General features: G+C 44.4%; 1 protein-coding gene across 1 annotated transcript; it reads right to left on the bottom strand.

Moving 5' to 3' along the window:
- Positions 1-98,592: 98,592 nt before the first annotated feature.
- LOC120987263 (histidine N-acetyltransferase-like) lies at positions 98,593-243,132 on the bottom strand. Its single transcript, XM_040415848.1, has 4 exons — positions 243,042-243,132; positions 149,891-150,106; positions 104,749-104,973; positions 98,593-99,373 (listed from the first exon to the last, which is right to left on the bottom strand). The coding sequence occupies exons 2-4, from the start codon at positions 150,101-150,103 to the stop codon at positions 98,762-98,764; spliced, it is 1,050 nt and encodes a 349-aa protein (XP_040271782.1). The 5' UTR covers positions 150,104-150,106; positions 243,042-243,132; the 3' UTR covers positions 98,593-98,761.
- Positions 243,133-288,358: the final 45,226 nt, after the last annotated feature.

Here is a 288,358-nt window from a genome sequence, read left to right as displayed (position 1 = left end):
ATGTGGGAAATAGTGTTATGGTCTGATGAAACCAAGGTTGAACTTTTTGGCCATAACTCCAAAAGATATATTTGGCGCAAAAACAACACTACACATCACCCAAAGAACACCATCCCCACAGTGAAGCATGGTGGTGTCAGCATCATGCCAAGGGGCTGTTTTTCTTCAGCTGGAACTGGGGCCTTAGTTAAGCTAGAGGGAATTATGAACAGTTCCAAATACCAGTCAATATTGGCACAAAACCTTCAGGCTTCTGCTAGAAAGCTTTCAGCATGACAACGACCCAAAGCATACATCCAAATCAACAAAGAAATGGCTTCACCAGAAGAAGATTAAAGTCTTGGAATGGCCCAGCCAGAGCCAGACCTGAATCCGATTGAAAATCTGTGGGGTGATCTGAAGAGGGCTGTGCACAGGAGATGCCCTCGAAATCTGACAGATTTGGAGTGTTTTTGCAAAGAAGAGTGGTCAAATCTTGCCAAGTCAAAATGTGCCATGCTGATAGACTTATACACAAAAAGACTGAGTGCTGTAATAAAATCAAAAGGTGCTTCAACAAAGTATTAGTTTAAGGGTGTGCACACTTATGCAACCATATTATTTTATTTTTATATTTTTTTTTCCCTCTACCTAAAAGAATTCAGTTTGTTTTTCAATTGATTTGTATATTTTATAGGTCACATTAAAGGTGGGAAAAGTTCTGAAATGATTTTTTTCTGTCTCATTCTTTTTTTACATCACAGAAACCTGACATTTTAACAGGTGTGTGTGTGTAGACTTTTTATATTCACTGTATACAGTTGCAAGAAAAAGTATGTAAACCCTTTGGAATAATATGGATTTCTGCACAAATTGGTCATAAAATGTGATCTGATCTGCATCTAAGTCACAACAATAGACAATCACAGTCTGCTTAAACTAATAACACATAAAGAATTAAATGTTACCATGTTTTATTGAACACACCATGTAAACATTCACAGTGCAGGTGAAAAAAGTATGTGAATCCCTAGACTAATGACATCTCCAAGAGCTAATTGGAGTGAGGTGTCAGCCAACTGGAGTCCAATCAATGAGATGAGATTGGAAGTGTTGGTTACAGCTGCCCTGCCCTATAAAAAAAAAACACACACCAGTTCTGGGTTTGCTTTTCACAAGAAGCATTGCCTGATGTAAATGATGCCTCGCACAAAAGAGCTCTCAGAAGACCTATGATAAAGAATTGTTGACTTGCATAAAGCTGTTCTATAAATGGTCTATAAATGGAGAATGTTCAGCACTGCTGCTACTCTCCCTAGGAGTGGCCGTCTTGTAAAGATGACTGCAAGAGCACAGCACAGACTGCTCAATGAGGTGAAGAAGAATCCTAGAGTGTCAGCTGAAGACTTACAAAAGTCTCTGGCATATGCTAACATCCCTGTTAGCGAATCTACGATACGTAAAACACTAAACAAGAATGGATTTCATGGGAGGATACCATAGAGGAAGCCACTGCTGTCCAAAAAAAACATTGCTGCACGTTTACAGTTTGCACAAGAGCACCTGGATGTTCCACAGCAATACTGGCAAAATATTCTGTGGACAGATGAAACCAAAGTTGAGTTCTTTGGAAGAAACACACAACACTATGTGTGGAGAAAAAGAGGCGCAGCACACAAACATCAAAACCTCCTCCCAACTGTGAAGTATGGTGGTGGGGACATCATGGTTTGGGGCTGCTTTGCTGCGTCAGGGCCTGGACGGATTGCTATCATCGAAGGAAAAATGAATTCCCAAGTTTATCAAGACATTTTGCAGGAGAACTTAAGGCCATCTGTCCACCAGCTGAAGCTCAACAGAAGATTGGTGTTGCAAAAGGACAACGACCCAAAGCATAAAAGTAAATCAACAACAGAATGGCTTAAACAGAAGAAAATACGCCTTCTGGAGTGGCCCAGTCAGAGTCCTGACCTCAACCCCATTGAGATGCTGTGGCATGACCTCAAGAAAGCGATTCACACCAGACATCCCAAGAATATTGCTGAACTGAAACAGTTCTGTAAAGAGGAATGGTCAAGAATTACTCCTGACCGTTGTGCACATCTGATCTGCAACTACAGGAAACATTTGGTTGAAGTTATTGCTGCCAAAGGAGGTTCAACCAGTTATTAAATCCAAGGGTTCACATATTTTTTCCACCTGCACCGTGAATGTTTATATGGTGTGTTCAATAAAAACATGGTAACATTTAATTCTTTGTGTGTTATTAGTTTAAGCAGACTGTGATTGTCTATTGTTGTGACTTAGATGAAGATCAGATCACATTTTATGACCAATTTGTGCAGAAATCCATATCATTCCAAAGGGTTCACATACATTTTCTTGCAACTGTATATAGATTTTGACGCACAATTTTGTTGTGTTCAAGGGCTGCAGTTTCTTGCAGCTTCAGGGTACTGTTATGTGGGTGACTTGTGAGCTCTCATATGCAGATTTGTTTCTAGGGCTGTGTAAGAGGGAGGAGGTCCAGAACACTGTTGGACATGATTCCAAGGTCCAATGCTATGAGCAACATTTTGTTTGTTTTGCAGGGCTCAACTTTGGATTTAGAGCAACTTTTAAAGACTCTAAATTCTAATGAGCTAAATAAAGAACATACTCAGAAATACAGCCAATCACAAATAGAATTCCTTCAAATCTTGATTATGATGGAGGATAATGGTTCTGTTGCTGTGGATGCATATACAGTAGGAAGCTAAATTTGATAAATAACCTTTTACATGTCAAGTCTTCTCATTATGTTCAGGTCAAAAAAGCCGTTCCACTGGGCCAGTACCTACAGTTACGTCATATCTGCTCCATGAATGGCAAGTTTTGGACACAGGGTCATGATATTTATGACAGATTCCAATACCGTGGTTACAGCCAATCTGATATAAATAAGGGGCACCTCAGAGCAATAAAAGCTATCGGGGATTCCCTGCCGGTGAGTAAAGTTGATGGGAGTGTGATCTAAATCCTAGGTTTATAATTACTTGTTAATTCTCAATGGGGTAAAATGAGTGAGGTTTTATAGAGATGACTTTGTTGGCAGAAAAGGATCTAAACAGATGTTGACCCAAGTGCCCTTCTATCACATGGAGAAGATCTAAAAACTTAAAGAGCATATTGACAAAAGGCTTTATGTTCCATGGGTGGAATGTTGGTCTGAAGCGAGGCTCTTTTGCTCGAGGAAACTGTTCTGCCTGTAAATATGCAATTAGATCTTTTGAGTTTTGTAATTCAGCTGAAGAACATGCCTACAAAATAATCCTTCATATCACATGCACTAGAAAAGTGGTCACTTTAATTCATGATGTGCCCATGTGATTTGATCTATATAAGGATGACAATGAGAGAATGGAAGGTGTGAGTTCTTGAACATGGCTGTGGCTCTTTTTGAAGAAGATGTGAGATGTGTGTGGCACAGTGGATGTTGCGTTGAGATTCAAACATGCTGCAGTAAGGAACAAACTACATGGGATGGAGTAGCTGACGTACTTTGACATTTTATTGCTGTAATATAGATTTTGGGTGTGTTATTGGTTGGTATTTGTTTATCACATTATTATATTCTTTATTAATTTCTAATACTGTCATGTTTAGTGTTGAGCGCGAATATTCGAATATCGAATTTTTTAGCGAATATCGGCACTTCGCTAATTCGCAAATATTTTGAATATAGTGCTATAAATTCGATATTTTGAATATTATTCTTTTATTTTTATTTTTTTATTGTTATATTTTTTTCTTTCCCACTTCCCAAAAGTAGTTCTTGACTGTCCTTAGGATTCCTGGCTGCTCCAGTCAGTGCCCGTTGCCGCTTCTGACGACTTCCGTGCTCATGGAGCGTCCCCATCACCATGGGAACATCTCCATACTAGAATGTACTGTCGGATTTGAGAATTACGTTAAAATCGCAATTCGATTAATTCAAGTTATAATAATCGAATTTCGATTTCAACTTAGCACTGCTATATTCCATATTAGGCTAGAATTAACGAATATGGAATATAGCAGTGCTGAGTTGAAATCGCAATTCGATTATTATAACTTGAATTAATCGCATTGCTATTTCAACTTGGACCTGGTTTACTATGGTTGGCTTGGTAGAATTAGCGAATATGACGAATGTATTCGTCATATTCCACAAAACGAAGATAACGAAGTATCGCGATAGCGAAGTATCGCGATAGCTAGAACAATGACGAATATTCGATTTTGACGAATATGAAACGAATATTCTATTGAATATTCGCGAATTTCGTCGAAATCGAATATGGCACCTGCCGCTCATCACTAGTCATGTATGCACTTATGTATTACACTGATCGTTTTGTATTGTTTTGATATGAATTTTTTTCCCTTTGCCCTATGACGCATCCCTGGAGAGGCCACCTCCTTCTTCCTTGGACAGGAAACAGAAACCAGAATTGCTTAAAGAAGGAAAAACCCTCACAGCCCCAATTCTGTTTCCTCTCTCAGGAAGACAGGAAGAATCTGGAATCACTATGATGGAGAACTGCAGGAGGGCCAATGTAAGATGTGTATTTAAAGAGGTTGTGCAAAAATGAGAAGGGGTGGGGGTGACTTACCTGCTTCCCAGTGGCGGCTTCCCGGGCCTTCTTCTGAAGGCCTGCGATGCTCTGCTGGGCTACCTCTATGTCAACATCTGGTTTGACATCACTGCAGCCAATCACTGGACATGGTGGAGACCGGATTCCCTTGCATCTTGTGACCATTTGGGAAACGGGTAGGTCATCTTTCCTTTTCAGGTCCAGCCAAATAGGAGGGATTGGCAACCCCCTATTCTTTCACAACCCCTTTAAGGGTTACCCAGGGGCAGCTTAAGACTTCTTTAGAAGCCGCTGCCCAAATCTGATGCTCGCTCTCCCCCCTCCTGTATCTTCAGGCCTCCTCTTTGGTCCATGTGTGTGGGGTGGGAAGCTGCCTGCCTTGCCCTGCCACTCATGGGTGTCTGTGAGCAGCTGTGGGTCATGCTTGTATGCCTTTCCACCTGGTGGTCTATATGCAGTTCTTTGGTGAACCTTCTCCGGTTCCGAGCCCATCTTTTTATCTTAGGACAGGATGTCTAATAATGACCACTTCCTGTTCTAGGGCAGAGAGGAGGAAGTGGTCATTGTTGTAGGCCAGAAGTGGGAGGAGCCTGGGCATTCTCTCTGGGAGAAAGTCCAGATAGTTTAAAGGATAACTGTCATATTTTCATCAAAAAATTTATTTTAGCATATGTTACTGCTGCAGCAGCATTATGCATAAAGCAATATTTAGTTTCTTTACCACTGTTTTCCTTGAGTTTTCCCCTTAGTTACGGCTGTTTTGAATCCTACTTTATGAGGATCTTCTCAAGATGGCTCCTCTGAGGCCAAAACTGATTACCCTCAGGTCACATACAAACTTGCTGTAGCCAGCAGCTTCCTGCCAGCCAATCAGATTGGATTACTGAGAGACACGCCTCCTCACTCTGAAGCCTAATGCAGGCATGCAGTGTGAAGGACGGCCCTTCTGTCTTCCTAGCCGGAGACAGATAAGCCATAGAAACAAGGGAGCAGTGGAAAGGGACAGGAGACAGTAATGAAAGCTGTTATTATAAGGTAATTACAGATCTTTTAGCAATCATTGACAGACTAACTCAGGTATACATGCCTAGCTCTAATAAACTAGCAAATAAATAAAAAAATTACAGTTATCCTTTAAGTCCAGAGGAGGTAGCTGAGGACACGAAGAACTTGAAATCTGTGCCTATGCTGCTTCTGGATTTTGTGCTGCCATGATGAACCTGTTCAGTGCCCTGAGACCACTGAAACCACTACTTAGACTTTTATACCCAGGTTGGGTAAGAGGGGTATTCACTCCGGTCCTACTTTTTTATGGGTAGATAGAGCCATAAGATTTTTTATTTTATTTAGGTTGTTAAAGAATTGTCAGAAAAGTCCTCCTGAGCTATAGAGAAATATTGTGCTGCTTGCAAGAGAAAATTGTCTTCTTCCTGTAGTAAACCTATATATACTGTAAGACTTGCAATAACAAATAAGTGGAGGATGATGCCCCATCCCTGATGAGCAGCATTAAGGAATCGGTCAGAAAGGAGGTTAAATAATCTGTCAGTGGCTTGTTTAAAAAGTACTTCTATGGGTCTATCAAGTCGCCCCTCTAGTTACAGTGATGTATTGTCTGGTCCATTTATTCAGTGGAAAATGCAATGGTGAAGGCACAGAGATCTACTATGACTTGGACAATGATAAATTATTACAGTTTGTGCAGAATAGGATGTTTGAAGGGCATGGACAGCAAGTTCATGTGGGCCCTTGTGCGATAGTCTCAGTGGGCCCCCTTGTGGCATTTTGCATAACGCACCTGGCAATGAAACTGCATGTATTATAGATGTTGCCAAATTCAATATACAGAACCTCATGCTACAGAGTGGATATATGTGAATCAGTCTTACTTTTTTCTACCTACCCAGTGTTTGTCCCTGTGGTCTATTCATAGTTTTTACCATTTTTGCATACATGCATTTTCATTCAATTGTTGAGGTGTACGTGGCCAAAAATATATAAAATTTTGCATTGCGCATTATTTGGCCGCATGGCTTTTACTTGTGATGCCATATGATACGGGGATACCAAAATTACACCAAATGGGGCCCATTTTAGTTAATGTGTCCCATCTGGCACTATACAGGTTCTTTAGGCCAGGGTGTCAGCAATTCTGGTGTTTTCGTTGTTCTGCTCCCATGTTAGAGCAGAACAACGGAAAACTAAACGCAGATGTGAACCTTAGATTAAATAAGGCTCATTAGAAACATTCCTCCAACACAGATTTGGACCAAGACTTAAATCATTGAGTGACTTTAAAAATATATGGGGGGCCTTCTCCCTCCCCACCCTTTCCTAAAATCACATTATCTTACTTGTTATATACTGCAGACTGGGAGAGCGTTTGCTGAGCTGGAGGCACTGTGCCCCACTTCAAGCTTCTGATGCCGATGTGTAGCCTCCTCTGACTAGCTGCGCACACTCCGGGCTGGCGCCTAACCTGTTCAAAATCACATGAAGTACTGAGGTTATCTTAAAACTTAACTTTTAATAGTTAACCTAATATAATAGGCCCATAAACCATAATCAAGTTAAAAACATGCATGCATCAGTGACCATGCAACACCAGATGGTGAAAGTATAGGCAAATGTAGGATGTTCACAAATGCTATGAGGGTGAGTTAGAAGAATAGGGATATAAATCAAGAGGGAGACAGATGCTGGGTCTCTTCCCCTATATGGAGATATATGTTCTAACTCACATTCAAACCCTCTCTGTGTGTCCCTTGTAAATTGCGGCGATGACTGCCCAGCTTCGTCAGGGAAAAAAACACAATGGGGGTACACACACATAAATACCAAAAACACTCGTCCCGACGCGTTTCAATGGCCAAGTAACAAGCCAAATCATCAGGGGACCGACAGATCCATAGGTAACCACAATAGCCAAGCGGTTCAGGTCGCTTAACAGTTCACTAGAAAAACCGAACAGAAAATGGCAGTATTAAATTGCTTTCGGCAGATACTTGGCCCTCTATGTATAGATGTCCATGGCCCAGCTATGATCCTCTCCTGCGTATGGCAGTGACGATGGTAAATGCCCGTACTGGCGTTATTTAAAGCCCGTGCGGGTTCATTATAGGTCCGCCCACCAATGTCACATGATCCGTCACACGGGCTGTGACGTAGTTAGTGAACATCCTACATTTGCCTATACTAAGAAAGGGGTAGTAACGTATTAAAACCTAACTTTTATTAGGATAATTAGAAGTCCCAAAAATGGGAAGAGAACCCCTACCAGACAAACAAAACACACAACTACAGGGGACCTGAGGTGGCAGGTCGCCCGATGGTCAGATACACGTTCACGTCTCCGAGTAAAGCGGGAGGTGGACTGTATGACCTATAGACATAAACAAAAAGTGGTCTGCCGTGGTCTATAAACATGCCATAAGGCAAGATAAGGGTTGGTCTTACCGGTGGTGGACGAGAGGACCGACAAGTCCAGCACCCAGGAGGAGGTGTTCTCACATGTGGATACGTCCTCCAGTTGGCGGTCACTTTGTACAAGAGGGCCACAGGGAAAAGTCTGTCCCTGGTAATGCCCTACTTGGCCTATCAAGCCCTAAAGTGCCTGCTAACACGGGGTCCTATCCCCGCAAGGGGTGGCCCCGTCCGGAACCTAGCCCTAAGCCCATCTGGTGTTGCATGGTCACTGATGCATGCATGTTTTTAACTTGATTATTGTTTATGGGCCTATTCTATTAGGTTAACTATTAAAAGTTAAGTTTTAAGGTAACCTCAATACTTCATGTGATTTTCATAGTTTTCGATTGGGTGCCTATAATACGACACATTTTTGACTGCTATTCATCCCGGTTGTGTTAATACTTACACCTAATCTGTTGGGATCACATAGCCGCCAGCTACTATTGGCCGAGAGCCGAGGCGTGACCTGTAATGAAGCCACGGCAGGTGCCAGCATGGCGATCGTTGCAGTGTGCACAGCCAGTACAGTCTGTAACATACAGACTGTATGTGCAGCTCACTGTGCAGACTGCATTCATAGTTTAAAGTGCCCCGAGCCACCGATAGTTTGCCTGGGCAGCTGCTGAACAGTTTCTGTTGCGTGGGGGCTGGGTTGAGCAGCTGCAGCACAGCTATTCAATTTTTTGAATTTTGGAGTGGGGAGACAGTGGCACCTGGGGTGGATCCTTTCTCTGGCACCCTTGTACCAATACTCCCACACAGTATAATGACCCCTTGTGCCCCCCATACAGTGTAATGATTAGAGATGAGCGATTTCTTGAAAATTTGACTCGGCTTCTAAGCCGAATTTTACCCAAAAATTTGCTTCGAGACTATTTTACTTTGTGACAAGCGCATTTTTTATTTTTTTTGTAAGTAGCGGGTGCAATGACGGGGAGCTGCGATAGCGCCGCCCCTGTCGATGTACCTTTCAGATGCTGTTTTCAGTCATGATCGCGTGAAAAATTAAGAATAAGAAAATAATGAAATCAAACTTACTGCCTCCATTTGCTCGCGAATGGCCAGCTGCCGCCATCTTGCTTGAAGGTCTCGACCGAAATCCCATGAGGTGCGAGATTACGTCATCACGCCGGATGGCGTGGTGACGTATGACGTCAACACGCCGGCTGGCGTGATGATGTAATCTCACGCTGCACAGGATTTCAGCCGAGATCTTCAAGCAAGATTCAGGCTGGCGGCCCATCGTGAGCAAATGGAGGAGATACGTTTGAAGTTTTTTATTAGTGTGGAGCGTGAATATTCGAAAAGCAAATTTTTATTGCGAAGAGAATTCCCGAATATTTAGAATATAGTGCTATATATTCGTAATGACGAATATTCTTATTTTTTATTTTTTTTACAGTACACATCAGGTGTAGAGTTGAGCGGACACCTGGATGTTCAGGTTTGGTAGGTTCTGCCTTCTCAGGTGCTGGCGGTGCCCCAGCTGCGTTGGCGACCTCTTCCTCCTCCTCTGCCTTCGCCTTGTGCTTCCACTGTGCCCCCGCTGTCAGGTGGGAATGCTATCATCAGCGTGCGCTTGTGGTCGCGCATCTTCCGATCAGTAACAGATGTTTTCACTAAATTTAGTTCATTGTCAGCAATGCAGAGCAGGGGTTCATTCACGGCAAAAGGGGGTTCATGCCACCCAGCAATAGAACAGAGGATTTTGAGAGATTTAGGCCCCTGTCACCCAGGCACAGCAGGGGTTTGTATACGCCAAAAATGGTAAAATGTCACCCGACAATTGAAAATAAGATTTTTTTTCAATTTAGGGCACTAAAATTGGCACTTTTTTTAAATTAAAATGGCTCTAAAATAGTCCTTGAAAAGGCTAGAGGGATGTAAAAGGCAGTAAAATGTGCTTAAGAGCATGGCAACTGCTCTGCAAACAAATGTGGATAAGGAAATAACTTAAAATGAAATTAAATAACAAAAAATTACAAATTATTAACCTGCAACTCAGAGAAGGAGGTGGATATGGAGTCGGAGGTTGAGGAGGCGGTGAATGTGGTGTTGTAGGTGGAGGAAACAATGGAGGAGGAAGTAGCCAACAATGTTTTTTTATTTTTTATTGGGGTAGGTAGCCCCCAAAATATTGGAACAAATAAAAAAAAAGAAAACAAAGAATCATTGCACTTGACTTGAGTACAAGAATGTATGTTTGATGGTGGTATAAATGTCTATTCTGCACAAGGTACAGACAAGTCTTGTGGGATCCAGGCCTGGGTCATTTTAATAAACGTGAGCTTGTCCACATTGTCTGTGGACAGGCGGCTGCGTCTGTCTGTACGACGCCTCCTGCCGTGCTAAATACACGTTCAGAGAGTACACTGGCTGCAGGGCAGGCCAGCACCTCCAAGGCATACAGGGCAAGCTCTGGCCATGTGAACAATTTGGAGACCCAGAAGTTGAATGGGGCAGAACCATCAGTCAGTACGTGTAGTCGTGTGCACAGGTACTGTTCCACCATGTTGTTCAAATGCTGCCTCCTGCTAACACGCTCCATATCAGCAGTTGGGGCCATCTGTTGCGGCGAGGTGGCAAAGCTTTTCCACATGTCGGCCATGCTAACCCTGCCTTCTGAGGTGCTGGTGCTGACACAGCTGCATTGGCGACCTCTTTCTCCTCCCCTGCCTTCGCCTTGTGCTTCCACTTGTCCCCCGGCGTCAGTCGGGAATGCTCTCAGGAGCGCGACTACCAGCGTGCGCCTGTAGTCGCGCATCTTCCGATCACGCTCCAGTGAGGGAAATAAGGGTTATTAAGGCACATTGTCTTTGTAACGGGGATCCAGCAGGGTGGCCACCCAGTAGTCAGCACACGTTAAAATGTGGGAAACTCTGCAGTCGTTGCGCAGTCACTGCAGCGTGCAGTCGCTCATGTGTGCCAGGCTGCCCAGAGGTAAGGACAAGCTGTCCTCTGTGGGAGGCGTATCGTCTGCGTCCTCCGTATACCCCCAGCCACGCACCAGTTATGGGCCCGAGCTGCGTTGGATGCCACCCCGCTGTGAACATGCTTCATCCCCATCCTCCTCCTCATCCTCCACTAGTGGGCCCTGGCTGGCCAAATTTGTACCTGGCACGTCGCATATGAGGCGGTTAGTGGGAAGGCCGAAGTTGCGCTGTAGAGCAGACAGCTGAGCGGCGGCAGGATGAGAACGCCGGAAGCGCGCACAGACGGCCCGCACTTTACGCAGCAGCTCTGACATGTCTGGGTAGTTGTGAATGAATTTCTGCACCACCAAATTCAGCACATGCGCCAGGCAAGGGCTGTGCGTCAAACCGGCTAGTCCCAGAGCTGCAACGAGATTTCGCCCATTATTGCACACCACCAGGCCGGGCTTGAGGCTCACTGGCAGCAACCACTCGTCGGTCTGTTGTTCTATACCCCGCCACAACTCCTGCGTGGTGTGGGGCCTGTCCCCCAAACACATTAGTTTCAGAACGGCCTGCTGACGTTTACCCCTGGCTGTGCTGAAGTTGGTCGCGAAGGTCTGTCGCTGACCGGATGAGGAAGCCCAGTAGAAAGTGGAGGCAACAGGAGGCAAAGAATGATGCACTGCGATCCTTGGCGGAGGAAGGACGTGCGCCAAACAGCTCTCCGCCTGGGGCCATGCCGCCACTACATATACCCAGTGTGCAGTTAGGGAGGTATAGGCCGTGCTTACTGGTCCACATATCTGTGGTTAGGTGGACCTTGCCACAGATGGCTTTGCACAGTGCACACTTGATTTTATCCGATACTTAGTTGTGCAGGGAGGGCACGGCTCTCCTGGAGAAGTCGTGGCGGCTGGGAATGACGTACTGTGGGACAGCAAGCGACATGAGCTGTTTGAAGCTGTGTGTGTCCACCAGCCTGAATGACAGCATTTCACAGGCCAGTAGTTTAGAAATGCTGGCATTCAGGGCCAGGGATCGAGGGTGGCTAGGTAGGAATTTACGCTTTCTCTCAAAGGTTTGTGAGATGGAGAGCTAAATGCTTCCGTGTGACATGGTGGAGATGCTTGGTAACGGAGGTGGTGTTGTTGGTGGCACATCCTCTGTTTGCTGGGCGGCAGGTGCCAACGTTTCTCCAGAGGCAGAGGAAGAGGCCGAGGCAGCAGCAGAAGAGGGAGCAGGAGGGGCCTGAGACCTTTCTTGGTTTTGAAGGTGCTTACTCCACTGCAGTCCGTGTCTTGCATGTAGATGCCTGGTCATGCAGGTTGTGCTAAGGTTCATAACGTTAATGCTTCGCTTCAGGCTCTGATGGCACAGCGTGCAAACCACTTGGGTCTTGTCGTCAGCACATTTTGTGAAGAAGTGCCATACCAGTGAACACCTTGATGCTGCCTTTGGTGTGCTCGGTCCCTGGTGACTGTAGCAGGCAAACTGTTTCGGCGACGGCTGCTCTGCTTTTGCACCCTGCTCCCGCTTTTGCTACGCTGTTGGCTCGGTCTCACCACTGCCTCCTCCTCCGAACTCTGAAAGCCAGTGGCACAACTTCCTTCATTCCATATGGGGTCTAGGACCTCATCGTCCCCTGCATAGTCTTCCACCCAGTCTTCCTCCCTGACCTCCTTTTCGGTCTACACACTGCAGAAAGACGACGCAGTTGGCACCTGTGTTTCGTCATCATCAGAGACGTGCTGAGGTGGTATTCCCATGTCCTCACCAGGAAACATGTGGTTGTGCGTCAGTGCATTCTATGTATTCCACCCCTGGGGAAGGGCTAGGTGAATGCCCTTGGGAAACCCTGGCAGCAGAGTCTTCAAACAGCATAAGAGACTGCTGCATGACTTGAGGCTCAGACAGGTTTCCCGATATGCACGGGAGTGATGTGACAGATTGATGGGCATGGGTTTCGGGTGCCACCTGTGCGCTTTCTGCAGAAGACTGGGTGTGAGATAATGTGAACATGCTGGATCCACTGTCGGCCACCCAATTGACTAGCGCATGTACTTGCTCAGGCCTTACCATCCTTAGAACGGCATTAGGCCCGACTAAATATCGCTGTAGATTCTGGCAGCTACTGGGACCTGAGGTAGTAGGTTCAGTAGGACGTGTAGCTGTGGCAGAACGGCCACATCCTCTCCCTGCACCAGAGGCTCCACCACCACCGCGACCATGACTGCGTCCCTTATTAGATGTTTGCCTCATAGTTAGCATTTACAAAGCAAAGTAAAAATTGGTTAAGTATGTTAAAAATAATTAACCGCCAATATAAACCCTGATGTAAGGTATTGCACTCAAATTTTTTTTTTTTAAAACTCTATATGACAGCGGTATTTTTGGCCTAAATGTGACAGTCACCGATGCACGTGTAATCAAAGATGACCAGTATATGAACAAAAGGAGTTTTTTAACCTTAGTAACCTAATGGCCGTATTTGTGGCCTAAATGTGACTGTAATCAATGCACGTTTAATCAAAAATGACCAGTATATGAACAAAGTTTTTTTTTAAGCACAGTCAGCAAAAAAGCTGTATTTCTGGACTAGCAGACATGCAGATAGATAGTGCTGGTGCACTATCGTTGCATAAAATGGCTGCCGATTAGGTATTGATAGTGACAAACTGAAGTAAAAAAAAAAAATTGTTTTCAGCAGAAGTTGGCTCAGGGCAGGCTTAAAAAAATTGTGCACTGCACCCACAAAACACATTGGATTTAGATCGCTGAGTTAAAAGGCAGTTCTTCTTAATATTTCTCCCTGATCTCTCCCTGATAGCAGCTGCAGCCTCTCCCTACACTAATCAGAGCAGAGTGACGGGTGGCGCTCCGGGACTCCAGCTTAAAGTGGACCTTTCACTAGAATAAACATTTTAAACTAAGCATACAGACATGGAGAGCGGCGCCCGGGGATCTCCCTGCACTTACTGTTATCCCTGGGCGCCGCTCCGTTCTCCCGGTATAGGCTCCGGTATCTTCATATGTTCGGCTCCACCCAGGGGAACCTGCCGGCGTCTCCTTCTCCCAGGCTGTAGCCCTGGCCAATCGCAGCGCTCAGCTCATAGCCTGAGAGGTGTTTTTTTTCTCTCAGGCTATGAGCGGAGCGCTGCGATTGGCCAGCGCTACAGCCTGGGAGAAAGAGACGCCGGCAGGCTCAACTGGGTGGAGCTGAACATATGAAGATACCGGAGCCTATACCGGGCGAACGGAGCGGCGCCCAGGGATAACAGTAAGTGCAGGGAGATCCCTGGGCGCCGCTCTCCATGTCTGTATACTTAGTTTAGATTTTTTATTCTAGTGAAAGGTCCTCTTTAAATAGAGGCTGGGTCAATTGCTGCAGTTGGCCAATCACAGCCATGCCAATAGTAGGAATGGCTGTGATGGCCTTTTGGGGCAAGTAGTATGACGCTTGTTGATTGGCTGCTGTGCAGCCTTTCAAAAAGCGCCAAGAAAGCGCCGAACACCAAACCCGAACTTTTACGTAAAGGTTCGGGTCCGGGTCACGAAAAAGCTAAAGTTCGGTACGAACCCGAACTGCTCAACTCTAATAGTGACCCCAATACAATATAACAGAAAGCTACTGTATTGTAGCAGAAATATTTTCTCTTCTACAAAAGGAGGTCCTTGCCACAGTCCTGACAAAGAAGGTTTTGGGGGATTCTACTCTATTTCACTTTGTCTCTTGTAAAAAAGCTGAATAGTACATTTCTCACTATAAAAATTTTAGATTGTTTAATCAGTCTGATGTATGAGGAATTTCAAATAGTCCATTCCTTTGGTAGTGAACAATCTGCATAAAATGTGTTTCATGGTGACTATGGACCTGCGTGACGTGTATTATCATATTTCAATATATGTGTCTTACTGTAGCTGGTTGGAGCGCAGGGTTCCTCAACTTCAATAGGTACAGCGCCTTGGAATTTAAAATAAAACATAACTTTTATTTACATAAATAACAAAAACTCCATGGTGTCCTCGGGGGGGATGCATTTCGCGCAGATTGCACTTCATCAAGCCCTAGTGAGGACATTCTCCAGGAGAAATTTCAACAACAAACTGACCAATGGAGTGAAAAGTAAACTCGATGTATCATCACCGCTCTCCTGCAGCTGTCCGCATGACTAGATGATTAGACACAATCTCAGATGGGGAAAACTTCTCATGTTAGTGTGCAAGTATTTAAAAACCAATACTGGTCATATTAGGTGTAGATCCACTGGCATAAGCAATACAAAATAGTAGTAATAACCAGATTAGGAAAAGTATCACAAAAAATAAATAAAAAGTTACATGTGATACCACCGTTTGGGACCACCCACAGATCTGCATGTGAACACGTAGTAAGATAAGGACCATAACATATGTATACAATGCGGCTGTTTGGGATCACATGCAAATCTGTGTGTGTGAACACGTGCCAAGATGAGTCACAGCATGAGTAGATCGTGGCTGATTTAAGGGCGTATATGTGAAAATGTAAACATGGAATATGTAATAATTAAACTGTACTTACAATGGTATGTAATCAAAATGAATATAAGTCCAATTATGTATTTATAAAAATACATTGTATGGAGTGCGACTATTTGAGATTACATACTGATCTGTGTGTGAACATGTACTGAGATGGAAGCCATAGCATATGCATGCAATACATCTATTTGGAGTCAAATGTGGATACAGTGTGAGCGCGTTCTTAGATGAGAGCCATACCATTTGGATGGATCATAACTGATTTAGGGGCATGAATGTAAAAAAGCCCAGTAAAGCTCTCCTAAGTTGAACACATGCCGTGAAGACACACAATAATTGTGTATCAGGCAATATATCTCATGGCTCTAGGTGTATATTTTGCCCGACACACAATCATTGTGCGTCTTTGTAGCGTGTTTTCAACTTAGGAGAAGCTTCATTGGGCTTTTTCACATATACGCCCTTAAATCAGCCACGACCTAGTCATCTGCTGTTGCTCTCATCTTGGCACGTGTTCACCCACAGATTTGCATGTAATCCCAAACAGCCGCATTGTATGCATATGTTATGGTCTTCATCTTAGTACGTGTTCACACACACCTCTGTAGGTGGTCCCAAACGGTGGTACTACATGTAACTTTAAACAGTGGTTAATTTTTATTTTATTTTTTAAATAAAGAAGTTTTCCCCATCTGAGATTTTTGTCTAATCATCTAGTCATGCGGCGATGATATATTGAGTTTTCACTTTCCACTCCATTGATCAGTTTGTTTTTGAAATTTCTCCTGGAGAATGTCCTCAGTAGGGCTTGATAAAGTGCGATCTACATGAAACGCGTCCCCTCGGACATCATGGATTTTTTATTTTTAATGTAAATAAAAGTTACATTTTATTTTAAATTCCAAGGCGCTGGACCTATTAAAAATGTGTTACTGAAGTCTCACATGACCCCAGATCCAGGGCATTAATCCGTGCTGCCTTTTTCTTAATATTACGGGACAGTCTGGATTATGCAAATTGAGGGTGAGCTGTGCAAAAAATAATAATAATTTTTTATTTTTTATTTCTTCACCTTCAGTTTTGGTCCCTTCCCTTTGGTCTTTCCCAGCCCCTGTGGGTCTTCACCAAGGTAGTGGCAGAAAAGATGGCCCATATCAAGCAGAAGGATATAGTGATTGTTCCAAACCTGGATAATTTTCTTTTGAGCTCAGGACAGAGGCTTTTACAGCAGACTGCCTGGGAGAAGGATGTTTAAAAAAGATTGGGATGGGAAATTTAGAAAACTCCATCTTATCCCCAGTAGTAACATAGTTTATAAGGCTGAAAAAAGACATCTGTCCAACCAGTTCGGCCTGTTATCCTACAAGTTGATCCAGAGGAAGGCAGCAAAAAAAAGAGGTAGAAGCCAATTTTCCGCACTTAAGGGAAAAAAAATTCCTTCCCGACTCTAATCAGGCAATCAGAATATCTCCCTGGATCAATGACCTCTCTCTAGTAGCTATAGCCTGTAATATTATTACACTCCAGAAATACATCCAGGCCCCTCTTGAACTCTTTTAGTGAACTCACCCTCACCACCTCCTCAGGCAGAGAGTTCCATAGTCGCACTGCTCTTACCGTAAAGAATCCTCTTCTATGTTTGTGTACAAACCTTCTTTCCTCCAGACGCAGAGGATGTCCCCTCATCACAGTCCTGGGGATAAATAGATGATGGGATAGATCTCTGTACTGACCCCTGATATATTTATACATAGGAATTAGATCTCCCCTCAGTCGTCTTTTTTTTCCCCTAAAGTAAATAACACTAATTTTGATCTTTCAGGGTACTGTAGTAATGGGGGATTCCATGTATTACTTTAGTTGCCCTCCTCTGTACCCTCTCCAGCTCTGCTATGTCTGCCTTGTTCACAGGAGCCCAGAACTGTACACAGTACTCCATGTGTGGTCTGACCAGTGATTTGTAAAGTGGTAGGACTATGTTCTTATCACGGGCATCTATGCCCCTTTTGGTGCAACCCATTAGCTTATTGGCCTTTTTCAGCAGCTGCCTGACACTGGTTTCTACAGCTTAGTTTGTTGTTCACTAAAATTCCTAGGTCCTTTTCCATATCAGTGTTACCCAGTGTTTTACCATTTGGTATGTACGGGTGACTTGCTGTAACATGTCTCCAAATGTAAAATATTTATGTATAAAAAATATATCAACCTGATTTGGTAATCCTCTCTGAATCTGGTGTATGCTTATTTGGAGTAAAGAACACCTGGAGGACTCCTCAGCAGGTTCAACAAGAGTGATATAAAAAATGAATAATGCGATTTATTTTCAGTTTTCATAAGAGTTGATTACTTACAGAAATAGTTTAGGAAAAGTCTTAATCTATTTTCCATGAGTGAATGTTGATAGTCCTTGAAGTATCATTGTTGAAGGTCAAGAAACCTCTTCTCAAGGCTCCATGTGTCTTCTCTTTATCTTCTCCAACAACCCCCAGCAGACTTGAGTGAGTGTAAGAAGACCACCCCTTGTCTGTCCCTGTCAATCATTTATACCATAGATACAGGCGTGTCTTTACTAATGTATGGGCTTATACATTGTCATATATGGTAGACTTCAAATATAGGTCTTGACGTTCCCATATAGACCTCCCATTGCCAAGTGTATTACTATAAATGGTGTCACTGTGTAAGGTAATACATACTTTATATTAAATATCAATTAATATTATATCACATATTATTTAACATTTACCCCTCTTGAGGGTGAGATCTTTTCGAACCCACAACATCAAATTTTACAATTATCTTGGACTTTTCATTCTTCTTTTCTTCTTTATAAATTAATTGTCCTTCAATTATTTATTTGACAACAAAATAATATTTGCTGAACATATGGTAAACTGTGAATACCAATGAAATAAATTTAAGAACTAATCTACTATCTTAATGCATCTTTTTCTCTTCATCTTCTTCTGGTCTCATCATGATCTTGATACTGTAATTTCACTTATTCATCTTAAATTTGAATCACATAAAGTCTATAATAAAATTGATAGAACTGTGTGTAGATTATGTGCAGTCCTTAAATTGAATTGTATCATATTTTCCAATGATGTTCATGTACAAGATTTATCAACTTGTTACTATTTGTGGTGACACAGCTTTCCTGGACACAGATTTTAACTGACAAACATATCAGGAATTCATTGGTTTTCTTCAGAAGCGTCTTTGAACAGCTTTGACTTTTTTTTGTCATTCCCCTTTTCTTTCTTGCCAGTTATAACTTGGTAGACCTTTATAAGGAATTTTAAGTAACTGTCCATTCAGCCTCATATGAAGAATTTCACGCTCTCAGCATGATTGTTGACAATCAAATAAAATGAATGTAGTCCTTTAACAAAGCATTTAGCTTTAGTATCACAAGTAGAAGATTCCCGAACGTCACAGAGGTGTTTATGGCAATCCAATGGAATAGCTTTTTTAGAAAAAAAAAAAAACACCCTAGGCCCATAGGCACTAAATAGCTCACTTCTGGAAACCCTAACTATTCTAACTCTAAATCACTTACTGAAGCTCTTCAGCACTCCATCTCCTTGTCTTGGGTCACTCTGCAGGGCCCCCTATCTTCACACCTTTTTCAGAATATGAAAGAGATTTGTTTACCTCCAAGTCTCTTCCTGGGTGCACATTAGTCTTTATGTTTATAGACTTTATGAATATCACAGTCCCTAGAAAACATTACATTTCCTGTTGACTTTAGTCTTGATTGAAGATATCTTTTAACTTTCCTATTACAATACTAAACTAAAGTTGGTGATTTATAGGTAGCCTATATTATTACAGTGTACCATTCCTTTCCTTTTATTACCATATTATATTTCAACATAATATAGATGTTTATATATTATTGAAAATATTATCCTAATACAAAATCCTTTATGTAAGTGTAGCCTTTTTATCTTTATTCCTTCAGTCATATATCTTTGTGTATGTTTGTGGTATTTTCATAAATAAAAATTATATTGATTAATTTAATTGACCACACAAAATATTTCTTTCTACAGTAAAACAAAATCTTTACCTTTTTTAATAAAGTAATATTCTGCATGAAATATGATATATTACTCTATTAAATATCATTGTATTCTTCCTTAAAATACAACTGTAAATATAAACCTTTGTTTAGAAAAGCAACAAATATGTATTAACATAATCCCTATAGCTGGATATGCTTTCCAATATAGTTGACCCTTAGGAATTGAAACTCATTAATGGTCATTCAAATATATCACTGATCCAGGATTAACTCCTTTTATATTTGGAACCTCTCTAGAATACAATATCCCAAATAACAATTACAGTAACTCCATAATCACCATGTAGTTCATGTATGTCATACTCGCACATCCTGATTAGATGATTTCAAATTAACAAAATTTGACTGTTATCCTTAGACTTTAACTCTTGGGAGACATGAATCTGCCTTGACCGTCTGTGACCATCACTCCTGTATAAACAAAACATGAGTGCTTTACCATAAAGTAGGAATCTTGAAAACCTTACAAATGTTCAGTTTGAGGATATATATATGTGTGTGTGTGTGTGTGTATATATATATATATATATATATATATATATATATATATTCACATTAAGACCAATATATTACCATAATGTATAAAATATAATATCCTCCTGTATATGTGGACATAGTTCTGTATATGAAGATATAGTTGTGTGTGTAATATCAATAATAAATCATCACTATATAAATAAAACCCCTTTTCAAAACCAAAATAAAACAAACAATCCTATAGAAAGTAAATTCCATTAAACATTTGTAAATTAAACTGAAAAATATACCTATGAATCTTTGATTCTATATACTGGATCATCAAATATTTAACTTAATATAACTTATAATGTTATAGAACATTTAACCTATAACTAGGGATGAGCGTACCCGAACTGTATAGTTCGGGTTCGTTACCGAATTTTGGGGTGTCCGTGACACGGACCCGAAGGCGAACATTTTCGTAAAAGTCCGGGTTCGGTGTTCGGCGCTTTCTTGGCGCTTTTTGAAAGGCTGCAAAGCAGCCAATCAACAAGCATCATACTACTTGCCCCAAGAGGCCATCACAGCCTTGCCTACTATTGGCATGGCTGTGATTGGCCAGTGCAGCATGTGACCCAGCCTCTATATAAGCTTGGGTCACGTAGCGCTGCACGTCACTCTGCTGATTCAAGCATAGGGAGAGGTTGCTGCTGCGACGTTAGGGCGAGATTAGGCAGATTATCTCCTGCAAAAGACTTAATTCAGTGATCGATCTCCAGCTGTGGATCATTGAAGTGCTGATATTGAATTGCTCACTTTTTTTAGGCTGCCCAGAGGGTTTTTATATCACTTTTTTCTGGGGTGATCGGCGGCCACTTTGTGGCTTGTGGTGCGCCAGCACAAGCTACCACCAAGTGCATTTAACCATCAATAGTGTGGTTATTTTTTGCTATATCCTACATCAGGTGCAGGCTGAGCCTGTGTCTCCCAAGTGCATTTAACCATCAACAGTGTGGATATTTTTTGGCCATATACTACATCAGGTGCAGGCTGAGCCTGTGTCACCCAAGTGCATTTAACCATCAACAGTGTGCTTATTTTTTGGCCATATACTACATCAGGTGCAGGCTGAGCCTGTGTCACCCAAGTGCATTTAACCATCAATAGTGTGGTTATTTTTTGGCCATATACTACATCAGGGGCAAGTTGAGCCTGTCACCCAGCGCCTAAAAAATAGGCCTGACATTTCTATTCCTCCAAATCAGTACAGTTTTAGCTGGTCAAGTTATATTTAGTGACCGTAAAAGCACAGTTTTTGTTCTGGGTTGAAAAACTATTCCCAAATTTGCCATTCTCAAAATTAGTAGTTTCTGCTATATCAGTGTCACTACCAGAGCTTTGAGACGTTCTCACAGCTCTGTTTCTCCACCCCTGTGATGATGTCACTACTAGAGCTTGGAGGAGTTCTCACTGCTCTGTTTCTCCGCCCCTGTGATGAAGTCTTTACTTTCTGTTTCCTTCCTCCCAGCTGTTCCTCCTGCGGTTGATTTCCCTGCCTTTAAATCACCCCTCCTCCTATTGTAGGGCGTGGATTATATTTCTCATTTCAGTTGTAGATCTTGCTTGAGTATCTTCACTTATAGCTATCAGTTCACTGGACCTGTGTTCTGCTGCAGCAAGCACTCCGGATATTGCCAGCTGTCCTTGGATCTGTCATCTCTGCGGCTGCAGCTCCTTCAGCTAAGTGTGCAGACATTGTTATGTACCTGGTTATTTTCTGACTGGATCTGAGGTGGCCACGGTTCCCTCCATATACTGAGCAGGGCACCGGTGGCCGTGCCCCTTCCACTATTGAATGAGTTACAGTGGTCATCAGTCTTAGGTACGCGGGCATGCCTCGTTCCGCCATTTGGATCCGGGCATGTGCTTTAGCAGCATAGGGAGAGCTTTGAGGGTCTGACAGGGGTCACCCTTTATCCTCCCTAGTTTGGGTCCGGTCAGTTGCTTTTTTTACTGTGTATTCTCTTGTTGCTCACATAAAGCCGTGACAATCAGGCCTACTTTAAATATATCCCAAAAAGGATATCTTAGATTGAAGGTGTTGATAGTGTCATTCTGAAAAACTTAACACACACGCTACCGTGCAGATACAAGTCTAATTCTATGATTAAAGGTATATCTGTCACACAGCGCGTAAAAAATAGGCCTCACATTTATATTCAACCAAATCTGTCATTACTTGTGTGCCTGTATTAGTGTAATACGGTACCTAAATAGATAGCCAGACAGTGTTAGGTGTCTGTAAAAAAAAAAAGGCCTGAATTTTAATTCAATACATTGGCCCGAATAATATTTTTCTTTTTGTGGTGAACGGTAACAATGAGGAAAACAACTAGTAAGGGACGCGGACGTGGACATGGTCGTGGTGGTGTTAGTGGACCCTCTGGTGCTGGAAGAGGAAGTGGCCGTTATGCCACAGCCACACATTCTAGTGTACCAACTACCTCAGGTCCCAGTAGCCGCCAGAATTTGCAGGGATATTTGGTGGGGCCCAATGCCGTTCTAAGGATGGTAAGGCCTGAGCAGGTACAGGCATTAGTCAATTGGGTGGCCGACAGTACATCCAGCACGTTCACATTATCTCCCACCCAGTCTTCTGCAGAAAGCGCACAGATGGCGCATGAAAACCAAGCCCATCAGTCTGTCACATCACCCCCATGCATATCAGGGAAACTGTCTGAGCCTCAAGTTATGCAGCAGTCTCTTATGCTGTTTGAAGACTCTGCTGCCAGGGTTTCCCAAGGGCATCCACCTAGCCCTTCCCCAGGGGTGGAAGAGATAGAATGCACTAACGCACAACCACTTATGTTTCCTGATGATGAGGACATGGGAATACCACCTCAGCACGTCTCTGATGATGACGAAACACAGGTGCCAACTGCTGCGTCTTTCTGCAGTGTGCAGACTGAACAGGAGGTCAGGGATCAAGACTGGGTGGAAGACGATGCAGGGGATGATGAGGTCCTAGACCCCACATGGAATGAAGGTCGTGCCACTGACTTTCACAGTTCGGAGGAAGAGGCAGTGGTGAGACCGAGCCAACAGCGTAGCAAAAGAGGGAGCAGTGGGCAAAATCAGAACACCCGCCGCCAAGAGACTCCGCCTGCTACTGACCGCCGCCATCTGGGACCGAGCACCCCAAAGGCAGCTTCAAGGAGTTCCCTGGCATGGCACTTCTTCAAACAATGTGCTGACGACAAGACCAGAGTGGTTTGCACGCTGTGCCATCAGAGCCTGAAGCGAGGCATTAACGTTCTGAACCTTAGCACAACCTGCATGACCAGGCACCTGCATGCAAAGCATGAACTGCAGTGGAGTAAACACCTTAAAAACAAGGAAGTTACTCAGGCTCCCCCTGCTACCTCTTCTGCTGCTGCCGCCTCGGCCTCTTCTGCTGCTGCAGCCTTGGCCTCTTCCTCCGCCTCTGGACGAACGTTGGCACCTGCCGCCCAGCAAACATGGGATGTACCACCAACACCACCACCTGCGTCACCAAGCATCTCAACCATGTCACACGGCAGCGTTCAGCTCTCCATCTCACAAACATTTGAGAGAAAGCGTAAATTCCCACCTAGCCACCCTCGATCCCTGGCCCTGAATGCCAGCATTTCTAAACTACTGGCCTATGAAATGCTGTCATTTAGGCTGGTGGACACAGACCGCTTCAAACAGCTCATGTCGCTTGCTGTCCCACAGTATGTTGTTCCCAGCCGCCACTACTTCTCCAAGAGAGCCGTGCCTTCCCTGCACAACCAAGTCTCCGATAAAATCAAGTGTGCACTGCGCAACGCCATCTGTGGCAAGGTCCACCTAACCACAGATACGTGGACCAGTAAGCACGGCCAGGGACGCTATATCTCCCCAACTGCACACTGGGTAAATGTAGTGGCGGCTGGGCCCCAGGCGGAGAGCTGTTTGGCGCACGTTCTTCCGCCGCCAAGGATCGCAGGGCAACATTGTTTGCCTCCTGTCTCCTCCTTCTCCTACTCAGCTTCCTACTCCTCTTCTTCCACCTGCTCATCCAGTCAGCCACACACCTTCACCACCAACTTCAGCACAGCCCGGGGTAAACGTCAGCAGGCCGTTCTGAAACTCATATGTTTGGGGGACAGGCCCCACACCGCACAGGAGTTGTGGCGGGGTATAGAACAACAGACCGACGAGTGGTTGCTGCCGGTGAGCCTCAAGCCCGGCCTGGTGTTGTGCGATAATGGGCGAAATCTCGTTGCAGCTCTGGGACTAGCCGGTTTGACGCACATCCCTTGCCTGGCGCATGTGCTGAATTTGGTGGTGCAGAAGTTCATTCGCAACTACCCCGACATGTCAGAGCTGCTGCATAAAGTGCGGGCCGTCTGTTCGCGCTTCCGGCGTTCACACCCTGCTGCTGCACGCCTGTCTGCGCTACAGCGTAACTTCGGCCTTCCCGCTCACCGCCTCATATGCGACGTGCCCACCAGGTGGAACTCCACCTTGCACATGCTGGACAGACTGTGCGAGCAGCAGCAGGCCATAGTGGAGTTTCAGCTGCAGCACGCACGGGTCAGTCGCACTGCGGAACAGCACCACTTCACCACCAATCACTGGGCCTCCATGCGAGACCTGTGTGCGCTGTTTCGAGTACTCCACCAACATGGCCAGTGGCGATGACGCCGTTATCAGCGTTACAATACCACTTCTATGTCTCCTTGAGAAAAAACTTAGGGCGATGATGGAAGAGGAGGTGGCCCAGGAGGAAGAGGAGGAAGAGGGGTCATTTTTAGCACTTTCAGGCAAGTCTCTTCGAAGTGACTCAGAGGGAGGTTTTTTGCAACACCAGAGGCCAGGTACAAATGTGGCCAGACAGGGCCGACTACTGGAGGACGAGGATGAGGAGGATGAGGAGGAGGTGGAGGAGGATGAGGATGAAGCATGTTCACAGCGGGGTGGCACCCAAAGCAGCTCGGGCCCATCACTGGTGCGTGGCTGGGGGGAAACACAGGACGATGACGATACGCCTCCCACAGAGGACAGCTTGTCCTTACCTCTGGGCAGCCTGGCACACATGAGCGACTACATGCTGCAGTGCCTGCGCAACGACAGCAGAGTTGCCCACATTTTAACGTGTGCGGACTACTGGGTTGCCACCCTGCTGGATCCCCGGTACAAAGACAATGTGCCCACCTTACTTCCTACACTGGAGCGTGATAGGAAGATGCGCGAGTACAAGCGCACGTTGGTAGACGCGCTACAGAGAGCATTCCCAAATGTCACAGGGGAACCAGTGGAAGCCCAAGGCGAAGGCAGAGGAGGAGCAAGAGGTCGCCAACGCAGCTGTGTCACGGCCAGCTCCTCTGATGGCAGGGTTACCATGGCAGAGATGTGGAAACGTTTTGTCACCACGCCACAGCTAACTGCACCACCACCTGATACGGAACGTGTTGGCAGGAGGCAACATTTCACTAACATGGTGGAACAGTACCTGTGCACACCCCTCCACGTACTGACTGATGGTTCGGCCCCATTCAACTTCTGGGCCTCCAAATTGTCCATGTGGCCAGAGCTAGCCTTTTATGCCTCGGAGGTGCTGGCCTGCCCGACGGCCAGCGTTTTGTCTGATCGTGTATTCAGCACGGCAGGGGGCGTCATTACAGAAAAACGCAGCCGCCTGTCTACAGCCAATGTGGACAAGCTGACGTTCATAAAAATGAACCAGGCATGGATCCCACAGGACATGTCCATCCCTTGTGCAGATTAGACATTAACTACCTCCCCTTAACAATATATTATTCTACTCCAGGGCACTTCCTCATTCAATCCTATTTTTATTTACATTTTACCATTATATTGCGGGGCAACTTAAAGTTGAATGAACCTCTCCTCTGTCTGCGTGCCGGGGCCTAAATGTGTGACAGTGGCCTGTTCCAGTGGTGGGTAACGTGAAGCCTGATTCTCTGCTATGACATGAAGACTGATTCTGTGCTCACATGAAGCCAGATTCTCTATTACGCGACCTCTCTCCTCTGCCTGGGTGCCTGGGCCTAAATATGTGACAGTGGCCTGTTCCAGTGGTGGGTGACGTGAAGCCTGATTCTCTGCTATGACATGAAGACTGATTCTGTGCTGACATGAAGCCAGATTCTCTGTTACGGGACCTCTTTCCTCTGTCTCGGTGCCGGGGCCTAAATATGTGACAGTGGCCTGTTCCAGTGGTGGGTGACGTGAAGCCTGATTCTCTGCTATGACATGAAGACTGATTCTCTGCTGACATGAAGCCTGAATCTCTGTTATGGGACCTCTCTCCTCTGCCTGGGTGCCTGGGCCTAAATATGTGACAGTGGCCTGTTCCAGTGGTGGGTGACGTGAAGCCTGATTCTCTGCTATGACATGAAGACTGATTCTGTGATGACATGAAGCCAGATTCTCTGTTACGGGACCTCTCTCCTCTGTCTGGGTGCCTGGGCCTAAATATGTGACAGTGGCCTGTTCCAGTGGTGGGTGACGTGAAGCCTGATTCTCTGCTGACACGAAGCCAGATTCTCTGTTACGGGACCTCTCTCCTCTGCCTGGGTGCCTGGGCCTAAATATCTGACAATGGACTGTTCCAGTGTTGGCTGACGTAAAGCCTGATTCTCTGCTATGACATGCAGACTGATTCTCTGCTGACATGAAGCCAGATTCTCTGTTACGGGACCTCTCTCCTCTGCCTGGGTGCCGGGGCCTAAATATATGACAATGGACTGTTACAGTGGTGGGTGACGTGAAGCCAGATTCTCTGCTATGGCATGAAGCCAGATTCTCTGCTATGGAACCTCTCTCCAATTGATATTGGTTTATTTTTATATATTTTATTTTTATTTTAATTCATTTCCCTATCCACATTTGTTTGCAGGGGATTTACCTACATGTTGCTGCCTTTTGCAGCCCTCTAGCTCTTTCCTGGGCTGTTTTACAGCCTTTTTAGTGCCGAAAAGTTCGGGTCCCCATTGACTTCAATGGGGTTCGGGACTAAGTTCGGTTCGGGTTCGGATCCCGAAACCGAACATTTCCGGGAAGTTTGGCCGAACTTCTCGAACCCGAACATCCAGGTGTTCGCTCAACTCTAGTTATTAATCGTCACTTCCTCCCCGAGTCAGGAGTGGGTAATTGCCGCGTGCCCCCTCCTTTACTTGGATGCTTCGTCTTCAATAATTTGTCTCGCATTTTAGCTTGATCACATTGCAGCCATTGACCTCCCTTGGATGTGGTCTCCCTTTCTCACGCTCCCTCTCCAGTGTGGAACCCTGATTCGCCGCTAACCGTGATCAACATGGTAGGCGCAGAAAAGAACATCGGAAGTCGATAGAGCAGATATCCAATTGGATCACGGGCATCATGGGGATGTGCGACATGGTGGAGCAGTATGTCTGCACACGCCTACACGTACTGACTGATGGGTCTGCCCCCTTCAACTTCTGGGTCTCCAAATTGGGCACATGGCCTGAGCTTGCCCTTTACGCCTTGGAGATGCTGGCCTGCCCTGCTGCCAGTGTATTGTTTGTTTAGCACGGCTGGAGGGGGTTATCACAGGTTATATTTCACAATGTTTTGGGGTGTACCCTAATTTAAACAAAAAAAATAAAAAATAAATTAAAACAAAAAAACTGTGTTGGCTACCTCCTCCTCTACCGCCGCTTCCATCTACACCGCCACATCCACCGCCATCTCAACCTCATACTCCATATGGACCTCGTCCTCCTAGATCAAGATTATTATTTTTTATTTTGCGTATCTTATGTTATTTTGTCATATCCCTATCCACATTTGTTTGCAGAGCAATTGTCATCCTCTTAATCACTTTTTGATGCCATTTGCAGCCCTCTAGCCCTTTCAATGACTTTTTTTACAGCCATTTTAGTGCTCCAAAGTTCGGGTCCCTATTGACTTCAATGGGGTTCGGGGTCAAGTTCGAGTCTCAAAATCGAACTTTTTGTGAAGTTCGGCCGAACCCGAACATCCAGGTGTCCGCTCAACTCTAGTCTTCATCTCTAGCCAGCAAAACAACCCCCAACAGAGTGAGTGTAAGAAGACCCCCCCTTGTCTGTCCCTGTCAGTCATTTAAAACCAAAGATATAGGCGTGTCTTTACTAATGTATGGGCTTATACATTGTCATATATGGTAGACTTCAAATATAGGTCTTGACATTCCCATACAGACCGCCCATTGCCAATTGTATTACTATAAAAGGTGTCACTGTGTAAGGTAATACATACTTTATATTAAATATCAATTAATATTATATCACATATTATTTAACACTAGAGTTGAGCGCACACCTGGATGTACGAGCTCGGCCGAACTTCAGAAAAAAGTTTGAGTTCGGGACCCAAAATTGACCTGAACTTGACCCCGAACCCGATCCCCATTGAAGTCAATTGGGACCCAAACTTTTGAGCACTAAAATGGCTGTAAAAATGTCATGGAAAAGGCTAGAGGGCTGCAAATGGCATCAAAATGTGGCATGGCAAGGGCTCTGCAAACAAATGTGGATAGGGAAATGACTTTAAATAACAATAATAAAATAGGTAAAATTAAAAAATAATAATCTTGATCTAGGAGGATGAGGTCCATATGGAGTAAGAGGTTGAGGAGGCGGTGGATGTGGCGGTGGTGGAGGAAGAGGTAGCCTACACTGCTTTTTGGTTTTAAATTTTATTTTAAAAATTTAGGGTACACCCCAAAACATTGGGAAATATAACCTGTGATAACCCCCTCCAGTCAGGCTAAGCACACGTTCAGACAATACACTGGCTGCAGGGCAGGCCAGCATCTCCAAGGGGTAAAGGGCAAGCTCAGGCCATGTGCCCAATTTGGAGACCCAGAAGTTGCAGGGGCTGACCCCTGTCAATCAGTTCGTGTAGGCGTGTGCACACTTACTGCCCCACCATGAAGCATGTCCCCGTGATGTTCACGATCCAATTTGATATCTGCTCTATCAACTTTCGATGTTCTTTTATGCGCCTACCATAGTGATCACGGGTGGTGGGGAATCGGAGTTCCAGGCCAGAGAGGGAGCGTGAGAAAGAGAGACCACATCCAAGGGAGGATTCATTTTTTCAAATTTAAAATTATAGAGTTGAAATATGGGAGAAATTATTAAAGCATAAAAGTGTGACAACTTTTCAAAGTTTAAGCATTGAATGAAAGGATGTGGCGCGCATTAATTACCGAATAATTTATAAAATTTTATTCCCTGTCACCTATGCAGAGCAGGCGTTTATTCACGTCTAAAATTGTATTATCTCAACCCAAGAATGTAACCGAAAATTAATTGAAATTTATTAAGCTGTCAACTAGGTAGAGGAGGGGTATATTACGCCCAAAAATTGGTGAATTTCACCAAAAAATTTAACTCACAATTATTATATATTTTTTTAAACCTGTGTACTAGGTATAGCAGTGGTACATCACACCCAAAAATTGGTGAATTTCACCGGAAAATGTAACTGACTTTATTTATTTTTTAACCTGTCTACTAGGTATATGAGTGGTGCATCACAACCAAAAATTTGTGAATTTCACCAGAATATATAACTGACAATTTATTTTTATTTTTTAACCGGCCTACTAGTTATAGCAATGGTACTATACACACCAAAATTGGTTAATTTCACCCGAAAATGTAAATGACAATTTTTTTTATTTTTTTTACCGATCTACTAGGTATAGCAGTAATACTATACAGGTGAAACTCGAAAAATTATAATATCGTGCAAAGTTTATTTATTTCAGTAATGCAACTTAACCACCTCAGCTCCCCTAGCTTAAACACCCTTAATGACCAGACCACTTTTTAGACTTCTGCACTACACTACTTTCACTGTTTATTGCTCGGTCATGCAACTTACCACCTTTTCTTCTCACTAATAGAGCTTTCATTTGATGGTATTTCATTGCTGCTGACATTTTAACTTTTTTTGTTATTAATCGAAATTTGACAAAATTTTTGCAAAAAAATTAAATTTTTCACTTTCAGTTGTAATTTTTTAAAAAAAAAACCATCTATATATAAATTTTTCTCTAAATTTACTGTTCTACATGTCTTTGATAAAAAAAATAATGTTTGGGTAAAAAAAAAATGGTTTGGGTAAAAGTTAAAGGACCTTAATATGTATAGCTTGGAAGAAAGAAGAGACAGAGGGGATATGATAGAAACTTTTAAATACATAAAGGGAATCAACTCGGTAAAGGAAGAGAGCATATTTAAAAGAAGAAAAACTACCACAAGAGGACACAGTTTTAAATTAGAGGGGCAAAGGTTTAAAAGTAATATAAGGAAGTATTCCTTTACTGAGAGAGTAGTGGATGCATGGAATAGCCTTCCTGCAGAAGTGGTAGCTGCAAATACAGTGAAGGGGTTTAAGCATGCATGGGATAGGCATAAGGCCATCCTTCATATAAGATAAGGGCCGGGGGCTATCCATAGTATTCAGTATATTGGGCAGATTAGATGGGCCAAATGGTTCTTATCTGCCGACACATTCTATGTTTCTATGTTTCTATGTTATAGCGTTTACAAACTATGGTACAAAAATGTGAATTTCCGCTTTTTGAAGCAGCTCTGATTTTCTGAGCACCTGTCATGTTTCCTGAGGTTCTACAATGCCCAGACAGTAGAAAAACCCCACAAAAAAAACCATTTCGGAAAGTAGACACCCTAAGGTATTCGCTGATGGGCATAGTGCGTTCATAGAACTTTTTCTTTTTTGTCACAAGTAAGCGGAAAATGATGATTTTATTTTTTTTTCCTTACAATGTCTAATTTTCCATTAACTTGTGACAAAAAATAAAAACTTCCATGAACTCACTATGCCCATCACAAAATACCTTGGGGTGTCTTCTTTCCAAAATGGGATCATTTGTGGGGTAGTTATACTGCCCTGGCATTTTAGGGGCCCTAATGTGTGGGAAGTAGTTTGAAATCAAAATGTGTAAAAAATGCCCTGTGAAACCCTAAAGGTGCTCTTTGGAATGTGGGCCCATTTGCCCACCTAGGCTGCAAAAAAGTGTCACACATCTGGTATCGCCATACTCAGAAGAAGTAGGGCAATGTGTTTTGGGGTGTCTTTTTACATATACCCATGCTGGGTGAGAGAAATATCTCGGCAAAAGACAACTTTTCCCATTTTTTTTATACAAAGTTGGCATTTGACCAAGATATTTATCTCACCCAGCATGGGTATATGTAAAATGACACCCCAAAACACATTCCCCAACTTCTCCTGAGTACGGCGATACCACAAGTGTGACACTTTTTGCAGCCTAGATGCGCAAAGGGGCCCAAATTCCTTTTAGGAGGGCATTTTTAGACATTTGGATCCGAGACTTCTTCTCACGCTTTAGGGCCCCTAAAATGCCAGGGCAGTATAAATACCCCAAATGTGACCCCATTTTGCAAAGAAGACACCCCAAGGTATTCAATGAGGGGCATGGCGAGTTCATAGAATTTTTTTTTTTTTGGCACAAGTTAGAGGAAATTGATTTTTTATTTATTTTTCTCACAAAGTCTCCCTTTCCGCTAACTTGGGACAAAATTTCAATCTTTCATGGACTCAATATGCCCCTCAGCGAATACCTTGGGGTGTCTTCTTTCCAAAATTGGGTCATTTGTGGGGTGTTTGTACTGCCCTGGCATTTGAGGGTCTCCGCAATCATTACATGTATGGCCAGCATTAGGAGTTTCTGCTATTCTCCTTATATTGAGCATACGGGTAATGAGATTATTTTTTTTTCCGTTCAGCCTCTGGGCTGAAAGAAAAAATGAACAGCACAGGTTTCTTCATTTGCATCGATCAATGTGGATGAAAAAATCTCTGCCCAAAAAAAAAAAAGGATGGGAAAGATGTCTGCCAGGACATAGGAGCTCCGGCCAACATCCATACCCACTTAGCTCGTATGCCCTGGCAAACCAGTTTTCTCCATTCACATCAATCGATGTGGATGAATAAATCATTGCCGGGATTTTTTTTTTTATATATATATATACAAAGTGTTTGCCAAAGTATATGAACACTGCCACCTCCTCAGCTCATATTCCTCGGCAAACGTATCTTTTACTGCAGAGGAGAAATCTCGTCTTGCAGCGCGGCATACACCGACTTTTGTGTAATCTGACAGCAGCGCAATGCTTCTGTCAGAATGCACATCAGTGCTGCAGCTAGTCGATCGGTTGGTCCACCTGGAAGGTAAAAAAAAGAAAAAAAAAAAGAAAAAAACAGGCCGCAACGCAATAAATTTATTAACTTTATAATATTTGAACTGAACATATAAACTTTATTTAACTTTTTGAACAGAACGTTAACTTTTTGGCTTACCGGTGATTTTTTATTTTTTTTTGTTTTTTTTACCTTTATAGGACAAACCTCTCCTTCCCCATGGGACAATGTGCAAAGCACAAATCGCCCAAAGATGTGGCGAAGTACATTATGCACTTTGTCCCAGGTGAAAGGAGAGGTTTGCAGCAGCTGTGAGTGAAGGGGCCCTAATAGCCCTGTGTGCCTGTCCTGTGAGATGCAATCCCTATGCTAAGTGTACCTGTGTGTGGTACTTCCGGAAACACTCCCCTAAGCATAGGGCAGGGTGGTCAGGGCAGTCAGGACAGAAATAGCAGGTGTCACGCCTTATTTCACTCCTGCTACAGACACAACATCTTTTTCGGGGTGACGGTTGGGTTGAGATACCAGCAACGACATTGGGGAAATGTCGCTCGTGTAGACGGCTCACTACACTGGTGGTTGGAGCCACGGAACTTCCTGGATACAGGAGGTTCTCGATGATCGCTTCCTGAAATTTGAGGAAGGATCCTGTTCTCCCAGCCTTACTGTAGAGAACAAAACTATTGTACATCGCCAATTGAATCAAATATACAGACACCTTCTTATACCAGCGTCTGGTGCGTCGGGAAACTAAATAAGGAGCCAACATCTGGTCATTGAAGTCCACCCCTCCCATGAGCGAATTATAGTCGTGGACTGAGAGAGGCTTTTCAATGACACTGGTTGCCCGTTTTATTTGTATTGTCGTGTCTGCGTGAATGGAGGAGAGCATGTAAACGTCACGCTTGTCTCTCCATTTCACCGTGAGCAGTTCTTCGTTACACAAGGCAGCCCTCTCCCCCCTTGCAAGACGGGTGGTAACGAGCCGTTGGGGAAGCCCCGGCGACTAGGTCGCACGGTGCCACAGCAGCCAATCTGTTCTAGGAACAAATGCCTGAAGAGGGGCACACGTGTAAAAATTGTCCACATAAAGATGGTACCCTTTGCCAAATAAGGGTGACACCAAGTCCCAGACTGTCTTCCCACTGCTCCCCAGGTAGTCAGGGCAACCGACCGGCTCCAGGGTCTGATCTTTACCCTCATAGATCCGAAATTTGTGGGTATAGCCTGTGGCCCTTTCACAGAGCTTATACAATTTGACCCCATACCGGGCGCGCTTGCTTGGGATGTATTGTTTGAAGCCAAGGCGCCCGGTAAAATGTATTAGGGACTCGTCTACGCAGATGTTTTGCTCAGGGGTATACAAATCTGCAAATTTGTTGTTGAAGTGGTCTATGAGGGGCCGCATTTTTTGGAGCCGGTCAAAAGCTGGGTGGCCTCTGGGACAAGAGCTGCTGTTGTCGCTACAGTGCAGAAAACGCAGGATGGCCTCAAATCGTGCCCTGGACATGGCAGCAGAGAACATGGGCATGTGATGAATTGGGTTCGTGGACCAATATGACTGCAATTCATGCTTTTTGGTTAGACCCATGTTGAGGAGAAGGCCCAGAAAAAATTTTCATTCGGAAACTTGGACAGGTTTCCACCTGAAAGGCTGGGCATAATAGTTTCCCGGGTTGGCGGCTATAAATTGAGTGGCATACCGAATTGTTCCTGCCACGACTATGTCCAAGAGCTCCGCAGTCAAGAACAGCTCAAAAAATCCCAGTGCCGAACCGATCTGAGCTGTCTGAACCCGAACTCCAGACTGGGCGGTGAAAGGGGGAACTAATGGTGCGGCTGAAGTTGGTGACTGCCAATCAGGGTTTGCCAGCTCCTCAGGGACTCTACGGGCTCTACGAGCCTGTCTGTGCGGTGGCTGCGACGGGGTAACTATTGCACGTGCCACCGTACCAGCTTCAACTGCCCTTCTGGTGCTCGCCACTTCACCATGTTGTACGGCAGTGCTGGTACTAGGTCCAGGGTGGGCTGGGCTGCTGGTGTATGCCTCACCACGTAATCCGACACTGCCAGCCCCACTCTGCTGCCCTTGAAGCGGATCCTGCGCAACCTGTGGTGTAGCAACATGGGGCCGGGTACGCCTGGTGCTATCAGGGACCTCAACCTCCTCGTCCGAACTTTGGGTCAGAGAGCCACTGCTTTCTACAGGTTAATATTCTGACCCGCTGGATTCGTCAGATGAGGGTTCCCATTCCTCATCCGACTGGGTCAGAATCCTGTAGGCCTCTTCAGAAGAATACCCCCTGTTTGACATTTGGACTACTAAATTTAGGGGGTATTCCCTGAGACTACCCAAGAAAAAAAGCAAGCCCGTCTTACAAAGGGGAGGCTAGCGAAGTACCGGAGGTCGCTGCGGTTGATAAAAAATATCAAAACTGATTTTTTTATCGCCGCAGAGCTTGGAAAGTGATTGTGCAGTGATCAAAAAATATATATTTTTTGTCACTGCGTCGGGGCGGGCGTTGGTGAACGCACGTGTGGGCGACCGATCAGGCCTGATCTGGCAAACACTGCGTTTTGGGTGGAGGGCAAACTAAGGTGACACTAATACTATTATAGATCTGACTGTGATCAGTTCTGATCACTTACAGATACTATAAAAGTACAAATGCTGATTAGCGATAAGATAATCAGCGAATCAGTGACTGCGGTGCGGTGGGCTGGGCGCTAAACGATTGCTAACTACCTAACCAAGGGGCCTAAACTATCCTAAAACTATCAGTCAATACCAGTGGGGGAAAAAAGTGACAGTTTACACTGATCACTTTTTTCCCTTTCACTAGGTGATTGACAGGGGCGATCAAGGGGTTAATTGAGGTGATGGGGGGTGATCTGGGGGCTAAGTGTGGTGTTGGTGGGTACTCACTGTGATGTCTGCTCCTCTGCTGGAATCAACCGACCAAAAGGACCAGCAGAGGAGCAGAGAAGCCATTTAACACCTTATATTTATAAATATAAGGTGTTATATGGCTTGTGATTCGTTTTTTTGAAAATTAGCAGCCTGCCAGCGACTATCATTGGCTGGCAGGCTGGTGATGTAATACCCCTCTAACTTTTGCCGGCCCGCGATTCGCATGCGCGGTTCGGCTTTGAGCGTAATCTCGCGTCTCGCAAGATGACGCGCCGATGCGTGACTCTGCCTGAGACTGCCGCCTCCACAACGTGATCCTGCGTTTGGCGGTCCGGAGGCGGTTAAAAGGTGAAACTAACATATGAGAGACTCATTACATGCAAAGCGAGATATTTCAAGCCTTTATTTGTTATAATTTGGATGATTATGGCGTATAGCTTATGAAACCCCAAAGTCACAATTTTGAGGTCCACTTTTGCTCAGGGGGTATGGATTAATTAGCTGACTAGAGTGTTACACTTTGAGCCTATAATATTGAACCTTTAAACAAAATTCTAATTTTAAGCTGCATTAATGCAATTCAGTTTAATTTGCATTACTGAAATAAATGGACTTTTGCACGATATTAAAATTTTTCGAGTTTCAATTGTATACACCAAAAATGGTGAATTTCACCCGAAAATGTAAATGACAATTTCTTTCTATTTTTTAAACCTGTCTACTTGGTATAGCAGTGGTACTATACACCCAAAAATTGCTGAATTTCACCAGAAAATGTAACTAACAAAGTAGTGAAATGATCTAAAATTAAATATGTACAAATAAAAAAAAAATTTGATTTATGAGGTGGAGTTCCATATGGAGTAGGAATTTGAGGAGGCTGTGGAGGTGGCGGTGGAGGAGGACGAGGTAGCCAACACAGGTTTTTGGTTTTAATATATATATTTTTTTAAATTGGGGTACACTCTAAAAGAGTGAGCAATTGCGCTGCAGTATAATAATGGCTGCTTGGTGCCGGTATACATGTCTATTCTGCACAAGGTACGGACAAGTCCTGAGGGATTTTAAAGGACGTGAGCTTGTCCACATTGGCTGTGGACAGGCAGCTGCGCTTGTCTGTGATGACGCCCTTTGACGTGCTAAACACACGTTCAGATAATACACTGGCTGCAGGGCAGTCCAGCATCTCCAAGACGTAAAGGGCAGGCTCAGGCCATGTGCCCAATTTGAAGACCTAGAAGATGAAGGGGGCAGACCCGTCATTCAGTACCTGTAGGCGTGTGCACACATACTGCTCCACCATGTTGTTGAAATGCTGCCTCCTGCTAAGACGTTCCATATCAGCTGGTGGTGCTGGTTGTTGTGGCGTGCTGACAAAGCTTTTCCATATTTCGGCCATGCTAACCCTGCCTTATGAGGTGCTGGCGGTGCCCCAGCTGCTTTGGTGACCTCTTCCTCGTCCTCTGCCTTCCCCTTGTGCTTCCACTGTGCCCCCACTGTCAGGTGGGAATGCCACCAGCAGCGTGTCTACCAGCGTGCGCTTGTACTCGCGCATCTTGCGATCATGCTGCAGTGAGGGAATTGAGGACGGTACATTGTCCTTGTAATGGGGATCCAGCAGCGTGGCCACCCAGTAATCAGCACAAGTTAGAATATGGGCAACTCGCCGGTTGTTGAGGAGACACTGCAGCATGTAATCACTTGTGTGCCAGGCTGCCCAGAGGCAACGAAAAGCTGTCCTCTTTGGGAGGTGTATCATCTGTGTCCTCTGTATTCCCCCAGCCACGCACCAGTGGTGGACATCTGCTGGTCTGGGTGCCACCCTGCTGCGAACATGGTTCCTCCTCCTCCATCTCCTCCTGCTCATCCTCAACCTCGTCATCCTCCAGAAATGTGCCCTGGCTAGACAATTGTGTACCTTGGGTTTGTGGGTGCAGGAACCCACCCTCGGCGCCACTTGGGAATGACTGGCCGGTAACCCTACAAAATAATCCCTCTTCCTCCTCCTCCTCCTCCTGTGCCACATCCTCTTCCATCAACGCCAGGATAATTTTTCAAGGAGGCATAGAAGTGGGATAGTAATGCTGAGAACGGCGTTATCGGCACTGGCCATGTTGGTGGAGTACTCGAAACAGCACAACAAGGAACACAGGTCTCGCATGGAGGCCCAGTCATTGGTGGTGAAGTGGTGCTGTTCCGCCGAGCGACTCACCCGTGCGTGCTGCAACTGAAACTCCACTATCGCCTGCTGCTGCTTGCACAGTCTGGCCAGCATGTGCAAGTTGGAATTCCACCTTGTGGGCACGTTGCTTATGAGGCGGTGAGCGGAAAGACGGAAGTTACGCTGCAGCGCTGACAGGCGAGCAGCAGCAGGGTGAGAACGCCGAAAGCGTGCACAGACGGCCCACACTTTATGCAGCAGCTCTGACATATCGGTGTAATTTTTAAGGAATCTCTGCACAACCAAATTCAGCACATGCGCCAGGCAAGGGATGTGCGTCAAACCAGCTAGTCCCAGAGCTGCTACGAGATTTTGCTCATTATCGCACACCACAAGGCCTGGCTTGAGGCTGACTGGCACCAACCAATCATCGGTCTGTTGTTCAAGGCCCGTCCACAGCTCCTGCGCGGTGTGGGGTTTGTCCCCCAAACAGATACGTTTTAAAACTGCCTGCTGTCTTTTACCCCTGGCTGTGCTGAAGTTGGTGGTGAAGGTGTTACGCTGACTGGATGAGGAGCTGGTAGAGGATGAGGAAGCAGAGTAGGAGGAGGAAGCAACAGGAGGCAAACTGAAGCGCCCTGCAATCCTCGGTGGTGGAAGGACATGCGCCAAACTGCTATCCGCCTCAGGCCCAGCCGCCACTGCATTTAACCAGTGTGCTGTTATGGAGATATAACTGCACTGACCGTGCTTACTGGTCCACGTATCCGTAGTCAGGTGCACCTTGCCACAGATGGCGTTGCGCATTGCACACCTGATTTTGTCTCCTACTTGGTTGTGCAGGGAACGGATGGCTCGCCTAGAAAAGTAGTGGCGGCTGGGCACGACGTACTGTGGGACAGCCACCGCCATAAGGCTTTTAAAACTCTTCGTCTCCACCAGACGGAATGACAGCATTTCAAAGGACAGTAATTTAGAAATGCTGGCATTCAGGGCTAGGGATCGCGGGTGGGCAGGGGGGTACGTCCTCTTCCTCTCCAGCGTTTGGGAGATGGAGAGCTGAACACTACCGTGGGACATTGTGGAGATGCTTGGTGACCCAGGTGTTGGTGTTGCTGGCAGATCCTCTGTTTGCAGGGTGGCAGGTGGCACTGTTACTTCAGAGGTGGATGAAGAGGCCGAGACTGCAGCAGAAGAGGAAGCAGGAGGAGCCAGAGACCTTTCTTGGTTTTTGAGGTGTCTACTCCACTGTAGCTTGTGCTTTGCACTTAAATGCCTGGTCATGCAGGTTCTGCTTAGGTTGAGAACGTTTATTCCTCACTTCAGGCTCTGATTGCACAGCGTGCAAACCACTCGTGTCTTGTCGTCAGCACATTGTCTGAAGAACTGCAATGCCAGGGAACTCCTTGGAGCTCTCTTTGGTGTGCTCGGTCCCTTGCTGCGGTGGGCAGTAAGAGGCGTACTGTCTATAGGACGGCCGCTCCTAATTTTGCACCCTGCTCCCTATTCTGCTGTGCTGGTGGCTCTGTGCGACCACCACCTCTTCCTCCGAACTACATAGGTAACTCGCATGACCTTGATTCCATGTGGGGTCGAGGACCTCATCGTCCTCCACATCATTTTCCACCCAGTCTTCACCCCTGCCTTCCTTGTCGGTCTGCACACTTTCAAAAGTCCCAGCAGTTGGCACCTGTGTTTCGTCATCATGGTCATCGTGGTTGGGCATCGGTGCACTCAATCTCTTCCACTTCTGGGGCAGGGCTAGGTGGATGGCCCTGGGAAACCCTGCTAACAGAGTCATCAAAAAGCAGAAGAGACTGCTGCATGACTTGGGGCTCAGACTGCTTGGCTGATTTGCAAGGGGGTGAGGTGAAAGACTGATGGACATCGGCTGCAGGTGCCAACTGTGTTCTTTCATCAGGAGACTGGGTGGGAGACAATGTGAAGGAACTGGTTCCACTGTCAGCAACCCAATCTACTATCTATGTTCTTGTTCAGGCCTCACCATTCGTAGAGCAGCATTAGGCCCGACCAAATACCGCTGCAGGTTCTGTCGCCTACTCGCACCTGAGGAAGGGGTTTAACTTGTGCGTGTAGCTGGCACAGATCGACCACGTCCTCTTCCTGCAACAGTAGCTCCACCAGCAGCACCATGACCTGGGCCACGTCCCTTATTTGTCCCTCTCCTCATATTTCTCGAATTTTGGATCTTGCCCTAAATGGAAGTTTTATAGTAGAATAGAACGACAGTATGTAAAGGGTGTATCTCACACAGCCTGAACCAGACTAGGCCTGAATTAAAGATTTCTTTGCCCAAAATGGCTGCATTTCAAATGCCTGAATCAAACCCCTGTATGTAAAGGGTGTATCTCACACCACCTGAACCACTGTAGGCCTGAATTAAATATTGGTGCACAAAATGGTGGTAATTCAAATCTCTGAATCTAACCCAAATGTATTAAGGGTGTATCTCACAATGACATCTGCATCAAAGGCTGCCAAATAATTTTTTTTTGCCCAAACGAGTGTTTGGGCAAACAACTGAATTTGACAAAAGTATATAAGCCTGTAATTTCACATGTGCTGATGCTGCAAGGCCTGAAAATACAGTTTTTTGGCAAAAAAGTGTGTTTTTAAAACCCCAGTAAATGATGGCTGTATTTCTAGCTTAAATTGCACACTGACTAATCCAGATGTTCTATATTGCCCAAAAAATTGAGATTTTCAATGTCCCAAAAGCTCAGATGTAGTGCTGGTGCACTGAGCTTGCATAAAATGGCCGCCGCCCATGCCCACCTAACTGACTTATTAAAGTTGTTTTTTTTTTGGTCACTGGGCTCAGGGCAGGATTAAAAAGATTGTGCCCTGCACCCATAAAACACAATGTATGTAGATCGCTGAGTTAGATTCAGATTTTGAGCAAAGAGTCTCTCCTATTCTCTCCCTGAAATCACCAGCAGCATCCTCTCCCTACACTAAACACAGCAGAGTGACGTGCAGCGCTACGTGACTCCAGCTTATATAGAGGCTGGGTCACATGCTGCTCTGGCCAATTGTAATGTCCGACTAGGTAGGCGTGGGCACTGCACAAGGGTCAATTGGGTGACGTGTTACTCCTGCTCACAAGGGACAGTAATAATACATTTAACTATGCATTTAATGTATTTTTCTATGTGTTTTTACATGCAATGTTTCCCCTGTGTTATGTGTAAGCAGGCCTATTAGGGTGTAGTTAGGGATCCTAGACACTAGAGGGAGATAGGGAGCCCCTAGTATAAATGTTCAGGCCCAGACAGGGAGGAGTTAGTTCATAGTCAGGAGTCTGTGGAGACAGAAGTGAGAAGGCACCAGCCAGAGATATGCTGAGGGCCTCCTCCTGACATGCAGCTTGATAGCCCTGGCTGCTAACTATGACCAGGAGGCTAGTGAAGAACTCTAGCCTGCCTGTAGATCAAGTGAGCCTCAGTTAGCTCAGAAGATTACCCCAGTAGAAGAGATGTACCTCCTGGGAGCAACCTACAGCATCCCTCACAGTAAGGACAATACAGCAAGTTCAGATAAGTAACCTGATGGGCAGAAGTACTATAAAGTAAAGAGCAAGGGTCAATACTGGAGGAAGGATTTTTCTACCAAGGATTTAAGCCAGCACTTAGGCATCCAGGCCTTGGGATCCAGCCAGCTAGAATAGCTGAAGGGGATAGAGCAGCATTTTACTGCAAAGTATTTACCGTTTGCCCTCCAAGTATCTTGCATGATTAATACCTGCCATTATTGAAAGAAGACCTGCTTGTGAAGTATTGTTCAAGGGACTGCCTTATCATTATCAACTGTAAACTGTCTGTATAAAGTTGGACTGTTTTTCCAAAAGTAAAGCAACGTTTGGTTCACCAACTGTGTACTCATTTAATCCTCCTACAAATCGGTGTGCCACCGTTACAGGCACTGGCGTCACGAATCTTAAAGGGACCTTACCTAAGGCGCTCAAAACACCTACAACATCCAGGGCACCTCACACACCATCAGGCCTGGTCCCTATCTACAGAGTGTGCCCCAGAGGAACTAGTGTCTGCTTCTCCTTTCACTGCTGCATGCCTGCCCAGGGTTCTCCTCAGAAAAGTGAGTAACCCTCGATTGCCCATACCGTGACCTCACTGTCGCTATACCCTGCAGGTCTGGTGTGCTGCATAAATTGGCATCACGAACAGTATACGATCATTCCTGCGCCATTGCGGATATAAAAACTGTGTGCTATTATATGCCTTAAAGTGACCAAGCCCTAATTGCTTTATTAAAAATTGCTGGGCCAAAGTGAACTGTAATAATTTGCGGTGTGAAGATTAGATTGTCTGGACTGTTTGCTGCTTATTTAAGACACCGCTTGCTGTCAGTGAATAGACAGCGATTTTGCTCAAAGATGGCCGCTTAGCTTGCTTGGATTTACTGTTGCGTCACCTTCATACTTTGGCGGGAAAAGTTGGCCCCTTCTGCTGAAAAGTGCGGGAAAGGCTACATGTCCGCGCCACCGCCCTGTCTGGACATTTGCATGTCTGCAGAAATGGACTCCGCCTTCCCCATACTGGAGTACCTGGGGGGCGGCCTCCCAGAGCAATGGGAGGATCTGTCTTTAATTATTGGTGCCGCCCTGTCGCTCTCCAGAGAAGGATCGAGCATGTTGAAGAGTGAGGACTGCTCTGTTAAGATTTTGGCACCTGTTGGATTACAAATGGATCCTAATACTATGGAGCAAGAGGATGCTCCACCGGCCTACTCTCTGGGACCGGAGAGACCCACCTGCCCGCCACCGAGGACGCAACCAGTAAACTACTATGGCTCCTGGAGAGACTTTTTCCAGCCCTCGTTTAAACGGTCGTCGCTGATGGCAGAGATCCGGGAGGCCGCAATCAAGAAGACCACTAAAACTAAAATTTATTATGAGGAACTGGCAAAGACCATTCATGAGCGCCACACTGACACCGAACCCCGCCTGGAAAGGAGAATGGGGTCAGTTGTGGCATTTGACAAGGACCGTGGCTACGGTTTTATCCAAGATTATACTACCGGCAGAGACTTGTATGTTAATCGGAGGTCCGTCAAGCGGAGCTACCTCCCGGAACACATGCATAACCTTCGTGAGGGAGAAGAAGTGGAGTTCACCCCTGCCGAGGGCCTGCGAGGCCCATATGCCACTGCTGTGACCCGTCCCAGAAAAGAACAGGAGGACTGGGAAGCTGATGAGGACTATACTGGCTGCGTGAACCAGCGCGCTCTCCAGAACCGGCCCATCATGCATTTCAAGAGTGGGGCTCTTTCATTGGCCCGAACGTATTCTGGCAACCAACGGTAGTGGAGAAATGGGTGAGCCCATATCCGTCCCCTGAGCTGCTTCGCCGGGAGAAAACCATAAAAGAATTAGAGAACCTGGAGCGATTCCATGTGACCCTGGACAACATCCGAAAGGGTAAAAGAGCGGACACCTCACCTGAACCTGCAGCAGCTGCGCAGGATGCGCTCTCTACTTCACAAGTGCCGGCGGCGACTTCGGAGGACAGCGATCCCAAATCCGAGAGTCTGGATGACCAGATAATCCGTCTGGAGGAAAAGCTGCGTGAACTACACCGAATTGCCACCGCCAGAATCCGGACGCCACCTAGAAAGGAAGAAGTTCGACTCCAATACTCGGACATCGCTGGGTCAGAGGTAAGGGTACCTGTCCCTACCAGCCGGCCACCTACTGCGACTGCGGCTGCGTTGAGGCCCCCAAGGAGGCCCTCTCACACTGTATCCCACTGTGCAGAGTCAGTTGTCACGGAACCCACCGGACCACTTGCAGCAGCGGTACCCAGGCCAGCGCAGCAGCCCACAATTGTCATGCCTGCATCGGTGCGGTCAGCAACCGTGATCACCCCTAGGCCTATGGGGCCAATACCCATTAGGGGTCCCTTTATGCTGCAGCTGCCCCCCAATACTGTGTTGTGGGCACATCCGCCTGTTGACTCTCATTACAGGCCCAATCTACAAATGGAGCCAGGGAGCACCACTGTGATGCCAAGTGGATATGACATGCCCCTGTGAATTGGCCTGCTAGGCCATTGATTTATTTGATTTCATTCATCAAGGGACCTTATTAAAAGAGGATTTAACCCTTCCAGGACAGGAGTCCTTTGTTTTGGTCCTTTGTTGCTGCTGCCAGTTACCCACGGCCCAGTGGTAGTGTCGCCCACTGAGATACCAATTGCAGCAAAGCCATGTTGTTCACAGGACCTCCTGCCTGCTTCAATATTTGAGCCAAGTTGTGCCTAATTTTTATGTTGCACCTTTACCCTTTTTAACCCCCTTTTCAGATTGATTAGGGGTATTGCAGCACTTATTTTTATATATGCCATTGGAATAATGTGGACTATTTTTTATGTGCTGTCATTTTATTGTGCAACCTAAGTCCAAGGAAATGCGCCCAGGGATAGACTCAAATGCACATGAGCCTCTGAGATATTGCTACTTTAAAGAAACGTGCCCAGAGATGGACTCCACCGTATGCGAGCCTCTGTGATCCTATACCTTCACCACTGCTGTCTTTGAAACACTTGCTATAAATAAGAAAGGAACCTGGGTACGGACTCATGTTTGTTCTTTGAGCCTCCAAGAACTTTTAATTGTTTTGCATTTTTCTACTGTTCTATTATGGACAATTTGCATTTAAGATATTATATGGACTATCCTGGTATTATTGACACGCTGCACCAGGTCAGCGCCCCTGTTCCCTTACATTATCCTGAGAGAAGAGAACGACGCCCCTTTTCACCGTACTTGCTCCTAAGCCAGTGGAACTGCCTGATGTATGCATATAATGTATTTTGCAAATGTAGATGTATTTTCCTGCTTTGCCTTATTTCTCTTTTTCAGGTGCAGTATCCAGCTGGGCAGGGCCCCTTCATGTTGCGCCGAGGACGGGCAACGTCATAGCGTGGGGGTATGTAGTGTCCCACTAGGTAGGCGTGGGCACTACACAAGGGTCAATTGGGTGATGTGTTACTCCTGCTCACAAGGGACAGTAATATTACATTTAACTATGCATTTAATGTATTTTTCTATGTGTTTTTACATGCAATGTTTTCCCTGTGTCATGCATAGCAGGCCAATAAGGGTGTAGTTAGGCATCCTAGACACTAGAGGGAGATAGGGAGCCCTTAGTATAAATGTTCAGGCCCAGACAGGGAGGAGTTAGTTCATAGTCAAGAGTCTGTGGAGACAGAAGTGAGAAGGCACCAGCCAGAGATATGCTGAGGGCCTCCTCCTGACATGCAGCTTGATAGCCCTGGCTGCTAACTATGACCAGGAGGCTAGTGAAGAACTCTAGCCTGCCTGTAGATCAAGTGAGCCTCAGTTAGCTCAGAAGATTACCCCAGTAGAAGAGATTTACCTCCTGGGAGCAACCTACAGCATCCCTCACAGTAAGGACAATACAGCAAGTTCAGATAAGTAACCTGATGGGCAGAAGTACTATAAAGTAAAGAGCAATGGTCAATACTGGAGGAAGGATTTTTATACCAAGGATTTAAGCCAGCACTTAGGCATCCGGGCCTTGGGATCCAGCCAGCTAGAATAGCTGAAGGGGATAGAGCAGCATTTCACTGCAAAGTATTTACCGTTTGCCCTCCAAGTATAAAAAAATAAAAATGTCTTAATTGTCAATCTGCAATGAAGTAACATTGTACTACAGCCTTTTTTTTTTTTTTTTTTAATTTTAATCTAATTCTTTTATTATACAGAATGTTAGACAGACAGGTGACAGGCCATTTAAAAGGAACGGGCAATGGCCAAAATGTTTGTCGCAGGCAGCATAAGTCTTCTACTTTGTCGCAAGTGGCATCAGACACCCCCAGCCAAGAATCATTTTCAGTTCCCTCAGCGCGAGAAGTATTATATGCCGTAGGGTCGGCTCCAATTTTCAGTGAGGACGAGCTTCTAGAGGACAGTCAGCAGCTACTGCCCAGCCTGATCTGGAGGAGACATCTGCTGCTTCCTCCAGTAGGCAGGCAAGTAGTGATAATGAGAGTCAAGTGGGAGCTGGTGTTGCGAGCAGTCAGGCTCCTGGCCCTGAGACCGTTGAGGGGGACATCAGTGATGTGCAGACAGTAGCAAGTGATGATGATGATGATGTAGCCGATTGCACTTGGGAGCCGGGTGAAGGAGCTTCATTATCAGGAGAAGAGGGTGGTAGCTTGCGCGTAAGGCAGCGGCTGAGCCAGCAGGGTGGCAGCAGTGGGAGGTCGGGAGACAAACGTGCCCGGGGTAGACCACCCGCTTCGCAGGAGCCTACCGGCACGGAAAGTGTCTCTGCAGGGTTTCAAGGAGGCAGCGGTAGCAGGCAGTCTGCGCGGAGGGTTTGGGGGGCAAATGCCATACTCTGCAGTGTGACAATTTTTTGTTAGGCCGCCGGAGTTGGTGAACATGGCTATTTGCAGAATTTGTGGGCAGAAGCTGAAGCATGGCCATAGTGCCAATGTTGGCACCACGGCCCTGCGTCAACACATGCAGCGTCACCATAAAGTGGTCTGGGAGAACCATGGTTCCGATGTGGTGGTCCAGTCTGCCGCAGCACCCAGTGGCACATACCCGGTTTCAGGCAGTCAAGGCTCCACCACCTCAGCCGAAGGGAGCTGTCTGTCCTTCCCATCATCTGCTGGTCCTGATGCTCCTGCTCCTCGTCATCCTACTCCTCATCAGTCATTCTGTCAGCAATCGATGACCGAAGCCAATCGATTGCCAAGAGACAACAGTATCCGTGCACTCATCCAACGGTGCAGAAGCTGAACGTGCTCCTGGCCAAGTTGATGGTGCTGCAGTCCCTCCCTTTCCAAGTGTTGGACTCTGCACCTTTAAGAGAACTGATGGCTTAAGCCGAGGTGGAGAGTCCCAAGCCGCCATTTCTTTGCAAAAAAGGCAGTACCAGCCCTGCACACATATGTAGAACAGAAGGTGAGCCAGTCCTTAAGCCTGTCACTGTCTGCCAAAGTGCATGGAGCTATAACTATGGTCAAGGACAATATATGGCCACCGGTTAAATATGGTTCCTGCCCAGCCAAACCAGCAACATGGCCAGGTGATGCAGCTTCTGCCTCCATATTCTCACGCCGTTGGTCCTGCGACAATGTCCGCATCATCCTCCACCGTGTCCTCAGCCTCCACTGCATGGACAATTCACAGTGCCCCTCCAGCATACCACATGTGCAGGGCATGGTGGTGTCACACTGTTCTGCACCTAGTTTGCCTGAGTGAACAGAGTCAGACAGGGGAGGAACTGCTCTGCGTTCTTCTTCAAGAAATCGAATCCTGGCTTTCTCCTCGACATCTCAAAATTGGAACAAGTAATGTGTAGAGAAATGGGTAGTCTTTCTACACAGGTGACAGGAGAAGAGGAGCAGGAGCAGCAGAAGGAGCTACAGGGCAATGAGGAAGACAAGGCAGAGGACCCAGACACACCGGGCAGTATGCAATGGAGATGGAGGCAGGGAGTCACTCCGAGTCACTTGTGCAAATGGCCCGATGCATGCTCGCTTGCTTGCGTAGTGACAGCCGCATTGTCACCATTCGACAGAGGGATGACTACTGGCTCTCCACCATGTTAGACCCTCGCTACCGGTCGAAAATGGGGGCCTTTTTTACACCCACTGAGGGGAGGACAAACTGAACTGCAATAGAGACATCCTATGTAGTCAGTTGGCCGCTGCCTATGTGCTCCATCGCCCATCCTAATGCAGGTCTGACCAGGGGGGTCCTCTGCACTCACGTTCCACTGCCATGGCTGCTGGGGGAGGGGGAAGGAGAAATATGAGCTCCATCAGCAGCAACTTAAGTCTAGAGTCGCTGATCACGTTTTCTTCAACCACCTACTGAAGAAACTACTCACTGGCAGTAGCAGCTATACATAGAGCAGATCCTGAACCAGCAGGTTGTGACATACTTGCAGTGCACCCTGCCACCCCACATCGAAGATCCCCTGGACTACTTGGCAGCCAAACTCGATTTGTGGTCACAACTGGCCGAGTTTGCACTGGAAAAGCTTTCCTGCCCGGCCAGCAGTGTGGCATCAGAGTGAGTGTTTAGTGCGGCGGGGGCCATAGTAACCCCAAGGAGAATTCGCCTGTCCACTCAAAATGTAGAGAAACTGACCTTTGTGAAGATGAATCAGGTGTGGATCAGCCAGGATTTTCAAACACCAGTGCCTGATGCATCAGAATAGATCATCCATGGTGCCTCACCAACACTTTGACAAAAGAGACCTGTTTCTTTTGGCTACCTGCGTTAGCTACTATTCTAATGCTGCCACCTGCCTGTTGCCACACCTGCTGCCAGTGCTCCTACTGCCAGCCACTATCTTCAGCTGGTACTGGCATTGCCCTCCACCTCCCCACTCTGTCACTGGGCCACTCTATGGTCTCCTCATGCTGCTGCCACTTCAACTGCAAAAAAAGGGGGTCAGTCAACACATTACAATGTGCAGGTGCACACTGCCATGGCTATAAACACAAAGAAAAAAAGGCAATGCAACAGCACTCTGAAAACACAAAGTGCAATAATGCCATAATTATAGAAAACATTCTGATGCTAATGCTGCGCTTATTATGCAAATTTGAGATTCTTGGAAGACTGGACCAAATAATACAAAATGTATTTGCCAAGAATCTCAAATTTACAAAATAAGCGTAGTGTAGTGCTGCTGCATTGTCTTTTTTTTCTTTGTGTTTCTAGCCATGGCAGCGTGTATCTGCACATTAGGATGTGCTGACTGACCCCATTTTTTTGCAGTTGTACTGGAGCTGGAGTTGTGGCTAACTCCAGTTGATCTTGCACTCCTGACCAGCCTGTCTGCCCCATAGGCTGATTTTAATTAAAGTATAAAGCTATAGCCTGCTCTCATTGTATTTATTGGAAGCCATTCGGCACCAGTAGAAGTAAAGAGTGGGCTCAGCATGCATGTTGATACCTTTTATCCCTGGATTTTATTGAGGCTGGGCAGCTGTTATGGCACCAAGAATGGTAAAAAGCAAAGTGGACCCAGCATGCAAATTTGCAAAATAAGCGTAGCATTAGAATCAGAATGTTTTCGATAATTATGGCATTATTGTACATTATTTGTGTTTGCAGAGTGCTGTTGCATTGTCTTTTTTTTTTCTTTGCTGCCACTTCAACACTATTCCACTGGGCCACTCTGTGGTCTCCTCATGCTGCTGCCACTTCCCCACTCTGTGGTCTCCTCATGCTGCTGCCACTTCACCACTCTGTGGTCTCCTCATGCTGCTGCCACTTCACCACTCTGTGGTCTCCTCATGCTGCTGCCACTTCACCACTTTGTGGTCTCCTCATGCTGCTGCCTCATCACCACTTTGTGGTCTCCTCATGCTGCTGCCTCATCACCACTTTGTGGTCTCCTCATGCTGCTGCCTCATCACCACTTTGTGGTCTCCTCATGCTGCTGCCTCATCACCACTTTGTGGTCTCCTCATGCTGCTGCCTCATCACCACTTTGTGGTCTCCTCATGCTGCTGCCTCATCACCACTTTGTGGTCTCCTCATGCTGCTGCCTCATCACCACCTTGTGGTCTCCTCATGCTGCTGCCATATCACCACTTTGTGGTCTCCTCATGCTGCTGCCACATCACCACTCTGTGGTCTCCTCATGGTGCTGCCACATCACCACTCTGTGGTCTCCTCATGCTGCTGCTACCTCAACACTGTCACTGGGCCACTTTGTGGTCTCCTCATGTTGCTGCCACTTCCCCACTCTGTGGTCTCCTCATGCTGCTGCTACCTCAACACTGTCACTTGGCCACTCTATGGTCTCCTCATGCTGCTGCCACCTCAACACTATGTTACTGGGCCACTTTGTGGTCTCCTCATGCTGCTGCCATATCACTACTCTGTGGTCTTGTCATGCTGCTTCTACCTCACCACCATTTTACTGGTCCTCTCTGTGGTCTCCTCATGCTGCGGCCACCTCACGACTCTGTCATTTGGCCATTCTGTGGACTTCTCATGCTGTTTCCACCCTTCCCAATCCATGACTGGGCCACTATTTAGCTTTTTTGGATCCTGTCTATGTAACAGCAATCAGGCCTGTATGACATGGTCCCTATTTTGCATCAGAATTGGCTTATGATTTGGTAGCCAAAAGCAGGAGTGGGTACAAAACTCAGAGGACAAGCACATATTCCATTCACGTGTCATCTCTGTTTTGGATCCACTCCTGTTTTTTTTGTTTTGTTTTTTTTCTTTAGCAATACTGATGGATTACTGACCAAATGCTGACCGAGTGAAGGCAGATCTGTTTTTTGGGGGGTTATTGTTCTGATGGATCCTAGGAAGGCCAAAATAATCAGTGACGTTAACACAATCTTACTGTTGACACCCTCTCCACTTTGTCGGGGGGGCTCTACTTGTATAAGCGTTTAATAGAATAGGTTCTGTAGACATATATGTGGAATCAGCTGACGACTGTGTAAAAGGAGTGCACTTCTTCTTGTCACTAATCTTTACCTGTAAGACTGAGTCCATACTTGAGTTATTTGGTCAGTTTTGGCCCCGTGACTGCCCTAATAAGGAAAGTATTCAGTGAGTTTAAGAGCGATGCATGTCATACTGACTCCTAGTATTGTTTCACTACCACAGCAGACTCCCTATGCGTGTTACTGCAAGGCACCGTGTTCTACACCACTATAAAGGTTCTCTGCAGCTAGGAAATAGCTGTTTTTTTATGCGATACACCACAAATAAATTCAAATGGATTCTTTGCAGAATATTTGGCGAACTGACCAAATCAAATTTTTGAGACAGTTGCTCATCTCTACTATCCAACATGTAAAAAAAAATCTCAGTTTTGATTCGCTAAAGGTTTTGTACCATGATTAACACATATCGTCAGTATAGGGGGCAAGCAGTGGATAATTGCGAGTCTGATTGCTGGGAACCCTATTACTCTCAAGAACAATGGTAGATTTTGCCTGATTAATTAAACTTCTCTTCTTTCAGCTGGGACACTCGTCTAGATCATGTAGTGACACGGTGTCGGATAAAACTTCATTTCCAAAAATTTATTTTGTATCGGCAACAGCTGAAGACTATGAAGAACTGATGTCTATCTCTAGTGGGTTATTCAAAGGAACGGACTATCTGCCTTTCAGGTATCATGAATGGCTGAAGGAACCTCAGAGAAGAATGCTTCTGGCCAAGTGTGAAGGGAAAGTGGTGAGTAGAAAAGAGTAAATTATTGGAGATAGAAAACGCCACATTTTGTTAAGAATATTACAGAGAGAGAGAAATTAGCCACTCCCAGACACATGTTGTAGAGTATGATCTCTTTCAGGAACAAAGGATCAGGCATGTTGAAATCCAGTATGCATTATTTCGTACATCATCACTTCACCAGTGATGCAGCCCAGCACCCCTCTCCCTCTTATTTGAGTGACCGTTCTTGAGACAGCTGGTAGTGATGATGTAGGAGAAGCCAGGACTACTGCACAGAGCGGCCATGTGCATGGTACACTAAAAAAACTTATTTTGTCCTCTTAATGTAAAAAGAATGGAGGGGTCATTTATAAATCTGGTGTAAAGTAGAACTGGCTTAGTTGCCCATAGCAACCAATGAGATTCCTCCTTTTATTTTCCAAAGATGTTGTCTAAAATAAAAGGTTTGGCAACTAAGCCAATTCTACTTTACACCAGTTTAATAAATTACCCCTAACGTTTCCTTTTATTGTCATCAGGAAATCAAATATAAAGTATATTAGAAAGCTGAAGATCTGATCATAATATATAATATGACAAAAAAATTGCTTATATCTGCTCCTCTATGTCCAGACCTTGCAATAGACTAGAAACTTTGATCTATTTTATGTTCATCTTGCATTTTTTTCATTATGGACTGTCAGGTGGGCTTCATAACTTGCGTATTGGATGGTAATGGAACTACTGCAATAGTGGAAGGTCTTCGGGTAGCCCTCTCGATAACAGGACATGGGGTGGCTGGAGTAATTCTGAGCTTTTGCATTAATACTATGCGTTCTGACCATCCAGAGGTTAAAAGATTTCGATTCACTCGGGCAGAGGATCCACCAGCTTCTCTTTTGGCTAAATGCAAAGTGATCACCTCTAAGGTGGGCTCCATCTTCTTTTTTTAACTCTTCATTTAATTACATGTCAACAATTACTAAAATAAAATCCAAAACTCACAATGTAAAAACAAACAACATTTTACCCCATAATCCCCCAAGAGTAGAGAGAAAATGAAAAGAATCAGATATCTAGATTACAGATGAGTAAATTTCTTGAGAGAGACTAGTATGCTACTCTGGGTTTCTGGGTAATATATACTGTATGAATAGTTTGGGGGTACTCTTTCTAATTACAGAGAGTGCCTAGTGTGTGCAGTATTTAAGGCCAGGCATTGCCCCTTTTGGGTTTCTGGGAACAATATTTAAATTAGCTTTCCTAAACCTATCTGATGCCAGCAGATAGCTAAGATCCACTCATTTTTATAGATTTTTCTAAGAAACCCAAAGTAGCATTAACCTCAATGTTTTACAACAACAGCATAGCCTTTCAATCATTGTTCAGCCTTTTAAACAGGCTTCCTAGGATAATTAGGATAATAGCAAAGCAAAAATAATTGGCCTTTCTAGCTGAGAGACCTTAGGGGGACCTTTTAGGTGGGTACTAAATTAGTTCTTAATTTAGATCATTCACTTGTCTTGATTCAACCACTGGCTCCAAGCATCTTTAATTACCTCATGTCTTTCTTTCTTATTTTTATCATCAAATCAAGTATTTCAACTTAAAAGGTATACATCAGTTTACATGGTTTTCCCAACATCCTACTGAAGGGGTGTTTCAGAAAAGCCAGATCTGTGCAATTGCCTCGAGTGCAATCAATAAAGCACTGCAAATTGCTTCTGATAAAAATGATAACTCTCCAAGGAGACAGGTCTTTGGGTCAAATGGAATAGCCAATGAAAAATAAATTCTAGACAAGACATTACATCATCAATTAAGGTGGTACCAACCAGTTTCTAGCCTCAGATATTTTGGCTTTAGTCTGTTTGTCTTTTATCAATTTTATGAAGAAAACTGGTGATGTAGTAATGCCGAAGTATAAACATACAGTACTGTGCAAATGTTTGGAAAAAATGCATCAAAGTAAGAATACATTCAAACATAAAAGTGTTAATAGTTTATTTTTATCCATTAACAAAATGCTAAATGAATGAACAAAATAACTCTAAATCCAATCCATATTTGGTGTGACCTCTTTGCTTTCAGCACCAGCACGTCTAGGTACACTTGCACACAGTTTTTGAAGGAACTAGGCAGGAAGGTTGTACCAAACATCTTGGAGAGCTAACCATCTTCTGTGGATGTATGCTTGCTCAAATTCTTGTCATAATCCCAGATAGACTCAACGATGTTGAGATCAGGGATCTGAGGAGCCATATCATCACTTCCAGGTCTCCTTGTTCTTCTTTACCCTGAAGACAGCTCTAACCTCTTCCAGACCTTCACTCTTAATGTACGGCATGCTGATTGGGCTGGCACAGGAGCTGTGCTTTCCCAATCTGCGACACGGCCCAGCTGTTACTGCCACAGTCAGAGCGACATCCTGACCTTTGCCATACATGTATGGCATGCTGATTGGGCTGGCACAGGAGCTATACTTGTCTGATCTGTGACATGGGCCCAGTTGTTACTGACAGCTTGACCCCTGCTTTATCCGCCAGCATTACTAAAAACTCAGAGGCCGACAGATTAACCTCTTAGATGCCGTGGTCAATGCTGACCACCCTATTGGCTTTTAGTGATGGAATCGTAGGGTATTAATGGCTGTTAACACAGCCCAAGGCCTTAAACGGAAACCAGACTATAAGACGCACTGCCATTTTCCCCTCACTTTTGGAGGAAAAAGTGCTGTATAGTCCTAAAAAATACGGTACACAGAGCTTGAAAAGTGCTGACATTGTGATAAAGGCGCTGTGCGTTTGTGCTGTGTCTGTGAAATTAGGTAGTAGATTGACTGTGCTTGGGACATCATCCATAGCAGTTAAAATTTGATCCTCTGAACACCCCTCCATTAATTTTATATGGGGGATTTTTTTAGCACACCTTTCAACACCAAGAGGTTCGGAAAACTGTTTGAACAGAGTCTGTATGTTTATTGGTCCAGGCTGCATTAATCGTTAAATTATGCCTTCGTTTTATTTTTTCCATTTTTAAACCTAAATTTATTAAAAACGATAGATCGCATTAACTACAAAAATTAATAGCATACCTCTAAGAACTAAGAAATCTGCCATTAATATTTTTTTATTATTAAAAATAAATTGATTAAAAAACAACATATCCAAAAATACATATCACACCTCTCAGCACGAGAGCTTCAAAGTGCAGTTTGAACAAAGTCTGTACGTTAAGCTGTTTGGGTTGTGTTAATTGCAGAAAACTGGAGAAGAATACCCCGACCTTGGCTTGTTTTCTTGATTAATCCCTCATCCCCTGTTTTGGCATCATCTGTCTCTCCTGAGTCTGACTCTGCTTGTCTACTACTTCTTGTACTCCAGTCATTATAGTAGGTTTACTTTTATTGAGCTTGCATCAGTTTTCTGCTACTTTACTCCGCTAACAAAACTTTGGTTCCTTAGCAGCCAAGTCCATGTAGCTTTGCAGCAGGCTCTGGTGAAGAAACTAGGGGTAGCCTTAGCTTTCCACCAACTGCAGTGGTTGAGGAAGACTGGTAGCAGGTTTCGCTGTTTGCTGGCTGTAGTTCTTAACAGTGACCATAGTATTCTCATACGCCATCTTTAGTCAGAAGCACTCCTGCAGCTATGTCTGGTCCATAATTTTTAACACTGCAATATGCTTAAGCCTTTCTTTTAGCCCCTTAATATTCCAAAAGAGCAACTTCATCCTGTCTGCACAGGAAGCGAAAAGATGTAAAAACTGAAAGAAAACCATGCATCCGGCTGCTCATGGAGAAAAAAACAATAATCTATTAGTAGTGTTGAGTGAGCATACTCGGCCGAACACCAGTTCGGCTCGAGCATTGCGATGCTCGGCACATCGCGGTGTTCAGCTGAATGCCGCATGTGCTCGAGTGCGATGCTCTAGTTTCCTCCCTGCACGCTTGTTGGCTGCTACGCAGCCAATAAACATGCGGGTAAGTACTGCCGCTCACTGTAATCCCGTAACTATGTTGGTTACTGGTATTAGTGATTGGCTGGTCGAAACGCGTCATCGGGTGCTATAAGCACCCGATGACAAGTGGTTCGGCTTAGTCTTAGTCAGGGAGAGCTGTGTTGTAGAAGGGACAAATAGTGTAGGGAATTTTATTAAATTTTTTGGTTAGGCAGGGTTGTGTTAGAGACCCAAAAGTCCTTTTAAGGACTATTGTTTTATCTGGCAGCAATATATATTTTTTGTGCAACCTGCGCTAAATAGCGTGCTACAGCGACATTGTCTGCGCAACATCTCCTGTGTAACGTGTGCGCAGCCTAAAAATATCTGTGACATCCAGTGTACTTTTTCTGTAGACGCTGCAGACAGTGACATTACCTGCGCTACCTCTCCTGTATAATGTTTCCTCATCCCAAATATCTGTGAAATTGACTATAATTTTTTCTTAGCCGATGTTGACAGCAGCGCCATTACCTGTGGTACCTCTCCTGTATAACGTTTCCTCATCCCAAATGTTTTAGAGGGTCAGCTCGGCAGCAGGCCCTCGTCCATAATGTTTTAGGTGGTCAGCTCGGCAGCAGGCCCTCGCCCCTAATGTTTTAGAGGGTCACTAGCAGGCTCTTGCTCCTAATGTTTTTGAGGGTCACCAGCAGGCCATCAATCATAATTTTTCAGGGTGTGTATGATGGCCTCCTTTATGTGTAATAAAGGGTGTATTGGAGTGCCGATTCCTTGTAATTTTTTGCAGCCCTTTCCCTTAGTGCATAAGCTTTATGACTGTAGGAGTCCCACTACCTGAACAATTGTACCACAATGTGAATGAGGCCCTCCTTTATGTGATATACAGGTTGCTGGCGGTGCTTTCACTCTAGTGGTAGCATGAGACAGAGTCTACAACCCACATAAGTGGCTCAGGTAGTGCAGCTTATCCAGGATGGCACATCAATGCGAGCTGTGGCAAGAAGGTTTGCTGTGTCTGTCAGCGTAGTGTCCAGAGCATGGAGGCGCTACCAGGAGACAGGCCAGTACATCAGGAGACATGGAGAAGGCCGTAGGAGGGCAACAACCCAGCAGCAGGACCGCTACCTCTGCCTTTGTGCAAGGAGGAATAGGAGGAGCACTGCCAGAGCCCTGCAAAATGACCTCCAGCAGGCCACAAATGTGCATGTGTCTGCTCAAACGGTCAGAAACAGACTCCATGAGGGTCCGACATCCACAGGTGGGGGTTGTGCTTACAGCCCAACACCGTGCAGGACGTTTGGCATTTACCAGAGAACACCAAGATTGGCAAATTCGCCACTGATGCCCTGTGCTCTTCACAGATGAAAGCAGGTTCACACTGAGCACATATGACAGACGTGACAGAGTCTGGAGACGCCGTGGAGAACGTTCTGCTGCCTGCAACATCCTCCAGAATGACCGGTTTGGCATTGGGTCAGTAATGGTGTGGGGTGGCATTTCTTTGGAGGGCCGCACAGCCCTCCATGTGCTCACCAGAGGTAGCCTGGCTGCCATTAGGTACCGAGATGAGATCCTCAGACCCCTTGTGAGACCATATGCTGATGCGGTTGGCCCTGGGTTCCTCCTAATGCAAGACAATGCTAGACCTCATGTGGCTGGAGTGTGTCAGCAGTTCCTGCAAGACAAAGTCATTGATGCTATGGACTGGCCCGCCCGTTCCCCAGACCTGAATCCAATTGAGCACATCTGGGACATCATGTCTCGCTCTATCCATCAACATCATGTTGCACCACAGACTGTCCAGGAGTTGGCAGATGCTTTAGTCCAGGTCTGGGAGGAGATCCCTCAGGAGACCGTCCGCCACCTCATCAGGAGCATGCACAGGCATTGTAGGGAGGTCATACAGGCACGTGGAGGCCACACACACTACTGAGCCTCATTTTGACTTGTTTTAAGGACATTACATCAAAGTTGGATCAGCCTGTAGTGTGTTTTTCCACTTTAATTTTGAGTGTGACTCCAAATCCAGACCTCCATGGGTTGAAAAATTTGATTTCCACATTTTTATTTTTGTGTGATTTTGTCTTCAGCACATTCAACTATGTAAAGAACAAAGTATTTCAGAAGAATATTTAATTAACTCAGATCTAGGATGTGTTATTTTTGTGTTCCCTTTATTTTTTTGAGCAGTGTATATATATATATATATATATATATATAGTAGAAAAGATGGGCAGCACTCCAAAAAGTAAAAAATACAAAAGTCTTTATTTACCCCAGTGGGACATGCGACGTTTCGGCTCTAGACAGGAGCCTTCCTCAAGCGGTGTACAGAGACAAAATGCCAAGAATATATAGCAACATACTCATTCATTAAAATCGGAGGAAGAGGCTGTGGTCGCGCAGAGCCACCAGCACAGCAGAAGAGGGAGCAGGGTGCAAAAGCGGAGCGGCAGTCCTCTAGACAGTACGCCTGCTACTGCCCACCGCAGCAATGGACCGAGCACACCAAAGCCAGCTCCAAGGAGTTCCCTGGCATGGCAGTTCTTCAGACAATGTGCTGACAACAAGAAACGAGTGGTTTGCACGCTGTGCCATCAAGAGCCTGAAGCGAGGCTTAAACGTTCTCAACCTGAGCTCAACCTGCAGCTCCTTTAATGTTGCTGTAGGCCTCTTGGTAGCCTCCCAGACCAGTTTTCTTCTCGTCTTTTCATCAGTTTTGGAGGGACGTCCAGTTCTTGGTAATGTCACTGTTGTGCCATATTTTCTCCACTTGAGGATGACTGTCTTCACTGTGTTCCATGGTATATCTAATGCCTTGGAAATTCTTTTGTACCCTTCTCGTGCCTGATGCCTTTTAACAATGTGATCCCTCAGATTTTTTGGAAGCTCTATGTGGACCATGGCTTTTGCTGTGGGATGCGACTAAGAAAATTTCAGGAAAGACCAACTAGAGCAGCTGAACTTTATTTGGGGTTAATCAGAGGCACTTTAAATGATGGCAGGTTTATGCTGACTAGAGTTGAGAGACACCCGGATGTTCAGGTTCGACGAGTTCGGCCGAACTTGGAAAAAAAAGTTCGGGTTCGGGACCCAAACTTGACCCCGAACCCCTTTGAAGTCAATGGGGATCCGAACTTTTGGGCCCTAAAATGGCTCTAAAATAGTCCTGGAAAGGGTGCTGCAAAAGGCATCAAAATGTTCTTAAGAGCATGGCAACTGTTCTGCAAACAAATGTGGATAGGGAAATAACTTTAAAATAACATAGAATACAGAAAAATTAAAAATAACAATCTGGATCTAGGAGTAGGAGGTTGAGGAGGCGACGGATGGGGCGGTGTAGGTTGACCTGGCGGTGTAGGTGGAAGCGGCGGTGAAGGAGGAATAGGTAGCCAACGCTGATTTGTGTTATTTTTTATTTTTAAATTGGGGTAGCCCCGAGAATATTGGGACATATAACAAAATAAAACAAACAATAAGTGCACTTGAGTACAAGAATGGATGGTTGAGGCTGGTATAAATGTCTATTCTGCACAAGGTACGGACAAGCCCTGTGGGATCCATGCCTGGTTCATTTTAATATACGTAAGCTTGTCCACATTGGCTGCGGCCTGTGATAATGCTCTCTGCCGTGCTAAACACACATTCACACTATACACTGGCTGCAGGGTAGGTCAGCACCTCCAAGGCTGGCAAAGCTTTTCCACATTTTGGCCATGCTAACCCTACCTTCTCAGGTGCTGGCGGTGCCCCAGCTGCGTTGGCGACCTATTCCTCCTCCTCTGCCTTCGCCTTGTGCTTCCACTGTGCCCCCGCTGTCAGGTGGGAATGCCACCAGCAGCGCATCTACCAGCGTGCGATTGTACTCGCGCATCTTACGATCACGCTCCAGTGATGGAATTAAGGACGGTATGTTGTCCTTGTAACGGCGATCCATCAGCGTGGCCACCCAGTAATCAGCACAAGTTAGAATGTGGGCAACTCGGCGGTCGTTGCGGTGACACTGCAGCACGTAATCGCTCATGTGTGCCAGGCTGCCCAGAGGCAACGAAAAGCTGTCCTCTGTGGGAGGTGTATCGTCTGTGTCCTCTGTATCCCCCTATCCATGCACGAGTGATGGCCATGAGCTGGTCTGGGTGCCTCCTCCTGCATCTCCTCCTCCTCATCCTCCACCTCCTAATCCTCCAGAACTGTGCCCTGGCTGGACAATTGTGTACCTTGGGTTTGTGGTGCAGGAACCCACCCTCGGAGCCACTTGGGAATGACTGGCAGGAAACCCTACAAAATGATCCCTCTTCCTCCTCCTCGTCCTGTGCCACATCCTCTTCCATCATCGCCATGAGCGTTTTTTCAAGGAGGCATAGAAGTGGGATAATAACGCTGAGAATGGCATTATCGGCACTGGAAATGTTGGTGGAGTACTCGAAACAGCGCAACAAGGAACACAGGTCTCGCATGGAGGCCCAGTCATTGGTGGTGAAGTGGTGCTGTTCCGCCAAGCGACTCACCGGTGCGTGCTGCAGCTGAAACTCCACAGTCTGCTTGCACAGTCTGGCCAGCATGTGCAAGGTGGAGTTCCACCTTGTGGGCACGTCGCATTTGAGGCGGTGAGCGGGAAGGCCGAAGTTACGCTGGAGCGCTGACAGGCGAGCAGCAGCAGGGTGAGAACACCGAAAGCGCGCACAGACTTTATGCAGCAGCTCTGACATGTCGTGGTAATGTTTAAGGAATCTCTGCACCACTAAATTCAGCACACGCGCCAGGCAAGGGATGTGCGTCAAACCGGCTAGTCCCAGAGCTGCTACGAGATTTCGCCCATTATTGCGCACCACCAGGCCCGGCTTGAGGCTGACTGGCACAAACCACTCATCGGTCTGTTATTCAAGGCCCGTCCACAGCTCCTGCGCGGTGTGGGGTTTGGCCCCCAAACAGATAAGTTTTAAAACTGCCTGCTGTCGTGTACCCCTGGCTGTGCTAAAGTTGGTGGTGAAGGTGTTACGCTGACTGGATGAGGAGCTGGTAGAGGATGAGGAAGCAGAGTAGGAGGAGGAGCAACAGGAGGCAAACTGAAGCGCCCTGCAATACTCGGTGGTGGAAAGACATGCGCCAAACTGCTATCCGCCTCAGGCCCAGCCGCCACTGCATTTACCCAGTGTACTTTATATATTTATTAATGATCTCGTAGAAGGCTTGCATAGTAAAATATCAATTTTCGCAGATAACACTAAACTGTGTAAAGTCATTTACACTGAAGAGGACAGTATACTACTACAGAGGGATCTGGATAGATTGGAGGCTTGGGCAGATAAGTGGCAGATGAGGTTTAACACTGACAAATGTAAAGTTATGCACATGGGAAGGAATAATGCAAGTCACCCGTACATACTAAATGGTAAAACACTCAGTAACACTGACATGGAAAAGGATCTAGGAATTTTAATAAACAGCAAACTAAGCTGCAAAAACCAGTGTCAGGCAGCTGCTGCCAAGGCCAATAAGATAATGGGTTGCATCAAAAGGGGCATAGATGCCCGTGATGAGAACATATTCCTACTACTTTACAAATCATTAGTCAGACCACACATGGAGTACTGTGTACAGTTCTGGGCTCCAGTGAACAAGGCAGACATAGCAGAGCTGGAGAGGGTCCAGAGGAGGGCAACTAAAGTAATAACTAGAATGGGGCAACTACAGTACCCTGAAAGATTATCAAAATTAGGGTTATTAACGTTAGAAAAAAGACGACTGAGGGGAGATCTAATTACTATGTATAAATATATCAGGGACAGTACAAAGATCTATCCCATCATCTATTTATCCCCAGGACTGAGACTGTGACGATGGGACATCCTCTGCGTCTGGAGGAAAGAAGGTTTGTACACAAACATAGAAGAGGATTCTTTACGGTAAGAGCAGTGAGACTATGGAGCTCTCTGCCTGAGGAGGTGGTGATGGTGAGTACAATAAAGGAATTCAAGAGGGGCCTGGATGTGTTTCTGGAGCGTAATAATATTACAGGCTATAGCTACTAGAGAGGGGTCGTTGATCCAGGGAGATATTCTGATTGCCTGATCGGAGTCGGGAAGGAATTTTTTATTCCCCTAAAGTGAGGAAAATTGGCTTCTACCTCACAGTTTTTTTTTTGCCTTCCTCTGGATCAACTTGCAGGATAACAGGCCGAACTGGATGGACAAATGTCTTTTTTCGGCCTTATGTACTATGTTACTGTTATGGAGATATAACGTCCCTGGCCGTGCTTACTGGTCCACGTATCCGTAGTCAGATGCACCTTGCCACAGTTGGCGTTGCGCAGTGCACACTTGATTTTGTCCCCTACTTGAGGAGCCAGAGACCTTTCTTTGTTTTTGAGGTGTCTACTCCACTGCAGCTCGTGCTTTGCACTTAAATGCCTGATCATGCAGGTTATGCTCAGGTTGTGAACGTTTATGCCTCGCTTCAGGCTCTGATTGCACAGCGTGCAAACCACTCGTGTCTTGTCGTCAGCACATTGTCTGAAGAACTGCCATGCCAGGGAACTTCTTGGAGCTGGCTTTGGTGTGCTCCGTCCCTTGCTGTGGTGGACAGTAGCAGGCGTACTGTCTATAGGACGGCCGCTCCGCTTTGGCACCCTTCTCCCTCTTCTGCTGTGCTGGTGGCTCTGTGCGACCACCGCCTCTTCCTCCGAACTACATAGGTCACTCGCATGACCTTGATTCCATGTGGGGTCGAGGACCTCATCGTCCTCCACATCATCTTCCACCCAATCTTCACCCCTGACTTCCTTGTCGGTCTGCACACTTTTGAAAGCCCCAGCAGTTGGCACCTGTGTTTCGTTATCATCCGAGACGTGCTGCGATGGTCCTCCCATGTACTCATCTTGAAAAATAAGTGGTTGGGCATCGGTGCACTCAATCTCTTCCACTTCTGGGGCAGGGCTAGGTGGATGGCCCTGGGAAACCCTGCTAACAGAGTCATCAAAAAGCAAAAGAGATTGCTGCATGACTTGGGGCTCAGACTGCTTGGCTGATTTGCAAGGAGGTGAGGTTAAAGACTGATGGACGTCAGCTGCAGGTGCCAACTGTGGTCTTTCAGCATGAGACTGGGTGGGAGACAATGTGAAGGAACTGGATCCACTGTCAGCAACCCAATCTACTATCGGCTGTACTTGTTCAGGCCTCACCATTCGTAGAGCAGCATTAGGCCCGACCAAATACCGCTGGAGGTTTTGTCACCTACTTGCAACTGAAGAAGGGGTTTCGCTTGTGCGTGTAGCTGGCACAGATCGACCACATCCTCTCCCTGCAACAAGAGCTCCACCAGCAGCACCACGACCGGGGCCACGTCCCTTATTTGACACTCTCCTCATATTTTTTTAATTTAGGATCTTGCCCTAAATGGGTGTTTAATAGTAGAATAGAACGACAGTATGCAAAGGGTGCATCTCACACGGCCTGAACCAGACTAGGCCTCAATAAAAGTTTTTTTTTGCCCAAATTGGCTGTATTTCAAATGCCTAATTCAAAGCCCTGTATGTAGAGGTAGTATCTCAGAGGGCCTGAACCTCGGTAGGCCTGCAGTAAATATATCTTTGCACAAAATGGCTGTATTTCTTTTTTTTTCAATTTTTTATTGTTTTTAAGCAATGAATACATACATAGGAGAATTAAAAATATAAATTATACGGTATTGAATCATACCAGTATAGCATGGAAATGCAGATTGTTATTCAAAATCAATAAATTAACACAAAAAAAAAGGATAACAAGGTTTGAACTAAACATGTGGGCTTAATCCAGGCTGAGTACATCATATAGCTAATATAATGTTTCGACACAATAGAGGTCAAGATTATGTCTTAAACTTTAAAGGGAGAGTAAGAGTGAGTAAGAAGGGTGAGAAAGTAATTGGGGAAGGGGGGAGAGGTAGGGTGTATCTCATGAGAAGGCTCTATATATTTTCCAAGGAGACCATATATCTAAGAAGGCAGATCGAGTACGGGTTTCCCAATGAGAGAGTTCTTCTAGTCTGTATAATTGATCGACCTTTTGGGTCCACTTAGCTTCCTCTGGAGCGTCAGTGGAAAGCCATGCAGAAGCTACTAAAATTCTGGCCGCAGCTAAGAGAATGAGAAGCAAAGACCTATTTTTCTTGCTAGTCTTGTCTAACCCTAGGCTAAGGAGGGTCAGTTTGGGGGAACATTGAAGAGAGGTACCACAAATACTATTACACTTATTCACTATAGTGCACCACCAGCTCTGAATAATTGGACAGCTCCACCATATGTGGTAAAAAGTGCCCTTAGAGGTTTTACATCTCCAGCAGATATTGGAAACATTATATAGGGAAATATAGTGCATATTTTCTGGCGTTTTGTACCACCTCATCATGATGTTGTACCCATTTTCTTGGATACGGATGCATCTAGAAGTTTTGTGAGGTATAGAGAACATCACTTTGATCTCTGTGGGAGTCAGGGAACGGTTAAGGTCCTTTTCCCAGACACCCACTATTGCTGGTTTGGCAGCAGTTACGGGGGACTTCATCCTTTTATATAAGGATGAGATTAATCTCTGTGGTGGTTGTTTGGACCCAATTAATTCATCAAACCAAGAGGACGGGGGTGGCACGTGGGAGGAGTTGTTTATAGAGGTCACTTCAGACACAATGTGTTTGTGTGTGAAGGAGAGAGACAGACTCCTTCAGGTCCTTAAAAAGAAGCGGAAGGGGGGGGACCTTACCCTCTTCGTTTAGGATTTCAGAGATGAGCAATTTAGAGTGTCTAATCTGGGGGTGACACGACTCTTTTAGATCCAGGGGTGCTAGATCTATCACATCTTTAAGAGTAAGGAGTAATGAAGCGGTGGTGAGGAGATTGTTATGAGAAGAGAACCAGTCCCATACTGCCAGCGAACATCTTATCAGTGGATTTTGAATTTGATTCAATGGGGGAAAGGGTTTCCCAGCTAGCAATAGAGCCTTTGGAGTGGAGGGAAGGAAGTTACTTTCCATATGAACCCAAAATTTATGGGCTGGAGTTCTAATCCAATCCACTACTCTGGCTAGATGTATGGCCTTCATATATAATTCAGGATCGGGGAGATTTATACCTCCCCTCTGCTTTGGTTTAGTAAGATTGTCAAAGGAAATTCTGGGTCGACGTCCTTTCCAGATAAACTTGCAAACTGCTTTGTTAAACCTGTTAAAGAAGGACCTCCGAATTTTGATGGGAAGAGTCTGCATGACATATGTTAATTTGGGCAGGATCAAGGCCGATACCATACTCTTTCTGCCAAACCATGATAGGTATGGGAGGTCCAACGAGTCCATCTGGGCGATAACCGAGTGCAAAAGTGGGATATAATTTAATTTATATAAATCTGCAGTATTAGGAGAGATCTTCACACCTAGGTAGGTTAATATTTGTGTAGACCAGTTAAAAGGAGATTGAAGTTTGAGAGATCTAATTGCTGAGGGGGGAAACCTCTGTGTAAGAGTTGTGATTTTGCGGGGTTTATTTAAAGTTTGAAAGGGATCTAAATATATCCAATAAGGATAATATGGATGGGAGGGATTTTTTCGGGTTAGTTGTGCAGATTAGGAGATCAGCGAAGGCGGCCAGTTTAATTTCCTGATCGCCAACCCTAAGTCCCACTATATCTTTTTGTTGTCTCAGGGCCTGTAAAAGCATCTCCTTTACCAATACGAATATTAGCGGAGAAAAGGGGCAGCCCTGTCTAGTACCATTTTTTATACAAAAACTAGGAGATAAATTGCCATTAACTAGTACCGATGCTGAGGAGGAATGATACATAGCCTTAATCTCGTTGGAGAATTGATCTGGGATGTTAAATTTGGCGAGTGTAAGGCTAATATACAGCCAATCTATTCTATCAAACGCCTTCTCAGCATCGGTACCTAGCAGGACTAAAGGGATCCCTCTGAGGGAGGAGAAATATAAGGCATTCAGAATCTTCATAACATTATCTTTCCCCTCTCTTCCTTTAACAAAGCCTACCTGATCAGGATGTATTAGGGAGGGGAGAAGTTTTTGCAGTCTAGTAGCCAGCATTTTAGCTAGTAGTTTAAGGTCAGTGTTAAGCAGGGATATAGGACGGTAGTTTGCACATATTGAATGGTCTTTGCCAGGTTTGGGGATAATCGTGATTGTAGCTCTAGACATGTCTGGCGATACAGGGGTATTGTGTAGAGCATTTGTAGAGCATATTACAAATTGGAAGAAGGTGGGGGAATAAAATGTCAGAAAAAGCTCTGTAGTAGGACAGAGGTAAGCCGTCTGGGTCAGGGCTTTTGCCGGATGGAGAGGAATTCAGTGCCTCTTGAATATCAGACATGGTAAAGGGAGCAGCAAGCTGGCTACATTGGCTTTCTGAGAGGGCTGGGAGATGTAGAGAACTGAGGAAGTAGGAAATATTTTGCACTGTATCCATTCCAGAATTAGGAAGGAGTGGTGGGGGAAGATTATAAAGGGATTCATAATAAAGCTTAAATTGTTCTGCGATTTCTTCAGTTTTGAACAGCATGGAGCCCGTTGAAGAAGCTCTGTTGTGTACAAAACTTGTCATTTTCCTACGTTTTATTCTCTGTATTTGGAATTTTGTTGCTTTATCTCCATGGGCGAATATTTTTTGTTGAGAACTTAAAAAGAACTTCGCAGAACGTTCATTTAGCAAGTTTTTTAGCTCCGTTTTAAGCGTCAGTAATTCAGATAGATGGAGTTGGAGCAGGGAAATTTTATGGGTCTTCTCCAGTATATTAATTCTGGAGAGTAGAGAGTTAACTTTCTTATCAGATTCCTTCTTCAAATGTGAACAGAGACTTATTAGTTGGCCTCTTATAAATGCTTTATGAGCATCCCATAGGGTATTAGGGGAGATGTCACGCGTATGATTAATGAGAAAGTATTCTTTTAGAAGGAACATTATTCGTTTTTTATGAGTGGCATTGTCCAGGATGGACTCGTTGAACCTCCAACCAGTTTTCCTACCTAGTCCCTGAGGAGGACGTAAGGAGCAGAAGATAGGTGAGTGGTCTGACAGCGTCATGGTCCCTATTTTCGCCGAGGTGCAAAGTTGCAGATGCTCTTTCGATATCAGAATGTAGTCAATTCTGCTATATGAGTTATTGGCTGCAGAGAAAAAGGAATAGTCAATGCAGTTAGGATTATGGCATCTCCAAACATCTGAGTCCAAGATTAAACAATTTAGCCAGAGTAGCTCGGATAGCTTTAGAGGGAAGAGCTGATTTTTTTGAAGCTGTATCAATTAGGGCGTTAAAAGGCATATTCAGATCACCTGCTAATATTAAGATACCTTCACTATGCCTCTCAACTAGGGAGAAAAGGCTTGCAATCCATCTAGTTTGGTCTGTATTGGGGCGTAGGCATTCACAAAGGTGTATAATGTTTGACCAATTTTATCTTTTAATATAATGTAGCGACCCTCAGGGTCTTGAATGTGGCTTACATAAGTGAAAGGGGTACCACGCCGGAAGCCAATACTGACCCCTTTAGATGCCGCTCCATCTGCACCACAGTGATACCATGTGGGGTACCTGGAGAATGAGAGATCTGGGAAATGATTCTGTTTGAAGTGGGTTTCTTGTAGGAAAACCACTGAACTTTTTTCTTTCCATAGAAGAGAAAAAATTTGACTGCGCTTAGAGGGAGATCTCAACCCTTTTACATTGTATGAGACTATTATTAGTTCAGACATGTCTTGGCTACCATAGGATAGAAAACATAGCTAGATGTAATAAGCCTGTTAAAGGCAGAAAACCCAGTAGTATAACATAATAACATAAGAACAGAAATTTGGGACCACAATGAGTGGTATAACAACAACAAAGGAAGTCGCATGTTCAACAACCACATGAGAGTAGGGGTAGAGTGAATTAAATTCACAAAAACCTGTATCGAGGAGGGAACAGGCAAGAGTAATAAAAAAATAAAAAATAATATAAGAGATAAGAATATGGATTAGGAGCTGAGAAAGTAGGTGGAGGCAAAGCAAAAATAACAGAATATTTTAGGGGTACAAAAGAGGATTATGAAGAGTGAGAGACAGACAGGAAAATAAAATAATAGAAGCAGTGGATGTAAATATAGGTGAGATCCACATATATCTTAGACAGATATACACAGAAAAGAGTTAGAGTGAAAAGTAGGGTTAGATTTAGAGTCCCATCATATCAAATGGATATAGAAGAGAGGAGAAAACGCAGGGATCTCGGGTATCTTCTTGGGTGAAGTGGGTCTTCTTTGGTGTTAAGTCTTTAGACTTCTTGGATCTCTGTTTTTTCGGCGTTGTAGTAAGCTGCCAGGGCTGGAGAACAGGCAAAGCTGGTAAAGCTGTAATGTCTTGTACATTATCCCAATCTGGAATGTTTAGCGGAGGAGAGTCCAGAGCTGTATAAGCTTCCGATAGGTCAGAAAAGGAGGATATCATGATCCTTTTTCCAGCTACTAGGAAAGAAAGCCCGAAGGGGAAAGACCATCTGTAAAGGATCTTCTTTTCTTTAAAGAGGACCTTTCACTAGAATAAATCATCTAAACTAACTATACAGACATGGAGAGCGGCGCCCAGGGATCTCCCTGCACTTACTGTTATACACGGGCGCCGCTCCGTTCTCCCGGTATAGGCTCCGGGATCTTCATAGTTAGGCTCCACCCAGTGGAACCTGCCAGGGTCTCCTTCTCCCATGCTGTAGCGCTGGCCAATCGCAGCGCTCAGCTCATAGCCTGAGAGAAAAAAAAGCCTCTCAGGCTATGAGCTGAGCGCTGCGATTGGCCAGCACTACAGCATGGGAGAAGGAGACCCTGGCAGGTTCCCCTGGGTGGAGCCTAACTATGAAGATACCGGAGCCTATACCGGGAGAACGGAGCGGCGCCCAGGAATAACAGTAAGTGTAGGGAGATCCCTGGGCGCCGCTCTCCATGTCTGTATAGTTAGTTTAGATGTTTTATTCTAGTGAAAGGTCCTCTTTAAGTAGTGTAGTGAGAGGCCTTAGAACTCGCCTTTTCTGCAAAGTAGATAGGGAGAAGTTCTGGTATATTTGTATCGGAGCCTCCTCCAGGAGGATCGAGGGTGCGATTCTGGCTGCTTTTAAAATCGCTTCCTTATCTTGAAAATTCCAAAATCTACAAATAACGTCCCTGGGAGGGTCATTGTCCTTTGGACGAGTGCGTAGAGCTCTATGAGCCCTTTCAATTATCAACATGGCAGGATCAAAGTCCCCTAGCAAGGAAGCGACAATCTTTGTGATAGCATTTGGGATGTCGGAGGCAGAGACCGACTCTGGGATCCCTCTGAACCGGAGATTGTTTCACCTTCCTCGGTTTTCCTGGTCTTCCAGGGATGAATAAAGCTGATTGATGTGGAACTGGCAGGCAGACAAAGAATGAGTAACTACAGCGCTGTGGTCTAACGTCGCAGCCTGCGTAGCCTCCAGCGAGTCTACTCTATGGCCTATCTGCTGAATGTCTTGGGCTACTTCTTGTAACTTGGAATAAATAGGGTGCATTGCCTCCTCTAATGCTTGTTTAATAAAGCGGCGTGAAACCGGGAGGTTGCGGGACTCACCCTCCTCTCCTGTGTCTTCCTCACCCTCAGATATGCTTGAGGTGCGGCCTCGTGGAGCGCTGCAGGGAGCCGCGGCCATCTTAGTTTCCTTGGCCGGAGCGGCTGGTTGCTGTTTTTTCAGATATTTTGTCATGTCCGAGACAGCAGGAGAAGGTTTAGCTTGTGGGACCAGGTCCCCGTGCTTCTGGCCACCGTATTTGACCATCTTTGGATCTCTTCGCTAAAGATTGCCGTTCCCTCAACAGGTTGTAAGCAGGAGCTTCAGACGGACGCTGCCATTCAGCTCAGGCGCTAGCTCCGCCCCCCCAAAATGGCTGTATTTCAAATGGCTGTATTTAAAATGCCTAATTCAAACCCCTGTATGTAGAGGTGGTATCTCAGAGGGCCTGAACCAGTGTAGGCCTGCAGTAAATATATCTTTGCACAAAATGGCTGTATTTCAAAAGGCTGCATTTCAAATGCCTAATTCAGACCACTGTATGTAGAGGTAGTATCTCACAGGGCCTGAACCAGTCTATGGCTGAATTTAGTATTGGTGCACCAAATGGCAGTATTTAAAATCTCTGAATGTAACCCAAATGTATTAAGGGTGTATCTCACAATGACATCTGCATCAAAGGCTACCAACTAAATTCTTTTCTGCCCAAACGACTGTTTAACAACTGAATTTGACAGCAGTATATAAGCCTGTAATTTCACACGTGCTGATGCTGCAAGGCCTGAAAATAGTGTTTTTGTTCAAAATAGTGTGTTTTTTAAAAACCCAGAAAATGATCGGTGTATTTCTACCTTTTAAATTGCACACTGACTAATACAGATGTTGTAGATTTCCAAAAAAGTCTTTTTTTGCTAACAGAATATGAAAGCTGTATATATTAAACTTGACTTTAACACCTGCAGATCTGGAAAATACAGTTTTTTTTTTTTTAAAAGTGCGTTTTTTTAAACCCCAGAAAATGATGGGTTTATTTCTACCTTAGATTGCAGACTGACTAATACAGATGTTGTAGTTTGCCCCAAAAAAATGGGGATTTGCAATGTCCCAAAAGCTCAGATGCAGTGCTGGTGCACTGAGCATGCATAAAATGTCTGCCGCCGCCACCACCCACCTAACTCACAGAATTCTAAAAGTTTGTATTTTTTTGGTCAATGAGCTCAGGGCAGGGTAAAACGATTGTGCCCTGCACCCACACAACTATTTGTCTGTAGATCGCTGAGTTAGATTCTCTCCTATTCTCTCCCTGAAATCACAAGTCCAGCAGCATCCTCTCCCTACACTTGTAACAGCAGAGTGACGTGCAGCGCTACGTGACTCAAGCTTATATAGAGCCTGGGTCACATGCTGCTCTGGCCAATCACAGCCATGCCATTAGTAGACATGGCTGTGATGGCCTCTTGGTGCCAGTAGTATAACGGGCTGCTGTGCAGTCTTTCAAAAAGCGCCAAGAAAGCGTCGAACACCGAATCCGAACCCGAACTTTTACGGAAATGTTCGGGTCCGGGGTCCCAAAATCCTAAAGTTTGGTACGAACTCAACCCTAATGCTGATTCCTATTTAATATAATTTTGAATGTGATTGCATAATTCTGAACACCGTTACATCCCCAGTTATAACCACATTATTTAAGTTTTTTTTTTTTTTCTTTTGTTTTCTTCCCTCCACCTAAAAGATGTCAGTTTGTTTTTCAATTGAGTGGTACAGTTTATAGGTCACATTAAAGGTGGAAAAAGTTCTGAAATGATTTATCTTTGTCCCATTTTTTTACATCACAGAAACCTGACATTTTAACAGGGGTGTGTAGACTTTTTATATCCACTGTATGTATGTATGTATATGTGTAAAATATATATATATATATATATATATATATATATATATATATATATAATGTTTAAATTAAGTTTAGCCTCTATTTTTGAAAAAGTTTGTGACATGATATGAACTCACAGCTTCTGCATCACAGCCCAGAACTTTAACCACTACACTATATAGCTGCATAGCCAGTCACTAGAAATTTTTTATAAATGAGACTTCTACTGTATAGGTCTCAGTAGAAGTACAGTACAGTAGAAGTCTCATATTATTTTTTTATTATTATTATTTTTTAGTAACTGGCTATGCAGCTATTATAGCTGAGCGGTTAAGTGCCTTGCATCTAATAAAGAAGGTCGTGAGTTTGAATCCTGGCAGAAGCTTTTCTGAAATACAGGCTAAATTAGATTAAAGTACATTAAGGGGGGCCCCAAGCACTGACTCCATATTTGGACATGGCTATATATGGAGTCAGATCAGGGACTCCTAAGCTGAACTAGAGTCCTGACACTCTCCCTTCTTCAGAGCAGGGGGTGCCTGGGGTTCTCCCATTGACTTCCATTCTGCGCGGGTGCTCGGTAGAACACCCAAGCACATGAGCACTTTGGAGCTCGATCAACACTACTCGGTTTCTCCAATAGACATCCTGAAGTGCTCTACTCGAGCACCCAAACACTTTGGTGCTTGATCAACACTACCTATTAGTTTAAAGAAAAAAACAAACATAAAAAAACAGATTAACAGGTCCTTTAGTCAAGCAGAGCAAACAAAACCCTCTCCCCACCTCATCTTATCAATGTAGATGCACTGATATCTCCAGCCATATTCCAGTATCATTTTACAGTATCTTACTAATTTAACTAGGCTAACAAATCAAACCAATGTTGTAATAAAGTTCTGCACCTTGTCATATGTTATATGTTCAGTTTATCAAACCGAGATCTACAATAATGTTGTTTGTCAAGTGCAGTGATAATAGTAGGAGCAGAGCAAAAGTATTACAACTTAATTAGCAAATAGGTGATATGTGTGTTTGAGTGTTCAATCCTCTTCAATCTCCAAACTTTTATTATTTGACTACTGGTCAGAATAATTTGTCTATTTTTCTATCTGTCAATCTATTTATTCATAATGTCTCCTATATATTTTTTTGATTCTCTTCAGTTTTTTTGCCTTCTTATCTTCCCTTTCTTCTTCTACTAATACTTTTATAATAATTTATCTTTAGTTATTCCATTAAACATTTTCAGATTTTTGAACCACTCTCCTATGTCTATTGTGTTCTCTATTAGGCAGTGATCTCGGTGTTCCTTCCTGCTGACCAGTTAAAAACAACGCTCAGGTTACTGGAGTCTCGAGTAAATAATTTGGACAGATCTAAATACTTATCTGTTCTAGGACCGGAGGAAATTCTCGGATTTTTTGAGGAGTCCAAGAAAACACAACTGCTTCCTGGTGGATTTCTAGTTCAAGGCTGGTTTCCTCTTACCACTCATAAGTCCAACCTAAATCTTCTGTTAAAACGACAGATTGTCTGGATTTACTCGGATTCTGGGGATTCAATTGACTCTGCATCTTCTTCCAAGGTCACCATCGGCTGTGATGGCCCCCATGTCTATCTAGAAGGGTTTCTTAGCCTTGGTTCCCCTCCATATCCAGTGTCTAATGCAGAGGGAGTATACTTTATAGATATTGACCTGTTTGGAAATGATCCATCTTGTGCCAAGGTCCATGTTCTAGAGCAGTTGAAGATCGCAGTACAAGCATTGCCTGCGGGGAGTAGTATAATCTGTATCCTATATGCAGATGAGGGTCTCCGGTCTGAGCTTGTACAACTGTGTGAAGGCCTGACTCCATTCCCTATCTCGAAGGAACAGATGCTAATGGAGATGGAGATCTAGGGTTGTTTGAATTCCACTCCTCTGTCTTGTTTTCCAGTTTTATGTTGCATTGACAAATATCTGTCTACCCATCCCATTTATTTCTATCGTTATGAGAAATAAAATGCTGTTCTGCATGCTTAAGATACCATAGGTTTCTATGAATTTGTTTTCCACTCCTTTAATTAATTAATGTATGATTTTGTATGTTTAAACCAATTGTTTTTGTTTTTGTTCACACCTGTGGCCACTAGCTTGGTCTTTTCTTCAGCTACATATACTGTATATTTATGTTTAGTGGCATAGAGCTTAATCATGAGTAAAGATCAGTATGTACAGATCCGAAATGCATGGACACTGCAGTCCTGTTTTTCTGGTTTTATGATGCTTCAATAAAGATCTCCATTTTACTGGATGCAGGATTTCTCTCTGTTCTTCAGTATTCCTGTTGGTTTCCTTCAAGCTTTTGTGCATCCTTCCTAACAGATGATCTGCACTGACTTTGACTTTTTTTATATGTTACTACTGTGAGGTTCCATTCAAGCTTATGTGACTGTTGAGGCCTGTTATTGGCCTGAGCAGTCACAGGACACAGCCACTCCCTGGACCAGAAGCAGCCAGGAATGGAACAGTGGTCGGACCACAAGCTGGTGGTCTGCATTTTTATGTTCAGGGGCACAGGTCCAGACCAAAGGGGTAGGTCCAGCTCCAGAGCCAGACAAACCCTTTAAAAGAAATTATAAGGTTTCTGAATTTCAAATTGTTACAATGCAATTTTAAAAGACAGAAGGCTAAGGGTAGTTTCACACTTGCGTTGTTGATTCCGGCAGGCAGTTCCGTCACCGGAACTTCCTGCCGGATCCGGAAATCCATGTGTGTAGACTTCTCTCCGGGGTCATCCGGAAAAACGGATCCGGTATATATTTTTTTAAACATTTTTAAAGGTCTGCGCATGCGCAGACCGGAAGAACGGGTCCGTCAATGCGGCACTAATACATTTCAATAAAAATAAATGCCGGATCCGGCATTCCGGCAAGTTTCCGGAATTTTGGCCGGAGGAAAAAACCGCAGCATGCTGCGGTATTTTCTCCATCCAGATACCGTGAAGGGATGGAATGGAAGACATCCTGATGCATACTGAACGGATTGCTTTCCATTCAGAATACATGAGGACAAACTGACGATCCAAATGGATATCTGCTCGATCAACTTTCGATGTTCTTTTCTGCACCTACCATGTTGATCACGGTTAGCGGCGAATCAGGGTTCCACCCTGGAGAGGGAGCGTGAGAAAGGGGTACCACATCCAAGGGAGGTCAATGGCTGCAATGTGATCGAGCTGAAATGTGGGACAAGTTATTAAAGCGGAAGGATCAAATGAAAGGGCCAATTAAAGACGAATTTTAGAAATTTAAGTCCATGTCACCTATGCAGAGCAGGGGTTTTTCATTAACAAAACTGGGTTAATGTCACCCACCAATGGAACAGACGATTTGTAAAAATTTCGGGCCCTGTCAACTATGTAGAGCAGGGGTTTATTCACGGCAAAACTGTGTTCATGTCACCCACCAATTGAACAGACAATTTCACAAAAATTAGGTCCCTGTCACCTATGCAGAGCAGGGGTTTGTATACGGAAAAATTGGTAAAATGTCACCTGACAATGTAACAGAAATTTTTTAGAAATTTCGATCCCTGTCACCTATGCAGAGCAGGGGTTAATTGATGGCAAAAATTGTAAAATGTCACCCAAGAATGTAACAGACGAATTAGTGAAATGTATTTCCTTGTCCACTAGGTAGAGCAGGGATATATCACAGGCAAAAATGTGGGATATGTAACCTAACAATGCAACAGACAAATTAGTGAAATGACTTAAAATAAAATACGTAAAAATTTTTAAAAAAATAATCTTAATCTATGAGGTGAAGGTCCATTTGGAGTAGGAGGTTAAGGAGGCAGTGGACATAGCGGTGTAGGTGGAAGCGGCGGTGGAGGAGGACGAGGTAGCCAACACTGATTTTTTATTTTTTTATTTATTTATTTATTTTTTGTTTAAATTAGGGTACACCCCAAAAGAGTGGGAAATATAAAAAATACAACAATGAGCAATTGCGCTGCAGTATAACAATGGCTGAGTAAGGCGGTATACATGTTTATTCTGCACAAGGTGCAGACAAGTCCTGTGGGATCCATGCCTGGTTCATTTTAATGAACGCAAGCTCGTCCACATTGGCTGTGGACAGGCGGCTGCGCTTGTCTGTGATGATGCCCCCTGCTGTGCTAAACACACGTTCAGATAATACACTGGCTGCAGGGCAGGTCAGCACCTCTGAGGTGTAAAGGGCAAGCTCAGGCCATGTGCACAATTTGGAGACTCAGAAGATGAAGGGGGCAGACCCGTCATTCAGTACGTGTAGGTGTGTGCACACATACTGCTCCACCATGTTGCTGAAATGCTGCCTCCTGCTAAGACGTTCCATATCAGCTGGTGGTGCTGGTTGTTGTGGCGTGCTGACAAAGCTTTTCTACATTTCTGCCATGCTAACCCTGCCTTCTGAGGTGCTGGTGATGCCCCAGCTGCGTTGGCGACCTCTTCCTCCTCCTCTGCCTTCGCCATGTGCTTCCACTGTGCCCCCGCTGTCAGGTGGGAATGCCACTAGCAGCGCGTCTACCAGCGTGTGCTTGTACTGGCGCATCTTACGATCACGCTCCAGTGACGGAATTGAGGATGGTACGTTGTCCTTGTAATGGGAATCCAGCAGCGTGGCCACCCAGTAATCAGCACAAGTTAGAATGTGGGCAACTCGACGGTCGTTTGCGGAGACACTGCAGCATGTAATCGCTCATGTGTGCCAGGCTTCCCAGAGGCAACGAAAAGCTGTCCTCTGTGGGAGGTGTATCGTCTGTGTCCTCTGTGTCCCCCCAGCCACGCAACAGTGATGGCGATGAGCTGGTTTGGGTGCCACCCTGCTGTAAACACGGCTCCTCCTCCTCCTCCATCTCCTCCTCCTCATCCTCCACCTCGTCATCCTCCAGAACTGTGCCCTGTCTGGACAATTGTGTACCTTGACGTTTGTGGGTGTACGAATTCTCGGAGCCATTTGTGAATGACTGGCCTGAAACCCTATGAAATGATTTCTCTTCCTCCTCCTCCTCCTCCTCCTCCTCCTGTGCCACATTCTCTTCCATCATCGCTACAGTTGAGCGGACACCTGGATGTTCAGGTTTGGCCGAACTTCACAAAAATGTTCGAGTTTGGGACCCGAACTTGACCCCGAACTCGAACCCCATTGAAGTCAATGGGGACCCAAACTTTTGAGCACTAAAATGGCTGTAAAAATGTCATAGAAAGGGCTAGAGGACTGCAAATGGCATAAAAATTTGGTTAAGAGCATGGCAAGTGCTCTTTAAACAAATGTGGATAGGGAAATGACTTTAAATAACATAAAATACGTAAAAATTTAAAAATAATAATCTTGATCTAGGAGGACAAGGTCCAAATGGAATAGGAGGTTGAGGAGGTGGTGGATGTGGCGGTGCAGATGGATGCGGCGGTGGAGGAGGTAGCCTACACTGCTTTTTGGCTTTAAATTTTTTACATTTTTTTTAAATTAGGGTACACCGCAAAACATTGTGAAATATAACCTGTGATAACCCCGTTCAGTCGTGCTAAACACACGTTCAGACAATACACTGGCTGCAGGGCAGGCCAGCACCTCCAAGGTGTAAAGGGCAAGCTCAGGCCATGTGCCCAATTTGGAGACCCAGAAGTTGAAGGGGGCAGACCCATCATTCAGTAAGTGTAGGCGTGTGCACACATACTGATCCACCATGTCGCACGTCCCTGTGATGTCCACGATCCAATTGGATATCTTCTCTATCATCTTTCGATGTTCTTTTATGCACCTACCATGGTGATCACGGGTGGTGAGGAATCAGGGTTCCAGGCCGGAGAGGGAGCCTGAGAAAGGGATACCACATCCAAGGGAGGTCAATGGATAAAATTAAATGTAATTGAGCGGAAATGTGGGACAAAGTATTGAAGCATAAGCTTCCAAGTTAAGGAGGGGGCATGCGGCAATTACTCACTCCCGACTCGGGGAGGTAGTGACGATAAATAACAATACAGGACTCTTAAGATGCTTTGTTATTGGAATGATTAATAAAAAATTATAGGGAATGTCACTGGGGTATTTTGGATTTGTAAACGTTAGCCAGGAGAGTCCCTGCTGCCGCTTTGTTGACTCTACATAACTTCTGCCTGATCGCACGTCCCTGTGACATCCACGATCCATTTGGATATCTTCTCTATCAACTTTCGATGTTCTTTTCTGAGCCTACCATGTTGATCAAGGTTATCAGCGAAACAGATTCCATGACGGAGAGGAAGCGTGAGAAAGAGAGACCTCATCCAAGGGAGGTCAATGGTTGCAATGGGATGAAGCGGAAATGTGGGACAAGTTATTAAAGCAGAAGGATCGAATGAAAGGGCCAATTAAAGACAAATTTTAGAAATTTAAGTCCCTGTCACCTATGCAGAGCAAGGGTTTTTCATTGCTAGAAATGGGTTAATGTCACCCATCAATGGAACAGATTTTTTAAAAAAATTTAGGTCCCTCTCACCTATATAATATATACTTGAACACCTTCCCAATTAAAATATACCTTTTAATGATTATTTATTAAAATCTGGCCTACAGCCGGACTACAAATACAAGGAAGGTCGACATACAATACAAATACTGTCATACAATGGCAAAAAGGTATATTGGAAGTAACTACAGTTACATCTATCAGAGATTAAGATAGATGTATATGCAGGACTGGTGAGCAATCCGTAGGATTAAGATTACCCCCACATGAGTGACTCTATGTGTGGGAAACAGCTGAGAACAAAAACATAGAGAACAATATATTACAGTTAACTGATGACCTTATTACGTGGGTTCACATGATACATGTTCCGTGAAAATTCACGGTTAGCTGAAATACTAGATATGTATACTGTGATTATTCACACATTCTTGAACCACTATAAACAGGTTATTTGGTTACTCACGGTTTGCCGAAATACTAGTAAGAATAGAATAAGATGGTTAGCTCAGAAATGCGTGTAGCGCTCCATGGCTAGATGGAGAACTAGTGCTGGTAGAAAAAAGCATTCAGATGGTTACTTAGCACTAATGATAACCGTGGTGGTCTGAAGGTCGTGATAACAGTAATACAACTCAAAGATATAATATATCATAGTAAGAGAGACAATCCTATCCTACAGAAATCCCTTCGTGACCCTAAACCTACTCAGCCCAGGGACACCCCTTAAAGGTAGAGGTTCCCTATCCTCGAGCCTAAACTGGCTCTCCCTATATCACCCTATCCTACTTGACCAAAAATATATATGACATGACAGACACACTAGAAAAACACATGCAAATACAAAAACACAAATCCCCCCAACGTTACGTTTCCCCAGTCAGTCTAACTTCTGACTGGTTTGTCAGGGAAAGGGGAGATCAATACTCCAACAGCAGTGTCTCATAATAGAGATTTTTCAAATCTGGCGTCCCTCACTCGAGACCCTCCAGGAATAGAAGCCTAGATGTAGGCAAGTCACCTATGCAGAGCAGTGGTTTATTCATGGCAAAAATTGTAAAATGTCAAACCAAGAATGTAATCTGTCTACTAGGTAGAGCAGGGGTCTATCACAGCCAAAAATTGTTGAATAAATAGTGGTAGGTTGTGGTGTCTCACTAGCAAGTAGTTAAGGTATGGTGCTGCAAGCTCATATAGAGGGAATCACCCCACCCTCTTCTAAAGGCAAATGTAGTAATAGGAAAATGAGCGAGCACTCATACACTTGGCAACCAGATTGACATATGCAGAAAATATTTATTAAATCCCCATAAAATACAAGTAATAAAATTTATAAGAACAATGTAGCAATAATATACAACATTACAATCACATATATTGTGGTAGAAATGATCGATACTATATTCGATAAAAATATATTCGATAGAAATATTCGATAAATTGAATGGTAGAAAATTCAATGTTGAAATATTCGATAGAATATTCGATACCACTCAATAGTGTCGATAAATTCCATAATATATATCACACTAAAAAACTTCAAGTATATGCTGTTATTTGGGAAAGAGGGGGCGCTATCTTCTAGCGCTCTATCCCAATTTGGGAAACTGAATGTCACTGAAAATGTTGTAGGTGTATTCACTGGGAGCGCAATATGTTCATAAAGTGTCCACAGGAATCCTGATAATGTGAAAAGTCTCTTATAGCATATCCTTTTAAGCTCGATATGAGCTTTGAATCGAAGAAAACTTTAAGTCGATATTTAGCTTACCGTCTAGCGTCTGCTGTCTCCCTATTGCTTCAATGGAGCTTTAAATATTTGCCGGCTTATTCAGTTGCTCCATACAGCAAGCTGATTATGTGGGAGGATTCCCTGGCCAACTGGGAGTAGTATGAACAACAGGTGTCCGAGATTTTGGAAGCAATTAAAGGAATGGATAAAAATGGAGGCAGAGCAGGCAGACACTCGACCACTGAGGAAGGGAGAGTGAATCTACCCGAAACGCGCATGGTGAAACAAGTGATGTACCTGCATTGAAAAGCCTCCGATAATACTGTATGGCCATACAGAAGAAAATTTCTACAGTAAAGGATTAACTATTCTTATCGTCGAAAGCTGCACCAAAGGAAATTGCGGAACAGACTCCCGCGATCTTTGGAACTCCCGCGAAATTTAAACTAGCTTGCTGTATGGAGCGACTGAATAAGCCAATTTTCCCACTATAAACCTCTTTCTATTTTTTGGTCCTAGACACAGGATATTTGGCGCATACTGTCATACACTGCGAGGAGGTGGAGGAGGCTCAGGGGGGTTAGGTGTCCTGTCCGGACCAGTGAGCAGTTTGTCTTCCCCTCTGATCGCTCCCTTCTCTCACCCCAGACTTGTGATGGATGTGAGTCCCCCATAGATGGTAGAATGGGTAGCAATCCATTTATAAGTGTTGAATTATAGTACCCTGCTGAGTGTAGGAGAGGCTGAGGCAGGATACTTTGTCTTTTCCGTTTAGTGGCCGGGTAGCAGATGTATATAGTATCATATATGGGGTTCTGCTGTCTGGCTATCTGGGATTTTCAATACGCCTGTGCGGCCGAGGCTGGGTCTCGATCACGTGACCGCGGCTGTGATGCATCTCAAGTGGCGCGGCCGGATGACGTCTGAGTACGGCGTCGGCCGTGCGTTCCACCCTTATCCATATGGAACGCATGAGACAGGGATGTGAGGCGCAGTCGCGGACACATGACTTCCGGTCCTGCCGCTCACGTGACCGCGGCCTCGGACGCTTTGTAGGAGCGTCATCAAGAGGCGCATAACCGGAAGTCAACTCCGAAAAATGCGCTTCACCTGGCCCCCTAGCTCTTATAATGTGGCAGATTTCGCCACACTAACTGCCGGTCATCATCCTAGCAGACACCACCACACTGGGTCCTGCTACACAGTGTGCCTACAGCCACCCCTGACCGCAGCCAAAAACGAGTAAGTGAAAAACCTCCCTATGATCTTATACCAGGTGATGGGTGAGTCTTTCTTTTCTTTCTTGACTATTTTCCTGTGGCATTTTACTATACATGCACTTTATTGTTCATAGGCTTAGTCACAGACTGATTACAGCGAACACATAGCCCCGTGTCCCCTGAAGATTCCTGGGGCTCCAACCGAAGAAACGCGTCGGGACACTTGAGTATGCCCCCGCCCTGACCCATTTGGACGTCTGGGTGGTGTTATACCCCCCCCCCCCCTTTTTCTGTGTTTATTACATGTATTTTATAAGTACTCCAAAGTGGTATTCTGTCCACTTTTTGTCATTGACCAGGGCCTTACTAGGGTTACCTACCAGGATCAGAGTTCCTGTCTGGGCCACCCCTTGCGGGGCTTTTTGGACCCCGTCCTTTGGATACTTTATAGGGTTTACAGGACAAGTAGGGAGGTACTAGGGCCAGTGGGCAGTACACACTACAACCCCTGCCGCCCAATCTGACCTTCCACTTTGTGCCTGAGTTAATCCCCTAGTGATATATATTTGCGTGTTGTGCCTTTATTTGTCCATATTAGGGCACGTCTTATTTGTTGTTAGTCTAGTAGGGGCTTTTTTATCTCCTTAATCATTAAAAGCGAAGTTTTATTTAGTTTACTGCCCCTTTAGTTTATCTTTTTGCATCTTTGAGCAGTATATCAGGGAGGCTCTGACTGCCCCTCCTGAACGACCACTATTTGTGTGTACCCGAAAATGTAACAGACAAATTATAGATTTTTTTTACCTGTCTACTAGTTATAGCAGTGGTATATTACACCTAAAAATTGGTGAATTTCACCCGAAAATGTAACAGACAAAATAGTGAATTTTTTTAACCTGTCTACTAGGCAGAACAGTGGTATATCACACCCAAAAATTGGTGAATTTCACCCGAAAATGTAATAGACAAATTAGTGAAATTACAAAAAATAGAATAAAATACGTACTAATAAAAAAAAAAATTGATTTATGAGGTGGAGGTCCATATGGAGTATGAGTTTGAGGAGGCGGTGGAGGTAGCGGTGTAGGTGGAAGCAGCGGTGGAGGAGGACGAGGTAGGCAAAACTGGTTTTTGGTTTTAATTTATAATTTTTTTAAAATTAGGGTACACTCCAAAAGAGTGTGAAATATCCAAAATACAAGAATGAGCAATTGCGCTGTAGTATAACAATGGCTGGTTAAGTCCGGTATACATGTCTATTCTGCACAAGGTACGGACAAGTCCTGTGGGATCCAGGCCTGGTTCATTTTAATGAACGTGAGCTTGTCCACATTGGCTGTGGACAGGCGGCTGCGCTTGTCTGTGATAACCCCATCCAGTCATGCTAAACACACGTTCAGATAATACACTGGCTGCAGGGCAGGCCAGCACCTCCAAGGCGTAAAGGGCAAGCTCAGGCCATGTGCCCAATTTGGAGACCCAGAAGTTGAAGGGGGAAGACCCGTCATTCAGTACGTGTAGGCGTGTGCACACATACTGCTCCACCATGTTTCTGAAATGCTGCCTCCTGCTAAGATGTTCCATATCAGCTGGTGGTGCTGGTTATTGTGGCGTGCTGACAAAGCTTTTCCACATTTCGGCCTGCTAACCCTGCCTTCTGAGGTGCTGGCGGTGCCCCAGCTGGAGTTGGCGACCTCTTCCTCCTCCTCTGCCTTCGCCTTGTGCCCCTGCTGTCAGGTGTGAATGCCACCAGCAGCGCGTCTACCAGCGTGTGCTTGTACTCTCGCATCTTACGATCACGCTCCAGTGAGGGAATTAAGGACGGTATGTTGTCCTTGTAACGGGGATCCAGCAGCGTGGCCATCCAGTAATCAGCACAAGTTAGAATGTGGGCAACTCGGTGGTCATTGCTGCCCAGGGGCAACGAAAAGCTGTCCTCTGTGGGAGGTGTATCGTCTGTGTCCTCTGTATCCCCCCCAGCCACGAAACAGTGATGGCCATGAGCTGGTCTGGGTGCTTCTCCAGAACTGTGCACTGGCTGGACAATTGTGTACCCGGCATTTGTGGGTGCAGGAACCCACCCTCGGAGCCACTTGTGAATGACTGGCCAGAAACCCTATGAAATTATCCCTCTTCCTCCTCCTCCTCCTCCTGTGCCACATCCTCTTCCATCATCGCCAGCAGCGTTTTTATAAGGAGGCTTAGAAGTGGGATAGTAACGATGAGAACAACGTTATCGGCACTGGCCATGTTGGTGGAGTACTCGAAACAGCGCAACAAGGAACACAGGTCTCTCATGGAGGCCCAGTCATTGGTGGTAAAGTGGTGCTGTTCCGCAGAGCGACTCACCCGTGCGTGCTGCAACTGAAACTCCACTAACGCCTGCTGCATCTCGCACAGTCTGGCCAGCATGTGCAAGGAGAAGTTCCATTTTGTGGGCACGTCGCATATGAGGCGGTGAGCGGGAAGGCCGAAGTTACACTGCAGGGCTAATAGTCGAGCAGCAGCAGGGTGAGAATGCTGAAAGCGCGCACAGACGGCCCGCACTTTATACAACAGCTCTGACATATCGGGGTAATTTTTAAGGAATCTCTGCACCACCAAATTCAGCACGTGCGCCAGGCAAGGGATGTGCGGCAAACCGGCTAGTCCCAGAGCTGCTACTAGATTTCGTCCATTATCGCACACCACTAGGCCGGGCTTGAGTCTCACTGGCACCAACCACTCATCGGTCTTTTGTTCAAGGCCCCTCCACAGCTCCTGCGCGGTGTGGATTTGTCCCCCAAACAGATAAGTTTTAAAACTGCCTGCTGTATTTACCCCTGGCTGTGCTGAAGTTGGTGGTAAAGTTGTTATGCTGACCGGATGAGGAGTCGGTAGAGGATGAGGAAGCGGAGTTGGAGGAGGAAGCAACAGGAGGAAAACTGAAACGCCCTGCAATCCTCGGTGGTGGAAGGACATGCGCCAAACTGCAATCATCCACAGGCCCAGCCGCCACTGCATTTACCCAGTGTGCTGTTAGGGAGATATAACGTCCATGACCGTATCCGTAGTTAGGTGGATCTTGCCACAGTTGGCGTTGCGCAGTGCACACCTGATTTTGTCCCCCACTATGTTGTGCAGGGAAGGGATGGCACACCTGGAAAAGTAGTGGCGGCTGGGCACGACGTACTGTGGGACAGCCACCGCCATAAGGCTTTTAAAGCTCTCCGTCTCCACCAGACGGAATGACAGCATTTCAAAGGCCAGTAATTTTCAAATGCTGTTATTCAGGGCCAGGGATCGCCGGTGGGTAGGGGGGTAGGGTACTTCCTCTTCTGCTCCAGTGTTTGGGAGATGGAGAGCTGAACGCTTATGTGGGACATTCTGGAGATGCTTGGTGACCCAGGTGGTGGTGTTGCTGGCAGATCCTCTGTTTGCAGGGTGGCAGGTGGCACTGTCACTCCAGAGGTGGATAAAGAGGCTGAGACTTCAGCAGAAGAGGAAGCAGGAGGAGCCAGAGACCTTCCTTGGTTTTTGAGGTGTCTACTCTACTGCAGCTCGTGCTTTGCACTTAGATGTCTGGTTATGCAGGTTGTGCTCAGGTTGTGAACGTTTATACCTCGCTTCAGGCTCTGATTGCACAGCATGCAAACCACTCGTGTCTTGTCATCAGCACATTGTCTGAAGAACTGCCACGCCAGGGAACTCCTTGGAGCTGGCTTTGGTGTGCTCGGTCCCTTGCTGCGGTGGGCAGTAGCAGGCATACTGTCTAGGGGACAGCCGCTCTGCTTTTGCACCCTGCTCCCTCTTCTGCTGTCTTGGTGGCTCTGTGGGACCACCGCCTCTTCCTCCGAACTACACAGGTCACTCGCATGACTTTGATTCCTTTTGAGATCGAGAACCTCATCGTCCTTCACATCATCTTCCACCCAGTCTTCACCCCTGCCCTCCTTGTCGGTCTGCACTCTTTTAAAAGCCCCAGCAGTTGGCACCTGTGTTTCGTCATCATCCGAGACGTGCTGCGATGGTCCTCCCATGTACTCATCTTGAAACATAAGTGGTTGGGCATCGGTGCACTCAATCTCTTCCACTTCTGGGGCAGGGCTAGGTGGATGGCCCTGTGAAACCCTGCTAACAGAGTCATCAAAAAGCAGAAGAGACTGCTCCATGACTTGGGGCTCAGACTGCTTGGCTGATTTGCAAGGGGGTGAGGTGAAAGACTGATGGACATAGGCTGCAGGTGCAAACTCTGATCTTTCAGCAGGAGACTGGGTGGGAGACAATGTGAAGGAACTGGAGGCACTGTCAGCAACCCAATCTACTATCGCCTGTACTTGTTCTGGCCTCACCATTCGTAGAGCCGCATTAGGCCCAACCAAATAACGCTGAAGGTTCTGTCGCCTACTCGCACCTTAGGAAGGTGTTTTTTACTTGTGCGTGTAGCTGGCACAGATCGACCACTTCCTCTCCCTGCTACAGTAGCTCCACCAGCAGCACCACGACCGGGGCCACGTTCCTTATTTGACGCTCTCCTCATATTTCTCAAATTTAGAATCTTGCCCAAAATGGGTGTTTTTTTAATAACAGAATAGAACAACAGTATCTAACGCGTGTATCTCACAATGACAGATGCAGCAAAGGCTGCAAAATTAAGTTTTTTGCCATAAATAGGTGTTTTTTTAATAGCAGAATAGAACAACAGTATCTAAAGGGTGTATCTCACACATACAGATGCAGACAAGGCTGCAAAATTAAGATTTTTACCCTAAATGTGTCTTTTTAATACCAGAATATGACAACAGTATATAGCGCTTGAATTTCAAACGTACAGATACAGACAAGGCCGCAAATTAAGTATTTTGCCCAAAATGGGTGTTTATTTAATACCAGAATAGCACAGCAGTATGTAAAGGGTGTATCTCACAATGACAGATGCAGCGAAGGATGCAAAATTTAGATTTTTGCCCTAAATGTGTGTTTTTTTAATACCAGAATATGACAGCAGTATATAACGCTTGAATTTCACAAGTACAGATGCAGACAAGGCCACAAATTAAGTATTTTGCCCAAAATGGGTGTTTTTTTTAATACCAGAATAGCACAGCAGTATCTAAAGCGCGTATCTCACACTGACAGATTCAGACAAGGCCGCAAATTAAGTATTTTGCCCTGAATGGGTGTTTTTTATAACCCAGAAAATTATAGCTGTATTTCTAGCTTAAATTGCACACTGACTAATGTGGCAGAGGCACAAGATTGAAGTATTTCAAGCTTGTTTTAACAATAACAGATGCAGCAAAGGCTGCAATTTTAAGTACTTTGCCCAAAAAGGGTGTTTTTTTTTATAACCGAATATGACAGCAGTATATCACGCTTGAATTTCACACTGACAGATGCAGACAAGGCCGAAAATTAATTACTTTGCGCAAAATGGGTGTTTTTTTAGACCCAGAATATAACTGCAGTATTTCAAGCTTGAATTTCACTGTGACAAATGCAACAAAGGCCACAAATGTATTATCTTGCCCAAAATGGGTGTTTTTTTTTAAAACCAGACTATAAAAGCACTATCTAACGCTAGTATTTGACTGTGACACATGCAGCAAAGGCCCCAGATGTAGAGTCTTGCAAAAAAAATTGTGTTTTATTAAACCAAGAATATAACTGCAGTATTTTAACTTTGTATTTGACTTTCACAAATGCAACAAAGGCCACAAATGTATTATCTTGCCCAAAATGGGTGTTTTTTTAATACCAGAATTTAACAGCAGTATCTAACGCTTGTATTGGATTGTCAGAAATGCAGCAAAGGCCGCAAATGTATTATATTGCCCAAAATGTTTTTTTTTTTAATACCAGAATATAACAGCACTGTCTAACGCTTGTATTTCACTGTGACAAATGCAGCAAAGGCCACAGATGTAGGGTCTTGCAAAAAATGTGTGTTTTTTTAAAACCCAGAATATAATTGCAGTATTTCAAGCTTGTACTTCACTGTCACAAATGCAAATATGCAGTGCTTGGTGCACTGAACTTGCATAAAATGGCCGCCGATGCCCACCTAACTAACAGATGGATAAAAGTTCTTTTTCTGGGTCACTGGGCTCAGGGAAGGGTAAAAAAATTGTGCACTGCACCCACACAACTAAATCGCTGTAGATCGCTGAGTTAACAAGCACTTCCTATTTCTCACAGCAGCAGCAGCATCCTCTCTCTACACTAAGCACAGCAGAGTGACGTGCAGCGCTACGTGACTCCAGCTTATATAGAGGCTGGGTCACATTCTGCACTGGCCAATCACAGCCATGCCATTAGTAGGCATGGCTGTGATGGCTTCTAAGGGCACACGAGTTAAACGCTTGTTGATTGGATGCTCTGCAGCCTTTCAAAAAGCGCCATTAACTCACCGAACACCAAACCCGAACCTGATCTTTTACTGAAAAGTTCGGGTTCGGGTCCGGGGTCCAAAAATCCTCAAGTTCGGCACAAACCCAAACTTTACAGTTTGGTTTCACTCAACCCTACATATAACCCCTTTTCCATGAAAGAACCTAAAAAATAATTGATAAGAGCATGGAGAATTTTTATGAAACTGGCCAGCTTAAATCATTTTTCGTTTTCATAGTAAATATTCCTTAGCTCCTTAAGGTCTAGCCTATCTTAGGTCTTCAAGATGTATCTCTTTTGCAGCTTTTTACTTTGCTGCTGTTACAAGCTGTGGGGATTTCCCTATTGTCTAATCTTTTCTTGTTTATTAACATTATTTGGGCAGAGGCTATACACCTTACATGTGATCTAGGAAAAATGGTTACTTTGCTTAGCTTGGTTAACCCATAGAGGATAACAAACACAGGTGCACTCTGCAGTCTCACTAAATTCTCAAACTGATTTTAAAATTGAGAGATTAGTCAACATGTCCTACGGTGTAGAACATGTCTAAGCCCGGGCTTAGACATGTTCTACACCGTAGGACATGTTGACTAATCTCTCAATTTTAAAATCAGTTTGAGGATTTAGTGAGACTGCAGAGTGCACCTGTGTTTGTTATTGTTTTGTTATATTGTTATATTAATTATGACATCCGCACTTGTTACCTTGTGTAGGATGTCTATTGTGGTACTTGTGGTTCGCCGCGGGCATCCTCCATTGTATGCATTTTGCTGGGGATTGCCATTAGCAACGGGCCACAAGTGCAGGATTTGCTCCCCTATATATATGCACAACTGCATGTGGGTTTGAGCACCTCCTGCTAATGCCAACCTGTCTTCTTAGTTTGTTAACCCTTAGAGGACCTTGCAATTTTCAATTTTTGCAAGTTCATTTTTCACTCCCCTCTTGTTTTATTTTTTCATTCATATAGCCTTATGGGGGCTTATTTTTTGCAGGACAAGTCGTACTTTCTAATGGGACTATTTACAGTCGCATACTATGTATTGGGAAGTGGGAATAAAATTTGAAATGGGGCGATATTGTCAAAAAATGCAATTTTGACAAAAAAAATGTTTTTAACTCTGTTCATTAGAGATAAGCGAATTTCACAAAAAAATTAGCTTTGTGACGAATTACTTTGTCATGAAGCGCATTTTTTTGTGAGTAGCAAGTGCAATGACAGGGAGCTGCAATAGCGCCGCCCCATCATTGTACCCCTCAAAGGCCGTGTTCATACATGATCCTTCTCTTCAAAATGGTATCACTAAGAAATACAAATCGCGCCTGCAAAAAAATGAGCCATCACACAGCTCCATACACATAACTACAAAAAAGTTATCGGGGTCAGAATATGGAGATTACATTTTTTCATTTTTTTCAAGGTTTTTAATTGTATATTTTAATTGGATTAAACTGCAGGAAAAATTATTCAAGTGCGGTATCGTTGTTGTCGTACTGACATAGAGAATGAAGGAAACAGGTCAATTTTACCACATAGTGAACAGTAGAGATGAGCAAATCGAATCCCACGAAGTGTGACAAATTCGATTTGCCTAAAAGCAACATGATCTCCCTGAAGTAAACCCATGCTGTTTTTCATCTTTCAATCCATGGGATTTTAGATGTTCCACAATCCTCTCCTTAAGTATGGTTTCCATTAATTTCCCCACTATTGATGTCAGGCTTACTGGCCTATAGTTGCCTGATTCCTCCCTACTACCTTTCTTGTGAATGGGCACAGTATTTGCCAATTTCCAATCTTCTGGGACGACTCCTGTTACCAGTGATTGGTTAAATAAATCTGTTAATGGTTTTGCTAGTTCGCCGCTGAGATCTTTTAATAGCTTTGGGTGTATCCCATCAGGCCCCTGTGACTTATTTGTATTAATTTTAGACAGCTGACTTAGACCTTCTTTCTCTGTAAAGACACATGCATCAAAAGATTCATTAGTCTTCTTTCCTAACTGAGGTCCTTCTCCTTCATTTTCCTTTGTAAAAACCGAACAGAAGTATTCATTGAGGCAGTCAGCTAGTTCTTTATCTTCTTCCATATACCTTTCTTCTTTTGTTTTTAATTTGGTAATTCCTTGTTTTAGTTTCCTTTTTTCATTTATGTATCTGAAGAATGTCTTATCACCTTTTTTCAGTGACTAAGCTAATTTCTCTTCTGCCTGTGCTTTAGAAGCTCTTATAACTTGTTTGGCCTCTCTCTGCCTAATCTTATAAATTTGCCTGTCATCCTTGTTTTTTTTTTATTTATTTTTTTATAATTACTAAATGCTATCTTTTTGTTTTTAAAGATTTTGGCCACTTCTGCTGAGTACCACAGTACTCTTTTTTTGCTTTTACTGACAAGCCTAATGCAAATTTCTGTGCCATTAATAGTGCCACTTTTAAGTAGTCCCATTTCTCCTGGACTCCATTGAAACTGTTCCAATCTGATAGGGACTCGTATACCACTAATCTAATTTTAGAAAAGTCAGTTTTTCTAAAATCTAAAACTTTTGTTTTTGTGTGGAGTGATTCAGTCAATGTACTTATAGTAAACCACACTGACTGGTGATCACTAGATCCCAAGCTTTCCCCTACAGTAATATCAGATACCAAATTCCCATTTGTGAATACTAAATCTAAAATGGCCTCCTTCCGGGTTGGCTCCTCAACTATTTGCTGTAGAGATAATCCCAGTAGGGAATTTAGAATATCTGTACTCCTGGCAGAACTAACTAGCTATTTTGGTTTTCCAGTTTACATCAGGAAGATTGAAGTCTCCCATAATGATAACGTCCCCTTTCAATGTAATTTTAGCTATTTCCTCAACTAGTAGATCATCTAATTCTTTGACTTGGCTAGGTGGTCTATATATCACACCTACACGAGTTACCTTATGATTATCAAGCTGCAAGGTAACCCAAACTGACTCTAAATTGGTCTCGCTAACTTGTATCAAATTAGATTTCATGCTTTCACATACAGGGCCACCCCTCCCCCTTCTTGCCTTCTCTGTCTTTCCTGTATAGAGAGAACCCAGGTATTGTTATATCCCAGTCATTACTCCCATTGAACCACGTCTCAGTAACAGCCACTAAATCTATATTCTCAGATGCCATTATAGCCTCAAGTTCATTGATCTTATTCTCTAAACTGCAAGCATTTGTAGACAAGAATCTGAGCTTGTCTTTTTTTAACCTTTGTGCTACTGGCATCTTCTGGCATTATTCCGGGGGGGCAGTCGGACTGCTGGATTATCACTCTTTTGCCCCCCTTTCCTAGTTTAAATGATCCTTAGCAAATACTTGGAACTGTTTACTGAGGACATTCGTTCCCTTGAGAGAAAGATGCAAACCATCTTTCTTGTACAGTTCTTTTCCATTCCAACGAGAGCTAACATGAGACACAAAGCCATACCCTTGGTTCAGACACCATTCACCAAGCCATACATTGAATTACTTAATGCGCATCTTCCTGTCATGCTGAAAGTTATGCACAGGCAAAACTGTAGAGAATGAAACAGTTGATGCAACCTCCCGTATATCATTTCCAAGTGTGTGAAAAGCTTCCTTCTCCTTTGAAACCTCATTGCAAGCCAGATAATTTCTCCCAAGATGGACAATAACATCCACCTCCCTTTCCTGCTTTGCTTGCCTAACAATATTAAGGATCCGTTGTCTATCCCTGCTAGCGGTAGCACAAGGGAGACATCTCACAACACAATTTTCATCAAATTTCACACCTCTTATGATGGAATCGCCCACCAACAGCTGCTTACTATCAATCCTCACCTTCTCCTTTTTGTCTTTGGCTGCAGTCTTACATACTTTAGGCATGGGAGATGATTGTTCTTTACCCACTGGGCTTGAGCTATCCTCTGAAAGTGCTGCAAATGAATTATGGAGAGCCACAGACTGTGGGACATGTCTTCTATCAACAACTCTCAGTCTACCAGAACCTGCAGTAACCCATCTTCCATTTCTAGGGGGCCTCTGTGGCAGTGGCATTGCAACGTTCTCAGTCTGAGTTTGTTTAATGGTTAATTTACAAATCTCAGATTTCAAAAATGCTATTTCCTGCTGCATCATGGAGAGCTGTCTACAGATCAGACAGCATCCAAACCTCTGAAGAGTGGAACCTGAAATAAAAGCACAACAATTCCTGCACAGAACCAGGTCTGCCATTTTAAAGAGGGGAAAGATTATAAAAAACCAATCTTACTTGTTTAGATTGTATCCACCTCCAGATTACCTCCTGAGTATCTCCTATGCACTTATAAAAATCAGCCCTTGGAAAATGCAGCAAGCTATAATTAGGCAAGCTAATACTATGTTGCTATATATACACACACTCCCACAAAAGCTCCTCCCCAACAACAAATTTAACACCTTAATCACCTATGCTCATTTGCAATCAGACAATAGTGATAACCTGTGTAATGAAGTCAGGCAGCACAGCGTACTGGTTGAGGGGTGCTCGGTTTGTGTGGAGGTAATCCCAAAATCAGAAGAATGAAAGAAAACCGGCACTCCCAAAAATCTTTGCTGGTGATAGATTTATTGGTCACTCATACGACGCGTGGCGTTGCCGAAACGCCGCGCGTCGTATGAGTGACCAATAAATCTATCACCAGCAAAGATTTTTGGGAGTGCCGGTTTTCTTTCATTCTTCTAATAGTGATAACCTGTCTAACAAATTCCTCACCTGTTTTGAAACATAGTGTGGAGTATCCACCAGAAACACTGCTGAAGTTCTGCTACAGTGGAAAAGCTCTGAGTTAGTCTAAGTTAGTCTCCTGAATATCTCCAATGCACTTATAAAAATCAGCACTTGGAAAAAGCAGCAAGCTATAGAAAAGTGTTTGGAGAGCTGCCAGGAATCGGTTGCGCTCACCAGTGCTCCGATGAGTGGGGCAGCTCCCTGAAACAGCTGATCAATGGGAGTGCTGAGACTTAGCCCCCGCCAATCTGATAATGATAGCTAGTGTTGAGCGAATCGTAGTTGACAAAGTAGAATTCTATCCGAATTTCAGGAAAGATTTTATTCACCACAAATACGAATTTCCTTGCGCTTCGTAGTAACAAATCATATATTTTTTAAAATGGCTGCTGCACATGTTACAAAGTGAAAGTAAGAAACCCTGGCATGAGGGATCACCCATAATGCTGTGCAGCCAGCCAATAAGAAGATAGCCAGCCCCTGTGATGTCACAGCCCTATAAAGCGGGGGGCGGACCGCCAAAATGTAGCTACATGCTGGCTAGGCACTACATGTGCTGAACCTCAAAAGGACCCTATGCACGCAGAACTTTGTGACAATATGTGCTTCTGACTATGAGTCATTTATGTATGCACTATAATGTGAAGGATTTTTGATAAAGAAACATAAAGAAGAAGCTTATTTGGTTTTTGGCGCATTTTTTACTGAATGTCTAAATTGGAGTTGAGTTGGGATATCAAGGTTTTTGTAGCATTGTGGTCCTGTAGTGTGATTAAGGTTTGTTTATGCCACCAATAATTTGATTGAGGACAGCCCTATAAAAAGCCTCATCCTACCCGGTCTCCACCATTGTGCAGGGAGAGACGTTACAGGCTCTAGGGACAATGATTAAGAAAGCCTTTAAATGTAAAAAAAAACTGGATGGGAAGAGTTCAGGGACAGTGTAGGTAGGTTGTAGGGAGACTTTTTACACAGTATAGGGAGAGCATAGGGAGAGTGCAGGGACTAATTGAACAGTGTCCTCATTGGTTAATAGATAAGCAATTCAATTACACCTTGATGCACTAATTGGGATAAAAATGCTCTATGATACTACTGCTAATGTGATGTCCGCATTGTTTTATACATAAATAATTGTATAATGCATTGATTCTCTAATTGGGGTTAAAATGCTCTCTCTTACTACTGCTATTGTGGTGTCCACATTGTTTTATACCTAAATAATTCTATAATGCCTTGATTCCCTAATTGGGGTGAAAAAGCAGTCTAATACTACTGATTTTGGGGTGTCCACATTGTTTTATAGATGTCATTCTATAACGCCTTGATTCTGTAATTGGTGTGAAAAGCGCTCTATTTTTCTAGTTATTTTGTTTTCAATCTTGTTTTATAGATAAGTAATTCAATTAGGCCTTGATTCTGTAAATGGGGTTAAAAAGCAGCCTAATACTACAGTTATTGGGATGTCCACATTGTTTTATACATAAGTAATTCTACAGTATAACGCCTTTATTCTGTAATTGCGGTCTAATAGAGCTTTATTAGTTTTTCACCCTTTTTTTTTATAGATAAGTAATTCCATTAGACCTTTATTCTGTAATTGAGGTAAACTAGCGTTCTGATACTACTGCTTTTGGAGGTGTCCACATTGTGTTTTATATAAGTAGTTCCATTAGGCCTTGAATCTGTAATTGGGGTGAATTAGCGGTCTGATACTACTGCTATTGGGGTGTCCACATTGTGTTAGACATAAATAATTCCATTAGACCTTAATTCTGTAATTGGGGTGAATTAGCGGTCTAATACTACTGCTATTGGGGTGTCCACATTGTTTTATAGATAATTAATTCCATTAGGCCTTTATTCTCTAATTGGAGTGAAAAAACACCCTAATACTAGTGCAATTTTACACTTACAGTTACTGTTACTGTACAGTATGTCTGACAAACAGGTGCCAGGGCCTTCCAAGGGAATGGGCAGTGGCAAAAATGTTTCTGGAGCTGGCAGAAGAAGGGAAGTGGTAGCAGCAGTTGCAACAACAGGCCAGAGCTGCCAGTGTCATCCCGCAGTTGTGTTTTGACCAGCAACCTATCTGTCCATGAATGGTTGACTCTGGGATGACCCGAAGTCGATGGGTTCTTCTGAGACCACGCTTAGTTGGCATGGCCCTTGAATAATGCTCTGTGCCCCATCTGTCCTGAACCTGCCTCTTTCTTTTTCTGCTTCTTCTGCTTGGGAAGTATTGTATGTTGTGGGTCTGCTCCGCTTTTCAGTAAAGATGAGCTTATTGAAGACAGTCATCAACTACTGCCCAGCCAAGATTTAGAGGAGAGATATGCTGCTTCCTATTGTAGACGGGCAAGGAGTGACAATGAGAGTTGTGTGGAAGCAGGTGTTGCTAGGGGTCTGGCACACGGCCATGAGACTGGTGAGGGTGACATTGGTGACATGCAGACAGTAGTGGATGATGATGTAGCCGATCACACGTGGGAGTCGGGTGAAGAGGGGACTTCATCATCATCATTGGGTGGTGAGGATGGCTGATTGTGCATTGTGAGCCAGCAGGATGCAAGCGTGGCCGTGAGGCATCAGGGGTCAGCAGTATGAAATCTGGAGCCAAACGTGCCCGGGGTAGATCGTCTGCTACTCAGGAGTCTACATATCTTTAAGCAACTAGCAGTGCACGGGTTCATAGAGGCAGAGGCAGGCAGTCAGCACGCCGTGTTGGGGCTAAAATGCCCTACTCGCTGGTGTGGGAATTTTTCATCAAGTTGCCAGAGGACATCAGCGTGGCCATGTGTGGAATCTGTGGGCAGAAGGTGAAACATGGCCAGAATGAAAATGTTGGCATCAAAGCCCTGCATCAACATACACTCACCTAAAGAATTATTAGGAACACCATACTTATACGGTGTTGGACCCCCTTTTGCCTTCAGAACTGCCTTAATTCTAGGTGGCATTGATTCAACAAGGTGCTGATAGCATTCTTTAGAAATGTTGGCCCATATTGATAGGATAGCATCTTGCAGTTGATGGAGATTTGAGGGATGCACATCCAGGGCACGAAGCTCCCGTTCCACCACATCCCAAAGATGCTCTATTGGGTTGAGATCTGGTGACTGTGGGCCATTTTAGTACAATGAACTCATTGTCATGTTCAAGAAACCATTTTTCCAGTCTTCAACAGTCCAATTTTGGTGAGCTCGTGCAAATCGTAGCCTCTTTTTCCTATTTGTAGTGGAGATGAGTGGTACCCGGTGGGGTCTTCTGCTGTTGTAGCCCATCCGCCTCAAGGTTGTGCGTGTTGTGGCTTCACAAATGCTTTGCTGCAGACCTCGGTTGTAACGAGTGGTTATTTCAGTCAACGTTGCTCTTCTATCAGCTTGAATCAGTCGGCCCATTCTCCTCTGACCTCTAGCATCCACAAGGCATTTTTGCCCACAGGACTGCCGCATACTGGATGTTTTTCCCTTTTCACACCATTCTTTGTAAACCCTAGAAATGATTGTGCGTGAAAATCCCAGTAACTGAGCAGATTGTGAAATACTCAGACCGGCCCGTCTGGCACCAACAACCATGCCACGCTCAAAATTGCTTAAATCACCTTTCTTTCCCATTCTGACATTCAGTTTGGAGTTCAGGAGATTGTCTTGACCAGGACCACCCCCCTAAATGCATTGAAGCAACTGCCATGTGATTGGTTGACTAGATAATTGCATTACAGGGAGTGCAGAATTATTAGGCAAGTTGTATTTTTGAGGATTAATTTTATTATTGAACAACAACCATGTTCTCAATGAACCCAAAAAACTCATTAATATCAAAGCTGAATATTTTTGGAAGTAGTTTTTAGTTTGTTTTTAGTTTTAGCTATTTTAGGGGGATATCTGTGTGTGCAGGTGACTATTACAGTGCATAATTATTAGGCAACTTAACAAAAAACAAATATATACCCATTTCAATTATTTATTTTTACCAGTGAAACCAATATAACATCTCAACATTCACAAATATACATTTCTGACATTCAAAAACAAAACAAAAACAAATCAGTGACCAATATAGCCACCTTTCTTTGCAAGGACACTCAAAAGCCTGCCATCCATGGATTCTGTCAGTGTTTTGATCTGTTCACCATCAACATTGCGTGCAGCAGCAACCACAGCCTCCCAGACACTGTTCAGAGAGGTGTACTGTTTTCCCTCCTTGTAAATCTCACATTTGATGATGGACCACAGGTTCTCAATGGGGTTCAGATCAGGTGAACAAGGAGGCCATGTCATTAGATTTTCTTCTTTTATACCCTTTCTTGCCAGCCACGCTGTGGAGTACTTGGACGCGTGTGATGGAGCATTGTCCTGCATGAAAATCATGTTTTTCTTGAAGGATGCAGACTTCTTCCTGTACCACTGCTTGAATAAGGTGTCTTCCAGAAACTGGCAGTAGGACTGGGAGTTGAGCTTGACTCCATCCTCAACCCGAAAAAGGCCCCACAAGCTCATCTTTGATGATACCAGCCCAAACCAGTACTCCACCTCCACCTTGCTGGCGTCTGAGTCGGACTGGAGCTCTCTGCCCTTTACCAATCCAGCCACGGGCCCATCCATCTGGCCCATCAAGACTCACTCTCATTTCATCAGTCCATAAAACCTTAGAAAAATCAGTCTTGAGATATTTCTTGGCCCAGTCTTGATGTTTCAGCTTGTGTGTCTTGTTCAGTGGTGGTCGTCTTTCAGCCTTTCTTACTTTGGCCATGTCTCTGAGTATTGCACACCTTGTGCTTTTGGGCACTCCAGTGATGTTGCAGCACTGAAATATGGCCAAACTGGTGGCAAGTGGCATCCTGGCAGCTGCACGCTTGACTTTTCTCAGTTCATGGGCAGTTATTTTGCGCCTTGGTTTTTCCACACGCTTCTTGCGACCCTGTTGACTATTTTGAATGAAACGCTTGATTGTTCGATGATCACGCTTCAGAAGCTTTGCAATTTTAAGAGTGCTGCATCCCTCTGCAAGATATCTCACTATTTTTGACTTTTCTGAGCCTGTCAAGTCCTTCTTTTGACCCATTTTGCCAAAGGAAAGGAAGTTGCCTAATAATTATGCACACCTGATATAGGGTGTTGATGTCATTAGACCACACCCCTTCTCATTACAGAGATGCACATCACCTAATATGCTTAATTGGTAGTAGGCTTTCGAGCCTATACAGCTTGGAGTAAGACAACATGCATAAAGAGGATGATGTCGTCAAAATACTCATTTGCCTAATAATTCTGCACTCCCTGTAATGAGAAATAGAGCAGGTGTTCCTAATAATTCTTTAAGTGAGTGTATAACGGGAAGAACATATTGTTGGGCCTCAGCCCTGCATCAAGGAGGGCTGACTCATGCGCCCTGCATGGTGTACGTCTTTAATTTGGTTGTAAAGCGATTCCTGAAGTTTTCCACCCAACTGCAAGATATCTTGAAAATGGACAGGAAACTATGCTTGCACTTCAGTCCCTCTTACACCCTTTTTGAGTTGCAAAGGCAGAATAGCGTTCACCAACATCGCCTCACATATGATGTTTCCACACATTGGAACACCACTTTCCACATGTTGGGCTGACTATTTAAGCAGAGGAAGGCTGTGAATGATTTAGTGATAATGCAGGTGGACAGGAGCACTCCCCTGTGTAACTTTGACGTTAACCAGTGGCAGCTCATCCGTGACACCTGCCGATTGATCAGGATCTTTGAGAAAGCTACTTTATTTGTCCATCACCAGGACTACAGGATGAATGATTTCATTCCACTTCTTCACGTCCTGGAGCAGATGCTGATAATTCTGGCTGGCCAGGGGACAGGAGATGTGGCGCTCTACCTTGGATAAGTCAACATTTTAGCGTTACTAACACACAGCGAGGTTGTGGCTACTTTGTGTTGGTCTCCTGCATCAATTAATAATCGGCCAGTGGAAAGGAACAGAACACAGTATGTATTTTTTTTTACTATGTTTAAATATATACGGCCTTTGGCATTTGATATGACTGTGTGGTATGGCATGGCTGCGTGCACGTTAATGAAGCAAATGCCAAGTAGCACTGCGGTTAAATGTTGATTCTCACTCGATTCACTGTGTTCCTACAACTTGTGTGTGGCTGTTGCACATTCCAAATGCAACCCAACTTCAAACTATGTTAGTACACAAACATTTTTATAAGCTACCATTAAAGGGGTATTCTACAGTTTTCAACCCAGAACTTGGATCTAAATACTTTTGTAATTGCATTTAATGAAACATTTTGCATAGCCACTGAGTTATTCAATAAAATGTATCTGTACAGCGCTACTTGCTGTTTGTTATTTTTCTTATTTCTTTGTCCGGCTCACTGAGTTGGCCGCACATGCTCAGTTCCATCCTTCAACTGCCTCCTGAGCTGTGATAGGGAGAGAGCTGCAGCAGAACCCCCCGAGCTTCAGTAGGAAAATCTTGCCCCCTGACCAGATGATAGGTCATCAATTACAAACATCAGATAACCCCTCTAATAAAAGTCAATGTGTTGGGGAGGCTCCCAACCCCAACCCATATTGAGTAAGAGACAGTGTTGTAATATTTAATAAACTGTGAAGTGAATATTAAGGAGGCTGCTGATGTCAAAGACTGAAGTTTCTTGGCCCCAACCCCTGACTGCAGTACCGCCAGTGTGCCCCGGATTATAACCATTCCTAATGGTTTTATGACCCTGCCTACTTGGCTTCCCCACATCTTTTACCTGTTTGGCTCCAACTACAACATGGGTCCACTTCTACATTTTTTTCAGGGCCACTTTGAGTTTCCCATCCGCCTCTAGTTAAAGGTTATGTACACCATTTGGGGCAATTTTTTTTTAATGATTGCATTACACTTTTTTTGAGATAAAAATCATTTTTTCAATTGGTCTTTTTAAAAATATGGAACCTTTTTTTTGTGTACATAGCTGAGATGCTCTACAGCTGCCTGTGGATTTTCTATCTTTTCTGTCATTTGGGCAGCAGACGGGCTCCTAATCTCTGCTCTCTGACCTTATAAACACTCATTATAGCTAAGCTCTTATCTAACTGATAAGAATATGACTTAACAACTTGTCCCACAAAAAATAAGCCATCATACAGCTATGTGAATGAAAATATAAAAAAGTTATGGCTCAAGGAAGATGGGGAAGAAAAATGAAAACACAAAAGCGAAAAAATCTCCGGTATCCTAAGGTTTAAATAAGTGTTTATGACCTTTTAGTAAATTAGAGATAAGGTTTATTAGATGACTGGCATAAAGTGAGAGTGAAAATACAAGTCGCACAGTTAGAAAAACTGTTAACTGTTTGTGATATAATGGCTCAATATTTTCAAAAAAAAAGGCCAATAAAAAATAAGATTTTTTGCCAAAAATTAGTAAAATGCAATCATAAATAAAAATTGCCTCCAAAGGTGTACATAGCTTTTAAAGAACACCAGTTATCCTAATTCATAGGATTCCAAGGACCTGAGTCACCTATTTATTTTTAGAAAATATTTTGTCATCTAATGTAACTCTCAAAATCATCAGAAGTAGCAGAGTAACACATGAATGCAGGATCAGACTGCAACCATAGAGACACATATCATGTGTCAGCACAGGAGATGTGTACACAAAATACTGTAATAGAAGATTTTTAATCAAGACTATTAGTAAAACACCTTGCTTAGAGTAGAGAGAACCATGTTACAAACATATAACTTTTATTTATTTATTTATTTTATATTTCACACCAATATAGATAAACAGTGCATTATAGTATACAAGACAATCTACACAGGATAGCCATTTGTCAACAACAATCAACTACCCTGTAAAAGAAGGCAAAACCCTGCCTAAATTATACATAGCACTATGAATTCAAAGTTTATAAACAGAGAAAAGAATTATACAGTCACCCCCTCCTCCACCCCCAATTGGCTGTCGTCACAGCTGCTCAATCTTATATACCCACAATAGCAATATTAATTATAACTAAACAGTCATGCGTGCCGCTCTCCGTCTCCTTTCAATATCCTCAAACATTCTAATTTGTTGAAGGTACAGAATCCTTGATAAATGAACAAACATATAACTTTAATTTAAGTAATGGAAAACTGATCCATAGGAATCCATGTTTTCCTAAGCATGTAGCACATCATTTTAATTTTTATAACAATAGTAATAAATGGGATCAGTTGACAGATATTTTGTGATGCAAAATTACACCTAAAACAGGGAAGTGGAAATTAATCAATCCTAGATCTCCATTTCCATTATCATCTGTTCCCTTGAGAAATGGAATGGAGTCAGCTCTTCACACAGTTGGCCAAGCTCAGTTCGGAGACTCTCATCTGCATATAGCATACAGATTATACTGCTCCCTGCCGGTGATGCTTGTACTCCAATCTTCAACTGCTCTACAACATGGACCTTGGCACAAGATGGGTTATTTCCAAACATGTCAATATCTAGACGGTGTACTCCCTCTGCAAAAGGCACTGGATATGGAGGGGTACCAAGGCTGAGAAATCCTTCTAGATAGGCATGGGTACCATCACAGCTGGTTGTGACCTTAGAAGAGGAAGCTGTGCTAATCAAATCCCCAGGATGAGAATAAATCCAGACAATCTGTCGTTTCAGTATAAGATTTAGGTTGGACTTAGCAGTGGTAAGAGGAAGCCAGCCTTGAACTAGTAAACCACCAGGAAGCAGTTGTTGTCTTGTTTTAGACTCCTCAAAGAATCTGAGAATTTCTTTTGGTTCCAGAACAGATAGGTCTTTGGAGCTGTCCAAATTGTTAATTCGAGACTCCAGTAACTTGAGTTTCATTTCCAATTGATCAGTAGGAAGGAATACAGACAACATAGCCTAATGGGGAACACAATGGACAGAGAAAAGTAGTTTGAATTAGGAAGATGCAATTGAAAGAGATAAATGGTTGGAAAGACAGAACAAGGAGACTATATGGAAAATAAGATGCCAAAATAGAGAAAAGAAGCAAAAATATAGTGCAATCACAGTAAAAGATTTATAAGAGCAGTTACTGGTACCGTGGATGTTCATCAGTAAGAAGAATTCTCTGCAGCTGTTGAGGGAGGAAGCAGAACTTCATTTTCCAGTTCTCCTTGGAGCAGTAAGCGAGACAAGTAGCTGGCCCTTGCATAAGTAACGGACATTTGGTTTTGCAAAGGATGACTTACTGAGAGGCAGTTAGACTGGTAAAGCAACACGACTGATTATTAAAGGGGGTTTTCCAAGATTTTTTAACTGATGACCTATCCTCTGGATAGGTAATCAGGATCTGATTGGTAGGGGTCCGCAAGAGATAAATTCTCCTGCATACCTTGCCAGCTCCTATCAAGACTCTACATGGAGGCACTACATTACTGAAGAAGAAGAGAAATGTAAAACTCCCCTTTATGTTAGAGACTTAGTCAGGCGGTGTGACAATAGAAAATAAGGATGAACACATTTCTTGAACTTTGCTTTGTGTCCGAATTTCCAAATAAAAAAAAAAAGAGATTCATGACCGAATAATTCGGCACACATCGATGCTTCTCCAATTCCCTGAAAATTAGTATATAACACCCTCTAGTCTCCTAGGACACCTTTTTAGGGAGAGATGCTATATTTTTGTAAAAAAATTTATGCAAATAGTTATCTCCCAAGGAAGTGATAATCTCGTTAGCGTCACCACTTAGAAGTGACTACCTATGAGTCAAAATCCAATTTTCCAACAAGCCTTGGGATTTGACATGAGAATATAGCCAAGCCCGATATCTATCCATAGCCAGCTGTTTCCAGGTGTTTGCATCATCAGAGTAGAATTCTGGCTGGGTGTAATGCTAAATTTCCATAAAGAGACCAGTCTTGTATGGAGACCTATTGGAAGTACTCCATGGTATGGAGACTTATTGGTAATGCTCCATGGGAAATTAATATACAGTATAAAGAAGTATCTCCTAAAGAAGAGAATCATCTCTCTAGCGCCACCTCTTGGAAGTGGCTGGAGGCTCCATACAGGACTGGTCTCTATAAGGAGATTCAGCACCCTGCCTAAGCCGAGTTAAAGGGGTTATCCATATCACAGATCTTGAATGTAATGACGGCAATAGCAAATAATGTGACACTGAAGTGTATAGTTATGGGTAATTGCATGTGCTCTGTCGCATGTGTTAGGCTTTTTCATATTAGGAATCTTCCAAAAATCGTCCCTTATTGGGGCAGATAGTGTTTAATCGCACACTATGTTATGGCTTGCTTGGAAAAGCGTCCAAAAATTCAATGCAATGACAGGGGCTTAATGTCTACCTGTATTTAGGTTTGCACAAATGTTAGTTTTCAAAATAAAGCATGGCTTTTTACACAAGCATCCAAATATTAGGCCTTAACAGGGGTAGCATGCTTGCCTGTATTTATATACACACAAGCAGAAGTGCTAATTGTTAGAAGAAAGAGTAGTTTGTTCTGAACAAGCCTGGAAAAACTGTCCCTTTTAATTGGGAGCAGCAGCAGTGCAGTGTGGATGTGGAAAGGGAAGACTAGCTGTGGCATGTGAAGGCAATGGTTGCGACAGAAGTAAAAGCACAGCATGGAACAGACTGTAGATGTGTGTAGTAGTAATGGTGGTAACTGTGTAGCGATAATGGTAGTGGTAGTCAGGGTAAAGGAAGTGGCAGTATGGGATTAGCAGAAGGGAATAGCAGCTGTGGCGGTGACTGCAGCAGCAGCCATATGGTATCGTACATGATGGTAGGCAGGCAGGGACCGGCAGTGGCCTAACGGCTCAGCAGTCATATGTTATGGCAAATGATAGTAGGCAGGCAGACAGTGGCAGTGGCATGATGGTGGCAGCAGCAACCATGCGTTACAGAACATGATGGTATGCAGGCAGACAGTGGCTTGATGAGTCACCATTAACATAAGCAGATCTATTCATCAATCCTCACAGATATATGCTTTGTTCATTTTGACAAAAGTGACGTTTTGTACACTGGTGGAGGACAACTTTGTCTATTTAGGTTCATGATGCCACCTGCCATGCTTAAAACCCTCTCTGAGATAACACTTGAGGCTGGACAAGACAGTACAGGGCCAGTTCCAGACACTCTTTATGTCTGCAATCCCAGAAGTCCATGGGGTGAGGGAACAGGGTATGTGCAAGGGAAAAGCCACAGTCAGGCAAAAGCTGCTGCTAAATATTCAATTTTACAGAAAAGTAATTACCGTACATTTTGGCGAAGGTGCGGAACTGTGCCACTACGGATGCCTGGCCAGAAGTCTCAATTATGGGATTAGGCAAATGCTGCCGCTAACTATTAAATTTTATAAAACAATGAAATTTTAGCTAAGGGCTCTTTCACACTTGCGTTCTTTTCTTCCGGCATAGAGTTCCGTCGTCGGGGCTCTATGCCGGAAGAATCCTGATCAGTTTTATCCTAATGCATTCTGAATGGAGAGAAATCCTTTCAGGATGCATCAGGATGTCTTCAGTTCCGGACCGGAACGTTTTATGGCCGGAGAAAATACCGCAGCATGCTGCGCTTTTTTCTCCGGCCAAAAATCCTGAACACTTGCCGCAAGGCCGGATCCGGAATTAATGCCCATTGAAAGGCATTAATCCGGATCCGGCCTTAAGCTAAACGTCGTTTCGGCGCATTGCCGGATCCGACGTTTAGCTTTTTCTGAATGGTTACCATGGCTGCCGGGACGCTAAAGTCCTGGCAGCCATGGTAAAGTGTGGTGGGGAGCAGGGGAGCAGTATACTTACCGTCCGTGCGGCTCCCCGGGCGCTCCAGAGTGACGTCAGGGCGCCCCACGCACATGGATGACGTGATCGCATGGACACGTCATCCATGAGCATGGGGCGCTCTGACGTCATTCTGGAGTGCCCCGGGAGCCGCACGGACTGTAAGTATACTGCTCCCCCGCTCCCCACTACTACTATGGCAGCCAGGACTTTAATAGCGTCCTGGCTGCCATAGCAACACTGAACGCATTTTGAAGACGGATCCGTCTTCAAATGCTTTCAGTTCACTTGCGTTTTTCCGGATCCGGCGTGTAATTCTGGCAAATGGAGTACACGCCGGATCCGGACAACGCAAATGTGAAAGAGCCCTAAGGCACTAAACTTCAGCATTTCAGATGCCTGGCCAGAAGTCTCAGTGATGGATGGAACGCTGTAGCTAAATATTCAGTTTTACCAGCAACTTGGCTAGGTGGGAGTTCAGCTTGCCCACATGGTAATTAATGAATCAAGAATAGTCTTCTCATGGCAGCACTTTATATTATGGATGTGTCATAAAGGAGTGGAGGAAGAGGTTGAGGAGGAGTCCAAGCAGGAGAAGAAGCAGCTGATGATGATGATGAGAAAGACTCTCCTCTGATGTCTCCACCCTGATTCACCTCCCACATCCTATAAAACACACACTCATCATCATAGACCTCATCCTCCCCACCACTTTTATTAGACCACAGTATCTCATGGTGGGCTCTGTGGTCCCCCTCCCAACTCCTGGCTTTGTGTTTGCCCAGAGTGCCACTGCCCCAACTGCCACCATCATGCTTACAGGTGCCATTACTGCTGCCACCAACGTTTTTTTTTTGCCGTTTTTGGGAGGTTTTGGCCATACGTTACCTCTGCTCTTTATGGCCACCACTGTCACTGCCCTCCTTTTTTGATGTTACCTCCTCCTCAGCACCCCGATCTGGCTTCCAGATCCTGACCAACACACAATCATTGTTATAGTCCTTACCCTCGCCACTTTTATCAGACTGTGTTATGTCATCGTGGGCTCCTTGGTCCCCCTTTAAATTCCCTGCTCTGAATTTGCCCCAAGCACTAGTAATGCTGCCACTGCACCTACCATCACCACCACTGTGTATACTGCTGCTACTACCATCACCACCAACACAGCTATGCATGGGTTACCCTGCCTCCCCCTGAACCCACTTCTCATTGCCATCCAAACACTAACTATTCTCACACAACTCATCAGCAGACTCTCTTGACCATATCCCGCAGTGCGTGGTGGTGTTTTGTTGCCTCATCTTAGGAAAAAAAAAATGCCCCGATGGAAGGGGACAGAGTTGACAGAGAGGATGCAACTGAAAGGCTTCTTTGGGGTTGCAAGGAGGAGGAGCAGGAGGAATGCTGTGACCCCTGGCTTCAAGGCATGGTCTCAGACTTAGAGGTGACCTCCATATCATCCTGCTGTGACTCAGAGGAGAAGTAAGCCACCCACTTTACAATCCCATCTTCTTTGTCGTCAATAATAATATTGTGCCTTTCAAGAGCCAGAACTGTGGCCTACTATTAATAATACTACCATTGGAAGTCTGGTGTTACTAGGCACATTCTGATTTTGGGAGGATGAGGCCTGGATCTTTCATTTTGCACTTGTCTGTTTTCCAGACATTTTCTTGTTAGGCCTATGAAAAGTCATGAGTTTCAGATTATGAAAGTGTATAAGCAACATTGGAAGTGTTTTTTTCTGAAATTCAAAGTTAGAGGTACAATTAAATGCACCAAATCCCATTCCTTCCACAAACACCTTGTACAAATGTACTATGTTAATTAATGCAATATTTTTGCAGTGAAAAAGTGATAATACACAACACATCTTTTTAACTGGATGATGTGATGCAGTTTGCCTTCACTAACACTGTTGTGAAAGAAACTTTTTCCAAAAAATAATGACTATTTTGGCAAGAATCTGTAATTACATAGTTAACATAGTTACATAGTTAATATGGTTGAAAAAAATACATAAGTCCATCATGTTCAACCAAGGGATAGGTGAGGACGCGAATCCAAGAAGGAAGTGAGACTCAGATTTCTACACATTTTAATAAGCATTAATGTCATTTACTTTTAAGAATTCATCTAAACCCTTTTTTGTTAAACCGTCCACTGTTCCTGTTGTGACCACGTCCTGAGGAAGTCTATTCCAGAGATTCACAGTTCCTACAGTAAAGAAACTTTGATGAACTGAACTTTTTCTTCTCCAGCAAAATGGTGCTGTATGCCATTTTATGTTATTAATCTAAAACAACTCTCAAAAGCTTCAGATTCGTTTGGGGGATAAATGTTTTTAATTAGTAACAAACCTAGTTCATTACGAATTTGATTCACTCATCCTTAATAGGAAGCATTAAAAATACATACAGTAAATGGATAGATAGAGAGATAGATAGACAGATAGATAGCCATCTTGTTGATAAGTGATAACAGTTGAACCTACCTTAGAGTTGATCACTTTGTATTTAGTCAACATAGCAGTTGGTGGATTCTCTGGCCGGGTCAGTCGAATTATTTTAACCTCCGGGTGGTCAGAATGCAGAGTATCCAAGCAAAACCTCTGAATCAATCCAGCCACCCCACGTCCTCTTATCCAGGGAGCTACCCGAAGACCTTCCACCACAGCAGTAGTTCCATCATCAACTAGTATGAATGACTGAAAGCCCACCTGACGGTCCATAGGGAGAAGAGCAGGATGAGCATAGAGTAGATCACAGAGTTTCTAGTGTACTTTAGGGTCTTTACTAGAGATGAGCAAAATTCTTGAAATTCATTTTTGGGTCTGATTTTAATGAAGCATTAAAACAAATTCAATTTGGCTAAGGATTGATTCTACCTGCATCAAAAATGCATTTTTTTTTTTTTTGATGGACAATTTTTATTTTTGTTTTTGAAACAAACAAAAAACATTGAACATTGCAGGTATATGTGAATATGACATGCAAATTACAATTACATAATTAAAGTATGAAGCGTTCTTTGTCACCATGGCAGGTTGCGAGATTCGCAGGTCTAATGTATGCCGACAGTACGGTATACAGTGAGGTAAAGATATAAGAATAAAGTATTAGACAAGGGGTGGGGGAGGGAGGAGGGGGGAGACGAAGGGTGAAAAGAATCGACCACTCATACAATTAGTTCAGCAAGTAGTAAGAGAGTGAGGTACAAAGTTAATGGGTTTCAAGAAAATAGCCTGAACTTCTTCCAGGGGTTCCAGATATTGAGGAAAGTGGACCTCGTCCTTAATTCCCAATGGGAAATTTCTTCAAGCCTGTATATCTGATCAATTTTGGCATACCAACTCTCTAAACTGGGGATGTCTGGAGTGAGCCAGAATTTCGGGACCAATAGACTAGCAGCTCCCAGCATGAGAGAGAAAAGAGATGCTTGATATTTGATGGTTTTGTGGATCCCTAGTGTGAGCAGAACAAGTTCTGGGGAACAGGTAATGGTAGTTTGGCATATTGTATTGATCATTTTGACTATTTCTATCCACCACGGGTTGATCGTTTCACAGGACCACCAGATATCGAAGTTGGAGCCTTTTTCTTTTTTGCATCTCCAGCACAGGTCTGATGAATCTTTGTTATAAAGGCACGTCTTATCTGGGGTCTTATACCACCGAGAAAGGATTTTATAACTGTTCTCTTGGGTGTAAGCACATCTGGAGATCTTGTGTGGGGCAATCAACATGCTAGAAACTTCTGAGCTTGACAGGGAACGTTGCAAGTCTCTCTCCCATAGGCCTACTATAGCTGGTTTGGGGTTGGAGGTAGGGGATTTTAAGTTCTTATAAATCGTGGAGATAAGTTTGAGGGGATACTGGGAACTACTTAATAGCTTATCGAACCAGGAGAGTTCTCCTATCCGTGAAGTATTTTTATGAAAAGTAAGGATCTCCTCAATCTCAGAGGAATTGGATTGCAAGTTTTTATTTTAAGTATCTCAAATATTTTATGATCCATAAATAAGGTTCCTTCTGGGTCTACTAGGTCTCTTATAGGGATGTCAGAGAGCCTTAAGGAGGGGGGAAAGAATTCTCTGAGTTCTTTAGGAGCAAGAGCTACTACATCTTTCACAAGTAATAGTGGGGAGGGTGATGAGGGAGATCCCTCATTAGTTAAAAAACATTTCCAGGCTTTTATAGTGGCTTTAATCATAGAGTTGGGAACAGAGCCCACTCCTGGGGGGAGGGGCCTACCAGACAACAGGAGGGGCCTTAAAGATGAGTTCAGGAAGGAATTTTCCAGGGTGAGCCAGGATTTGGTGGGGGGGGGGATCTAATCCAATCAATAGTCCTGGATAGAAGAATGGATTTCATGTAGATCTCGGGGTCTGGCAAACCTATTCCCCCAGCTCTCTTTGGTTTGGAGAGCGTGGAAAAAGAGATACGGGGAGCCTTTCCATGCCAGATAAACCTTCTAATATGCTTATTTAAGAGGGTGAAAAAAGTTTTGGATATATCAATTGGGAGTGTTTGCATTAGGTAAGTTAGTCTTGGCATTATTAGGGACATAAGGAGATTTTTTTCTACCAAACCAAGATAGGAATGGGAAGTTGAGTCAAGTTGAGCAATAATGGACTTCAATAATGGTTTATAGTTCAACGCGTAGAGGTCTGCTAGATGAGGGGTAAGTTTAACTCCTAAGTAAGTTAATTGTTGGGTATCCCAGTTGAATGGGGAGGCGGATCTGAGATTATTAAGAGTCACGGCTGAGAGGCCCATGTGTAGGACTTGAGATTTGGCGGGATTTACCTTATAGTTTGATATAGACCCAAATAAGTTCAGTAGTGAAAGTATCGCGGGCATGGATTTAGAAGGGTTGGTGGAGATTATTAAGAGGTCATCTGCAAAAGCAGCCAATTTGAATTCTGTCCCATTAACTCTCAGGCCTCTAATACTTTCCTCTTGTCTCAGTGCTTGTTGTAGGGTCTCCATTACAAGGACAAAGAGGAGAGGGGAAAGAGGACAGCCCTGTCTAGTCCCATTTCTAATTGGGAAGCTGGAGGAGAGGATCCCATTAACTGACACGGACGCCGAGGAATGTGTGGACATTGAGAAAACTGAATTGATAAAGGGTTCTGGGATTTGAAATTTTTTCAAAGTAGCACGAATAAAAGACCAGTCAACCCTGTCAAACGCTATCTCGGCGTCCGTGCCAATCAGGATCAGAGGGGTGGCCTTAAGGGAGGCATAGTATAGGGCGTCTAACACTTTGGTGGTATTGTCCTTACCTTCCCGGCCCTTGACAAAGCCGACCTGGTAGGAGTGGATTATGGTAGGAAGAAGGTTGTTCAGACCGAGGGCAAGCATTTTGGCTAGTAGTTTTAAATCTATGTTGAGGAGGGAGATGGGACGGTAGTTTGAACAGGAGGTAGGGTCCTTTCCTGCTTTTGGAATGATGGTAATGTTAGCCCTGGTCATGTCTATTGGAATTGGGGAACCACCTAGGGACGAATTGTATATTGGGAGTAAATAGGGGGCAAGGATATGTTTAAAGGAGGAGTAATAGGTTATTGGAAGGCCATCCGGGCCCGGACATTTCCCCTTGGGGGTTAATTTGATAGCTGCCTCAGGTTCAGGGGCTGAAAATGGTCTGGAAAGGAGGTCTTTTTGAGTAGTTGATAAGGCTGGAAGGGTAAGAGAGTCTAAGAAAAATTTAATATGAGGTATTTTTTCCTCAGAAGTATAAGTTAGCTCCTGAGGGGGGAGGTTATAAAGGGATTTGTGAAAGAGCTGGAATTGTTCCGCAATCTCTTCTGATTTATATAAAGGGGTACCCAGGGGGGATTTAATGCTCTGGACATATTGGGACTCCCTCCTCTGTTTTATCCTTCTAATCATGTATTTTGAGGCCTTATTGCCATGAGCATAAAACTTCTGTTGAGATGATAGAAAGAACTTAGCTGATCATTCGTTTAGGATGTTTTTGAGTTCTGATCTAAGGGAGAGGCGTTCCGACAGGTGCAGAGCAAGAAGGGATTGTTTGTGAGCCTTTTCAAGGTAATGGATCCGGGAAAGAAGGAGGTTTAATTTCTTATCAGATTCCCTCTTAAGGAAAGAGCAGAGGCTGATAAGTTTACCCCTGATGTATGGTTTGTGGGCGTCCCAGAGAGTTTGGGGGGAGATTTCAGAGGATTCTTTTTTTTATTTTTTATTAATAAATTCTTTATTATTTTTCTGAACCAAAATGTGAATTCAGTTACATATGATATATAAAAAGAAAAAACACAGATAATATACGCCAATTCACATACTTGACCCTTTTATACCCACCCCCCACCCCTTGATTCACTGCGGCGGGATCCAACATGTCCGGTTGCTACTCGTGGTCATCCCCAAATATCACGAATAGCCAAGCTCTTTGAAGCCAAACCTGCCCATTCCAGGGCTACTCTGCTTTTCGTACGATTCTTCTGTAAGCATCAATAGTGTCTATCTGAGCCTTCCACTCGGAATAAGTAGGGCTATTTTTTGTGCCCCAATATTTGAGAATCAAGGCCTTTGCAACTATGAAGCTCTCCAAAGAGATTCTAATCTGATAGGGCGTTAAATCCGTATGGGTAAAAAAAAACTAATATTGCCTGCATAAAACAGTGATTCAATTTGATCTTATATCTACTGTATAGGTCTTCGTAAATTCTAGTCCAGAAACTATTTATTTCTGGGCAGTCCCATAACAGGTGCCCTAGACCAGCATTTTCGGCCAAACATTTCCAACACGTGTCCCTTCTTTCTCTATATATTTTGGCGAGGAAGGCAGGGGAGTAATATAAGCGATGTACAATCCTGAACTGGATTAATCTATATTTGGGAGATATCGATGCCTTTTTTATATTTCGGTATACTATATCCCAATCAACAGTACTTCCTTTACCTAATTCAGCTTCCCATCCTCCCTCGCTTTTAAATGTTATTATTTCTCCTAAGCATCTCCCGAAATCTACGATATATTTGTGAGAGAGTGAGTTGAAACAATAATCTAAGAAGGAGTTTCCCCTAGTAATCAAGGAATCTTTATCCTGAGTGTTCATATATGCGTGTCTAATTTGTGCGTATCTATATCTATCTAGAAAAGTGACGTTTATATCTTTTATTAAATCATCAAAAGAGATGATATGTCCGTGAGATATTATTTGGTTTAGACGATTAATACCACGTGAGTCCCAATACTTATAATCATCAATGAACCTAAATTCTTTTAAATTGTGGTTGTACCAAAGAGGAGTAAAAAGTGTGGGGCTGCTTACACCCAATATCTTTTTAGCTTTGTTCCAAACCTTATCTAACGTGTCACTGATTAAGCACAATTTTTTTCTTTTTCCCGGATGCCCGGTCTCCAAGATAGAGAAAATGTCTCCGTATGTCCCCAAAAAATCCCTTGAAAGGATATTAAGCAGCGTCACAGACTGGTGTTCCCCCCCCCCCCCATTAAGGATAAAATATTCCTCCCAATAGGAGGCAATCTGGGCCTTGTGTGTAGTGTTATTCAATAAGGATACATTAAGGCGCCAATTAGGGGCTCTGGGATGGCCCGAGGGTGAAAATAAATCACAGGTTATTGGGGCATGGTCAGATAAAGTAATATTTCCTATCTTGGTCGATTTACATAATTGTAATTGGTTTTTGGGAATAAACACATAATCGATTCTAGTATATGAATTGTTGGCCGGGGAATAGAAAGAAAAATCTATCTCATTTGGATGTAAACACCTCCATGCATCCACAATACCTAGGTCAAACAATTTAGTCTGGAGGGATTTAAGACCCTTAGAGGAGACTGAGGATTTTTTTGAGGAAGAGTCTAAGAAGGGGTTGAGGTCTAGGTTAAAGTCTCCTGCTAGTATTAGAGAGCCTTCCTTATGAATCTCTACGAGTTTCAGGAGGGAAAGGAACCAATCAATCTGACCAGAGTTGGGGGCGTACACATTGACCAGGGTGTAGGTCTGCTGGCCTATCGTACCCTTGAGGATAAGATACCTGCCCTCAGGGTCTAGGACCTGAGAAAGGAAGGTAAAAGGGAAGTCTTTGTGGAACCCTATGCTCACTCCTTTTGAAGCAGCACCCCCAGCACCACAGTGGTGCCAATTGGGGAATTTGGCATATGAGAGATTAGGATAGTGGTTGTGCTTAAAGTGAGTTTCCTGGAGGAAAATCACAGAGCCTTTCTCCTTCCTCAATAGGGAGAATATTTTACATCTTTTGGAGGGCGATCTTAACCCTTTAACATTATAAGAAATCAAGTGGATATCTGCCATCGCTTCATGGAAGGCGTGGGGGGAGGGGGGGTCCGGGTAGGAATTAGGGTATACTTAGCTGCTGCTTGAGGGAGTTAAGTTACAAATATGAGCGCGTAGGGCTGCACAAGAGACTTCTCACAACTGCGGTTGTAACTGTAAGAGTAATTCAGAATAGACATTAGAATAATACACCTGCTACAGTACAAAAAGAATAAACATAACAGGGAACAAAACAAGAGCTTGCATGTAAGCTCAAATGGAGTAATGGTGTTTGGGCAATTTTGCTCAATTAACAGCAACGATGAGGACAGTGGGGGAATAGACAAAATGTCATAGAGGTAGGTAGAAAAAAACATCAAAGGCTAGTACTACTGGTGTGAAAAGGTCAGGGACCTGGAGTAGTAAGTGATCTTACTTATCCGGCATTGAAAGTCTCTTAGGAGTTGTTGGCAGGTATCCTCTCTTATTCTTCTGCAATTTTGGGGTGTGCAGTGTTTCCCATGGGGATACCATGGGTAAAGGTGGCAGGGATGATAGATTCTGGACTGTCTCCAGTTCTCTATGTCCAGAGGGGAGATTTTTAGTTGAGCATATATTTTGTCCAGGTCAGCGAAGGAGGTGATGTTGATGCGACGTCCTTTATGAGGGAACGACAGTCCAAACGGAAAGGTCCAGCGGTAAGTCATGCTATGCTGTCGGAGCAATTCCGTCAGTGGCTTCAGGGACCTGCGTTTCTTCAGAGTTGATTGGGCCAGATCTTGGAAAACGCAGATGTTGTTATTTTCCCATCTCAAGGGTTCAGCATGCCTAGCCCCCCACATAATGGCTTCCTTAACCGGGAAGTGCAAGAATTTACATATAAAATCGCAGGGGGGCTCTGAGGGCTGGGGTTTCGGGCGAAGGGCTCTGTGGGCCCTCTCTATTATCACCTCATGGGCGGAATCTGGTCCCAGGATCTGGAGGCATATCTGTATGACTAACTGCAGAATGTCTATTGGAGAGACGGTCTCCGGTATCCCACGGAAACGTAGGTTGTTTCTTCTATTTCTGTTCTCCTGATCTTCAATAGCTGAATACAGGGAGTTGAGATGGTTCTGGCACTCGGTCAAGCTATTAGCCGCCTCCGTTTGGTGTGATATGATAATCGCTTGATATTCCTCTAAGGTCTCCACACGTCTGCCAATATGGTGGATGTCTTCTTTAATAGATGAGAGATTTTGGCTGAGGGGACCTAGGGCATCTGCCAAAGCCTCTTTGAGGTAGGATCGGAAGATAGGGAGCCTGTCAGTATCGGGGGATTCATCTCTTACCCCCTCTGAGTTGGTTGTATCTCTCGATTGCCTTGCGGTGCCGCCTCGTGGAGTCCCGGGCGCCATCTTAGAATCTTTGCTTACTGCGATCGCTGCCGCTTTTTTAATAAAACGGTCCATGTCTCTGGGTTGGCTGGAGGATCGGACGTGGCTCGTTTGGTCAGAGGACTTTTGGCTACCTATCTTGACCATTTTGATGTCCAATAGAGCTGTATAGACAAGCTTTAGGGTTTATTGAGCAGGAGAGCAGCACTTCACATTACCGTCCGGCTGCGGGGCTAGCTCTGCCCCCCCTGCATTAAAAATGCTTTAATTGGCCTGAAAATTGGTATATGACACTCAGGTCTCCTTGGTCTCATTTCCAATTTTTTTTCTCTCTCGTCTTTCTCTCTTTTTAAAAGAAGTTCTGCAGCTTTTTTCACTGACCGGTCACTTCAATGGAGCTTAGCTGCGCCCAGGCGAGTAATACTAGTTATGGGCCAACCAACGAAAAAAGACCAATAACCCCATATAGAATAAGAGAGCACACATATAAAATATATGTAGTTTATTAAAGACACAGTTAAATAACAATAAATATAACACATAGGCACAAGGTAAAGGGGGGTGGTGGGGCGCCCCGTGTAATGGGACCAAAATCAACCACCCTCACATATATCGGACTAACAGGGAAGGAGGGTCACAGACATTGGGTATAAAACCGCATACTAATGGGAGAGCTGTAAGTTCGCCCAAAGTAACCTATAAACATGTGTGTGTTGCATGCAAAAATATAAAAGAGTCAGTGTGGTCACACATAGCAAACCCGCCCACCAGATCTAACATAAATGACCATCAGATAAATGCAGATGACCAAAAGGTATCACAAACAGGGGCAAAGCAGGGATGCTATGTGTAAGCAGTAAATAGCACTAGAGTAACAAACTAGCCATGCATGAAACAAAAGCACAAATTACCCATGGTATGCCGGAACCCAAGGTCAGTGACCAGAGCTGCACCTCGACGCACGTTTCGCCGAGAAAGGCTTCGTCAGGAGGTAAAACATTTTAACATTTATTGTTATTTAACTGTGTCTTTAATAAACTACATATATTTTATATGTGTGCTCTCTTATTCTATATCGGGTTATTGGTCTTTTTTCGTTGGTTGGCTCAGTATATTATACTAGACCCCAGTGTATCTATATACCCAATTTGAGGTTTTTCTTCTAGGTTGGTCTAACTGAGTGATACTAGTTATGACTTAACTGGGCAAGAGGTAAACATCAAGATGGCCATGACAATACTGCCAGCTGTCTTCTCAAAAAGCTGATCAGCTGGGGCCCCAGGTGTCAGATCCATGACAACAGGATGCTGATGATCTATCCAAAGGATAGACCATCAGCCCAAAAAAAAAAAAGATGTAGAACCCCTTTAAATCTTTTTTTTAAAAATTCTCTTTCTCCCCCTCCCTTTTTAAACTTGACAACAAAAGTTAATAATGTAACATTGATATATATATATATATATATATATATCACTATGGGTAAACGTGATTAACAATGTTAACAAACAGCCTGTTTAGAAACACACTGCGTCATTGTATCAAACATTCTCCCTTTTTTAGGAGTAGCAGTGCAGTTCAGAACGGAAAAAGCAGAAGATATTCAGGTAATATTAGTGGCAGCAGATGCAGTACAGTATGGAACATGATGAACAGGCAGACAGCGGCAGTTGCATCATTGGACAGGTAATAAATTGTCACTGTTAGCAATGACAGATCTGTTTATTATCATCAGGTGGAGATAACAACCAAACTCTCCACCACACCGATGGACCCAAAAAGCACTAGAGATATAGGCTGGTGACAGCTCATGCAGCTTTATATCTACTCCCCTATTTTGCCAAGATGGCTGGACCATTGCTCAAAACAATCACTTTTTCCTTTGTTTCACCCCTTTCTCCTCATAGACTGTAAACTCTTACGAGCAGGGACATTATTCATCTTGTTCTAATTATTGACTTCTCTGTAGCTATGTTATTTATAACTATTTGCCCGCTTGGGTGTGAAGATTCCACCTGCTTACACCCTTCTCTGAGGCTACACTGGATTTTTGCAAGACAGTCTATCGATAGAAAAGTGGATCAGTTCCAGACACTGTTTCAAGCGGCCTCCCCAGATTTCTACGGGGTCAGCCAACAGGGTAGGAGAAACAGCTGTAGGAGAAACAGCACATTCATTTAGAAAATTAGACATTTTTAATAGCTTGTGTGAGGGAAAGCATAAAAGCGTCCATTTTATATATGTATTCGTTTTATATCTATGTATAACCTGCACTTACATAAGAAGGGATTTAGCCTTGGAAGGCAGAAGTAAAAAGTCCATGGTGGGCCCCTAATCCACCCATGATGACCATTCATTTTCTTATGTCAAACCAAACATAGTAACTCAAAGCTTGTCTACACTAGGACACTTTTTATTGTGTTTGTCTGTGTATAAATATGTGCACTACAATAAAGAGAGAGGCCATTATGAGAAACACATATTGCATGTGTCTCTGTGTCTTGACCTCGAGTCGGCTCACTCAACTACAGAACTATTAGGACACGGTCACTGCGATCACACTTGCCAGAAGTACTACTGTCTAATTAATAAAATTTGGGTAAAAGCGTTGGAGAATGATGAGACAAATTTTATTGACTACAGGCCCAAGGGAGTAATGCCTGCTTACTGAATTAAATTTTGCTGAAAGAGCAGGAGTGCGCCATATTTCCAGAATGAGACAATTTATACAGACAATTTTGGTAAAGGCGCACAAGCACAGTCTTGTTTCAAATGCTGGATAGGTCTATGTTCCTGAAGGATCTAGTGATGCCACCTCATGTGCTGCTATAGAGTCCTGGTACCTATGTTTGTGTTTGAACACCTGCGAAGAGCCGGCAGTGGACTAAAGATTGCTGGACCGGTGGACTTGGTTTGAACACTTGTGAATAAACTTTAGGTGAAGGTGCATAAGTGCACTGCAATTCCCACAACTATGTTATACTACAGCAATTGCACTGCTTGAAGCTTGGGCAGATGGGAGATCAGCTTGCTAACAATTGGATTGCTGAACTCATATGGTTATATTTTGGCCACACATTCTATGATCCATGACTGATGACAGAATGGAGAAGTAGGAGGCAGAGTCTGAGAAGGAGAACAAGTAACTAATAATGACTATGAAAATGACATTGTATTGGTTGTGGATGCAGACTGGCTGACACCAAGAAGAATGGGAGAAGGATGACAGTCTTGTTCCCATTGCTGGCCAGTTCTATTTTCCTATTGGATCTGATGATGTTGCCTAATGTGTGCAAAACTGCATGACTGTGACGGTCGCGTATACACACACACACAGGGGGAAGGGAAGTGACCACTGCGCTCCACCCTTACCCCTGGCCCTGCCTACTTGCCTCGCACGTCCTAATGACAGGGGACAACTGGACGGCAATCCCTAGCTTAGAATAAATGCAGGGATGACAGACAGACAAACAACAGAATGTGAACGGACCGAGTCAATACCAGGAAAGCTACAAAGTACAAATGGAGCAAGCAGAGAATAGTCAGGAGATGCCGGGGTCATAAATACCAGGAGAGACGTGAAGTACCAAAGGAGTCAGCAGAGGATCGTCAGGAGGAGGCCGGGGTCAGAATACCAGGAGAGCAGCAAAGTACACAAGGAGCAGGCAGAGGATGGTCAGGAATTCGGCAGGAGGTAAGTACGCCAGGAAGACAAAATCACAGGTGGAACCTAAATTAACAGGCAACCTGTGGCCAGCAGGCTGCCTGTATTTAGAGTGGGGAGTGACCAGAGTGGCCAGCGTCACATGACCGACAGACCAACCAGTGGAGCACCGAGTGATCAGCTCGGCGCTCAAGGCAGACTTAGGAGCAGGGAGCCGCCCAGATAGTAAAGCCACCCTGGGAACGAGGTCAAACACAGATTCTTGTTCCCGAAGCTAAGCAACCTTGTTCCGAAGGTGTGAGTGCACCTTCGGAACCCCGTTACAGTACCCCCCCTTTTACGAGTGGCCACCGGACCCAAGACTTCAGGCGATGGCTTTTCAGGGTGTTCTAAATGAAAATTTCGAACAAGTCTAGGAGCATGAACCTCCCTGGCAGGTACCCAAGATCTCTCTTCAGGTCCATACCCCTTCCAGTGAATCAGGTACTGCAAGGAATTATGCACCTTCCTGACATCCACTATTTTAGACACCACATACTCGACAGCATCATTAACAAGAACCGGCGGAGGCGAGGCTTTCGATGGTACTACCGGTTCAAAATATTTTTTAAGTAGAGGCTTATGGAACACATTATGAATGTGGAATGACTCGGGCAGCTCCAACCTAAAAGATACCGGGTTAATCACCTTCGTGATCTTATATGGTCCAATAAAACGAGGAGCAAACTTTTTAGAATCTACCTTAAGAGAGAGTTTCTTGGAGGACAACCATACCTTATCCCCAACCTGAAAATTCACCCCCTTGAACGTCTCCTATCGGCCTTGAGTTTCTGAGAACTTTGAGCCTTTTCTAAGTTCGATTGAACCCGGGCCCAAACTGTGCACAGTTCAGAGGAGAGCCTATCCGCCTCAGGGTTAGAAGAGGAGACGGATGACCCAGAATGAAAACGGGGATGGAAACCATGGTTACAAAAGAAAGGTGAAACCCCAGCAAAAGAATTGACACGGTTATTCAAAGCAAATTCAGCCAATGGAAGAAATTTCACCCATAATTGCTGGTCATCAGCAACATACGACCTCAAGAATTGTTCGACAGACTGATTAAGGCGTTCAGTCTGCCCATTACTCTCAGGGTGTTAGGCAGAGGAAAAAGACAATGAAATTTTACATTTTTGACAGAAGGCCCTCCAGAATTTGGACACAAACTGCACACCCCTGTCAGAAACAATATTTTCCGGGATACCATGCAATCGAACAATTTCTTTCACAAAAATAGACGCCAGGGTTTTGGCATTCGGGAGTTTAGACAGGGGAATAAAATGGACCATCTTGCTAAACCTATCGACCACTACCCAAACTACAGTCTTACCCTCCGCCGGCGGTAGGTCAGTTATAAAGTCCATTGAGATATGGGACCAGGGTCTACTGGGAATGGGTAGGGGTCGTAGGTTACCAGCAGGGCGAGTCCTAGGTGTCTTAGACCTGGCACAAACCTCACAGGCTGACACGTAGGACTTGACATCCCTAGTTAGAGTGGGCCACCAATAAGATCTAAAAACCAGATCCTTAGTGCCCTCAACACCCGGATGTCCACAAAAGGCAGAATCGTGACACTCACCCAACAGCTGGAGACGAAATTGTACGGGGACAAACAACGTATCTGTTGGAGTGGATACCGGTGCCAGATGTTGTTCAGACCTAATGCGAGTCGAGATATCCTGGGTAAGAGCTGCTATGAAGATTTTTGCTGGTAGGATGGATTCAGGTGGTACCTCAGTGGGTTGAAAAGCATGGAAGCTCCGAGATAATGCGTCCGCCTTCACATTTTTACTCCCCGGCCTGAACGTAATGGAAAAATCAAAACGAGTAAAAAACAGAGCCCATCTGGCTTGACGGGGATTCAACCTCTTAGCAGACTCGAGAAACATAAGATTTTTATGGTCAGTGACAACAGTTACACAATGCCTTGCCCCCTCCAGAAAATGCCTCCACTCCTCAAATGCCCATTTAATGGCCAGCAGCTCCCTATTCCCTATGTCGTAGTTTCTCTCCGTGGGAGAGAATTTCCTGGAGAAGAAGGCACATGGTCTCAGGTTAGTGAGGCTAGCAGGACCTTGTGAAAGGACTGCTCCTGCGCCGTCCTCGGACGCATCCACCTCCACACTAAAAGGTTTCTACTGATCAGGCTGGATCAGAATGGGAGCGCTACTGAATGCCTTTTTTAATTTTTCAAATGAAGAAATGGCCTCAGTAGACCAATTCTCCAAATCCGCCCCTTTCTTAGTAAGGTCGGTCAACGGTTTAGCAATTACGGAAAAATTCATAATAAATTTGCGATAGTAATTGGCGAAACCTAGGAACCGTTGTAAGGCCTTTAAGGATGAAGGTCTTACCCATTCCTTAATAGCTAGTACTTTACCAGGATCCATCTTGAAGGCGTGAGGAGTCAGAACATGCCCTAGAAACAGGATCTCCTGTACACCAAAGACACATTTCTCTTGCTTAGCGGATATCTGATTCTCCCTCAACACCTCTAATACTTGTTTAACATGAGACACATGGGATTCGACGTCAGGAGAGAATATCAAAATGTCGTCAAGATAGACAATAACAAATTTACCTAGGAACTCTCTAAGAATGTCATTCATGAAGTTTTGGAACACAGCTGGGGCATTGCTGAGTCCAAAAGGCATCACCAGATATTCAAAGTGTCCTACCGGCGTATTGAACGCCGTCTTCCATTCGTCTCTCTCCTTGATTCGGATTAGATTGTATGCCCCTTTCAGGTCAATTTTGGAAATCCAGGTTGCCCCCAGAACCTGGTTAAATAAATCCGGAATCAATGGGAGGGAGTATCTATTCTGGACAGTGTTTTATTTAACTTCCGGTAATCGATACATGGCCTAAGACCACCATCTTTTTTCTTAACAAAGAAAAACCCCGCCCCCATAGGAGAGACAGAAGGTCTAATATGCCCTTTATCAAGACTCTCCTTAATATAATCTTCCATGGCCTTGCGTTTGGGCTTAGAAAGATTATAAATTCGCCCCTTAGGAAACTTGGCCCCCTCTACTAGCTCTATGGTACAATCATAAGGTCTATGGGGGGGTAGAACCTCCGGGGTTGGTGATGAGAATACATCAGAATATTCCCTAACAACAGTGGGTAAAGTATCAGACTTTACTGAGACCCCAGCCTGTACCACGGACAAACACGAACCACACTTAGGCCCCCATCTCACCAACTCCCCATTGGACCAATCTATAGTAGGGTTATGTAGTCGGAGCCAAGGCAACCCTAGTACCACCTCAGCCGGTAGGTTCTCCAGGACAAAAAGGGAACATCTCTCTGAGTGGAACACACCCACGGTTAGAGAAATCTCCGAGGTACATGAGCTCACCGTACCACCAATAAGAGCCTCAATAGCCATGACATGGATAGGGGTTGGTAAGGCAAACATAGGAATACCCAATCTTACAGCATACTCAATAAAGCTAGCCGCTGAGCCAGAATCAATAAAGGCTTTACCCGGCCATTTATCTACTCCCAGAGAAATCGTAATGGGTACCAAAAGCTTACATTTAGAAAATTCAGGGTGTACCTGGTCTTTAGGTTGCCTTGCCTTAGGAGACTTGAGAGAGAGGGCCTTCTTGGGACACTGGTTGATCCAATGGTCAGGATCTCCACAGTAAAAGCATTCTTCATGTCTGCGGCGAAGATTCCCTCGGGTCATGCCAACCTGCATGGGTTCCTCGGTGGAGACCTCAGTATTGTCTGTGGGATAGGCCTCTGGCTGGACCACCATCCGAGAAGAGAACTGTTGTTCCTGTCGTCTCTCTCTAACCCGTCGGTCAAGTCGGACAACAAGGGTCATCATCTCCTCTAAGGTCTCTGGAAGTTGATAACTGACCAGAAGATCCTTTAAATTATCAGACAGACCTGACCTGAACTGACTCTTCAGGGCTGGTTCGTTCCATCCTGAGGGGACATACCACCTTCTGAATTGGGTGCAATAATCCTCCGCAGGTATATTGCCCTGAACCAGTGCCTTAAGAGCCGATTCGGCTACTAGAGCCCTGTCTGGTTCATCATAGAGGGTACTCAGGGCCTGAAAGAACCCCTCCACTGAAGATAAACAACTGGCGCCAGCAGGTAAAGAGAACGCCCAGTCCTGGGGATCACCCTGTAGTCGGGAAATGACAATGCCCACGCGTTGACTCTCGGGGCCAGAGGACACGGGGCGTAAACGGAAGTAAAGTTTGCAATTCTCCTTAAAAGAGAGAAACTTCTTCCGGTCTCCAGAAAAGGGTTCTGGGAGCTTAATCTGGGGCTCAAAATGCGGACTGCGGGCCTGAGGAGTGGAAGAACCTTGCCCTAACTCAAAAGAAGTGAGTTTTTCCCCTAACTCCTGCACCATCTGCATCAGATTAGAGACATGGTCAGTCAGGGTCACTAGAGGATTCATTATACAGTGGTTATTGGGCCTGTTAATCTGTGACGGTCGCGTACACACACACACAGGGGGAAGGGAAGTGACCACTGCGCTCCACCCTTACCCCTGGCCCTGCCTACTTGCCTCGCACGTCCTAATGACAGGGGACAACTGGACGTCAATCCCTAGCTTAGAATAAGTGCAGGGATGACAGACAGACAAACAACAGAATGTGAACGGACCGAGTCAATACCAGGAAAGCTACAAAGTACAAATGGAGCAAGCAGAGAATAGTCAGGAGAAGCCGGGGTCATAAATACCAGGATAGACGTGAAGTACCAAAGGAGTCAGCAGAGGATCGTCAGGAGGAGGCCGGGGTCAGAATACCAGGAGAGCAGCAAAGTACGCAAGGAGCAGGCAGAGGATGGTCAGGAATTCAGCAGGAGGTAAGTACGCCAGGAAGACAAAATCACAGGTGGAACCTAAATTAACAGGCAACCTGTGGCCAGCAGGCTGCCTGTATTTATAGTGGGGAGTGAGGGTCATGTGACGTGGCCAGCGTCACATGACCGACAGACCAACCAGTGGAGCACCGAGTGATCAGCTCGGCGCTCAAGGCAGACTTAGGAGCAGGGAGCCACCCAGCTAGTAAAGCCGCCCTGGGAACGAGGTCAAACACAAATCCTTGTTCCCGAAGCTAAGCAACAGGTCTGCGGCTAATGGGGGACCAAGTATACCTTCGGAACCCCGTTACAATGACATTTTAAAAATGAGACCATTTTTTATGGATAGTTGGCTGGAAGTAGTAATACTGTAAAATAGAATTAAATTGGGCGATGGTGCGGAACTGCCCTACATTTTCCACAACTAAGTGTTACGGCCGCAACTGCTCCGCCAGGAACTTGGCCAGGTAGGAGTTCAGCTTTCACACAAGATAATTGCTGAGCACATAGACTTGTTTTCTGGCCACACATTCTGTTATGAATGTCTCATTATGAAGCTGAGTACAAGGAAATGGAGGAGTCTGACTGTCTGAGCAGAAAAAGCAGCAGCTGATGATAACAATGACACTGTACTGCTTAGGGATGTGGGCTGGCTACCACAAAGAAGATCAGGATAAGGAGGACAGGGGTGTTTCAAAGGCTGGACGGTTCAATTTTCCTTAAAGGATCCAGTGATACCACCTCATGTGCTGTAATAGAGCCCTGGTACCTATGTTTGTGTTTGAACACCTATGAAGAGCTGACTGTGTGTTCAGACACTGCATTCTCTTGAGGATGCACTCATACATACACCTATATATCTGATGATAGAGAAAGTGCATCCCTTTTGACCAGAAAAAGGAGAGACTGGACAGTGTGATTGTAAGAGAGAGAGAAGCTAGTTTTCATATACAAACTTTTGGAACTACTTGAGTCGATTGTAAATCCTGTATTTAATGTGAATAGCATTTGCATGGATCACCTGGTTACCGGCTTCAGTAAAGTACTGTGGATCTGTCACACTAAAGCCAAATCTCGTTATTATACTGCACCACACTACAGTGTACTCCATCCTTTACACTGCACAGCCTCAGGAAGTGGTGGGGTGTACAACCACTATGACAGTTGCAACTTCAATCTGCACTACCACTCTTATACTCTGCAGCTCTCTACCAGGCTCGTTGCAAGAAGCGTGCCTGCGGTCCCTGAGTAAGCCACACCATTCAAGGACCTGCCAAAATTCTCTCCGCCAGCCTGTGAGCCAATCAGGACAAGACATTCTCCCTTACTGGAGGGTCAGCCATCAATATGAAAATTGTCCCAGATCAAAAGCAGAAAGCAAATGTGCCCTGAGCCTCCACCATCCTATCCAAGATAATAACTACCCTACAGGATATGGAGGATCAGTTGTCTGGCAGTTGTAAAATCAGAAATGGGGACTCCCACCTATTTTTTATAGCCAATTGCTATGACCCCCAGTGATACATTACACCAATCCTTCAGCCTGGGGGCATTTCAAGCATTCGTTAACTGCAAGTGGAGGTCTTGATAGGAAGCCTGAAATTAAGGCAACATTCATTTAAACTTTTTTTTATTCATTTTAATGGTTTTTTGCATGTCTATACTTATCTCTTTGATTTTTTTAAAGATTGGATATTTTGTATAATCTTTGCCATTTTATTTTTAAATTTTGATTTGGAGGAGACAAATGTTTCCTCTTTTCATAATGAAAATAAAGGATTGTTTTTCAAGTTGTCCGATTAGTTCAGAAAAAAGAGACATCTTAAAATTGACCACATAAAAGCAAAATTCTGTTAAAAATTAAAGCTAAAGTTAATGCCCAAAGTTTTTTTACCTTCTACAGAGAGTGGAACACAGCAATAAATCTTTTTTTGTTATTTAAAAACAAAAATATAAAAATCATAAAGCTAGAGTTTTTCCAACCCCCATGCCTGTTTTTAAGAGCTTTCCTAGAAGAAAGGACCTGCTTACTCTCTAATTAGAAATGAGCGAATTTCTAAAAAATTTGATTCGGTTGGTTTCGCCAAATTTTCCGAAAAAGATTTGATTCAAATTTATTTGTGGCAAATCGCATTAAAAAACTGCAATTTCCTAGCTTCAGAGAGCCTGTATAGTGGTGTAGAAAACGATGTCTTGCAGTAACGCACATAGGAAGTCTGCTGTGGTAGTGAAACAATACTGTGAGTCAGTATGACATGCAGATGACTGGCGTCGCTCATAGAATAACTGCACATTTCACTTATTTCGGCAGTTGCGAGGAACTGACCAAGTAACTCAAGTATATGCTCAGCCTTACAGGTCAATGTTAGCGCCAAGAAGAAGTGCACTCCTTTTACACCCCTTGTCAGCTGATTCCACATAGATGTGTACAGAACCTGTTCTATTAAATGCTTATAAAAGTAGAGCCCCCCTTACTGAGTGGAGAGGGTGTCAGCAGTAAGTTTGTGTTGACGTCACTGATTATTTTGCCCTTCCTCTGATCCATCAGAACAATAACCCCCAAAAAACGGATCCTGTCTGTTGAGCATCTGCCTCCGTCAGCGTTTGGTCAGTAATCCATCAGTATTGCTAAAGTAAAAAAAAAACAGAAGTGGATCCAAAACAGAGATGACACATGAATGGAATATTTGCATGTCTTCTGTGTTTTGTACCCACTCCTGCTTTTGGCTACCAAATTAGAAGCCAATTCTGATGGGACGATGTCATACAGGTCTTACAACATCAACATAGACAAAATCCGTTGTGGTCTCATTTTTCCGTCCTTCTGACAGATTAGAAGAAAGGTCAAATAATTTATGATGTCAACCAGGCAAAATAAAAGTCCAGTCATGTAGTGGGGAGGGTGGGAACAGCATGAGTAGTCCACAGAGTAGCCAAATGACATAGAGGTGAGATGAAATCAGCATGAGGAGACCACAGAGTGGCCAACTGACATTGTGGTTAGGTATCAGCAGCAACAGGAGACCACAGAGTGGCCCATTTACAGAGTGGAGAGGTGGCAGCAGCATGAGGAGACCACAGAGTGGCCAAGTGACATAGTATTGAGATGGCAGCAGCATGATAAGACCACAGACAGGTGATGTGGCAGCAGCATGAGTAGAACACAGAGAGGCCCAATGGTATAGTGTTAAGTTGGCAGTAGAATGAGGAGACCACAGTGTGGTGAAGTGGCAGCAGCCTGAGGAGACCACAGAGTGGCCCAATGACATAGTGTTGAAGTATCAGCAGCATGAGAAGACCACAGAGTAGTGACGTGTCAGCAGCATGAGGAGAACACAGCGTGGCCAAGTGACAAAGTGTTGAGGTGGCAGCAGCATGAAGAGACCACAGAGTAGTGATGTGACAGCAGCATGAGGAGACCAAAAAGTGGCCCAGTGACATAGTGTTGAGGTGGCAGCAGCATGAGGACACCAGAAAGTAGTGATGTGGCAGCAGCATGAGGAGACCACAGAGTGGTGATGTGGAAGCAGCATGGGAAGACCACAGAGTGGCCCAGTGACATAGTGATGAGGTGGCAGTAGCATGAGGAGATTACAGAGTGGTGATGCAGCAGCAGCAGCATAAGAGACCACAGAGTGGCCCAGTGACATAGTGTTGAGGTTGCATAAGCAGGACACCACAGAATGGCCTAGTGACATAGTGTTGAAGTGGCAGCAGCATGTAGAGACGACAGAGTATTGATGTGAAAGCAGCATGAGGGGACCACAGAGAGACCCAGTGACAGAGTGAGTAGGTGGCAGCAGCATGAGGAGTCCACAGAGTGGTGATGCGGCAGCAGCATGAGAGACCACAAAGCGGCCCAGTGACAAAGTGTTGAGGTTGCATCAGCAGGAGACCACAGAGTGGCACAGTGTCATAGTGTTAAAATGGCAGCAGCATGAAGAGACCAAAAAGTTGTGATGTGGCAGCAGCCTGAGGAGACCACAAAGTTGCCCAGTGAAATAGTGTTGAGGATGCATCAGCACGAGGAGACCACAGAGTAGTGTTGTGGCAGCAGCATGAGGAGACCACAGAGTGTCCCAGTGACATAGTGTTTAGGAGGCAGCAGCATGAGTAGACTACAGAGTAGTCATGTGGCAGAAGCATAAGGAGACCACAAAGTGGTGATGAGGCAGCAGCATAGGGAGACCACAGAGTGGCCCAGTGATATAGTAATGAGGTGGCAGCAGCATGAGGAAACCACAGAGTGGTGATGCAGCAGCAGCATGAGAGACCACACAGTGGCCAAGTGACATAGTGTGGAGGTTGCATAAGCAGGACACCACAGAGTGGCCCAGTGACATAGTGTTAAAGTCACAGCAGCATGAAGAGGCCACAAAGTAGTGATGTGGCAGCAGCATGAAGAAACCACAGAGTAGTGATGTGGCAGCAGCATGAGGAGACCATAAAGTGGCCCAGTGACATAGTGTTGAGGTAGCAGCAGCATGAGGAGACCACAAAGTAGTGATGTGGCAGCAGCATGAGGAGACCACAGAGTAGTGATGTGACAGCAGCATGAGGAGACCACCGAGTGGTGATGTGGCAGCAGCATGGGGAGACCCCAGAGTGGCCCAGTGACATAGTGATGAGGTGGCAGCAGTATGAGGAGAACACAGAGTGGTGATGCAGCAGCAGCATGAGAGACCACAGAGTGGCCCAGTGACATAGTGTTGAGGATGCATAAGCAGGACACCACAGAGTGGCCCAGTGACATAGTGTTAAAGTGGCAGCAACACGAAGAGACGACAAAGTAGTGATGTGGCAGCAGTATGAAGAAACCACAGAGTGGTGATGTGGAAGCAGCATGAGGAGACCACAGAGTGGCCTAGTGACATAGTGTTGAGGTGGCAGCAGCATGAGGAGACAACAGTGTGGTGAAGTGGCAGCAGCATAAGAAGACCACAGAGTGGCCCAGTGACATAGTGTTGAGGTGGCAGCAGCATGAGGAAACCACAGAGTGGCCCAGTGAAATAGTGTTGAAGTATCAGCAGCATGAGAAGACCACAGAGTAGTGATGTGTCAGCAGCATGAGGAGACCCCAGCATGGCCCAGTGACAGAGTGGGGAGGTGGCAGCAGCATGAGGAGAACACATAGTGGCCCAGTGACAAAGTGTTGAGGTGGCAGCAGCATGAGAAGACCACAGAGTGGCACAGTGAAACAGTTTTGAAGTGGCAGCAGCATGAAGAGACCACAGAGTAGTGATGTGGCAGCAGCATGAGGAGACCACAAAGTGGCCCTGTGACATAGTGTTGAGGTGGAAGCAGCATGAGGAGACCACAGAGTGGCCCAGTGAAATAGTGTTAAAGTAGCAGCAGTATAATGAGACCACAGAGTGGCCTAATGATATAGTGTTGAAGTATCAGCAGCATGAGAAGACCACAGAGTGGCCCAATGACATAGTGTTGAAGTATCAGCAGTATGAGGAGACCACAGCGTGGCCCAGTGACAGATTGGTGATGTGGAAGCAGCATGAGGAGACCACAGATTGGCCTAGTGACATAGTGTAGAGGTGGCAGCAGCATGATGAGACTACAGTGTGGTGAAGTGGCAGCAGCATGAGAGGACCACAGAGTGGCCCAGTGACATAGTGTTGAGGTGGCAGCAGCATGAAGAGACCACAGAGTGGCCCAGTGACATAGTGTGGAATTGGCAGCAGCATGAGGAGACCACAGAGTAGTGATGTGTCAGCAGCATGAGGAGACCACAGAGTAGTGATGTGTCAGCAGCATGAGAAGACCACAGTGTGGCCCAGTGACAGTGTGGAGAGGTGGCAGCAGCATGAGGAGAGCACATAGTGGCCCAGTGACATAGTGTTGAGGAGGCAGCAGCATGAGGAGACTACAGAGTAGTGATGTTGCAGCAGCATGGGGAGACCACAGAGTTGCCCAGTAACATAGTTTTGAGGTGGAAGCAGCATGAGAAGACCACAGAGTGGTGATGCAGCAGTAGCATGAGAGACCACAGAGTGGCCCAGTGATATAGTGTTGAGGTTGCATAAGCAGGAAACCACAGAGTGGCCCAGTGAAAGAGTGTTGAGGTGGCAGCAGCATGAGGAGACCAAAGAATAGTGATGTGGCAGCAGCATGAGGAGACCATAGAGTGGCCCAGTGACATAGTGTTAAGGAGGCAGCAGCAAAAGGAGACTACATAGTAGTGATGTTGCAGCAGCATGGGGAGACCACGAAGTGGCCCAGTGACATAGTAATGAAGTGGCAGCGGAATGAGGAGACCACAGAGTGGTAATGCAGAAGCAGCATGAGAGACCACAGAGTGGCCCAGTGATATAGTGTTGAGGTTGCATAAGTAGGACACCACAGAGTGGCCCAGTGACAGAGTGTTGAGGTGGCAGCAGCACAAGGAGACCAAAGAATAGTGATGTGGCAGGAGCATGAGAAGACCACAGAGTGGCCAAGTGACATAGTGTTGAGGAGGCAGCAGCATGAGGAGACTACAGAGTAGTCATGTTGCAGCAGCATGAGGAGACCACAGAGTGTCCCAGTGACAGAGTGTTGAAGTGGCAGCAGCATGAAGAGACTACAGAGTAGCGATGTGGAAGCAGCATGAGGAGACCACAGAGTAGCCCAGAGACAGAGTGGGGAGATGGCAGCAACATAACGAGACCACAAAGTAGTGATGTGGCAGCAGCATGAGAAGACCACAGAGTGGCCCAGTGACATAGTGTTGAGGTGGCAGCAGCAGGAGCATACCAAAGAGTGGTGATGCGGCAGCAGCATAAGTGACCACTGAGTGGCTCAGTGACATAGTGTTGAGGTGGCAGGAGGAGGAGACCACAGAGTGGTGATGCGGCAGAAGCATGAGGAGACCACAGAGTGACCCAGTGACATAGTGTTGAGGTGGCAGCAGCAGGAGGAGACCACAGAGTGGTGATGCGGCAGCAGCATGAGAGACCATAGAGTGGCTGGCCCAGTGACATAGTGTTTAGGTTGCATCAGCATGAGACCACAGAGTTGCCCAGTGACATAGTGTTAAAGTGGCAGCAGGGGCTTCCGGTTCCGGCGCCGACATGACTGGTCGCATGTGAGAGGAGCTCCGTCCCTGCAGCTTAGCGACTACATCCTCCCAGTCATACAAACTGCCTACTACTCGCCGGCAGTTGGGACAATCTATTTCCAAATAAACCGGGCGGTTTATGGACCATTATCTAATCTTCATGGGGAGTAAATCGAAGAAATCTCTGGCCAAATCGGTAAAGGCGCCAACGGAATCTAAAATGGCGACTCGCCAGGAAGAACCTACGACTCCTACCTTGCCGATTGATCCACCTCAACAGACTTCGGTTCCGGCAGAGGAGGAAGATCTTCCCTCAGTGGATTACAAGCAATTAGCACTGGAGGTGGCAGCTCGGATAGTGCCTGACCTACAAGATGCGCTCTCTTCTACGATATCACAATCTTTTGCGGCATTACAAGCAGAGGTTGCGCAGCATGGGACTCGCCTGGGAGAGCTAGAATCCAGAGTGTCAGACATAGAATCGGATTATGAAATGCTCAAGAACCAACTTACCCAGGTGGTGTCTGAAAATGCAAAATTATGGAACAAGATAGACGATCTGGAAAATCGTTCCAGAAGGAGCAACCTCCGTCTGGTGGGTTTGTCTGAAAACATTCCGGCACGGGAGCTCATCGCCATCTGTGAGTCCGAACTGCCTGAGATACTGGGTATAGGGGTCAAGTGCAAGGTGGAAAGAGCCCATCGAGTGGGTCTGGGAGTACAACCAGAGGACACCGCTAGACCCCGAAGGGCACGCCAGAATCAAGAACGAGGTAACAGACCTCGCCAAGTGATAGTCAAGTATCTGGACTATGCCGACAAGACCGCCATACTTCGGGCCGATAAACAACAAGGTGGTAATGTGCAACTGCGAGGGCAACGTGTGCTTATTTTTGGGGACTATTCTGCAGATGTCACCAGGCGCCGAAGAGCCTTTGCTCCTCTTTGCTCCGCTTTATTTAAAGCCCAGATCCGCTTTGCTTTATTATACCCGGCGCTACTCAGGGTGCAACAGCCAGATGGAACTGTGGAAACCTTTGATTCGCCGATAGAAGCAAGTCGTCGTCTACAGATTGCCTCGGTGGAACGTACCCCACTACCAGCGATCACTTTCTGACACAGCTCAGATTGCGCATCGGAACTACCGGAGAACATGACACCGAGAGTATCGAATGGCGCCTCGGGCCCATCTACGGGGGTATGGCGCGCCCCAGCAGCTATACCGAAAGAAGCTGGATGAGGGACATATCGCTATCGCAAAAAAACGATGAGTAGCAATAGTCAGTATGCATATACTAATGTCCTGAGCAGTTGTTTTGTTCAAGCTCAATATGCCTCCGGCATCGGACGTTCCATTTGATCTCAGATTATCATTGCTAATGGCAATTCTAGTTATTATCTGAGTTTTATCATTAACATGGCTGTATGTTATCTATGTAATGAGTCGCTGTGCGTATGGGGGGAGGGACGCGATTTATTGTCATTCTATAATGATTTGTGCACGTGTGACCAGAATGTTGGGAAGAAGTGAAGCCTTCAACACTATGTGTAGGGGTGAAAGCCCTTTGTTAATGTCTATGATTAGACTATTAAATTTTGGAATATGTTGGTTTAGACAGGTTAGAAGGGGGGGGGGGGGGGGGGGGGGGGGGGTTTTGGGGCACGGGTTATCTCTCTCAGCATTGCTTCTCAAGGTTCCACCTAGGAATAACTCTCATGGCTAACTCGTTAAAGATAATAACCTGGAATGTTAAGGGTCTCCGATCCCCTCACAAACGTATTATGGTATTAAAACACTTGAAATGCCTGAAAGCAGATATCGCTTTGCTCCAAGAGACCCACTTGGACCAGGGAGATTTCTTTAGGATGAAGCGCCTGTGGGTGGGGGAGGTGATAGGGTCCCCAGCAGTAGGGAATAAGGCTGGCGTACTCACGCTTTTAAAAAAAGGGCTTCCATATAATGTGGCGCAACATTTTCATGACTCACAGGGCAGAATTGCTCATATCCATCTCACCTCTCCCTTAGGGGATTTAAGCATATATAACGTATATGGCCCGAACGACCGTGATGTTGGATTTTTCAACTCCTTGGGTTCCCGTATTACGGGTGATCCTATAGAGCTGAAGATTGTGGGAGGGGACCTAAATGCAGTGGTAAACCCAGGGGAAGACAGACGGAGAAGTCGACCTACGGGCACAAGTCAGGAAACACGAGATTCTAGACTATCTTCATTACTCCATGATGCTCAATTGACTGACACATGGAGGGTCTTTAACCCCGAAGGTAGGGAATTCACACACTTCTCGAACGCCCATTATTCCTGGTCCCGCCTGGATTACCTACTGGTAAGCAGGAACGGTCTCTCTCTTGTATCTGACCCTCAGATTGAGGAGATGATTATTTCTGATCACTCTCCAGTTTCAATCTTGCTTAGAGACCGCATCCTGAGGGGCACTGATTTTATCTGGAGGTTTCCTTCTAATCTATATTCAGATGAAGACTTTAAAGATAGATTGCGGGGATGGTGGCTAGAGTATATTCAAGAAAATAGGGACTCGGTAGGGCCTCAGAGTCTCTGGGACGCCGGAAAAGCGGTTTTACGTGGTAGGATTATGGCATTTGTGGGTAACAAAAAGAAAAACATCAAAGCCAAAATAGCAGATTTAAGTGATGGGTTGAGGACAGCTTACACTAACTTTTCAAATAATCCATTCCCCAGCTTAAAGAAAATTTGGCAGTCGATGAAAGAAGAATATGAACAATGGCTACATAGATGGGAAATGATCTCTCAGTCCAAGTGGGAAGCTCGGCTGTATAGGCATGGCAATAAGTCGGGGAAGTTATTAGCGGGACTAGCGAAGGGACAGCGATCTATTACTATCATTCCTCCCCTCAAAAATAGTCTGGGACACCTACAGACGCACCCCAAGGAAATAAATGCAGTCCTGAGAGCCTTCTATGAAGACTTGTACAAAGTCCCGGACGCCCCCCCTTCAGATAATAGTCAGTGGTTAGGGAAAGTGTCTTTGCCTAAAATCAGTGAGGAAGAGAAAAGTATGCTCAATGCCCCCATTTCCAAAGGAGAAATCGAGTTTACTATCAAAAACTTATCCTTGGGGAAAGCTCCAGGCCCCGACGGGTTCACAGGCGAATTTTTTCGCCTCTTATCCCCAGAGATTTCACCTCTATTGGAACAAGTGTATACAAGTTTCATGCGGGGGGAGGGAATTCCGAACCGAACGAATACAGCCCATATAAAAGTCTTACCAAAGCCAGGGAAAGACCCAGCATACCCATCATCATACCGCCCAATTTCCCTAATTAATGTGGACTTAAAGATAATATCCAAAATTCTAGCGGATAGGTTAGCAAAAATATTGCCAAGACTAATTTCTCCAGCGCAGGTGGGTTTTGTGCAAGGCAGGGCGGCGGTCACTAATGTCCGTAAGGTTCTCACGGTCTTGGACAAAATCAAGCTCCGACCTGATCTCCATCCATCCCCAGCACTAGTTACAGTAGATGCTGAAAAAGCCTTCGACAACGTACACTGGGGCTGGATGGAGCAGGTTCTGGAGGTGATGGGATTTGACGGAGCCTTTCGTCAATACATAAGGGCATTATACTCTGACCCGTGGGCCAGGATTCATACCCCAGGTTTTTTGTCGAAACCTTTTTGGTTGGGCAAGGGTACTAGACAGGGATGTCCCCTATCCCCCCTTCTATTTAACCTGGTCCTAGAACCCCTGTCCAGGAAGTTAGCTGAGGATTGCAAGATTGAGGGGATTAAGATAGGAAATAGAGAACTTAAACACGTTCTATTCGCTGATGACTTATTAGTTTTTCTGGAAAATCCATACAGAGATTTACCCCATCTGTATCAATTGTTATCCGATTTTGGTGTCATGTCAGGATATCGAGTTAACGCAACTAAGTCTGAGATCCTATTTCTAGGCCCCACTACTCCAAATACTGTTGTGAGGCCACTGGGAGTCCCCCTTCAAATAGCTACCAAGTCAATTAGATATCTGGGTATTCAAGTAGGAAGATTTTCAGGGTCGCTCTATTCTTTAAATTATCCACCCATTATCCAAAAGATCAAAGGAGACTTACAGAGGTGGATGAACTCCCCACTGTCCTTGGGAGGTAGAATACAATTGATCAAAATGATGTGCATTCCAAAGCTCCTATATCCGATGCAAACGATCCCCATTCTGATCAAACACAAGGATATATTGGATCTAGAATCTGCATTCAGGGCTTTCATTTGGAGGGGGCGCAAACCCCGCATAGCTTTTCCAAAACTTCAATTACCAAAAGGGTTAGGGGGAATGGCACTACCTGACATCCGTTCTTACAATTTAGCCAGCCTGCTGAGACATGGTATTGATTGGATCTTCGGATCTAATTTCTACACTAATACACTGTTGGAATCTCAACTGGCCAGACCATGGTCTTTGGGGGCACTCCTCCACACGAAGTTCTCCGCTCTACCCCTGGTGGCCAAACGAAGCACCCTGTTGACAGATACCATAGCGGCCTGGAAAGGGGTGCGCAAAATATTCAAGCTCCCATTCATGATTTCAAAATTTATGCCAATCTGGGGTCACCCGGAGTTTCCCGCAGGCATTGATGCAAAACATTTTGAACCATGGAAGCAAGATGGTTTAAGGAGGGTTCAATACTTCTGGGATAAACAAGCTAAGACCTATTTGTCTTTTGCAGAACTGCAGAATAGATTCCCACAAATTAAACCGCAACACTTTCTGGCTCATGCCCAGGTCATGAGCTTTCTCAGACTTAGGGTAAAAAACATGACTGGGGAGTTCTCTGTCAATGCCTTTGATCGATTGGTGGCAGATGGTTCCAAAAAAAGATCGCTTTCGGATCTTTATTACGAGTTGCAGGTTAACAAACAGAAATGTCTGGCAGACAATTTATTTTCCCATTGGAAAAAAATATTTCCCTCACTAGATGCAGATAATTTAGTAATTCAGGGATGGAATACTATTAACAAGGTTATAGTTAATCAAGTCTGGAGAGAATCTCATTTTAGATTTATCCACAAGGCCATCTATGGGTTCCAGTCCTCGTCACCCCTTCCATCCTCTGATAGACTAACTAGGTGCCCTAAATGTCTTTTGAACAAATCTGACCTGAGTCACGGTGTTTGGTCCTGCCCAGCTTCCCAGAAATTTTGGAGGCTAGTCAGATTTCAGATCAAACGTTATCTGAAAATTTCAATACCCTTGTCTCCTGATTTGATGCTCTTTCATGCCCAGGCAAACGGGATTAGTAGGCAACCAGTTATTCACATCTTACTATTGGCAGCCAAACGCTGTATTTTCAAGCACTGGCTCAAACCGCAATTGCCGTCTATGACAGAAGTTCTTAATCATGCTAGGATTTGCCTGGATATGGAGAGAATTGAAGCGGAACAAATGGGAGAACGATCTATTAACTCTTTCTTCAGGAGATGGGAGTCTTTTATAGGAGTGGTATATTCAGATAGAGACATGTGCACTTTAATGGCCCCATTTATCCTCTCAGAGTGGTACTTGAAGAAAAAATTAACCCAAACTCTGGGGAGACTACAGATTGATTAAAAGCAATGCTATTACTTTACATTAGAGAAGATGGGAGAGAGGGGGGGGGGGGATAGTTGGTTTTCCCAGTTGGGGAGGAAGGGAGGAGGGAGGGTAGGGGAACAGTATTGTCTATGAATATCTTGCGATCTGTATTTGTATTATACAATTGTATTGACCACCAAAGTATTGGTATTTCTGTATGTTATTGAAAGTAATTTGTAAACTTAATAAAAATTATATTTAAAAAAAAAGTGGCAGCAGCATGAAGAGACCACAAAGTAGTGAGGTGGCATCAGCATAAAAGGACCACAAAGTTGCCCAGTGACATAGTGTTGAGGATGCATCAGCATGAGGAGACCACAGAGTAGTGTTGTGGCAGCAGCATGAGGAGACCACAGATTGTCCCAGTGACATAGTGTTTAGGAGGCAGCAGCATGAGTAGACTACAGAGTAGTCATGTTGCAGCAGCATGAGGAGACCACAGAGTGTCCCAGTGACAGAGTGGGGAGGTGGCAACAGAATGAGGAGACCACAGAGTTGTGATGCAACAGCATGAGAGAGCACAGAGTGGCCCAGTGACATAGTGTTGAGGTTGCATAAGCAGGACACCACAGAGTGGCCCAGTGACAGAGTGTTGAGGTGGCAGCCACATTAGGAGACCACAGAGTGGCACAATGACATAGTGTTAAGGAGGCAGCGGCATGAGGAGACTACAGAGTAGTCATGTTGCAGCAGCATGAGGAGACCACAGAGTGTCCCAGTGACAGAGTGGGGAGGTGGCAACAGAATGAGGAAACCACAGAGTGGCCCAGTGACATAGTGTTCAAGTGGCAGCAGCATGAAGAGACTACAGAGTAGTGATATGGAAGCAGCAAGAGGAGACCACAGAGTGGCCCAGTGACAGAGTGGGGAGATGCCAGCAACATAACGAGACCACAAAGTAGTGATGTGGCAGCAGCAGACATAGTTTTAAGGTGGCAGCAGCAGGAGGAGACCACATAGTGGCAAGTGACATAGTGTTAAAGTGGAAGCAGCATGAAGAGACCACAAAGTAGTAATGTGGCCGCAGCATGAGGAGACCACAAAGTTGCCCAGTGACAAAGTGTTGAAGATGCATCGGCATAAGGAGACCACAGAGTAGTGATGTGGCAGCAGCATGAGGAGACCACAGAGTGCCCCAGTGACATAGTGTTGAGGTGGCAGAAGCATGAGGAGACAACAGAGTAGTGGTGTGGCAGCAGCATAAGGAGTCCACAGAGTGGTCCAGTGTCAGAGTGGGGAGGCAGCAGCAGCATGAGGAGACCCCAGAGTGGCCCAATGACATAGTGTTAAGGTGGCAGCAGCATAAGGAGATCACAGAGTAATGGTGTGGCAGCAGCATAAGGAGACCACAGAGTGGCCCAGAGACTTAGTGGGGAGGTGGCAGCAGCATGAGGAGACCACAGAGTGGCCAAGTGACATAGTGTTGAGGTGGCAGCAGCATGATAAGACCACAGACTGGTGATATGGCAGCAGCATGAGTAGATCACAGAGAGGCCAAAAAACATAGTGTTGAGTTGGCAGTAGAATGAGGAGGCCACAGTGTGTTAAAGTGGCAGCAGCATGAGAAGATCACAGAGTGGCCTAGTGACATAGTGTTAAAGTGACAGCAGCATGAGAAGACCACAGAGTAGTGATGTGTCAGCAGCATGAGGAGACCACAGAGTGGCCAAGTGGCATAGTGTTGAAGTAGCAGCAGCATGAGTAGACCACAGAGTAATGATATGTCAGCAGCATGAGGAGACCATAGCGTGGCCCAGTGACAGAGTGTGGAGGTGGCAGCACCATGAAGAGAGCGCAAAGTGGCCCAGTGACAGAGTGTTGAGATGGCAGCAGCATGAGAAGACCATAGAGTAGTGATGTGTCAGCAGCATGAGGAGACCACAGCGTGGCCCAGTGACAGAGTGGTGAGGAGGCAGCAGCATAAGGAAACTACAGAGTGGCCCAGTGACATCGTGTTGAGGTTGCATAAGCAGGACACCACAGAGTGGCCCAGTGAAGAGAGTGCTAAGGTGGCAGCAGCATGAGGAGACCAAAGAATAGTAATGTGGCAGCAGCATGAGGAGACCACAGAGTGGCCCAGTGACATAGTGCTGAGGAGGCAGCAGCATGAGGAGACTACAGAGTAGTGATGTTGCAGCAGCAGCATAGGGAGACCACAGTGTGTCCCAGTGACATAGTGTTGAGGTGGCAGCAGCATGAGGAGACCACAGAGTGGTGATGCAGCAGCAGCATGAGAGACCACAGAGTGGCCCAGTGACATAGTCTTAAGGTTACAGCAGCATGAAGAGACCACAAAGTAGTGATGCGGCAGCAGCATGAGGAGACCACAATGTTGCCCAGTGACATAGTGTTGAGGATGCATCAGCATGAGGAGAACACAGAGCAGTGATTTGGCAGCAGCATGAGGAGACCACAGAGTATCCCAGTGACATAGTGTTGAGGTTGCATAAGCAGGACACCACAGAGTGGCCCAGTGACATGGTGTTAAAGTCGCAGCAGCATGAAGAGACCACAAAGTAGTAATTTGACAGCAGCATGAAGAAACCATAGAGTGGTGATGTGGAAGCAGCATGAGGAGACCACAGAGTCGCCTAGTGACATAGTGTTAAGATGGCAGCAGCATGATGACACTACAATGTGGTGAAGAGGCAGCAGCATGAGAGGACCACAGAGTGGCCCAGTGACATAGTGTTGAGGTGGCAGCAGCATGAGGAGACCACAATGTGGCCAAGTGGCATAGTGTTGAAGTAGCAGCAGCATGAGGAGACCACAGAGTAGTGATGTGTCAGCAGCATGAGGAGACCACAGAGTGTCTCAGTGACATAGTGTTGAGGAGGCAGCAGCATGAGGAGACTACAGAGTATCCCAGTGACAGAGTGGGGTAGTTGGCAGCAGCATGAGGAAACAACAGAGTGGCCTATTTACATAGTGTTGAGGTAGCAGCAAAAGGAGACCACAGAGTGGTGATGTGAAAGCAGCATGAGGAGACCACAGAGTGGCCCAGTGACATAGTGTTGATGTTGCATCAGCAGGAGAACACAAAGTGACCCAGTGACATAGTGTTAAAGTGGCAGCACCATGAAGAGACCACAAAGTAATAATGTGGCAGCAGCATGAAGAAACCACAGAGTGGTGATGTGGAAGCAGCATGAGGAGACCACAGAGTGGCCTAGTGACATAGTTTTGAGGTGGCAGCAGCATGAAGAGACTGCAGTGTGATGAAGTGGCAGCAGCATGAGAAGACCACAGACTGGGCCATTAACATATTTTTGAGGTGGTAGCAGCATGAGGATACCACAGAGTGTCCCAGTGACATAATGTTGAAGTAGCAGCAGCATGAGGAGACCACAGAATAGTGATGTGGCAGCAGCACGAGGAGACCACAGAGTGGCCCAGTGACATAGTATTGAGGTGGCAGCAGCATGAGGAGACCACAGAGTGGCCCATTGACATAGTGTTGAAGTGGCTGCAGCATGAAGAGACCACAAAGTAGTGATGTGGCAGCAGCATGAGAAGACCACAAAGTGGCCCAGTGAAATAAAGTTGAGGTGGCAGCAGCATGAGGAGAACACAGAGTGTTGATGCGGCAGCAGCATGAGAAACTACAGAGTGGCCCAGTGACATAGTGTTGAGGTTGCATCAGCAGGAGACCACAGAGTGGCCCAGTAACAGTGTTGAGGTGGCAGCAGCATGAGGATACCACAGAGTGTTCCAATGACATATTGTTGAAGTAGCAGCAGCATGAGGCCCAGTAACAGAGTGTGGAGGGTGCAGCACCATGGGTAGAGCACAGAGTGGCCCAAAGACATAGTGTTGAGGTGGCAGCAGCATGAAGAGACCACAAAGTATGATGTGGCAGCAGCATGAGGAGACCACAGAGTGGCCCAGTGACATAGTGTTGAGGTGGCAGCAGCATGAGGAGACCACAGAGTGGCCCAATGATGTAGTGTTGAAGTATCAGCAGCATGAGAAGACCACAGAGTAGTGATGTGGCAGCAGCATGAGGAGACCACAGCTTGGTCCAGTGACAGAGTGGAAAGGTGGCAGCAGCAAAAGGATAGCACATAATGGCCCAGTGACAGAGTGTTGAGGTGGCAGCAGCATAAGGAGATCACAGAGTAATAGTGTGGTAGCAGCATAGGGAGACCACAGAGTGGCCCAGTTGAGTGGCAGCAGCTTGAGGAGACCACAGAATGGTGATATTGCAGCAGCATGAGAAGACAACCATGGGTAGAGCACAGAGTGGCCCAAAGACATAGTGTTGAGGTGGCAGCAGCATGAAGAGACCACAAAGTATGATGTGACAGCAGCATGAGGAGACCACAGAGTTGCCCAGTGACATAGTCTTGAGGTGGCAGCAGCATGAGGAGACCACCGAGTGACATAGTGATATAGTGTTGAAATGGCAGCAGCATGAGGAGACCACAGAGTAGTGACGTGGCAGCAGCATGAGGAGACCACAAAGTGGCCCAGTGACATAGTGTTGAGTGGCAGTAGCAGGAGAAGACTACAACATAGTGATGTGGCAGCAGAATGAGAAGATTACACAGTATCCCAGTGACAGAGTGGGGTGGTGGCAGCAGCATGAGTAAAAAACTGAGTGGCCTATTGACATAGTGTTGAGGTAACAGCAGCAAAAGGCGACCACAGAGTGGTGATGTAAAAGCAGAGTGGCCTAGTGACATAGTTTTAAGGTGGCAGCAGCATGAGGAGACTGCAGTGTGGTGAAGTAGCAGCAGCATGAGAAGACCACAGACTGGCTCAGTGACATAGTGTTGAGGTACTAGCAGAATGACGATACCACAGAGTGTCCCAGTGACATAATGTTGAAGTAGCAGCAGTATGAGGAGACCACAGAGTAGTGATGCGTCAGAAGCATTAGGAGACCACAGCATGGCCCAGTGACAGAGTGTGGAAATGGCAGCACCATGAGGAGAGCACAGAATAGTGATGTGGCAGCAGCATGAGGAGACCACAGAGTTTCCCAGTGACATAGTGTTGAGGTGGCACCAGCATGAGGAGACCACAGAGTGGCCCAGTGACATAGTGTTGAAGTGGCAGCAGCATGAAGAGACCACAAAGTAGTGATGTGTCAGAAGCATTAGGAGACCACAGCGTGGCCCAGTGACAGAGTGTGGAGGTGGCAGCACCATGAGGAGAGCACAGAGTGGCCCAGTGACAGAGTGTTGAGGTGGCAGCAGCATGAGGAGACCACAGAATAGTGATGTGGCAGCAGCATGAGGAGACCACAGAGTGGCCCAGTGACATAGTGTTGAGGAGGCATCAGCATGAGGAGACTAGAGAGTAGTGATGTTGCAGCAGCACGAGGAGACCACAGAGTGTCCCAGTGACAGAGTGGGGAGGTAACAGCAGCATGAGTAGATCACAGAATGGCCCAGTGACATAGTGTTGAAGTGGCAGCAGCATGTAGAGACTACAGAGTAGTGATGTGAAAGCAGCACTAGAGACCACAGAGTAATCCAGTGACAGAGTGGGAAGGTGGCAGCAGCATATCGAGACTACAGAGTAGTGATGTGGCAGCAGCATGAGGAAACCACAAAATTGCCCAGTGACATAGTGTTGAGGACGCATCAGCATGAGGAGACAACAGAGTAGTGTTGTGGCAACAGCATAAGGAGATCACAATGTTGCCCAGTGACAGAGTGGGGAGGTGGCAGCAACAAAACGAGACCACAAAATAGTGATGTGGTAGCAGCATGAGGAGAAAACAGATTGGCCCAGTGACATAGTGTTGAGGAGGTAGCAGCATGAGTATACTACAGAGTAGTGATTTGGCAGCAACATGAGAAGATCACAGAGTGTCCTAGTGACAGAGTGGGAAGGGTGCAGCAGCACGAGGAGATCACAAAGTGGCCTTTTGACATAGTGTTGAGGTAGCATGAGGAGACCAAAGAGTGGTGAAGTGGCAGCAGCATGAGGAGACCACAGAGTGTCCCAGTGACATAAAGTTGAGGTGGCAGCAGCATGAGGAGACCACAGAGTGGTGATGCAGCAGCAGCATGACAGACCACAGAGTGGCCCAGTGACATAGTGTTGAGGTTGCATCAGCAGTAGTCCACAGAGTGGCCCAGTGACATAGTGTCTAAGTGGCAGCAGCATGAAGAGACCACAAAGTAGTGATGTGGCAGCAGCATGAAGAAACCACAAAGTGGTGATGTGGAAGCAGCATGAGGAGACCACAGAGTGGCCTAATGACATAGTGTTGAGGTGGCAGCAACATGAGGAGACTGCAGTGTGGAGAAGTGACATAGTGTTGAAATAGCAGTAGCATGAGGAGATCACAGAGTAGTGATGTGTCAGCAGCATGAGGAGAGCACAGAGTGGACCAGTAACATAGTGTTGAGGAGGCAGCAGCATGAGGAGACTACAGAGTAGTGATTTTGCAGTAGCATGAGGAGATCACAGAGTGTCCCAGTGACAGAGTGGGGAGGTGGCAGCAGCATGAGGAGTCCACAGAGTGGTCCAGTGACATAGTGTTGAGGTGGCAGCAGCATGAGGAGACCGCAGAGTAGTAATGTGGCAGCAGCATGAGGAGACCACAGAGTGGCCTATTGATATAGTGTTGAGGTAGCAGCAGCATTAAGAGACCACAGAGTGGTGAGGTGGCAGCAGCATGAGTAGACCACAGAGTGGCCGAGTGACATAGTGTTGAGGAGAGAGCAGAATGAGAAGACCACAGAGTAGTGATGTGGCAGCAGCATGAGGAGTCCACAGAGTGGCCTAGTGACAGAGTGGGGAGGTGGCAGCAGAATGAGGAGACCACAGAGTGGCCCAGTGACATAGTGTTGAGGTGGCAGCAGCATTTGGAGACTGCAGAGTAGTGATATGGCAGCAGCATGAGGAGACCACAGAGTGGCCTATTGACATAGTGTTGAGGTGGCAGCAGCATGAGGAGACCACAGAGTGTTGAGGTAGCAGCAGCATGATGACCATTTGCAAAGTGAATCAGAGGAACTCCCTGCCTCCATCTCCACTGCATACTGCCGCTGTGTGTCTGGGTCGTCTGCCTCCTGTTCCTCATTGCCCTGTAGCTCCTCTGGCTGCTCCTGCTCCTCCTTTTCTGTCACCTGTGTATGAAAACCAGCCATTTCTCTACACATTGCTTGTGCTCGAATGTCCTCTTCCTCCTCCACTTGTTAAGCCCCCACAGGGCTCATGTGGCTGTGAGATATAGTTGCCATGTCTCCTGTCCCCTGGCGAGACAGATTTAGCAGCATCTGTTCCAGTACATAAGTCAGTGGACGTTGAGGACTTTGTTTATCCCTTAGTCCTGACTTGGGATGAGCGAACCCGAACTGTATAGTTCGGGTTCGTACCGAATTTTGGGGTGTCCGTGACACGGACCCGAACGCGAACATTTTCGTAAAAGTCCGGGTTCGGGTTCGGTGTTCGGCGCTTTCTTGGCGCTTTTTGAAAGGCTGCAAAGCAGCCAATCAACAAGCGTCATACTACTTGCCCCAAGTGGCCATCACAGCCTTGCCTACTATTGGCATGGCTGTGATTGGCCAGTGCAGCATGCGACCCAGCCTCTATATAAGCTTGGGTCACGTAGCGCTGCACGTCACTCTGCTGATTCAAACATAGGGAGAGGTTGCAGCTGCGACGTTAGGGCGAGATTAGGCAGATTAACTCCTCCAAAAGACTTCATTCTGTGATCGATCTGCAGCTGTGGATCATTGAAGTGCTAATATCGACTTGCTCACTTTTTTGAGGCTGCCCAGAGCGTTTTTAGATCACTTTTTTCTGGGGTGATCGGCGGCCATTTTGTGACTTGTGGTGCGCCAGCACAAGCTATCACCAAGTGTATTTAACCATCAATAGTGTAGTTATTTTGTGCTATATCCTACATCAGCTGCAGGCTGAGCCTGTGTCACCGAAGTGCATTTAACCATCAACAGTCTGGTTATTTTTTGGCCATATACTACATCAGCTGCAGGATGAGCCTGTGTCACCGAAGTGCATTTAACCATCAACAGTCTGGTTATTTTTTGGCCATATACCACATCTGGTGCAGGCTGAGCCTGTGTCACCCAAGTGCATTTAACCATCAATAGTGTGGTTATTTTTTGGCCATATACTACATCAGGGGCAAGTTGAGCCTGTCACCCAGCGCATAAAAAATAGACCTGACATTTCTATTCAACAAAATTTGTACTGTTTTAGCTGGTCAAGTTATTTGTAGTGACCGTAAAAGCACAGTTTTTGTTCTGGGTTGAAAAACTATTCCCAAATTTGCCATTCTCAAAATAACTAGTTTCTGCTATATGAGGCCTACTTGAAATCTATCCCAAAAAGGATATCTTACATTGAAGGTGCTGAGTCTCATTCAGAAAAACCTAAGACACACGCTAACGTGCAGATAGAAGTCTGATTCTGTGATTAAACCTATACCTGTCACACAGCGCAAAAAAAAACAGGCCTCACATTTCTATTCAACCAAATCTGTACTGTTTTAGCTGGTCAAGTTATTTGTAGTGACCGTAAAAGCACACTTTTTGTTCTGGGTTGAAAAACTATTCCCAAATTTGCCATTCTCAAAATAACTAGTTTCTGCTATATGAGGCCTACTTGAAATCTATCCCAAAAAGGATATCTTACATTGAAGGTGCTGATAGTGTCATTCAGAAAATCCTAAGACACACGCTACCGTGCAGATAGAAGTCTAATTCTGTGATTAAACCTATACCTGTCACATAGCGCAAAAAAAAAACAGGCCTCACATTTCTATTCAACCAAATCTGTACTGTTTTAGCTGGTCAAGTTATTTGTAGTGACCGTAAAAGCACATTTTTTGTTCTGGGTTGAAAAACTATTCCCAAATTTGCCATTCTCAAAATTGTGGTGAACGGGAACAATGAGGAAAACATCTAATAAGGGACGCGGACGCGGACGTGGACATGGTCGTGGTGGTGTTAGTGGACCCTCTGGTGCTGGGAGAGGACGTTGCCCGTTCTGCCACAGCCACACGTCCTAGTGTACCAACTACCTCAGGTCCCAGTAGCCGCCAGAATTTACAGCCATATTTGGTGGGGCCCAATGCCGTTCTAAGGATGGTAAGGCCTGAGCAGGTACAGGCATTAGTCAATTGGGTGGCCGACAGTGCATCCAGCACGTTCACATTATCTCCCACCCAGTCTTTTGCAAAAAGCGCACAGATGGCGCATGAAAACCAAGCCCATCAGTCTGTCACATCACCCCCATGCATATCAGGGAAACTGTCTGAGCCTCAAGTTATGCAGCAGTCTCTTATGCTGTTTGAAGACTCTGCTGCCAGGGTTTCCCAAGGGCATCCACCTAGCTCCATGCGAGACCTGTGTGCCCTGTTGCGTTGTTTCGAGTACTCCACCAACATGGCCAGTGGCGATGACGCCGTTATCAGCGTTACAATACCACTTCTATGTCTCCTTGAGAAAACACTTAGGGCGATGATGGAAGAGGAGGTGGCCCAGGAGGAAGAGGGGTCATTTTTAGCACTTTCAGGCCAGTCTCTTCGAAATGACTCAGAGGGAGGTTTTTTGCAACAGCAGAGGCCAGGTACAAATGTGGCCAGACAGGGCCCACTACTGGAGGACGAGGAGGACGAGGATGAGGAGGAGGTGGAGGAGGATGAGGATGAAGCATGTTCACAGCGGGGTGGCACCCAAAGCAGCTCGGGCCCATCACTGGTGCGTGGCTGGGGGGAAACACAGGACGATGACGATACGCCTCCCACAGAGGACAGCTTGTCCTTACCTCTGGGCAGCCTGGCACACATGAGCGACTACATGCTGCAGTGCCTGCGCAACGACAGCAGAGTTGCCCACATTTTAACGTGTGCGGACTACTGGGTTGCCACCCTGCTGGATCCCCGGTACAAAGACAATGTGCCCACCTTACTTCCTACACTGGAGAGTGATAGTAAGATGCGCGAGTACAAGCACAAGTTGGTAGAAGCGCTACTGAGAGCATTCCCAAATGTCACAGGGGAACCAGTGGAAGCCCAAGGCGAAGGCAGAGGAGGAGCAAGAGGTCGCCAACGCAGCTGTGTCACGGCCAGCTCCTCTGAGGGCAGGGTTAGCATGGCAGAGATGTGGAAAAGTTTTGTCACCACGCCACAGCTAACTGCACCACCACCTGATACGGAACGTGTTAGCAGGAGGCAACATTTCACTAACATGGTGGAACAGTACCTGTGCACACCCCTCCACGTACTGACTGATGGTTCGGCCCCATTCAACTTCTGGGTCTCTAAATTGTCCACGTGGCCATAGCTAGCCTTTTATGCCTTGGAGGTGCTGGCCTGCCCGGCGGCCAGCGTTTTGTCTGAACGTGTATTCAGCACGGCAGGGGGCGTCATTACAGACAAACGCAGCCGCCTGTCTACAGCAAATGTGGACAAGCTGACATTCATAAAAATTAACCAGGCATGGATCCCACAGGACCTGTCCATCCCTTGTGCAGATTAGATATTAACTACCTCCCCTTAACAATATATTATTCTACTCCAGGGCACTTCCTCATTCAATCCTATTTTTATTTTCATTTTACCATTATATTGCGGGGCAACCCAAAGTTGAATGAACCTCTCCTCTGTCTGGGTGCCGGGGCCTAAATGTGTGACAGTGGCCTGTTCCAGTGGTGGGTGACGTGAAGCCTGATTCTCTGCTATGACATGAAGACAGATTCTGCGCTGACATAAGGCCAGATTCTCTGTTACGGGACCTCTCTCCTCTGTCTGGGTGCCTGGGCCTAAATATGTGACAGTGGCCTGTTCCAGTGGTGGGTGACGTGAAGCCTGATTCTCTGCTATGACATGAAGACTGATTCTGCGCTGACATAAGGCCAGATTCTCTGTTACGGGACCTCTCTCCTCTGTCTGGGTGCCGGGGCCTAAATATGTGACAGTGGCCTGTTCCAGTGGTGGGTGACGTAAAGCCTGATTCTCTGCTATGACATGAAGACTGATTCTGTGCTGACATAAGGCCAAATTCTCTGTTACGGGACCTCTCTCCTCTGTCTGGGTGCCGGGGCCTAAATATGTGACAGTGGCCTGTTCCAGTGGTGGGTGACGTAAAGCCTGATTCTCTGCTATGACATGAAGACTGATTCTGTGCTGACATAAGGCCAAATTCTCTGTTACGGGACCTCTCTCCTCTGTCTGGGTGCCGGGGCCTAAATATGTGACAGTGGCCTGTTCCATTGGTGGGTGACGTAAAGCCTGATTCTCTGCTATGACATGAAGACTGATTCTGTGCTGACATAAGGCCAGATTCTCTGTTACGGGACCTCTCTCCTTTGCCTGGGTGCCTGGGCCTAAATATGTGACAGTGGCCTGTTCCAGTGTTGGGTGACGTAAAGCCTGATTCTCTGCTATGACATGAAGACTTATTCTGTGCTGACATAAGGCCAGATTCTCTGTTACGGGACCTCTCTCCTCTGCCTGGGTGCCTGGGCCTAAATATGTGACAGTGGCCTGTTCCAGTGGTGGGTGACGTAAAGCCTGATTCTCTGCTATGACATGAAGACTGATTCTGTGCTGACATAAGGCCAGATTCTCTGTTACGGGACCTCTCTCCTCTGCCTGGGTGCCTGGGCCTAAATATGTGACAGTGGCCTGTTCCAGTGGTGGGTGACGTGAAGCCTGATTCTCTGCTATGACATGAAGACTGATTCTGCGCTGACATGAAGCCAGATTCTCTGTTACGGGACCTCTCTCCTCTGCCTGGGTGCCTGGGCCTAAATATGTGACAGTGGCCTGTTCCAGTGGTGGGTGACGTGAAGCCTGATTCTCTGCTATGACATGAAGACTGATTCTGCGCTGACATGAAGCCAGATTCTCTGCTATGGCATGAAGAGACTTATTCTCTGCTGACATGAAGCCAGATTCTTTGCTATGGCATGAAGAGACTAATTCTCTGCTGACGTGAAGCCAGATTCTCTGCTATGGGACCTCTGTCCAATTGATATTGGTTCATTTTTATTTTTAAAATTTTTATTTTAATTCATTTCCCTATCCACATTTGTTTGCAGGGGATTTACCTACATGTTGCTGCCTTTTGCAGCCCTCTAGCTCTTTCCTGGGCTGTTTTACAGCCTTTTTAGTGCCCAAAAGTTCGGGTCCCCATTGACTTCAATGGGGTTCGGGTTCGGGACGAAGTTCGGGTCGGATTCGGATCCCGAACCCGAACATTTCCGGGAAGTTCGGCCGAACTTCTCAAACCCGAACATCCAGGTGTTCGCTCAACTCTAGTATCAGGCCTACTTTAAATCTATCCCTAAAAGGGTATATTAGATTCAAGGTGCTGATAGGGTAGTTCTCAATAACTTCACATACACGCTACAGTGCAGATACAAGTCTAATTCTGTGATGAACCACCTCAGCCCCTATAGCTTAAACACCCTTAATGACCAGGCCACTTTTTACACTTCTGACCTACACTACTTTGACCGTTTATTGCTCGGTCATACAACTTACCACCCAAATGAATTTTACCTCCTTTTTTTCTCACTAATAGAGCTTTCATTTGGTGGTATTTCATTGCTGCTGACATTTTTACTTTTTTTGTTATTAATCGAAATTTAACGATTTTTTTTGCAAAAAAATGTCATTTTTCACTTTCAGTTGTAAAATTTTGCAAAAAAAACGACATCCATATATACATTTTTCTCTAAATTTATTGTTCTACATGTCTTTGATAAAAAAAAAAATGGTTTGGGTAAAAGTTATAGCGTGAATTTCCGCTTTTTGAAGCAGCTCTGACTTTCTGAGCACCTGTCATGTTTCCTGAGGTTCTACAATGGCCAGACAGTACAAACACCCCACAAATGACCCCATTTCGGAAAGTAGACACCCTAAGGTATTCGCCTTTTGCAGCCCTCTAGCTCTTTCCTGGGCTGTTTTACAGCCTTTTTAGTGCCCAAAAGTTCGGGTCCCCATTGACTTCAATGGGGTTCGGGTTCGGGACGAAGTTCGGGTCGGGTTCGGATCCCGAACCCGAACATTTCCGGGAAGTTCGGCCGAACTTCTCGAACCCGAACATCCAGGTGTTCGCTCAACTCTAGTCCTGACAAATAAAGTGGCCTCCTCAAAGGGCCCGATCAGACGGCAGTTGTCACGCATGAGCTGCCACTGGCTAACAACAAAGTTACACAGGGGAATACCTATGTCCGCCTGTATCAACAAGAATTTGTTTATGACCTTTCTCTGTTCATATAATCAGTTTAACATATGGAGAGTGGAATTCCAACGGGTGGAAACGTCGCATATCAGCCTATGTTGGGGGATGCCGTTCTGCCGCTGTAGCTCAAGGAGGGTGTGCTTGGCGGTGTACGAGTGGCTGAAGTGCATGCAAAGTTTCCTGCCCATTTTCAGGATGTTCTGCAGATGGGCGGAAGACTTCAGGAACCGCTTTACAATCAGATTGAACACGTGCACCATGCAGGGTGCATGGTTCAACCCTCCTTGACGCAGCGCCGATGCCATGTTCATCTCATTGTTGGTCACCATGGTTCTGATTGTGAGTTGTTGAGGAGAAAGTCAGGATTTGATTTCGTAATGAAGGACGCGGAGCAGTTTCCCCCCTGAAAAGTGGAGCGGAGCCTACGGCATATAATACTTCTCTAACAAAGGGAACAGAAAAGGACAAAGGCAGGTTGAGGACAGGTGCCTGCTCCCGGGCCATGCCAACTACGCGTGTTGTGTCTGAAGAACCCACTGACTCTTTGCTCTAGGTGTCTGATGTCACTTGCAAAAAAGTAGAAGACAGTCTCACCCATTCAAGCACCGCTAAGTTGCTGGTCAAGACACGACCGCTAAATGACACTGGAAGCTCAGCCCTCTCGCTGGGACTCCTGCTGCCACCCCCCCCTTCTTCTGCTGCCTGCAACAGAAACATTTTGGCCAATGCCCGTTCCCTTTCAAGGCCCTGTCATCTGCCTGTCTGACATACCGTATGATAAAATAATTAAATTAAAAGGAAATTAATACACCCCAAAAAGCTGTAGAACAATATAACTGCACCCCAGAACGGCAAATAAAACATACTTGTTTTTTCCACTAATACACCCCAAAAAAAGCTGTAGTACGATGCAACTGCACCCCTTTTTTTTTACACTAAGAAAATAAACTATAGAACAATTTATGCTCCAGCAAAGACTAATAATCTTTATTTCAATCACTTTAAAAACTGGGAGTGGACATCCCAAATACAAACAGACGGTTATCAGTGCAGATCTGTCAGTGCCCCTGTCCGATGAACTATTTAGGGAAAACTGTGAGAGAGGTCAGGAGAAGGATATGTGAACACGTTAACGACGTAGTCAAAAAGAATGTCACGCCAGTCGCATCACATGTCAATGAGATTCATGGGGGGGGGATCCGAGATGTTTGAGATTCTCCATACTTGAACTTGTTCCACCATCTCCCCGGGAAGGGGAAGGGGGGGGGTGACTGGGATAGGAAAATCCTGCAAAAGGAATGTGAATGGATACATTGATTCCGATCCCAGTCCCCCCTGGGCATTAATGAGAGACTGACATTTGCCTGCTTTTTGTAAGTGGCTAATTGCATCCACCTGATTATAGCGTGGATTAATATTTGGATGTAATTGATACTGTACTATCTCCTGTCCTCTAAAGGCCTGGCCTGGTGAATTCTGATTGTTCCAAACAGTTAGCGAATTGGATTTTTCGCTTGCGAGATTATGACAACCTCTATACCTTTTAGGTTGAGTTTGATGGTTTTTCAGTGGAGGGACTCTCATCTGCCACATTCACTCTATCTCTCTTTCTTTGTTCATCTGTCTGCCATGTGTTCTAGACCGGTCCTAATCCATTTATATATATACTCGTACATTTTTCATATTTATGTACTAAATAGTATGATATCTATTTGGCTCACTTAAACTTGTTTTCTATATGACATCTATTTATTTTACCTTTGCTATGTATGACCTTAATAAGGGTTAGCGTTAATATGTGATCAGACTCGGGCTATTACTCATAAATGTTATGTGCAACAAGGCTGAGAATTGCCACCTTTACCTGGCAGGCTATTTCTCGATGCCGAGCTGTGGAACGCATTGGGTGATCCTGTGCATCTAGTATCGCCGATCCCTCCCTATGTATTTTTTATTTACATACCTGCGGTGGACTTCGCATAGGCCCTGTTACTAACATAATTACAGACTGGGGCTGACTTTGGTCATATTACTACAATTTGTCTGTAAATAATAGATTGCTCTTCCTGCCATTGGCTATCGATGCCCTATCATATATCTATTGGTATTTATTTCTAGTTGTGGATGCCATGTTACCTTTATATTGGCATCCCTCACCCAAATCCTTTTGACCCCCTGATGAACCCATGAATGGGAGAAATGCGTCGGGGTTTGTTTGCATTATTTAAATCAACGTGTGGATTACGCATTCACTCCTGGGTCCTTTACAATATCGTGACTGTGAGTGTGAATGTGATCCACCCTTAGGCCCTTCTAACAGGGTTGGGTGTTTTTTGTATTTATATTATTTTTTATAAGCACCTTAACTAGGGAACTGTGATTATTCACATTCTTTTTGGTATCCCCCCAGGGTCTCATGAGGGCAATACTAGTCCAGGTTCGAGGACAGGGAGTCCCCACCATTAGGGGCCATCCCTGGGCTGAGGATTGTAATGGGGGGAGCAAAGGGACAGATTTCCCACCTCCCTTTTTCCCTGGGTGCTTATTATTGGTCTGTATACATAAGACCTGCACTGATAACCATCTGTTTGTATTTGGGATGTCCACTCCCAGTTTTTAAAGTGATTGAAATAAAGATTATTAGTTTTAAGGGTTATTTTTTGCTGGAGCATAGTTTTAGATTATAACCCAGATATATAGTAATATCTGCTAATTAGCTGGATTTGTCTATAGAACAATTTAAATGCACCGCAGAATGGTTAATATGACGTACATATATTTCCTATTAATACACCCCGTAAATGGCTGTATCACACAGAACTTGCACCACAATAACAAACAAGGATATATCATATAAATTCAAACCTAAAACCAGCAGTAACATTGCAAATTAGATCCCCAATAAATGCAGCAAGGTGTAATAGAATTGCTCCTATTACTCAGGCTGTAAACTCCCCTACTGAACCCTGTTTTACATAAATGCTGTGGAATGATTCCTCCGTATCCTTTCCCTACACCTTGAATAATCTTTCCCTGAACTTGTATATCGTTTTTTCCGACACAATAAAGTCTTTCCTACCACTGTCCCTAGCGCCTGATGACGTCTCTCCCTGCACTAAGCACACTGGAAAATGGCAGAATCCAAGATGGATGAGGCTATTTATAGGGCTGTAACATCACAGGGCTGGCTGGCTGCTGATTGGCTGCATGGATGGCATTGTGGGTGATCCCTCATTCCCAGAGTTCTTTGCTCCATGTCCTAACACGTGCAGCATCCATTTTAGGGAAAAAAAATGTTGAAATTTTGATTCAGTGTGAACCGAATTTTTCCTAAAATTTGGATCAAATTCCACTTTATCAACTTCGATTCACTCATCTCTATCTCTAATATGTATGGAGATCCTCACTTTCAATTTTGGGGGAAGGATGAGTCATTTGGTATTTTAATGTATCCAAACCTTTGTTCACAAAGAACATAAAGCACTATCAATGGTGTCGGCCATTGGTGCCTTATTTCCTTCTCCCCATTGATAAATATATATTTTTTTATAAATGTGCCTTCTTCAGGCACCAAGAATATCTTTCCTTCTACTCACCACTTTCCCTTCACACTTGGCAAGAAACATTCTTCTCTGGGGTTCCTCCAGCCATTTATGGTAGATGAAAGGCAGATAGTCCGTTCCGTTGTATATCCCACCAGAGATGGACATCACTTCTTCATAGTCTTCAGCTGCTGCAGGTACAAAATCAATTTGTGGAACAGATGTCTCAACCGACATGGTGTCACTGCACAATCCAGTTGAGTGCATCTGCTGAAAGAAGAGAAGAAGAAGGTTATGAAACCAGGCAAAGTTAACCAAGTACAGTCCTGATCAAAAGTTTAAGACCACTTGAAAAACTGCAAAAAATCATATTTTACATTGTTGGATCTTAACAAGGTTCCAAGTAGAGCTTCAACATGCAACAAGAAGAAATGAGAGTGAGACAAAACATTTTTTGAGCATTCAATTAATTGAAAATAACAATTAAACTGAAACAGGATGTTTTTCAGCTGATCGAAATTTTAGGACCACATGCCTTTAAAAGGCCAAATCTGTGCAAAGATGTGGATTCATTGTCATTTTCTGTCAGGTAGTCACACGTTGTGATGGCAAAGGCAAAAAAAACTCTCCCTTTTTGAACGTGGTCGGGTTGTTGAACTGCATAGGCAGGGTCTCTCACAGCGCGCCATCGCTGCTGAGGTGGGACTCAGTAAGACAGTCATTTGGAATTTCTTAAATGATCCTGAGGGTTATGGAACAAAAAGTCAAGTGGAAGACCCAAAAAAATTTCATCAGCACTGAGCCGGAGGATCCAATTGGCTGTCCGTCAAGACACTCTAAGTTGTATCCTTTTTGCTGCGGCTGTCTCCCTATCCCAGCTCATAGGATGTGTCCTTTCTCCTGCAGCTTTCTCTTTTTCACAGCTCAAGGTTGGAGTTCACTTTCTGATACAACCCTCTCCCTCCAACTGTAGATATGGCTAGTGGCAGTTAAAGGATGCAACTGAGCATGCGCGACCACGTAAGTGATGTTACTAAGGATAACAGAGAAATTAGGAAAGCACAAACAGAAGATGGACTATATAGACCTTGTTGAGGACACCCAATATCCTCTTCAATCGTATTTTTGTTAGACCTGTTTCTTGGAGAGGTATAACAATATAGTATGAAGAAAACATGCACAAAATTGTGACAAGATGTCTTTGTCTATTTCAGCTCTTTATCTACCCCTGTCTATCATAGTATTAGGTTAGACCCCTTGGGATGTAGGTTGGCAGCATCAGATATGTACACCCAGATAGATAATACCATAGGTTCATCTTTTATTCAGTGGAAAACCAGATAAATTGCAGACCTATGACAAATCTGTCTTTGCTACATTGATCAAGATCTGCTAAGTTCACTGATTGAGAGTTCTGGAAATTTAACTTAAAAAAATAAAATAAAATACAATCTCACAAGTCATTATTTTCCCATTGAAATGATCATATGAATGGAACTAGGCGACTCATGGATTTTATGTTTTAGAAATATAGGAGGAAATATATTTAGAAAGCCGCTTTCTGTGACGGTCTTGACATCCCCTGCACCGGCGGAGGGTGTACCCAAGTTGCAAACAGATATGATGCCACTTTTCAGGTGCAAGAAAGATGATAAATCTCCCCTATAATGTTGTTGGTAGGCATGGATTCCAGCATAATAGATTTGAATAGTCACATGATTGGGGTCAGCCTATTTCAGCTCCATGGTACCAGAGATGAAAAGACCCTTCAGATAAATATAAAACCATACCGCTCATTAGAGAGAATGACGCCGTATTCTTATAAACGATGGAGCTGATTGCTCCCAGACTGATCTCAAGTGCACACAGATGTCTTCCGAAAAAAGCTAATGCGTAAATCTGTCTTCTTTCCCCAGAGCAGTACTTCTGGCTGGATTACAACAGAATATTAATAGATATCATCTCTGTCTCAGCTCAACATAAACACTCAAGTGGTAGGACTTCACAGGAGATGAAATGACAGCCATACGATGATTGGTTTCCATGGGTCTTGTGTGGTTCTTGAACTACTGGACCCCATTCTTTGGCACTTCATATTAGATTCTTGATGGTGTCCTTCTGTACTTTATTGTCACCACTTTAATAGAGATTAGTGATGAGCGGCAGGGGCAATATTAGAATTTGCGATATTTCGCAAATATTTTGGAGAATATTCGTCATATATTCGTGAATTCGCGAATTTGAGATTATATTCTTGATTGCGAAAATCGGCAATGTATTATTCGCGTAATGCGCGCAAAATATCAAGTAGGCAACTTTTCTATTCGTTGCTAGGGATGTTGCTAAACTGTGACAAAGCCTTCTCATTGGCCCACAAGCTAGAAGAAAGGAGGGATGATCACCTGAAATGTTCTGTGTTAAAAAACAAAACAAAAAACTAATAGAGATGTGAAAACACCCCCATGTTATGGTTAGGATTTACAAAAGGGTCTAATATGAATTTGCCCAGCAAAGTTTTTTTTTGTGAAATCTAAAGAGAACTTACAAAAAGAATAGAGAGCACATTGTAGGACACATTTGCCCCCTATAGTAATGAAGAAGGATGAGTATGATGGGACATAAATTCAGAAATCAGATGACACCCCTAATTAAATGTAGGCCCCAAAACAGCCCCAAATACATTTAAAATCACAGGCTAAACCCTGTAAGTATATTAAACCCTCAGAATTAATTCTGATACAAACCCAGACCTAAACTTAATTCACAAACCATACACCTTAAAAATCTCTGACCTCAAAATTAATTCAGACCTAGGGTTGAGCGAACCCGAACTGTAAAGTTCGGGTTCGTACCGAACTTTAGGATTTTTGGACCCCGAACCCGAACATTTCAGTAAAAGTTCGGGTTCGGCGCTTTCTTGGCGCTTTATGAAAGGCTGCAGAGCAGCCAATCAACAAGCGGTTAACTGTCTGACCTTAGAAGCCATCACAGACATGCCTACTAATGGCATGGCTGTGATTGGCCAGAGCAGCATGTGACCCAGGCTCTATATAAGCTGGAGTCACATAGCGCTGCATGTCACTCTGCTGTTACAAGTGTAGGGAGAGGATGCGGCTGGTGATTTCAGGGAGAGAATAGGAGAGAATCTAACTCAGCGATCTACAGAGAAATAGTTGTGTGGGTGCAGGGCACTATCGTTTTACCCTGCCCTGAACCCATTGACCAAAAAAAAAAAACTTTTATAATTCTGTTAGTTAGGTAGGTGGCGGCGGCGGCGGCCATTTTATGCAAGCTCAGTGCACCAGCACTGCATCTGAGCTTTTGGGACATTGCAAATCACAATTTTTATGGCAATCTACAACATCTGGATTAGTCAGTGTGCAATTTAAGCTAGAAATTCACCCATCATTTTCTGGGGTTTTAAAAACACACTTTTTTGCCAAAAAACTGTATTTTCCTGATCTGCAACTGTTAAATTCAAGTTTATTATATACAGCTTTTATATTCTGTTACCAAAAAAAACACTTTTTTGGCAATCTACAACATCTGGATTAGGCCGAGTTCACACGAAAGTGTGTGACCAGTGCCCGTGCTGCGGCCCGCAAATAGCGGGCCGCAATGCACGATCGCCGGCCGTAGGTCAGTCGCATCGGATCGCGGACCCATTCACTTTAATGGGTCCGCGATCCGCCCGTTCCGCTAAAAGATAGGACATGTTCTATCTTTTTGCGGAACGGAAGTACGGGACGTAACCCCACGGAAGCACTCTGTAGTGCTTCCGAGGGGTCCCGTCCCGTGCGGCCGTTCCGCGATTCCGGATTTGCGGACCTATTAAAGTTAATGGGTCCGCATCAGTAATGCGGAATGCACACGGATTTGTGGCCGTGTATTGCGGCCTGCGATTTGCGTGTGAACTCGCCTTAGTTAGTGTGCAATTTAAAGTAGAAATACACCTATCATTTTCTGGGGTTTTAAAAACGGTATTTTCCTGATCTGCAAGTGTTAAATTCAAGTTTAATATATCCAGCTTTCATATTCTGTTACCAAAAAAACACTTTTTTGGCAATCTACAACATCTGGATTAGTCAGTGTGCAATTTAAGCTAGAAATACACCCATCATTTTCTGGGGTATTAAAAACACACTTTTTTGACAAAAAACACTATTTTCAGGCCTTGCAGCATCAGCACGTGTGAAATTACAGGCTGATATAATGCTGTCAAATTCAGTTGTTAAACAAATTTAGTTGTCAGCCTTTGATGCAGATGTCATTGTGAGATACACCCTTAATACATTTGGGTTAGATTCAGAGATTTGAAATACCGCCATTTGGTGCAACAATATTGAATTCAGGCCTATAATGGTTCAGGCCCTGTGAGATACACCCTCTACATACAGGGGTTTGATTCAGGCATTTGAAATACAGCCATTTTGGTCAAAGAAATCTTTAAAGGGTTTCTATCACTTGGTATGACATAATTAGCTGTCAGACACTAGCGATCTGCTATTGTCTGCTCTGGCCAACCATCCTACTATAATCACTTGTGGGGCAGCGGTTTTGCTAAAAAACTAACTTTTATAAATATGCTAATGAGCCTCTAGGTGCTATGTGGGCGTCATTAGCACCTAGAGGCTCCGTCTACCTTCATACACAGCCGCCGCCCAGCGCGTCCCTCCAGCCCGCCCATGTCCTCCTCCGTGTGACGCAGCGGACGAGTTCTCGCGCATGCGCCGTGTGCGGCTGTATTCGGCGCATTTGAGATCTCAGCTCGGAGCGGTCAGACATTCAATGCGCATGCGCCGAATACAGCCGCGCATGCGCATTGAATGTCTGACCGCTCCGAGCTGAGATCTCAAATGCGCCGAATACAGCCGCACACGGCGCATGCGCGAGAACTCGTCCGCTGCGTCACACGGAGGAGGACATGGGCGGGCTGGAGGGACGCGCTGGGCGGCGGCTGTGTATGAAGGTAGACGGAGCCTCTAGGTGCTAATGACGCCCACATAGCACCTAGAGGCTCATTAGCATATTTATAAAAGTTATTTTTTTAGCAAAACCGCTGCCCCACAAGTAATTTTAGTAGGATGGTTGGCCAGAGCAGACAATAGCAGATCGCTAGTGTCTGACAACTAATTATGTCATACAAAGTGATAGAAACCCTTTAACTCAGGCCTACACTGGTTCAGGCCCTGTGACATACACCCTCTAAATACAGGGGTTTGATTCTGGCATTTGAAATACAGCCATTTGAAATACAGCCATTTTGGGCAAAGAAATATTTAATTCAGGCCTACACTGATTCAGACCATGTGAGATACACCCTCTACATACAGGGGTTTGATTCAGCCATTTGAAATACAGCCATTTGAAATACAGCCATTTTTGTCAAAGAAATATTTAATTCAGGCCTACACTGGTTCAGGCCCTGTGAGATATACCCTCTACATACAGGGGTTTGATTTAGGAATTTGAAATGCAGCCATTTGAAATACACCCATTTTTGGCAAAGAAATCTTTAATTTAGGCCTACACTGGTTCAGGCCCTGTGAGATACACCCTCGACATACAGGGGTTTGATTCAGGCATTTGAAATACAGTCACTTTGGGCAAAGAAATATTAAATTCAGGCCTACACTGATTCAGACCGTGTGAGATCCACCCTCTACATACAGGGGTTTTATTCAGGCATTTGAAATACAGCCATTTGAAATAAAGCCATTTTGGGCAAAGAAATATTTAATTCAGGCCTACACTAGTTCAGACTGTGTGAGATACACCCTCTACATACAGGGGTTTGATTCAGGCATTTGAAATACAGCCTTTTGAAATACAGCCATTTTGGGCAAATAAATATTTAATTCAGGCCTACACTGGTTCAGACCGTCTGAGATACACCCTCTACATACAGGGTTTTGATTTAGGCATTTGAAATACTGCTATTTGGTGCACCAATATTAAATTCAGGCCTACACTGGTTCAGGCCGTGTGAGATACATCCTCTACATACAGGGGTTTGATTAAGGTATTTGAAATACAGTCATTTTGGGCAAAGAAAACTTTAATTTAGGCCTACACTGGTTCAGGCCCTGTGACATACACCCTCTACATACAGGGGTTTGATTCTGGCATTTGAAATACAGCCATTTTGGGCAAAAAAAAACTTTAATTGAGGCCTAGTCTGGTTCAGGCCGTGTGAGATACACCCTTTACATACTGTCGTTCTATTCTACTATTAATTAAACAGCCATTTAGGGCAAGATCTTAAATTCGAAAAATATGAGGAGAGCGTCAGATAAGGGATGTGACCCTGGTCGTGCTGCTGCTGGTGGACCTCCTTTTGCAGGGAGAGGACGTGGTCGATCTGTGCCAGCTACACGCACAAGTGAAACCCCTTCTTCAGGTGCGAGTAGGCGACAAAACCTGCAACAGTATTTGGTCGGGCCTAATGCTTCTCTACGAATGGTGAGGCCTGATCAAGTACAGGCGATAGTAGATTGGGTTGCTGACAGTGGATCCAATTCCTTCACATTGTCTCCCACCCAGTCTCTTGCTGAAAGACCACAGTTGGCACCTGCAGCCGATGTCCATCAGTCTTTCACCTCACCCCCTTGCAAATCAGCCAAGCAGTCTGAGCCTCAAGTCATGCAGCAGTCTCTTCTGCTTTTTGATGACTCTGTTAGCAGGGTTTCCCAGGGCCATCCACCTAGCCCTGCCCCAGAAGTGGAAGAGATTGAGGGCACCGATGCCCAACCACTTATCTTTCAAGATGAGAAGATGGGAGGACCATCGCAGCACGTCTCGGATGATGACGAAACAGAGGTGCCAACTGCTGGGGCTTTCGAAAGTGTGCAGACCGACAAGGAAGGCAGGGATGAAGACTGGGTGGAAGGTGATGTGGAGGACGATGAGGTCCTCGACCCCACATGGAATCAAGGTCATGCGAGTGACATATGTCGTTCGTAGGAAGAGGCGGTGGTCGCACAGAGCCACCAGCACAGCAGAAGAGGGAACAGGGTGCAAAAGCGGAGCGGCCATCCTCTAGACAGTACGCCTGCTACTGCCCACCGCAGCAAGGGACCGAGCACACCAAAGCCAGCTCCAAGGAGTTCCCTGACGTGGCAGTTCTTCAGACAATGTGCTGACGAGAAGACACGAGTGGTTTGCAGGCTGTGCAATCAGATCCTGAAGCGAGGCATAAATGTTCTCAACCTGAGCACAACCTGCATGACCAGGCATTTAAGTGCAAAGCACGAGCTGCAGTGGAGTAGACACCTCAAAAACCAAGAAAGGTCTCTGGCTCCTCCTGCTTCCTCTTCTGCTGCAGTCTTGGCCTCTTCATCCACCTCTGGAGTGACAGTGCCAACTGCCACCCTGCAAACAGAGGATCTGCCAGCAACACCAACACCTGGGTCACCAAGCATCTCCACAATGTCCCACGGAAGCGTTCACCTCTCCATCTCCCAAATGCTAGAGAGGAAGAGGAAGTACCCCCCTACCCACCCGCGATCCCTAGCCCTGAATGCCAGGATTTCTAAATTACTGGCCTTTGAAATGCTGTCATTCCGTCTGGTGGAGACGGATAGTTTTAAAGACCTTATGGCGGTGGCTCACACAGTACATCGTGCCCAGCTGCCATTTATTTTCAAGGCGAGTCATCCCTTCCCTGCACAACCAAGTAGGGGACAAAATCAAGTGTGCACTGCGCAACGCCATCTGTGGCAAGGTGCACCTGACTACGGATACGTGGACCAGTAAGCACGATCAGGGCCGTTATATCTTATAACAGCACACTAGTAAAATTGCAGTGGCGGCTGGGCCTGAGGCGGATAGCAGTTTAAAGCATGTCCTTCCACCACCGAGGATTGCAGGGCGCTTCAGTTTGCCTCTTGTTGCTTCCTCCTCTTACTCTGCTTCCTCATCCTCTACCAGCTCCTCATCCAGTCAGCGTAACACCTTCACCACCAACTTCAGCACAGCCAGGGGTAAACGACAGCAGGCAGTTTAAAAACTTATCTGTTTGGGGAACAATCCCCACACCACGCAGGAGCTTTGGACGGGCCTTGAACAACAGACCGATGAGTGGTTTGTGCCAGTCAGCCTCAAGCTCGGCCTGGTTGTGTGCGATAATGGGCGAAATCTCGTAGCAGCTCTGGGACTAGCCGGTTTGACGCACATCCCTTGACGGGCGCATGTGCTGAATTTGGTGGTGCAGAAATTACTTACAAATTACACCGATATGTCAGAGCTGCTGCATAAAGTGCGGGCCGTCTGTGCGCGCTTTCGGCGTTCTCACCCTGCTGCTGCTCTCCTGTCAGCGCTGCAGCGTAACTTCAGCCTTCCCATTCACCGCCTCATATGCGACGTGCCAGCAAGGTGGAACTCCACCCTGCACATGCTGGCCAGACTGTGCGAGCAGCAGCAGGCTATAGTGGAGTTTCAGCTGCAGCACACACGGGTGAGTCGCTCGGCGAAACAGCACCACTTCACCACCAATGACTGGGCCTCCATGCGAGACCTGTGTTCCTTGTTTCGAGTACTCCACCAACATGGCCAGTGCCAATAACGCCGTTCTCAGCGTTACTATCCTACTTCTATGCCACCTTGAAAAAACGCACCTGGCGATGATTGAAGAGGATGTGGCACAGGAGTAGGAGGAGGAAGAGGGATCATTTCGTAGGGTTTCTGGCCAGTCATTCCCAAGTGGCTCCGAGGGTGGGTTCCTGCACCCATCAACCCAAGGTACACAATTGTCCAGACAGGGCACAGTTCTGGAGGATGACAAGGTGGAGGAGGAGATGGAGGAGGAGAAACCATGTTCACAGCAGGGTGGCACCCAGACCAGCTCATGACCATCACTGTTGCGTGGCTGGGGGGGATACAGAGGACACAGACGATACACCTCCCACAGAGGACAGCTTTTCATTGCCTCTGGGCAGCCTGGCACACATGAGCGATTACATGCTGCAGTGTCACCGCAACGACTGCCGAGTTGCCCACATTCTAACTTGTGCTGATAACTTGGTGGCCACGCTGCAGGATCCCCGTTGCAAGGACAACGTATCGTCCTTAATTCCTTCACTGGAGCGTGATCGTAAGATGCGCGACTACAAGCGCACGGTGGTAGACGCGCTGCTGGTGGCATTCCCACCTGACAGCGGGGGCACAGTGGAAGCACAAGGCGAAGGCAGAGGATGAGTAAGAGGACGCCAACGCAGCTGGGGCACCGCCAGCACTTTAGAAGGCAGGGTTAGCATGGCCGAAATGTGGAAAAGCTTTGTCAGCACGCCACAACAACTAGCACCACCAGCTGATATGGAACGTCTTAGCAGGAGGCAGCATTTCACCAACATGGTGGAGCAGTATGTGTGTACACGCCTACAGGTACTGAATGACGGGTCTGCCCCCAACTTCAACTTCTTGGTCTCCAAATTGGGCACATGGCCTGAACTTGCCCTTTACGCCTTGGAGGTGCTGGCCTGCCCTGCAGCTAGTGTATTATCTAAACGTGTGTTTAGCATGGCAGGGGGCGTCATAACAGATGGGGCGTCATCACAGACAAGCGCAGCCGCCTGTCCACAGCCAATGTGGACAAGCTCACATTCATTAAAATGAGCCAGGCATGGATCCCTCAGGACTTGTCCGTACCTTGTCCAGAATAGACATGTATACCGGCACTAAGCAGCCATTGTTATACTGCAGCGCAATTGCTCATGTTTGTATTTTGGATATTTCACACTCTTTTAGAGTGTACCCTAATTTTAAAAAATTAAATTAAAACCAAAAACCTGTGTTGGCTACCTCGTCCTCCTCCACCGCCACTTCCACCTACTCCGCTACATTCACCGCCTTCTCAAACTCCTACTCCACATGGAACTCCACCTCATAAATCAATTTTTTATTTTATTTGTACGTATTTTATTTTATATTATTTCACTACTTTGTCATTTACATTTACGGGTGAAATTCACCAATTTTTTGGTGTATAGTACCACTGCTATACCTAGTAGGCCGGTTAAAAAATAAATAAAATTGTCATTAACATTTTCGGGTGAAATTCACAAATTTTTGGGTGTATAGTACCACTGCTATACCTAATTAATACAAAAATAGATTACACAAGGAATAGCGTGAAGCGGTGGTGAAGCCCCTCACAAGAGCTTAACTCAGAAACTAATAGAAAACCTATAAAGGAACACTGAGAGCTAATAAGCTGTAAAAATATAGTTTTATTGAATGTATAATTAAAAGCATACAAAGAGATGACAGACAAATGCACAAAGTGCAGTACAATCCTGGGAGAATTTGTAGAGTACAAAAAATGTAAAAAGAAAAATGACCTGAGTATGAATACTTCTAAATAGGACAAAGCTGCCGTATGAAATATATATTGAAAGGGTACCCACTATTGGTAAGAGTACAGGTAATATCATCAAATATAAAGTGCAAGTGCAAACTGTCATATAAGCAGAAAAAAGAGAGGTAACCCTCCAATGTGGGTCTTTGAATATATATATATACCTATTCAACTAAATTGGGCGGATAGTAAAGTGCATGTGCAAGTTACAAAACAATTACAAGAAAAAACACATGATAAATGTTTAGTCAGGAAGCAAAAGACCGCAAAAGGTATAACAGGCAAGCAGGTAAATAGAATGAGGTCACGTACCGTATATAAAATAGTAACAAGTCCACACCCCGACGCGCGTTTCGATTTGAAACCTTCCTCTGGGGGTGCTGCTACACTGCTATACCTAGTAGGCCGGTTAAAAAAAAAAATTGTCATTAACATTTTTGGGTAAAATTCACCAATTTTTGGGTGTATAGTACCACTGCTATACCTAGTAGGCCGGTTAAAAAAAAAAATTGTCATTAACATTTTTGGGTAAAATTCACCAATTTTTGGGTGTATAGTACCACTGCTATACCTAGTAGGCTGGTTAAAAAATAAATAAAATTGTCATTAACATTTTCAGGTGAAATTCACAAATTTCTGGGTGTATAGTAACACTGCTATACCTAGTAGGCCAGTAAAAAAAAAAATATTCTTGTCATTTACATTTTCGGGTGAAATTCACCAATTTTTGGGTGTATAGTACCACTGCTATACCTAGTAGGCCGTTTAAAAAATATATTTTTATTGTCATTAACATTTTTGGGTGAAATTCACCAATTTTTGGGTGTATAGTACCACTGCTATACCTAGTAGGCTCTAAAAAAAATAAACAATTATTGTAATTTACATTTTCTGGTGAAATTCACAAATTTTTGGGTGTATAGTACCGCTGCTATACCTAGTAGGCCGGTGAAAAAAAAAAAATATTCTTGTCATTAACATTTTAGGGTGAAATTCACCAATTTTTGGGTGTATAGTACCACTGCTATACCTAGTAGGACGGTAAAAAAAAAAAAGATTATTTTAATTTAATATTTTCAGGTGAAATTTACCAATTTTTGGGTCTATAGTACCACTGCTATACCTAGTAGTCCGGTAAAAAAAATATAATATTGTCATTTACATTTTCTGGTGAAATTCACCAATTTCTGGGTGTGATGTACCACTGCTATACCTAGTAGACAGGAAAAATAAAATAAAAAATAGTCAGTTACATTTTCCGGTGAAATTCACCAATTCTTGGTTGTGATGTACCACTGCTATACCTAGTAGACAGGTTTAAAAAAAAAAATTGTTAGTTACATTTTTGGGTGAAATTCACCAATTTATGGATGTAATATACCCCTCCTCTACCTAGTTGACAGCTTAATAAATTTCAATAATTTTTCAGTTACATTCTTGGGTTGACATTATACATTTTTAGACGTGAATAAACCCCTGCTCTGCATAGGTGACGGGGAATAAAATGTAATAAATTATTCAGTAATTAATGCGCGCCACATCCTTTCATTCAATGCTTAAACTTTGAAAAGTTTTCACACTTTTACGCTTTAATAATTTCTCCCATATTTCAACTCTATAATTTTAAATTTGAAAAAATGAATCCTCCCTTGGATGTGGTCTCTCTTTCTCACGCTCCCTCTCTGGCCTGGAACCCTGATTCTCCGCCACCCGTGATCACCATGGTAGGCGCATAAAAGAACATCGAAAGTTGATAGAGCAGATATCAAATTGGATCGTGAACATCACAGGGACGTGCGACATGGTGGGGCAGTAAGTGTGCACACGCCTACACGAACTGACTGACAGGGGTCAGCCGATGCAACTTCTGGGTCTCCAAATTGGGCACATGGCCTGAGCTTGCCCTTTACTCCTTGGAGGTGCTGGCCTGTCCTGGAGCCAGTGTATTGTCTGAACGTGTGTTTAGCATGACTGGAGACGGTTATCACAGGTTATATTTCCCAATGTTTTGGGGTGTACCCTAATTTTAAAATTTAAATTTAAAACCAAAAACCAGTGTAGGCTACCTCCTCCTCCTCCTCCACCGCCGCTTCCACCTACACTGCCACATCCACTGCCTCCTCAACCTCATACTCCATATGGACCTGGTCCTCCTAGATCAAGATTATAATTTTTTATTTTTAAGTATTTTATGTTATTTAAAGTCATTTCCCTATCCACATTTGTTTGCAAAGCACTTGCCATGCTCTTAACCACATTTTGACGACATTTGCAGCCCTCTAGCCCTTTCCATGACATTTTTACAGCCATTTTAGTGCTCAAAAGTTCGGGTCCCCATTAACTTCAATGGGGTTCGGGTTCAGGGTCAAGTTCGAGTCAAGTTCGGGTCCTGAACTCGAACTTTTTTCTCAAGCTCGGCCGAACCTGTCGAACCCGAACATCCAGGTGTCCACTCAACTCCAATTATATTTCACCTAACTAACACTGTACCCTAAACTTTAACCTAACAACTACACTAAACTACCCTATCTAACACTATCAGATTCACTAAGTAATAAAATCGATTTGTAATTTTCTTTTGACAAAGAACAGCACTGCACAGTTTCAAGCTCCTCTCTCAATCACCACCACATGAAACTGCACAAAATGGCTGCCGTGAAAAAATCTTATATAGTAAGGGGTGGGCAACTTTCTGATTGGTTGCTAGGGATGTTGCTAACCTGTTTGACTCCTTCTCATTGGCACACAAGCTAAAATAAGGGAGGGATTAGTGTCCTCACGAAGTGCCGATATGCGCAGCTGCGCAAATAAATTTGCATTACGAAGATTCGCGCCTCAATCACCTACTCGGCAATGTGAGTAAGATTGGAGCCTTTGGACTTTTGGGATACAATCAAGAAACAGTGGGGTATGATGACTACTTTACAGAGTACAGATCATTGTAATCTGAACAGTGGAAACAAAAAAACAAATATTCGTAAATCTAATATTTCGAAGTTCTACATATTCCCAAAAATGGTGCTATATGAATGCTTAGCTCTTTTCCTCTCTCTTCTGGGATAAGTGCTGATATTCGCAGCAGCGCAAATAAAGTTGCATTATGAAGATTCGCGCCTCAATCACTTACTCGTCAATGTGAGTAAGATTGGAGCCTTTGGACTTTTTGGACACAATCGATAAACTGGGGGGATGATATTACTTTACACAGTACAGATCATTGTAATGTGTACTGTCAAAAAAAATTACGAATATTCGTACACTGCTCAAAAAAATAAAGGGAACACAAAAATAACACATCCTAGATCTGAGTTAATTAAATATTCTTCTGAAATACTTTGTTCTTTACATAGTTGAATGTGCTGACAACAAAATCACACAAAAATTAAAAAATGGAAATCAAATTTTTCAACCCATAGAGGTCTGGATTTGGAGTCACACTCAAAATTTAAGTGGAAAAACACACTACAGGCTGATCCAACTTTGATGTAATGTCCTTAAAACAAGTCAAAATGAGGCTCAGTAGTGTGTGTGGCCTCCCTGTGCCTGTATGACCTCCCTACAACGCCTGTGCATGCTCCTGATGAGGTGGCGGACGGTCTCCTGAGGGATCTCCTCCCAGACCTGGACTAAAGCATCTGCCAACTCCTGGACAGTCTGTGGTGCAACGTGACGTTGGTGGATAGAGCGAGACATGATGTCCCAGATGTGCTCAATTAGATTCAGGTCTGGGGAACGGGCGGGCCAGTCCATAGCATCAATGCCTTCGTCTTGCAGGAACTGCTGACACACTCCAGCCACATGAGGTCTAGCATTGTCTTGCATTAGGAGGAACCCAGGGCCAACTGCATCAGCATATGGTCTCACAAGGGGTCTGAGGATCTCATCTCGGTACCTAATGGCAGTCAGGCTACCTCTGGCGAGCACATGGAGGGCTGTACAGCCCTCCAAAGAAATGCCACCCCACACCATTATTGACCCAATGCCAAACCGGTCATGCTGGAGGATGTTGCAGGCAGCAGAACGTTCTCCACGGCATCTCCAGACTCTGTCATGTCTGTCACATGTGCTCAGTGTGAACCTGCTTTCATCTGTGAAGAGCACAGGGTGCCAGTGGCGAATTTGCCAATCTTGGTGTTCTCTGGCAAATGCAAAACGTCCTGCACGATGTTGGGCTGTAAGCACAACCCCCACCTGTGGACGTCGGGCCCTCATATCACCCTCATGGAGTCTGTTTCTGACCGTTTGAGCAGACACATGCACATCTGTGGCCTGCTGGAGGTCATTTTGCAGGGCTCTGGCAGTGCTCCTCCTGTTCCTCCTTGCACAAAGGCGAAGGTAGCGGTCCTGCTGCTGAGTTGTTGCCCTCCTACGGCCTCCTCCACGTCTCCTGATGTACTGGCCTGTCTCCTGGTAGCGCCTCCATGCTCTGGACACTACGCTGACAGACACAGCAAACCTTCTTGCCACAGCTCGCATTGATGTGCCATCCTGGATAAGCTGCACTACCTGAGCCACTTGTGTGGGTTGTAGACTCCGTCTCATGCTACCATTAGAGTGAAAGCACCGCCAGCATTCAAAAGGGACCAAAACATCTGCCAGGAAGCATAGGAACTGAGAAGTGGTCTGTGGTGACCACCTGCAGAACCACTCCTTTATTGGGGTGTCTTGCTAATTGCCTATAATTTCCACCTGTTGTCTATCCCATTTGCACAACAGCATGTGAAATTGATTGTCACTCAGTGTTGCTTCCTAAGTGGACAGTTTGATTTCACAGAAGTGTGATTGACTTGGAGTTACATTGTGTTGTTTAAGTGTTCCGTTTATTTTTTTGAGCAGTGTAAATTGAATATTTCGAAGTTCTATATATTCGCGAATATGGTGCTATATGAATGCTAAGCTCTTTTCCTCTCTTTTCTGGCATAAGTGCCGATATTCGCAGCAGCGCAAATACATTTGCATTATGAAGATTTGCGCTTCAATCACTTACTCGTCAATGTGAATAAGATTGGAGCCTTTGGACTTTTTAAACACAATCAATTATATGTGTACAGTGATTTTGTGTAAAAATAAAAATATATATAGCACTATATTCGAAATATTCGCGAAATCGCGAAGTGCCGATATTCGCGATAAAATTTTGCTTTTCGAATATTCGTGCTCAACACTATCCAACACATGCTTTTCGAATATTCGTGCTCAACACTATCCAACACATGCAATAGTTGCAACATGAAATTTGCAGTTAAAGGGGTTATCTTACTTCGCCTTTTCATACTTACCTGCTGCCAGCGCGCCGCTCACTTCCTGGATTCTGGCTGAGGGCGGGCTTCATCTTGATTGAAGTCTTCCCCCGGCCGCGCCATGCTTGACTCAATCCGCACGCTGCGCACATGCGCCATGGTGACTTATTCCTGGCCAGTATAGTACAGAGCTGGCGTGCATGATCACAGCTCTGTACTATTCTGGCCAGGAAGAAGTCACCATTGCGCATGCACGGCGGCGTGCGCGTTCAAGACAGCAAGCAGTCCGGCTGTGAGAAAAAAAAAGTCTTCTGCGTAAGCGGTGGCCGTAACCAGGGGAGATCGAATAACAACAATGAGGTAAGTGGGGATGAATTTTATCCGAAACGGTGGGAATTTGTTAATCAAATATATTTAGAAAAAATGATCACTGTCAAATCATTAACAGATTTAACAGTGATCATTATGATGGGATAACCCCTTTAACCACTTAAGGACCACAGGTTTATACCCCCCTAGTGACCAGGCCCTTTTTTACAAATCGGCACTTCACAACTTTAGCGGTTTATTGCTCGGTCATGCAACTTACCACCCAAATGAATTTTACCTCCTTTTCTTCTCACTAATAGAGCTTTCATTTGGTGGTATTTAATTGCTGCTGACATTTTTACTTTTTTTGTTATTAATCGAAATTTAACGATTTTTTTTGCAAAAAAATGAAATTTTTCACTTTCAGTTGCAAAATTTTGCAAAAAAAACGACATCCATATATAAATTTTTCTCTAAATTTATTGTTCTACATGACTTTGATAAAAAAAAAATGTTTGGGTAAAAAAAAAAATGGTTTGGGTAAAAGTTATAGCGTTTACAAACTATGGTACAAAAATGTGAATTTCCTCTTTTTAAAGCAGCTCTGACTTTCTGAGCACCTGTCATGTTTCCTGAGGTTCTACAATGGCCAGACAGTACAAATACCCCACAAATGACCCCATTTCGGAAAGTAGACACCCTAAGGTATTCGCTGATGGGCATAGTGAGTTCATAGAACTTTTTATTTTTTGTCACAAGTTAGCGGAAAATGATGATTTTTTTTTTTTGATTTTTTTTTCTTACAAAGTCTCATATTCCACTAACTTGTGACAAAAAATAAAAACTTCTATGAACTCACTATGCCCATCACCGAATACCTTGGGGTGTCTGCTTTCCAAAATGGGGTCACTTGTGGGGTAGTCATACTGCCCTGGCATTCTAGGGGCCCAAATGTGTGGTAAGTAGTTTGAAATCAAAATGTGTAAAAAATGACCGGTGAAATCCGAAAGGTGCTCTTTGGAATGTGGGCCCCTTTGCCCACCTAGGCTGCAAAAAAGTGCCACACATGTGGTATCACCGTACTCAGAAGAAGTTGGGGAATGTGTTTTGGGGTGTCATTTTACATATACCCATGCTGGGTGAGATAAATATCTTGGTCAAATGCCAACTTTGTATAAAAAAATGGGAAAAGTTGTCTTTTGCCAAGATATTTCTCTCACCCAGCATGGGTATATGTAAAATGACACCCCAAAACACATTCCCCAACTTCTCCTGAGTACGGAGATACCACATGTGTGACACTATTTTGCAGCCTAGGTGGGCAAAGGGGCCCATATTCCAAAGAGCACCTTTCGGATTTCACCGGTCATTTTTTACACATTTTGATTTCAAACTTCTTACCACACATTTGGGCCCCTAGAATGCCAGGGCAGTATAACTACCCCACAAGTGACCCCATTTTAGAAAGAAGACACCCCCAGGTATTTCGTGATGGGCATAGTGAGTTCATGGAAGTTTTTATTTTTTGTCACAAGTTAGTGGAATATGAGACTTTGTAAGGAAAAAAAAATAAAAATAATCATTTTCCGCTAACTTGTGACAAAAAATATAAAATTCTAGGAACTCGCCATGCCCCTCACGGAATACCTTGGGGTGTCTTCTTTCCAAAATGGGGTCACTTGTGGGGTAGTTATACTGCCCTGGCATTTTCCAGGGGCCCTAATGTGTGGTAAGTAGGTAAATGACCTGTGAAATCCTAAAGGTGCTCTTTGGAATGTGGGCCCCTTTGCCCACCTAGGCTGCAAAAAAGTGTCACACATGTGGTATCGCCGTATTCAGGAGAAGTTGGGCAATGTGTTTTGGGGTGTCTTTTTACATATACTCATGCTGGGTGAGAGAAATATCTCGGCAAAAGACAACTTTTCCCATTTTTTTATATAAAGTTGGCATTTGGCCAAGATATTTATCTCACCCAGCATGGGTATATGTAAAATGACACCCCAGAACACATTGCCCAACTTCTCCTGAGTACGGCGATACCAGATGTGTGACACTTTTTTGCAGCCTAGATGCGCAAAGGGGCCCACATTCCTATTATGAGGGCATTTTTAGACATTTGGATCCCAGACTTCTTCTCACGCTTTAGGGCCCCTAAAATGCCAGGGCAGTATAAATACCCCACATGTGACCCCATTTTGGAAAGAAGACACCCCAAGGTATTCAATGAGGGGCATGGCGAGTTTATAGAATTTTTTTATTTTTTGCCACAAGTTAGCGGAAATTGATTTTATTTATTTTTTTCTCACAAAGTCTCCCTTTCCGCTAACTTGGGACTAAAATTTCAATCTTTCATGGACTCAATATGCCCCTCACGGAATACCTGGGGGTGTCTTCTTTCCGAAATGGGGTCACATGTGGGGTATCTATACTGCCCTGGCATTCTAGGGGCCCTAAAGCGTGAGAAGAAGTCTGGAATATAAATGTCTAAAAATTTTTACGCATTTGGATTCCGTGAGGGGTATGGTGAGTTCATGTGAGATTTAATTTTTTGACACAAGTTAGTGGAATATGAGACTTTGTAAGAAAAAAAAAATAATTTCCGCTAACTTGGGCCAAAAAAATGTCTGAATGGAGCCTTACAGAGGGGTGATCAATGACAGGGGGGTGATCAGGGAGTCTATATGGGGTGATCACCCCCCTGTCATTGATCACCCCCCTGTCATTGATCACCCCCCTGTAAGGCTCCATTCAGATGTCCGTATGTGTTTTGCGGATCCGATCCATGTATCCGTGGATCCGTAAAAATCATACGGACATCTGAATGCAGCCTGACAGGGGGGGTGATCAATGACAGGGGGGGTGATCAATGACAGGGGGGTGATCAGGGAGTCTATATGGAGTGATCACCCCCCCTGGAAGGCTCCAGGGAGACGCCTGTATGTGTTTTGCGGATCCGATCCATCTATCAGTGGATCCGTAAAAATCATGCGGACGTCTGAATGGAGCTTTACAGGGGGGTGATCAATGACAGGGGGGTAATCAATGACAGGGGGGTGATCAGGGAGTCTATATGGGGTGATCACCACAGTCATTGATCACGCCCCTGTAAGGCTCCATTCAGACGTCCGTATGCGTTTTGCGGATCCGATCCATCTATCAGTGGATCCGTAAAAATCATGCGGACGTCTGAATGGAGCTTTACAGGGGGGTGATCAATGACTGTGGTGATCACCCCATATAGACTCCCTGATCACCCCCCTGTCATTGATTACCCCCCTGTCATTGATCACCCCCCTGTAAAGCTCATGACGCAACTTCCACAGCCAGACCAGTCTCGCAAAGCTCTCGTTCATTGGGAAATCCGATCGTTTGTACACACACCAAAACGATCAATGCCCAGTAGCAGATTGTGCCATGTAAACATGATCTTTATGGGGAAGAGCGATGACATTAGTGATCGCTCTTCCCCATGCTTTGGAGAAGATTGCTGCATGTAAATGCACAGGTCTCCTCCGCTAGTGATCAGCAGATTATTAGAAAGGAATGCTTCCTTCCCGACAATCTGCTGTAATAATCGTTGACGAGTGTTCCTATGAATGCTTGTTAGCGATCATCTGGCAGTCTAATGCTGCCTCCGATTGCTTGTCCATTGGACAAATCATATCTTTTGGCATGCTGAAAAATCTGGATTTGCTAGTGGCAGATCATGCTGTGTAATCATGATCTGCCGCCGGCATACTGCTCTCCTGCATGGGGACAAGCGATGGCATAACGATCACTCTTCCCCATGCTGCTGAGGACATCTCTGCATGTAATAGCAGCAGTGTCCTCTGCTAGCTATCTGGCCACTGCCGTGAGAGAATGCTTCCCTCCTGACAATCGCTTGCAGCATTGGGGTGTCTAATACACCCTTTGGTGCCCAATTTTTGGGCAGAATATCAGGGTTGAATGTTCCTACAATGCTCCTTCCTGATAATCTACCTGTCTAAAAGTGCCGCAGATCATCCGAGGACTGAACGAAATGTTCATTCATTAGGTGAAGTGATTGTTGGTGCAGACACCTAAATCACTTTTTTTTGGGCAGCAGATCATGCTGTCCAAACAGCGATCTCCTGCCCAGTAACAATATATACATTGGATACAAAAAGTCTACACACCCCTGTTAAAATGTCAGGTTTCTTTGATGTAAAAAATGAGACAAAGATAAATCATTTCAGAACTTTTTCCACCTTTAATGTGACCTATAAACTGTACCACTCAATTGAAAAAACAAACTGAAATCTTTTAGGTAGAGGGATGAAAAAATATTAAAATAAAATAATTTGGTTGCATAAGTGTGCACACCCTTAAACTAATACTTTGTTGAAGCACCTTTTGATTTTATTACAGCACTCAGTCTTTTTGGGTATGGGTCTATCAGCATGGCACATTTTGACTTGGCAAGATTTGCCCACTCTTCTTCTTCTTTGCAAAAACACTCCAAATCTTTCAGATTGCGAGGGCATCTCCTGTGCACAGCCCTCTTCAGATCACCCCACAGATTTTCAATCGGATTCAGGTCTGGGCTCTGGCCGGGCCATTACAAAACTTTAATCTTCTTCTAGTGAAGCCATTCCTTTGTTGATTTGGATGTATGCTTTGGGTCGTCGTCATGCTGAAAGATGAAGTTCCTCTTCACGTTCAGCTTTCTAGCAGAAGCCTGAAGGTTTTGTGCCAATATTGACTGGTATTTGGAACTGTTCATAATTCCCTCTAGCTTATCTAAGGACCCAGTTCCAGCTGAAGAAAAACAGCCCCTTGGAATGATGCTGCCACCACCATGCTTCACTGTGGGGATGGTGTTCTTTTGGTGATGTGCAGAGTTGTTTTTGCGCCAAACATATCTTTAGGAGTTATGGCCAAAAAGCTCAACCTTGGTTTCATCAGACCATAACACCTTATCCCACATGCTTTTGGGAGACTTCAGATGTGTTTTTGCCAAATCTGGCCTGGTTTGGATGTTTTTCTTCGTAAGAAAAGGCTTTCGTCTTGCCACTGTACCCCATAGCCCAGACATATGAAGAATACGTGAGATTGTTGTCACATGTACCACAAAGCTGGTACTTGCCAGATATTCCTGCAGCATCTTTAATGTTGATGTAGGCGTCTTGGTCGCCTCCCAGACCAGTTTTCTTATCGTCTTTTCATCAGTTTTGGAGGGACGTCCAGTTCTTGGTAATGTCACTGTTGTGCCATATATTCTCCGCTTCATGATGACTGTGTTCACTGATTTCCATTGTAGACTTTTTATATCCACTGTATGCATGAGGATATGTATGAGGATGAGTGGTAGCAGCAGCCATCGCTCGTAGAGATGGCCTGTCGGTTCGCCCAGCGGTCGTTTCGCGGCGAACTTTGCTCGTTCGTTGTTCGCCGAATGGGCAAACATATGGTAATAATCGCACCCGCCATATTCTTTTACATTGTGAAGAACTTTGACCCATGACACATCCATCAGGTGGTACAGGACAGCTAATTGAGACGTTTCAGCACATGGGCATACCCCCTACCCTATAAATAAACCCGATCTGGCCGCCATTTTACATTCAGTCTTTTGCCAGTATAGGGAGAGGTTGCTGTGTGGAGCAGGGACAGACTGTTAGGGCCACAAAACGCTAGCTAATAGGGCCACAAAAGTCCCTTTAAGGACTGGTATAGGTGTGCTATCGATAGGTGTGACTTACTGAGGGGTGGGATATACTTATAATATACAAACCGGATTCCAAAAAAGTTGGGACACTATACAAATCGTGAATAAAAACTGAATGCAATGATGTGGAGGTGCCAACTTCTAATATTTTAATCAGAATAGAAAATAAATCACGGAACAAAAGTTTAAACTGAGAAAATGTACCATTTTAAGGGAAAAATATGTTGAATCAGAATTTCATGGTGTCAACAAATCCCAAAAAAGTTGGGACAAGGCCATTTTCACCACTGTGTGGCATCTCCCCTTCTTCTTACAACACTCAACAGACGTCTGGGGACCAAGGAGACCAGTTTCTCAAGTTTAGAAATAGGAATGCTCTCCCATTCTTGTCTAATACAGGCCTCTAACTGTTCAATCGTCTTGGGCCTTCTTTGTTGCACCTTCTTCTTTATGATGCGCCAAATGTTCTCTATAGGTGAAAGATCTGGACTGCAGACTGGCCATTTCAGTACCCGGATCCTTCTCCTACGCAGCCATGATGTTGTGATTGATGCAGAATGTGGTCTGGCATTATCTTGTTGAAAAATGCAGGGTCTTCCCTGAAAGAGATGACGTCTGGATGGGAGCATATGTTGTTCTAGAACCTGAATATATTTTTCTGCATTACTGGTGCCTTTCCAGACATGCAAGCTGCCCATGCCACACGCACTCATGCAACCCCATACCATCAGAGATGCAGGCTTCTGAACTGAGCGTTGATAACAACTTGGGTTGTCCTTGTCCTCTTTGGTCCGGATGACATGGCGTCCCTGATTTCCAAAAAGAACTTTGAATCGTGACTCGTCTGACCACAGAACAGTCTTCCATTTTGCCACACTCCATTTTAAATGATCCCTGGCCCAGTGAAAACGCCTGAGCTTGTGGATCTTGCTTAGAAATGGCTTCTTCTTTGCACTGTAGAGTTTCAGCTGGCAACGGTGGATGGCACGGTGGATTGTGTTCACTGACAATGGTTTCTGGAAGTATTCCTGAGCTCATTCTGTGATTTCCTTTACAGTAGCATTCCTGTTTGTGGTGCAGTGTCGTTTAAGGGCCCGGAGATCACGGGCATCCAGTATGGTTTTACGGCCTTGACCCTTACGCACAGAGATTGTTCCAGATTCTCTGAATCTTCGGATGATGTTATGCACAGTTGATGATGATAGATGCAAAGTCTTTGCAATTTTTCGCTGGGTAACACCTTTCTGATATTGCTCCACTATCTTTCTGCGCAACATTGTGGGAATTGGTGATCCTCTACCCATCTTGGCTTCTGAGAGACACTGCCACTATGAGAAGCTCTTTTTATACCCAATCATGTTGCCAATTGACCTAATTAGTGTTAATTGCTTTTCCAGCTCTTCGTTATGCTCAAATTTACTTTTTCCAGCCTCTTATTGCTACTTGTCCCAACTTTTTGGGGATTTGTTGACACCGTGAAAATTGGAATCAACGTATTTTTCCTTTAAAATGATACATTTACTCGGATTAAACGTTTGATCTGTCATCTACGTTCTATTACAAATAAAATATTGACATTTGCCATCTCCACATCATTGCATTCAGTTTTTATTCACAATTTGTTTAGTGTCCCAACTTTTTTGGAATCCGGTTTGTACTTTCCAACATAGGAAGTATGTTATAGTGCAATTGTATTGTGCAGTATTTGTCTGCTGTTTGGCTGCGTCACCGCATCTACACAGAGTGACAAATGACATTGGAACAAATAATTTCTACTGGTCTGATATACCTGTTGCCCCCAAAAAAACAGATTGAAGCAGGGGTATTATATACCAATAATATACTTTCTATACACTGCGTGCAGAATTATTAGGCAAATTAGTATTTTGACCACATCATCCTCTTTATGGATGTTGTCTTACTCCAAGCTGTATAGGCTCAATAGCCTACTACCAATTAAGCATATTAGGTGATGTGCATCTCTGTAATGAGAAGGGGTGTGGTCTAATGACATCAACACCCTATATTAGGTGTGCATAATTATTAGGCAACTTCCTTTCCTTTGGCAAAATGGGTCAAAAGAAGGACTTGACAGGCTCAGAAAAGTCAAAAATAGTGAGATATCTTGCAGAGGGATGCAGCACTCTTAAAATTGCAAAGCTTCTGAAGCGTGATCATCGAACAATCAAGCGTTTCATTCAAAATAGTCAACAGGGTCGCAAGAAGCGTGTGGAAAAACCAAGGCGCAAAATAACTGCCCATGAACTGAGAAAAGTCAAGCGTGCAGCTGCCAAGATGCCACTTGCCACCAGTTTGGCCATATTTCAGAGCTGCAACATCACTGGAGTGCCCAAAAGCACAAGGTGTGCAATACTCAGAGACATGGCCAAGGTAAGAAAGGCTGAAAGACGACCACCACTGAACAAGACACACAAGCTGAAACGTCAAGACTGGGCCAAGAAATATCTCAAGACTGATTTTTCTAAGGTTTTATGGACTGATGAAATGAGAGTGAGTCTTGATGGGCCAGATGGATGGGCCCGTGGCTGGATTGGTAAAGGGCAGAGAGCTCCAGTCCGACTCAGACGCCAGCAAGGTGGAGGTGGAGTACTGGTTTGGGCTGGTATCATCAAAGATGAGCTTGTGGGGCCTTTTCGGGTTGAGGATGGAGTCAAGCTCAACTCCCAGTCCTACTGCCAGTTTCTGGAAGACACCTTCTTCAAGCAGTGGTACAGGAAGAAGTCTGCATCCTTCAAGAAAAACATGATTTTCATGCAGGACAATGCTCCATCACACGCGTCCAAGTACTCCACAGCGTGGCTGGCAAGAAAGGGTATAAAAGAAGAAAATCTAATGACATGGCCTCCTTGTTCACCTGATCTGAACCCCATTGAGAACCTGTGGTCCATCATCAAATGTGAGATTTACAAGGAGGGAAAACAGTACACCTCTCTGAACAGTGTCTGGGAGGCTGTGGTTGCTGCTGCACGCAATGTTGATGGTGAACAGATCAAAACACTGACAGAATCCATGGATGGCAGGCTTTTGAGTGTCCTTGCAAAGAAAGGTGGCTATATTGGTCACTGATTTGTTTTTGTTTTGTTTTTGAATGTCAGAAATGTATATTTGTGAATGTTGAGATGTTATATTGGTTTCACTGGTAAAAATAAATAATTGAAATGGGTATATATTTGTTTTTTGTTAAGTTGCCTAATAATTATGCACAGTAATAGTCACCTGCACACACAGATATCCCCCTAAAATAGCTAAAACTAAAAACAAACTAAAAACTACTTCCAAAAATATTCAGCTTTGATATTAATGAGTTTTTTGGGTTCATTGAGAACATGGTTGTTGTTCAATAATAAAATTAATCCTCAAAAATACAACTTGCCTAATAATTCTGCACTCCCTGTATAGTGCATTTGGGTAGTGCAGCATTTGTCTGCAGTTTTGCTGCGTTACCGCATCTACACAGAGTGACAAACGCTATTGGTACCAATCATTTCTACTGGTGTGATTAACCAGTTGCCCCCCCAAAAAAACAGGCAGGGGTGTGATATACCTATAATATAATTTAATACAAAATGCAATGAATGGCAGCACCAACCTTTAGATTTGAAGATTGGGCGCAAGCTCCAATAGGAAAAGCGTCCCAGGATAATAAAAAAAAAATATAGAGCAGCACTCCGGTTATGATATACAATTCTATCACGGTTCTATCTTATGATTATGCACTGTGTTCACCAGACTTACATATGTACACGTATATATTTCACTTTATTTTTTCATATGTCACTTGTACAGGCATGGGTTAATGCTAATTATGTTTGATGATGTCATTTCCTCACACTATAATTATGTTCAGTTTGCATTGTTACATTGCTTGAGAAAGGCTTCATGTTGGAGCCGAAACGTCGCGTCACCACTGGGTGAATAAACAGTTTTCTTTTTTCACTATACCGGAGTGCTGCTCTATTTTTTATTTTTATTATCCTGGGATGCTTTTCCTATTGGAGCTTGCACCCAATTTTCAAATCTAAAGGTTGGTGCTGCCATTCATTGCATTTTGTATACCATTTGCCCTGTGGCTGAGCACAACCATTGCTACGCTTTTTTCTATTTTTATTTTTCAAATTTTGTTTTTATTTTTTATCATGTCGAGTACCGATGTGTGTTCATCCAGTGGAGTCACCTATTCACAGGAAGAGACGGAGCGGATCATACGTGGGATACAGGGAGATGCTACCTTCCTCAATATACCAACATTGAAAGAATTAAAAAGGAAACATGAATCCTTAGCAAGGAGATCTATTGCACTACGTTTACATATGACCACTTTGGGGGAATATTTCAAGGAACGCAGGATACCAAGAGGTATGCGGTCAAATCTACGTCCTAATTTATTTCTTGGTAATGAGCATTTTTGCAAAAGGTTTGAGATCCTCTCCAATCAATATGCATTTGATTTTATTTGGATGAAATAAATATCTCCAGCGGGAACTATGCACTTTGTTATGTGAGACCACTGACATTGTACATAAACTACAGGCACAGATGTCTAGTGAGGACTTTAATACCTATACCAATACTCTCGATGAACATTTGGTGAAATTTCTAACGCAATCGGAGGAGGGAAAATGCACCAAATGGAATAGAGACTCTGATGACTATTAAAGGGGTTCGGTCTACACATGGTACAGTGATCAGACGACACAACATTACAGAGACAACAAGAGAAAAAGACGACGCAGCCCAACTTCTCCGTCTGAGGCAGATTTTTTAGGAGACAGAACACAGAAATTACCCAGAGAAAGCACAGAACCAGACGCGGTGGTCGCCGTTACAGACGAAATCGACAAACCACGAACCCCGAAAACCCGGGGTACCTCCAACAAAGCTGCAAACAAGAAGAAATGATTGTTGTGAATCTTTCTTCGAAGGAGCTCACTGCAGTACAAGTGAATGTTTTAAAGAGGACCTTTCACCAGAATAAAGCATCTAAACTAACTATACAGACGTGTAGAGCGGCGCCCAGGGATCCCCCTGCACTTACTGTTATACCTGGGCGCCGCTCCGTTTGCCCGGTATAGCCTCCGGTATCTTCATAGTTAGGCTCCACCCAGGGGAACCTGCCGCGGTCTCCTTCTCCCAGGCTGTAGCGCTGGCCAATCACAGCGCTCAGCTCATAGCCTGAGAGTATTTTTTTTCTCTCAGGCTATGACCGTGATCGCCGAACAGTGTGCTGTCTTCCTGGCGTGGAGTTAGAGGTAGGTGGAGAGTCCTTAAAAATGATTTCAGGGATTTAGGTCAAAAGCTGAGGGCAAGGACCTCAAAGGTAGTATTTTCCGAAATACTGCCTGTACCACAAGCCACACAAGAAAGGCAATGGGAGATTAGGGAGATTAACAAGTGGCTCAAGAACTGGTGTAGGAAGGAGGGGTTTGGGTTCCTGGAGAACTGGGCCGATTTTTCTATCGGCTACAGGCTCTATCGTAGGGACGGGCTGCACCTCAATGGGGAAGGGGCAGCTGTGCTGGGGAGAAAGATGGCTAGAAGGTTGGAGGAGTGTTTAAACTAGGGACTGGGGGAGGGTAATTACGTTATAGGAGGGGAAGAAAGTGCAGATAGAGACCGGGGGCAAGGTAGTGGGACTGGGGGAGGAATGGAAGGAGGGACTAGAACAGTTCAGAAGGAAAGGTGTAGGGTAAAAAATATACATGAACCTCTCATATGTATGTATACTAATGCCAGAAGCCTGACTAATAAAACTGGTGAACTGGAATTAGTGATGTGTGAGGAGGACTATGACATAGTGGGAATAACTGAGACATGGCTGGATGATAGCTATGACTGGGCGGTTAATGTACAAGGTTACAGTCTGTTTAGAAAGGATCGTCAAAACCGGAGAGGGGGAGGGGTCTGCCTTTATGTAAAGTCCGGTCTAAAGCCCACACTCCGTGAAGATATAAGTGAGGGACATGAACATGTGGAGTCACTGTGGGTAGAGATACATGGAGCTAAAAACAACAATAAATTACTAATAGGAGTTTACTATAAACCACCTAATATACCAGAGTCCACAGAAAATCTACTAATAAACGAGATAGACAAGGCGGCAAATCATAATGAGGTGGTTATTATGGGGGACTTCAACTACCCAGATATAGACTGGGAAACTGAAACTTGTATATCTCATAAGGGAAACAGGTTCTTGGCAATAACCAAAGACAATTACCTCTCCCAACTAGTTCAGGACCCGACTAGAGGGATGGCCATACTGGACTTAGTATTAACCAATAGGCCCGACAGAACAACAGATGTGCAGGTTGGGGGACACCTGGGAAATAGTGACCATAAAGTAATAACCTTCCAATTATCATTCAAAAGAGCGTTTCTACAGGGAGGAACAAAAATACCAAACTTCAAAAAAGCTAAATTTAGCCAACTAAGAGAGGCCATAGGCCAAACTAACTGGGACAAAGCCCTCAAAAATACAGCCACAAAATGGGATATCTTTTAAAACATCCTAAAATCTCATTGTGAGAGGTACATACCGTATGGGAATAAAAGGTTAAGGAACAAAAAGAAACCAATGTGGATAAATAGAACTGTAAAGAAAGCAATAAATGATAAAAAGAAAGCATATAATTCACTAAAACAGGAGGGGAGCACGGAAGCACTGAAAAACTATAAGGAAAAAAATAGAACATGTAAAAAACAAATAAAAGCAGCCAAACTAGAGACCGAGAGATTAATTGCCAAAGAGAGTAAAACTAACCCTAAAATGTTCTTCAATTATATAAATGTTAAAAAGTATAAATCTGAAGGTGTCGGCCCTTTAAAGAGTAATGAGGGGGAAGTCGCAGAGAGCGATGAGGAGAAAGCAAAGCTGTTAAATATTTTTTTCTCCAATGTATTCACTGAGGAAAATAAATTGTCAGATGACATGCAGAATGCAAAAATAAATTCCCCATTAAAAGTGTCCTGTCTGACCCAGGAAGAAGTACATCAGCGACTTAAAAAGATTAAAATAGACAAATCGCCAGGACCGGATGACATACACCCCCGTATCCTAAAGGAATGTCATAGCCAGACCCTTATTTCTGATATTTGCAGACTCTATACCAGGGCTGGCCAACCTGTGGCTCTCCAGCTGTTGTAAAACTACAATTACCATCATGCCCTGCTGTAGGCTGATAGCTGTAGGCGGTCTGGGAATACTGGGAGTTGTAGTTTTGCAACATCTGGAGAGCCTCAGGTTGGCCATCCCTGCTCTATACTGACAGGGAATGTCCCACAGGATTGGCGCATGGCATATGTGGTGCCAATATTCAAAAAGGGGCCAAAAACAGAGCCTGGAAACTATAGGCCGGTAAGTTTAACATCTGTTGTGGGTAAACTGTTTGAAGGTTTTCTGAGAGATGCTATATTAGAGCATCTCAACAGAAATAAGCAAATAACGCCATATCAGCATGGCTTCGTGAGGGATCGGTCATGTCAGACTAATTTAATCAGTTTCTATGAGGAAGTAAGTTCTAGACTTGACAGCGGCGAATCAATGGATGTCGTATATCTGGACTTCTCCAAAGCATTTGACACTGTACCACATAAAAGGTTAGTATATAAAATGAGAATGCTCGCACTGGGAGAAAACATCTGTATGTGGGTAAGTAACTGGCTCAATGATAGAAAACAGAGGGTGGTTATTAACGGTGCTTACTCAGTTTGGGTCACTGTCACTAGTGGGGTACCTCAGGGGTCAGTATTGGGCCCTATTCTCTTCAATATATTTATTAATGATCTTGTAGAAGGCCTGCATAGTAAAGTATCAATTTTCGCAGATGACACTAAACTGTGTAAAGTAATTTACACTGAAGAGGACAGTATACTACTACAGAGGGATCTGGATAGATTGGAGGCTTGGGCAGATACGTGGCAGATGAGGTTTAACACTGACAAATGTAAAGTTATGCACATGGGAAGGAAAAATGCAAGTCACCCGTACATACTAAATGGTAAAACACTCGGTAACACTGACATGGAAAAGGATCTAGGAATTTTAATAAACAGCAAACTAAGCTGCAAAAACCAGTGTATTATATATATTGCCCAAGATCCACAAAACATTGGTCGACCCACCTGGGCGACCAATAGTGTCTGGTTCTGACTCTATCTTTAGCAGCCCAGCTACCTTTTTAGATAAATTGCTACGGGGTTTTGCTACTGGTGGCACTTACTTCATACATCCGTGACACCAATGATTTTCTTGTTAGGCTGAATCAGGTACACATCCCTGACTCCCGAGAGGTGATCTTGGCCTTCTTCGATGTAGTATCTTTGTATACTTCCATTGAACACCATAGAGGGATTGAGGCTGTCAAAAAAATGTTGTCTGCCTCTTCATTGTCAGACATGACTACAGATTTTGTTCTTGGATTACTTTCTAGTCTGTTGGAGTACAACTACTTCTTGTTTCAAGACACTTTTTATATTCAAAAGCGGGGTGTGGCCATGGGGTCCAACATGGCCCCCACTTTCGCTAATATCTACATGCGTCTGTTTGAGGAGGACGTCATCTATCTATATAGCCACTTCAGGCATGTGCTGACGTGGTGGAGATACATAGATGACGTCTTCCTCATCTGGACAGGCAATCAGGAACAACTGATTGAGTTTCACAGGTTCCTTAACAGTGTGAATGCATCTCTACAATTTACCTTGGTACATTCCACCAGTGAAATGCAATTTTTAGATACTAAGGTATTGTATTCGAATGGTACTTTCTGTACACAACTATATGTCAAACCAACTGATAAAAACACAACCCTTCTGTATAGCAGCTGTCATCCTAAAAGAATGATACGTTCTCTTCCATACTCGCAGATGGTGCAAGTCATAAGAATCGTTTCTGATGATCTTGAATCCAGACACACGTTGGATGACATGTTACACAGGTTTAAAAAACGTGGTTATCCACATAAATTACTGGAAGAACATCGTAATACAGTGATGGGGATGGACAGGCAGAGAATCCTGTCCAGCCCATCGACTAAAAGTATGGTGTCTAGGATCCCATTTGTGTCTACATACACTGAGGCTAGTGTTAGCATCAGTCATATTATTAGGCGACACTGGCCCGTCCTTGCTGGCTCCATCAGGGGAGTTCCTGAATTTGATTCTCCACCGTTGTTCTCTTATAGAAAGTCCAAGAGTCTAAGGGACCAATTGTGCGGGCTGATGTGGGGACCAAAAAAGTCCTCAGACAATCTACATTGACGCGTCCCGGACTTGGATGTTTTCTGTGTCTTGGATGTGTTAATTGTAGATACATGTGTAAAGCCTCCTCTTTTGTCCATCCATCCACGGGGGCTGTTTTTCCCATCTGTTTTCACCTAACATGTATTTCTGACCATGTGGTATATGTACTGTCCTGTCCCTGCAATATTTTATATGTTGGGGAAGCATCTACAGACTTTAAGTCTAGACTGAACAACCACTGCTTAAGCATCAGACAAAAAAGATTGGATCTTCCAGTCTCTAAGCACTTTACGGATCTCAAACACAAGGAAAGAGATCTTAAGTGTTGGATTGTAGATTTTGTACCCATGCCTAGGAGGGGTGGTAACAGGATTGCACTCCTTAAAAAGAAAGAAATCCATTGGATTTTTATTCTAAATTCCATGAAACCACATGGCCTCAATGTTGATCTAAATCTAGGACAGGTATTTGGTCGATAGCTTGCCCTGGCCCACTTTAGGTTTACTCTATGCTCTATCCTGTGATTGGTAGTAATGTAATTTTTACTCTGTTATTTACAGAAATGTACAGATATTAATTAAGCTATTTTCTCTTCTCTCTTTACTCACACAGATATATCGTGGTGGATGACCAAAGGTTGCGTGACTGATGAACATGGACTTGCGCAATCATCCCAGCTACAATCCCCAAACTCCATCATGTCTATTTTCAGTGTCAACTATACATCGCCTACAGTGCTATATATTTTCAGTCTCCTGAGTATGAATGGGTTGAGGAGATCCCTCACTGTTACAAGGTCAATGGGGTGGATAACATATGGGGAAGCTGCTGTGTTGGCTTTGCCCATGTGATGTCCCATGTATATGTGTCAACTGTTGGTGCCTGACGGCGCTTGCATTTGGACACAGTAGATCTGAATAGTAACGAATCGTTTGTGGTATGCATGCAAATTACATTGGTCAATGGTCGGCAAAGGTCACGACGCGGTTTCTTATGCGCCTGACCAGGCTTTACCTTTTCCAAGATGGCGGTTTGTGCAGGAGTACTGGGCGCTTGCGAGCATTAATCTATCGTGAGGCTTTGTTATGACACTGACGTGACGTGATTACCCAGCCATGCACGTACTTTGTTTTCGGATTACTCAAATGCGTCCGGGTCTTTGGCGCAAGCGCACTTGACCGCATATGTGTTGGTCTGTCGGATGACGCATTCATCGGACGCATGCACATCCGAGATTCTTAGACGCTGACTTTGGCAATGGAGTCACATCGGGAATTTGTAAGTTGCTTGATTATGTGTTTGTATCCATGTCCATAGTCATGTGACCTGGCCACTCCCCATGATAGAAGTGTGGTAGTAGCTTCTCATTTTAACCAGTTGTTATCTGGGTTATTGCATAAGTTAACTCACACAAACAATAGAGGGATTAGTACGTCCACTAAATATATGAAGATCACTGCCTGAAGAACGTATTAAAAGAAAATAATAAAGTGTTTATTAAACTCTAAGTTATAAAAACGGGAAAGACTGAATATCACTTTCCGTGACTATCAGGCTTCCAGACTCAGGTAGTGTGATGTAGGAGTATGATTAGATCCACACCACAACCTAAAATCTGGACTAGAACCCTATCCAGCTAGCACAGTGGTGCTAATATATACTGGTAAGGAAAAAAGGACACGGTTCATATGTTTGAACCAGGCACAGGTGTGTAATAAGCGGATCTACCTAGCTAGAGGATGTAAGGTAGCTGCGAGTGAAATGAACACTGGTTACGGGCAAACCAGTATAAGGCATCCACAAGATGCTAGTATATACAGTGGGGGAAATAATTATTTGACCCCTCACTGATTTTGTAAGTTTGTCCAATGACAAAGAAATGAAAAGTCTCAGAACAGTATCATTTCAATGGTAGGTTTATTGTAACAGTGGCAGATAGCACATCAAAAGGAAAATCGAAAAAATAACTTTAAATAAAAGATAGCAACTGATTTGCATTTCATTGAGTGAAATAAGTATTTGAACCCTCTAACAAAAAAAGACTTAATACTTGGTGGAAAAACCCTTGTTTGCAAGCACAGAGGTCAAACGTTTCTTGTAATTGATGACCAAGTTTGCGCACATTTTAGGAGGAATGTTGGTCCACTCCTCTTTGCAGATCATCTCTAAATCCCTAAGGTTTCGAGGCTGTCTCTGTGCAACTCTGAGCTTGAGCTCCCTCCATAGGTTTTCGATTGGATTAAGGTCCGGAGACTGACTAGGCCACTCCATGACCTTAATGTGCTTCTTCTTGAGCCACTCCTTTGTTGCCTTTGCTGTATGTTTTGGGTCATTGTCGTGCTGGAACACCCATCCACGACCCATTTTCAGTTTCCTGGCAGAGGGAAGGAGGTTGTCGCTCAGGATTTCACGATACATGGCTCCGTCCATTTTCCCGTTTATGCGAATAAGTTGTCCTGTGCCCTTAGCAGAAAAACACCCCCAAAGCAAAATGTTTCCACCCCCATGCTTGACGGTGGGGACGGTGTTTTGGGGGTCATAGGCAGCATTTTTCTTCCTCCAAACACAGCGAGTTGAGTTAATGCCAAAGAGCTCTATTTTGGTCTCATCAGACCACAGCACCTTCTCCCAGTCACTCTCTGAATCATTCAGGTGTTCATTGGCAAACTTCAGACGGGCCTGCACATGTGCCTTCCTGAGCAGGGGGACCTTGCGAGCCCTGCAGGATTTTAATCCATTGCGGTGTAATGTGTTTCCAATGGTTTTCTTGGTGACTGTGGTCCCTGCTAATTTGAGGTCATTAACTAACTCCTCCCGTGTAGTTCTAGGATGCTTTTTCACCTTTCTCAGAACCATTGACACCCCACGAGGTGAGATCTTGCGTGGAGCCCCAGAGCGAGGTCGATTGATGGTCATTTTGTGCTCCTTCCATTTTCGAACAATCGCACCAACAGTTGTCACCTTCTCTCCCAGCTTCTTGCTAATGGTTTTGTAGCCCATTCCAGCCTTGTGCAGGTCTACAATTTTGTCTCTGACATCCTTGGACAGCTCTTTGGTCTTTCCCATGTTGGAGAGTTTGGAGTCTGCTTGATTGATTGATTCTGTGGACAGGTGTCTTTTATACAGGTGACTAGTTAAGACAGGTGTCCTTAATGAGGGTGACTAATTGAGTAGAAGTGTCTAACCACTCTGTGGGAGCCAGAACTCTTAATGGTTGGTAGGGGTTCAAATACTTATTTCACTCAATGAAATGCAAATCAGTTGCTATCTTTTATTTAAAGTTATTTTTTCGATTTTCCTTTTGATGTGCTATCTGCCACTGTTACAATAAACCTACCATTGAAATGATACTGTTCTGAGACTTTTCATTTCTTTGTCATTGGACAAACTTACAAAATCAGTGAGGGGTCAAATAATTATTTCCCCCACTGTATGTATGTGGACGCTCACTCAGCTATCTACATCAGCCTACCCATACATATAGATTATACTGGGTATCGGTCTCAGACCGCATGTATATAAGCAAGTCAGCTGTTGCGCTGCTTGATTCAAAGCTGCACCCTGCCTAGAGAGCCGTGTCCTAGTATAAGATCACCGGCTCAACGCGTTTCGCTATGGCACTATGAGCCACAACGCATCAGGAGCGAAAATCTCTTTTTAACTTAAGTTGCATGTAAAGCAGAACAGCCTCACACTTTTGCGTGTCAAGGCTTCGGCGCTGTGGTGGCTAATTATGTTTGATGATGTCATTTCCTCACACTATAAGTATGTTCAGTTTGCATTGTTACATTGCTTGAGAAAGGCTTCATGTTGGAGCCGAAACGTCGCGTCACCACTGGGTGAATAAACAGTTTTATTTTTTCACTATACCGGAGTACTGCTCTATTTTTTATTTAAATTTTTAATTTTTTTATAATATAATTTATATATAGTGCATTTGTATTGTGCAGCAGTTGTGTGCGGTTATGCTGAGATACTGCAGCTACACAGAGGGACAAACGCTATTGGAACAACTAATTGCAAATGGTGTGATTAGAAATGAGCGAATCGAAGCTGACAAAGTCGAATTCGTTCTGAACGAATGTGAATTTCCTCACGCTTCGTGGTAACGAATCGCATTATTGGCAAGAGTTTAAAGTACCAACATATAGCACATAGTGGGACACTGCATCAAGATAAATCAGGCGTGAATCAGCCAGGATTTCAACACACCAATGCCTGATGCATTAGACTAGATCATCCATGGTGCCACACCAACATTTTGACAGAAGAGACCGTTTTCTTCTGGCTACCTGCCTCAGCTACTATTCTGATGCTGTTACACACCTGATGCCAAACATCTGATGCCAAGTGTTCCTTCTTTCACCCACCATCTTCAGTGAGTACTAGTATTGCCACCCACCTCCACACTATGTCACCTTGCCCTCTGTGGCCTAGTGATGCTGCCATGTCCACACTATGTCACAGTGCCACTCTGTTGTATCATGCTGCTGTGCTGCCATTTCTTCACTATGTCACCTGGCCACTCACTGGCCTCCACATACTGCTGCCAACTACATACTCTGTGATTTTGCCACTCGGTAGCCTCCTCATACTGCTGCCACCTCCACACTGTCATTCTGCCACTCTGTGGCCTCCTGATGCTGCCGCCACCTCCAGACTTTGTCATTGGGCCACTGTGTGGTCTCCTCATGCTGATTCTACCTCACCACTTTGTCATAGGGACACTCTGTGAACTTCTCATGCTGTTCCCACCCTCCCCACTTTATGACTAGGCCACTAGGGCTCCCGATCATGTGACCGGACATGACGCAGAGCATCGGAGATACAGAGGATAGCGAGGCCGGCTAATAGGTGTGTTATACTGCGTGAGGGACAGCGCTCATGCACCAATAAAAATACCGGCACACCAACACACCCACCGATGGGAGGCGTTACTACACGGATGGCGCCAAAAGGCCTGCTATTTAAACTCTGCCAGAAGGCAGTAGAGGTTGCGTATCATCAGCCTCTGTTACCGCCAGAACGTGTAGCCACCATCCTTCGGCTACGGAATATCAACAAAGTCCCCTGACGAACCAAGCCTTTGTACTTGGGGAAACGCGTCGGGACATTTCTTTTTGGGCATTCCATATCGGAATTCACCATCCACAGGACAATCCATCTTGTCCTATATACTAGCAACCTACTTGAGAAAGCATTAGGGTCATGTAGGGGTAAGTAAAGGGTTAGTCATCAGATATCCTTCAGGATATTGAACCCTCCACACCTACATATATCATCAAAACGTAAGTGCTGAGTCTCTGCCTTCTACCATCTTTCACCTTTATGTTCAGGATAGGTCTGCCTGTAATCAAATCTGGCATATTAACCAATATCATAGAAATAATTGGAATGATGCTCTTTTATTATTATTAATTAAAAGTTATTTTTTAATAGGTAGCTATATTATTCTGTGATATTATTTGATGATAGCGTACCACTACAATATATGACACTCTGTAATTGTGGGCCACTATTTTGCCTTTCACCTGGCTGACATCATTATTTATTTGACCTTTCTTCTGATCTGTCAGAAGGAAGGAAAAATGAGATGCACAACAGATCCTGTCTGTGTAGCAGCTGTAAGGCCTGTATGGTCCCATCAAAATTGGCTTATATAGTGAATAGCTACTCTAAGTCCCTCTACTATTCCTTACTAATAGTAGCTCTTTGAAACATCGGTAAAATCCGGTGTTAATATTACATAACTAATTTATTGTTTTGCTGTAACTGTTTTTGTTTGAATCCTCGAGCACATATTGACCATTCCTTGACACTGACTTTTAATCACTATATATTTTCTCTCCCTTGTTTTCACATGTATACCTAGATATTGACCTGACTTCCATAGGTGTAAACAATAAAGAACTACTAATTTTCAATGAATTGTTAATCTAGGACTCGACTAAGGAGCAAACAACTGTAAACAACTCTTAGGCCGTGTGGTACTCCGACTTCAACAGGGTAAGACCAGACATTACATACTTATCACACAACTGGATCTCTCGGTTGCCTGATTAAGGAAGGCGAGAGATCAAGATGACACTACAATTCCTCAGTTACAACGTAAGAGGATTAAACAGTCCTCATAAACGCTCCTTCTTAAAACACGACATACAAAAATTCAAACCTGACATTGTTTTCCTTCAGGAAACACATTTTAAAAGTAAAATCCATCCCCAGATCAGGATATTACGATACTCAAAAATTTACTACTCAAATACAAATGCAAAAAAAGCAGGCGTAGCTATATTAATCAAAGATTCAGTAACCTTTTAACTCACAGAACAGTCTTGTAGTCCAGTAGGTAGATACATCATTCTTACATGTAACATAAACAACATCACTTACACGCTAGTCAACGCGTACGCCCCAAATAATAACCAAATTAGTTTTTTAAATAAGCTAATGAGAAAAGTAAACAGAATACAAAAAGGCACTCTACTGATAGGAAGTGATCTAAACTCAATTAACAATCCACAACTAGACACGAATGGCAAAAGGAACAAAAATAGAACTACTGTCACTAAATGGCTAGCAGATAATGCTCTATACGATGTGTGGAGATGCTTCAATACAACAGAGAGAGATTACACCCATTATTCGCAAAGTCACAATAGTTACGCAAGGATCGACATGTTCCTTGTAAAATCCAGAACTCTCAACAAAATATCATCGTGTAATATAAACAACATAACGTGATCAGATCACGCACCCACAACCCTAGAAATCAAATCAACAACTCATCAAAAAAAAATGCCCTATCATTGAAGAACAACACTTTCATCCTCTCTAACCCAGAAACGCAGGGAATAATTAGACATAATCTAACGGAATTTTTTGGATTTAATTAAGACTCAACGGATGACCCAATATTACTATGGAGGACACATAAAGCCTTTTCTAGAGGGATTATTATTCAGCAGACAGCCCGATTTAACAAATCACACCAAAAAGATATTACTGAAACTCTCAAAAAACTCAGCTCTCTAGAGAAGCTACACAAATCAAATAACTCATATGTCACCTTACAAGCCCTTACATCCACCAGACTCAAATTGCATGAACTTCTGGTCAAAAAACATATAATAATAACAAAAAACACAGAAGTGAAATATTATAGAGACTACAATAATCCTTCTAAGTTAATGGCCAGTCACACAAAGACAATTAGAACCCAACTCAGGATTAATCACTTAATCAATGAATCAACGAATGGGAAGATATCTAATCCGATATAAATTGCTAATCAGATTGCACAATATTATAATAAACTATATAACTTAAAAGATGAGACCACATTATCCCATCCCACTCAAGCACAACGCAATCAATATCTAAACAACTGTAAACTACCAAAGGTGAATGGAGACATTAAAGAATCCCTCAATGCGCCCTTTACAGATTCAGAAATAGCAGCGGCAATCAAGACATTAAAGCCAGGTAGATCTCCGGGGCCTGATGGATTCTCATCGGAGTATTACAAAATATATAGTGATGTTTTGATTCCTTACTTAACTAAAACTTTTAACAAAGCCAGAGAAGACGGTGAATTCCCCTCAGAAATGCTGGCGGCAAACATCATCACACTTCCCAAACCAGGGAAGGAACCCACGTGCCCTGGAAATCTCAGGCCTATCTCGCTGTTAAACACAGATATTAAATTATACGCAAAATTAATAGCCTATAGAATGCAAGACATAATGGATCAAGTGGGCTTTACTAAACATAGACAACCATATGACGGGTCTAGAAGAGTCATAGATTTAGCTTGCTGGGCCAAAATGAAGAAAATGCCTTCTCTGCTCCTCTCTCTAGATGCAGAGAAGGCGTTTGATAGACTACACTTGACTTTCCGGAAAATTTCATCAAAACTATCTTCTCATTATACTCTAGACCATCAGCTAGGGTTCAGTGCAATGGAATTTTCTCAGATGCCTTTTACATAAGTAATGGAACCCGGCAGGGATGTCCCCTATCGCCGATATTATTTATATTGGCTATAGAACCCCTGGCCTCAAACATTAGGAACAATGAAAAAATTGAAGGCATCAAAATTTCCGGCAGACCATACAAAATTAACATGTTCGCAGATGACATGATTCTAACACTAACAAATCCAAATCAATCTGTCAGGGAAGTTCAAAAAGAACTAAACAATTTTGGGATACTATCATATCACAAAGTTAATCAAAATAAGTCACACATATTGGGGATAAGGCTGGATAAAAACATTATAGCCTCAATACAACAAAATTACAACTTTATTTGGAACCCTAAATCCATAACCTTTCTAGGAGTAGAAGTAGCTCCAGATAAACAAACCCTAATAAGAGAAAACTACCCTAAATTACTTGCCGAACTACAGAAAGAAATAAACGCATTTTCGAATTTAGAGTGGAGCTGGTTCGGTAGACTAGCACTCTACAAAATGCTTATTTTGCCAAAAATCCTCTATAAATTTAGGACAATACCAATATCGCTACCCTGTTCTCTTCTAAAGAAGTTACAAACCCAAGCCTCAACTTTTATATGGAAAAACTCAAAACCCAGAATTATGGCACACATCCTTAGTAAAAACCTAGCAGCATATCACAACACTACCCTTATAGCACAATCTATAGATTGGCTTAAAGGCAAAGATAAATCAAAATCATGGACACAAATAGAATCAGATTTTTTCCAGACTTCTGACTGGCCAATTATAGTGAATGCCAACAAATTCACTGACTTACCGAAGATGTATACCCACAATTAGAGCAACACTAGAAGCATGGAACCTACACCTCAAAACCAACAGAGACCTGCCAAATATGGTAAAACATGATGTAAAACTAACATCCCTCAAACATTTTACAGCACTAAAAAATGTTGATTCATGGATGGACAGGGGCATCTCATCCTTTAAGCAGATAATCAAAGATAATAAGATCCTAGATTTTGAAGACCTTCAAAAGAGCTTTAATTTAACTAATAAAGATAAACCTACCTATATTGCTTTAAAAAATGTCTGGGAGAAGTACCCTAACTCAGAAATGTATTTACCACACAACTTATCAAATTTATTAGATATATCACCAAAACGATATATGATCTAGCAAATAATGATATATCACAAGATAAACTAGCATATCAGCAAAAATGGGAAACAGACTTGAATAAACCTTTGAACGCACACCATTGGAGCAAAGCAATGCTCTTGTTCAAGAAAGCCACTACTTGCACTAACCACAGAGAACAATTTTTTAAGATAATATCTAGATGGTATTATACACCAGTAAAGCTACACAAATTTTACAATACATGTTGAAATATGTGTTGGAGGAGTTGCAACCAATGTGGTACCCTTTTCCAAAGTTAGGAAAACTAAAAAGGGACATACATGAACTAATCAACATGATAGCAGGCAAAAATATTTTGCTCACTCCGGAACAAGCCTTACTGAATATGGGAATGGAAGCGATAGATCCATTAGTCCAAACACCCATAATGCATATTTTCATTACCTATCGCACATTATTAGCTAAACATTGGAAAACAAACATAATTCCAAAAGTCAGTGACGTTACAGAACTGGTATCTAAAAACTACATAAACGAACATACACATGCAACGATTAGGGGGAAAAGAGGTATTATGGAAAGAAAATGGAGGACATGGCTGACTTACTACCCAAAATAATAATCATATATATATATATGAGATGTCGAGGACTGGTCAAAACAACAAATATGACATAAAAATACGAACTTACAGCAGAGGATTGTTAATAATTGTTTCTAAAATGTTTCTACTTTGTCTTTTATTTTATTTCTTCTTTTATGTATTAATTTTCATGATTTTTTTTTTCTTGAACCAAATTAACGTACTTGATCAATAACAATATAACTGATACCTATTGTAAACAAAGTTAACCAAAATACATGTAATAAGTGTTATTCACATGACTTGTTGACAGCGAAATTTCACTTACTTTTACTGTTCTATTGAATAAGTATGTAAGAATTGTCTTCTTTACCAATAAAGAAAAAAACAATAAAAATTTATTCTGACTAAAATTGGCTTATAATTTGGTAGCCAAAAGCAGGAGTGGGTACAAAACACAGAAGACATGCAAATATTCAATTCACGTGTTTTCTGTGTTTTAGATCCACTCCTTGATTAGCAATACTGTTAGATTACTGACCAAATGCTTACTTAGTGAAGGCAGATGCTTCAAAGACAGGACCCGTTTTTTGTGGGTTATTGTTCTGACGGATCAGAGGAAGGGAAAATAATCAGTGAGGTCAACACAAACTTACTGCTGACACCCTCTCCACTCTGTCAGGGGGCTCTACTTGTATAAGCGTTTAATAGAAAAGGTTCTGTAGACATCTATGTGGAATCAGTTTACAAAAGTGTAAAAGGAGTGCGCTTCTTCTTGACACTAACATCGACCTATAAGGCAGAGTTCATACTTGAGTTATTAGGCCAGTTTTGGCAAATTTGAGTATACTTTCTTAAAAATTCATTCAAGTTTTGTTTTAATAAAATAAATGTTAAAATAGTTAATAAATTTAATAACAAAAATTAAAGGTTGCGTAAGACAGGAGATAATCGGCCAGTCTTCTGTTTATTCAATGACGTGGTGTTGCGATGGAGAAAGCATTAAAAAAATAAAAATTACTCTCCACCTGGACCTGAATCCTGTCAAGATTGATGCAAGTGCATTATTAGCTGTTCATCCAGCAAGATAATTCTGGGGGAACCTGCCTGTCATGCTTAGGCCTCTACTAGCGACAGGCAATGAGAAGAAGACAAACTCTGCTTTAAGATTGCTTGGAGCCCGGAAGAGTTGCGAATTTAATCACGATTCAAACCAACCAGAGCCTAGTCTCTTCGTCAGGAATTCCCAGTCATCATGGAATGGAAAGGAGGGCATCCTTATTATATTTAATAAATTTAATAATAATTTTTTTTATTTAATTAAATGTTTAATACATTTTATAATAAAAATTACATTTTTCCTAACACAGGAGGAGGAGGAGGAGGAGGAGGAGGAGGAAATCCTGTGGTGCACGGAGATGGAGATGGTCTTCGGATTCCCACACAGACGTCTCAGAATAGAACCGTGTCTCCCAAAAGCAGCTCCTGGGAAGATCATGGAGCGTCCCGATTATCCGTCATCTATTCGCCCCACTTTATTTTGGAAGTGTGTAGAACCTGTGTGGGACCCCCACACTGAAGATTGATCATAGAGAGACCAAATTTTATAATATATTTGGAATAAATTTAATAATAAAATGTTTAATAAATTTAATAATAACATAAAAAAAATTTCTTAGGAAGAAATCGGCAAGTCTTCAGTTCATTCAACAACATGGAGGGTGTTGCGATGGAGAAAGCATTCCAAAAAAACAATTCCTCTACACCTGGAGCTGAATCCTGTCAAGATTGATGCAAGTGCGGTATTGGCTGCTCATCTAGCAAGATACTTCTGGGGAAACCTGCCTGCCATGTTTAGGCCTCTACTAGCGACAGACAATAGGAAGAAGACAAAGCTTGTTCTTTTCTGTACATTGAATAAATAATTTTTGGGGCCTGTACTCCACTGGCCTGCAGTAAAATTGATATCTAAAGACCGTCTAATATACCTCCAGCCACATAATCACTTGATGTTTTCTCTCCGGTGAATGCCTAATGTTTGGGGCCTGTACTTCTGTGGCCTAAAATAAACTTTTTCTAGGCTCCAGCAGGGCACATTTTTGACAGTTTTAATTTGAGACGCATAAAAATGGCCCCCTGATTAAAATACATATTTTTTTGTGGGAATTTTTTCCAATGATCCTCCTCTGGTTTGTCACTGTCCATGTTGTGGGACGATTTGTGCACTTCTTGTAAGTATTTAGTGGCTGCAAATATGAGCTAAAGGTTTTTCAGGTTCGCCTGCCATTAACGTGAATTGGGCCTGCCGCGAACTTGCAGTTTGCTAACATTTGATCGCATTCGCGCGATCGCGTTCGCGAATCGTCCCGGCCGATGTTTGTCCATCAATAATTGCTCGTCCTCATACAGCGGAGGTGATCTCTGCATGTAAATGGAGCTTTTCACCTCCCCTAACGAGCAGCCACTTCCTTTACGTCAATTGTCTGCTCATCGGCACAATCTAAATGTACTTTAAATAGTTAGGGCCTATTTGAAGCGCTTTGTTTTGCTGGCCATAAGCGACATCAATATCCCATAAAATGTAGAAGGTGCGCTCATGGATGCATACAGTACAAAATCTGATTTGGGTACGAGCTTACAAAGTCTGTGGTGCAGCCAGTAGATTGTGGGGCATAGCTCTTATTGGGGATTCTGCGATGGAGTCGGTGGAGTGGACACTGCAGGAATAACGACTGTCATTGGTTCAGCTGGGGGAAGAGGAAACTCCTTCTGGGCTGTGACATTGTCACCGCCACTCCTGTGAGAAGTTCTGACAGACGTCCTTTTCTACCTCTTGCATGATGTTCTTTGTTTTGGTTTCACTTTGTCATCTCATTTCCTTCTCCCAGGTGTCACCTATTTAGACTAATCCTCTTTCCTTTATATTCCCTCCCATACTGCCTCACTTTGCGGTTTATACTACTTCCTGGATTTTAAGTGTTCACTGCTGGAGACTTCTGTTGCTGCTTGTTCAGATAAGTCCTTTCATGTTTTGTGTTTCCGTGCTGGCTTGATTCTAGGTGACCCTGAAGTGCAGGGAGCCGGTGGTCGTGTCCCCTCACTATTATAGGGTTTTCAGGTGTCACACAGTCTAGGTACGAGGGCATGCAATCGTCTACCTCTGAGACCATTGTATGTGCTTAGCAGTCAGGGTGAGCTCTTAGGGTTTTATAGGGGTCACCTTTATGCTCCTTAGTTTGGGATCAAGCCAATCGGATGTTTATCCATAACTTCCAGCTATCTGCAACATCATCCGTGACATTATATACCGCCATTACCGTCTTAGGCCTCATGCACACGACCGTTGTGTGCACCCGTGGCCGTTCTGCCGTTTTCCGTTTTTTTTCGCGGACCCATTGACTTTCAATGGGTCCGTGGAAAAATCGGAAAATGCACCGTTTTGCAGACGCATCCGTGATCCGTGTTTCCTGGCCGTGAAAAAAATATGACCTGTCCTATTTTTTTCACGGCCAACGGTTCACGGACCCATTCAAGTCAATGGGTCCGTGAAAGAACACGGATGAACACAAGATTGGCATCCGTGTCCGTGATCCGTGGCCGTAGGTTCGTTTTTATACAGACGGATCCGAAGATCCGTCTGCATAAAAGCTTTTTCAAAGCTGAGTTTTCACTTCGTGAAAACTCAGAACCGACAGTATATTCTAACACAGAAGCATTCCCATGGTGATGGGGACGCTTCTAGTTAGAATACACTACAAACTGTGTACAAGACTGCCCCCTGCTGCCTGGCAGCACCCGATCTCTTACAGGGAGCCGTGATCAGCACAATTAACCCCTTCAGGTGCGGCACCTGAAGGGGTTAATTGTGCTGATCACGGCCCCCTGTAAGAGATCAGGGCTGCCAGGCAGCAGGGGGCAGACCTTCCCCCCCCTCCCCAGTTTGAATATCATTGGTGGCCAGTGCGGCCCCCCCCCCTCTATTGTAATAATAGGTTGGTGGCCAGTGCGGCCCCCCCTCCCTCTATTGTAATAATTCGTTGGTGGCACAGTGTGCGCCCCCCATCGGCCCCCCCTCCCTCTATAGCATTAACAACATTGGTGGCCAGTGTGCGGCCTCCCATCTCCCCCCCCCCCATCATTGGTGGCAGCGGAGTTCCGATCGGAGTCCCAGTTTAATCGCTGGGGCTCCGATCGGTAACCATGGCAACCAGGACGCTACTACAGTCCTGGTTGCCATGGTTACTTAGCAATAGTACAATAGTAGAAGATTCATACTTACCGGCTGCTGCGATGTTCGTGTCCGGCCGGGAGCTCCACCTACTGGTAAGTGAACTGTCACTTACGAGTAGGAGGAGCTCCCGGCCGGAAGCAGACATCGCAGCTCCCAGGTAAGTATGAATCTTTTACTATTGTACTATTGCTAGTAACCCGCTGCCACCAATGATCGGGGGGGGGGGGGGGAGATGGGAGGCCGCACACTGTGCCACCAACGATTTATTACAATAGAGGGAGGAAGGGGGGGGGGGCACACTGTGCCACCAATGATTTATTACAATAGAGGGAGGAAGGGGGGGGCGCACACTGTGCCACCAACGAATTATTACAATAGAGGGAGAAAGGGGGGGGGGGGCCGCACTGGCCACCAATGATATTCAAACTGGGGAGGGGGGGTCTGCCCCCTGCTGCCTGGCAGCCCTGATCTCTTGCAGGGGGATATGATAGTACAATTAACCCCTTCAGGTGCGGCACCTGAGGGGTTAATTGTGCTGATCACGGCCCCCTGTAAGAGATCGGATGCTGCTAGGCAGCAGGGGGCAGTCATGTACACAGTTTGTAGTATATTCTAACTAGAAGCGTCCCCATAACCATGGGAACTCCTCTGTGTTAGAATATACTGTCGGAAATGAGGTTTCACGATCTAACTCATATCCGACAGTATATTCTAACATAGAGGCGTTCCCATGGTGATGGGGACGCTTCAAGTTAAAATATTTCATCGGATTGGAGAAAACTCAGATCCGATGGTATAAAAGGGACTCCAGACTTTACATTGAAAGTCAATGGGGACGGATCCGTTTGAAATGGCACCATATTGTGTCAACGTCAAACGGATCCGTCCCCATTGACTTGCATTGTAATTCAGGACGGATCCGTTTGGCTCCGCACGGCCAGGCGGACACCAAAACGACTTTTTTTTCATGTCCGTGGATCCTCCAAAAATCAAGGAAGACCCACGGATGAAAAAACGGTCACGGATCACGGACCTACGGACCCCGTTTTTGCGGACCGTGAAAAAAAACGCCCGTGTGCATGAGGCCTTAAGCATGGATCCGGTTTCAGCCTTGATTGACCGCATGCAAGGTCTTTCACTGGAGGTAGCAGATCTCCGTAAAGCTGTCTCTCAGTTTCAGGTGACCGGTTCTGCTTGCGTTCATGGAGTTTGTTCCGAGCCTAAGATCTCGCTTCCGGATACGTTCTCCGGGGGTAGTGAGAATTTTGTTCGCTTTAGAGAGGCTTGCAAACTCGATTTTCGCCTACTAACCCATTCCTCTGGTGATGAAGAGCAGAGGGTCATCATCTCGCTGCTCAGGGATAACGCTCAGTCTTGGGCCTTTTCGCTGCCGGTGGGGGCACGGCCCCTCCGATCGGTGGATGAATTTTTTGTAGCCCTGGAGCAGATATATGATCGTATTGCTCTGGCTGAATCTAAACTGCGTCTTTTATGCCCGGGTAAACAGTCCGCAGAGATATATTGTTCTGAATTTCGGAGATGGGCAGCTGATACTGGTTGGAACGATGCAGCACTCCTAAGTCAATTTTGCCATGGTCTTTCGGAGGGATTGAAAGATGCATTTGCTTTTCATGAGACCTGCCTCGTTGGAGTCTGCCATGTCTCTAGCTGTTCGTATTGACAGGCCTCTTAGAGAGAGAGGAGAGACCACTCCTTCCTGTCATATTCAGTCCAAGGACAGTGGGGCGGTCTCATTCAGTGTGCAGGGGTCTCAGTCTCTCTCAATCCCCTCTGAGCAGGAGGCCATTCAGCTGGGTTTGCTTGCCTCTGATAGTAGAGGATTCAGCTCTGAGAGGAGGGTTTGTTTCTGTTGTGGGGGTATAAATCATTTGGCTAATGTTTGCCCCTCTAGGAGATTCAGGAAGTTTTCTGAGGGTAATAAAGAAACAAAAAGAAAAAAAAAACTCTCTAAAAACTTTCCATTTGCTACTATTGGCAAGGTTGATGCGGAAATTGAAGGTTTGCCGTTTGCTTGTAGTTCCCGTTTTCTCCTACCTGCCAGGGTGGCGCTAGATAGCAAGAACATTGTTTGTGAGATTTTTGTAGATAGTGGAGCAGCTGTCAATCTCATTGATAATCAATTTGCTATAACACATGGTTTCCAGGTATGCAGTTTGGAAAAGGATATACCTGTTTTTGCTATCGATTCCGCTCCACTTTCTCAAAAATCGTTAAAGGGCATAGTTCACAATATCCGTTTGACTGTGGGTGATGCTCATGTTGAGGATATGTCATGTTTTGTCCTAAGCGGAATACCTACTCCTCTAGTGTTGGGGCTACCCTGGCTCACTAAACATAATCCCACCATTGATTGGCAAGCAAGGCAAATAAATGGTTGGAGTGACTTTTGCAGATGGAAATTGCCTCACGGCGTCTCTTTCAGAGGTTTCTACCAAGACTGCACCATCTTTTCACTCTAAATTTTCGGATGTGTTTTCCGAGAGTGGTGTCCAGGAGTTGCTCCCTCACCGGGAGTACGAATGCCCTATTAATCTCATCCCAGGCGCCAAGCTGTCAAAATCACGTTTATACAATCTCTCCCAACCTGTAAGAGTCGCTATGCGTACTTATATCTCTGAGAGCCTGAGAAAAGGACACATCCGACCGTCGAAGTCACCTGTTGCCGCTGTTTTTTTTTTTGTTAAGAAAAAAGATGGTTCTTTAAGACCTTGTCTGGATTTCAGGGAGCTGAACTGTATCACAATTCGTGACCCATATCCGCTTCCTCTGATCCCGGACCTGTTTAACCAGATTATTGGGGCTAAAGTTTTTTCTAAGTTGGATTTAAGAGGGGCATACAACCTAGCCAGGGTTAGGGAAGGGGACAAATGGAAGACGGCCTTCAATACCCCTGAGGGTCATTTTAAGAATTTGGTTATGCCCTTTGGTTTGATGAATGCTCCGGCCGTCTTCCAACATTTTGTGAACAGCATTTTTTATCATTTAATGGGGAAATTTGTACTGGTGTACCTAGATGACATTTAGATTTTTTTTCCTGATTCCAAAACCAATCGGGACCACCTACGTCAGGTCTTACTCATTCTGCGGGAGAATAAATTGTATGCTAAACTGGAAAAATGTGTGTTTGCGGTTCCGGAGATTCAATTTCTTAGTTTTCTTCTCTCCGCTTCTGGTTTTTGCATGGACCCTGAGAAGGTCCGCGCTGTGCTTGATTGGGAGCTTCCTGAGAATCAGAAGGCGCTGATGCGGTTTTTGGGTTTTGCCAATTATTACAGAAAGTTAATTTTGAATTATTCCTCTGTTGTTAAGCCACTCACTGATATGCCTAAAAAGGGGGTAGATTTTTCCTCCTGGTCGGTAGATGTGCTTAAGGCCTTTTCTAGTATCAAAGAGAGTTTTGCTTCCGCTCCTATTTGGTACAACCTGATGTCTCTCTACCTTTTATTGTTGAGGTGGACGCTTCTGAGGTGGGTGTGGATGCGGTATTATCTCAGGGTCCCTCTCCTGCCAAATGGCGACCGTGTGCCTTTTTCTCAAGGAAACTCTCCTCCGCAGAGAGAAATTATGATGTGGGAAATAGGGAGTTGTTGGCCATCAAATTAGCTTTTGAGTAATGGCGCCATTGGCTAGAGGGAGCCAGACACCCTATTACCGTGTTTACCAACCATAAGAATATGGCCTACTGTACCTGGAATCAGCCAAGCGTCTGAACCTGAGACAGGCCAGATGGTCTTTATTCTTTTCTAGATTTAATTTTGTTGTCACGTTCCGCCCTGGGGTTAAAAATGTGAAGGCGGATGCCCTGTCACGTTTATTTTCCGGGAGGGGGGAACTTTGAAGACCCGGGTCCCATTTTGGCTGAAGGGGTGGTCGTCTCTGCTCTTTATCCTGATTTGGAGGCAGAGGTTCAGGCAGCCCAGACAGAGGCTCCTGATCTTTGTCCTCCTGGGAGGTTGTTTGTGCCTCTCGCTTTACGACACAAGGTTTTTAAGGAGCACCACGATACTGTCCTTGCTGGGCACCCGGGGAGTAGAGCCACAGTAGATCTCATTGCTCGGAGATTCTGGTGGCCGGCTCTTCGTAAGACGGTTGAGGGTTTTGTGGCAGCCTGCGAGACCTGCGCTTGTGCCAAGGTCCCTCATTCACGGCCATCGGGTTCTCTCCTCTCGTTACCCATTCCTTCCCGTCCTTGGACGCATCTGTCCATGGATTTCATTACGAACCTGCCTCGTTCCTCGGGGAAGACTGTGATTCTGGTGGTAGTCGACCGTTTTAGCAAAATGGCGCATTTCATTCTCTTTCCTGGGTTACCCAATGCTAAGACGTTGGCGCAAACCTTTGTTGATCACATTGTTAAATTGCATGGCATTCCTTCAGACATTGTTTCTGATAGGGGCACGCAATTTGTTTCCAGATTCTGGAAGGCCTTCTGTTCTCGCTTGGGGATTCAGTTGTCTTTTTTTTCTGCTTTTCACCCGCAGTCGAATGGTCAGACCGAACGCGTCAATCAGAATCTGGAGACATATCTCCGCTGTTTTGTGGCGGAGAATCAGGAGGATTGGTATTCTTTTTTGTCCCTTTCTGAGTTTGCTTTAAATAACCGTCGCCAGGAGTCCTCTGATAAGTCACCATTTTTTGGTGCATATGGGTTTCATCCACAGTTTGGGACAGTCTCTGGAGAGGGGTCTTCTGGTTTACCTGATGAGGAGAGATTTTCCTCGTCTTTGTCATTTATTTGGCAAAAGATTCAGGGTAATCTGAAGAGGATGAGTGAGAGATATAAGCGTGTGGCGGATAAGAGACGTGTGCCTGGTCCGGACCTGAATGTGGGTGATCTGGTGTGGTTGTCTACAAAGAATATCAAACTGACGGTTCCGTCCTGGACGTTGGGTCCTAAGTTTATTGGGCCTTACAAGATCTTGTCCGTCATCAATCCCGTTGCCTTCCGTCTTGATCTTCCTCAGACTTGGAAGATCCATAATGTTTTTCATAGGTCCCTATTAAAACCTTATGTCCAACCCACTGTACCCTCCTCTTTGCCTCCTCCTTTGATTGTGGTTGATGGTAATCTTGAATTCCAGGTCTCTAGGATTGTGGATTCTCGCATTATCCGCGGTTCTCTCCAATACCTTGTTCATTGGGAGGGTTATGGTCCTGAGGAGAGGATGTGGGTCCCAGTGGCGGACATTAAGGCCACTCGTCTCATCAAGGCTTTCCATAGGTCTCATCCTGAGAAGGTGGGTTCTGAGTGTCGGGAGTCACCCCCGTAGAGGGAGGGGTACTGTCACCGCCACTCTTGTGAGAAGGTCTGACAGACGTCCTTTTCTACCTCTTGCATGATGTTCTTTGTTTTGGTTTCACTTTGTCATCTCATTTCCTTCTCCCAGGTGTCACCTATTTAGACTAATCCTCTTTCCTTTATATTCCCTCCCATACTGCCTCACTTTGCGATTTATACTACTTCCTGGATTTTAAGTGTTCACTGCTAGAGACTTCTGTTGCTGCTTGTTCAGATAAGTCCTTTCATGTTTTGTGTTTCCGTGCTGGCTTGATTCTAGGTGACCCTGAAGTGCAGGGAGCCGGTGGTCATGTCCCCTCACTATTATAGGGTTTTCAGGTGTCACACAGTCTAGGTACGAGGGCATGCAATCGTCTACCTCTGAGACCATTGTATGTGCTTAGCAGTCAGGGTGAGCTCTTAGGGTTTTATAGGGGTCACCTTTATGCTCCTTAGTTTGGGATCAAGCCAATCGGATGTTTATCCATAACTTCCAGCTATCTGCAACATCATCCGTGACATTATATACCGCCATTACCGTCTTAGGCCTCATGCACACGACCGTTGTGTGCACCCGTGGCCGTTGTGCCGTTTTCCTTTTTTTTCGCGGACCCATTGACTTTCAATGGGTCCGTGGAAAAATCGGTAAATGCACCGTTTTGCAGCCGCATCCGTGATCCGTGTTTCCTGGCCGTGAAAAAAATATGACCTGTCCTATTTTTTTCACGGCCAACGGTTCACGGACCCATTCAAGTCAATGGGTCCGTGAAAGAACACGGATGCACACAAGATTGGCATCCGTGTCCGTGATCCGTGGCCGTAGGTTCGTTTTTATACAGACGGATCCGAAGATCCGTCTGCATAAAAGCTTTTTCAAAGCTGAGTTTTCACTTCGTGAAAACTCAGAACCGACAGTATATTCTAACACAGAAGCATTCCCATGGTGATGGGGACGCTTCTAGTTAGAATACACTACAAACTGTGTACAAGACAGCCCCCTGCTGCCTGGCAGCACCCGATCTCTTACAGGGGGCCGTGATCAGCACAATTAACCCCTTCAGGTGCGGCACCTGAAGGGGTTAATTGTGCTGATCACGGCCCCCTGTAAGAGATCAGGGCTGCCAGGCAGCAGGGGGAAGACCCTCCCCCCCCTCCCCAGTTTGAATATCATTGGTGGCCAGGGCGGCCCCCCCCCCCCCTCTATTGTAATAATAGGTTGGTGGCCAGTGCGGCCCCCCCTCCCTCTATTGTAATAATTCGTTGGTGGCACAGTGTGCGCCCCCCATCGGCCCCCCCTCCCTCTATAGCATTAACAACATTGGTGGCCAGTGTGCGGCCTCCCATCTCCCCCCCCCCCATCATTGGTGGCAGCGGAGTTCCGATCGGAGTCCCAGTTTAATCGCTGGGGCTCCGATCGGTAACCATGGCAACCAGGACGCTACTACAGTCCTGGTTGCCATGGTTACTTAGCAATAGTACAATAGTAGAAGATTCATACTTACCGGCTGCTGCGATGTTCGTGTCCGGCCGGGAGCTCCACCTACTGGTAAGTGAACTGTCACTTACGAGTAGGAGGAGCTCCCGGCCGGAAGCAGACATCGCAGCTCCCAGGTAAGTATGAATCTTTTACTATTGTACTATTGCTAGTAACCCGCTGCCACCAATGATCGGGGGGGGGGGGGAGATGGGAGGCCGCACACTGTGCCACCAACGATTTATTACAATAGAGGGAGGAAGGGGGGGGGGGCGCACTGTGCCACCAACGATTTATTACAATAGAGGGAGGAAGGGGGGGGCGCACACTGTGCCACCAACGAATTATTACAATAGAGGGAGAAAGGGGGGGGGGGCCGCACTGGCCACCAATGATATTCAAACTGGGGAGGGGGGGTCTGCCCCCTGCTGCCTGGCAGCCCTGATCTCTTACAGGGGGATATGATAGTACAATTAACCCCTTCAGGTGCGGCACCTGAGGGGTTAATTGTGCTGATCACGGCCCCCTGTAAGAGATCGGATGCTGCTAGGCAGCAGGGGGCAGTCATGTACACAGTTTGTAGTATATTCTAACTAGAAGCGTCCCCATAACCATGGGAACTCCTCTGTGTTAGAATATACTGTCGGAAATGAGGTTTCACGATCTAACTCATATCCGACAGTATATTCTAACATAGAGGCGTTCCCATGGTGATGGGGACGCTTCAAGTTAAAATATACCATCGGATTGGAGAAAACTCAGATCCGATGGTATAAAAGGGACTCCAGACTTTACATTGAAAGTCAATGGGGACGGATCCGTTTGAAATGGCACCATATTGTGTCAACGTCAAACGGATCCGTCCCCATTGACTTGCATTGTAATTCAGGACGGATCCGTTTGGCTCCGCACGGCCAGGCGGACACCAAAATGACTTTTTTTTCATGTCCGTGGATCCTCCAAAAATCAAGGAAGACCCACGGATGAAAAAACGGTCACGGATCACGGACCTACGGACCCCGTTTTTGCGGACCGTGAAAAAAAACGCCCGTGTGCATGAGGCCTTAAGCATGGATCCGGTTTCAGCCTTGATTGACCGCATGCAAGGTCTTTCACTGGAGGTAGCAGATCTCCGTAAAGCTGTCTCTCAGTTTCAGGTGACCGGTTCTGCTTGCGTTCATGGAGTTTGTTCCGAGCCTAAGATCTCGCTTCCGGATACGTTCTCCGGGGGTAGTGAGAATTTTGTTCGCTTTAGAGAGGCTTGCAAACTCGATTTTCGCCTACTAACCCATTCCTCTGGTGATGAAGAGCAGAGGGTCATCATCTCGCTGCTCAGGGATAACGCTCAGTCTTGGGCCTTTTCGCTGCCGGTGGGGGCGCGGCCCCTCCGATCGGTGGATGAATTTTTTGTAGCCCTGGAGCAGATATATGATCGTATTGCTCTGGCTGAATCTAAACTGCGTCTTTTATGCCCGGGTAAACAGTCCGCAGAGATATATTGTTCTGAATTTCGGAGATGGGCAGCTGATACTGGTTGGAACGATGCAGCACTCCTAAGTCAATTTTGCCATGGTCTTTCGGAGGGATTGAAAGATGCATTTGCTTTTCATGAGACCTGCCTCGTTGGAGTCTGCCATGTCTCTAGCTGTTCGTATTGACAGGCCTCTTAGAGAGAGAGGAGAGACCACTCCTTCCTGTCATATTCAGTCCAAGGACAGTGGGGCGGTCTCATTCAGTGTGCAGGGGTCTCAGTCTCTCTCAATCCCCTCTGAGCAGGAGGCCATGCAGCTGGGTTTGCTTGCCTCTGATAGTAGAGGATTCAGCTCTGAGAGGAGGGTTTGTTTCTGTTGTGGGGGTATAAATCATTTGGCTAATGTTTGCCCCTCTAGGAGATTCAGGAAGTTTTCTGAGGGTAATAAAGAAACAAAAAGAAAAAAAAAACTCTCTAAAAACTTTCCATTTGCTACTATTGGCAAGGTTGATGCGGAAATTGAAGGTTTGCCGTTTGCTTGTAGTTCCCGTTTTCTCCTACCTGCCAGGGTGGCGCTAGATAGCAAGAACATTGTTTGTGAGATTTTTGTAGATAGTGGAGCAGCTGTCAATCTCATTGATAATCAATTTGCTATAACACATGGTTTCCAGGTATGCAGTTTGGAAAAGGATATACCTGTTTTTGCTATCGATTCCGCTCCACTTTCTCAAAAATCGTTAAAGGGCATAGTTCACAATATCCGTTTGACTGTGGGTGATGCTCATGTTGAGGATATGTCATGTTTTGTCCTAAGCGGAATACCTACTCCTCTAGTGTTGGGGCTACCCTGGCTCACTAAACATAATCCCACCATTGATTGGCAAGCAAGGCAAATAAATGGTTGGAGTGACTTTTGCAGAGAGAATTGCCTCACGGCGTCTCTTTCAGAGGTTTCTACCAAGACTGCACCATCTTTTCTCTCTAAATTTTCGGATGTGTTTTCCGAGAGTGGTGTCCAGGAGTTGCTCCCTCACCGGGAGTACGAATGCCCTATTAATCTCATCCAAGGCGCCAAGCTGTCAAAATCACGTTTATACAATCTCTCCCAACCTGTAAGAGTCGCTATGCGTACTTATATCTCTGAGAGCCTGAGAAAAGGACACATCCGACCGTCGAAGTCACCTGTTGCCGCTGTTTTTTTTTTTGTTAAGAAAAAAGATGGTTCTTTAAGACCTTGTCTGGATTTCAGGGAGCTGAACTGTATCACAATTCGTGACCCATATCCGCTTCCTCTGATCCCGGACCTGTTTAACCAGATTATTGGGGCTAAAGTTTTTTCTAAGTTGGATTTAAGAGGGGCATACAACCTAGCCAGGGTTAGGGAAGGGGACAAATGGAAGACGGCCTTCAATACCCCTGAGGGTCATTTTGAGAATTTGGTTATGCCCTTTGGTTTGATGAATGCTCCGGCCGTCTTCCAACATTTTGTGAACAGCATTTTTTATCATTTAATGGGGAAATTTGTACTGGTGTATCTAGATGACATTTAGATTTTTTTTCCTGATTTCAAAACTCATCGGGACCACCTACGTCAGGTCTTACTCATTCTGCGGGAGAATAAATTGTATGCTAAACTGGAAAAATGTGTGTTTGCGGTTCCGGAGATTCAATTTCTTAGTTTTCTTCTCTCCGCTTCTGGTTTTTGCATGGACCCTGAGAAGGTCCGCGCTGTGCTTGATTGGGAGCTTCCTGAGAATCAGAAGGCGCTGATGTGGTTTTTGGGTTTTGCCAATTATTACAGAAAGTTAATTTTGAATTATTCCTCTGTTGTTAAGCCACTCACTGATATGCCTAAAAAGGGGGTAGATTTTTCCTCCTGGTCGGTAGATGTGCTTAAGGCCTTTTCTAGTATCAAAGAGTTTTGCTTCCGCTCCCATTTGGTACAACCTGATGTCTCTCTACCTTTTATTGTTGAGGTGGACGCTTCTGAGGTGGGTGTGGATGCGGTATTATCTCAGGGTCCCTCTCCTGCCAAATGGCGACCGTGTGCCTTTTTCTCAAGGAAACTCTCCTCCGCAGAGAGAAATTATGATGTGGGAAATAGGGAGTTGTTGGCCATCAAATTAGCTTTTGAGTAATGGCGCCATTGGCTAGAGGTAGCCAGACACCCTATTACCGTGTTTACAAACCATAAGAATATGGCCTACCTGGAATCAGCCAAGCGTCTGAACCTGAGACAGGCCAGATGGTCTTTATTCTTTTCTAGATTTAATTTTGTTGTCACGTTCCGCCCTGGGGTTAAAAATGTGAAGGCGGATGCCCTGTCACGTTTATTTTCCGGGAGGGGGGAACTTTGAAGACCCGGGTCCCATTTTGGCTGAAGGGGTGGTCGTCTCTGCTCTTTATCCTGATTTGGAGGCAGAGGTTCAGGCAGCCCAGGCAGAGGCTCCTGATCTTTGTCCTCCTGGGAGGTTGTTTGTGCCTCTCGCTTTACGACACAAGGTTTTTAAGGAGCACCACGATACTGTCCTTGCTGGGCACCCGGGGAGTAGAGCCACAGTAGATCTCATTGCTCGGAGATTCTGGTGGCCGGCTCTTCGTAAGACGGTTGAGGGTTTTGTGGCAGCCTGCGAGACCTGCGCTCGTGCCAAGGTCCCTCATTCACGGCCATCGGGTTCTCTCCTCTCGTTACCCATTCCTTCCCGTCCTTGGACGCATCTGTCCATGGATTTCATTACGAACCTGCCTCGTTCCTCGGGGAAGACTGTGATTCTGGTGGTAGTCGACCGTTTTAGCAAAATGGCGCATTTCATTCTCTTTCCTGGGTTACCCAATGCTAAGACGTTGGCGCAAACCTTTGTTGATCACATTGTTAAATTGCATGGCATTCCTTCAGACATTGTTTCTGATAGGGGCACGCAATTTGTTTCCAGATTCTGGAAGGCCTTCTGTTCTCGCTTGGGGATTCAGTTGTCTTTTTTTTCTGCTTTTCACCCGCAGTCGAATGGTCAGACCGAACGCGTCAATCAGAATCTGGAGACATATCTCCGCTGTTTTGTGGCGGAGAATCAGGAGGATTGGTATTCTTTTTTGTCCCTTTCTGAGTTTGCTTTAAATAACCGTCGCCAGGAGTCCTCTGATAAGTCACCATTTTTTGGTGCATATGGGTTTCATCCACAGTTTGGGACAGTCTCTGGAGAGGGGTCTTCTGGTTTACCTGATGAGGAGAGATTTTCCTCGTCTTTGTCATTTATTTGGCAAAAGATTCAGGGTAATCTGAAGAGGATGAGTGAGAGATATAAGCGTGTGGCGGATAAGAGACGTGTGCCTGGTCCGGACCTGAATGTGGGTGATCTGGTGTGGTTGTCTACAAAGAATATCAAACTGACGGTTCCGTCCTGGACGTTGGGTCCTAGGTTTATTGGGCCTTACAAGATCTTGTCCGTCATCAATCCCGTTGCCTTCCGTCTTGATCTTCCTCAGACTTGGAAGATCCATAATGTTTTTCATAGGTCCCTATTAAAACCTTATGTCCAACCCACTGTACCCTCCTCTTTGCCTCCTCCTTTGATTGTGGTTGATGGTAATCTTGAATTCCAGGTCTCTAGGATTGTGGATTCTCGCATTATCCGCGGTTCTCTCCAATACCTTGTTCATTGGGAGGGTTATGGTCCTGAGGAGAGGATGTGGGTCCCAGTGGCGGACATTAAGGCCACTCGTCTCATCAAGGCTTTCCATAGGTCTCATCCTGAGAAGGTGGGTTCTGAGTGTCGGGAGTCACCCCCGTAGAGGGAGGGGTACTGTCACCGCCACTCTTGTGAGAAGGTCTGACAGACGTCCTTTTCTACCTCTTGCATGATGTTCTTTGTTTTGGTTTCACTTTGTCATCTCATTTCCTTCTCCCAGGTGTCACCTATTTAGACTAATCCTCTTTCCTTTATATTCCCTCCCATACTGCCTCACTTTGCGATTTATACTACTTCCTGGATTTTAAGTGTTCACTGCTAGAGACTTCTGTTGCTGCTTGTTCAGATAAGTCCTTTCATGTTTTGTGTTTCCGTGCTGGCTTGATTCTAGGTGACCCTGACTCCCTCCGTATTAAGTGCAAGGAGCCGGTGGTCGTGTCCCCTCACTATTATAGAGTTTTCAGGTGTCACACAGTCTAGGTACGAGGGCATGCAATTGTCTTCCTCTGAGACCATTGTATGTGCTTAGCAGTCAGGGTGAGTTTTATAGGGGTCACCTTTATGCTCCTTAGTTTGGGATCAAGCCAGTCGGATGTTTATCCATAACTTCCAGCTATCTGCAACATCATCCGTGACAGACATATAGCCTTGGTTTATAATGTACCTACTAAGTGCCAAGTGTTGTAGTCTTATTTACAAAGCCTGTCCGCAGGGAGAGACCGTCATATCTCCTGAGGGATTTCCCTCATGTTACAGCAGAGATGAAATGCTATTAACAACGGCAGGTGTTAAGGAGCACTCCTCCAAAGAGCATGCCATTCTCTTATTACCAGCCATGAATGCCAATGATTGGAGAAAGTGACCAGGCACATCATGAAGACACCAGACGATCCCTTTCTTATGGAAATCCAGCACAAGATGTGGTGAAAACCAGAACCATCCATGCCCAAAAAGATGACTCAAATAAATTTGCTTAAAATGTATTGTATTTGTAGGATCCTATAAAGGTTCTGAGGGACTATCTTTTTTTCCCTTTATGTTTCTCATGCTCATATAAGAAAGTCAGTTTTTTTATTTTTCCGGTATGCTTTTTTCCCTTTTGGTCACCAACTACACAAAAGCTTTTTTTTCACCCCCTCCATAGTGGTAGAGAGAAGATCCTTTTGGTCTCACATTTACTGGTTTTATGTTGTTTGTATGTCTGAAATGTGACACCCCCCACCACCTCCCACATACTGTAGAGTGAGCATCTGACAACAGGAGGAAATGTTACCGGACAACATAGTTCTGAGTCAAACCCCCAGTCCTACAACCACATAACTGAAAATTGATGTAGTATATACTGCTATTATTCTGTGAGCTATTAAAAATGGTAAAAGGCAGAAAGACAAAATTCCCTTGGACAGCAGATTTTAAGTTGTTTTTGTAGTTTAAGGGGTTGTCCGGGTTCAGAGCAGAAAATGCCTTTGCCCTGCACAATTCAGCGCAGGGCAATGGGGAGCATCGGAGCATGAACTGCTCCGATGATCTAGTTAGGGGGGCTGCCTGGGTGGAAATGGGTATATGTCAGGGTTCATCTCTGAACCCAGACAACCCCTTTAATGGGTGGAGTCCATGGAGGGGTCTGATACATGGGAACATGTATTTCATGTAGAGCACAAGGACTCTCCTTCTTGCTGTCTCCTTCGAACAGCTCTTACTCCAAGAACAGGATTACATCTACTTTCTGTGTATGTCTATAGGTTTAATATCTCAGGAGGCTTTATAGATATTTTCAGCCTGTTACTGACCACATTTGCTGAGTATCCAGGGAGGGCAGGGCAGGAGGCCGCTGTGTGCTGGTGTCTTCTGTGTAATGTGTTGTAATTGTATCTTAATGTCATGTCCATTGCTTTGTCACCTCTACAAGTATTTTTAGAGATAAGTATCTTCCAGGGTTGTAGGTAGCCCCTGGCTGGGGTGTTCTTAGGACTGGAGTGAGTGTAGATGATACACAAGTGAGTTCTATAGGAAACAAAGTCGAAAGCCTAGGAACGAGACGGAACACGCAGATAGAAATCTCCCATTTCCAAGACACATTTCCTTTATCACCGCGAATAAATTCAGATCGAGACATATTTTTTCAAAAAATTCTGTGAACCGGCCGAATCGAATTTTTGAAAAATTTGCTTATCTCTAATTCCCAGCACTAAGGGGCAGGCTTTAGCGTTGCCCTAACCTGTAAAACAGTTAGGGAAGCTCTAAAGCCCGCCCATCAGAGCTGGTGATGTCACCAGGAACACTGCTAGGCGGAAGCCTCTGCCTAGCAGTGTAATAATATAAACAAAAAAGCCCTTGCCCAGCACAGGGCAAGGAAGGTCATTGGGGCATGAAATGCTCTGATGTTCATGTCATGGGGGCTGGAGGGGTGAAGATGGGGATATGTCTCGTTTCAGCTCTGAACTCGGAAAACCCCCTTAACATGGGTTAGATAGTCTTAACCATCATCACATCTAAAACTTAATTAATTTACAAAAGGTTCTTGAACTGGACATTATAGACACAGAAGTCACCCAGATCAGAAGAATTGGCACAGGGAGGGACAGAGGAAGAGATTTGAGTTAGACAAACAGATACTGAGTTAGGCTTCGTTCACATCACCATTCAGCCTTTCCGTTCTCCTGCTCCATTTAGGAGCAGGAGAATGGAAAGGATGAAGAAGGCACATAACTGAGCCAAACGGAGCCTAAGGACCCCATTATAGTCTATAATGGGGTCCATTATGTTTCCGCTGAAAAAATTATTTTGGAGCAGAGACAAAAGTTGTGCATGCAGGACTTTTGTCTCCGCTTCAAAATCATCTTCTGAGCGGAAACATAATGGACTCCATTATAGTCTATAGGGTCCTAAGGGCTCTGTTTGGCTCAGTTATGTGCCTTCTCCGTCCTTTCCGTTCTCCTGCTCCTAAACGGAGCAGGAGAACGGACAGGCTGAACGGTGATGTGAACGAAGCCTTAAACATACACCAGAAAGCACATAGTTTCCAAATTAGTTCTTTTGACTAGACCTTACCTGCAAAAACAACTCACCCGGGATGGGAGGCTTTGACTCACAGGGAAGACAAAATAGAAAGGTGCAAGAAAAAAGTTACAGATTTATTCTGCAGTCCTCCTCTCTGGTCCCGGATGGGTTAATGCTGGTTTATCTAATCCCTGCTCGAGAGGCCAATTTACTGTCAGAGAAATTATCTGACATATAATATATATTTATATATATATATATACAGGGAGTGCAGAATTATTAGGCAAGTTGTATTTTTGAGGATTAATTTTATTATTGAACAACAACCATGTTCTCAATGAACCCAAAAAACTCATTAATATCAAAGCTGAATATTTTTGGAAGTAGTTTTTAGTTTTAGCTATTTTAAGGGGATATCTGTGTGTGCAGGTGACTATTACTGTGCATAATTATTAGGCAACTTAACAAAAAACAAATATATACCCATTTCAATTATTTATTTTTACCAGTGAAACCAATATAACATCTCAACATTCACAAATATACATTTCTGACATTCAAAAACAAAACAAAAACAAATCAGTGACCAATATAGCCACCTTTCTTTGCAAGGACACTCAAAAGCCTGCTATCCATGGATTCTGTCAGTGTTTTGATCTGTTCACCATCAACATTGCGTGCAGCAGCAACCACAGCCTCCCAGACACTGTTCAGAGAGGTGTACTGTTTTCCCTCCTTGTAAATCTCACATTTGATGATGGACCACAGGTTCTCAATGGGGTTCAGATCAGGTGAACAAGGAGGCCATGTCATTAGATTTTCTTCTTTTATACCCTTTCTTGCCAGCCACGCTGTGGAGTACTTGGACGCGTGTGATGGAGCATTGTCCTGCATGAAAATCATGTTTTTCTTGAAGGATGCAGACTTCTTCCTGTACCACTGCTTGAAGAAGGTGTCTTCCAGAAACTGGCAGTAGGACTGGGAGTTGAGCTTGACTCCATCCTCAACCCGAAAAGGCCCCACAAGCTCATCTTTGATGATACCAGCCCAAACCAGTACTCCACCTCCACCTTGTTGGCGTCTGAGTCGGACTGGAGCTCTCTGCCCTTTACCAATCCAGCCACGGGCCCATCTATCTGGCCCATCAAGACTCACTCTCATTTCATCAGTCCATAAAACCTTAGAAAAATCAGTCTTGAGATATTTCTTGGCCCAGTCTTGACGTTTCAGCTTGTGTGTCTTGTTCAGTGGTGGTCGTCTTTCAGCCTTTCTTACCTTGGCCATGTCTCTGAGTATTGCACACCTTGTGCTTTTCGGCACTCCAGTGATGTTGCAGCTCTGAAATATGGCCAAACTGGTGGCAAGTGGCATCTTGGCAGCTGCACGCTTGACTTTTCTCAGTTCATGGGCAGTTATTTTGCGCCTTGGTTTTTCCACACGCTTCTTGCGACCCTGTTGACTATTTTGAATGAAACGCTTGATTGTTCGATGATCACGCTTCAGAAGCTTTGCCATTTTAAGAGTGTTGCATCCCTCTGCAAGATATCTCACTATTTTTGACTTTTCTGAGCCTGTCAAGTCCTTCTTTTGACCCATTTTGCCAAAGGAAAGGAAGTTGCCTAATAATTATGCACACCTAATATAGGGTGTTGATGTCATTAGACCACACCCCTTCTCATTACAGAGATGCACATCACCTAATATGCTTAATTGATAGTAGGCTTTCGAGTCTATACAGCTTGGAGTAAGACAACATGCATAAAGAGGATGATGTGGTCAAAATACTCATTTGCCTAATAATTCTGCACGCAGTGTATATATATAGTATTTGAATACTGGCAGCAATTCACTTTAGAGATTATCCGGTGCAAGCGTCTCGTCTTTGACAACAGGCTTGTATATTCATAGAAAATCAACGTAGCACTCTTCTTGTAAAAAAACGCAGTGTCTTTATTCACACATGTGACACAAAATAGGCAACGTTTTAATCCCCTTCCGGGATCCTTCTTGGCTTGAGAAGGATCCCGGAAGGGGATTGAAACGTTGCCTATTTTGTGTCACATGTGTGAATAAAGACACTGCGTTTTTTTACAAGAAGAGTGCTGCGTTGATTTTCTATGAATATTTATATATATATATATATATATATATATATAAAAATATATATATAAAAAAAAAAAAAGAACTATGTGCCCTTGGTTCCAAATTATGTAATAAGTTCAACGGCCGTTAGAGAATCAACAAACCACAGACAATGATGATTTCTATATTTGATTTCACAACGGGGGTGTATATACAGTCACGAATGTTTATACAGTATGGAGATTCATCTTAGAAGACTACCTTATAGTCTTTATCATATTTGGCTAGCAGCCTAGAGCGTGTGTAGCTTGTTAGTGTGTGTCATGATCACCCTCACTGGAGTTCATGTGATGTGTGGGTTTGGCAATTGATTTATCTAATTTATTACTATTCCCAGTAATACTTCATTACTGCCACCACTAAGGTTTGTTTCAAGAGCTCTCGCTCTTAGGCCTCATGCACACGACCGTTGTTCTGGTCCACATCCGAGCCGCAGTTTTTGCGGCTCAGGTGCGGACCCATTCACTTCAATGGGGCCGCAAAAGATGCGGACAGCACTCCGTGTTCTGTCCGCATCCGTTGCTCCGTTCCGTGGCCCCGCAAAAAAAATCTAACATGTCCTATTCTTGTCCGTTTTGCGGACAAGAATAGGCATTTCTACAATGGGCCGCCTGTTCCGTTCCGCAAGTTGCGGAAGGCACACGGCCGGCTTCCGTGTTTTGTGTATCCGCAATTTGCGGACCGCAAAAAACTGATTGGTCATGTGCATGAGGCTTTACAGGAAGCCTTCAGTTATTCCCTACTATCCCTATAAAATGAATTTGTTCTGTCTCAGCATCGGTTGTACCTGCCACAAGCTTCTTGTAGACCCAGTCTGCAAAAATGTGTGCAGCAGGTTGAATGATCACCTTAACATAGAAACATAGAATGTGTCGGCAGATAAGAACCATTTGGCACATCTAGTCTGCCGAATATACTGAGTACTATGGATTGCCCCTGGCACTATCTTATATGAAGGATGGCCTTATGCCTATCCCATGCATGCTTAAACTCCTTCACTGTATTTGCAGCTGCCACTTCTGCAGGAAGGCTATTCCATGCATCCACTACTCTCTCGGTAAAGTAATACTTCCTGATATTTAGATAAAGAAGATGTCGCACTCAGAACACCTAAACGACACCAGGTGCTCCTGTAAATTGAGACCACTCACTCAATACAAAAGGGCATGTAATATATAAATGAACAGGGCACTCAAGGATAACCGTGACCATGTATTGGAAGCAATGATGAGCTTTATTATTAAAATAAATATAGTTAATAAAATAAAATAAAACAATGATCAACAATTTTAAATGCAATGCAATATATTACAGATAATCGACAGATAAAAATATTCGACAGATAAAAAATGTTCGACAGATAAAAAATATTCGATTTGATCAAACCAGCAAAAATTTTCGATAGTCCAATCTAATAAATCTTCGGTCCAAAGATTATGGACATCCGAAAAAACGTATTATCGATAAGTCTATTCGTTTAGTATATCGAGACCACAGTCATATGCTTTACAATTGCTCAATTTATCACGGAAGCGTCCCGCCAAAGCGACGTAGGTAGCGGCAACTCGCTACTAAATAGCTTGCAAGCGAATAGAATCCTTTACCTTTGTGTCGGCCAAATATTCGTCCGAAATTGTCACAAGAGTCTTCAGATGTACTTACTCCTAGGATATGCCATTTGATGTTTGTAGCAATATTCAATCAGGAGGTTAGAAGGCTCTCTGTTCGGTCTATTCGGTTATGGTCGATATTGGTAAGGTAAGTCTTTCAGTACAAAGATGTACAAATCTATTATACAGTACAAAGATCTACAAATCTATTATAAAATCTATAAAATCAATATGGATAAAACATGTGTTGCTTCGAGGGATGTATTGTAGTGGGCACCACTACAATACATCCCTCGAAGCAACACATGTTTTATCCATATTGATTTTATAGATTTTATAATAGATTTTATCGACATATATTATTATATTTGTGCATCTTAATCTATTTATTTATTATCATAAGTAGCCATTTGGTAAGATTTTAATCCTGTTATATAATTCCCTTTACAGTGGTAACAAAGACTTTTTAGTGGTATTTCTTATTGTTTTAGTGTTTCATTTATAATCTACTATGTTAGTGAGTAAAGATGAGCATTTTGTGCCTTTGTAGAAGTGAAAAAGCCAAAAACGCATGGATACCGCATCAAAAACGCAGGGTGCCTAGATGCGTTTTTTGCACTAATGGATGCAGAATTTTGCAATATATAACTGGATGAAATTGCAGAAATATGACCAATTGCTAAAGACATTAAAAGTACTTTTTAGTTTCTTCATATGACATTTTTTCCCTGTGATTGAATTGTAATGAAGAACATCTGAGCTAATCGACAAACAGGATGTGACGATTTGATTGGGACCAACCTAAACATGGAACATTCAGTATAAAAGAGGGGCTTTGGATGGGGTGAAGCATACCACTGAGGAAGGGGTTGGACCCCGAAACGCGTCTGGTGCTACACCCCATCTTTGTACTGAAAGACTTACCTTACCAATATCGACCATAACCGAATAGACCGAACAGAGAGCCTTCTAACCTCCTGATTGAATATTGCTACAAACATCAAATGGCATATCCTAGGAGTAAGTACATCTGAAGACTCTTGTGACAATTTCGGACGAATCTTTGGCCGACACAAAGGTAAAGGATTCTATTCGCTTGCAAGCTATTTAGTAGCGAGTTGCCGCTACCTACGTCGCTTTGGCGGGACGCTTCCGTGATAAATTGAGCAATTGTAAAGCATATGACTGTGGTCTCGATATACTAAACGAATAGACTTATCGATAATACGTTTTTTCGGATGTCCATAATCTTTGGACCGAAGATTTATTAGATTGGACTATCGAAAAGTTTTGCTGGTTTGATCAAATCGAATATTTTTTATCTGTCGAACATTTTTTATCTGTCGAATATTTTTATCTGTCGATTATCTGTAATATATTGCATTGCATTTAAAATTGTTGATCATTGTTTTATTTTATTTTATTAACTATATTTATTTTAATAATAAAGCTCATCATTGCTTCCAATACATGGTCACGGTTATCCTTGAGTGCCCTGTTCATTTATATATTACTTCCTGATATTACTTTTAAACCTTTGCCCCTCTAATTTAAAACTATGTCCTCTTGTGGTAGTTTTTCTTCTTGTAAATATTCTCTCCTCTTTTACCTTGTTGATTCCCTTTATGTATTTAAAAGTTTCTATCATATCCCCTCTGTCTCGTCTTTCTTCCAAGCTATACATGTTAAGGTCCTTTAATCTTTCCTGGTAAGTTTTATCCTGCAATCCATGTACCAGTTTAGTAGCTTTTCTCTGAACTCTCTCCAAAGTATCAATATCCTTCTGGAGATATGGTCTCCAGTACTGAGCACAATACTCCAAATGAGGTCTCACTAGTGCTCTGTAGAGCGGCATGAGCACCTCCCTCTTTCTACTGGTAATGCCTCTCCCTATACACCCAAGCATTCTGCTAGCATTTCCTGCTGCTCTATGACATTGTCTGCCTACCTTTAAGTCTTCTGAAATAATGACCCCTAAATCCCTTTCCTCAGATACTGAGGTTAGGACTGTATCACTGATTTTATATTCTGCTCTTGGGTTTTTACGCCCCAGGTGCATTATCTTGCACTTATCAACATAAAATTTTAGTTGCCAGATTTTTTAACCATTCCTCTAGTTTTCCTAAATCCTTTTCCATTTGGTGTATCCATCCAGGAACATCAACCCTGTTACAAATCTTTGTGTCATCAGCAAAAAGACACACCTTACCATCGAGGCCTTCTGCAATTTCGCTGATAAAGATATTAAACAATATGGGTCCCAGAACAGATCCCTGAGGTACCCCACTGGAAACAAGACCTTGGTCTGAATATACTCCATTGACTACAACCCTCTGTTGCCTGTCCCTCAGCCACTGCCTAATCCATTCAACAATATGGGAGTCCAAGCCCAAAGACTGCAATTTATTGATAAGCCTTCTGTGTGGGACAGTATCAAAAGCCTTAGTGAAGTCTAGATAAGCGATGTCTACTGCACCTCCTCCATCTATTATTTTAGTCACCCAATCATAAAAATCAATAAGATTAGTTTGACATGATCTCCCTGAAGTAAATCCATGCTGTTTTTCATCTTTCAATCCATGGGATTTTAGATGTTCCACAATCCTCTCCTTAAGTATGGTTTCCGTTAATTTCCCCACTATTGATGTCAGGCTTACTGACCTATAGTTTACTGAATGAATAAAGACTCCAGAAGTGTTTTCCAATGCTTCTTTATGCTTCAAAGTAGCAAGGGTATAAACATAGAGGCTTTTTCATAGGTAAATTTCCAATGAAGTTACACAGCTCCCACACTCTGCAGTCACTTCATAACAACTATACAAAATGGAGTTACAGCAGGAAATGGAGGGTGGGAGCAACCAACTAGCCAGAAACAGCAGGGGTGTCAGGATGATACCAAATAATAAAGTAACATAACATGTAATAACAACTGTTAGACAGTAAAAGCTGCGTGGCAGCACACTCCCCGCCTGGTATCGTGAGATACCACTACACAATTATTTTCCTTTTAACTTACTATTAACTTGCATACAGTAAAATGCTATCTAGCCTTCTCAAGTCTATAAGCTAGCTATATTATAGGTGAGTGACTCCCTCACATAACGCTGGATCAGAATTTTTGGAAGCAGGCATAATTAGGACTGTCTTGGTGACTGGTCTTAGGAAGGTTTTTGTGTCCCCGTCCTTAACGATCTTGACTTCCACACTTCAAACTCTTCCATCATCACTTTCAATGGCCTTTGTAATAAGTCCAACTGGCCACTGGATCCGGTGTGTTTGCTGGTCTTTTAGCAGGACCAGGTCCCCTTCCTTTAAGTTAGGCTTCTGGGTTTGCCACTTTTTACATCCTTGGAGAAGTGTGAGGTATTCCTTACTCCATCTGTCCCAGAAACAATCTGCAAGGTATTGAGCGAATCTCCACTGACGTTTATATATGTCATTTTCATCAAAGATACTCTTTGGTGCTGGAATCTGTCCAATCTTCCGGCTCAATAATGCAACTGGAGTTAAGATGGTCAGAAATTCTGGGTCTGTAGATATGGCGGTCAACGGTCTTGAGTTGATTATTCTTGCAACCTCAGCAAGGAATGTGGTGAGCACCTCATGGGTAAGGCGTGAAGAACTCACATCAAGCAACATTGAATCCAGTATGCGCCTTGCCATCCCAATCATGCGTTCCCATGCTCTGCCCATGTGTGAAGAGTGTGGTGGGTTGAATTTCCACATGCAGCCTTGATCACTCAAATAATTTCCAACTTGTTGTCGGTCTATCTGTAACTCTCTACAAGCACCAATTAATTTAGTTCCACAATCCGATCTCAACATCTTTACGGGACCTCTTAGAGCAAGAAATCTCCTTAGAGCATTGATAAAACTCGAAGTGTCCATTGACTCGATTATTTTGATATGTACAGCTCTTACACTTAAGCAAGTGAACATTACAGCCCATCTTTTGCTGTTGACTTGACCACCACGGGTTCTTCTAGCCGTTACTGTCCATGGTCCAAATATATCGATTCTGACATATGCAAAGGGTGTATCTTCACTCAGTCTGTCTGCGGGTAGGTCAGCCATCTGTTGATACTGCTGTCTACCTCTTAACTTCTGACATTTGACACAGTTGTGAATGATCGCGGCTATTTGTCTTTTCACTCCAACTATCCAGAACCCTGCAACTCTGATTGCACCTTCTGTGTAGTGTCTTCCTTGATGTCTGACTCTCTCATGGTAATGCCAGATAATCAAGGTTGCCAAATGGTGGCTTCTTGGTACTATCAAGGGGTTCTGTTCTCTTCTTAGCAGGTTTGACTTATTCAGCCGTCCACCGACTCGAAGCATGCCCTCATTGTCGATTACTGGGTTTAGTGTGAATAGTGGGCTACCCTTTGAGACTGGTCTGTTGCCTCTCAGGCACTTAGTCTCTTCTGCAAAGACTTCTTCTTGCACACGACGTATGACGAATAACTCTGCCTTCTCATACTCTAATGCATTGGGTGACTCCTTGCAGGTGTGCCATCCATGACAAGACGATGTCTGATTAGACTTGTGGAAAGTCTGTGCAATATGACTCAATCTTGCTATAGTCTTCACCAATCTTTTCCAAGAAGAGAAACGTTCAAAACGTCTCACCTCCAAGTTTCTTCTTGAGCAGATGTTGGAATTCAATGTTATTACTTCGGAGCGGATTTCGGGATCAGTATCTAGATCCACCAGGTGGAAATCAATATCTTCTTCTGAGTTTGTAGAAGACTGGTCCGTTGGAGGACAACTGCTGGCACTGACCTCGTAGCAATGTCTGCGGGATTCAAACCAGTCAGGACATAGTTCCATTGTTCAGGTCTACTGATTTTCCTTATTCGTTCTACCCTGTTAGCCACATACACATAGAACCTCCTTACACTGTTGCATATGTAGCCAAGTACGACCTTGCTGTCAGTGTAGTACTTAACCTGATCAATTTCAGTGTCCATTTCATTTTGTAGGAATTCTGCAACTTCTAAAGCTAGGGTTTCGCCACACAATTCTAATCTTGGAGTAGTGTGAGCAGGTTTGGAGCTATCTTGGCCCTTCCTAGTAGAAAACCGACATGGGATCTTCCAGAGGGATCTATGATCTTGAGATAAGCCACAGCCGCTATCGCCTCGGTAGATGCATCACAAAAGATGTGAATCTCTTTCCTCAGATTTCTTGAAATTGAAGTGGATGAATGGCAGCATGGGATATTAAGTTCTTCCAGTACCTTCATGGAGTTTCTCAATTTCTCCCATTTAGGCAGTAGGTCTACTGGCAGAGGGGCATCCCTCTCAGTAAGCTGGCGAAGTATAGATCTCCCTTGGACGGTAACTGGAGTCACGAAGCCTAGGGGATCATAAAGGCTATTAACAGTTGACAGGACTCTTCGTCTGGTGAATGGCTTATTGGCGTCAGAGACCTGAAAGGTGAATGTGTCTGAAGTTACATTCCAGAAAAGAACGAGATTCCTTTGCGTTGGTAGGGCATCTACTCCAAAGTCCAAATACTTCAAATCCTTAGCATGATCTTCTGTATTGAAAGCCCTCATTACTTCACTGCTATTAGATGCGATCTTATGAAGCCTTAAGTTAGCAGTTAACAGGAGCTGTTGAGTTCTTTTTATCAGATTGACTGCTTCTTCAGGTGTTAAGAAGGATTTCAGGCCATCATCTACATATAAATCTCTCTCAATGAATTGCCTGGTGTCAGATCCGAATTCCCTTTCACCTTCCTGCGCTGTTCTTCTCAGTCCATAAGTTGCCATGGCAGGAGAAGGACTATTGCCAAAGACATGGACTCTCATGCGATAATCTATCACCCGATCATTAATATCATTGTTACGGTGCCACAAGAATCTGAGATAATTTCTGTGGTCTTCTTTAACTATGAAGCAGTGGAACATCTGTTGGATGTCAGCAGTCACTGCAATGAGTTACTTCCTAAACCGCATCAACACTCCTACAAGGCAGTTCGTTAGATTTGGACCAGTTAGAAGAACGTTGTTTAAAGAGGTTCTCTTGAACTGAACGCTTGAGTCAAAGACGATTCTGATTCGCCCTGTTTTGCAAGGATGGTAGACTCCAAAGGATGGAAGGTACCAGCATTCTTCACCTTCCTTAAGGTCTGGCGCATGCTCAGCATGGTGGTTATCTAGAATCTTCTGCATGAATGCTAGAAAGTGCTCTTGAATCTCAAGTTTGCTACAGAGAGTTCTTTTAAGTGCAGCAAATCTGGCTAAAGCTTGTTCTCAATTGTTAGGGAGAGTAAGCCTTGGTATTCGGAAGGGTAATGGAGCTACCCAACTGTTGGAGTTGTCCTTGAAGAACTCTTCATTAGAGTTGAGTGGACACCTGGATGTTCGGGTTCGGCAGGTTCGGCCGAACTTGAAAAAAAAGGATCCATGCCTGGCTCATTTTAATAAACGTAAGCTTGTCCACATTGGCTGCGGCCTGTGATAATGCTCTCTGCCATGATAAACACACGTTAACACTATACACTGGCTGCAGGGTAGGTCAGCACCTCCAAGGCTGACAAAGCTTTTCCACATTTTGGCCATGCTAACTCTGCCTTCTCAGGTGCTGGTGGTGCCCCAGCTGCGTTGGTGAACCCAGTAATACAACAGAGGATTTTGAGAGATTTAGGCCCCTGTCACCCAGGCACAGCAGGGGTTCATTTACGGCAAAAGGGGGTTCATGTCACCCAGCAATAGAACAGACGATTTAGAGAGATTTAGGCCCCTGTCACCCAGGCACAGCAGGGGTTCATTCACGGCAAAAGGAGGTTCTGGTCACCCAGCAATAGAACAGAGGATTTTGAGAGATTTAGGCCCCTGTCACCCAGGCACAACAGGGGATCATTCACGGCAAAAGGGAGTTCTTGTCACCCAGCAATACAACAGAGGATTTTAAGAGATTTAGGCCCCTGTCACCCAGGCACAGCAGGGGTTCATTTACGGCAAAAGGGTGTTCTTGTCACCCAGCAATACAACAGAGGATTTTGAGAGATTTAGGCCCCTGTCACCCAAGCACAGCAGGGGTTTGTATACGGCAAAAATGGTAAAATGTCACCCGACAATTGAAAATAATATTTTTTTTCAATTTAGGGCACTAAAATTGGCACTTTTTTTAAATTAAAATGGCTCTAAAATAGTCCTTGAAAAGGCTAGAGGAATGTAAAAGGCAGTAAAATGTGCTTAAGAGCATGGCAACAGCTCTGCAAACAAATGTGGATAGGGAAATAACTTTACATGAAATAAAATAACTAAAAATTACAAATGATTAACCTGCAACTCAGAGAAGGAGGTGGATATGGAGTCGGAGGTTGAGGAGGCGGTGAATGTGGTGTTGTAGGTGGAGGCAGCAATGGAGGAGGAGGAGGTAGCCAACAATGTTTTTTTTTGTTTTTTTTATTGGGGTAGGTAGCCCCCAAAATATTGGGACAAATAAAAAAAAAAGAAAACAAAGAATCATTGCACTTGACTTGAGTACAAGAATGGATGGTTGATGGTGGTATAAATGTCTATTCTGCACAAGGTACAGACAAGTCTTGTGGAATCCAAGCCTGGTTCATTTTAATGAACGTGAGCTCGTCCACGTTGACTGTGGACAGGCGGCTGCATCTGTCTGTAATGACGCCTCCTGCCGTGCTAAATACACGTTCACAGAGTACACTGGCTGCAGGGCAGGCCAGCACCTCCAAATCATACAGGGCAAGCTCTGGCCATGTGGATAATTTGTGGACCCAGAAGTTGAATGGGGCATAACCATCAGTCAGTACGTGTAGTCGTGTGCATAGGTACTGTTCCACCATGATGTTCAAATGCTGCCTCCTGCTAACACGCTCCATATCAGCAGTTGGGGCAGGTTGTTGCGGCGAGGTGACAAAGATTTTCCACATGTCGGCCATGCTAACCCTGCCTTCTGAGGTGCTGGCGCGGACACAGCTGCGTTGGCGACCTCTTCCTCCTCCCCTGCCTTCGCCTTGTGCTTTCACTTGTCCCCCGGCGTCAGTCGGGAATGCTCTCAGGAGCGCGTCGACCATCTTGCGCCTGTAGTCACGCATCTTCCGATCACGCTCCAGTGATGGAATTAAGGACGGCACAGTGTCTTTGTAATGGGGATCCAGCAGGGTGGCCACCCAGTAGTCAGCACACGTTAAAATGTGGGCAACTCTGCAGTCGTTGCGCAGGCACTGCAGCATGTAGTGGCTCATGTGTGCCAGGCTGCCCAGAGGTAAAGACAAGCTGTCCTCTGTGGGAGGTGTATCGTCTGTGTCCTCCGTATCCCCCCAGCCACGCACCAGTGATGGGCCCGAGCTGCGTTGGATGCCACCCCGCTGTGAACATGCTTCATCCCCATCCTCCTTCTCATCCTCATCCTCCTCCTCCTCGTCCTCCAGGATTTGTACCTGGCCTCTGCTGTTGCAAAAATCCTCTATCTGAGTTACTTCTAAAAGACTAGCCTGAAAGTGTTAGAGACGACCCCTCTTCCTCCTCCTCGTCCTGGGCCACATCCTCTTCAATCATCGCCCTAAGTGTGTTCTCAAGGAGACATAGAAGTGGTATTGTTTCACTGATAACGGCGTCATCGCCACTGGCCATGTTGGTGGAGTACTCGAAACAGCTCAACAGGTCTTGCATAGAGGCCCAGTCATTGGTGGTGAAGTGGTGCTGTTCCGCAGTGCGAATCACCCGTGCGTGCTGCAGCTGAAACTCCACTATGGCCTTCTGCTGCTCGGACAGTTTCTCCAGCATGTGCAAGGTGGAGTTCCACCTGGTGGGCACGTCGCATATGAAGCGGTGAGCGGTAAGGCCAAAGTAACGCTGTAGAGCAGACAGGCGAGCAGCGGCAGGATGTGAACGCCAGTAGCGCGAACAGACGGCCCGCACTTTATGCAGCAGCTCAGACATGTTGGGGTAGTTGTGAATGAATTTCTGCACCACCAAATTCAGCACATGCGCCAGGCAAGGGATGTGCGTCAAACCGGCTAGTCCCAGAGCTGCAACGAGATTTCGCCCATTATCGCACACCACCAGGCCGGGCTTGAGACTCACTGGCAGCAACCACTCGTCGGTCTGTTGTTCTATACCCCGCCACAACTCCTGCGCGGTGTGGGGCCTGTCCCCCAAACACATCAGTTTCAGAACGGCCTGCTGACGTTTACCCCTGACTGTGCTGAAGTTGGTGGTGAAGGTCTGTCGCTGACCGGATGAGGAGGTAGTAGAAGTCGAGTAGGAAGAGGAGGCAATAAGAGGCAAAGAATGATGCCCTGCGATCCTTGGCGGCAGAAGGACGTGCGCCAAACAGCTCTCCGCCTGGGGCCCAGCCGCCACTACATTTACCCAGTGTGCAGTTAGGGAGATATAGCGTCCCTGGCCGTGCTTACTGGTCCACGTATATTTGGTTAGGTGGACCTTGCCACAGATGGAGTTGCGCAGTGCACACTTGATTTTATCCGATACTTGGTTGTGCAGGGAGGGCACGGCTCTCCTGGAGAAGTAGTGGCAGCTGGAAACGACGTACTGTGGGACAGCCAGCGACATGAGCTCTTTGAAGCTGTCCGTTTCCACCAGCCTGAATGACAGCATTTCAGAGGCCAGTAGTTTAGAAATGCTGGCATTCAGGGCCAGGGATCGAGGGTGGCTAGGTAGGAATTTACGCTTTCTCTCAAAGGTTTGTGAGATGGAGAGCTGAACGCTGGTGGAGATGCTTGGTGATAAAGTTGGGGTTGTTGGTGGCACATCCTCTGTTTTCTGGGCGGCAGGTGCCAACGTTCCTCCAGAGGCGGAGGAAGAGGCCGAGGCAGCAGCAGAAGAGGGAGCAGGAGGGGCCTGAGCCCTTTCTTGGTTTTGCTGGGTGCTTACTCCACTGCAGCCCGTGTCTCGCATGTAGCCTGGTCATGCAGGTTGTGCCTCGCTTCAGGCTCTGATGGCACACCGTGCAAATCACTCGGGTCTTGTCATCAGCACATTGTGTGAAGAAGTGCCATGCCAGGGAACACCTTGAAGCTGCCTTTGGTGTGCTCGGTCCCTGTTGACGGTGGCCAGTAGCAGGCAAACTGTTTTGGCGACGACTGCTCTGCTTTTGCACCCTGCTCCCGCTTTTGCTTCGTTGTTGGCTCGGTCTCACCACTGCCTTTTCCTCCGAACTCTGAAAGTTAGTGGCACGACCTTCATTCCATGTGGGGTCTAGGATCTCATCGTCCCCTGCATCGTCTTCCACTTAGTCTTCCTCCCTGACCTCCTTTTCGGTCTGCACACTGCAGAAAGACGCAGCAGTTGGCACCTGTGTTTCGTCATCATCAGAGACGTGCTGAGGTGGTATTCCCATGTCCTCATCAGGAAACATAAGTAGTTGTGCGTCAGTGCATTCTATGTCTTCCACCACTGGGGAAGGGCTAGGTGGATGCCCTTGGGAAACCCTGCCAGCAGAGTCTTCAAACAGCATTAGAGATTTCTTGAGGCTCAGACAGGTTCCCCGATATGCACGGGGGTGATGTGACAGACTGATGGGCATGGGTTTCAGGCACCACCTGTGCGCTTTCTGCAGAAGACTGGGTGGGAGATAATGTGAACATGCTGGATCCACTGTCGGCCACCCAATTGACTAGCGCCTGTACTTGCTCAGGCCTTACCATCCTTAGAACGGCATTAGGCCCGACCAAATATCGCTGTCGATTCTGGCGGCTACTGGGACCTGAGGTACTAGGTTCAGTAGGATGTGTAGATGTGGCAGAACGACCACGTCCTCTCCCTGCACCAGAGGCTCCACCAACACCACCACCACGACCTTGACCACGTCCCTTATTAGATGTTTGCCTCATAGTTAGCGTTCACAAAGCAAAGTAAAAAGTGGTTAAGTCTGTTAAAAATAATTAACCGCCAATAAAAACCCTGATGTAGGGTATTGCACTCAATTATTATTTTTTTAAACTCTATATGACAACGGTATTTGTGGCCTAAATGTGACCGTCACCTATGCAAGTGTAATCACAGATGTGCAGTATATGAAAAAAAGGTTTTTTTTTCACCACAGTATCCTAAAAGCCTTATTTGTGGCCTAAATGTGACAGTCACCTATGCACGTGTAATCACAGATGTGCAGTATATCAGAGGGATTTTTCACCACAGTATCCTAAAAGCCTTATTTGTGGCCTAAATGTGACAGTCACCTATGCACGTGTAATCACAGATGTGCACTATATCAGAGGGTTTTTTTTACCACAGTATCCTATAAGCCTTATTTGTGGCCTAAATATGACAGTCACTTATGCATGTCTATTCCCAGATGTGCAGTATATTAGAGGGTTTTTTCACCCTAGTAACCAAAAAGCTGTATTTCTGGCCTGAATGTGACAGTCACTTATTCTTGTCTAATCCCAGATGTGCAGTATATTAGAGGGTTTTTTCACCCCAGTAACCAAAAAGCCGTATTTCTGGCCTAAATGTGACAGTCACTTATACACGTCTAATCCTAGATGTGCAGTATATCAGAGGCTTTTTTAACCCCAGTATGCCAAAGCCGTATTTATGGCCTAAATGTGACAGTCACTTATGCATGTGTAATCCCAGATATGCAGAATATCAGAGGCTTTTTTCACCCCAGTATGCCAAAGGCGTATTTATGGCCTAAATGTGACAGTCACTTATTCACGTGTAATCCCAGATGTGCAATACATTGGAGGCTTTTTTCACCCCAGTAACCAAAAAGCCGTATTTCTGGCCTAAATGTGACAGTCACTTATGCACGTCTAATCCTAGATGTGCAGTATATCAGAGGCTTTTTTAACCCCAGTAACCAAAAAGCCATATTTCTGGCCTAAATGTGACAGTCACTTATGTTTGTCTAATCCCAGATGTGCAGTATATTATAGTGTTTTTTCACACCAGTAACCAAAAAGCCGTATTTCTGGCCTAAATGTTACAGTCACTTATGCATGTGTAATCCCAGATGTGCAGTATATTAGAGGCTTTTTTCCCCCCAGTATGCCAAAGTCGTATTTCTGGCCTAAATGTGACAGTCACTTATGCTTGTCTAATCCCAGATGTGCAGTATATTAGAGGGTTTTTTTCACCCCAGTAACCAAAAAGCCATATTTCTGGCCTAAATGTGACAGTCACTTATGCATGTGTAATCCCAGATGTGCAGTATATTAGAGGGTTTTTTCACCCCAGTAACCAAAAAGCCATATTTCTGGCCTAAATGTGACAGTCACTTATGCACGTGTAATCCCAGATGTGCAGTATATCAGAGGCTTTTTAGACCCCAGTATGCCAAAGCAGTATTTATGGCCTAAATGTGACAGTCACTTATGCACGTGTAATCCCAGATGTGCACTATATTTAACAGATGTATTTTTTTAACCCTAGTAAGCAAAAAGCTGAATTTCTGGACTTGCAGACATGCAGATAGCCTGTGCTGGTGCACTATCGTTGCATAAAATGGCTGCCGATCATGTATTGATATTGACTAACTGAAGAAAAAAAAGTTCGTTTTCAGCAGTAGTTGGCTCAGGGCAGGCTTAAAAAAATTGTGCACTGCACCCACAAAACACTTTTGCTGTAGTTCGCTGAGTTCAAAAAACAGTTCTTGATAAGATTTCTCCCTGATCTCTCCTTCACAGCAGCTGCAGCCTCTCCCTACACTAATCCGAGCAGAGTGACGGGCGGCGCTACGTGACTCCAGCTTAAATAGAGGCTGGGTCACAAGCTGCAGTTGGCCAATCACAGCCATACCAATAGTAGGCATGGCTGTGATGGCCTTTTGGGGCAAGTAGTATGATGCTTGTTGATTGGCTGCTGTGCAGCCTTTTAAAAAGCGCCATAAAAATCGCCGAACACCGAACCTGAACCCAAACTTTTACGTAAATGTTCGGGTCCGGGTGCCGAAAATCCTAAAGTTCGGTATGAACCCGAACTTTACAGTTCGGGTTCGCTCAACTCTACTCTTCATTCATAATCTTGATGAACTCCTTGTCTTCGACCGAAGGGGCAATCTTGTTGTCATCACAAGTCGTCTGGTACACTGAATCACTAAGGTCCTTGTGAGAAGTGAGCTTGCTGGTAATACCTTGGAGTGCTTGATATGGAACTTCAGATTTGAAATAAAGTCTTTCCTTCACGTGATAGTGCAATGGACATTTCATCGATCGATAGGTACATGATCCCTCCACATTAGTTTTGTAGGAAGCTACATCCAAGTGCTTGTGAGATGGATCTAAACAGACTTCTCCTATTATCACCCATCCAAGATCAAGTTTCTGGGCATGAGGAGCATCATCTGAACCGTTACATAACTCTCTTATTTTATGAACTCTAGGAATGTCTCTCCCTAAAAGAATCAAGATCTTTGCATCCTTGTTAAGTGGTGGAATGTACAGTCGTGGCCAAAAGTTTTGAGAATTACATAAATATTGGAAATTGGAAAAGTTGCTGCTTAAGTTTTTATAATAGCAATTTGCATATACTCCAGAATGTTATGAAGAGTGATCAGATGAATTGCATAGTCCTTCTTTGCCATGAAAATTAACTTAATCCCAAAAAAAACTTTCCACTGCATTTCATTGCTGTCATTAAAGGACCTGCTGAGATCATTTCTGTAATCGTCTTGTTAACTCAGGTGAGAATGTTGACGAGCACAAGGCTGGAGATCATTATGTCAGGCTGATTGGGTTAAAATGGCAGACTTGTTAAAAGGAGGGTGATGCTTGAAATCATTGTTCTTCCATTGTTAACCATGGTGACCTGCAAAGAAACGCGTGCAGCCATCATTGCGTTGCATAAAAATGGCTTCACAGGCAAGGATATTGTGGCTACTAAGATTGTACCTCAATCAACAATTTATAGGAGCATCAAGAACTTCAAGGAAAGAGGTTCAATTCTTGTTAAGAAGGCTTCAGGGTCTCCAAGAAAGTCCAGCAAGCGCCAGCATCGTCTCCTAAAGAGGATTCAGCTGCGGGATCGGAGTGCCACCAGTGCAGAGCTTGCTCAGGAATGGCAGCAGGCAGGTGTGAGCGCATCTGCACGCACAGTGAGGCGAAGACTTTTGGAAGATGGCCTGGTGTCAAGAAGGGCAGCAAAGAAGCCATCAGGTACAGATTGATCTTCTGCAGAAAGTTTGGTGAATGGACTGCTGAGGACTGGGGCAAAGTCATATTCTCCGATGAAGCCTCTTTCCGGTTGTTTGGGGCATCTGGAAAAAGGCTTGTCCGGAGAAGAAAATGTGAGCGCTACCATCAGTCCTGTGTCATGCCAACAGTAAAGCATCCTAAGACCATTCATGTGTGGTGTTGCTTCTCATCCAAGGGAGTGGGCTCACTCACAATTTTGCCCAAAAACACAGCCATGAATAAAGAATGGTACCAAAACACCCTCCAATAGCAACTTCTTTCAACAATCCAACAACAGTTTGGTGAAGAACAATGCATTTTCCAGCACGATGGAGCACCGTGCCATAAGGCAAAAGTGATAACTAAGTGGCTCGGGGACCAAAACGTTTACATTTTGGGTCCATGGCCTGGAAACTCCCCAGATCTTAATCCCATTGAGAACTTGTGGTCAATCCTCAAGAGGCGGGTGGACAAACAAAAACCCACTAATTCTGACAAACTCCAAGAAGCGATTATGAAAGAATGGGTTGCTATCAGTCAGGAATTGGCCCAGAAGTTGATTGAGAGCATGCCCAGTCGAATTGCAGAGGTCCTGAAAAAGTAGGGTCAACACTGCAAATACTGACTCTTTGCATAAATGTCATGTAATTGTCGATAAAAGCCTTTGAAACATATGAAGTGCGTGTAATTATATTTCACTACATCACAGAAACTGAAACAAAGATCTAAAAGCAGTTTAGCAGCAAACTTTGTGAAAACTAATATTTGTGTCATTCTCAAAACTTTTGGCCACGACTGTAGTTAACAATGTGGCTCAAATGAGGGTGATGACATGCAACTAGAGTTGAGCGAACACCTGGATGTTCGGGTTCGACGAGTTCGGCCGAACTTTCGAAAAATGTTCGGGTTCGGGATCCGAACTCGACCCGAACTTCATCCCGAACCCGAACCCCATAGAAGTTAATGGGGACCCGAACTTTTGGGCACTAAAAAGGCTGTAAAACACACCCGGAAAGGGCTAGAGGGCTGCAAAAGGCAGCAAAATGTAGTTAAATCCCCTGCAAACAAATGTAGATAGGGAAATGATGCGTTAACATAAAATAAATAAAAATTAAACAATATTAATTGGAGTGAGGTCCCATAGCACAGAATCAGGCTTCAAGTCACCCACCAATGGAGAAGGTCACTTACTATTATTTTGACCACAGCACCCAGACAAAGGAGAGAGGTCCCACAGCAGAGAACCAGGCATCATATCACCCACCACAGGAGTAGGCCACCATTTAGTTACTTTGACCCCTACACCTAGACGGAGGAGAGAGGTTACACAGCAGAGAATCAGGCATTTAGATCACCCACCACAGGAGTAGGCCACCATTGAATCAGACCCCGGCAACCATGTCAGATGGCACAAGCATAAGCTTTATATCAATCAGCACAGGAGAAGGCGACTTTGACAGGCTTTGACCCCTACACCCGGACGGAGGAGAGAGGTTTCAAAGCAGAGAATCAGGCATTTAGATCACCCACCACAGGAGTAGGCCCCAATTTAATGGGACCCCGGCAACCATGTCAGATGGCACAACCATCAGCTTCATATCAATCAGCACAGGAGAAGGCGACTTTGAAAGACTTTGACCCCTACACCCAGACGGAGGAGAGAGGTTTCACAGCAGAGAATCAGGCATTTAGATCACCCACCACAGGAGTAGGCCCCCATTGAATCAGACCCTGGCAACCATGTCAGATAACACAACCATCAGCTTTATATCAATCAGCACAGGAGAAGGCGACTTTGAAAGACTTTGACCCCTACACCCAGATGGAGGAGAGAGGTTTCACAGCAGAGAATCAGGCATCATATCAACCACCACAGGAGAAGCCACCATTTAGTTACTTTGACCCCTGCACCCAGGAAGAGGAGAGAGGCACCACAGCACATATTCTGGCATCATATCAGCCACCACAGGAGAAGCCACCATTGAGTTACTTTGACCCCTGCACCCAGGAAGAGGAGAGAGGCCCCACAGCACATATTCTGGCATCATATCAGCCACCACAGGAGAAGCCACCATTTAGTTACTTTGACCCCTTCACCCAAACAGAGGAGAGAGGTTCCACATCAGAGAATCAGGCATCATATCAACCACCACAGGAGTAGGCCACAATTTAATGGGACCCCGGCAACCATGTCAGATGGCACAACCATCAGCTTCATATCAATCAGCACAGGAGAAGGCGACTTTGAAAGACTTTGACCCCTACACCCAGACGGAGGAGAGAGGTTTCACAGCAGAGAATCAGGCATTTAGATCACCCACCACAGGAGTAGGTCCCCATTGAATCAGACCCTGGCAACCATGTCAGATGGCACAACCATCAGCTTTATATCAATCAGCACAGGAGAAGCCACCATTGAGTTACTTTGACCCCTGCACCCAGGAAGAGGAGAGAGGCCCCACAGCACATATTCTGGCATCATATCAGCCACCACAGGAGAAGCCACCATTGAGTTACTTTGACCCCCGCACCCAGGAAGAGGAGAGAGGCACCACAGCACATATTCTGGCATCATATCAGCCACCACAGGAGAAGCCACCATTGAGTTACTTTGACCCCTGCACCCAGGAAGAGGAGAGAGGCCCCACAGCACATATTCTGGCATCATACTAACCACCACAGGAGAAGCCACCATTGAGTTACTTTGACCCCTGCACCCAGGAAGAGGAGAGAGGCCCCACAGCACATATTCTGGCATCATATCAGCCACCACAGGAGAAGCCACCATTGAGTTACTTTGACCCCCGCACCCAGGAAGAGGAGAGAGGCACCACAGCACATATTCTGGCATCATATCAGCCACCACAGGAGAAGCCACCATTGATTTACTTTGACCCCCGCACCCAGGAAGAGGAGAGAGGCACCACAGCACATATTCAGGCATCATATCACACACCACAGGAGAAGGCCTCTTTCAGTGATTTAGGCCTTTGGACCCAGACAGAGGAGAGAGGCACCACAGCACATATTCTGGCATCATATCAGCCACCACAGGAGAAGCCACCATTGAGTTACTTTGACCCCTGCACCCAGGAAGAGGAGAGAGGCCCCACAGCACATATTCTGGCATCATATCAACCACCACAGGAGAAGCCACCATTGAGTTACTTTGACCCCTGCACCCAGGAAGAGGAGAGAGGCCCCACAGCACATATTCTGGCATCATACTAACCACCACAGGAGAAGCCACCATTGAGTTACTTTGACCCCTGCACCCAGGAAGAGGAGAGAGGCCCCACAGCACATATTCTGGCATCATATCAGCCACCACAGGAGAAGCCACCATTGAGTTACTTTGACCCCCGCACCCAGGAAGAGGAGAGAGGCACCACAGCACATATTCTGGCATCATATCAGCCACCACAGGAGAAGCCACCATTGAGTTACTTTGACCCCTGCAGGCCTGCACCCAGGAAGAGGAGAGAGGCCCCACAGCACATATTCTGGCATCATACTAACCACCACAGGAGAAGCCACCATTGAGTTACTTTGACCCCTGCACCCAGGAAGAGGAGAGAGGCCCCACAGCACATATTCTGGCATCATATCAGCCACCACAGGAGAAGCCACCATTGAGTTACTTTGACCCCCGCACCCAGGAAGAGGAGAGAGGCACCACAGCACATATTCTGGCATCATATCAGCCACCACAGGAGAAGCCACCATTGAGTTACTTTGACCCCCGCACCCAGGAAGAGGAGATAGGCACCACAGCACATATTCAGGCATCATATCACACACCACAGGAGAAGGCCTCTTTCAGTGATTTAGGCCTTTGGACCCAGACAGAGGAGAGAGGCACCACAGCACATATTCTGGCATCATATCAGCCACCACAGGAGAAGCCACCATTGAGTTACTTTGACCCCTGCACCCAGGAAGAGGAGAGAGGCCCCACAGCACATATTCTGGCATCATATCAGCCACCACAGGAGAAGCCACCATTTAGTTACTTTGACCCCTGCACCCAGGAAGAGGAGAGAGGCACCACAGCACATATTCTGGCATCATATCAGCCACCACAGGAGAAGCCACCATTTAGTTACTTTGACCCCTTCACCCAAACAGAGGAGAGAGGTTCCACATCAGAGAATCAGGCATCATATCAACCACCACAGGAGTAGGCCACAATTTAGTTTATTTGACCCCTGCACCCAGGAAGAGGAGAGAGGCCCCACAGCACATATTCTGGCATCATATCACACACCACAGGAGAAGGCCTCTTTCAGTGATTTAGGCCTTTGGACCCAGACAGAGGAGAGAGGTCAGAGATTAGCTTCATATCCCCCAGCACAGCAGAAGACCGCTTTATTTGACTTAGGCCTCAGCACCCAGACAGAAGACAGAGGTAGCATGGCAGAGGTTATGGCTTCATGTCACCCGTTAGTTTAACCGGCCACTTTCATCTGGTTAGGCCCCGGCGCCCAGACAGAGAAGAGTTTCATTCAACTGTGGGTTTCATAAAATTTGTATCAAATAAAGAAGTGGCCCGTAGCACAACAAGACATGTTTTAGGCAGTTAATAAGGACTACTCTGCACAAGGGAGGGACAGGTCCTGTGGGATCCATGCCTGGTTCATCTTTATGAAGGTCAGCTTGTCCACGTTGGCTGTGGACAGGCGGCTGCGCTTGTCAGTAATGACGCCCCCTGCCGTGCTGAATACGCGTTCAGATAAAACGCTGGCCGCCGGGCAGGAAAGCACCTCCAAGGCATAACATGCTAACTCTGGCCACGTGGACAATTTCGAAACCCAGTAGTTGAATGGGGCCGAACCATCCGTCAGGATGTGGAGGGGTGTGCAGACATACTGTTCAACCATGTTAGTGAAATGCTGCCTCCTGCTAACACGTTCCGTATCAGGTGTCGGTGCAGATAGCTGTGGCGTGGAGACAAAACTTTTCCACATTTCTGCCATGCTAACCCTGCCCTCAGATGAGCTGGCCGTGACACAGCTGCGTTGGCGACCTCTTGCCACTCCTCTGCCTTCACCTTCCACCTGTTCCCCTGTGACATGTGGGAATGCTCTCAAGAGCGCCTCTATCAGCGTGCGCTTGTACTCGCGCATCTTACGGTCGCGCTCCAGTTCAGGAATTAAAGTGGGCACATTGTCTTTATACCGGGGATCCAGCAGGGTGGCCACCCAGTAGTCTGCACACGTTAAAACGTGGGCAACTCTGCTGTCGTTGCGCAGGCATTGGAGCATATATTCGCTCATGTGGGCCAGGCTACCCATGGGTAAGGACAAGCTGTCCTCTGTGGGAGGCGTATCGTCATCGTCCACCGTATCCCCCCAGCCACGCACCAGTGATGGGCCTGGGCTGCCACCCCGCTGTGAACTTGCGTCATCCTCGTCCCCCTCCACCTCCTCCTCGTCCTCCAGTACAGTGCCTTGGCTGGCGACTTGTGAACCTGTCCTCTGCTGCTTAAGCAAACCTCCCTCTGAGCCACTTCGAACAGACTGGCCCGAAAGTGTTAGAAACGAGCCCTCATCCTCCTCCTCCTCCTCCACCTGGGCCACCTCCTCTAACATCATTGCCCTAAGTGTTTTCTCAAGGAGACATAGAAGTGGTATTGTAACGCTGATAACAGTGTCATCGCCACTGGCCATGTTGGTGGAGTACTCGAAACAGCGCAGCAGGGCACACAGGTCTCGCATGGAGGCCCAATCATTGGTGGTGAAGTGGTGCTGTTCGGCAGTACGACTGACGCGAGCGTGCTGCAGCTGAAACTCCACTATGGCCTGCTGCTGCTCGCACAGTCTCTCCAGCATGTGCAAGGTGGAGTTCCACCGGGTGGGCACGTCGCATATGAGGCGGTGAGCGGGAAGGCCGAAGTTCCGCTGTAGCGCAGACAGGCGAGCAGCGGCAGGATGTGAACGGCGGAAGCGCGCACAGACGGCCCGCACTTTATGCAGCAGCTCTGACATGTTGGGGTAGTGGTGAATGAACCTCTGCACCACCAAGTTCAGCACATGCGCCAGGCAAGGGATGTGCGTCAAACCGGCTAGTCCCAGAGCTGCCACGAGATTTCGCCCATTATCGCATACCACCAGGCCTGGCTTGAGGCCCACCGGCAGAAACCACTCGTCGGTCTGTTGTTCAATACCCCGCCACAACTCCTTTGCGCTGTGGGGCCTGTCCCCCAAACATATGAGTTTCAGAATGGCCTGCTGACGTTTACCCCGGGCTGTGCTGAAGTTGGTGGTGAAGGTGTGTGGCTGACCGGATGAGCTGGTGGAAGCAGTGGAGGAGGAAGCCGAGTAGGAGGAGGAGGCTACAGGAGGCAGAGAATGATGCCCTGCGATCCTAGGGGGCGGAAGGACGTGCGCCAAGGAACTGTCCGCCGGGGGCCCAGCCGCCACTACATTCATCCAGTGTGCAGTTAGTGAGATATAGCGTCCCTGGCCGTGCTTACTGGTCCACGTATCTGTGGTTAGGTGGACCTTGCCACAAATGGCGTTGCGCAGTGCACACTTGATTTTATCGGACACTTGCATGTGCAGGGAAGGCACGGCTGTCTTGGAGAAGTAGTGGCGGCTGGGAACCACATACTGCGGGACAGCCATGGCCATCAGCTGTTTGAAGCTGTCTGTGTCCACCAGCCGGAATGACAGCATTTCAAAGGCCAGCAGTTTAGAAATGCTGGCGTTCAGGCCAAGGGCTCGAGGGTGACTCGGGGGGAATTTGCGCTTCCTCTCTAAGGTTTGAGATATTGAGAGCTGAACGCTGCTGTGTGATATAGTGGAGACGCTAGTTGACGGTGGCGGTGGTGGTGGTGTCGGTGGCACATCCTCTGTTTGCTGCTCGGCAGGTGGCAACATTCCTCTCGAGGCGGAAGCCGAGGCAGCAGCGGTAGAGGGAGCAGGGGGAGCCTCAGCGAGTGCCTGGTTTTTAAGGTGTGTACCCCACTGCAGTTCATGCTTTGCATGTAGATGCCTGGTCATGCAGGTTGTGCTGAGGTTCAGAACGTTAATGCCTCGCCTCAGGCTCTGATGGCAGAGCGTGCAAGTCACTCGGGTCTTGTCGGTAGGACATTGTTTAAAGAAGTGCCATGCCAGGGAACTCTTTGAAGCTGCCTTTGTGGGGCTGGGTCCCTGTTGGCGATGTCCAGTAGCAGGCGAACTCTGGGGGCGGTGGCTCGTCTGCTTTGGCCCCCTGCTCCCTCTTTGGCTTCGCTGTTGTCTCGGTCTCACCACTACCTCTTCCTCTGAACTGTGAAAGTCATCGCCACGACCTTCAGTCCATGTGGGGTCTAAGACCTCATCGTCCTCTGCATCGTCTTCCACCCAGTCTCCCTCCCTGACCTCCTCCTGTTCAGTCTGCACACTGCAAAAAGACGCGGCAGTGGGCACCTGTGTTTCGTCATCATCAGAGAGTCGGTGACTCTGCTGTGGTGGTATTCCCATGTCCTCTTCATCTGGAGACATAAGTGGTTGTGCGTCAGTGCATGGTATGTCTTCCTCCACTGGGGAAGGGCTAGGTGGACGCCCCTGGGAAACCCTGGAAGCAGAGTCTTCAAACAGAAGAAGAGACTGCTGCATAACTTGTGGCTCAGACCGTTTCCCTGATATGCTTGGGGGTGATGTGACAGACTGATGGGCTTGGTTTTCAGGTGCCACCTGTGCGCTTTCCGCAGAAGACTGGGTGGAAGACCATGTGGTGAACGTGCTGGAAGCACTGTCGGCCACCCAATCGATTAATGCCTGTACCTGCTCAGGCCTTACCATCCTAAGAGCGTCATTGGGCCCCACGAGATATTGCGGTACATTCTGCCGGCTAGTTGAGGGAGTTCGTTCCCTACTGTGTGCGCCTGGGGCCGAACGGCCACGTCCTCTACCAGCAACAGAGGCTCCACGGACACCACCACGACCGCGTCCTCGTCCCTTAATAGTATTTTTCTTCATTGTTGCGATTCAACTCGCACCACAATGAAATATATTATTTTTTATAAGCAAAATCCCCTCACTGGAATACTTTCAGTCTTTTGACTGTATGGATTACAGATGGAATGACTGTTATATGTGAGTACCGCTTTCTTTGACAGATTCTAGTATGGGTACATATATGTTTTCCCAACCCCAGCACATTAGTTTGCTAATTCCAGATGTATGAAACGCAGGCCTAACTGTATCTAGTATATTGAACGCCAGATAAACTAACTTGGCCTTTTTTAAATAAAAAAAAAAATTCCCTCACTGGAATACTTTCAGTCTTTTGACTGTATGGATTACAGATGGAATGACTGTTATATGTGAGTACCGCTTTCTTTGACAGATTCTAGTATGGGTACATATATGTTTTCCCAACCCCAGCACATTAGTTTGCTAATTCCAGATGTTTGAAACGCAGGCCTAACTGTATCTAGTATATTGAACGCCAGATAAACTAACTTGGCCTTTTTTAAATAAAAAAAAAATTCCCTCACTGGAATACTTTATGGCTTTTCACTGTATGGATTACAGGTGGACTGGTATTAGTAGGGGTGACACAAGCACACCCAAGTCCCTGATGTAGGATTTCTATGGCACAGACCACTATTACAAGTGATTAATGGACGTTGGGAGAGATTGTGCTGCAGCACTAGTCCCAAGATGGCCGCCGCCTATCAGCCCAGTAACATGTGCCACAAAATGGTCTGCACAACCTTTAAAAAAAATAGCCTTGGACTGTGCTGCTAAATCGCTATTGGTCTGAATCCCAGGTGTAGATGTCTGACTTGTTTGGAGCTTTGGAATGCACACTGTGGCAGCTTCTGCTGCAGCACTACAAGTCGCAAAATGGCGGCCGGCGGTCAGCCCAGGTACATGTGGATGGAAAAATCACTCTGGCCACTCTAAAAATAGCCAATCCCTATCAAAAAAGCAGCTCAGCTGCAGTTGTTCAGATGAATCACAGGTGGAGGAGAGAAATTTGCTTCCAGTTATTCAATTATCCCTGCCTATTCTCGCCCTAGCATCAGCTGCGTCTATCCCTGTTCTATTCACATCGGGAGTGAGCACGTCCCGACGTGCGCACAAGCTTATAAAGAGGCTGAGTCACATGCTGCACTTGGCCAATCACAGCCTTGCCAATAGTAGGCATGGCTGCGATGGCATCTTAGGGCAAGTAGTATGATGCATGTTGATTGGCTGCTTTGCAGCCTTTCAAAATGCGCCAAAATACATGCCGAACGACGAACCCGAACCCGAACTTTTACGAAAAAGTTCGGGTTCGGGTCCGTGTCACGAACACCCCAAAATTCGGTACGGACCCGAACTATGCTCGAACTGTTCGCTCAACACTACATGCAACCTCAGGCGTGGGGATTTCTTCTCTGTTGTTCAGTAGTTGATCACATTCTATTAGAGTTTGAAGAGGAAACTCTATGTTTTCATAGTCTGATGCCACTATGAAGCCATGGGCTCTTCTTCCAGAAGTATTGACCTTTCCTGCGCATGTCTCCAAGGTATAGGACCAGGTCTCTCCATGAATATTGAATAAGTCAAAGAATTCTGTACTTGCCAATGAGCGATTGCTCTGATCGTCAAGTATGGCATACATTTTTATGGGATTTTGTGGATATCCTTCAGGAAAAACTCTTACGAGGCATATCTTGCTGAAAGACTTGCTATGAAGCCCTTCTCCACACACCTCTGTGCACCTTGTGGTTACGGGGTTGGTATATTGCTCAGTACTCTCCCCGCCATCATCTGATATAGTCTTGGTGTTGCTACCGGGTGAAGGTTTCCTTTTGAACAGGTCTAAATGAAGAGCATCCACGTGCTTGGCACTGTTACACAGGGAACATCTGATGGCGATCTTACAGTCTTTAGCTAAATGATCGGAGGATGCGCAACACTTGAAACAGATATTATGTTCTTTGAGAAATGTCTTGCGTTCTTCGATAGGCTTGCCCTTAAATGCACAACATTTGGAGAGAGAATGTGGCGCATTATTAATAGGACACTGTTGATCAAGATTGCTTGCCTTGGTACCTTGTAATTTAATGTCTGTAGACAAGACGTTGGATGTGATTGCGGTCTTCCTCATGGCAATAGGATGCCTTAAGTCCTTGAATTTACTGTTGGTGGCAATACCCCCTGAAGTAGTTAAAGGAAGGGTAGTTGTATCTGGATACATGAAGCTTGGGTCATTCTTAGATCTTGCAATCTTCCTCACAAACTCTGCAAAATAAGAAAAGGGCGGGAAGGAAACATGATGTTCATACTTATACTTTGATCCTACGCTAGTCCACTTTCCCTGAAGATGACTAGGCAACTTTCCTACAATAGGATTTACGCCCTGAGCAGTGTCTAAATAACTAAGACCTGGCAAACTAGGATCTGACTTAGCAACTTCAAGTTCATGAAGAAGGTTACCTAACTCTCTAAGCTTATGATTGTCCTTAACAGAGATCTTAGGAAAGTCTTTTAGTCTCTGGAATAAGGCCGATTCAATGACTTCGGGGCTCCCATAGTCTTGTTCCAGACGTTCCCATGCAGCATCAAGGCCTGCTTCAAAGTTATAAATGTAAACGGATTTAAGTCTCTTTACTTGTTCTGAAGATTGACGCCCCAACCACTTTATTAGTAAGTCAAGTTCTGCTTGAGGTTCAATGTCCAAGTTCTTGGTTACCACCTTAAATGTAGATCTCCAACTCCTATAGTTCTCAGGTCGGTCATCGAATCTAGACAGTCCAGTAGTAATTAACTCTCATCGAATCATATACTTGCTGAACTCTGCAATGTCAATGCTTTCGGTTTTTACAGCCACAGGTGATACTGATGGTGCACCATCTTGGATCATGGTTGGTATCTGATGCTGGCTGGTAGGTGGAGAGAAAGGTATTGCAGATGGGTTCAATCCAGGTAAGGGTCTGGCGTCTGAAGATCTCTGTGCATTTGAAGTTGAAGAGAGCTGTATCACAGGAGGTATAGAGTCCATTCCGTAGTCTTCTGCTGTGCCCTTGTAATCTCTATTCACATAGGGTTGTGGTGTCACATGAGCTGGATAAGTCGGTACACTTGATTTTGTGGCATACTGTAGTTGTGGAGTGTTGGTAGGTGTGTCTAGTTGACCAGCTTGCTTTGGCAACATGTTTCCTTCTGATTGACTTGCTGGATGATTATAAGAAGAATCTCTAACTGTAGGTGGGACTGTATCGTCGTGGTTCTGGGTTAAGACAAACTGTAGGGTCCTTTCAACCGGGTCTTGACAAGCAGCCAAGCTGAAACAGAGATGCTCCTTCTTCTTCCATTAGGGCTTGTTCCAAGACAGATGATTCCGCTAAGGCTACTTCCTTTTCTCTATTCATCTGAAGGATTTCTAGCTGAGCCTCTGTTTCTGCTTGTATTCTTGCTTGAATGTGTTTAGCTTCTGCTTCCTTGCATTTAGCTTCTGCCTTTAAGGCTGCTTCTCTTTCAGAGCAGGCGGCTTGAACCTGGGCTACTGCAACCTTTTGGCAAGCTTTGAGTATCTGGTCGCTCAATGTTGACCTTACAGAGCAGGACTGCAATGACTTAGAAGAAGATTTATGATCATAGGCGTGCGCAGCCTATTGCATTAGGGTGTGCACCCTAAAGCACAAACACACACGCCCGCACACGTGTGTATGTATATATATATATATATTATATACATACACACACAGGCCGGGCCTCACCCTAGCGTTGGCATGACTCCGCCTCTGCGCCTAGGAACAATATATAGGGGGGACACCTAAGATACCACAGTCAAAAATGGGGGGGCATTAATAATTTTCACCACTTAATCATACTACTGAAAAAAACAAAATAAGTATATATAAATAAGATTACAAAATACGAGAGTATTGAGGTATGCAGGGATACCTTTTTATTGTGCAATCCTGATACTTAAAAGACAAGCTTTCAAGAGTTTTCCTTTCTTCCTCGGTATTGCTTCAGACCTGAGAAAGAGATAAACACTTTCCAAAACTTTTCTTTAGAGTTTAAAGCAGTTTCAGTACTATAATAAAAGAATTTACTTACAAAAGAAGCTATTCAGTGGTCTGCTGTGCCGTCCTCTGCTTGCTTCCGCGGATCTTGCCCTGCTTTCAGTCTCTCCTCCGTGCGCAGGTGCACTGTTATGGGGGATCTGTGGATGACACAGTGTTATGGGGGATCTGTGGATGACACACTGTTATGGGGGCATCTGTGGATGACACACTGTTATGGGGGCATCTGTGGATGACACACTGTTATGGGGGATCTGTGGATGACAAAGTGTTATGGGGGATCTGTGGATGACACACTGTTATGGGGGCATCTGTGGATGACACACTGTTATGGGGGCATCTGTGGATGACACACTGTTATGGGGGCATCTGTGGATGACACACTGTTATGGGGGCATCTGTGGGTGACACACTGTTATGGGGGACCTGTGGATTACATATGACTGAGGAGGGCTATCAGGAAATATTATACAGGGGGTAATATAACTGAGGGGTATCAGGGTAAATTATACAGGGGGTAATATAACCAAGGAGTATCAGGGTACATTATACAGGGGTAATATAACTGAGGAGGGCTATCAAGGACATTATACAGGGGTAATATAAGTTATATTACCCCTGTATAATATCCCCTGATAGCCCTCCTCAGTTATATTACCCCTGTATAATAATGTCCCCTGATACCCCTTAGTTATATTACCCTGTATAATAATGTACACTGATACCCCTTAGTCATATTACCCCGACCCTGTATAATTTAACCTGATACCCCTCAGTTATATTATATGACTGAGGGGTATCAGGGTACATTATACAGGGGTAATATAACTGAGGAGAGCTATCAGTGTACATTATACAGGGGTAATATAAGTGAGGAGGGCTATCAGGGACATAATACAGGGGTGAGGGGTAAGATAAGTTATATTACCCCTGTATAATGTCTGATAGTAGCCTAGCCCTCTTCAGTTATATTACCCCTCATGTACCCTGATACCCCTAGTTATATTACCCCCTGTATAATATACCCTGATACCCCTCAGATATATTATATAACTGATGGGTATCAGGGTAATACAGGGGACAGCAGAGGAGGCGTAGCACTGTGGGACAGGGGGTTACAAAGGTACATACTTATTTTTTTATATGCCCTCAGCCCTCACCCCTACTCACCAACTTGCAGGAGCGCTAGGTACACACAGATGCAGCGTGACGTGACGTCAACTCAGCCTGCGCCGCACAGCACGCACCGTTCGGCTCCCTCTCTGCCTCCGCTGGGTCCAGGACTCCACCCCCTATGTGAATACTAGCCGCCGCCCGCCCACAGCCAGGTATTGTAAATTAATTTACAGTGCGGCGGGCGGCGGCAGCCAGAATAACAGGGGAATCAGCAGGGGGTAGTGAGCACGGAGGTGACTATTAGGGTGTGCCCAGGCACACCCGGCACACCCCCTGCGCATGCCGATGTTTATGATATGAGAGGGCAGGTCTAGATGACTTTCCTGAGTGTCTGGAAGAAGCAGATATACAGGATGTAGTTTCATGTAGCTGTGCTAATCTACTCTCTATCTGAGACTTTGCTTCAAGATATGTGCTATGCCTCTGCCGGTCAGTAGAAGTAAAGTCCTTTAATTCTAGTGAAGCTTCCTCTATATGGATGTGACAAAAGGGAATAGTACTTTTCAGAAAGTCTTTTAGAATTCTCAAATGCCTTCTTAATAGTGTTGAGCGAACTTCTGTTTTAAGTTCGGCGTCTAAAGTTCGGCTTCCGGTTAGCGGAGAATCCCGATATGGATTCCGAATTCCGTTGTGGTCCGTGGTAGCGGAATCAATAATGGCCGATTATTGATTCCGCTACCACGGACCACAACGGAATTCGGAATCCATATCGGGATTCTCCGCTAACCGGAAGCCGAACTTTAGACGCCGAACTTAAAACAGAAGTTCGCTCAGCACTACTTCTTAACCCTTGAGAGAGCAGTGTTCAATTGCTCAGAATTGTTGCTAGTTTCATTAGTGGCTTTTATACAACTTAAAGTTTTCTTCCATAATGCAGTCAGGTTACTAGATGTTTCTTCCTTACTTGCTTCATAAGCTTCCCTTGCCTTCAAGGATGGATGAGGGGCTCCAACCGGACGAGCCGAATGAAGCAAGGTGTCTGCTTTATCTTGATTAAGTGCAGGTAACTCATAAGTGTGATCTCTGTCAGACATAATGACAAGTGCTGTAGTTTTGATGTTTTGTTGGAAATCTGCCAAAGCTCAGTTCTGATGGCATCCCAACCTGCAAAAACTCATTTCAGGGAGGTGCACTTCTCATTTCAGGGAGGTTTTCTTTTTTTTTTTCTTTCACAAACTTTTTATTACATTTTCCAAACATATGCAGTATCTGCACACTTTGCTCTGTGGTGTGGAGGACTGGGCTCATTACCCTGCCCCAAATTATCATATTTATGTATATGATTAAAGGGATTCTGTCACCACCTATAAGCCCTGTGAGCTAAACATCTGCTCATGTCCAGGGCAGCATTCTGATTTATAAGGTGGCCTTATAAAAGCTATTTGTGGCTTTATTCTGCGGATAGTTTTACTAACCTGTCAATCATTAAATTAAGGTGCCCAAGCAGGGGAGGTCTGTGGATGCATGGTGCCCGGCCGCACGCATCGCCGTTCGTGCCCAGCGCCGCCTTCTACTCCTCAGTGCCGCCTCTCTCTCCCTCCCGCTTTGAGATCCCGCGCGTGCGCACAGGCTCAGCCTGATGCGCCGTTGCGGACTGCTGGCATCGGCTTCTTCTTGCACTGTGCGCACGCGCCGAGAAGGGGACACTGCTACAGGTTGCCGGGAAGGTTTACTGCGAGTAAACCTTTTCCGGGATATATTGTTTGACATGTGGGTGTCAGGGAGCCGGTATCTAATAGCGGGAGACTCCCTGAACGTCCGGGAGACTTGAGATCCCTGTGACGGAAGTGTTTTAAAAGCAGGCTGAGCTAGGGAGCAGAATATTTGTTGCAATGAGCCTGGTTCAAACTGGATTGCTAAGCTCAGTGCACAGAGAAGCACCGTTCACTATTAGAGTTGAGCGAACTTGTGTTTCAAGTTCGGCGTATAAAGTTCGGGTTATCGAAGAATCGCCTTAACTTATGGTCCGTGGTAGCAGAATCCATAACGCGATTCTTCAATAACCCGAACCCGAACTTTAGACGCCGAACTTATAACACAAGTTCTCTCAACACTACTCACTATCACTTTATAAAAGCAGGAATATACAGTTATTTCAATAGATTCAGGTATTGAATTCACAACCCAAAGAGCTTGACAATATGAATACTTGGGACTTGATATAGCAATGATACACAGTCCTTGCACAGTTCAGAAGGTACTTATGGCTCACCAAGAAAGGCAAAACTTGTAGAAGCTGGCATTACTAGAGATAATAGACCCACAGCGCAGTCCAGCAATCCCTGGCATTGTAGGGGAGCATTCAGCAGGTGGCTGTCTTCTAATGCAAAGTAATGCTACTGGGGACTGTAGCAGTAACACAAGGCATTGACTTTCAGTGCACGGTATGAAGATGAAGTCCTGTCTTAGGGCCTTTGTACTTCACACAGGCAAATGGTTACTCACCGTTCTAAAGTTGCAGAGAGCCTTGTGATGGATTCTTCTGGAAATTTACTGTTCTGTCTCAGCATCGGTTGTACCTGCCACAAGCTTCTTGTAGACCCAGTCTGTAGGATGTGTGCAGCAGGTGGAATGATCACCTTTACAGATCGTTTACTGAATGAATAAAGACTCCAATGCTTCTTTATGCTTCAAAGTAGCAATGGTATAAACATAGAGGCTTTTTCATAGGTAAACTTCCAATGAAGTTACACAGCTCCCACAATCTGCAGTCACTTCATAACAACTATACAAAATTGAGTTACAGCAGGAAATTTAGGGTGGGAGCAACCAACTAGCCAGAAACAGCAGGGGTGTAAGGATGATACCAAATAATATAGTAACATAACATGTTACACAACAACTGCTAGACAGTAAAAGCTGCGTGGCAGCACAGAATTTGTTAGTTAAATGTTACAATTTCCTCCCAAACGGTTCGCCTTATATGCTTTGAGCTTAGCACGTAGATTCGTTGAAGAACAAAAGACAGAACGTATTAAATATAGTTTAATATGATGAAAATAGTCACAATGCTTATATATTGTGACACAGTGAGGGGTTTTGTCTGGGAAGGCAGGAATTTTCCTCCCAGCATCTGCTGGTGGACTGATTCACAGCCAGGTGAGATCGAATACCGGACCGGAGTTTAAGTGCCGGTCCGGGATTTGGCAGTACCTGGCTGTCCTTAAATAGGCAGCTGGACTCATCAGCTGAGTTTGTATGTTGGGATCTGAAGTTTTGTGCCGGACTAGAGGGCTGAGAGCCATGTGCAGGGGGAATAGGCCCCCTAAAGCCTTCTGTGGCCTACTGGAGGCAGAACTGCCAACAAGGTGAAGTAGGCCTCGGTGCTGTACTGTCTCAGGAAGTCAACAGGGAGGATCATCCCGTTGTCTTCATCAGCCATAAGCCCACCCCGGCTGAAACCAGGCATAGTATAGTCGAGAGAGAGTACCTGGCTATCAAGTGGGTACTTGAGTCTCTTCGCCTGGTGACTGACCACTCCCCTCTCAAGTGGATGAGCCAGGCCAAAGACAAAAATGCCCGGGTCACCCGATGGTTTCTGTCCTTACAAAACTTTAAGTTTTAAGTAGAACACAGGGCAGGCCGGTTACAGGGAAACGCTGATGCCCTGTCCCCGGTACACTGTCTGGCGTGTGTTCACCCCCTCAGGGTTGAACAAAGGAGGGGGTATGTGACACAGTGAGGGGGCAGGTATTTTCTTCCCAGCATCTGCTGGTGGACTGATTTACAGCCAGATGAGATCAAATACCGGACCGAAGTTTAAGTGCCGGTCCGGGTTATGGCAGCACCTGGCTGTCCTTAAATAGGCAGCTGGGCTCATCAGCTGAGTTTGTATGTTAGGATCTGAGGTTTTGTGCCGGACTAGAGGGATGAGAGCCATGTGCAGGGGGAATAGGCCCCCTAAAGCCTGCTGTGGACTACTGGAGGCAGAACTGCCAACAAGTTGACTTGTGCGATATGAACTTTCCATTGTGTGTGAATTAGCACCAAAGACTGCAAAGTGACGTGTTGTTTTGTGCAACTGCCGCAAGTGTGAATAAACACTAAAGTTTGAGTTAAGAACTTCTATTTTGCCTCTGTACTGCGTCCGCTTACCCTATCTACCAGAGCGAAACCCCACAATATATATATACAAAAAAAGGAACAAAAGACATACAGAAATACATGAAATGCACAACAGTTTCTAAAAATAAAAGGAAATAAACCAGGAACCTAACACTCCGGTTGACGGCATGGGCTCTGGTGAAGGGGCAGGCAGAAAGCTAGGACAAATCTTCACTACTTCGGTGAGCCCTAAGTAATGACACCCAGCCCTGGTTTTTCTTACCTTATGAACGTTCTCTTTCTACATCCATCCCCCCATCCTCTGATGTCACTGTGGAAGATATGAGTAAAGCTAGATTTTTGAGTTTTATGACGCCAGCACCTATTACCTCCGGTTGCTGAGGTGTGACTAGCAAGAAGACAACTTCAAAGGCCCTAGATGACCAGACACAAATCTGCATACACAAACATATACACAGGAATCACCAGAGAGGGGGAAGAGCTGGACCCAAATTAATATCAATATTTGCAACACCTCCCCCTTTTGAAAGGTGACAGGGGAACTGTGAGCCACAGGACAGTTTCTCTGCTCACTAGGTACAATACCTTATTTTGGCATGATAACCCATCAGCATTACCATGGTCACTGCCTTTCTCTTGTGCTGTACAGTGAAAGTGTTCTGCTGAAGGGTCAAACTCCACCTTAGTCCAGTAAAGGGCCAGCCTCCTGCTCCTCCTCAGACAAACTACATACAGCTAATGCCAGGGGCCCTCTCTCATGGTAAGCTTTGTACATGTTCATATACAGATATAGCATTGCTAGCGCTCCCTTCAGAATCGCGGCAGCGCAAAGCGATTTCTAATTCAATTAAGAAACCCAAATCGCGTAAATAGCCATTGAGAAAATTCAGGGTGCAATGTTGGTTTGTGAACACCAGATGGCGCATGGAACTACAGTCAGTTAGTTAGTTCCCGTGCGCTATACAGTCAATATCAAAGTTTCGCTGTGGAGATAGGAGTACTGTAGGTGGCAAGGCTTATTCCATTACAGAAGTCCCGCATAAAGTACTGTAAACTGATCGCCAGTCCAAATTTTCCCCATTTTCAGGATTAATTTATGAATAATTAAAACAACCAGAAGCGCTGAAAGGAACCATACAAAGGGGAGTACAGCTGTCACATCTCATAGACATTTGGATGCGCTGCAAACATCAGAGCAATGGGAGCGCACAGCTTCTCTGTACACACTGATGCCGTGCGCTCCAGGGCACCAGCAGTGAAAGGGTCTCCAGCAGGAATCCTGTGCCCTGGAGAGCTGGTGACTACCATCCTCACACACTGCACATCATAAGGAGGACTAATGACAGCACATCCTAAGGCTGGCAGACACACACTACACACGGGGAAAGTCGGTGCAGCACTGGTAGATCACTGCAAACACAATCCTCATATATTTATAAATAAAAATGAATAATTTGATTTTTAATTATGAATAATTATAAAAACAGAGGCGCTGAACTGAACCATAGAAAGTACCATATAGAACTCTAAATAACCGATCTCACCACTTCATCCCCTTAGCCAATAATTGAATGCTAGTAGAAAGGGGATTAAAAGGTTAATCGACAGGAGGCCAGTGGGGCGCTGCTCAACACCTAATGTCTAGTATTTAAGTAATATAAAAAAATATGGCAGCATCTCTGTATCCTAATAACAGTAATCTGCCATTTTCTTCACTGCCAGGTCTTTTTATAGCTGGATCGCTCAATACAGAATATTTAGCCAATAACATTCTAGTTCCCACGGTCATGGGAACCAATCACAGGCCGGTTCTCTGGCAATCCAGCTTAATTGGTGATGACAGCTTGTCAAAACAATTATGTCATATTGGTTAACAAGGTATTTAACCTTAATTTTCGTGAGAACCGGCCTGTGATTGGTTCCCATGACCGTGCTATAAAAAGACCTGGCAGTGAAGAAAATGGCAGATTACTGTTATTAGGATACAGAGATGCTGGCATTTTTTTTTATATTAATTAAATACAATGACATTAGGTGTTGAGCAGCGCCCCACTGGCCTCCTGTTGATTAACCTTTTAATCCCCTTTCTACTAGCATTTTTCAATAGTAAAATTTAATATATATACTGTATGTGTATATACATGTGTGCATATATGTGTATATATGTGTGTGTCTGTGTATACATGCATGTATATATATGTTTGTGCGTGTATATAAATATATCTGTATACACTGCTCAAAAAAATAAAGGGAACACAAAAATAACACATCCTAGATCTGAGTTAATTAAATATTCTTCTGAAATACTTTGTTCTTTACATAGTTGAATGTGCTGACAACAAAATCACACAAAAATAAAAAAATGGAAATCAAATTTTTCAACCCGTGGAGGTCTGGATTTGGAGTCACACTCAAAATTAAAGTGGAAAAACACACTACAGGCTGATCCAACTTTGATGTAATGTCCTTAAAACAAGTCAAAATGAGGCTCAGTAGTGTGTGTGGCCTCCACATGCCTGTATGACCTCCCTACAACGCCTGTGCATGCTCCTGATGAGGTGGCAGACGGTCTCCTGAAGGATCTCCTCCCAGACCTGGACTAAAGCATCTGCCAACTCCTGGACAGTCTGTGGTGCAACGTGACGTTGGTGGATAGAGCGAGACATGATGTCCCAGATGTGCTCAATTGGATTCAGGTCTGGGGAATGGGCGGGCCAGTCCATAGCATCAATGCCTTCGTCTTGCAGGAACTGCTGACACACTCCAGCCACATGAGGTCTAGCATTGTCTTGCATTAGGAGGAACCCAGGGCCAACCGCACCAGCATATGGTCTCACAAGGGGTCTGAGGATCTCATCTCGGTACCTAATGGCAGTCAGGCTACCTCTGGCGAGCACATGGAGGGCTGTGCAGCCCTCCAAAGAAATGCCACCCCACACCATTACTTACCCAATGCAAAACCGGTCATGCTGGAGGATGTTGCAGGCAGCAGAATGTTCTCCACGGCGTCTCAAGACTCTGTCACGTCTGTCACATGTGCTCAGTGTGAACCTGCTTTCATCTGTGAAGAGCACAGGGCAATGGCGAATTTGCCAATCTTGGTGTTCTCTGGCAAATGCCAAACGTCCTGCACGGTGTTGGGCTGTAAGCACAACCCCCACCTGTGGACGTCGGGCCCTCATATCACCCTCATGGAGTCTGTTTCTGACCGTTTGAGCAGACACATGCACATTTGTGGCCTGCTGGAGGTCATTTTGCAGGGCTCTGGCAGTGCTCCTCCTGTTCCTCCTTGCACAAAGGCGGAGGTAGCGGTCCTGCTGCTGGGTTGTTGCCCTCCTACGGCCTCCTCCACGTCTCCTGATGTACTGGCTTGTCTCCTGGTAGCGCCTCCATGCTCTGGACACTACGCTGACAGACACAGCAAACCTTCTTACCACAGCTCGCATTGATGTGCCATCCTGGATAAGCTGCACTACCTGAGCCACTTGTGTGGGTTGTAGACTCCGTCTCATGCTACCACTAGAGTGAAAGCACCGCCAGCATTCAAAAGTGACCAAAACATCAGCCAGGAAGCATAGGAACTGAGAAGTGATCTGTGGTCACCCCCTGCAGAACCACTCCTTTATTGGGGGTGTCTTGCTAATTGCCTATAATTTCCACCTGTTGTCTATCCCATTTGCACAACAGCATGTGAAATTGATTGTCACTCAGTGTTGCTTCCTAAGTGGACAGTTTGATTTCACAGAAGTGTGATTGACTTGGAGTTACATTGTGTTGTTTAAGTGTTCCCTTTATTTTTTTGAGCAGTGTATATATATATATACATATTATACTTATATTATTATTATTTATTTAATAATATAACTTGTAATATATTTTTATATTTGCAAAAAATGCTTTGCTAGTTATCAATAATATCAGTTTTTACATTTGTATGAAGTCATGCATTGCGATTGGAAGTGGAACTATGTATATACACAATATACTGCTGCACTGGATATAAATATAACATAAAACACTTCTGAGGACTTATATTAGCAAAAAGAATGTTAGTCAGTTCCTGTAAAGAGCCTTTGTTCTGCTAAAGAAAGTACTGTATGCACTACATCCTTTTTTTTCTTGGAGAGCAATAGATACCTGAATATATACATGTAATTACAAACATAATATATATATATATATACAGTACAGGCCAAAAGTTTGGACACACCTTCTCATTCAAAGAGTTTTCTTTATTTTCATGACTATGAAGGCATCAAAACTATGAATTAACACATGTGGAATTATATACATAACAAACAAGTGCGAAACAACTGAAAATATGTCATATTCTAGGTTCTTCAAAGTAGCCACCTTTTGCTTTGATTACTGCTTTGCACACTCTTGGCATTCTCTTGATGAGCTTCAAGAGGTAGTCACCTGAAATGGTTTTCACTTCACAGGTGTGCCCTGTCAGGTTTAATAAGTGGGATTTCTTGCCTTATAAATGGGGTTGGGACCATCAGTTGCGTTGAGGAGAAGTCAGGTGGATACACAGCTGATAGTCCTACTGAATAGACTGTTAGAATTTGTATTATGGCAAGAAAAAAGCAGCTAAGTAAAGAAAAATGAGTGGCCATCATTACTTTAAGAAATGAAGGTCAGTCAGTCAGCCGAAAAATTGGGAAAACTTTGAAAGTAAGGGATATTTGAACCATGAAGGAGAGTGATGGGGTGCTGCGCCAGATGACCTGGCCTCCACAGTCACCGGACCTGAACCCAATCGAGATGGTTTGGGGTGAGCTGGACCGCAGAGTGAAGGCAAAAGGGCCACCAAGTGCTAAGCATCTCTGGGAACTCCTTCAAGACTGTTGGAAGACCATTTCAGGGGACTACCTCTTGAAGCTCATCAAGAGAATGCCAAGAGTGTGCAAAGCAGTAATCAAGGCAAAAGGTGGCTACTTTAAAGAATCTAGAATATGACATATTTTTAGTTGTTTCACACTTGTTTGTTATGTATATAATGCCACATGTGTTAATTCATAGTTTTGATGCCTTCATAGTCATGAAAATAAAGAAAACTCTTTGAATTAGAAGGTGTGTCCAAACTTTTGTTCTGTACTGTATATATATATATATATATATATATATAGATATAGATACATGTATACACAGACACACACACATATATACACATATATGCATACATGTATATTAAATGAACTTTACTGGGGTTCTGAATAGGGTTGCATCCCCCTCCCCCCTACAGGGATCTTGCCGTCTGTGAATTAGATTGCACAATATCTCTCTACACACTGATGCCCTGCCATCCCATTCACTGAAAGCCCTGAGACAAAAGGAACTACCTGTTTGGGGGAAGGGGGTATTGTCTGCAGGCTGAAAGTGCAGGTTATTTTCCTGCTGGAGACCCTTTCACTGCTGGTGCCTTTCACTGCGCTTCTGGTTATACTGCCGCTCAGCGCGAGGTACTGTAGAACTGTGATGGAAGCAAGGGGATGAAATAGTTACTGGGCCTTATGACAGGAGGTCAAGGGGACACTCCAGAACATCCAGGGTAAATAAAAATAAAAAAAAGGACAGTATCTCTGCCTCCCAAAAAATGTAGACTACCATTTTCTTTTATGACTGGTCCTTATATAAATAAATCAATAAAATATATGAAATGTATGTAAATAGGAAAAATGCAAAAATAATAATTGCAATTGTGATGAATGCAAGTTTTTCACATATAAAAATATTGGGTTGCTCAAGCAGGAGTAATAATGGATAGGTGCACTGCTAAAAGACTCACCCAATCTAGTTGTAAATAAATAAATATATAGTAGCAGCCAGCACTTACAAGTGGAGTACGTGTTTATTAACTAAAATCAGGACAATAGCTAAAATAATGACCAGCAATAAAAAATAGCAATGAATAAAAAATAGCATTACATATAAAATAGTGGTAGATCCAGGAGCATACACAAACAAATAAATATCCCATAAATAGGTCCTTCACTAACTGCCTGCTGTCTCTGTTTTATGGCAAATTCCATTAAAAGATCGAAGCGCTGACATTGATAGTTACTTACCAACTACTGCCACCTTGTCTATACTGCAACAAATTGCTGTGAACTTGGATACATATATATATATTCTCTATTCTCCTATTCTATGCTGCTACAATTATATTAGAATATGGACGTGAACTGAACTTGTCTTACTCCCCTCTGTGAATTGGAACACTATCTAACTCAGGTGCTGCTACATAAACTATGATATTTATGGGATATAAATGTATTTGTTCGTGTATGCTCCTGGATCTATCACTATTTTAAATGTATTGCTATTTTTTATTCATTGCTATTTTTTATTGCTGGTCATTATTTTAGCTATTTTCCTGATTTGAGTTAATAAACACGTACTCCACTTGTAAGGCCCCTTTCACACGGGCGAGATTTCCGCGCGGCTGCAATGCGTGAGGTGAACGCATTGCATCCGCACTGAATCCGGACCCGTTCATTTCTATGGGGCTGTGCAGATAAGCTGTGATTTTCACGCATCAATTGTGCGTTGCGTGAAAATCGCAGCATGCTCCTCTTTGTGCGTTTTCCAAGCAACGCAGGCCCCATAGAAGTGAATGGAGTTGCGTGAAAATCGCAAGCATCCGCAAGCAAGTGCGATTTTCACGCACGGTTTCTAGGAGACGATCGGGATGGAGACCCGATCATTATTATTTTCCCTTATAACATGGTTATAAGGGAAAATAATAGCATTCTTAATACAGAATGCATAGTACAATAGGGCTGGAGGGGTTAAAAAAATAAATAAAATAATTTAACTCACCTTAATCCACTTATTCGTGCAGCCGGCATCTCTTCTGTCTTCTTCTGTGCTGTGCACAGGAAAAAGACCTGTGGTGACGTCACTACGCTCATCACATGGTCCATCACATGATCCATAACCATGGTAACAGATCATGTGATGGACCATGTGCTGAGCGCAGTGATGTCATCAAAGGTCCTATTCCTCAAAGAAGAAGACAGAAGAGAAGCCGGGCTGCGCGAACAAGTGGATTAAGGTGAGTTAAATTATTTTTTATTAATTTTTAACCCCTCCAGCCCTGTTTTTAACCCCTCCAGCCCCTCCTCGCCCGTGTGAAAAGGGCCTTAGATCCTATTGTAGCCATACTGAGAGCGGGGGGTAGGGTGTAAAGTAACACCATATACAGTAAACAATGTATACCACGGTCAATAGACCAAACCAAATCCCTTTAGGGGTCTCTATCTAATATTAAAATATATATCTTTATTTCATCATTCTTAAAACATAAGTGTAATAGAAAAGAATATGTTTAAAATTATCAGTGTGTAGCGGGGTTTTAGATCTACTGAACTAGTAGCTGCTAGTAATTACCAGCGGCAACCAAGGGATCCTGTCCACTTATTCAGTAATTATAGACACCGATTCAGGTGTTATATTTATATTTCTGTGGCAGACAGGTTGATGTCAATAGTTAGTGAGGATAGATATATTGCATTATCGTACTGTGCCAAAATTGAGTCTGGCAGGGATGTGGGTATTTTACTATATTCGATCAGCCCAGCAGTCTATCTGTGCGTGGCCGGCTTTGCGAGCCCTACACACATATCAGCTGTTCACCAGAGTCAGGCGCAGGCAGTGTAGTCAGCGATACTGAGGTATAATACTGCCATGTACACCATTAGTCCATCCTTTTGTATGTACTTGCAACCTTATTGACGTACTAGGCATCAACACTTAAAAAAAGATAGCACAGTCAAATAAAGATGGCACAGTGGTCACGGGCCATCACTACTCAAACATTTGTAGTAGATAACCTTTTATATATAGTTATTCTGAATAGCACGTCCTGTCACTCTGAGAGCAATAGGACACACGTATGGTACCCGTGGGAGTAATAAACGAGGAGTGAGACTATCACACCAGGTCAAAATAGACAATATTGATACTGTCCCATTCAGGTAACCACATAAGGATGGTCACGTATAATTAATAATATGCGCCATTTCATGCAAGTTAAATAGTGTTACTTGCGTGCCCAGGTTGGGAATAGATGGTCCCATATGGTCACTGGGATCTATGGCATGTCACCGGCGGTTCAAATCGGCCCATAAGCAATCTGTGCAGGGGATACAGGATATAAGCCAATGTTAGTCCAGACCTTAGTCATTAGAGCAGCCTCCTTCATGTGGAGACCAAGTCACAGAAACCAAGTCAAAAAAACGCTTCAGAGCAATACTCACAGGTGCCGGCGCCTCACTGATTCCTTGTGTGAGGTCACCGGCTACTCCCTTGAGTATGGTTTAAATAGCCCGCCCTGCTTATTGTGTGGGAGGGGCTAGTGTCGGCGTTCATGTCCTTGTTGGTATGCAGCCTTCGGTCTATGGCGTCATGGGATCCACGTAACCGCTCCTTCTGGTCACATGACGGGCAGTCATCACACACAAGGTATTGCCGCGCCTCCCTAGAAGGTCAGGGCCCTCCGTGATGACGTAGGCGCATGAGGGCGTGGTGGGGTGACGTGATTCGCGTTATTCTATCACCGGTCACATGAGGGCGCATGGCGAATAATCGTATGCGAACACTATATCGGCCACTACTGGATCGATTATTCAGATAAAATTTCGTAAGTCCCTAATCCTGACCGGTGTATAGCATACGATTAAACATGCGATTATCACGATTGGGTCATATCAAAACACTGCATTAACCACTAATCCCCCGATAATTTCATGATATTACATACATATTTTTATTGACATACAATCGCCGATTATATTTATAACATTGTCTTACTTCCAGTTCAAGGCATAAACCAACATGTTAAGGCATATCCAATGTCCTATTTAAACAGAAGCATATTACGGGTGGTAGAATCAATAATTCACCATACATGTTTGATAAGAATATTCTGGCTATTCATTCTATTTCTGTGCCTAGACGGTGCGGGCAGAAGTATTGATATTATTTGTATTCGTAGTATTATATGTCAGGAAAGTGAGACGAATATAATGTAGGAGACAACTACAAACCTACCCCATCTTTAAATTGACATTATATTCTAGTATACACTAATTCCTGTTTGGATGAATCAAAGTCAGCTGGAGAAAGCAAGAGAAATCGATGTTCTCATTAAAGATAAGATAAGATAAGATGCCTTTATTGTCACTGTACAATACAATGTAATACAATGTATAAAGAAAAGGAAAGTTCAGCAGCTCTCACCCGCCCCTCCTTCAGCTGTGAGCACGGAATACCACCGGGCACCGGGCGGCAATATGCAGAAAAAGGGTTTCAAGGAATCCAGCTTCACTTTGATAAAGGAATATTTGATTTTGCTTGCGGTAAAATCTCATCCATTAATTACAAAAATAATAGTCTTGTCTACGCGTTTCGGGCTACCAGAAACAATTCCAGCCCTTCCTCATGACACAGTAAGACATTAAAAGTGGAACCTTCTAAAGGGAATGGTGCACCCGTTTTCTTAAAGACACAGTGTCCGTTTTGCAAACAGTTTAGAATATTGAATGGTCCCCCAATTATTTATGGATCACAGCGGACGTTGTGTCTTTATATACCAATATTCCGCATGACTTGGCAATAAAATCTTTAGCCTGGTTCCTAAAAATATATGGGAACATTACCGCAGGCTTGCAGGAATATCTTCTAATGGTGGTGGACTTCCTCCTCAGGCGCAATTTCTTCATGTTTAACAACAAATTTTACCTCCAGATATCGGGGGTGTCGATGGGGGCCAAATTTTCTCCCTCCATTGCCAATATTTTTATGGCATGGTGGGAGAGGAGTTTTCTCCTCATCGACACCCACTCTTTCTGGCACTACATCAGGTGGTATGGCCGTTACATCGATGACCTGATCCTAATCTGGACGGGCGATGTGGCGGCCATACCATCTTTCTGTTGCTACATTAACTCCTGTGTGGACACTATTTCCTTTAGTGTCCATCATGATATACGGGAGGTTTCATTTTCTGGATTTGCGCCTGAGGGGGGACCCCTCCACCAATCAAGTCTCCACATGTACGTCCAGAAAACCTATGGCAGGCAATACTACATTGCATGCTACATCTTGTCATCCGAAGCATGTAATAGCTAATATACCCAGAGGTGAGATAATACGTGCAAGAAGGAACTGCACGGAAGAAAAAAGATTCATGGATGAAGCTGCAAATATTTCTCACAGATTATCTAAAAGAGCTTATGGCATAAAACAGGTTGAGGACGCAATACGACAGGTCTCAACCATCGAAAGAGGATCCCTATTTCATCCTAGACAGGAACATTTATTGGAAAAGGGGGGTGTACTCTGTAATGCAGTCACCAATAGGAATAAAAATTATAATATAAACCCTAGTAATATTGGTAGTAGGAAGAACAACCTGTTTGTCACTCAATACAGTACAGAGTATCAACAAATATGTCATATTATAAAGAAACATTTTCCTGTCCTGGCGTATGACAAAGAATGGACGGACATAGTTGCAGATGGGGTCCAATGTGCAGCTAGAAGAGCACCCACCATCGCAAACTATGTCAGCCCTAGTCTGTATCAGGAAGAGAAAAAATGGCAACCAGTCTGGCTTAAGACTAGAGGGAGCTACAGGTGTGGACACCACAGGTGTATTTGCTGCACACATATGTTGATCTCTAAGACCTTTGTTTCAGCATCAAATAACAGAGTATTCCAAGTGAAATCATACCTCAATTGCAACACAACCTATGCAGTTTATTTAATTACATGTAAAAATTGCAGTATGTGGGGTGCACCATCAATGTATCAAATCCAGAATACGCAAACACATTTCTGATGTGCCCCCCCCATGGCAACACTTTGCTGTTTGCCATGGTGGGGACGCAGGGCCGTCTTTAATATTGATTGGACCCTGGGCAAAAATTTACTTGGGCCCCCTGGATCCCGCCTTCCCACACCTTAGCATGCAATCACACCCTCCACCACAACACACACACAAAAAAAAATCCACACATCTGGTAGAGTCCAGTGAATGACTGTAAATACTTCCAGTTCTGAAGACTCCAGCGGCTCAGGATCAGTGCTCTGGGCTCAGGCTGGAAGTGGGCACCGCTCTGCAGGAAGGAGACCAGGGCTCGGCTCACCCTGGTGTTACAGTGCACCCCAGCACCCCACAGTATGCAGTATAGCACCCTATAGTATACAGCAAACCACAGTATGCAGTATAGCACCCTATAGTATATAGCACCACACAGTATGCAGTATAGCACCCTATAGTATACAGCAACCCACAGTATGCAGTATAGCACCCTATAGTATACAGCACCACACAGTATGCATTATAGCACCCCACACTATACAGTACCCCACAGTATATAGTAGAGCAGTATAGCAGCCCACAGTATACAGCACCCCACAGTATACAACACCTCACCGTATACAGTAGAGCAGTATAGCACTTCACCGTATACAGCACTCCAAACTATACACGATACAGCACCCCACACTATACAGCCCCCCACACTATACAGTACAGCAGTATAGAACTCCACACTATACAGCACCCACAGTATACAGTATACAGCCCCCCATAGTATACAGTACAGCAGTATAGCACTCCACAATATACAGCACCCACAGTATACAGTATACAGCCCCCACACTATACAGCCCCCCACACTATACAGGCCCCCACACTATACAGGCCCCCCACAGTATACAGCCCCCTACAGTATACAGGCCCCCACACAGTATACAGGCCCCCACACAGTATACAGCCCCCACACAGTATACAGCCCCCCAAACAGTATACAGCCCCCCACACAGTATACAGCCTCCCACAGTATACAGCCCCCCACACTATACAGGCCCCCCACACTATACAGGCCCCCCACAGTACACAGCCCCCCCCCCACAGTATACAGCCCCCCCCACAGTATACAGCCCCCCCACAGTATACAGGCCCCCCACAGTATACAGCCCCACACAGTATACAGCCCCCCACAGTATACAGGCCCCCACAGTATACAGGCCCCCACACAGTATACAGCACCCCACTATACAGTAGTTTACAGTATATTAGCAAAACAGACCCTGTCACCTTTTTCTGATGTAATCTTCACACAAAAAGCTCCACAGTAAAGGCAAACTTCTCCTGCAACACTCCTGGTAGGACCTGTGATGACCTCATAGCCATGTGACCAGTAATATTGCTAGGTTACTGGTCACATGGTGATGATGTCATCTAAGGTCCTAGATCACAGCTCTCACAGTACGCTGGCTGGACTCAGTGCCGGCAGGCATGGCAAGACAGCTGTGTAGCTGACAGCCTGACACCCGGGGCAGTGGCTAGCAGGGCTCAAGAGGCAGCTGCCTTGGGCCCCCCAGGAGCAACTCGGCCCGGGGCAGCTGCCCCTTTTGCCCCTTGGTAAAGAAGGCCCTGTGGGGACACATCGGATATGGTGGTACAAGGCATCGAAAAAGTTTTTTTGCCCAAACGTGGAGGAGACCACAGAAGAAAATTATTAAATAGAGAGTCCTTCTGGATTTTTGCACTGAATACGCGCCAAGCAGACGGTTTAAATAAACGTCTAGATTTGATCCTGCAGCAATAATCCACACTTTATAATCCACACAGCTTTCATTTGTTGGAACACATGTAGGGGGTCTTCCCTTTCTCCTTTAATTTTATTATATCTTATTATATTCAGTAATAATTTGAAGGTGTGGCACCTTTTTTAGGGGTGGTTGCAGGCATGTGAACACAATTAGTGAAAACAGGTGCACCATTCCCTTTAAAAGGTTCCACTTTTAATGTCTTACTGTGTCATGAGGAAGGACTGAAATAGTTTCTGGTAGCCCGAAACGCGTAGACAAGACTACTATTTTTGTAATTAATGGATGAGATTTTACCGCAAGCAAAATAAAATATTCCTTTATCAAAGTGAAGCTGGATTCCTTGAAACCCTTTTTCTGCATATTGCCGCCCGGTGCCCGGTGGTATTCCGTGCTCACAGCTGAAGGAAGGGCGGGTGAGAGCTGCTGAACTTTCCTTTTCTTTATACATTGCAAGTCAGGATTGCGAGCACTCCCTGCCTCGGCTGTTTTAAGCGGTTATTCATAAGGGTGCGTTTATGGCACATGTTTCGCTCCATCCCCTGGGGGACGATGAAGATAGATTACAGCGAATTAATGCCATCTATGATACACCCAACAAATCCATCCAGGAGAATTTACAATTAACCATGTCAATGTCTTCACTTGAGAATCTTATGTCTAGAGAGCTCCGTACATGGTGGGATCTTACCTCATTGAAAAAGTATACAGACAAAGGAATGATCCCCAGAGGGCTTAGACTAAAGAAAAAAACTACCACCATATATTCGGATACCTTTTTAAAGGAGTGGGAAGTCATTTTATCGGAGTGTTCTCTGAAATTGATGGACTTAATCATATCTAATGAAAGTCAAGCTCTTGTGGAATTCAGGGAAAATATAAAAAAAACACAGGAAACCTTGTGCGTAAATTTCAATAATCCTGAATTCACTAACTTGGATAACAAATTGAAGGAAGAAAATATGATCTCATAAAGTTCAAGCAAAGGAAATACAATCGTGATCTGCTTGACTACGAGTCCAATCAGGTGTATACATGGACAGATTCCAAACAGAACACACCTCGTTCCATTTAAAAAAAGCTGTGTAATAAAAAGAAAAGAAGAAATCCTCAGAGGGTCTCCTTTAGCTCAACGGATCTGGATTCCATCGATTCTGAACAGGATCTTACCTCTTCACTGACGCATACCTCACAAGCTCAAGAGACTGCTTCACACAAAGCGGTTTCAAAAAATGGAGGGCGGGTCGAAAACACAGAAAATCGCCGGTATCCAGTGAGATACAAAAAGGACAGGATGTTGATGATATTAATGTACTTAAGAGAGGTTTAACCTTTTCTCCCACCTGCCAATTTGATTTATACAGGACGCTCCTGGATGTCAACAGGCTGGCCCGCGCCCTCACTCTCCGACGGAATTTTCAGGTGGGTGGAGATGATGTCTGTACTGCGGAGACTGGGGTCGCGGATCACCCTGTGGCGTCCACGAGTGATCCCTCCATTTATGATGATGTAAGTTCCCATAATATAAGGAACATGAGTTTCCATGAAATGATGCTTGCATGTGAACTTCAGGAGTCGAATACAGTCCTGGGTGATCTTGTATTGAATAATAGGTCATTGTACTTATATACAAAAAATCTGGATTTCTACCCGATTTAATCCAGATCCCCAGCACTGGATCGATACCAAGAACTAGTGGAACGGGATTTAGATCAGATCAACTTGAATTCAGGTGGTTGCAACAATGTTACTAAAAATGAAATGAAGGCATTACAGGAAATTAAATCGATGGGGAACATTGTGATAAAACAATCTGACAAAGGGGGTGGGGTTGTCGTATTGGACAGTGGTCTATACAGGACCCTCATTAAGTCCATGCTTAGTGACACTACAGTATATGCCACCCTCAGCGACAACCCCTTCTCCTCTTTTCAGAGGGAATTGAAAGATATTTTGGATTTAGGAATTAAATCAGGCTTCCTGACCAACAAGGAATCTGAATACATTTATATTATGTCCCCCGTTATTCCGGTGTTTCATGCACTTCCTAAAAGACACAAAAATATTTTTCCACCGCCCCTTAGGCCAATTGCAGCGGGCATTGGATCATTTTCTGAAAGAATCTCACAATGGGTTGACTCAATACTTCAACCGCTCATACCACTCATACCTGGTTTTCTTAAAGACACAGCGTCCGTTTTGCAAACAGTTTAGAATATTGAATGGTCCCCCAATTATTTATGGATCACAGCGGACGTTGTGTCTTTATATACCAATATTCCACATGACTTGGCAATAAAATCTTTAGCCTGGTTCCTAAAAATATATGGGAACATTACCGCAGGCTTGCAGGAATATCTTCTAATGGTGGTGGACTTCCTCCTCCGGCGCAATTTCTTCATGTTTAACAACAAATTTTACCTCCAGATATCGGGGGTGTCGATGGGGGCCAAATTCTCTCTCTCCATTGCCAATATTTTTATGGCATGGTGGGAGAGGAGTTTTCTCCTCATCGACACCCACCCTTTCTGGCACTACATCAGGTGGTATGGCCGTTACATCGATGACCTGATCCTAATCTGGATGGGCGATGTGGCGGCCATACCATCTTTCTGTAGCTACATTAACTCCTGTGTGGACACTATTTCCTTTAGTGTCCATCATGATATACGGGAGGTTTCAGTCCTGGATTTGCGCCTGAGGGGGGACCCCTCCACCAATCAAGTCTCCACATGTACGTACAGAAAACCTATGGCAGGGAATACTACATTGCATGCTACATCTTGTCATCCGAAACATGTAATAGCTAATATACCCAGAGGTGAGATAATACGTGCAAGAAGGAACTGCACGGAAGAAAAATGCAAATATTTCTCACAGATTATCTAAAAGAGCTTATGGCATAAAACAGGTTGAGGATGCAATACGACAGGTTATTCTTATTACATCTTATTATATTCAGTAATAATTTGAAGGTGTGGCACCTTTTTTAGGGGTGGTTGCAGGCCTGGGAACACAATTAGTGAAAACAGGTGCACCATTCCCTTTAAAAGGTTCCACTTTTAATGTCTTACTGTGTCATGAGGAAGGGCTGGAATTGTTTCTGGTAGCCCGAAACGCGTAGACAAGACTACTATTTTTGTAATTAATGGATGAGATTTTACCGCAAGCAAAATAAAATATTCCTTTATCAAAGTGAAGCTGGATTCCTTGAAACCCTTTTTCTGCAATGTAATACAATGTACAATACAATGAAATGTTGTTTTGAGCAATCCTAGATGCCATGGACAGAGGAACAAGAACTGACATTTAAACTAAAGCATTACACTAGAAAAAAACTAAACATTGCACTAGAAAGCATTACTATTCACAGTTCACAGCATATATATATATATACACTCACCTAAAGAATTATTAGGAACACCATACTAATACGGTGTTGGACCCCCTTTTGCCTTCAGAACTGCCTTAATTCTACGTGGCATTGATACAACAAGGTGCTGATAGCATTCTTTAGAAATGTTGGCCCATATTGATAGGATAGCATCTTGCAGTTGATGGAGATTTGAGGGATGCACATCCAGGGCACGAAGCTCCCGTTCCACCGCATCCCAAAGATGTTCTATTGGGTTGAGATCTGGTGACTGTGGGGGCCATTTTAGTACAGTGAACTCATTGTCATGTTCAAGAAACCAATTTGAAATGATTCGAGCTTTGTGACATGGTGCATTATCCTGCTGGAAGTAGCCATCAGAGGATGGGTACATGGTGGTCATGAAGGAATGGACATGGTCAGAAACAATGCTCAGGTAGCCCGTGGCATTTTGACAATGCCCAATTGGCACTAAGGGGCCTAAAGTGTGCCCAGAAAACATCCCCCACACCATTACACCACCACCACCAGCCTGCACAGTGGTAACAAGGCATGATGGATACATGTTCTCATTCTGTTTACGCCAAATTCGGACTCTACCATTTGAATGTCTCAACAGAAATTGAGACTCATCAGACCAGGCAACATTTTTCCAGTCTTCAACAGTCCAATTTTGGTGAGCTCGTGCAAATTGTAGCCTCTTTTTCCTATTTGTAGTGGAGATGAGTGGTACCCGGTGGGGTCTTCTTCTGTTGTAGCCCATCCGCTTTAAGGTTGTGCGTGTTGTGGCTTCACAAATGCTTTGCTGCATACCTCGGTTGTAACGAGTGGTTATTTCAGTCAACGTTGCTCTTCTATCAGCTTGAATCAGTCGGCCCATTCTCCTCTGACCTCTAGCATCAACAAGGCATTTTCGCCCACAGGACTGCCGCATACTGGATGTTTTTCCCTTTTCACACCATTCTTTGTAAACCCTAGAAATGGTTGTGCATGAAAATCCCAGTAACTGAGCAGATTGTGAAATACTCAGACCGGCCCGTCTGGCACCAACAACCATGCCACGCTCAAAATTGCTTAAATCACCTTTCTTTCCCATTCTGACATTCAGTTTAGAGTTCAGGAGATTGTCTTGACCAGGACCACCCCCCCTAAATGCATTGAAGCAACTGCCATGTGATTGGTTGACTAGATAATTGCATTAATGAGAAATAGAACAGGTGTTCCTAATAATTCTTTAGGTGAGGGTATATAGCAAGAGCAAAGTGGGAAGTGCTTATGAGTATATATACACACTGATCAGACACCACTGCAGACAAGAGATCATCATGGGTTCATGAATGCAGCAGTCACTTTCAGTCTGTGGTAGTTTCTATCCTTGGAAGGGGCAATAGTCTCTGAGCATTTAGGAGACTGATTGCTTTGGGGTAAAAGCTGTTCTTCAGCCTAGTGGTGCGGGCATGTAGCGCTCTAAGACGCCTACCAGAGGGTAGGGGAATGAAAAGGCTGTGGCCGGGGTGAGTTGGATCCCCGCAGATAATTTTTTCCCTGTTGCTGCAGCGAGCAGTGAAGATGTCATCCAGTGATGGTAGCTGAGTACCAGTGATTCTGCCGGCCATTCTGAGGATGCGCTTGAGGGTCTTCTTGTCCTCAGAAGAGCAGCCGGAGGACCGCACTGTAATGCAGTATGTGATAACTAGTGTTGATCACGAATATTCGAATTGCAAATTTTAATCGCGAATATCGGCACTTCGAGAATTCGCGAATATTTAGAATATTGCAAAATATATTTGTAATCGCGAATATTCGTGTTTTTTTTCAAATACCAGTTCATGCGAATTTTTATGCAAATATTCGCAATCAAGAAAATAATGCCTGGAGATCATGAATTCGCTAATTCTCGAATATATGGCGAATGTTCGCCCAAATTTTCGCAAAATATCGCAAATTCGAATATTGCCCCTGCCACTCATCACTAGTGATAACAGATTCTATGGTGCACCTGTAAAAATGTACTAGCAGCTGTTTTGGGAGTTGTGCTTTCTTCAGACTCCTCAGAAAATAAAGCCTTTTTTGGTAATTTCTGTTTTTTATCCATGACAGGTCCTGACTAATATGAACTCCCAAGAATCTGAAACTTTAAACTATCTCCACGTTTCCACTATTAAAGGGCTTCTGTCAGCCCACTAAACCGTTTTTTTTGTTTAATAATAATCCCTACACTGCGATCTCTCCATACATAAGTAAAATAATAATTTTCGTTCAGTAGAATTTGAGAAAACGCTATTTTTATAATATGTAAATTACCTTGCTACCAGCAAGTAGGGCGGCTACTTGCTGGTAGCAGCCGCATCCTCCGATTCTAATGACGCCCCCTCTGCTTGTTGATTGACAGGGCCAGCGGACGGGATCTTTCTCTGCTGGCCCTGCCTGTTTTCATTCAATATCTGGCGCCTGCGCTGCGGCCGTACCTATCTTCAATCTGCGCAGGCGCACTGAGAGGCGGCCACTCACTCGGCCGCTCACTCCTCAATGCGCCTGCGCCGGGTGTAGATGTGACGTCATCAGCGCAGGCGCATTGAGGATGGAGCGGCCGAGTAAGTGGCCGCCTCTCAGTGCGACTGCGCAGATTGAAGATAGGTACGGCCGCGGCGCAGGCGCCAGATATTGAATGAAAACAGGCAGGGCCAACAGAGAACGATTCCGTTCCCTGGCCCTGTCAATCACAATGCGGAGGGGGCGTCATTACGATCGGAGGATGCGGCTGCTACCAGCAAGTAGCCGCCCTACTTGCTGGTAGCAAGGTAATTTACATATTATAAAAATAGCGTTTTCTCAAATTCTACTGAACGAAAATTATTATTTTACTTATGTATGCAGAGATCGCAGTGTAGGGATTATTATTAAACAAAAAAAAAAAAAACGGTTTAGTGGGCTGACAGAAGCCCTTTAATGCTAATGGGATGGTGTCCATTTTGTTTCTTCTTCCTAAAATCCAGAATTAGCTTCTTTGTTTTCTTGGTATTGAGTAGGAGGTTGTTGTTCTTACTCGATCTCTCTAGGTTCTCAACCTCTTTCCTATAGGCTGTTTCATCATTGTTGGAGATTAGGCCTATCACAGTCGTGTCATCTGCAAATTTTATAATAGTATTGGTATTGTGAATAGGTTTACAGTCATTTGTGAAGAGGGAGTAAAGGAGAGGGCTCTTGGTGACATAGTATCTAACATATGGATCCATTTCGACTCTTTTTGTTTCAGGATAACAGACATCCCAACCTGCAAAAACTCATTTCAGGGAGGTGCACTTCTCATTTCAGTGAGGTTTTCTTTCACAAACTTTTTATGACATTTTCCAGACATATGCAGTATCTGCACACTTTGCTCTATGGTGTGGAGGACGGGGCTCATTACCCTGCCCCAAATTATCATATTTATGTATATGATTAAAGGGATTCTGTCACCACCTATAAGCCCTGTGAGCTAAACATATGCTCATGTCCAGGGTAGCATTCTGATTTCTAAGGTGGCCTTATACAAGCTATTTGTGGCTTTATTCTGCGGAAAAACTGGTTTTACTAACCTGTCAATCATTGAATTAGGTGCCCAAGCAGGGGGGGTCTGTGGATGCATGGTGCCAGGCCGCACGCATCGCCGTTTGTGCCCAGCACCGCCTTCTACTCCTCAGTGCCGCCTCTCCCTCCCTCTCCCTCCTCCCGCTTTGAGATCCCGTGCGTGCGCACAGGCTCAGCCTGATGCGCCGTTGCGGACTGCTGGCATCGGCTTCTTCTTGCACTGTGCGCACGCGCCGAGAAAGGGGACACTGCTACAGGTTGCCGGAAAGGTTTACTGCGAGTAAACTAGAGATGGGAAGTTCGGATCTTTCACATGAATCGGTTCATTCGCTGAGCTGACAAGAAGGAAGTTTATTCTTTAAAACCCTGTGTGTGATTATTTACCCCACTGTAGGAAAAAAACAAGCATCCGGGGGGGTGAATTTAACACTTGGGTAAATAATATAATTAAAATGGAGGGTTAAATGTGTAAATGTATTTTTAAAAAAATACATCTCTCTCAATAGTTATATAGCTACTGAATGACAGAAGAAGGGATGCCTTTAACATATAGATCTCTTTGAGAAGCCAATTTGACCCTAAAGGGTTAATTCAACCTGTAATCTAAACTCTGTGTCCTGTCACTTCTCTTATCCCTCGGCTCTGCTATCAGTAAACCTTTCCGGGATATATTGTCTCACATGCGGGTGTCAGGGAGCCGCTATCTAATAGCGGGAGACTCCCTGAACGTCCGGGAGACTTGAGATCCCTGGTGATAATATCTATGTCCCCTCCCCTAATAGAGTGTTTAATCGTTTCTATCATGGAGAAGCGTAATATATTAGGATCAGTTCCATGTTGGAGTACAACATGTCTAGACAGTGGTTTATCGCGTCTATGGCGAACATCACCAATGTGTTCCAATATTCTCTTTTTAAAGGCCCTACAGGTTTTCCCAACATATCTCAGACCACATCCGCATTGTGCCATATAGACCAAGCCAACATTAAGAATAGCAAGAATAGGTGTGGGAATTGTCCTGGCAGGGGGAGGGGGGGGGGCTGCCGTCAAAGAGGAAATTATCAAATGGCTTTGCTAAATACAAATGTATCCATACAAATGTATCCATACAGGTCTGTGCTATAAGCAATGCGCCACACAGACCTTTCACTTACCAGTAGGAGGAGCGCCCGGCCGGTCACAGACATCGCAGCTCGCAGGTAAGTATAATGCTTCTAAAAATTGCTAAGTAACCATGGCAACCAGGACTGCAGTAGCGTCCTGGTTGCCATGGTTACCGATCGGAGCCCCAGCGATTAAACTGGGACTCCGATCGGAACTCTCCGCTGCCACCAATTATAGGGGGGGAGATTTTAATTAGGAGGGGGAGGGAGGGGGGGCCCACTGGCCACCAATGAATCTACAGTACTACAGGGGAGGGAGGGGGGGCCGGCCGCACTGGCCACCAATGTGTTAACTACAGGGGATGGAGGGGGGGCCGGCCGCACTGGCCACCAATGAGTTAAATACAGGGGGGGGGCTGCCCCCTGCTGCCTGGCAGCACCTGCCAGGCAGCAGGGGGCAGTCATGTACACAGTTCTTTTAGTATATTCTAACTTGAAGCGTCCCCATCACCATGGGAACTCCTCTGTGTTAGAATATACTGTCGGATCTGAGTTTCACGATCTAACTCAAATCCGATGGTATATTCTAACATAGAGGCGTTCCCATGGTGATGGGGACGCTTCAAGTTAAAATATACCATCGGATTGGAGAAAACTCCAATCCTATGGTATAAAAGGGACTCCTGACTTTACATTGAAAGTCAATGGGGGACGGATCCGTTTGCAATTGCACCATATTGTGTCAACGTCAAACGGATCCGTCCCCATTGACTTGCATTGTAATTCAGGACGGATCCGTTTGGCTCCGTTTGTCCGTGGATTCTCCAAAAATCAAGGAAGACCCACGGATGAAAAAACGGTCACGGATCACGGACCTACGGACCCCGTTTTTGCGGACCTTAAAAAAAACGGTTGTGTGCATGAGGCCTTTGTACTCCTTCCTCCTCTTTTCTACCTACCTATCTATCTATGTACATTATACTGTACAAAACACTATATCTAATTCACACTTTTATTAGTCTTGTAATCTCCAGTGTACTGTATATACTATCTGATAAATAATGTTGATTTATTGATATCTATGGTATAGAAAACATATTTGTACTGTATGTATTTTTTTTATTTAAAAAATATGTTCAGTACATATAAGAATATGTTAAAATTACACAGGCAGTGGGTGGAGCTTGCGCCGGTCAGAGATGGCTGCACACTTCTGAGCTCCGCTACACAAGCCGTCATTAGCACCTGCTAACTGAAGCTATCAGCCCGAATATGGTGAAAATCGGGAACCCTAGGACTGGGGAACACCCGAACCCGAACAAAACCCACTTTACCGGGGGTGAAATGGACAAATTTATTTAAAAAGCGGCCTCCTCGTTCGTGGCACGAGACTCCAAGATGGCGCCGGCACAGTGACACAGAGCTAGCGCATCGGAGAGATCAGAAGAAGTCAGCGATGCTGAAGAGCCGCAAGGTACATGATACTTCTACCTCATCTCTGTAGAGGACGGCACATTGAATTTTGGACCCAGGTCTTTCCACCGGATCAGATGAGTACCACCCAACCTGTGAGTGATTTCTTCTGGGGGACCAACACACTGCTGCGTTTAGTACTCAACCTGACCCATGATCATGGCTGATCTTCATATCGCCACTTATAATGTGAAGGGTTTCAACTCTCCATCAAAGCGAAGCCACATTTTTGCAATGCTACGTAAAGAAGGCTCAGATGTGTTGCTTCTCCAGGAGACGTATTTCAGGTTTAATCATTACCCCAACCTGGAATTCTCACATTATCCTTTGTAGTTCCACTGTGGGGGGAGCTCATCAGCATCCGGGGGTGTAAGCATAGGTTTTAAGAGAAAGGTTCCCTTTAAATATATCAATCATACCCAAGATCCAGAAGGGAGATTCCTTTTAGTCAAGGGGAATATAGGTAAACAAATATACACCTTCATGAATCTATATGCTCCCAACACCAAACAAGCCTCTTGGCTGTCCAACATCTCCCAGACTATTGCGTCCTTCAAAGAAGGTATTGTGATAGTGGGAGGAGACTTTAATGTTGCACTTAACCCTCAAATACATTCATCCTCTCACAAATCGGTCCACTCATTACGCTTTCTAAGACTGATGAGGGACACATTCTGGAGCCTGCACTTTGTGGACGCCTGGCGTACTCTACACCCAAACGATGTAGACTATACCTTCTTCTCCCATGTCCATAACACTTACCATCGCATTGACTATATATTTGTTTCCAAAGAGCACATCCAGCATTGTCCTGAAGCTAAGATTGGCTCTATCCATATCTCCGGCCATGCATCGGTATTCCTCTCGATCCTATCCCCCTCACGCAACCCCACATGTTTTAATTGGCGCCTTAACGAATCTATTTTAGGAGATCCCAATACAATCAACAAAGTTTCCTCTTTATTAGACGAATACTTTAAGTTAAACAACCACCCTCCTCTTCCCCCCAGACCCTATGGGATGCTCATAAACCCTTTATAAGGGGACAATTTATCAGCATAGGATCTCACCTAAAAAAACTTTGAGAAAAAAACATTGAAACCCTCCTCTCTAAAATAAAAAATCTTGAAACTACGCACAAACGCTCTCTGGCCGATTCACATCTTCAGGACCTTTCTAATTTAAGGGCGGAATTAAAAGCTTTACTTCAAGCTAAATCTGCCAAATATTATCTCAACTCGCAGCATAAATTTTTTGCTCACGGTGACAAAACCACTAAGTTCCTGATGAGTAGAATCAGCAGAAGAGCAGATAATTACATACATCAAATATCTTCACCTAATGGAGATCCCCTTTTCTCTACTAATCAAATAGCCAATCAATTCAAAGACTTTTACGAGGAACTATATAATCTCCCCCATCCCCTGACTCTCATCTTTCCCTAATCTCCTCTTTCCTCGAGGCGACCACTCTCCCTTCACTTACCGAACCCCAAAAAAGCTCTTTAGCAGCCCCCTTTACTACTGAGGAACTATCTACGGCCCTTTCCCAGAGCCTCTAGGCAAAAGCCCTGGTCCTGATGGCCTCCCAGCATCTTATTGCAAAACATTCAAGAAACAACTTCTACCTCATCTTCTCACTGTCTGAAACCTATCACTCCAAGGCAGTCCACTCTCAAGAGACATGACAACAGCACACATAGCACTGATACCCAAACAGGGAGAGGATTATAAACTTTGCTCAAACTACAGACCTAAACATAGACCTCAAACTTTTAGCCAAAATGCTAGCTAACCGCCTTGCAAACTTCCTTCCCCTCTTTGTACATGGGGACCAGGTGGGCTTAGTTCGCAATAGAGAGGGCAGAGATAACACGACTAGAGTAATCAATGTGTTATGCCACGCCAAGCACACTTCCTCTCCACTTCTACTACTTAGCACTGATGCTGAGAAAGCATTCGACAGAATTAATTGGACTTACCTGAAACAAGTATTAGTGGGCTTTGGCCTACCTGGTCCCTATGTCCAAGCAGTCTTTGCTATGTATGCACAGGCCACAGCTTTAGTCATAGTCAATGGCGGTCTGTCTTTGCCTTTCCACATACATAACAGTACTCGCCAAGGTTGCCCCCTATCCCCCTCCTTTTTATTTTAGCAATGGAACCCCTTCTAGCTACCCTACGCACAGACCATGATATTAAGGGCATCAGCCTGGGAGGCAAGGAACATAAAATAGCGGCATTTGCCGACTTGATATTGACTACCAACCCAAAAGTCTCTCTACATAACATACAAAAACATCTACACCAGTATAGCATCATCTCTAACTTCAAGATTAATGCAAGTAAATCCCTGATTCTTAGTACTGGGATTTCCGCCCAAATAAAATGCCTACTGATGAAAGATTCTCCTTTTAACTGGTCCTCCCCGACCATTACATATCTAGGAGTAAAAATCAGTCCCCATATTCCAGACCTCTTTTCTCTCAACTATACCCCTCTTAAGACATCATTATTCAAAGCCATCGATAAACTACAAACTTCTGCCCCCACGCTCTCCTGGTTTGGACGTAAAAATCTTCTTACCTCCCTAATCCTCCCTCGCCTCACATACCTTCAACAGGTTTTACCAATCCCTATACCTAAATCCTATTACACCTCTCTAAAATAAAAATTTAGAACCTTCATCTGGAATGGTAAGAAAGCACGACTCTCTTATAAGCTTCTATCCCATCCACGCCAGTTAGGAGGTATTGGACTTCCTGACCCGGAATTGCATGGTAAAGCTATACTGCTGGCTAGGGTAGTGGACTGGCTCTGGAACTCAAGCCATAAGCCTTGGGTAGATCTGGAACAAGGCATATTAGGCTTGCCATTTCGAACCATCCTTTTTTGTCACCAAGCCCTCTCTCATATCCCATTGCCTACTTATCCAATCATAAAAGCCACATTGGACGCATGGAGGTGGTTGAGTATCTCCCATTGCTCAGTACCCTTCCCCTCCCCATTACTAACAGTTAAAGATATTTTAGGCATATCTTCCCCAACTATGCTTGAATCCTCTTCCAAAGGGGTTAGATCTTCCGCCTTACCTATTAACCACCTACTTGAATCACCAGGAACACTGATCAATACAGACACCCGGCAAACATTACTCAACCCCCACCCCTGTGACCTTACTTTAATACTGCACATCAAATCCTTCATTATCAGGAATAACACTAATGGGGAACTTTTTCGCCTACTGGGTTGGTTCGAAGCCCTAATTACTAATCCTAAACCTCCCAAAAAATTAATCTCACAACTATATAGCAGATTACGCTCCCCCCCCCCCCCCCCCCTCACCACCAAACCGGTTTTCATCCGTAACTGGGTAAGAGAAACTAGAATAGACATACCTACTCCTGTACTCCCAGAAATATTCAGCCTTCCAAAAAAAGCTTCACGTTGTGTTCGTATCCAGGAAAATGGATATAAAATTCTAACCCAATGGTATATAACCCCTGCTAGATCCTCACACTTCGCTGGTGCTTGTTCGGACACATGCTGGAGGTGCTCAAGGGAAATTGGAACCTTCCTCTATATCTGGTGGAATTGTCCGTCGATAAACAAATGGTGGTCAGATATCTTTCAAATTAGCAACCAAAGTTGTTGGACCTCAGTGAAGATGTCTCCATATGGAGCCTTATTATCTTACTTTAATGAGGCAATTCACCCCCCTCCTACTTACCTCTTTAAACAACTACTAATTGCAGCACGCCTCTTGGTTCCCAAGTGCTGGCTCCAGACCTCTTTACCATCCATGGAACAGTGGAAGCTCAAGATAGACCAGCTCTATCGATTTGAGAAGCTTTCCTCTTGGGAATCCCGTACACACCCAGCTTTCCTAAAACGCTGGTCTCTTTGGTCAAGATACAGATTCTCTAGTCCGTGACGGTCCTGGTCTGTCAGATAGTCATACTCCTAACTCCAGGTCCTCCACGGTCTTATTAATAGTAGTCCTATTACATGCTCTTCCTCTATCCACAGAGGCTAGGCTAGATCCACCCTGGCTCCGTTCCTGATGGGGTGTTTTCATAAACCCCCCTCTATACTTTATACTTTATCTCTGCTCCAACATAATCAGACACATGTAAGCTTTCTAGAAACATGTTTGAAGAGATAACTCGAATGCAAGCTTTAATAAGTGTTCTAATCTTCATTCTGCTTGTCATTTGAACCTGTAGAACCGTGTCATTTTATGTTTGCCATCCTTTATATACATGATAAATCCTGTTTCTCGCTGGTATTTTGTACCTTATACCATGTTACACTTTATTCTGTAACTCATTGCTTTGTTTCATTGAATATGAAAAGAAAAAAATATAAACAAAAATAAATAAAATACACAGGCAGTAATATAACCCAGCTATAGCGCTTATTAATATCATACTGGTGCAATCCAAACCAAGTATGATATTATTAAGCTATCTATCTATTTATCGATCTAAAAGCAAAACTTTTTGGTGTGCACACCCTCTGCTGGTCTTGCATCTAAGTCTATTTAACAAATAGCACTGTGAGATAACATACTCTAATGATTAAAAATGTAAAAAAATAAATAAATAATAAGCATAAAAAGATAGCCTAATCGCCTAATTAAATAAAAAAAATACATACAGTACAAATATGTTTTCTTGTAAATTTAAGTTTTATTAAAGTTTTCAGGATAAAAAATCATAACATAAACCAAATCAAATTGGTAAAAGAAAGCAGGTACTAAAATTCTAAATTCAAGAGTTTTCTATAATAATCAACAATCAAGGATTCTTACATTTTGTCAAAGAATACAATTTGAGTATAAAACCTGTTTGAGCGTTCAGTGAAAAACAACCTGTTATCACAGGCATGGATATCTCTTAGGCCTCTTTCACACGGGCGTTGCAGGAAAATGTGCGGGTGCGTTGCGGGAACACCTGCGATTTTTCCGCACGAGTGCAAAACATTGTAATGCGTTTTGCACTTGCGTTAGAAATTTATCAGCATAGGATCTCACCTAAAAAAACTTTGAGAAAAAAACATTGAAACCCTCCTCTCTAAAATAAAAAATCTTGAAACTACGCACAAACGCTCTCTGGCCGATTCACATCTTCAGGACCTTTCTAATTTAAGGGCGGAATTAAAAGCTTTACTTCAAGCTAAATCTGCCAAATATTATCTCAACTCGCAGCATAAATTTTTTGCTCACGGTGACAAAACCACTAAGTTCCTGATGAGTAGAATCAGCAGAAGAGCAGATAATTACATACATCAAATATCTTCACCTAATGGAGATCCCCTTTTCTCTACTAATCAAATAGCCAATCAATTCAAAGACTTTTACGAGGAACTATATAATCTCCCCCATCCCCTGACTCTCATCTTTCCCTAATCTCCTCTTTCCTCGAGGCGACCACTCTCCCTTCACTTACCGAACCCCAAAAAAGCTCTTTAGCAGCCCCCTTTACTACTGAGGAACTATCTACGGCCCTTTCCCAGATGCCTCTAGGCAAAAGCCCTGGTCCTGATGGCCTCCCAGCATCTTATTGCAAAACATTCAAGAAACAACTTCTACCTCATCTTCTCACTGTCTGAAACCTATCACTCCAAGGCAGTCCACTCTCAAGAGACATGACAACAGCACACATAGCACTGATACCCAAACAGGGAGAGGATTATAAACTTTGCTCAAACTACAGACCTAAACATAGACCTCAAACTTTTAGCCAAAATGCTAGCTAACCGCCTTGCAAACTTCCTTCCCCTCTTTGTACATGGGGACCAGGTGGGCTTAGTTCGCAATAGAGAGGGCAGAGATAACACGACTAGAGTAATCAATGTGTTATGCCACGCCAAGCACACTTCCTCTCCACTTCTACTACTTAGCACTGATGCTGAGAAAGCATTCGACAGAATTAATTGGACTTACCTGAAACAAGTATTAGTGGGCTTTGGCCTACCTGGTCCCTATGTCCAAGCAGTCTTTGCTATGTATGCACAGGCCACAGCTTTAGTCATAGTCAATGGCGGTCTGTCTTTGCCTTTCCACATACATAACAGTACTCGCCAAGGTTGCCCCCTATCCCCCTCCTTTTTATTTTAGCAATGGAACCCCTTCTAGCTACCCTACGCACAGACCATGATATTAAGGGCATCAGCCTGGGAGGCAAGGAACATAAAATAGCGGCATTTGCCGACTTGATATTGACTACCAACCCAAAAGTCTCTCTACATAACATACAAAAACATCTACACCAGTATAGCATCATCTCTAACTTCAAGATTAATGCAAGTAAATCCCTGATTCTTAGTACTGGGATTTCCGCCCAAATAAAATGCCTACTGATGAAAGATTCTCCTTTTAACTGGTCCTCCCCGACCATTACATATCTAGGAGTAAAAATCAGTCCCCATATTCCAGACCTCTTTTCTCTCAACTATACCCCTCTTAAGACATCATTATTCAAAGCCATCGATAAACTACAAACTTCTGCCCCCACGCTCTCCTGGTTTGGACGTAAAAATCTTCTTACCTCCCTAATCCTCCCTCGCCTCACATACCTTCAACAGGTTTTACCAATCCCTATACCTAAATCCTATTACACCTCTCTAAAATAAAAATTTAGAACCTTCATCTGGAATGGTAAGAAAGCACGACTCTCTTATAAGCTTCTATCCCATCCACGCCAGTTAGGAGGTATTGGACTTCCTGACCCGGAATTGCATGGTAAAGCTATACTGCTGGCTAGGGTAGTGGACTGGCTCTGGAACTCAAGCCATAAGCCTTGGGTAGATCTGGAACAAGGCATATTAGGCTTGCCATTCCGAACCATCCTTTTTTGTCACCAAGCCCTCTCTCATATCCCATTGCCTACTTATCCAATCATAAAAGCCACATTGGACGCATGGAGGTGGTTGAGTATCTCCCATTGCTCAGTACCCTTCCCCTCCCCATTACTAACAGTTAAAGATATTTTAGGCATATCTTCCCCAACTATGCTTGAATCCTCTTCCAAAGGGGTTAGATCTTCCGCCTTACCTATTAACCACCTCCTTGAATCACCAGGAACACTGATCAATACAGACGCCCTGCAAACATTACTCAACCCCCACCCCTGTGACCTTACTTTAATACTGCACATCAAATCCTTCATTATCAGGAATAACACTAATGGGGAACTTTTTCGCCTACTGGGTTGGTTCGAAGCCCTAATTACTAATCCTAAACCTCCCAAAAAATTAATCTCACAACTATATAGCAGATTACGCTCCCCCCCCCCCTCACCACCAAACCGGTTTTCATACGTAACTGGGTAAGAGAAACTAGAATAGACATACCTACTCCTGTACTCCCAGAAATATTCAGCCTTCCAAAAAAAGCTTCACGTTGTGTTCGTATCCAGGAAAATGGATATAAAATTCTAACCCAATGGTATATAACCCCTGCTAGATCCTCACACTTCGCTGGTGCTTGTTCGGACACATGCTGGAGGTGCTCAAGGGAAATTGGAACCTTCCTCCATATCTGGTGGAATTGTCCGTCGATAAACAAATGGTGGTCAGATATCTTTCAAATTAGCAACCAAAGTTGTTGGACCTCAGTGAAGATGTCTCCATATGCAGCCTTATTATCTTACTTTAATGAGGCAATTCACCCTCCTCCTACTTACCTCTTTAAACAACTACTAATTGCAGCACGCCTCTTGGTTCCCAAGTGCTGGCTCCAGACCTCTTTACCATCCATGGAACAGTGGAAGCTCAAGATAGACCAGCTCTATCGATTTGAGAAGCTTTCCTCTTGGGAATCCCGTACACACCCAGCTTTCCTAAAACGCTGGTCTCTTTGGTCAAGATACAGATTCTCTAGTCCGTGACGGTCCTGGTCTGTCAGATAGTCATACTCCTAACTCCAGGTCCTCCACGGTCTTATTAATAGTAGTCCTATTACATGCTCTTCCTCTATCCACAGAGGCTAGGCTAGATCCACCCTGGCTCCGTTCCTGATGGGGTGTTTTCATAAACCCCCCTCTATACTTTATACTTTATCTCTGCTCCAACATAATCAGACACATGTAAGCTTTCTAGAAACATGTTTGAAGAGATAACTCGAATGCAAGCTTTAATAAGTGTTCTAATCTTCATTCTGCTTGTCATTTGAACCTGTAGAACCGTGTCATTTTATGTTTGCCATCCTTTATATACATGATAAATCCTGTTTCTCGCTGGTATTTTGTACCTTATACCATGTTACACTTTATTCTGTAACTCATTGCTTTGTTTAATTGAATATGAAAAGAAAAAAATATAAACAAAAATAAATAAATTACACAGGCAGTAATATAACCCAGCTATAGCGCTTATTAATATCATACTGGTGCAATCCAAACCAAGTATGATATTATTAAGCTATCTATCTATTTATCGATCTAAAAGCAAAACTTTTTGGTGTGCACACCCTCTGCTGGTCTTGCATCTAAGTCTATTTAACAAATAGCACTGTGAGATAACATACTCTAATGATTAAAAATGTAAAAAAATAAATAAATAATAAGCATAAAAAGATAGCCTAATCGCCTAATTAAATAAAAAAAATACATACAGTACAAATATGTTTTCTTGTAAATTTAAGTTTTATTAAAGTTTTCAGGATAAAAAATCATAACATAAACCAAATCAAATTGGTAAAAGAAAGCAGGTACTAAAATTCTAAATTCAAGAGTTTTCTATAATAATCAACAATCAAGGATTCTTACATTTTGTCAAAGAATACAATTTGAGTATAAAACCTGTTTGAGCGTTCAGTGAAAAACAACCTGTTATCACAGGCATGAATATCTCTTAGGCCTCTTTCACACGGGCGTTGCAGGAAAATGTGCGGGTGCGTTGCGTGAACACCTGCGATTTTTCCGCATGAGTGCAAAACATTGTAATGCGTTTTGCACTTGCGTGAGAAAAATTGCGCGTGTTTGGTACCCAAACCCAAACTTCTTCACAGAAGTTCGGGCTTGGGATCAGTGTTCTGTAGATTGTATTATTTTCCCTTATAACATGGTTATAAGGGAAAATAATAGCATTCTGAATACAGAATGCATAGTAAAACATCGCTGGAAGGGTTAAAAAAAATAAAATAAAAATTTACTCACCTTAGTCCACTTGATCGCGATGCCCGGCATCTCCTTCTGTCTTCATCTGATCTCTGTGCAGCAACAGGACCTTTGGTGACGTCATTCCGGTCATCACAAAAGATCATGTGATGGATCATGTGATGATCGGAGTGACGTCACCAGAGGTCCTTTACCTGTAAAATGCTCACCACAGGTCCTGTTCAGCAAAGGAGACAGAAGGAGATGCCGGGCCACGATCAAGTGGATTAAGGTGAGTTAAATTAGTTTTTATTTTTTTTTAACCCCTCCAGCGATGTTTTACTATGCATTCTGTATTCAGAATGCTATTATTTTCCCTTATAACCATGTTAGAAGGGAAAATAATAATGATCGGGTCTCCATCCCGATCGTCTCCTAGCAACCGTGCGTGAAAATCGCACCGCATCCGCACTTGCTTGCGGATGCTTGTGATTTTCACGCAACCCCATTCATTTCTATGGGGCCTGCGTTACGTGAAAAACGCAGAATATAGAGCATGCTGCGATTTTCACGCAACGCACAAGTGATGCGTGAAAATCACCGCTCATGTGAACAGCCCCATAGAAATGAATGGGTCGGTATTCAATGCGGGTGCATTGCGTTCACCTCCCGCATCGCATCCGCGCGGAATACTCGCTCGTGTGAAAGGGGCCTTATTCTTGAACTTTATAAACTGCATACATATCCACAAAACGTGGAATACTTTAAAGGATGTTTTAGTAGGAGAGAATTTACTAGATCAGTACAAATATGTTTTCTATACCATAGATATAAATAAATCAACATTATTTACCGCTATAATGGCAAATACATAAATGCAGTTCAGTACCTATCTCCCCACATCCTTGTTATTTATAAGTACATGTATTGCATGAGGATCACGCGTAAAATAAGTGCTGTGAGTTCAGCAAGGATCCAAAGTCTCTATTAAGTTGAAATAAAGTGTATTCACAGTGTCCCACACTAACAAGCAGGTAGGTATCAGAAAAATGTGGGCTCGATCGGGTCATATCTCGTGTCCATAGCAAAACCCATATATACGGGTCAATAAAAAACAAAAGGACAGTATTTCGGCTTTAAACATAAAGGGGACTGCCATTTTCTTTTCTGACTGGTCCTTATATACCCCAGAGGGGTGTTTTCATTGGTTGCAGGAGTCACATGCCCTCCTTAGTATTCTTTGAATGGAACCTAGTTGTATTAATGTGAATGGCCAGAGGGGGGCATGTCACTCCTGCAACGAATGAAAACACCCCTCCGGGGTATATAAGGACCAGTCAGAAAAGAAAATGGCAGTCCCCTTTATGTTTAAAGCCGAGATGCTGTCATATTTTTTTTTTCTTTTATTGACCCTTGATAATAATGTTGCTTAGCTGTAGATGGGTCTGTGATGTTATTCAAGTCTGTCTGGGATGCGCACTGTTGTCCTGGTTATAGGGGGAAGAAAAGAAAATGGCAGTCCCCTTTATGTTTAAAGCCGAGATGGTGTCATTTTTTTATTTTTATTTTATTGTCCCCTAAAATAAATATAGGGGACAGGGGAAAATGCTAATACAAGATATATATATATATATATATATATATATATATATATACACCCTGTACAGAATTATTAGGCAAATGAGTATTTTGACCACATCATCCTCTTTATGCATGTTGTCTTACTCCAAGCTGTATAGGCTCGAAAGCCTTCTACCAATTAAGCATATTAGGTGATGTGCATCTCTGTAATGAGAAGGGGTGTGTGTTCTAATGACATCAACACCCTATATCAGGTGTGCATAATTATTAGGCAACTTCCTTTCCTTTGGCAAAATGGGTTAAAAGAAGGACTTGACAGGCTCAGAAAAGTCAAAAATAGTGAGATATCTTGCAGAGGGATGCAGCACTCTTAAAATTGCAAAGCTTCTGAAGCGTGATCATCGAACAATCAAGCGTTTAATTCAAAATAGTCAACAGGGTCGCAAGAAGCGTGTGGAAAAACCAAGGCGCAAAATAACTGCCCATGAACTGAGAAAAGTCAAGCGTGCAGCTGCCAAGATGCCACTTGCCATCAGTTTGGCCATATTTCAGAGCTGCAACATCACTGGAGTGCCCAAAAGCACAAGGTGTGCAATACTCAGAGACATGGCCAAGGTAAGAAAGGCTGAAAGACGACCACCACTGAACAAGACACACAAGCTGAAACGTCAAGACTGGGCCAAGAAATATCTCAAGACTGATTTTTCTAAGGTTTTATGGACTGATGAAATGAGAGTGAGTCTTGATGGGCCAGATGGATGGGCCCGTGGCTGGATTGGTAAAGGGCAGAGAGCTCCAGTCCGACTCAGACGCCAGCAAGGTGGAGGTGGAGTACTGGTTTGGGTTGGTATCATCAAAGATGAGCTTGTGGGGCCTTTTCGGGTTGAGGATGGAGTCAAGCTCAACTCCCAGTCCTACTGCCATTTTCTGGAAGACACCTTCTTCAAGCAGTGGTACAGGAAGAAGTCTGCATCCTTCAAGAAAAACATGATTTTCATGCAGGACAATGCTCCATCACACGCGTCCAAGTACTCCACAGCGTGGCTGGCAAGAAAGGGTATAAAAGAAGAAAATCTAATGACATGGCCTCCTTGTTCACCTGATCTGAACCCCATTGAGAACCTGTGGTCCATCATCAAATGTGAGATTTACAAGGAGGGAAAACAGTACACCTCTCTGAACAGTGTCTGGGAGTCTGTGGTTGCTGCTGCACGCAATGTTGATGGTGAACAGATCAAAACACTGACAGAATCCATGGATGGCAGGCTTTTGAGTGTCCTTGCAAAGAAAGGTGGCTATATTGGTCACTGATTTGTTTTTGTTTTGTTTTTGAATGTCAGAAATGTATATTTGTGAATGTTGAGATGTTATATTGGTTTCACTGGTAAAAATAAATAATTGAAATGGGTATATATTTGTTTTTTGTTAAGTTGCCTAATAATTATGCACAGTAATAGTCACCTGCACACACAGATATCCCCCTAAAATAGCTAAAACAAAAAAAAAACTAAAAACTACTTCCAAAAATATTCAGCTTTGATATTAATGAGTTTTTTGGGTTCATTGAGAACATGGTTGTTGTTCAATAATAAAATTAATCCTCAAAAATACAACTTGCCTAATAATTCTGCACTCCCTGTATATATATATACATATGGAAAACGTCCACCAACCGCATAAATGTAATAAAATGCCGCAATGAAAGGTGGAGTAACCCCTTTTTTTAAAAAGGGTACTCCATATACAGGTTTTGCTATGGACATGAGATATGACCCGATCCAGCCCACATTTTTCTGATACCGGCTTGTTAACAGCGGCGATATCGGAGTATGTTCTTATGAGTAATCATACCGGTATGCTGCGATTTTTTGATATTTATTAAATAGAATAGTTTTTGTGAGAACGCCCCACTGTCCTCTGTTACTATTTTATTGGCTTACTGGCTGAAGTGTTGCTGCACTGTAGAAGATGCAGTGGCGTAAGGGGGGCCTGGCCTGCTACCATACTGGCAAGACGCTTCTGAGCAGAGCTCCTGCAGATATATATTCTATCAGCATATTCCGTGGTCCAGAACCATCTGAACCCCAGGACAAATCGATATTCCGATACCGGAGCACAAGATTCTCCACTTATAACCGGAATTGGAGCATTTTACAGCAGGGAGCAGTCCGGACAAGCTGCGGCCTAGTCGGGCCTGAATCAAGCGAGCGCCACAAATGTGAGTTACCGCTGAACTTTCCATCTACTCGGTGACTCACCGGAGCGATAGTCTGAGTAGACTTACATACCCTGACGCTGGGGTGATCCCTAGTTGGGTCCGCGGCTCAGATCCGCTAAGTCACTGCTCCGGCATCTATCTCCCTATGTCCAGCTCTGGCGCGGTAGTGAATAAGGCTGAGGCGCCATCTTAGATTCTCACCGATGAGCGTAATGCTGTATTTTCAGCGACACTTACCATCCATCCACGCTCAGAAGTTCTGAATATCTCGGTCTGCTGGGCCCCTTGATCGCAAGTCCATCATATTATATACGGACTTTGAATATATATGCGACTTTATATCGCAACAGACCGCTAATCAGGAAGGCCATAAGATATTCCTGTCTGAGTCCCACATTTAATACATTCCATAGAGACTGAAAGTGTCTGCATCTATTACAGTTTATTAACCAAAAATTTTTTGAGTTTTAACCCAATATAAGTTTCACAGAGAGTTATTGGGGCATATACAATTTGAGCTATCCACTAGGTGGCGACAATCATCTGTTTGAGGAACTCTCAGTACCTTCCAATGTACTGCTCCCTGTAATAGAAATATCTATGAAGTCCAAATAATGCTGGAATAAGTATAACACCGTCAAAAAGGTTATGTGAGAAGAAGCACCTACTTGCGGAGGCCATTTAAACACATTCTTATGGTGAAGATCGGAAGATATCCTGGTTCTAGACCAGATCCACCCAAAAAACTTCAACACTCACTTACGCACCAATCTGGTCTAGACAAATACATGATAAAAAAATCCAATGTGAACACGTCAAATACTAAATCAGCTGCATCTAAATTGACCCACTCTCAAGCAGATAATGAGAGTGACCCTGAAGACACAATGGAAGCATCATCTGAACTTCCCATCTACAGATCCTTTATATCACAAGCTCTCACCAAAGCCGTCAATCCCATATTGGAAGAACTTGCTGACCTCAAAAAAGAAATGCAACAAGTGGGCAATAGAGTTGATAGTGCACAGCAAATGATTGATATAACCGCTGTATAGCCATGTTTTATCATAAGAAATGCTGCTTATTACATACAGTAGTCAATAGTATAGGAATGAGGAGGTGCGATTTAGTTTCACTCTACAAACCATGATTTCATTGCTCTATAGTCTTTTCTCCCCCTACTAAGTCAGCACTCCTCCCCATGTGGCACAGGTGCTCTTTACTTAAATTAGCAGTAGTCTGCACAGGGTTTTAATTCCTACCACATCTCAGTTGGAGTTCCTGAGAAGCTGTGAACAGGTGATCCTTTAGGACCAGTTCATATGCGGCGCTGGATGGCGGCCGTCGCTGTTTCTGTGCTGTGCTGGTGGAGCTGCGGGATCCGAGGCCTAGGTGGCTCCGCTGTACAGCGGGGCAGCTGGTTGGCTGCTGGATCCCATTGCCTGCTGGAGCAGTGTGGAGACGCGGTGGTCGCCACACGGCACTGCGCTACGGTTAGAGTAGGTTCCCACTTAACAAGAGGCAACCTTGTCGCGGTAAGTGGGCCTATGCTCTTTGATCAAACTGTATACTAATGCCTCTTAATAGTGCACAGCAAATGATTGATATAACCGCTGTATAGCCATATTTTATCATAAGAAATGCTGCTTATTGCATACAGTAGTCAATAGTAGAGGAATGAGGAGGTACGATTTAGTTTCACTCTACAAACCACAATAGAGTTGAAAGTCTTGAAGCCACCCAATCAGTACTAGTGAGCTATACAAAAACAAATTCCGACACACTCTACACATATCAGAAACATATCAACTACCTCTACGACCATATAGAGGACCAAGAGAATAGAGGACGTCGCAATAATGTACGCTTTAGAGGTGTTCCTGAATCTGTAGCAAATGAGGCGGTTTCCAAAGCCGTGCAAGAAATATGCTCCTCTTTGTTAGGTGAAGAACACGAAGATCCAATAATACTTGAAAGAGCTCACCGGGCTTTAAGACCTAAACCAAAACCAACTGACCAACCCAGGGACATTATTTGCAGGTTCCTGAATTATTCTCAAAAAGAGTTAGTGATTAGAAAAGCTAGAGAATGTGAAAATCTAGAATATCAAGGAGCGAAAATAATGCTGTTCCAAGATTTGGCCCTCGCCACTCTGCAAAAAAGACGTCTGCTGAAACCCTTTACTGACCATCTCAAACATAAGCATATTGCCTTCAGATGGCTTTTCCCTTTTGGGCTACTGATTCAATGGAAAGAAAGAAGACTGGTTATTAAAACACATGGAGATCTTCAAGAAGCCCTAAAAATTATGGACATTGACAACTTGGATGTCCCTAATTGGTCAATGACTACTGACATCTGCATCCCATTCCAAATCACTCCTCCAACTCCATGGGAACTGGTCAGCATGGGGAAATCATCTAGACAGAGGAGGAGACAAGGCAAATTGACACCCCGCCGCATCTTGTCAGAGGGAGATGGCTAAAGACTCCTGCATATCTCCTTTGAATTGATACTACAGTCATTTTGAGGACCTTAGCTGTATTCCAATTGTATGTATGCCCCTCTTGATGGTGTCGGCCCCCTCTCTGACTCACACTAAGTTCTATAACAGTACCTCCATAGAGGTTCACTACCCAGAAACTTTAGATAAGGTGTGGACGGAGGGGGCTGATACGATCAGGGAGAGAAAGGTCCAATTTTTTCTTTGCCTTTTTTTCTACCTCTCCTCTTCCCAATCTATATACTTATACCTTTATATCTACTATCTTATTCTTCTCACATACCTATTTTTCCTTTTCTTCCTTATTCCACTTATTATATGTTTTACCCCTCTTTCCTCCATCTACATGAGAATAAAAAGATTCTGGTGTATAGACCAGATTTGGTCTTTCCCGGAGACAAAAGATCTCCCTAACAGTTATTTCCTATTGAGGATATTTTGTGACACAGTTCTATGTTTAGTTCCTAATGTTGAAGATTGCCAGTTAATGGTTTTTGTTCTTCTTTTCCTCCTAGACATCCTACCTCAATTTAGACTCAGAGACTTCCATACAGGCGAAGCAACTGAATTATTCCCTTATCACTCAGACAACGTGGTAAGATCCACTATTGCAAACACCACTCTCCACTCATCACATGGCTAATTTACATGTAGTGACATATAATGTCAGAGGCCTAAGATCCCCAATTAAAAGAAGTCAAATTTTAAGACATTTCCACAGAGAAAAAATACAAAATAGTGTTTTTACAAGAAACACATTTTAAACATCAAAAGACACCTGACCTTACACATTCCCCATATAATTTATGGTTTCACAGCACCTCGGCTTTCGCTAACAAACTGGGTACAAGCGTAGGCATTCATAAACATACTAACTTTTCTTTAGTAGAAACCAAGATAGATTCCAAGGGAAGATATGTTTTTATAAAAGCGCATATTGATTCCCAACTTTATACACTGGCTAACTTTTACGGCCCTAATTCTTCTCATAAACATTGGTATGAAACAGTAATAAGTGAATTAGAGATATTTAGAGAAGGTTTGGTCATTGTAGCAGGAGATTTCAATGTCTCACTTCAACCTCCTCTTGATTGCTCCACTGGAAAAAACTGCGGTGCCTTTTAAAACATTAGCCACTATTAACAAACTAATGCATAAACATTCCCTAGTCGATATCTGGCGTACCTTACATCCAGATACAAAAGACTACACATACTATTCAGCACCACACAATTCTTATCATAGAATTGATTATATACTCTTTCCGGCTGCTCTCTCACACCTTTGTACAGAGGTACGCATTGGCTCTATGATCCATTCGGACCATTTTCCAGTTTTCATGTCCTTTAAAGTCCCAGACAGCCGTCCCAAAGTATTTCACTGGAGGCTGAACGAGACAGTTCTTGACAAATCAACAATCACAGATCGCATAGAGACCAGCCTGAAAGAATACTTTCTTCTAAATAATGTCGAAGACATTTCTCCCCATACTTTGTGGGAATCCCATAAATCGGTTGTCAGAGGGGTTTTTATATCTATAACTTCCCATCTAAACAAAACTAGAAAGAAAAAGATGACTTCTTTAAATAGCAAAATACAGAAAATAGAATCTATACATAAACAATCCCTGTCCGAAAAACACCTAGAGGAGCTGATCAAGCTGAGAGAGGAACTAAGAGACTTATTTAACACTCAATCAGCTAAATTCTATCTCTCCCTAACACAGAATTTCTTTGCTCATGGCAATAAACCAACTAAATTTATGTTGGCTATGTTGAAACAGAGGAAAAGGAGATCTAGAATTATAGCCATTAAACATCATGATAACTCTGTTACCTCGGACGATGTTGGTATTGCAAAGGCTATACACGCCTACTATTCTGACCTTTACAATATCAATGTCTCAGACAGAAAAGAAGCAAAAAAGAAAAAGGAAGAACTTACGGCCTCCTTTTTGGGAAAGCTCAAACTTCCTTCCCTCTCGGCTGATCGGGCTTTATCTTTATGTAACCCAATCACAAAAACGGAATTACTGACTTCTTTAAAAAACATGGCCAAAGGGAAAGCACCCGGCCCAGACGGTCTTCCCCTATCATACTATAACACCTTTTCAGAGACTCTAGTCCCTTACCTATTAAACTCTTATAACCACGCTATTAGAGGATCGGCATTTTTACCCCAAACGCTTTCAGCTCATATCTCACTGATACACAAATCCAATAAGGACCCTACCTTATGTTCTAATTATCGTCCCATATCTTTGCTGAACCTTGATATTAAAATATTCGCCAAAATATTGGCCTGAAGGATAAGACCATTCTTACAATCACTCATTCACTCTGATCAGTGTGGCTTCGTCCCTAATAGAGAGTGAAAGGACAACACTTTTAAAGTGATTAATGCTATTTCTCTCACCAAGAAAAGAAACTCCTCACTTGTATTATTAAGCACTGACGCAGGGTCTTGGCCCTTTATGCAGAGCACCCTGTCTAAGTTTGGCTTCCCCAAAACATTTATTGACACCATATTCACTATGTATGCTTCACCCAGTGCTCAAATAAGAGTTAATGACACATTAACACCAACGGTCCATATAAAAAATGGTACAAGAGAGGGATGTCCCCTATCACCAATTCTCTTCATATTATCACTAGAACCTTTACTCCAATATATTCGCCAATCACCTGACATATTTGGTTTAAAATATAAGAAGATGGAAATAAAGCAAGCGGCATATGCAGATGACCTCCTTATGTTGATCACCAACCCATCGCACGGATTCCCAGCCTTTTTACAAGTCTTTAACTCATTCAGTTTTATTTCCAACTATAAAATAAATCCAACTAAATCCCAAGCTATGGGAATTAATGTACAATCTACAATTATAAGCAAATTACAAACTACTGCCCCTTTCCTTTGGACAAAGGAACACATTCAATTTTTAGGGATCAATATCACCCCTAATCTGGACCAATTATTTAATGCTAACTACTGTCCTCTACTAAAAAGTATCCCAGACCTACTGAAATATTGGTCTCCCACTTTTATTTTATGGTGGGGCAGGAGGAACATTTTCAACTCATTGGTAGTACCTAAGATCACTTATTTTCTACAGACATTGCCCATCAAACTCCCACGTGAGTTTTTTGACCAATTCCGAAAAATAAGCTCTAGATATATATGGGGTAACATTAGACCAAGGTTGGCTTTTAAGATTTTACAGTTGCCTTTCGATAAAGGTGGAATCAATCTACCTTCCATACAGAGGACATATAATGCTATACAATTAGGCAGAATTCTAGACTGGATAAGGAAACCTTTACATAAGCAATGGATACTACTAGAAGAAGAACAGATTAATAGGCCTCTGAGATCCCTAGTCTTTTCTGATCCAAAAGAACTTCATGTTCCCAGAGATTACTCCTTGCTTACAAACACTTTACAAACCTTACGTAATGTCAGGATCAGACAATACTGCTTAGAATTTCCCTCCCCTTTAACAACAGTGTCCGACTGTCTACACAGAGACAGAAAAATGTCACAAACACTTCCTCGTCAGCTGACTGAATGTAAAGTGAGATTGGATGATTTATTAGATGATACTGGGGTTTTTATAAGTAATACCGAATTATCTTCTAGGCTATCCATAAACAAACTTCATACAATGCAGTATGAATATCTAAAAGCACAAACTAGGACTTTTCTTGCCCATCCCAGGTCCACTAATGACCTCTCATGGTATGAAAAACTCCTAATACAGACGAAATTCCCCACAAAAATAACTGCCAATATCACAAGACATCTCAGTTCAATGGACAAACCTAACTCTCTATATTATATTAGAGAGTGGGAAAATGATCTAAAGCGGACATTCTCTGACACTGAGGTAAACACGCTGTTAACTGCCCCAAAACAGATATCTAGATGCATTACAATACAAGAAAATGCTTCTAAACTCCTCACTAGATGGTACATGACACCACACAAACTGAGCAGAATATACTCCCTCACTTCTAATAAATGCTGGAGATGCCTTACACAAGTGGGAGACTTCCTCCATATTTGGTGGTCTTGTTCTAAGATAACAAACTTCTGGGATGACATATTTTCCCAAATTAGGAAGACTCTGGGACTATCAGATAGCAGGCTTCCATGTATTCCAGAAATAGCACTACTTTCTCTTTTGCCTTCATCCTTATCAAACATGGAAAAAAGCTTGATAAGAATTCTACTAGCATCTGGTAGATTACTTATTGCAGCAAAATGAAAGTCTGATGATATTCCCTCTAGATTTCAATGGTCCGCTAAAGTCAATGACATAGCCAGACTGGAGGAGCTCTCCCACTGGGAACTGAGAAATCATTCCAAGTTTGAAAAGATTTGGAGGCCATGGAAAACAAAGGCTTAATTTGGTACTCCTAAAATGCATTATATGCATAATAGATTAAACCAAACTCCTTACACAAGCCCTTGACAATAATGAGTATAATAATAAGTTGGATATAGCCGACATGAAGTCTCTGAGTCATAAATTCATAAATTCAGGAAGTTATGATCCCGAGCAGTTTCGACTGCTTGAGTTTTATCTACAGCACTTATCTCCATCATTGGATTGTCTAGAGGAACTTTCGTTGTTACCCACCCCCTATTCCCTATTCCCTATTTCATATAAGCCCCTCCCTCCTTCACTACCCCACCCTCCATTAGTAATTCCTTCTCTTTCTCCCTCCCCTTTTGTCCCACTCCACTCCTTACCAATATCCTGAATTATTTTATCAGAAGTTGTATCTAATTATGGTCTAGATAAAGTGAGGACCCCCTCATTCGGTAGAACCATTAATGCTCTACTAACAAGTATATAACAATTGTTATTTTGAAAACTCTACGTTGTATTACGATTTATTGTATAACAACCGCAAACTGACCTATTTTATAATGTCCAGATGCTATCATAACTTGTTATGTAAATGGTGATTGCGTATTATTCTTGCCTTATGTCATTATAGACCAATTTTGATTTTATGACATACACTCACCTAAAGAATTATTAGGAACACCTGTTCTATTTCTCATTAATGCAATTATCTAGTCAACCAATCACATGGCAGTTGCTTCAATGCATTTAGGGGGGTGGTCCTGCTCAAGACAATCTCCTGAACTCCAAACTGAATGTCAGAATGGGAAAGAAAGGTGATTTAAGCAATTTTGAGCGTGGCATGCTTGTTGGTGCCAGACTGGCCGGTCTGAGTATTTCACAATCTGCTCAGTTACTGGGATTTTCACACACAACCATTTCTAGGGTTTACACAGAATGGTGTGAAAAGGGAAAAACATCCAGTATGCGGCAGTCCTGTGGGCAAAAATGCCTTGTGGATGCTAGAGGTCAGAGGAGAATGGGCCGACTGATTCAAGCTGATAGAAGAGCAACGTTGACTGAAATAACCACTCTTTACAACCGAGGTATGCAGCAAAGCATTTGTGAAGCCACAACACACACAACCTTGAGGCGGATGGGCTACAACAGCAGAAGACCCCACCGGGTGCCACTTATCTCCACTGCAAATAGGAAAAAGAGGCTACAATTTGCACGAGCTCACCAAAATTGGACTGTTGAAGACTGGAAAAATGTTGCCTGGTCTGATGAGTCTCGATTTCTGTTGAGACATTCAAATGGTAGAGTCCGAATTTGGCGTAAACAGAATGAGAACATGTATCCATCCTCTGAAGGCTACTACCAGCAGGATAGTGCACCATGTCACAAAGCTCGAATCATTTCAAATTGGTTTCTTGAACATGACAATGAGTTCACTGTACTAAAATGGCCCCCACAGTCACCAGATCTCAACCCAATAGAGCATCTTTGGGATGTGGTGGAACGGGAGCTTGGTGCCCTGGATGTGCATCCCTCAAATCTCCATCAACTGCAAGATGCTATCCTATCAATATGGGCCAACATTTCTAAAGAATGCTATCAGCACCTTGTGGAATCAATGCCACGTAGAATTAAGGCAGTTCTGAAGGCAAAAGGGGGTCCAACACCATATTAGTATGGTGTTCCTAATAATTCTTTAGGTGAGTGTATGTAATCAATAAAAAGAATTTTGAAAGAAAGAAGATGCAGTGGGGTACAGGACAGTACAGTCGGGTGC

Source organism: Bufo bufo, chromosome 1 (genome assembly GCF_905171765.1).
Source record: "Bufo bufo chromosome 1, aBufBuf1.1, whole genome shotgun sequence".
Classification (NCBI taxonomy): Eukaryota; Metazoa; Chordata; class Amphibia; order Anura; family Bufonidae; genus Bufo; species Bufo bufo.
Note: the sequence above shows the minus strand (reverse complement) of the source record. Positions and strands in the feature narration are given on the sequence as shown.

Excerpts from the sequence above, each read along its gene's own strand:
- LOC120987263 (XM_040415848.1), bottom strand. The coding sequence starts at position 150,103 with ATGCACTCAACTGGATTGTGCAGTGACACCATGTCGGTTGAGACATCT. Across the intron at positions 104,974-149,890 it reads CCAAGTGTGAAGGGAAAGTG|GTGGGCTTTCAGTCATTCAT; the intron begins GTGAGTAGAAGG and ends ATGGACCGTCAG. Across the intron at positions 99,374-104,748 it reads ACAAAGTGATCAACTCTAAG|GCTATGTTGTCTGTATTCCT; the intron begins GTAGGTTCAACT and ends GTTCCCCATTAG.